General features: G+C 41.3%; 2 protein-coding genes across 2 annotated transcripts; one reads left to right on the forward strand and one right to left on the reverse strand.

Annotated features, from left to right (window-relative positions):
- The first annotated feature begins 21,448 nt into the window (after window positions 1-21,448).
- Window positions 21,449-84,789, forward strand: TYR (tyrosinase). Its single transcript, XM_063304487.1, has 6 exons — window positions 21,449-22,267; window positions 47,032-47,248; window positions 62,855-63,002; window positions 79,350-79,531; window positions 80,076-80,078; window positions 84,569-84,789. The coding sequence occupies exons 1-6, from the start codon at window positions 21,449-21,451 to the stop codon at window positions 84,787-84,789; spliced, it is 1,590 nt and encodes a 529-aa protein (XP_063160557.1).
- A 19,842-nt stretch (window positions 84,790-104,631) lies between these two features.
- Window positions 104,632-228,704, reverse strand: NOX4 (NADPH oxidase 4). The gene is made up of 18 exons (XM_063304741.1): window positions 228,648-228,704; window positions 218,299-218,394; window positions 212,175-212,285; window positions 211,760-211,844; window positions 207,351-207,448; window positions 205,128-205,155; window positions 201,456-201,528; window positions 198,597-198,677; window positions 187,998-188,220; window positions 183,249-183,416; window positions 182,097-182,159; window positions 156,252-156,312; window positions 146,206-146,287; window positions 119,168-119,287; window positions 116,483-116,591; window positions 114,818-114,886; window positions 113,746-113,846; window positions 104,632-104,786 (listed from the first exon to the last, which is right to left on the reverse strand). Exons 1-18 carry the CDS (start codon window positions 228,702-228,704, stop codon window positions 104,666-104,668), a joined length of 1,746 nt encoding a protein of 581 aa, XP_063160811.1. The 3' UTR covers window positions 104,632-104,665.
- Between the last annotated feature and the right edge of the window lie 52,612 nt (window positions 228,705-281,316).

Below are 281,316 nucleotides of genomic sequence, written 5' to 3' on the forward strand. Positions count from 1 at the left end.
TCAGTGAAAGGAGATCAAACAACAAGACTTGGAAGACAATTTTAAAGAAAGAAGATGTCATTGAATCAGAGAGTTGGAAGGGGATGTTGAGGTCATGGAGTGCCTCCCCCCCTCCCCCCCGGCACATTCCCCATTCAGTGCAGAAATCTGAATTAAAGCATCTTTAATTTAGTTTGGTCTAGTGGTTAAGGCAACGGGCTAGAAACCAGGAGTCGGTGAGTTCTAGTCCTGCCTTAGGCCTGAAAGCTGGCTGGGTGACCTTGGGCCAGTCCCTCTCTTTTAGCCCAACCCACCTCACAGGGTTGTTGTTGTGGGGAAAATAGGAGGAGGAAAGAGCATTAGGTATGTTTGCTGCCTTGAGTTATTTTTAAAAATAATAAAGGGATGGATGGATGGATGGATGGATAGATATAGATAGATAAAATCTTTGACAAATGGCTGTTCATCTTCTACTTGAACTCCTCCAGCAAATGTAGCCTCCCTCTCGGTAATTGGTTCCACTGTCAAACTGCTCTTCCCATTAGGAAGTTTTCCCTAACATTCAATTGGAAACTTGTTACTGTTTCCTCTACAGGCTGGAATGATAAAGATGAGAACGAATGTGTGCACATGGGTGTATTTGTGTGTGCGTGAGAGAAAAACAACTGGAGGAGAGAAAGAGTAAGTGTCTCTGTGTGTGTGTGTGTGTGTGTGAGAGAGAGAGAGAGAGAGAGAAAGGTGTTAACATTTTGTCTGCCAAAAATGTTAGGAATAATCATAGGAAGTGTGTTGGCAAAATCCAAAGGTTTATAAGCCTGATCCCATGAACAGGCAGGGTGCTTAATGCATTAATAAACAAAACCTGCATTCTTGCAACTTTCGTTCTTGGCTACTGTGGGCCAACTCTGTCTGGGAGCTAAACATGTGTATGTGTGTGTCTCTGTGCGTAGACAGATGATAGCTAGCTGGCTAGATAGCAGTAGATGGATGGATGGATGGATGGATGGATGGATGGATGGATGGATGGATGATAGATAGACAGACAGACAGACAGATAGATAGATAGATAGATAGATAGATAGATAGATAGATAGATGATAGGTAGATAGATGATAGATAGATAGATAGATAGATAGATATAGATGATAGATAGATAGATAGATAGATAGATAGATAGATAGATAGATGGATGGATGGATGGATGGATGGATGGATGATAGGTAGATATAGATGATAGATAGATAGATACTATAGATTCTCAAGTCCCACCCCAGGCCCCCACTTTAAACAAGTAGCCCATGGAAGTAATACCAGTGCAGAGATCACATAGTAGTTCTGGAGCCTGGCTCATCCTCTTTAGAGATTCTGCTGTGAGTGTCCTTGCCAGATGTTTGAAACAGCTGGACTAAAGATTAAAGCCTAGCAAAAATCAAACAAAGGAGGAAAGACCTCTCATTTGCCTACCTAATATGTATCATTCATTTGCATGCTGAGAGCCTTGCTCCCCCCACCAAAAAAAAAATGTTGTGGGGGGGTCTTGTGGAATAGAACAGTTGGATGCTGGTTAAAATTTCACTCTAATCAGCAACTGAGTGCCCTGGCTTTAGAACCTGCCCCTTTCTGTGCTTAGCCATTTCAAGAAGATGCTGCAGGGTGGAACACTTGGGCTGAGTCATGGCCTTTTCCCAAACAGCCCAAGAAATAGGTTAAATTCTCATTGCCCCTTCCCCATTCATTTTTTTTCTGTAATTCTGGAAAATTGTCTCAGCTCTGCTGATGCCTCCCCCATAAATATCCACCATCTGATAATAAGGTCACTGCTATTGGCTCTGTTTACCCAACATGCTTAACCAGGTCAGTTACTGCTCAGGCAGGTTCGGAAGCATTTAGCACACTTTGTTGTTATGCTGGATTTGTTCATGTGTGGCTTTGTATGTTCTGAGAACCTGGTGAGTGTTATGTAAGCACAGCCAAACAAACAAACCAGATTATAGCTTAACATGATGGGCAACATACCAACAGTTTCCATTACATGTAGAAACACAATCTTCTCAACTCCCTGTTAGTTTACCTAGCATGTTATGAAAACCCAGCCTTGTGATCTAAGTCATAGGTGTGCAACTTGATGAAACATGGGAGCTGGGAGGGGACACCTGGGTAAAATTAACATTTTTCTTAAAGCCCATCTAATTTTGAAAACAATTCAACCTGTTCCTTATTCCCTTTTCCCTTTTTCTCTATTCTTGAAATAGCCATGTTTCATTTTAACTTACTGGGAATTCAGAGTTGGCGGGAAGGGGAAAAGGCCTGAGGGAAAGCATTGCGCAATTGTACTGCAGTTCTATTCTTTCAGGTTTCCCCCAAATTCACTGACTATTTCTTTTAAAAAATAAGTGCAAAAGCAGCATCTTGTTTCATTTTTGTGGTTTATGGTGTAGTTCATTTCTCCCAGCTTAGATATGTTCTGCATTGGTGGCTGATGTTCCCACCAATCATGGAGGTATCTGAACCTCAGCTCCAGACTACCACCACCACCACCACCAGATCCTACTTAGTCATTTTATCTCTCCCATCATCTTGGGCTCATGAACAGATTACCTTCCAGTTACTCCATCTGGCTTAAAAGATCACAAAGGTTTGATAATGCTGGCAGATTTGACTTCCACCCTCCCCTTCCATCTCTTCCCCATGCTGCTCCATCTGCTATTTTATTGGATTGACTTCTTAACAATGAGATTGCAAGCATCTATGCATCTTCTGTGCATGGCTGGACTTCCAGTTTCTATCAGCATGTGAATGATGGAGAAAAGGACGGATGCTGCGGTGGGTATCTATATTTCATGATCTTTTGTTTTTACAAGGTGGAATTTTTAGACAGAACCAGCAAAGGGAAGTCCTTCTACATACCTTGGGCCCAAAAAGAGATGGGGGAGCAAGCTGTGAGTTAGAACTGAAGTGAAGGGATAATTGCTCACTTAAGGACCTTTGCATTCCATGGACCTTAGCTGACTCACCACAGGACACTAGCATGAGGCTAGTGACTTTGTGGTATAAGTCTTCTCAATCAGAAATAAGACTTAATGATGAGATATAATGGGGCATGCAGTAGTGTTACTTCCATTTCGTAAATCACTTTTCTGCATATTTTCCCTGTTGCATGCTGTAATGTGCTTATTTGGTGTTTTGGGCTTATAACATGCACTGCAACATTCTGAATGTATGCAGGTGTATTCTGATTTATGGATACAGTTAGGAGCTCTAAGTTGGGCAAGTTCATTGTATGTTTGGACCCACAAAGTTCTCTTCCATCCCTGCTATTAATTATTCTTCAAATCCCTTAATACCCCCTCCAATGATATTTCCCCCCTTTGATATTTCAAAGACACCAAGGAGCTTGGGGATGGGGTAAGGGGGGGAGATTAGCATTGTTGAGCACATACATTCTCCTTTATTTTTTTTCCCTTATTGGTTCTTACTCAACTTGAAGAGAAAGGTTGATGCTAGAAATTCTTTCAAAGGAGAAGAGAATTTGGGAGAAATTCGCATTGGTAGTATTGGGCCACAATTGTTTAACACTTATGCAATGATAAGGTGGCTGGTGTGTGTGTGTGTGTGTTTGTGTGTGTCACAGAGAAAGAATAAAAGTGTCCTGTCCTTTTTGGTACAATCATCTGTTCAGCAGTGAGTACCTTCCTGGTTTGGCATCCTTCCATCACTTCCCAAAGGAGTCCACCTGATGTTAATGTCAGCATTAAGAGGGAAGTTCTGCCTTTGAAAATAGTTGGAAAATTTCCCCTTCCCCTGAAGAAATGCTGAGGAACCATCCACCCAATTACATAGTGCCTGAATTGGGTCTAGAATTCAAAAGCTGGTTGTATTTAGCTCCATGTTTCAGCCAGAATGCGTAAGAGAGCCTGGCAACCAGAAGACTGGAGCAGAACTAAAGAACAAGGGTTGATGTAAACTAAGCTCTCCTCTTTAACTCCAGCCATTAAAATTCAGCCCAATTAAAACAACCTTCCATGCTTCTGAGAGTTGCTCTTTGAAGCATCAGCAATGAATGGATGCAAGACAGGTTTAGCCCTTGCTAGCTAAAAGCACTCAATAAGTGAGTGCCATATCTGGAAGGTTTTATAACACTGACATTAGACAAATATACCAAGGCTCCTTAAGAGATGTTACCAAGTATGAAGGCAGGCTGAATTCACAATGCACATGGCTGATCCTCTAGTCACCTAGGCAACATGTGATTATTTTTGATGAAAGCTTGTAGGTGTCAGGGAAGTTCTAAGGCATGTGCCCACACAAAGCAGGAACATTGCCATCAGTGTACCTAATTGGAGTAAATGTAAGGGCCTTTCTCTGGCCAGGGGAGAATGAAACAGCAGCTAGCTCCTGTATCCAGATCATTGAAACCAAAGCCTGATGTTGATCTGTGGATCCAAAGCAAATATCTTGATCAGAGGAAATTAAAAATATCACCAGGAGAATCAAGGCCATCATTTTCCAGTTGCTAAGCATTGAGGTAGAACATCATTGGAATTCTACTGGTGGGCAGTCAGGCTAGAGGTCCATTGAATGCAGATGTTCAGAGTTGCCAGCAGATACTTCTTGACAAACAAGAAGGTGATAGCTGTCTACTGTTGACCTTCTGTCTGGTTTTCTGAGGTAGATTGCCTCTAAACATAGAACCCCCCAAATGTATTGTCATGATCTGAAAGTAGGCAATGGCCAACCACCTTCCACATTCTAGGAAACTATCTGTAGATGTGCTTATCTAATCACCAGTACAGTCCATCTGTGTTTTTATCATGACTACTAGCTACTAAGAGGATCAGCTTATAACCTTGATAGGCTTATTCTCCATGAATTTGCCTTACTTCATTGAAAACTCAGATTAGCAGCTGACCATATCTTGTACCAGCGGATCCCATAAGTCTTTCTTCTGCACTTTGTGAAGACGTATTTCTGTGCATACTGAAATTACCTTCTCTTCTAATTCTTCATTCATAAACTTTAATTCTCAGTTTATGAATTTCAGCTCTGCATACTCCGTCCATTAGATATCTTTTTGTTTAAACCCTTTGGACATTGCTGTGCAGTATATATGACTGTGCTCTTAGACATGATTATAGGAAACAGTGCCTCCATACCAATTATTCTGCAGATTGGTCAAACAGGTTCTCAAAATCTGCCCACCAATCCAAATGTTTTTATATTCTGAATTACGTTTTGTTCTTTTCTGCATCTGTCAGTGAAAAACAAAGCCTGTAGTATATTAATTCACCCATTAAGGAAGGGCTGGTTGTGGATTATTCCAGGATGGAGATATTTGCTGTTTTTTTTTTTCCAGACAAGGCAGATCCTTTACCTTTTTTGTTACTAAAGCAGCATTTGATCTGCATAAAGTCATTCATCATGGAAGTACAATGTGGATAATTTGCTGAAGGCAATAGAAAAACAAGTCTCCTTTTTAAAAAAAAGATGCAACATTTTACATTCTCTATTTAAAAATATGTAACGGGTAGAGGCAAAACTGTAGACCACTTCCATTATTGCCAAAACAAAATATGATGTTCACTTTTATATAAGATCATTTCGGGAAACTGATAACCATAAGGCTAGCTCTATGCAGTAGCATCTCCCCAACTCAAATGCCTTTTCCTTGCAACCCCCAGCTCCCCAATCAAAACATCAGGAAAGAAAGTGCCAGATAGATACATACATTGCAAAAACATTTGCAAACCACTGTTTGAAAGGGGGAAAACTGAGTTTGTGTCCCACTGGATCTACATGAACAGAATTGAGAATCTGTATAAAGACCAAAATTAAAATGATGCAGGAGGCAGTCATCTCTTCCAAGGAATTCCTAGATTACCCACTCAATTAAAAAAAAAAAATCAGGCAGAGGGGAAACACAATTTGGCAGCTTCCTGTGCTTTTAACAGCACCTTGGCTTTGAAAAAAACAAAGACTTGAAGTTTTATCTCCTCCTACTGTCTGCACAGCAAGCAAGAACTGGATTTCCTGCACTGGGCAGATGCTTAGCTTAGAAAGCCTGCCCACCCCCTCTAATGCTAAGACAGACTGCAAGGGAAGTGAATAAGCTGGAAAAACTAAATCTCTCTATTTCCCTGATTCATCAGTAAGATGGGGAGCTTTTGATTTTAAAGAGACAGAATCAGATAGAATGTGGAATACATTAGCATTTTGATTCCATTTGGACACAACATACTTAATAGGTAAAACAGATGGATTATTTGCTGGTGAGGCAATGGGGGAGAGCACATGAAAAGGGCGGGGGGATTTGATTCCTTTTTACTTTTTTACCCCCACCCCTGGATACATTTCTGGTTGGCAACCATCTTCAGTTGCAGATTTGAAAGTATATGATTTTAGTCCAACAACCCTATCATTAATACCAGGGGATTATAGCTGACTCCTGAAAATTTGGTATCTTTCAAATGTGTGGACTTCAGTTCTCAGAATTCCCCAGCTGGCAGGGCCATCAGAAAGAATCCTGGGAGTTGAAGTCCATACAACTAGAGAATGCCCAAGCAAGGGAAAGACTAAGTTAGTGGGAATGGGTAGGTCCTGTGACAAATTGTTCTAGTGTTGGGTACCCCATTCCTACAGCCAGATAGGTAGCTCCATTCCTTAGCCTGCCCCTCCATTTTACTATATCTGCTTCCTCTAGTAGCTACTCAGTAGTCTTGCCATGCTCATTCTTCACTGATTAGTATTCCTTCTTTCTCCCAAGGTTTAACCAATTTTTAATACTCCCAAATAACAAGAGGGTTACTCCATTTCTGCCTTTTAGGATTGGCTATCAACAGTAAAAAACACCAGCAGTCAAGAAGTACAGTATGTCACAGATTAGCACCTGGTAGGGCAGCAATGAAGGCCTTGGAAAAGATATTCAGATGCCATGATGTGTCTATACCTACAAAGATCAGAATCATGCAGGCAATGGTTTTCCCTCTGATACTCAATGGAAGCGAAAGTTGGACTTTGAATAAAAAGAGTATTGATGCTTTGAACTGTTGTGTTGGAGAAGGTTCTTTAGAATACCATAGATAAATGAGAAAACTAACAAATGGATTGTAAAACAAATCAGAGTTCTCACTTGAAGCACAAATGACCAGGCTTAAAATTATCATATTTTGGACATATTATATGAAAACCTAGCTTTCTAGAGAAGACTATAATGCTGAGGAAAATGGAAGGTGACCCGCAGCAAGATGGATGGACTCAATTACAGTGGTGAAGATCTGAAGAATCAGGTAGGGACAGATCATGCAGGAGAAAATCTATGCTAAGAGTCAACACTATGCTAAGAGTCAACACAACATAATCATCATTGTATCAGTCTTACATTCCACCCTTGTTTAGTAGAAAGATATAATTTTTTTAAATAAGCATCTCTAATCTGCAATAACAAATTGAAATATCTCCCTTCACATAGGAAGAAAACTTTCATTGGCAACAGACCGGCAAAATCTTGTGATCTTCCTAGAACTTTTTAAAACTTATTTTAAAATAAAATGGGTTTTATAAAATGAAGTTTGATTTTGTTTCTCTTTTATGAGATTGGTTTACCTCCGAAAAGGGAGGAGGAAAAGCTGAATCTCCTAGTCACACACTTCCAAGCTAAATGGCCTAAGATGCAATATAGCAATTATTATTTCCCATCCACCACCACCCCCTTTCAACTACCATAAAAGCAGCACAGGGCTTCTGGGTGGGGAAGTTTGACATTTCCAACCATTCAACATACAGGTTCAGCCACTTTCTTTAAGTTGATACAAAACAGATATTTGAACATTAAATGTTAGTCAGCGGTAAATAAATCAAATTCACTATTTCGTCATTGTGAAGATAACTGCTATCATTTCCAGCTCTCCTTTCTATAGACCTTTATATTATCCCCTACTCTGCCTGATTTAAGGAGCTGGACATAACTAACAAAGGGCTGCAGCTACATTTATCACTAATAGACAATGTTGTTCCACGTGTGCCATTTTCAGGGCATTTTAAGCACAGTTCCACTACCTGTAAATCCAGTCCTATCATATTAAAGGATCCAGATGGGTATAGCCTCTACTCCAACACATTCAATAAAGGGAAGTGTTCCATTCTTCAGATTAATTGTGAAACGGAGAAATTGCTCAGAGTTAGGATGTTCATTCTAATATTCAACCTTAATCTGCCCTTCTATGGCTTAAACCAGTGATTTTGAGTCTTGCACTTTGGAAAAAAAGAGTGCAATGCAAAAAGCATCAGAACATAACCAGTGCTCAGCTGGATTGGTCCCCTGCCCTATCTAGTCCAGCAGTCTGTTCTCACAGTGGCCAACCAACTGCACAAGGAAGCCCACCAGTCTCCCAGCAGATGGCAACTGCAGATGCCACACTGCCATCAAGGCTAATAGCTATTGAACCCCATGACTTCCATTAATTAGTCCAACCCTTTTTTCAAACCAGCCAAGCTACAGTGTATGCCAACCAGCAACTATAATGGGCAGAGGGAAGAAATTTGAGGAACAGGAGGAAGAGCTACAACCAAGACAATGGTTAGAAAAAGAAATCTGAGTCCAGGCCAGAACTGTAACCTGAGAAAGTGTCTCAGGCAAGACTTTTCCTAGTTCTCACAAAGATAAAGGAAGGGAGGGGGAAACACATTCAGACTTGCAAGATTCTGTTATTGTAACCTTATAATAAAAGTAATATTAGCATGCATGACTTTGGTTTCCTAGCCTGGTCTACTTTGAAAGGCTGACAGCACCACATCTCACAGATGAGCATCCTTTTAGGTTGTTGAACAGTGCTATTATATTGTCTCCTCAGTTATCTTTTCTGAAGGTTAAATGCACCCAGCTCCTTCACTGTCTGTTGAGAGTCCTTGATCGTCTCCACTGCCCTACTCCGAACTTCTTCCAATTGTTATGGAATTGTGGTGTTCAAAGCTGGACACAGCACTCCACAAGTGGAGCTGGACCAAAGCAGAATAAAATGGATTGGTTGGTTCCTGGGACTTGTATACAGCATTTGCCTTTTTTTTTGGTAGTAACTTCACAATGCCACCTCATATTCAGTTTGCAAACAACTAATATTCCAACACCTTTACTCAGCACTTGTGCATTTTATTTTTTTTTCCCCCTAGGTGAAGAACCTTGCACTTGCCATTGGGGGAAAAAAAAATCCTGTTTTTTCTCCAGCCTATTTTCTGAAGCTATAAATATTGCTTTGAATTTTTTTTCTTTGAGGATGTTAGCTAGCTAACCCTCCCGATTTTGTGTCATCTGCATATTTGATAAACATTTCTTCCAGCACTTCATCCAAGTCATTATTAAAAATATTGAACAGTAGCAGACCCATAATCAATCCTGTGTTCAATACCTCTCTTCCAGCTACTGTGCTGAGCTGAGCCAGCAACAGACACTGTGGTCTCATCAGACTTTGGTCTAGACTAGGAGCCTCCTTCAACCAGTCCTTGAGAATGCTGTCATACTTTGGTAGAAAGTATGAAGACAGAGTGGTGTAAGAGTTGAACAAGCAAAACTACTAAGTAGTTACTTGCTGAAGGATAGCTGGCCTGCTGAAGTCCAGCAATGCTCAGGCGGGATCAGAAGGTTCTGATACTCAGGTGGCAACCTGAGGACAGCAATGCCACTGGATTGTTCCTTCCTGAAGGCCATCCTAAACACCCAGTTCAACAGTGTCCTTGTTACAGGAGAATTCCTGACCTTTCACTGGCACTCACATTGTGCCTTTTCAACTCATTTACTCTCCGGAAGTTTCTTTTGTGTTCCAAACTAGGACTGGATTTACAACTACAAGGTTAGTGTGATGGATTTATTGCAGTAATAAACCAGATAATGAGCTGTAGTTCCTGAGGCCAGAAGACTTTGGCTCAGAAACAAGAAATGGAAGTCCTTTGCCAAAACTTATGCAAAACCCACCATTTCAACTGAATTCACAAATTTGGCTGGAGAGTTGCTGGAAAATGTTGTCCCTTTTAAGCCCCGTCTGTTCTGCTGTGGGCCCCATCAGGAAATGCTAGAGCAGGGAAATTGATAAACTACCTGGAAGGAAGCAAAGATAAACCATTTCTGGAATGCTGCCAAGAAAGGTACATGGAGCAAGAGGTGAGCTCAGACTGAGGTTTTATGGAAGGTTTCTGCTGCCATTTGAAATAGCACAGAACTGCCCCTTTGAGTTTCAATAACTGCAATAAAAGAGTAATCTGGGGGCCATAAAAATGACTTGGGGTAATATAGGGCCTAGGGAGTACAAGATATTTTCAGCTCAATTTTTACAATAAATGGACTGGATATTTCTTCTCTTCTTGCAGTCCATCTAATTTGGCAGGTGGCTGGCCTCTTTAGGTAAATAGTCCAAGCTGATCTAGGCTGACCATACATACCATTTTGAACAGGACTCTCCCCTTTTTTAAACATTTCCCGACTGTCCTGTCATTTTAATATAAATGTCAATTTTGTCCCATTTTTTAAAAAAACGTTGGAGCCGTTATTGGGAAAAGCGGGAAAAAAATTGAAATTGAAATTGAAAAGGAGGCTTACTTACCCATCGGCAGTAGTTCTCAATCCGGCAGGAAACGGAGAACAGGAACTGCAGGAACAGCTGATTGGTGGCGAGCAAGAGGGAGAGTCGCCGCCGCCAATCAGTGCAGTGGAAGACGGTCGGAAAAGCATGCCCAGCAGAAAAGAAGCTGATTGGCTGTCAGGCCAAAACCGTGGGAAGAAAATTTATTTATTTGTTTGCTTGTTTATTTATTTATTTATCTATCAAATCTGTCACTGCCCATCTCCTCCGACCGGAAAATAAAATAAAAGGGTGTGCCAGAGAGGAACAGGTTGTCAGGGACAACTATTCACTAATGTCATGGTTCCTGTTCCAATGTTCCTGTGAACATCCTAACCAGTTCCCATGCCATGCTGGTGTTGACACGTGTTACTGTTCGGGAGGGCGCTGCTCTTGTTCTTTGTGCCAGGCACTGATGTAGAGGCTTTGGAATGTCTGTTTGGGTTATCTCGCCTGTTCAAGGACACTTGCCCGAAGACCGGCAGGAACCCTTAGGAACACCTGCAGGCTGCGGGGAGTGGACTCTTTCTGACTCTGGGGGGAGGGATTGGAACTGTCTAAGCTTTAATTGTTTGAAAGACCCACACTTTTGCCATTCTCAGCTTTGCTCTTGAACTTGCATACTATCCAGCGATAAATCAGATATCCGTAAGCTTCTTGTGTGAGTCTGGTTGGAAACTTGGGTAGGCGTTCATCACATAAAGCTGAGAATCTCTAATTTCGTTAACTCCTACCAAGAGAATATTCTTGTGAGGAATTTTAGTTGAGGATGGCTACAGCAACCTGAACCATGGAAGGGCCAGAGGAGCCCTCCAGCTCTGCCCCTGAAACGGGGGAGCGAGGCGAAGGGCAAGACGTCCCGGTCGAACCATCCCAGGCACCAGCTGTTCAGTGCACCTCCCCAGATGGAGGAACAGAATTGGACTCAGAGGAGGCAGAGACCAGTGGGGTGCTAGCGGAAGGACCAGGCCCGTTGGAGTCCCTCAGCGAGTTGATCATCCTAGATGACATCGACGAGGCACAGCCAGGAACATCTTGGAAATACCAGGTGCCGCTGACACCAGAGGGGGAATCCACCAAACTGGCCAGACCCCTGGGACGTCAGATGAGAGGGGACTTGCCAACTCCCCAGAGACTGCAGGTGTTAGAAGCAAAAATGGAATCTATAGAAAACTTGTTAAAAAACCTCTCCATGTCGATAGATAGCTCAGTGAAGAGGGGGGAGGACAGCTACCAACAACCGTCGCCTGTACCAGCTGGCAGACCAATAACAGGGCAGGGACAAGCCGCAATGGGGGGGGGATCCCCATCACGTAGAACGTGACCCTCTGTGACCTGGAGCGATGGGATGTCCACACCTGCAGCTCCAGCTCTTGCAGCCCCTGTTTCCATGGCACCTGGCCCCAGCAGGGGTTTTAGAGAGCTGTCAGTTAAATTCGATGGGGACCCAAAGAAACTGGCATTTTTCCTCACCAACAGAAAAAACTATATGAGGGATTTCGGGATGTATTTTCCACACAAAAGATCCAAGGTCGATGCAGTTGCAGCCCGGCTCAAGGGGAGGGTGGCAGATTGGTACATCCAGCTGTGTGATGCTGATGTGCCTGCTCTGAACACCATTGATGATTTCATGTGGGCATTAAAGATGCATTTTGAAGATCCCCGGCAAAAGAATGGGCCAAGAAAGCCTTGAAAGAGCGCTCCCAGGGCCAGATGTCAGTAGCTGACTATGCCTTAGAGTTTAAAGTTCTAGCCAATAAAATTACCGATTGGTCAGAGTCCACCTTAGTTGAGTATTTTAAAGAAGGTCTTTCCACACTAGACTCCTCCATTCCTGTTCTTCTGCCCCACCTCGCCGCTGCCTTCAGCCCTCCTGCGCTTCTCCAGCCTGCCGCCTCCTCCGTTCCTGTCCTCCCGTCCCAGCTCACCACCACTTTCAGCCCTTCTGCAACCTCTCTGCCCAACGCCACCCCTGCACCAGCCTCTCTGGACCCAACCACTGCTGCACCTCCCCCTCCTGCACCTTCCCAGCAAGGACCAGCAAATGGATCTTATAAACTCTTTAAAACTTTTATCGTCTTACTTTTTCATGAATATGGAATATTACATAATATTACATAAGTTTAACCCTGTCCCGTTTTGCCAGCCCAATGTCCCATTTTAGTCTCAAGGAAATAGGGTCAGCCTAAGCTGATCTTAACATTGTCAAAAGAGATTTCAAGGGTGTGTCACATAGGGACCACACCAGGTTGGTCATGGCATGTTCAGGGCCACTCTCCCAAAATAGACAGTGACTTGGGAGGAGGTTCCAGGAATTTTAAGAGGTGAGAATGGTGGTGGCTTCAGCATCTGCAAGTATTAAATCAATCATTTTGTCCCAAACTTCAGAAACAGAGCCCAGTGATTTTTGGCTTCGTCATTCTAAGCTATGGTCTCAGGCTGTACATTTTGCACCCCTGGAATCCTGCGATGAAAGCTCTCTCTTCTGGATATCAAGCACAAGTTGATTAGATCTTATGTAGCAGCAGTAGCTTCAACTTGGCCAAGAACACAAAACAAACCAGATGTGTGAACACTTAACCTAGGGGTAACAGTTCAGGACTATCCGCTCCAGTTTCAATATTTGTTTTTTATACGGTACCAGCTCTTCCCCTCCTTGCTAAACAGAAAAATACTCCCAGCTACATGAAGAGCTGAAATTCTACAGATCAATCTACTTCCACTCCTTGCATTTACACCCAGGGAAAAGATCATATGTGCAGAAAAAAAGACATCTTTGTCATCAGAAAAGATGACTTGACTTGTGCTTTTCTACTTTTTTTCCTTTTTTGTTAATCAGAAGGCAATTCAGCTTTTTTTCAATTAATTAATTAATTAATTAATTTTTCAATTAATTAATCAATTGATTAATTGATCACTTCAATCAGTTCCAACGACTTAGCTAATCAGGCAAAACACTGTTTACTTTGCTGGCATTTCCAATTACAATATTAGTGTGTTTTGCTAAAGCTTGGGTGCATAGCTCCTACTTCAAAAGGAAACTGAAGGTCAAGGGATCCCATCTCTAATCCTTGCCTTTTGGTTGCTGTTCTTGAGTGGAAGAATTTGCCATTTTGACTGGCTTATTTGAAGGCAGTCCTCAGATGACCTTCACCCACCTTCACAGCCAAAGGACAGATGGAAGGCTTTGTGGAATTTAGAAAGGGAAGCTTTTAATGGCCCTTGCTTGCTGGGTCAGAAAGGAGGTGAGCATCTGTCAGTATGTCCTAAATAATCAGAATTTCCCACAAGGCCAGCAGGGCTAAAGTTCTCCAAGACAGATCTGATGCATTGATGGATGTGACTGCAGATGTGTTTAATCAGGAGGGGCCTCAGAAGTCTTCACCCTCTGCCCCCATGTTCAAAGCAAAGAGGATTTGGCAGAAAACTGAAAGGGAAAGGATCATCCAGATAAATTAGAGGTGTGTTTTGGAGTTGTCTGAAGCCTGAATTCTGAGACAGGACTGATCAGAATAGATTTTCAAATTCCCCAAGGCAAAGGGGATAGATCTGAACTTGTTCCATTCCAAATGTAGACTCCTTGAAATTCTGATCCAGATTGCTTTCTCTGCAACTTGGCTTTGTTTTCTGAATGTTGCTTCTGATCTGGGGATCAAATTGAAACAGATTATCCTCAGAGTGGATTAGGTCATTTCTGGAATTTTGGAAATGATCCTTGAAGGAGATTGGCTGGTTTGCCTCTATACATCTTTAGGTAAGTCTCATACATCTATCCATCCAAAGAAGGTGTGATCTTTTATAACAGTTGACAGTTGACTTTCTACAGCTGCAGATTCCACATTCATCTAATATGAAAGTCCTATTTTTGTTATGGTGTGTAAACTCAACCCTTTGTGGATTGAGATTATGAACTGATGGGTGTGTGAACCTGGTTTTGAGTACAAAGTACTTCAGAATGTGTTATCTGCACGATAAGCTAACTATCATTATCATAATACTGCACATTTTGATTGGGTTCACACTGAGCTGGTTGAAACAGCATGGCTGAGCCTTCGAGTGAAAAGAGGAAGTCTCAAACTTCCCCTTCCAGAAGTCTCTGGGTCTTCACATCCCGCTTCCTGTCTTGCAGAAGAAGCTTGATATTTCCTACGGCCAACACTGGGGACACTTCACCTGGCATCTTCCACCTAACCCTTGCATGGGAAAGCGATAGTGCTCTCACAATCCATGCTGCCTTTCTGGCAAGTTAAAAGAAAAAGTGAAAAAAAAAATCCATAATACCACTTCTTGGCCTTGTAGCATTAAGGTGTATAGTTAGGGGAATCAGCCCTTGGTCTCCCCAACCCTTGAAAAAATAGGCCAATCACACAAGAGTTAAATGAAACTAAACTGTATTAAAAAAAAGAAAAAGGAAAGGAGAGAATGTAAAAATAAATCTTTTTTAGTTTAAGTAGTCACCTGCAAACAATTAAGTAGAGATAAAAACACAGCAGAGCTGGTTAAATCACTTATTTAAAAGCAACTCCCATAGGGATATATATATATATAATGAAAATATAAAGCTCTGAGCAGGCCACCAAATGATGCTGGTCTATCCCTCATTTAGAGGAAACTGCTGTAAAGAGATTCCAATCTGCATAAGTGACATAATTATTGAGTTTGCACAGAAAATCTAAATGCCATACTCAAAGAATTTAGACATAAGCATACATAGTCAAAATAAAAATGAATCTTAATGTCTTTTTACTGTAATCCAGATTACTGTTTTCTAAAACAAGTTCCCTTTTGGCTCAATTCTTGGGCTTCCTCTCCAGGTCCCTATTAATTCTGAGGCTATACTTGCTAGGAAGGGAAAATTAACCCTCTTTCTCTTCTCAGCCTTGGTTCCCAATGTTTGTCTTTATTTTTTTTTAAATCCCTTTTTCTATCCAGGGTTGCGGTAATCTCCTTGCCTAAGTGATCCCAAGCCATGCCTGAGCCACCATGAACATGGATGGAAACTGAGTTAAGGGGGGATGTCAGTGAAGGTGGGGCCTTGCCTGCCTAGTGGTTTTGGCTAATTGTGTGATATGGATCTGACTATGAGGGTCTATAAACTATAGTTTATACTTTAGCATGCTGTGTGAATCCAACCAACTATTTCTTCATAAACAATTCATGGCTAAATACAAAGAATGTGGGATAGCGAAGGGGAGAGTGGGAAGAAAAACCAATGTAGCCATTTAAAAAAAAATGTTCCTCAGTGTCCAATTATCTTTTTCCTGCTAGTGATTCCCCCAGTTCATGATTACAAAAATTATATCCTCTATGTCAGGGTTTCTCAACCATGGCACCCTAGGTTTCTGCGGGAGGTCACTAGGGGTTCCCTGGGAGATCACGATTTATTTAAAAAATTATTTCAAATTCAGGCAACTTCACATTAAAGAGGTCAGTTTCATTCTTTATTTTCAGTTTAAGAACATGGTTAATGCATATCGGCAGGCCTACCCATGAAACGAATATAATACTTTTGTAACGTCTGGCCTATATTTGAGCCTGAATGTGCAGGGGTTCCCTGCGGCCTGAAAACTATTTCAAGGGTTCCTCCAGGGTGGAAAAGTTGAGAAAGGCTGCTCTATGTGTTAGCAATCTATCCACCCTTAGTATTATGAAGTTGAATATTTAAGTGCCCCTTCTGCTTAAGGTGGCCACCATTTTCTTCTCATAGCGGTCATGTTGTTTTATGACGTGCAGGGTAAACAGAAACACAGCAGGTAACAGTCCATCAACATCCAGGGTTGAGGAAAAGCTATGCCTGTTGAATGTATATATGTTCAGTGAGCCTTTAAGGGCAGAGCATCCGTTTGTTCTTCTTCACTCCATAACTCCCCTCATTTTTCTCCTCCTATACCAGTACTGATGGGGTACATACATCTCCAAAGAAGAGTCCCCACAATACTCCTTACATTTCACATGAAGCAATTGCAAAAAATTGTGATGAAAACTGCTGAATTGTCACACTCAACATGCCACAGAATGGGGTAGGACGAGGATGCCTGTCAGAAGTTTAAAGTAACCTTTAAAATGGGGAAAAATCCATTCAAGCTGGGGCAGCAGAGGCCTTGTGATAATCTGTGTTTCCTGAAGCAAGGAGATTAAAGCTTCTCATGCGTCTTGGCAAGATCATATGATGGACTCCTGATTCCTGCCAAGAGGCATTTTCCCAGGAAAATGGGTGGTAATGGAAATTTGAATAGTAAATAAAACAAAATAAAACAAATAAGTAAATAAATGTGCTGGCTTTCTAAAGGATTCTCAAGGGCTTTCCTGTTACATTTGGGCTGTTTGGCATAGGATTTGCTTTTAATCGGTTGAGGATATGTAATGTGAGAAGGGGAGAGTTGGGGGGAGAGAGAGAACACAGACTTTGTGTGCTATTTGCATCTTCTGTTTTACACAGAGAGTTGCAAATTTAGAAACAGGCATACGTTCAATTAGCAATATGGTTTATCTGTTTCAATAGCAGAAGAGATTCTGACCAGACCAAGGAGTACACTGAAATCCGTTTTTTCAGAGCAGAACACCCAAATAATAATAGTTCTTCTATCTGCAGTTGCTACTCTGTTGGCATATGACAAACAAATGCAGCACCAAATTGCTGTGCTTATCACATCAGAAGATACCCTCTGCTGATGGACAATCAATCCCATTCTTCTCCCCTTCCTGAGAGCTCTCTATCTTTAGACTGGACCTGAATTGGATTAGCCCTTCAGTTGTAGCAGTGACCCAGGGCGGCATGTGACCTCAAAGTCTCTTTTGTGGCATGATTCAGTGGTGGGAAAAATACAAAAGCAAAGAACATCCCCTGGTCCCTCAATTGGAAAAGAAACAGACAATCACAGCTCTACCTATATATGTGGCATGACTGTGTCAAAGTTGCTTAATGAGCAGGTGGCAGTTAGGCAGCTAGGAGGGCCTTTGCACAACTTCGTATTGTGCAGGGAGACCTACTCACAGTCATTCATGCCCTGGTCACCTTCTGGTTGGACTACTACAATGCAGTCTACATGGGGCTGCCCTTGAAAAGTATTTGGACATTTCAGCTGGTGCAAAATGTGGTGGTGTGAGCAGTTATGTGTGTTTCTGGTAGAACACATGTTACACATCTGCTTTGTGAGCTGCACTGGTTACCAGTTTGTTTCCTGGTCCAATTCAAGCTGCTGGTGTTGACCTTTAAAGCCCTTTGTGGCATGGGACTGGGTTATTTGAGGGACCACCTCTCTTCAATTTATCTGCCCATCCCACAAGATCCAGCAGAGAGGGCATGTTATGGTTCCATTGTCTAGGAAGCTACATTTGATGGGCCATAGATGGTGGGCCTTTTCTGTGGTGGTGCCCACACTGGAATCTTTTTGCCCCTGAGGTGAGATTGGCCTCCTCACTTCTGAGCTTTCAGAGGTCCCTCAAGATCTAGTTACATCATCAGGCCTGGAGACCACAGGAGACAGGCAAACTAGTGAGGTGGCTCCATTATTTTTAACATCCCTTCGTTTATCTTAATCTTTTTAGTTTTTTTTTAAATAGCTTTTAATGTATTCATTGCCTGTTTTTAGCTTTGTTGTACACCACCCAGAGTTTCTTGTTTGCAAGATAAGCAGCTATAAATTGGACAAATAAAATTACCCCAACCAACACAGCCTTGACCTTGAAGCAGAATTGTGAAATGTGGCCATCCCTAAGTTCAAAGACTTCTTGAAGCTTCAGCATCCTGGTGTATGATTTTTGTTAAGAGAGGAATGTGCCAAGGAGCCTTGTTCAGATGTAATCCTGGGTACTTTCCCCCTCTGCTGAGCTGAACTGCTAATCACCCAATCTTGCATCAATAAAAATCTCTCTATATATATCACTATCAATAGAAATCTCTCTCTATATATATATTAATGGTATCTTCAAATAACAAAATAGTGGAGACCTTGGCATTCAGCTGAGAGACTCAAAAAGATCTCTAAAATACTTTTCCTTATTGTTAAAAATAACAATATATTTTGTTTTTATGGTTATTTTTTCATCAATAATATGATGAAAAAATAACCATACTAAGTTATTATACTAAGTTCTAACTCTACAACTTCTGTTACTTCTTTGTCCACTTATTGATATTATATCTTTGCATCAATTATTTTTCCTCCCTCCCTCCCTTCTCTTCTCCTTGTTCATTTTCTCTTTTTAAAAAATAATTAATAAAAAAAATAGAAATCAATAGCAACATAACATTTGCTATCACCCCTGCTGATCCCTATTCTGCTTCTATCTTGTCTCTGCTGGTCCCCTGATTTCCCTACAAGGAAAAAAAAATAAGGCAAAGCCTAACAGATTTTATATACTTGAAAGCAGCCAATGGACAGATGGATGGATGGATGGATGATATTTATTTTGGCCAGTGGCCAGATAAAACAGAGCATACTATATATAAACTAAATACAGGAAAACAAACAAACCATTTACATATCCATCAAAAGTTGAAAAGGTGAATGTATTAATTTACTACCCTTGGAATAAAGGTGAAAAGACTATTTTATACCAGTGAAGCTAAGGCTCAGGATGAGAGGAAAACAGTGTCATGGTGACATGGAAGAAAAATGAGTTGCCAAGGCATACTTTTGTTGTCATTGGTTTCAAGAGCACTCACACTAAAGCTTCCTGGTTTGTTTAGTCCAGCACTTTTGTCAAAACTATGACAGCAGTGCTGAGCCACCATAATCCCCTTCCTATTTTCATATATCAGTGTGGCATCCCAACACACATAAAAAAGGGTTGGAGCTGTCATTGTGTTGGTGTGATGCTGCCTCCCACCCCTGATGCTTCTGGTTTAGTCATTCCCTTTGGGAGGCGAAGCCAAGCTTGATCCATCATGCTCCAATGCCTGCACATTTCTGATAAGCCACAATTCTAAAAAAAAACCTGTTAGCTTATGTCCAAAACTGGATCAAATCATAAAGAATGAGGCAAGAATACAAATGTTTCTTCTCATGACAGGAAGACCTGAACTTTCCCAAACCAGAAGAGCACCAAACCACCTAATACAAGCCTTGAAACAGCCTCTGGAAGAACATCCCCAACTCTAATATACAGAGTTGGGATGAACAAGCTTTTTTTGGCCAAGGACAGTTCATTTTTCATTAAATCCAAATCTTTAAGGATTCAAATTACTCATGTTACTGCCAAATTCTGACAGCAAAACACACTGCTGAATGGTGCCTGCAACTGGGGTAGAGGCTGGGATGACAAAAGGAGAGAACTAAAACCTGGAAGTATATTTGTGGGCACCTTGAGAGCAAGATTTCCAACCGGGCAAAGTGAGATTTGTATTTATTTACGTATTGCATAGTGCATCGATTTCTGTACTGTCCAGCTGAGTGGGTCACCAACCTTGGGTGGATTACTACATGTAGAAATAATCCCAGGGAAAGCATGATAAGCAAGCATTCAATGCCATATAAAAGCATGATGCCTAGAAATGATAAAAAAAAGATAAATGTGAAATATAAACCCTCCCAAATGATTTCTCAAAAGGCTGCTCAAACAGAATGGTCTTGAGAGACTGCTAAAAAGCTAATAGGAGAGTTGCCATGCGGAGCAGTGTTTTTCAACCTTGGTAACTTTAAGGTGTGTGGACTTCTGGCTGGGGAATTCTGGGAGTTGAAGTCCACACATCTTAAAGTTGCCAAGGTTGAAAAACACTGTTCTGAAGGCCAGGTAATCTATAATGTGAGGGCCATCACAGAGGATAGACAGAATCACTTTGGAGCAGATGGACCCTAAGGTACTCTGGAGCTAAGTCATAAAGAGCTTTAAAAGTCAAAACCTGCACTTTGGATTGCCTTGGAAGTCAAATGGGAGCTAATATGGCAATCATAAAACCGATGTTAGGTTCCAGCAGCAGCTTCCACCACCAATAGCCTAACCACTGCATTTTGTACCACCAACTGGAGCTTTGGAGTCTTTTTCAAAGGCAGCCCCATGTAAAGTGCATTATAATAGTCTAGCCATGGCATAAGGAGGACATGAGTCTCAGTGCCCATCATTAGCTCTTTTCTGCACTGAAGTAATAAAATTTGCAATGACCATTTGTCTTGCAACATGTCTGCGTGTGCATGCATACTTGTGCTTTGTGATTTCCAAACAGCACCTTGGAGTTTACTATGTTGTAGCCCAATAAATGAAAGCTCTTGCCTGTCTTCCTCCCACCCTGCTTTTTTAAAAAAAAAATTAGGGTTAATAATTAGGCAACAAATCAACATGACTGCCTTTACTGCTCACCCAATTGATTGGCATGTGTGTGTGTCCAGAAAGGTTTTATACACATATCTTTCTGTCTAGAGACATACATAAGACCATCTCTTTCTTTGAATGGGAAGTCTGAAGGACTTTGGATCAACTTTCTTTCTGATTTCTGAGATTTGTTGAGCTCAACAGACTTGACTTGAAAAGTGGAGTTTTTCCCCCACTGTCACTCAATTGTTCATCCTCATTCATCTGCCCAGGAGCCCAGTGATCCCCTCTTCAAGTGGGTTGGTGTGGGCAGGCGCTATAATCCAGCACGTCAAAAGTCATGTGCTAGGCAGAAGATGAGGTTCAGAAAATAAGTCTCTGTGTAACTGAAGTGGAAAGTGGGCAAATGTTACTTGGATGTAGCCCAGAGCATGTGATAATCAGATTACTGAAGTGTGTGTGTATGTGTCAAGAGGGAGAAGCAAAGTTGAATGAGGTACCAGAGAGAAATATGCAGGGAGAACTTCTCAGGCTGCAAGACAGATAAAATCTTGCTTGTTGGGAGTTGACTGAACTACCGGGCAGGACAGCAGATTTTCTGTGTCTGAAAGGTAATGCCTCTTTTTTCTATAAGCATAATTTTGGGGATCCTGCCCCTTGGCTCTAGCCAGTTTCCTCGGGCATGTGCCAACTCAGACAACTTGCTGAGAAAGGAGTGTTGTCCACCTTGGCCTGGCGATGGTTCCTCTTGTGGGGAGCTTTCAGGCAGGGGTTCTTGCAGAGAGATCCTTCTTTCAGATGCCCCTCTTGGTCCTCAGTTCCCTTTTTCTGGAGTGGATGACAGAGAGGACTGGCCTGCTGTGTTTTACAATAAGACATGTGAGTGCTCAGGCAACTTCATGGGATACAACTGTGGAGATTGCAAGTTCAACTTTGGGGGGCCCAACTGCACTGAAAGAAAACTACGAGTAAGGAAAGACGTCTTCAAGCTCAACTCCAGAGAACACTACCAGTTCCTTGCCTATCTCAATTTGGCAAAACATACAACCAGCCGGGATTTTGTCATTGCCGCTGGAACATATGCCCAAATGAACAATGGCACCACTCCGATGTTCCAAGACACCAATGTCTATGACCTTTTTGTCTGGATGCATTATTATGTGTCTCGAGACACACTTCTTGGAGACACCAAGGTCTGGCGGGATATTGATTTTGCACATGAAGCTCCAGGTTTTCTTCCTTGGCATCGGCTTTTTTTGCTCCTATGGGAACATGAGATCCAGAAGCTTACTGGGAATGAAGATTTCACCATCCCCTACTGGGACTGGAGAGATGCTGAAGGCTGTGACATCTGTACAGATGAGTACATGGGGGGCAGACATCCCAGTAAGCCCAACCTATTGAGCCCAGCCTCCTTCTTCTCTTCATGGCAAGTATGTGCAGGCAGGTGGTGGGGAGGAGGGAGAGGAAGAATTTTGCATGAGATGTGCAGCAGTTGAAAATCTATGCAAAGTATCCCTGATATGAAGTTAGAAATGGGATTCAGGGATTCTGGGACTGTAAAGGATGCTGAGATGGTATCTAATAAGAACAACGCTTTGGTTAAATCCCATCTTGAGTATTGTTTACTTGAGTACTTGAGTACAATTCCATGCTTTAAGAAAGTTTCAGAGAATTTGGAACAGTTTCAAAGAAGGGCATAACAGTGATGATCAGGGGACTAGAAACTCATTTCTGTGAAGAGAAGTTGAAGGAGCTGCATAGGTTTAGCCTTGAGGAAAGATGACTGAGGGGGGAAATGAACACATCCTTCAAGTACCTGAAAGGATGTCACATGAAAGAGCTTCTCTCTCTTATTCCAAGTGCAAAACACAGGTTTAAATTACAGGAAGGCAGATTCTACCTGAATGTTAGAAAAGACATCCTAGAGGTAGGAATAGCCCAGCTGTGGAACCAACTAAACAGAGAGGTAGTAGATTGCCCTTGTCTTGATATGCTTAAGCAGAGACCCAACAGCCGTCTGCCTGGGCTGCTTTCATTTGAATCCTTGCATTGAGCAGGCCTTGGATTTGATGGTCTTTCAGCTGTATGATTCTATGTCTTTACAGCACTATACTAGCTGCTCAGGACTTAGTGCCACTTACAGTGTGGTAAGGTTCAGTACTACAAAATGTATTGGGATCTCTTGCACTCAAATGTAGCAGCCTACTTTTAGGTTAGAAAACTATGAATATCTAGGCTCGCCTTGCATATTGCTACAATCATATCATATAAAATGAAGATTATTTATGCTGGTCCTGTCATGTGTGTATTCTCACCGGCAATAGTTCCCTAAAGTCTCAGGCTCAGAAATATTGATGAGCCCTGCTGTTTGAAATGCTTTTAACTGGCATCTCAAGGGAGAGTCTGTCTTCCAGCCCTAGTGCTTACAATGACTTACAGCACGTTGGAAATGCAGTGCAATACTTTTTTTTTTTTTAAAGAGCAATCAGAATGCAAATACTGTACTGTATATCAACGGGCAAGCCACTGGAAGATTAAAACTGCAGCAAAATCCGTTTGACCATGCAGACAATTTTAAACCTCTAGGCAAACTGAAAACTAGGAAATAAGAAAAAGTTCTGTAGAGTTCTATATGTATCAAAATGTGCATATACTGTTTTTTTTGTTTTTTAAATGCTATGGAAAGAATTTGAGCTTTCAAAAAATTGTGTGAAGAAGACAGTAAAACTGAGAGGGGTCTTTGATCCCGTTTTTTTGCTAGCCAGCAGCTCTGCTCAGAAACTTGGGGATGCCCAAGGCTGGCTCTTCAACAGGAATAGGCAGTTGGGGAGGATAGGATGGAATTTGCAGAGACTGGTTTCATTTATTAGCATAGACATTCCAATGGAAATATAATAGAAAGCCATTATTCCAGTCTGTTCAAAATTACTTGGGAGGAACCTGGGATTTTCTAGCAGAAAACAGGATGCACAGTGAAGTCAATTGTATATTAGGATGCAGAGCACAATTTTGATTAGAAATAAATGCATATATCAGCGACTGCAGAACAGTGTCCGAATAATGCAGTGTGCCTTTCTTTCTTGTTTGAAGAAAGTTTACTTTTATGACCACATGCAAAGGATAAGGAGTTTGAGAAGATTAAGGGAAATAATAAGGGTGAGATGTCTTAACTGTAAAATAAGTTCAATCTAACAAATTATCCTCTGGGCAGGGCTATCCTATCAACAGGATTCATGCTGGCAAGGCAGAAGGAGAGGCAGGAGTGGGGCTTTTGCTAACCCCCATTGTTTTTCTGTTTGTTTGTAAACATGGATTCTCTCCTTACTTCGGTGGGAACAATTTCATCCACAAAAACTTTATGGATGGTGCAGGTTTAGTACTCTTGAAAGAGGAAGTTGGACGTCTGTAAGAGGCCAGTGAGGTGTAGTGGTTAAGGAGTTAGACTGGGAACAAGGAGACCCAGGTTTAAGTCCATCCTTCACCATGGAAGCTCATGGATGGCTTTGGATCAATGACAAACTCTCAGCCGAACCAACACCATAGAACTATGGTCGTGGGGAACATTGGAAGAGGGAATGCGTCAGAGTCACTTGCTGAGATGGGCAGCTATAGAAATCAAATAAATAAATAAATATGCATCCCTGAAATCCTAAAGGAAATTCATAATATACACCTGAAATAAACTGAAACAAAGGAATACAATGAAAAACTGCAACAGTTAAAGTCTGGAGAACTTCAGGAGGACACCAGACTGCAGAGGAATGCTGTAATTACACATGCCTGAAAGGCTTATTACTGTGCTCATAACAGATCTTATAGAACTACTTCTGCATAGGTTCTGCAGTGAAACATAAAGATTGGGAGTGGATTGGGGCATGAGTAGGAGAGAATTGGGAAATTGGAAATAATCCTATCCTAGCAATAGTGAGGATTTTGGAGGGGCAGGGGTTTCGATTAAACAGAGTAGTTCATATTTCCTAAACTCCTAAATAGATTAGGATGCAGCATTTCTTTGGAATGCATTGATTTTTGAATTTTGCAATGCAGTTCTCAGTTCAAAAAAATTGCTGACAAAAATACACGGATGAGGGAGTAAAATATAGTAACATGTGTTCATTAAGGAGGTTCTTATAATAGGTATAAATTATTATGTAAAATTACATAAAATTACACAATTTCATATAAAATTAAAATTATACATGAAAACAAATGTGAACTTGTTGCGAGTGGATTTAAAGTATTCACAGACTGAGGTGGAAATCAGTTGGAAGAGGGGAGAAAAATGGACAAAGAACATTGTGATTCATCCAGCCCAAGTTGTTATTTGCAAAGGTCAAAATCAGCATGGTCCATTGGAAGTAGATGGAAGAGACTTGACTACAATAGGATTTACACAATCTACATACTTAGCCAAGATAATAATGCAAAGAGGAAGGCTGGATTTACATGAGGCATTTAATCAAAGCCAGTTAAAAGCTTTGTGATGGCATTTGTACAACTGTCCTAACAGGCAGGAACCACGCTGAGACGAGGAATAAGTCTCTAGTGTTTTATTACTGCTACAGTAGACAGAAAATCCTAACAAACTGAAGATGCGTGGGAAAAACCCAGACAGATAAACCCCAAAAGTCAAGGTGGGTCTGATCTGTGTCTCTTTGAATGGCTGCTCAATTCCTCGCTACTATGCATGCGTTTTCCCCCCTGGATAGGGGCCCCCTCCTGCTCACCATCAGTGCTCATGACAACAACATGCTTGAACATGCTTATGTTCACGACTCCTGCTCAAAGAGCAGGTGGCAGTAGTGGCCAGGAGGGCCTTTGCTCAACTCCGTGTTGTGCGCCAATTACACCCCTTCCTAGACCGAGAGGCCCTTTGAACAGTCACTCATGCCCTGGTCATCCCCCAGATAGACTACTGTAATGCTCTCTACATGGGGCTACCCTTAAGAGTATCCGGAAGCTTCAGCTGATTCAGAATGCAGCTGCGCGGACAATTTTGGGTGTTCCAAGATTTGCACACATAACACCTTTGTTGTGTGAGCTGCACTGGGTCCCGGTTTGCTTCCGGGTCCAATTCAAGGTGTTGGTTATTACCTTTAAAGCCCTACATGGCATGGGGCCAGGCTACCTGAGGGACTGTCTCATCCCTATTACATTGGCCCGCCCCACACGGTCATGCAGGGAGGACATGTTACGGACCCCATCTATAAAAGAATTCCATCTAGCGGGTTCTCGGAAGCATGCCTTCTCTGCTGTAGCTCCCGCCCTTTGGAACATCCTTCCCCCAGAGGTCGGATAGGCCCCTTCGCTCCTGGACTTCCGAAAAAGATTAAAGACCTGGTTTTGTAGGCAGGCTTGGAATGGGAGGGGGAATAGTTATACCTGGGGATGGCTAGCGCCCTAAGTGATTTTGAGGGGCTTGCTACACTCACAGACTGATTAAAATCTCTTGCCACTTAGATTTTACTATATTCTTATTTTATTGCATTGTTGTACTGAAATGGTTTTAAGTTTTAAGTGCATTTTATTGTAAACCACCCAGAGTCCCCCATGAGGGGGAGATGGGCGGTGAATAAATTTATAAATAAATAAATAAATAAAAATGCTGATGATAACTTGATTTTTTTGGTAGTTGAGTAGACATTCAATTTTTGTGCAAACCCAGATCCTATTGTCGATTTACGCATCAGTGTATGTGCAAAGCCTGAAAATTGGTTAATTTCAGTAACCAGTATGTTGACAGAATGTACCCCAAAAGTCATTTGCATCGTTGTTACTGTTTTACTTTTTCTTGCATTATTATAAGTTGTCCCAGTTGAAATCCTACCTCAGCTAGAATCTCTTAAGTAAGGATTGATATGCCAAAGATATAAGCTCCATTTATTACCTACTTTTGGGGGGGAAATTCCAGTCTGGCTTTCATTTTCCAGTGGATCTTTTTCAAAATAGCAAAATTTACCACACCATTGTAAAGAATACTACTTCTGTTCTCCAACATACCATATAATATCTCTTTTTTAAATAAACTTGATTGAAATTTCAAACTAGAATTAAAATGCAAAGTACAGAAAAGCTTGAATAAAGAACTAAAAGAAAAAGAAAAACTAAAAAGTGCAGGAATAGCAATAAAAGGTAAACAGAAAGTGACTTTGGACCATCTCTAACTCAGATATAAATACTGTACGTCTATAATAACTTAATCTCTTACTCTTAATTAAACCTTATCTCTAACATTATTTCTATTAAAAAACTACTACTTTAATTGTCAAAACATAAAATCAAAACCTCATTTCTTCAGTTACAAGCAAATACAGGTAGTCCTTGCTTAATGACCACAATTGGGACTGGAATTTCGGTTCCTAAGCAAAGTGGTCATTAAGCAAATCCAACTCAATTTTATGACCTTTTTTGCAGTGGTCATTAAGCGAATCACTGCAGTTGTTAAATGAACCATGTGGTCGTTAAGTGAATCATATGGTTCCCCATTAATTTTGCTTGCCAGAAGCCAGCCAGGAAGGTTGAAAATGGCAATCAAATGACCACAGGATGCTGCGATGGTCATAAATGTGAACGGTTGCCAAGCAACCGTCCAAATCATGATCATGTGACTGCAGGGATGCTGCAACAGTCATAGGTGTGAGCATCAGTTGTAAGTCAGTTTTTTCAGCACTGTCATAAGTCTGAACCATCAGTAAATGAATGGTCATTAAATGAGGACCACCTGTAGTCCAAAAGTGGTTTCCAAGTAGAAACAAATCCAGTCACAGTATTTTCTCTTATCAATGCTGTCAGTTTTGCCATCTGTGCCAATTCCGTTAATTTCACCATCCATTTCTCCCATTGTGGAAATTTGTACGTCTTTCCATCTTTGCACATACAAAAGTCTTGCCGCTGTTATCATGTACAGAAACAATGCCCAAATTTTATTTCAAGTTGTTGGTCCATCAAGCCCAAAAGAAAAAGTTCTGGTTTCAGTTGTATATTAACTTTAAGGATCTTTTGAATTGTGATACATATTTGCTCCCAGAATTTCTTGGCCTTCCCACAAGTCCACCAAAGATGATAAAATGTTGCTGGGATCTAATGCTGGGAAGGGCCTTTTGCTTTGCAGACTGCCAGGTTCTTGTTTTGGAGCAGGGAGGATGGTTGTTCGGAAACGTAGCTTTCAAGGGCACACTGGTACACATCACATTAAGCCCTAAAACTAGGTGAACCAAGCACAGTTCTTATGTTCACATGAGCTGGGTTCCTACAACAAGATGAAGTATAATTTATCAAATATATTAAACCTGGTCAAGCGTGTTGTGTGACTCCAGTCACAGAACCGCTTCTTTTTTCTTCCAACAAGTTTTCATATTTAACAGACATTGGACATGTAGGTATAATATGGTTCTCTTCATTGCCAGGAATTGTTAAACCTATTGAATTTTGCCAAAACTGATAGATTAGAATCTCCTCCCTCCCTCCCTCCCTCCCTCCCTCCCTCCCTCCCTCCCTCCTTCCTTCCTTCCTTCCTTCCTTCCTTCCTTCCTTCCTTCCTTCCTTCCTTCCTTCCTTCCTTCCTTCCTTCCTTCCTTCTCCTTTAATTATATTCTTTCTCTCTTCCATTATTGTTCTTACTTCTCTCTCCCCTCCCTTCCCTTCCCTTCCCTTCCCTCTTTCTTTATCTCTATTTCTCCCTTCCCTTCCCTTCCCTTCCCTCTTTCATTATCTCTATTTCTCCCCTCCCCTCCCTTCCCTTCCCTTCCCTTCCCTTCCCTTCCCTCTTTCATTATCTCTATTTCTCCCCTCCCTTCCCTTCCCTTCCCTTCCCTCTTTTATTATCTCTATTTCTCCCTTCCCTTCCCTTCCCTCCTTCATTATCTCTATTTCTCCCTTCCCTTCCCTTCCCTTCCCTCCTTCATTATCTCTATTTCTCCCTCATCTCTCCTCCCCTCCCTCTCTTTCTCTCTCTCTCCCTCCAGACAAACTATAATAGTCCAAATCTCTTCATAGAGCATTTCATATGCAAAACCAACAATGCTGACCCTCTTTAGTTATATACAAAGCAGCTAGAATCAGATTAAAAGAGAAAAAAAAATCAATGATAGCAATCCCAGCCATTATGCCTGCATATACCCATACAAGATCCACACAAATGTAAGCAGCATTTAATCTCTGGCTTGAAACCAAAAGAGGTTTCAACATGTGCTTAACTCTTTCATGGACCTTGGTGGCTTGCAGAAGTAGTGAGTTTTTACTGGATTGTGCCTGCTTTCACCAAGATGCGTTTGAGTGCAGAGTGAAAGAGTCACCATCACCATATTATATCCCAATATTATAATTTCCTAAAATAAAGAAGAGAAGACATGGAGGGAAGCAAAAGGAGAAAAAAAGAGTGGCTGGAGAGATAAGATAGTTCTCTTAAGCAGCAAAGTGGAAAAACTCAGTTACGGTCGCAATGAGTGCCCCACTGGGAGACCTGAAAGAACAGGTTAGGGATAGATTGTCATGGAGAAAATCTATCTATATAGTTTCTAGGAGTCAAAAATGACTTGATGGCACATAATCAATCAATTTATTAATCAATCAATCAATCAATCAATCTTCAGGTACTTGAAGAAATGTCACACAGAAAAGCATCATGATCTGTTCTCCACCTTTCCAGCAGGAAGTAGAAGCACGGTCTTCCTCTGGTTGAATGTGTTGGAAGTCCTGGCAAATCCAGCATGCCTCATTAGCATGTGAATTAGCACATACATTGAGTTGTCCCACAATGCAACTCTGAGGAAGCTGTTTGTTGCCACTCTCACTTCCTCTCTCTCTTCTTCTCTCCTTCTTCCACCCAAGCAGAAGCAAGCATGCTGCTCTGCTTATGCAGGGCCATGTGCTTGGGCCTTGATGAAGGATTCTGTCCTTTTCTTCCATGCAGCCCTTGGCAGAAAAATAGGGCTGAGGGTTTAGGGCAAAACTAAGTATTTAGAAAGAAAAGAAGAACAAAGGAACTTCATCTTTTCACCAAGATGGATGTAATAGAAGCAACAATAAAGTCAGTAAGAAATTCTTTTACTTATCTTAACCTAATCTGTCTAAGTGTGTGATTCTTTATGCTTGGGAGGGCTGAGTGTGTAAGATCAATAACCTGTGTTTCTCTGGCATGCTCATTGAAGCTAATTTAAGATAATATTCTTTTTCTGTGCCAGCTTCTCAGCTGTGTTATAAGCTCTGCAACAATTCAGTTGGTCCTAGCAGGCCACTAAATTGGCTTCAGAACGTTAGGCAATTTACCTACTGTGCCATGTGGAGGACTATTTGTTGCTAAAGTTTTCAGGCAGAGGCTTGACAGAGATCAATTCCATCAAGCAGATATTAGACTCAGTGTCTCAATGGCCTCTTTCAACCCAGTGATTCTCTGCTTCTATCCCAGCATGTTGTCATAGGTAGAACGTGAACTCCAGCTGAAATCAGAGTGAGTCCCTGGGGTCTGACACTCCTTTTCCCAAGATGTTTTTATCCGTGGCTATGCAGATCTTCAGGGACGCGGTGGCGCTGCAGGTTAAACCGCTGAGCTGCCGATCGGAAGGTCGGCGATTTGAAACCGCGCGGCGGGGTGAGCTCCCGTTGCTAGTCCCAGCTCCTGCTCACCTAGCAGTTCGAAAACATGCAAATGTGAGTAGATCAATAGGTACCGCTTCGGCGGGCAGGTAACGGCGTTCCATGCAGTCATGCCAGCCACATGACCACGGAAGTGTCTACGGACAAATGCCGGCTCTTCGGCTTAGAAACGGAGATGAGCACCGCCCCCTAGAGTCGGACACGACTGGCCTTTACGTCAAGGGAAACCTTTACCTTTACCTATGCAGATCTTCAGAAAGAAGGGGGGAAAGGGAAAAAAATACAAACAGAAATAGAAGCAGGAGCAAAGAAAAAGTACATCATGAAATATGTATGTACATATGAATGTATGAAAGGAAAAGTTCAGTTTTTAAATAACAGAATTAAATCTTGAACACATAAGTAATAGCGATTGGACTTTCCACTAGGTTGATAGAAAGCCAGTTTTCTGGTAGAGAGTGAACACATATTGTATCTTCAATCCAGAGTTTTAAATCAGGTGTAACAGAGACTTTCCACTGGAGTAAAACAAAATTTTTAGCTGACGAGTCATACGCAATTAATCCAGAGCTTCTCATACTTTGAAAAATTCCAAGCTTTGGTTATGTAACACATGTGCATCTTTAAACTGTCTTCCTAACACCATATTAACATCATTGTACAGTTTATTGATTGATTGATTTAAATGTCAAGGCTGCCTGACTCCATAGCAACGCTGGGCATCTTACAGTTAAAACTTAAAAGAAAGGAAAATAGATCAAGAAATAAAAACAGGACAGCTAACTACAAACCAAAAGCCAAAAAGCCAAGCAGCCAATAAACAGGCAAGGGGAGTCAACCCCCATTCTAGCTCAGGGCCTGGGAGAACAACCAGGTCTTAAGCATCTTATGAAAGGTCAGAAGGGTGGGAGCAGTATGAATCTTCAGGGGGACATCATTCCATAGGGCAGGAGGCATCGCTGAGAAGAGACACTTCCTGTGTCCTGTAAGATGTCACTACTTACCAAATGGGACCTGGAGTGTGCCCACTCTAGCTGACCTGACTGGAGAGTTGGAAACTTATGGAGACTCATGGTCCCGCGAGTAACCAGGCCCTATGCCATGCAGGGCTTTAGAGGTGATAAGCATCGTCCTGAATTGCACCAAGAAGCCAACTGGCCATCAGTACAGCTTGTGAAGCAGTGAGGGCTATCTCTCTCAAGGTCATTTCCTCTGGAGAAAACTAAGCAGGAACTTCGGCAGGTATCATTAATGAGTTCTATCAGGGCACTGGTATCCCAGCAAACTGTCTGAGACTACCATGTGGTAGTGTTATCCTCCCTATATCTCAGATGGGATAAATTGTGCCTGGCCTGATACATTCCAGACAACAACAACAGGGTAAGCCAAACTGGGACATCAAAAAACATCCTGGAAGAAGGGGAAGGTAAACCATTTGTGTTCAATTTGCTAAGAACATTGCAAGGGTTTGTCCATGAAGTCACCAGAAATCAAGCTCTATCTGAAGGAGCCTTCACTCTTATTACCACATACAGTAGGTAAGGAGATACAATAGTGGTCTACAGGCATCTAAAAGACTGCCTTGTGCAAGAAAAGGTAGACCTGCTCTTGATTGAAGCTCAGGGTAGGACAAAGACCAACAAGCTGACATTAAAGGAATATAATTCAGGCTGAATATTAAGAGGAACTAACAACAAAGAGGTGTTGCAGAATGGAAGAGTCTGCCTAGAACAATGTTTCTCAGCCTTAGCAACTTTAGGGTGTCTGGACTTCAACTCCGAGAATTCTCCAGGCAGCATGTTGAGAAACATTGGGCTAGGACAGGATCCCAATGGCTGGAGGTTCTCAAATGGAGGCTAGATGATTGGAATGGTTTAGGGGAGTCCTGCCCTGAGCAGGGAATCAGACTAGATGACCAGAGATCCTTTTTAACTCTTACAGTCTATGATTCTATGACTCTCTCGTCTGTCTCTGCCTATCTGTCTGTCTGTCTGTCTGTCTGTCTGTCTGTCTAAGCTCCTGTCAAAGCTTTCATATTATGCACTAAAAACGTTTTTCCACCCTCTCACCCTGGAATAACTCAAAATTCAGTAGGACTTCTTGGAATTACACTAGTGCAGGCAAAGTGAAAACCACAGTCTTTATAGAACTTTAAAAAGAAATGCTGGAGGCTCATTGTGGTGTCAAAACAACCCCAGTTTTGCTATGCTGCATGCTGGAACTCTGTCAGGCATAGCACAAACCCAGAAAGGAAGAATAAGGGAGAATGAAGCTTTTTTCAGGGCACTAGAGTGACAAATGCATAAAAGTATTTATTTTTAAAGCTGGTCCTTCTGCAAGGGGGGAAGTGGGGGTCAGCACAGGGGTAACCCTAAGTCTCCAGCCATAATAAAATGATGACAGTTGCATGAAAGAAAGTCAGGGAACCCTCAAGAGTTGTGGATTGGAGCGGGGGAAGGAAGGGAAGGGAAATCTGTGAAGTTTCTATTTCTAACTCAGATATCCTTTCTTCTAAAGAAAGGAGGCCATACTTTATTCTCTGGAGGATGTTGCCATGGAAACTGCAATAACTGTGAATGCTTGATGAAATACTGACTTCTCTCCCCCACCCAGCCCAACCTTTTAGTCTTCCTCAGCCAACTGTTGTTAGTCCTTAGCTAAATGAATTTGCAAGCCATATTTTCCACATGTTTGCAGGCTTAAGAGGTACCTGCTCTTGACATCAAAGCTATAAAAAACCTATTTACTTCCCCCCACTTGCCCTAAAGGTAAATGTTGATTGTAATCCGCTCAAGTGACAGGTTAGTTTTCTAGTTAGAACTGAGGGCGAAGGCTCTGTTGGAGGGATTTCAGAGTCTGAAATGTATATATACAGTAAATACACAGAAATCTCCAAACTTTTTTTTTCCCAGACGGTGGAGTCCCCTAAATTTCAGCCTCTGAAATTTGCAGACAAAATGAGGAATTGAAGTGGCAAGATTTCCCACCAGTTTTTTTGGCACAAAATGAAAAGAAAGAGGGGGGTAAGATCTGGGCAAACAAAACACCTATTCACATTTTTTTAAAATAATAGTGAATTATAAAAGTAAAAACAAGTACCTAAAACATTCCAATCTGCCTCTCTCCTTTGTCTTGGCATCCCATCATTGCCATTTGACTTGAGATTTTTTGGTCAGTAAAAAAAAATCATTTAAAACAATATCTGGGACTAGTTCATGGGATACCATAACATTGTAAAGTTGGAAGAGATCACAAAGATCCAACCATCTGTAACGTGCAATGAGAAAAAAAACATCCTCAAAAGGTAGCTGTCCAGCCTTTTCTTAAACACTTCCAGAGATGAAGATAAAATCCCAAAATTTCCCTATACAGAGTGTTCCACTGCTGTACAAATCTTAAGAGTTGGGAAAATTTTCCTTACATTTAAACAAAACAACATAGCTGCAACCGATCCCCATTATTTCTGGTCCTAGTTTCTGGGATAATGGAAATAGTTCTTGGTTGTCTTCCTGTAGCTTCACTTTATCAATCTGAACATGTCTATCATGTCTCCCCACAGTCTTCTTTCTCCAAACTAGACATCCCTAGTTCCTTCAGCCTATCTTTATAGGTCATGTCCTCAAGTCTTGAATTATCTTGGTTGCCTTCCTCTGAGCCTTCTCTTACCTGATATTATCCTTCTAGAAATCTTGTATCCCAAAATGTACACTGGTATGGTATCACTCATGCTGTGCAGGGAGAAATATGACTTCACTTTTCTTTAATATGTGCAAAATTGCAAAGGTTGCTAAATATTAAAAGCAAGTGTATGTTCTGAGTAATATGTTCTTATATAGTTAAAACGGCACCATCTATGGAAAAGAGTGGGATATCAATAGGCTCAAGAGAATAGGGTTTCATTAATTTTGATTCATTAATTGATGTAAACTAATTGTGCCAGGATGTTTCATATACTCAAGTTGGTATACGGTACTAACCATATATGGTACTGATATGGTATATGGTACCAATATGGTACCGGTTGCCAAGTGCCCATATTATGATCATGTGACCGCAGGGACACTGCAACGGCCACAACTTTGAGGACTGGATGTAAGTCAAGTAATGTGTTGATTTGCAAGGTAATCTCTAAATTACAGATCCTGGCTTGCAAGAAATAGCATGAACATGTTTAATTTAAAACTGGACTTTGATCACACTTTTGGCATACTGGCTAAAATGTGTCCAAAATGACAGTACTGCCCTTACCATTAGCAGGGAATTCTGCAAGTGGCTCTGGTACAACTGAGGCTGGTGCCTTTTCCATATTGCTGAACAAACCAAACCAAAATAATAATTTTAAAAAATTATAAAAGCCTCAACTGATCAAAGCGATGTTGTCAGCAGAGGTCAATATCTATGGGTCCACCTAGTGGTGACCATGCCATATGAAAGTTTATGACTAGAATCTAAGACATGAGTGGTGAAGAGCATAAATGAAGTGAAGTGGGAGGGAGGGAGGGAGGGAAGTATAGAAGCTGTATATCTGTGATCCTAGGAGCAAGGGGAAGGACATAATAGATCTGAATAGGGGACTGATCTTCTAGTGTAGAGTTGATTAATATCTGTATTGTGAAGTGCAGGGGAAGTGAAGGTATAGGTTTGATTATGAATGAAAAGGTTCAAATGCTTAAGTGGATATATAGAACATATGGAAGCTGCTTGGAACAGAGAGAAAGTTATTATGTTGGAGACTGCCCCACAAGTGTGTGCTGTTACAATAGTGAGAAGTATGAAAAAGGAAGCTTGGTGGAATGATGAAGTAAAAGAGTATATAGTGTGCATAAAGAGAGTAAGTTGCCAAGAGTGTAATCAGAGAGAGCAAAGAATGATTAAGATTAAAGGAGTCAGAGAATATGTAGAGCAATGCAGATAGTCCTCACTTCCTGACCGCAATTGGGATCAGCAACTCCATCGCTAAGTGGTGTGGTCATTAAATGGAACATTCCATGACTGAACTGATTTACGACGTCAGTCCTGGCTGCCATCATTAGAGAATCACTGCTGGTCATTAAGTGCAACATCATGTGACCGTGACTTGCGACTTTCTGCCAGCTTCCCCATTGATTTTGCTTGTTGGAAGCTGGCTGTGGTTGCAAATGGCAATCATGTGACAGCAGGACCCTGCAATGGTCGTAAATGCACACCAGTTGCCAAGTGCCAGAATTACGATCATGTGACTGCAGGGACATTGCGATTGGCCACAACATTGTAAGTCTCCTTTTTCAGTACCATTGAAACTTCGAACGGTTGCTGAATGAGTGGTTGGTAAGTGAGGACTATCTATATTGATGGAAATAGCAATTTGTTTTGGAAGGGGGTAAAGAGGCCTAAAGAAAACCAATCTGGTGTAGTGGTTAAGGCACCAGGCTAGAAACCGGTAGACTGTGAGTTCTGGTCTGGCCTTGGGCACGAAGCCAGCTGGGTGACCTTGGGCCAGTCATTCTCTCTCAGCCCTAGGAAGCAGGCAATGGCAAACCACTTCCAAAATCTTGCCAAGAAAGCTTCAACTTCAAGAAAGCTGCCAGGAGTCAACAGTGACACAAAGGCACAACAACAACAAGAAAGGCCTGAACAAGGAGACTCCAGCAGAGTGAATGGATTTAAAGATAAAAGTAATGAAATGATTTGGGATGACACTGAATGGAATGAATGCTGGATTTGGAGGTGTGTATGGGAATTATAGTGATATGTCAAAGAGTGGATTTGAAATGAATGCCATAGAATCCAAAAAAAGTTAAAGAAGGGAAATCATTCCTATAAATAACATTTATTTATTTACTCAATGTGTATAGCCACCCATCTCACCTAAATGACTACTCACCTAAAGTGAGTAGGCAGGAATTATTGACTGTTTTGTGAATATGGAGTTGAAGGCTGGATGCTGAATGAGATAACAGCAGTATAATATGGGGGGTAAAGTATGCATGATGGTAAATAGCAGGCTTGGCAAACAGTCCAACACTGAGCAGAGAGTAAGACAAGGGTGTGTGATATCCTTGGATATCTTTATTGCCTTTATGGGTGAATGTAAAAAGAATGCTTGTGGTTACAGTAGTGTTGATTGTGGCCATGAATACAGATGTACATGTGAATGCAGATGTGGTCTGAGAACCTGAATGATTCACAAGGAATATGAGATCATATGATGCAATGAGGAGAATGTATCTGAAAACTAATGTATCACCCAAAGTAGTTATGATGGACAAGAAATATGTAGTGAGTGATTAGAAGTCAAACATAAGTGGCAAAAGTCTGGAGCAAGTAGATGAATTTGTGATGAGTGAATACAAAATGTGGTTTGGTCATATAGAGGGTGTGAAGGAGGATGGAGAAATCTGAGAAAGTTTTGGTTGGATGGAGTTGATGAGATCCTTAAAACAAAGTTCTTTTTAAAAGATCTTACAAGCGAAGTTTTAAGAACAAAAGGCATCTAGTGTATGGATATGGTGGAAGCAAGGCTGGAGAACATAGTGAACGGCCTTGATAGAAAGCAGATTTAGCTATGTTTTGTTTGGTTTTTTTTTAATCTCATGCCTATTTTATCGGGGCTTACTAATTCTTACTCTCTTTCTGCACATTGCTTTCCTGAAAGGGAACAATATGACTCCATTTGTAGGATTGCATGATTCATTGTGTGTTTAAAGTGTACATAAAAATTATATCTCTATAAAGCCCTCGGTTGAACTATCGACACCTTGTGCAAAATTCGGGGGGTGGGCAGGTGAAAACATTGCAGTTAGAATTGAGGATATTTGATGGCCACAGAACACTGCTTGACTTTCGAAAGGGCAAAATAGAAACACCAAGGTGGAGGGGAATGGAGTAACTTGACAAAAGGCATAACTTACTGGCTGGCTGGATCTATTCTGTGCTGAGATAGATAGATAGATAGATAGATAGATAGGGGGGGATAATAGAGATGGATGGATGGATGATAGGTAGAGATGATAGAGACAGACAGACAGATATATAGACAAGAGGGAGATGATAGATAGATATGATAGATATGATTGATAGATTGATAGATTGATAGATTGATAGATAGGGATGGGTGCATGGGCGGTGGGTGGATGATAGGTAGAGATGATAGAGATGGATGGATTGATGAATTGATGGATGGATGATAGGTAGAGATGATAGAGATGGATGGATTGATGAATTGATGGATGGATGATAGGTAGAGATGATAGAGATGGATGGATGGATGGATGATAGGTAGAGATGATAGATAGATAGATAGATAGATAGATAGATAGATAGATAGATAGATAGATAGAACGCAAGAAATAGGTTAAATTCTCATTGCCCCTTCCCCATTCATTTTTTTTCTGTAATTCTGGAAATAGAGATATTCTATCTGTAGGGCTGCCCATGCCATCTAAGTGATTCTGGGCAGTTCAGAACAGGTAAAAGTGATCCTATAAAAACACTATTTTGTAGACAGGACCTGTAACATGAGTCTCCTGCTAGTCCTGATGGGATGGATAGATGTAACCGGAGAGAGGCAATCCCTTAAAAATGTATATATGTATGTATGCATGCGTGCATGCATGCATGCATGCAGTAGAACCCACATAAACAGCTGACAATGCACTAGCATTGAGAAGGTGCTACCTGGGGCAGCTCTTATTGCACAGTTATTTATGCACACATCCACCCACCCACACACCTCTACAGTATGCCCCTGCAAAACAGCAATTCATCTTGACAAAGTGGACCTTTGTTAGTAAATAAAGAACCAAAGACATAAAAATGAGGTGAAAAAATACACAGACTTTGGGGAAGATGCCTTGCTTACCTTGATGAGATTATTTCATTTGAGATTATACCACTTTCGTGTCTAAATTCATTTATGACTTTCATTTTCACAAAGTGACTGTGCAGAATAAATCTATCCTGAAATGATTATTCAATGCAATCTCTTGAAATACACTATTCAAGAATAGCTGCTTTCTCTAATTAGGATGAATAAAAATTCTGAACATTAAGTTGATTTGATTGATTTTTAGAAGTATATCTCACTGTATAAACTTGTAGCATGACAATCAATGTTGTATGGTATATGTTTGGTATTCTGTACTTTTGAAATCTTTATTTATAAGTATGAAAACACGTTAATAGAAAGGTTAGAAATGAAGTAGAGATGGGTGTTCCTTTTGAATATCAAAATGTTCCAGGAAGAAATACTGTTGTCATACCAACATGAAGCAAAGGCCAGATTTTGACTTTCTTCTCTGCAATAATTCTGACAGTGATGGTGAAATTGTTCTTTATTGACATAATGCATAACGGACAGAAAAGAATTAGAAAGAAAACATTTGTTGTTTATTCGTTCAGTCGCTTCCGACTCTTTGTGACTTCATGGACCAGTCCACCCCAGAGCTTCCTGTCAGTCGTCAACACCCCCAGCTCCCCCAGGGACAAGTCCGTCACCTCTAGAATATCATCCATCCACCTTGCCCTTGGTTGGCCCCTCTTCCGTTTGCCCTCCACTCTCCCTAGCATCAGCATCTTCTCCAGGGTGTCCTGTCTTCTCATTATGTGGCCAAAGTATTTCACTTTTGCCTTTAATATCATTCCCTCAAGTGAGCAGTCTGGCTTGATTTCCTGGAGGATGGACTGGTTGGATCTTCTTGCAGTCCAAGGCACTCTCAGAATTTTCCTCCAACACCACAGTTCCAAAGCATCGATCTTCCTTCTCTCAGTCTTCCTTATGGTCCAGCTCTCACAGCCATATGTTACTACGGGGAACACCATTGCTTTAACTATGCAGACCTTTGTTGTCAGTGTGATGTCTCTGCTCTTAACTATTTTATTGAGATTTGTCATTGCTCTCCTCCCAAGGATTAAACGTCTTCTGATTTCCTGGCTGCAGTCAGCATCTGCAGTAATCTTTGCACCTAGAAATACAAAGTCTTTGACTCCTTCTACATTTTCTCCCTCTATTTGCCAGTTATCAATCAGGCTGGTTGCCATAAACTTGGTTTTTTTGAGGTTTAGCTGCAAGCCAGCTTTTGCACTTTCTTCTTTCACCTTCATCATAAGGCTCCTCAGTTCCTCTTCACTTTCAGCCATCAAAGTGGTATCATCTGCATATCTGAGATTGTTAATGTTTCTTCCAGCAATTTTAACTCCAGCCTTGGATTCCTCAAGCCCAGCATGTCGCATGATGTGTTCTGCGTACAAGTTGAATAGGTAGGGTGAGAGGATACAGCCCTGCCATACTCCTTTCCCAATCTTAAACCAGTCCGTTGTTCCGTGGTCTGTTCTTACTGTTGCTACTTGGTCATTATACAGATTCTTCAGGAGGCATACAAGATGACTTGGTATCCCCATACCGCTAAGAACTTGCCACAATTTGTTATGGTCCACACAGTCAAAGGCTTTAGAATAGTCAATAAAACAGAAATAGATGTTTTTCTGAAACTCCCTGGCTTTTTCCATTATCCAGCAGATATTGGCAATTTGGTCCCTAGTTCCTCTGCCTTTTCTAAACCCAGCTTGTACATCTGGCAATTCTATTGAAAGTCTCTGGTAATGAATAACACAGAGAATCCTCTGGATTTTTTTTCTAATGACACTTGGCTCATGGTGGGGGATTGGACCATTTAATAGGTACTTTAATAGTCTGACAAAATATTGACAAATGAGACTGCAGACCAAAGCATAGCAGCATGATTCAGAAAAAAGAACCTGGTTTTAGGCTGCATCAATAGAAGCATGGTCTCCCAACTTTGTATCTCAGTCTGTACTCTGTACTGAATTCTAAATATCCACTAGAGAAAGAAATGGCTACCCAACCCATTATTCTGCCTAGAAAACCAAATGGATATTTGCAGTAAATGCAAGACAAATATGAGAGTGGAAGATGACCACCACCATCACCCTGCCTTGGTTGTTATCCAACAAGCTATGTGGGAAGACGGCATATATGAGTAGCATTGCTGCTTATGATGGGGATGAATTAAAGCCAAAACGGTGTCCCACTGTCAATGTATCCAGGGCCGCAACTGTGGGGGGGGGGCAACCGGGCATGTGCCCCAGGCGCCGTGCTGGTGGGGCGCCAAAATGAGTGCTGGGGGGGCAAAGTGAGTGCTGGGGGCGCACCAAAATGGGCGAGGAATCCATGTTTGCCCCGGGTGACACAGACCCTTAGTTGCGGCCCTGAATGTATCCAGAGGAAAAAGGAACTTTTGAGATATTAGAACTATAAACTAGGGCAAACTTGATTTCTTTTTCCATATAATTTTTATTGAAGAAATTTTTAACAAGTTGAAAACAATACAAGTATTAGAAAAGAAACAAAGGAAATAAGGAAGAACTGTGAATAAGTAAGAAGGAAAACAGAAAACAGAAAAGAAAAAGAAAAAAGAGAAGAGATTATAAAGAAATGGCTTCCAATCTTTTTGACAGCAGTTATAAATGCATTTATATGTTATCCTCTCTCTCTAAGGTTACATCGTAATTTCCTTCTTTCCATAAGCTACCCTTTCTAATCTTCAAACCCATAAATCACAAGTTCATTTTTCTCTTTTTTCAGCAAAAAGTCCATAAGGGGTTTCCAGTCACTGATAGATGTAGTTGTTGATCTATCTCTAATCAAGCAAATTAATTTTGCCATCTCTGCTATTTCTGTCACCAACCATTCCTCCACTGTGGGTATTTCAGAGTCATTCCATTTTTGCACATATAATAGTCTCGCAGCAGTAATCATATGTAAAAACAACCTTCCATGGCTCTTTTCTAATTGACTGTCCATTGATCCCAGCAAGAAAAGTTCTGGTTTCAGCTGAAGTTTAAAATTCTTTGTATCATTATGTGCATTTCAACCCAGAAATTCCTGGCTTTATTACATGTCCACCAAGCATGATAAAATGACTCATCATGTTGTCCACATTTCCAACATAAATTTGAAGTACCTTTATACATTCTAGACCATTTTTCTAGAACCATATACCAACAGTACATCATTTTATAAAAAAATCAGTAGAAGTTTATACATTTTAGCAATTACATTTTCATCATTTGTACATAGTCCAACTTTAAATTGTGTCTTCTGCGGCACAATTCCGAATGTCCTGCTATCTACCTTAAAACTTCCTCTTAACTGTGCATACAGAAACCATTGATAGCTAAATCCCTCTATACTCAGTTGCTCTCTTGATGTTGCAACCTTGTTTTTGTGAGAGAAGAAATGTCAAAACAGAACATTAACATCTTTGGAATCAGCAAACTGGACTAAAATAGGTTACTTCTGATTCTACTACAGGCAAGAAAATCACAGAAGAATCAAAGTGGCCATCATTCTTAACAAAAGAATAGCCCTCCTCTCAATAAAAATAGAATGATCTCAGTATGAATTCCCAAGACAAGTCAATCAATACCACAGTGGTCCAAGTCCATATCCCAACTACAGATGCACTGGAAGCAAAAGCACAGCTGTTCTGTGACAACTTTCAGGACTTTTTCAGTACAACACCAAAACAGAAGTCATGTTGATTAAACAACTGGCATGCTGAAATTCAAAGTACAATAGCATCTGATATAACAGGAAAATCTGCCCTGTTTGAATCAGGAGACGGTTTAATGGAGCTTGGCCAAGTAAAATGGATGTTTATAGCAAATGCCTTCTTCCAATACCCTAAAACAGTGTTTCTCAACCTTTGCAACTTAAGGTGCAACAGTTGAGAAACCTTAAGATGTGTGGACTTCAACTTCCAGAATTCTCCAGCCAGTGTTAGCTGGGGAATTCTGGAAGTTGTAAAGGTTGAGAAATACTGCCCGAAAAGATTACTCTGCACACAGTATGTTTAGCAGTGGATGGGCAACACCAACATTATATTGATTGCAAAGAGGGAGAAGTTCTATTTAATTAGTGAAAGGAAGACCAGATGCTGACTGTGGCTTGGCTTACAAACTTCTTTTGCAAACTACAACCTAAACTGAATAACTCAAACCAAATCTGCAAGCCAACAAGATACAATCTCCACAATTTCCATCTGATTCTGTGGTGAAGGAAAAGGAATGAATGAATTACACTTGATAAATAGAGTGTCTGATGAACTTTGGAGGGAAACGTGTTACGCTGTGAGGAGGAAGCAAACAAAAATGTCCCCAGATGCACAAAGCAGAATATGCTGATACACTGAAAACAGGAGGAAAAAAAATTGGAAAGAAAAAGACAACAGAAATGGAAAGTAAAAAAAAAGAAAGGAAAAGAAAAAGAAAAAGCCCACAGAGCGCCAGGGAAGAGTAAGAAAAGAGAAAGCTTTATACTTACAACACAAGCAACACAAACAGGAAGGGCAGGTGATTTAAGAAAATTACAACTATCAAGGGAAGATTTTATGTAAAGAAGAGTACAGTGAAAGGCAAAGATCTGCTGGTGAAAGAAGTTATAAAGATGAGCTGGTGCAAATGTACAGAAGAACCGGGGGGGGGGGGCGGAATCTGAAATTGCAGATACGTGCACAGGTTTGATCACTCAACCAGGATATCCTGGAGTGGGAAATCGAAATTCAACCGGAGATGCTCAAGTAAGCAGCATGCAAATAATCGCAACAAACAGATCAATAAATAAATAATCATCTGCCCTGGAAAATATTGCTAACAACAACCTGCAGGAGTTGAGAAAATAGCAGCTAATTGGTTAAAATCATGTAAGATGATGCAGTTAAAGTGCCAGCTGTGGCTTTTAGTCTGGTATGGGAAACACAGCAATGGCCAAGGAATTACACCCATGCACACACACACACACACACACAGAGACACGTATACACACACATACATACATACAGTATATATGTTTGTGTGTGTGTGTGTGTGTATCGACTCAGGTCGACTCAGCCTTCCCTCCTTCCAGGTCAGCAAAATGAGCACCCAGCTGGCTGGGGAAGGTGACGACTGGGGAAGGCAATGGCAAAGCACCCCGCCATAGTCTGCCAAGAAAATGTCACGAAAGCGGCATCCCCCAAAAGGTCAGACATGACTCGATGCTTGCACAGGGGACCTTTCAACTTTCTCTCACTCACTCACACTCACACACACACACACACATATTCCATTGTCAAAAATGGGCAGTGCTTAGGAATGCTCAAACTCCTGAACAAGACTCTTTTGTTGAATGTTAATGAAAAGAATGCAAAAACCTATGTGCTGCTCAAGAAACCTGTGCTAACAGGCAACACAAACTCAATGCAAATATGAAGAGTAATAGCAGATGTTATCTTCCTAGACTCACAAATTCACAGGATTGTGACTGTAGCCATGAAACGGAGATGACAGCTACTTGGGAGAAAGACTATGAGAAATCTAGTCAAACTAACAAAGTGCAGAGAATCACACTGACAGCGAAGATATGGATGGCCAAGGCTATGATTTTCCCAGTTGTAATATAGGGCTGTAAAAACTGGATCACAAGAAAGGCTGAGTGAACTGGAACTGATGCCTTTGACTGTGATGCTGGACAAAAAATGGTTGAGAATATCTTGAGCTGCAAGAGGAGTCAGAAAGAGTCATAAATGAATGGCCAACTCAACAACTGAGCAACAGATGTCACATTCCAGCTGAATGTTAGGAAAAAACTTCCTAATGGTAAGAGCAGTTTTGATGGGACCAGTTATGAAGGGTTTTCATTTGCTGGAGGTGAACAGCCATTTGTCAAGGATGGACAATTTTGGATTCCTGCCCTGAGTAGGGGGTGGGCTCAAGGAATCTATGACAATATGTTCATTTTTTTCTTAAGTCTCTCCACCAATGGACTTGTTTTTGTGTGCAATTTTCTCTACTGCACCCATTTTTGTAATATTTTGTACCCTGGACAGCTATGTCACAAAATTTGGAAATGTATGAATTCAGCAAGACAAATGCACCTTGCTTCATAGAATAAGTTAGGACATGAGAGAAATTCACATTAAGGTGCAGAGTGAATCAATTTCTCCTCAATCCATAGCTGGGACAGGAAATTAATTGGAGAATTATAGGATTCCTATTGGAAAGAAAAGGTAATTGATTTTAGACCTCATCAAAGGAAATACTCTTTTAATTTGGGCAATGAAATAGCTGAATGTTTATCAGGGAAGCTAAAGTTAATCACTCAGTCAAATTCCAGCAGGATACAAATATAACATGTGGTAGACTAATCTATTCTTCCCGAACAAATCTTTATAACAATGCACTTTGAGAAGGAATTAAGAATTCCACAGCTTCTGAGTTAAAACTTCCCACTGGGTATGGATTATGGTGATACCTTAATGATAGTTAATTATCTCATATCTGCCTGTGATGTCCATAGCTATCCATGGGGAGAGGGGCTATCTATTCCTGGTAAAAAGGTGTAAAAGTCAGCCTGGAAATAGAATGGTTGGAACAGACTTGGAGATCATCCAATTCAAACTCCTGTTTAGGAATCCACGTTTGTTTGTTTGTTTGTTTGTCTTCTACTTCACCATTTTATTACTTTGATAATCGTGGTGGCTTATACCAGTGAAAAGCTGTGATTTTTTAAAGTATGATTTGTTGAATAAGAGAAAGTTGGCCGAGTTCATCCTTAATGCTAAGCCATAAACCATCATTCAAGGAAATAATGGGATATAGATTTTTTTTCTTTATGATTTTTTTTTTAAGGGGAGACTTTAACTCTCTAATTTGTACATCACAATTTCTGATAGTATATTATTTAACAAGTAGAGGCAAATGTGAATGCATCATTTATCAGGTGCAGTTGCATATGAAACAAAATACCAGGTATTATATTATCTTTTTGTGATAGAATTTGTAACCCTCGCCATGTCCTGCAAAGTTTCCTTGGAGCCTATATTGTGGTTTCCTCAGCATCAGATGAAGACCTTTTCATTTTTTAGACGTTGCCATCTGAACATCTTAGGGTAGACCAAAACTGTTGGCTTTTGCTCAGCTTCGTCTGGTTTAATTCCATATTGGCCTTTTTGATTTTAATTTATGATTGCTATATTTTTACTCTGAATTGCCCTGAGAATATTAAACAATAGGGAAGTTAATAAATCACAAATTTCTTCTGAAAACTGAAGAGAAGCTTACATTAAGTCTTCCCTTGTTTTATCATAGCAACTGTTCTGTGAGGTAGGCTAGGCTGAGGGAGAAGGGAATTCTGTGGATAAATGGCAGCTTGAACACAAATCTTCTCTAACAGAGTCTCAGTCCAAGTCTAATACCCTCATCATTGAACTATTATTTATGGACTGTCCTAAATTATCAAACTGGATTTCTTGTCCTTGGTTTTTGCATCATACACACTTTTTCTCCTATGTGTATCTTCCCAAACTGCAGTGAAACACATGTCTTCCTGAGAGCAAGTCTCATTAAACACAACGAGCAAATTTATTTAACAACCTTTGCCAATCTGGAGTATATCAGATTTATTACATTTCATATTAGACTTCTGGTTCCATAATGCTCACCTTTAAAATCAAGCTGGAATGCTAGGTAGGGGATAATGGGAACTGAAATCTAATGTATGTGGAGGGTGCATGTTCAAGGAGAATGATACACAGGATAGTGTTGTATAATGGGTAGGAGATTTCTACTGTTCATAGTATTATTGAACTAAGACATTTTTTAACCAGAATGATTATTTTTATTGGTATATTTATTTGCTGCTGCATACCATTTCAAATACTTTAACTGAGACACGTATAAATAGGCTGACCATATTTCCCTGAGACGAGAACAGGTCATTGGGATGGCACAACGGGGCAGGGCTGGGTGACGGGCTGGATCGGCAGGTAGGAACTTCTCCAGTTTTCTCGGGCTGGGAATCTTTGGATTCCTTCATTTGTGAGGGGCAAGGCTGGGCTGGAGAGTCTATGAACAGTTGTCCCCAACAAGCCATTCCTCCTCTGGCTGTGCTTTTACATTCTTTTCTTCCCACCCTTTCAAGGCAGGAGCCAATCGGCTCGCCCTTTGATCACCTCCTATCAGCTGATCCTATTTTTTTCTTTTTAGGTTTCCCGCCGGGTTGAGCTCTGCGGCTTTTTTCCCGCCGTTTCGGCTGAGCTCCCCCTCCTTCCACTCAAAGTCAGACTGCCTTCTGACAGGTTCAGATTTTTAAGTAAGGTTTTTAGGAAAATGGGACAAAATGGACATTTATATTAAAACAACGGTCTGGTCTGGAAATGTTAAAAAAACGGGACTGTCCCATTCAGAACAGGATGTATGGTCAGCCTACATATAAAATAAATGGAAAACAATGAGGCAGCATTCATTCATATCTAACTAGAATATTCCACTAGAATATAAACAAAGTTACACATTTAACTGAACTGACAGCAACGGCCTCTGTTTCATGGGAAGTTATATTTGATGGGAAGTTATTTCTTTGTTTTACATACAAATCAGTACATGTGTTTTGGGATACACATCTGTTATACTCACAGTTCCTGATCCTATAAAGGAAGTTTGCAGATGCTTCCTTATCAGCACAGATCTCCTTATCTGGGTGGGAACTTCAAGTTCTGGAAAACAGCCATACTGCTCAAGGTTCTGGTCTGAACACTGTGTAATTTTTTGTATAATCTTCTAGGTCATCTGCAGCCAATCAGAAGAGTACAATAGCCGCCAAGAACTTTGTAATGGAACGAGTGAAGGGCCTATCCTTCGAAATCCTGGGAATCATGATAAAGGAAGAACTCCTCATCTTCCGACATCAGCTGATGTTGAATTCTGCTTAAGTCTGACGCAATATGAAACTGGGACGATGGATAAAATGGCTAACTTCAGCTTCCGGAATACTTTGGAAGGTAAGATTTATCCCTCCCTTTTTTTTATTTCTAATGCAATTTTGTGTACCAGTGTAACTTCATTTCTCAGCCCTATTCCATTCAGAGGTGACCTTTGAATCACAGAAGGAAGTTTGCAGCAATTACCCCTCATGATGATGGAGAATGGAAATCTAGGGTGCATATCTATTAATGCAAGGTATTGTACAATCTCTTTGGGTTCCATAGCTGTTTTAGATGATCATAACTAAGTTTAATAAGCTGACATCTGAAAGGGTTTTCTTTGGCTTTGCTTTTGTCTGTAAACATATGCCTTTCATTTGTCCCTTTGCGGCAAGTCATAAAAAACAAAGAAATCTCCAATTCTCCATAGCTTCCCATTTGGTCTATGAACGGCAGCTTCAGAACAAAGCAGTAACATAAATTATAGTCTGAAATTGGCTAAAAATCCCAACTCATTTCAGAACTTGTCACCACAGTTTCAGACTTGAACCAAATGGAAAACTCTATTAGATTATAAACAAATTAGTTTAATCCTATCATCCTTACACATGGAAGAGTAAAGGTTATGGATTTGGGGGGGAAAGACTAATTTTGGTCTTGATTTAGTCAGCTAAGATATGATTCTCTGAACCAGGCTGGTATTTGAATATGTAGGCTTATCCTAAGACAGTCTTCCATTAGCTTTTGTGCAAAAGCTGGAAAATGGGGGCTATTGGCAGAATTTTTCTACTGATGGATCTCTGATTTAGTCCAAAATACTTGATAATTAATTGTACTAGGAAGCCTATAAATGAGAAAAAAAAAATATTGGTCTGATTTTTTATAATTGCTCAAATCAATGACGTCACTCTTTCTCCTATAGAAATAGAATTGTCATGCTATAGCTGAATAGCAGATAAGAGACTGTGATTATTAGTATATGTTTACGCGCTGTAATGAATATGAAGCATTTTAAGGCTGGGATTCCAGATTTAATTCAGGCATGGAGGAGGGCAGTCATTCCCAGTTTCATTTTCTATTTACAACTCCTCTCATAAACAGATATACATATCCTATGAAAGCTTCCTAAGTTTTGAAAGTGATTTCTATCTTGGTGGGATGAGAAGGCACTGTTTGAGAGACATAAAACAAAAAACACCATTCTAAACCTTGCTTTATAGCTATGGCAAAGGTGGTAAATCTGGAGCTCTCATTGTGCTGAGTAATTACAACGTCTAGCTTTTTTCACCACTGGTCATATTTTTTGGGACTACTGCAAGTTGTAGCTCAGCCCAGGTCCCTTTCCACTGAATTATGCCCTATGCAATGCAGAAGAAAAGGTGATGAGTATGATCATAGGAAAAAAGGTTGATGCTATAATTTCTGTTCCGATACTCCAATTGCCTTAAAGCCATATGCATGAAGATGAAGGACCTCCCATGCAATTATCTGTGGATCATAGTTTGTGCTGTGTGACCTCCAAATTTGTCACTTTCCTCCTTGGATGCATAGTTATTGAGAGATTCTGATGGATTATGAGGGTAAGGGCCCAAACAAGAGATCACACATTCCAGCTACTCCTGGGTGGAATATTTTTTTCAAACACTCATGACTTCAGAGAAAAGCATGTTCTGCATTTGGACTACATAATTAAGACAATGCACCTGCCAATAATTGGTATTATCTGAAACATGACTGCTGTGGGAGTTAGATCATAGAACAGGAGGCAAAATTGACCGAGAAGGTCAGAAGGAACATTTACACAAAAATTTCTGTCAATGTCCTAGAGCTTCCACTTTTAAATTAAATTGGTTGGCAAAGATCTTGAGTTTGTGGACGTTCAAGCTTATACAACATATGACTAATCAAACCAAATCTAGTGAATAATTCTGAATAGATGAATAACAATCCAGTTTTGGATGTCTGAATTTTCAAAATGTGAATGAGAGTTGAGCTGCATTATCTTCATGGACCCCAGCATATGCAGGTCTGAACTAGGGTATGTGGAGTTGAGTGCATGTGTACATGTGTACATATGTGCACATATGTGCAAAACCACACATTTATATACACTTAGAAACTTAGAGTTAGAAGAAATCATATACTGTATATCTCAATGCAAGATCTACTATAGCACCTCTGACAGATGACCATCCAAACTCTGAAGAACTCAATTCAACATGTGGCAACTTTTACACTGGCTGACAGCTCATCCAGTCAGGAAGTTTCTCCTGATGTCTATTCAGAACTCCTTTCCTTGAAGTTTTAAGGCTCTGGTTCTGGTGCTGCCTCTGGGGGAAGAGAGCAGAATTCTACTCCCTTCACATGACAACCCTTCAGATATCTGAAGCCCAATATCCTATTTTCCCTCAGTTGTCTTTTCTGTAGATTAAACATACCCAGATCCTTTAACTGTTTCTCATAGGACTTAGTTCCAACAGAAGAGAATAACTGTAGCTCAGGGTTGAACTGTGGAGTCCTTGGTGCTCTCTGAGCTTGGTTGCTTGCTTGCAGACATTTGCCTGCAGACGTAGAAATGTCTGCAAGCAAACAACCAAGCTCAGAGAGCACCAAGGACTCCACAGGACTTAATTTCCAAATCCTTCACCATCTTGGTACCCCTTCTCTGAATTTGCTCAATTTGTCACTGTCCTTTTTGAACTAATGTGCCCAGATTGGACAAAGTATTCCAAATGGAGTCTAATCCATTTATTATACTAGGTTATTTTATGAAGCTGTGTATTCACTGCACAACAGAAACATTTTAAATGTTTTGCTAATATGACATCTCTGCAGAATCAGCTTCCAGTGCAAATCCACGTGTTTAAACTTATTTGGAACAACGCTATGATCACTTCTTGATTTCTATTTATGTCCATGATGTTAACTTTTTTAAAACATATATATTGTCAGTAATAAATCTAATTTTCCTGGAAGTGCCAACAATGGTTATACAATTGCTGTCTATATATTTATCAACAATCTCCACAAGATTTTGCACAGTCTCCTTTAGGGAAAAAACAAAACAAAAACAAAAAAACAAAACTTGCTCCAACTTTCATAGATAATCAAATTAGCTGTTTGGGTAGCTCTGATCTACTTCAGTTTTCTCCAATCCGTGCTCTGAGGCCCCAGGCTTCCAATATTCTGAGCCAGTATGGATGGATGAAAATATCCATCCCAGTCTATTCTTTGTCTGATAATATATTTAAGTGAGGTTTATAAACAATTAAAGCTGACCGTAATTCAATGCTTATAGGTATATATATTTGCAAACTAGTTATTGAGGATTTAATTCTTACAAAAAGAAATATATGACAGTCAGCCTGATGTAGTAGTTCAAGGATTAAGAATGGGGAGACCTCGCTTCTAATCCATTCTTTGCCAAAGAATATCCTCCTTTGGCTTGCTCACCTTCTCTCAGGGTTGATGTCCTGGGGGGAAAAAATAGGAAGAACACTTCCTGAACACCTGAATGAAAGGCAGGATATAAATCAAATAAATAAATGAAATAAATAAACCTGCAACTCTGTTAACCGTGCATGGGCACAACCAAACTTTTGAAGAGATATAAAGTAATAGGATTGTGCACTGTAATGAAATGTTGTTTTGACTTACTCTTTATCCTATTTTATGAACTTTTGTGTAAATGGTTTCTTTTATAAACCAAAGGCAATATACACAAGGAAACGTCTCTGAAATATTTATTATATTTTTCAGACAAAAAAACAGATATAATCGGATGGAGAATTCTAACTAAAATCACAGAAAGAGAAACAAATATTTGAAAAAAATGATGTAGTGTCCTTGTGGGGGCTTCAAAACTACTTTAGGAAGAGAGAGAGTAACCAAGGCAGAGTAGAGAAATGTTCCTAATAATCCCATTATGTTCCTCTTGTTACAATCTTGAGCCTCTCTGGAATTACACAAAAACCGACTTTTCTCTTTTCAGCCTGATAAGTAGGAAGTTAAAGGGCAAGAGAAAAGATTGATATCGTTGTATAATAAAACTGTCCCATAGCTGTTGAAAGAAAAATATTAGAGAAAACAACGGACTTTTAATATAGTAAAAACTGGATGGCTTTTAAGACTCAGCTGTCTAACTGTGTCATGGTACATACATAACTAAGGCCAGGGAAAGAAATTCTTGTGAATTTCTTTCTACCAATTCTAATTCCATTAAAGAAAGAGAATTTGCTCTGGAAATTCTATTAAAGGACAGGATTTTGGAGAAATTAGCCTGGCTAGGATATAATGTCCTTGGATTTATTCAGTAGGGATGTGTGAGTTAGCTTCAACCAGATTCAAATTCTGTTTGATTCAGATAGTCAAATGAGTTAATTTGGATCAGTGATTTTGCATGTCTGAGTGAGTGTGCCTTCAAGTCAGGCTTGACTCCTGATGATTTCCTGGACAGGTCCCTGCTGCATTCTTGGCAAGATTTCAGAAGTGGTTTGCCATTGCCTCCTTCTTAGGGCTGAGAAGGAGTGATTGGCCCAAGGTCACCCAGCTAGTTTTGTGCCTAAGGCAGAGCTAGAATTCACAGTCTCCCAGTTTCTAACCTGGTACCTCCAACCACTATACAAAACTGTAACTGACTCTTGAATCAGTGATTAGATTAGGGAAACTGAGTCCATTTGATGTAATACTTTGAATCAGAGTATCTAACTGGGTTGATTCAATTCAGAAAGTCTATGTAACAATTGGATCTATATTACTGATTCATTTCAAAAGATCAATTCAGTGAAACAATAATTAATTGCAAGATGCGTGTGAATCAGTGATGTAATAATGCAAAAAAGAGAACTGCAGTTTTAAGTTGGATCAACAGAAGCATAATTCTAAATAATGGAAGGGGATTGTTCCACTTCTACTTTATTCTGCCTTGATGAGATTTCACATCAAATGCTGTGTTCAGTTCTGGATGCCACACTATTAGAAGGATTCAGAGAAATTGGAACCAGTACAGAAAAGGTAACAAAGATGAGCAAGGACTAGAAATTAAGCTCTGTGAAAAGGATTGAAAGATTTGATAGGTGATCACATGAAAGTTGACCTATGAAAGAAAACGAAGACTTGTTATCATTGCAGAGGGCAGGATAAAGGCTTGTGTGATCCAATAGAGGCTGGAGAACTATCTGTCAAAGATGCTTTAATCTGGCACGGACACATAGCTGCACTCAGTGATCTCCCCACTATATTCGAGTACCAAGGATCATACTTTAAGGAGGACTGAGACAAATTGGAAAGGGTTTGGGGAAAGGCAACGCTTCAATCTTAATTCCTGCGTGGAGCAGCAGGTTGGATTCTGTGACAGTGTCCCTATTTTTTCCCAGGTGCATTCTTTTCACCCACACATACATCTTTGTGTACCTTTTTTCCCCAGGTGACCTCTTCCAACTCTATTTTATGTTCTTGAAATCTATGATTAAATAACCTTCAATCTGAATCTCCAGACTGAAGCTTCACTCATCTGTATTAGTTAGTTACCAGGTAGCTAAGAAGCAGATATGAATGTTCTGCCTTTCACCAGCCCATCCTCACTGGGCAACCCAACCTTAACCCTAAACCCCTCTCCAGTGATGTAGACTCCCTGCCTTCCTGCACTTCCATTAAATCCCAAAGGAGGCATCAAGAGCACATTCACATTCTCAATTGCAATGCTACTTTCATCAATGATGGGGCATCCTGCCCTTGAGGAACTATTAGCGAATGTCTGGTTGCCCTGGAAAAAACTCAGAGGACTCCTCCACCTAATTTGGTGGAGAATTTCCAGAGGCTGTTTGTCCCCAGCTGGTATGTGGGACAGCCTTCCAAGCACTTCCCACACACAAATGTTAGGACCCTTTTTTCGGTTCCGTTTCTCACTTGTCAGTTTTCCTATCTGTGTTATTTATTTTTGACATACTCCATCATAACTTACCACTTTCACGAAATTCATCAAACCTAAAACTTCCCAGGTTATGAGGGCACCACAAGACATTCTTGCCATATACGTTCAATATGCCGGAATCGGCTGTCTGTGATGGAAAAAAGCTTCTACATTTGGCTATTTCTGCATTTAAATAATAAGGGTTATACCATCAATATGTGCAGGAGATAATGGAAAACAGATTTAACCCAGTGCCTCAGAGTCAGAGATTTAAACTGGGGCAAAGCAATAATTGTATTTAAAGCTCTGTTTCAGCAGAGAAGGAGGCACATTATTGTGCCAGTTTTCCATTACCTTTGAAGCTTATCTTTTTGAGACTGAAACCCAGCTTTAACCACAATTTAAACAGAAAGGTATGTCATGCCAAGGTAGTTTTTTTTTTTTTTTTTTGAAGAGTGAAGGATTCTTTTGCTATTGACTCTCAGAGGGTGAGATCACTACAGCTCTTGAAAATGCTGAGAAGAACCCTACCTGGTTTGTACTTGGATGCACAGGGTTGTAGGCTAGATGGAGAAGTTGATTTAAAGCAAAAAAAAAAAAAACTTTACCTGGGTTTACAGCTAGCAGTATCCTAGCTGCCATTCACTTCGTACAAACAATGGTCAAAAGCTTTTCTGCATGGTACAAACCCACTTGCCCTCTGGAGTTGGTTATAGCTTTATTGTTGTTGGGTTTTTTTGGTACACCTATAACTGAAGTCATTCACAGGTTGTAAAACATGATGCTCAGATATCAGGAATGCACAGAAACTTGAGCTACTGAGGTGCCAAATTATGCTTCTAATCACAATGGCGAATGGACTTAATGTTCTGCTTCCAGTAGTTAGTGGGAGCTCCAGTGGTACATTATTAAAGCATCTGGAGCTCTGAAGATTTGCATTCAACTAACTTTTCAAGCTGTGGTGGTACTCATATTTCACTGAAATAATAATAATAATAATAATCATAACAACAACAATAATAATAAAGGCTTTTACTGTGAGTCACAGCTGACTGAAGATGTCTCCACAAACAAGTGGAGTTGATGACCACTGTGTAGAATGAAAGACCAGCAAGTAGACCAGTCCTTCAAAGCTCTCTGGAGAAGGAGTGAACAGGAGATTGCCCACGAGTGCTCTGAAAGGCAGCTCCTCACAAAGAGACCATAAAACAGCAGTCTCCCATGGGTTTGAGCACCAGGAGCCAAGGGCGACAACATCTTTGCTCTCAGCAGTGGCAGCATCTTTAATAAGGTCACTAAGCAAGCAGAGCTCACTTTGTAATCACATTCAGAAATGTTTGGTTTAACCACTTTATGGATATTAGAGACCTTCAAAACAGCAAGCTTAATTTGACACCTGGTGAGTTTTACCTTCTTCTCTGGCTTTAAGAAATTTTAAACAGAGACTTAAGAATTTAAAATAATATGCAACTGGCAAAAAGCAAAAAAAAAAAAAGGATTTTGATTTAAGAAATTTTTAAACAAATTGGGAGACCAGAGGGATTTGGAATATTGGTTATTTTTGCTGTAAGATGTGAAAAATAAGTATATAATTAAATAATGTACTCATGGGAAATAACTGAAATGGAACTAAACCCATGTTAGGAATTAAGGCTTGATGAAGGTTGCAAATGGACACTAGAAGGAACTAATGGACCAGACAGAAAAGAGTTAAAATGGCTAAGCCAGTTATAACCTTTTCTTATCTTAAAGAATTTTTTGATAACTGGACTGAGATATTAATAACTAAAATCTCAGAAAGGATACAGATTTCAATGGATAAATTTTTAGAAGATGATGAGAAAAAAAATTAAAAAAATGTTTACCCTGACACTGACATTATAGAGTTTGAAGGCCTGGAAGGCAACAAAATCGAGATTACCAACATGGGAATACAAAAGACAAATCAATAAAAGGATCTGGACATGGAACAGCTGTGACAAGAAATCCTGGATGATGCCTCTTTATGGGATTTACAAAGTAAGCTGGTGAAAGTTTTGAAACCTCCTCTTGAAAGCCAAAGATTGATGAAAAATCAGATCCTGCAATACCATTGGAATGATTTAAAGGTTAAGATTGTGAAGAGCAAAAAGAAGGAATATAAAGTTGGACTATTTGATCAGGGATAAAATAGTCCTGTTTGATATTTCTGGTAACTCCTAATAAACTTTTTGCTGAACTAGGACTGAAAAGCTGACAATTTCTGGATTGTGTATAGATAAAAGTTAAGCTATGGGGAGAAGCGGTTTTTTTTTATTATTTGTAACTTTAAAAGAGGGTGAAAAGTTATTATATTAGCTGATACTCAGTGAGATGAAGATTGGAAGCCCCTTCTTTGTTACCATCTTTGTTGTCTTTTTCTTCTTCTTTTTTCTGCACCTTCTGAACTTTTTAATTCTTTTTCTTTTTTCTTCTACTTCAGTTTGTATTAGTTTTTACTATGTTTATTAAAAATCTCAGTAAAATTATTTTTTAAAATGAAGTAAAAAAAATGAATCAGTATTTGCCTCTTTTTTAGCTAGGATGTGCATTAATTGGAGAAGCTTTTAAAATAATAATAATAATAATAATAATAATAATAATAATAATAATGTTATTGTTTGTGTATTTTCATAGGGACATGTTTCTGATATGAGCTAGGATTTGGGGTATGTGATTCCGAAAACAAAATTCTCCTACTATTGCCATTGCACAAATCCAATATGACACCATATCAGGATACTAAAATCTCATTCAATTTGTCTGTTTGTTTGTGGCTGGCCAATTTCAGCTTATGCTGGGTGGCTTACATTTTAAAAGTAAAGAAAAGGCAAAGATCACATACATCCAGAAGAAACAGACATAACATCCCACCCCACCCCACCCCCCAAAGACTCAACAAGGGCTCAACAGCCACTCTACCACCAGGCCTGGAAGCAGAGCCAAGTTTTCAAAGGCTTATGGAACACCATCAAGGCAGGAGCCATACAGATCTTGGGGGAAAACAGTGATAAATTCCTGGACCCTTCTGCCTCTCAAATCCACACAAGTTGTCACAGAACCTATGGATTCTGCAGAACACAGTTTTGAAAAACCCCACTGAAAGAGCTTTTGCAGAGCAGATGTCAGCCATCCTAGGGTGACTGTTACTCAGCTGAACAAAAGCAAGTTGATAACCTTATTTGTACACTTATTTCCAGCATGAGCAGTGATGTGACATAGTTCAGAATTAAAAATCAAAAAGTCAGCACAGAGCAACTCTCTCTCCCCCCACCTAGCTTATATAGCCTATATATTCAATTGGCTCTCCTAAGGCCATCATAGGTAAAGGTAAAGGTTTCCCTTGGCATTTAGTCCAGTCGTGTCCGACTCTAGGGGGTGGTGCTCATCTCCTTTTCAAAGCCGAAGAGCTGGCATTTGTCCATAGACACTTCCTCTGTGGTCATGTGGCCAGCCTGACTAAACGGAATGCCGTTACCTGCCCACCAAAGTGGTACCTATTAATCTACTCACATTTGAATGTTTTTGAACTGCTAGGTTGGCAGGAGCTGGGACTAGCTACAGGAGCTCACCCCGTCACGTGGATTCAAACCGCCGACCTTCCGATCAGCAAAATAAAGTAGAATCACTTATAAAATAAAAATCAAGAGCAGCAGTAGTATGAGATAATATTTTATTTGACTTGTACAATGGTAAATACATCAGCCTCCACTTTTCTGTTTTCTTGTTTTTAATTCCATCAAACATGTTTTAACAAATATTACATTACCTCTTCAGCTGTTTCACCTCTTAAGTATTTTTTTTTTTTTGCACTTTGTTCCAGTGGTTTTGAAGACTGAGTTTTCAGCTCCTGCCAGGCCAGGTATTTTGAGGATTGCTGTTTTTGGTCTTTCTGAAGAGCAGTCAAAATCACATATTTTTCTCCAAAATTTTGCTGCCTATTGGTTATTGGTTGCAGTTTGGGCAGATGACTTTTATAGCAGGAAGTCAGTGTCTCAAAAGGGGCAGCCATAAAGTTTCTTACCTGTTGTTGTCTAGGGGCAGTTGCCTTAAAGATGTCCCAGCTTTGCAAAATCACATTATTTTTAGATCTTTTCATTCGTCAAGTTTTATGAACAAAATCTATGTGGTCACTGAGAGTAGACACTGACTTGATGACAAGTAACCAATCAGTCAGTCAGTCAATCAATTGATCAATCAATCAGTCAATCAAATTGATCAGGTTGCTCATCCCAGATGGGCCTACCTCTCAGTGTTGCCCATAGTGTACAGTATACAGCTGAGGAAAGAACACAGCATTATGCCCCAGTGCAGATAACAAAGCCCAGATGGCTGCTTTTTTGTTAGACAGAAAGGACAATTCAAGTGGGCATTAGGCAGAAAGAGAAGAAGTTCAGTGGATACCATAAGCAATGTTCAGTTGCATCAACTCTTTCTGGAGTGTACTTGCATGAACATCAGAAAAGCCCTGCACGTTAGTCCAAAATTCCCTTTAATTCAGAGAAGGGAAAACTGTGGTCAAGTGGCCCTGTGCAGCCTCCCCATTTTCTTTCTGTGGGCTCCAGATCCCCTCCCCACAAGTTGTACAAGGCCTCATTGCAGTGGGCCCTATTCATGCAGGGGTGAACCTGAATTACAATTCAGAATTTAAATAATTAGGTGAATCATTTCCTTCAAGGTGGCAAAACTAATCAGTTAAAATTGAATGCCAGGAGTTAGTTCAGTATGGCAGGTTTCCCAACAAACTCCCAGTGACTGTCTATGGACTTCAATGGAAAAAAAAAAAAGAACAGAACAGAACAGAAACACTGACGTGAGATGCTGTAAGAAGAAAGGGGACAGGACAATGCTTACATCAGTGTCTTTCAACCTTGGCTTTGGACTTCACCTCCCAGAATTCCCCAGCCAGAAGTGTTGGTAACACTGGCCCAGATGAACATTCTATCCTTTGGCATCTCTCAGTTATAAAAACCCCTTCCTGCTGTGGTTGAATGACAACATGGCCAGTTATAACCACATTATTTTGGCTGTGTTGGTTAGCTAATAGACAAAATCGTCCACTTACTTATTTATCATTCTTTGATTTACATTTTCCCTCCAGATTTATATCTTCCAGGGCAGGGCCGCAACTAGGGTCTGTGTCACCTGGGGCAAACATGGATTCCATGCCCATTTTGGTGCCCCCCCCACGTGGCGCCCGGGGCACATGCCCCTCTTGCCCTCTCCTAGTTGCAGCCCTGCTCCAGGGTTTCCAGGTGGCATACATAGCTCCTTCCTCAATTCTTCTCCACAACAACAATCCCAGCAAGCAGTTTCCTTTCACTTTGAGAGAGACTTGCCAAAGTCATCAGCTGTCTTCTTGGAGCTGTGGGAACACTTCGTCTGATTCTCATGAGTCTTATTTTAGCTTGATCTACCACACCACACTGGCTGAGATCTTTGACTGACCTGGAAAGAATTTGCCAATAAATCTGCTGGTTGGGTCAGTTTGTGAACCTAAATGGAAGAGAGCGTCTTGTCCTGATAGCAATTTCCACTCTCTCTTTAGTCATCATGGCCAGGGCCTTCAAACCTGAATCCAAGGGGCCCTGAAATGGCACTGTTTCTCAATGATTACTGAAATGAGACCTATTTTTAAGCATTTAAGGCTCCATCACTGTGCCTCCTCAAACTTCACCCAGCAGACATAGCTGTACAGCTTGCTGTCTTATTTTTTCTTGCCTGGATGCTATTAGAAACATCAACTGCTTGAGGCACTGATGTTCAAAAAAAGACATCACCTTCTGCCTGGTACTGCTGAGCACAGAGCTATCTCAAAAATTCTGTCAGATTTTCCCTACCAGAATAAAAGTTAAAAAAATATGTGCAGCTGTTAAATATTCAAACCATTTGTTACTTTCTTCTGATCTGTAGCTCCTCTGCTTTTTCAGCTTCGTTGGCTATGCAGATTTTCAGATAATGTATCTGAAAATGTACCGAGTATAATAACGACCATAGAATCAGTGTCCAATGCATTTCAGCTCTCATTGTTTTGTTAAACCATACTTCTAGCCACCTGGTTGATAACAGCACACCACAGGAATTATAACTGATAGAGTTATAACCCACAGGCATTGCCAACAAAGCCTAACCCTAGCTTTCATAGGTTAGAGCAGGGTTTTTCAACCAGGGTTCCATGGAATCCCAGGGTTCTGCGAGAGGGCACTAGGGGTTCCCTGGGAGATCACGATTTATTTAAAAAAATATTTCGAATTCGGGCAACTTGACATTAAAGAGGTAAGTTTCATTCTTTATTTTTAGTTTAAGAACACTGTTAATGCATATTGATAGGCCTACCCATGAAACGAATAGAATAATTTTGTAACTTCTGGCCTCTATTTGATCCTGAATGTGCAGGGGTTTTCTGAGGCCTGAAAAAAAAATTTAAAGGGTTCCTCCAGGGTCAAAAGGTTGAGAAAGGCTGTGTTAGAGAAATGAACTGAAAGTAACAGAATGAAAGTTAACGGAGATAAAGGGTTCCTTGCTTAGGAAACTGAATATGAGTTAGAAGCTTGATGTGGCTGCAAAAAAAGGCAAATACAATCTTAAGCTGCAAGAATAGAGATAATTTCAGTACTTCCACTTTATTCTGCTTTGGTTAGACCTCAAAATCTTCTCAGGCATCCTACCCAGCAGCCAGTGAGTTTTGGGTTTATCTGTGTGGGTTTCCCACGGTCTTTCAGTTTGGCAGGATTTTCTGTCTACTAGAGTAGGGCAACAAACACTAGAGACCTAGATACTGTCCCAGTGTGGTTCTTCGCTCTAAGATAGGACATCAATTAACTCAAGACGGGTCTGCTCTGAGTCTCTTTGAAGGAAGGTTCAAAGTCTCTAAACTACGCATGCATTTTTCCCCCTGGATAGGGGCCCCCTCCTGCTCACCATCCATACTCATGACAGCCAGCCTCTGAATCAGCCATCACTGTTGCTTGGGTTGAGCCTAAGCTTGTTTCTCCCCATCCAGACCCACATGCCCTCAGTCACTGGGCCAAGATTTCTGACCTCCTATACAGCCAGGGACAGAGAGGTACAACTGGTAGCATCAGCATATTGATGATGCCATCTCCTGGTGGAGACTGGTCTCCACCATTTGGCAGCTGGACTCAGTATGATAGTGACCAGAGATACAGCCCTCCCCCAGAGTCATCACTGTGGCAGCGAATGGCACAGCAGTTATTATTCCTGACTGGGCGGGATGTGGCACGATGTCTCAGACTTTGCACCTGACATGTCCAGGTTCCAGCCTGCTTCAGCACAACTGAGCTCCAGCTCCGTTCGTTCTTCCTTTTCCAGCCATACTGAGTCTATCTGTAGATAGTCAGGGAGATGACCTTGACAGAAATATGTTACCTAGGCAAAGAGGACTGAAATATTCTTCACGTTCTCAGAAGCAAGATAATATTCAGAAGCAGCTCAATTAAATGCCTCCCTAATACAGTTCTAGCCTTCCCAAGGAGTTGATTTTCTGGTCTGGTCTACTTAGCAGAGGTGACACTATTCTTCCTCTTTGCCTTCTTGTTCCGCACCTCTTTCCCCTCCAGATTTGCTTCTTCTACCAGCATCACTCTGCTAATAAATAACACCTTCCTAGTTGCCAGTAGCAATAAACCATAAATCTGTCCCACTCTTACATCCTGGATTAAAACATTTCCTCACTTATGGGCACCATCTTGCCTATTTGAGGAAGCAATTACTTTCAAAACTAAATCATGTCTAAACACTGGAAGTTTGTAAAGGCACTCTCCTTTAAACAAATATTAATAAGTCAGTTACAGCAGAGTTTAGAGTCATGCCAAGTTTTAGTTGACAGCTATAAGGCTATTCTCCAGCATTTCCCTAAAACCAAAATATGGTTGTATGACTATTGACTTGTGCAAATGACAGGGCTTGACTGAGGACCCATATCAAAATCTGGACTCCTCAGGCCCATGTCAAGATCCCTGTTCCAACTTCCTCACCTCTGTTATCTACCCATACCTCCTCTCCGAGACTTAATGAAATTGCCTAAAGCAGGAAAAAGATGAAAGAAAAAAGTTTCTTCATGCAGCCCGTCATTAATTTTACTGCCAGGAGAAAAGCTTCTGGCAGTTGACTAAGATGACATTTTTAAAAAGGTTATTAAAATAGACTATTCATCATGATAGTTTAATGGACATCTTGTCAGTTAACTTCAGATGTAGGACACAAACATGTGGACCACGCTCTTCAAGAACTGCTTATGAAAGCTCAGAACCATCCAGTTGGCACCCACACCTAGAAAATGGGGTGCATGAAATTAAAACACTTCCTAGTATAGCAAGCCTGGGAAGTCAATACATTATTATACAGCCAAATATCTGTAAATAATATGTTAGATAAAATCTTGGTTAGGACAGATCTATTAATCATGGCTAACTTATTCTATTGATCTCATAAAGCTACTCCCAGATTTTTTTTTTTTTCAGTTGAGTGCTTTCAGGTGTCTTGATCCCCATCTTCTGTAATCTCTCAGCCAGTTTGTTCTTAAAGCTTTAATGATTTTGCTATTATCATTTGTTAATTGACAGAAGGAGAATGTCTCTTGGGAACCTTCATTCCAGCATATTGGAGCTGTATTCCATTTGTTGGGGTTGCCTATTTGAAAGGGGAAGTGGTTCTGAAGAGGAATTGTTCCTTGAACTTAACATCTGATGCCCTGTTTTGAAATGCCTCCTAAAAAACCTTTGCCTGCCTTTAGTGAGTGCTAAGGGAAGCTCCATGTCTACCCACATGGATGGGAGTTTAGCAGTAGGGAGTAGGAATTTTAGAGGAATGGAAGATATGAGACATAATTAGTAGAAGAGGGTGGGGAAAAGAGCAAAGAAAATTGAATAGTCGGTTCAATTAGTTTGCAAATTAAGATAATGTGTTGATGAAGAAAAACATCCCAAATGTTCAGGGGTGGGGAAACCTACTCCTGCCTGATAATAAGCTTAAAACAAGCAACAACAGCTGCATTTAGAAACAACAGAAGATCTAATCCAGCAATCAAGTGGCATCATTCCCAAAGCTCTTGGAAAGAACTATGTTTTTACCATATGCTGGTCAATAACCATGGTGGAATGAAATAGACTATTTATGAGACTCACACTCCAGAAAGAAGTAGACAGACTGGAATGGGTTCAAAGGAGGTCAACAAAAGTGACCTATTCAATGGAAAATAAGCCTGACTTGCAAATATTGAAATCCTTCCTACAAAGGGGTGGATTCAATAGTATCCTTTAGATATCCAAGGGGACTGCTGGAAGAGGGAAGATATACGTTCTCTGTTGCCCCAGAAGGCTGAATTATTTCTAATGGAGTATATTAACAATAGAGTAAATTTCAGTTTTACATTAGGAGAAAAATCTTGCAATTTGGCAATAGAACCCATGGCATGTAGAGGTAGAGAATAGCCAGTGCTGGAGATGTTCCAACAGCTGAACAGCCATTTGCTTAAGATACTTTAACTCTGAATTTCCTTGAACTCTGATTTCACACAAGTTGGAGGAAACATTCAGCAACAAGCAGCCTGAGATCAAAAACTCCCTGGCTTTCACAGCCATCCAACCACTTTCAAGTGGGTGGCAGTGGGGTGTCACAAATGAAGCTTGGTGATGCTCACTTGACTGTTAAATAATCAGATGGAAGGAAAGGTAGTCCTGAAATAAGTTGTGCCATTGTAGCTTCTTACCACTCCATTTCTCCTTAATTTACAGGCTTTGCAAGCCCAAGTACTGCAATATCAAATTTGTCACAGAGTGGTCTACACAATGCACTGCACATTTACATGAATGGCTCCATGTCCCAGGTCCAGGGTTCAGCCAATGATCCTGTCTTCATCCTGCACCATGCCTTTGTTGACAGGTAAGTTGGACATTTCCTGGTAAAAATTATATCGTCCATGAATTGATAGAGATATCAAAATAATTGGGTATCTTGCATATGGACTAGAATAGAGTCTTTGCCGAGACTCTAGATGTCAGCTATTTTTATGTCTACACTGAGAATGTTGAGGGATTTATTACTGGCTGTCCCATAGGTAATATGCTAGAAAGAATGCCAGATGAAGACCATCCTATTTTCTATGGCTATGTGTCTTTATTAACAGGACAAAATTAACTTTGCCCCCATCCATAGTCTAGTATTGATTGATTATGTGCCATCAAGTCATTGCTGACCTTAATGACCACTCAGATAGATTTTTCTCCATGATGATCTGTCCCAACCTGGTCTTTCAGGTCTTCTAATGATGCACTGATCACCACTGTACCTGAGTCTATCCACCTTGCTGCTTATTTAGCCAATGATGGCCCAGTTCATGAGAAGTGGCTGTTATAGTTTTATCTACAGTTATGCTAAGCCAAAATCCGCAGGTTTTTTCTCTCTCCTTTGACAAGCAATCTTATCCAGGCAGAACTGGAAGCAAAGCTTAGAGCATACCTGATAGGGTTAGTGTTAATGTTGGCAGAAGCAAAGCTAGAACCTGGACAGGACTCCATTCCAGGCTATCTGGACAGACAGCGTGTCTGCCTTGTGAGGTAGTCCAGGGAAGAAGCACACCCAGGAATACTAGCTCTAACTTTATTGTAAGGTTACATTAACAGAATCTTGCCAAGTCTGAAAGGACATCTCTCCCCCACCACCTTTCCTGTCCAAGAAACTAGGGAGGGTCCCTTCTGAGACATTTGCCACGCCCCCTTTCCTTCTGCAGGCTCAGATGCCGCTTGTCTGACTGTTGTCTGTTCTGCGGCTCTTCCTCCGGTCTCCCAAGGTCATTCCCACACACCATTACACAGCATGCCCAGGCAAAGCAGAAAAGCAGAGGTTTTGGTTTAGCTCTCATTAAATTGAAAATTTTGAGACTTAAGCACCGAATGAGGGTTTTAATTTGAACTGATTCCTTTTTAACAGAACCTAATGTGCATAATTATAGTCTGTGGATGAAAATGGCTCCCCGATTTGTATGCATGCATATACCTATTGACTTCAATAGGACTCTGGGCATAAAATTGAATTACATCTATCTAGTTATAAGCAGAAATGTGGCCATTGCATTTACCTAATCATAAGCAGAAATGTGGCCAGTGAGTTCAGGGTTGCACCGATGCCTCTTAAACAGGAAAGCTTTCAAAATTGTTTTACTTATCTAAATATGTTCCATATTAACAATATTAAAGAAAAAGGAGGCATTTCAATGAACAGTTCCACCAATCACACTTCAAGATGGATATCAAGCTATTTTCCCTTCTGTCTTCAGTTCTCTGACTAAAATGAATTTTCTAACCTTTTACTATCAAGACATGCCATCCAGCTCAAAGGGAATTCTTCATACGGAACCTTTTTCTTTCTGTCAGCCCTGCATTCCAAAACAGTTGCATTTCTCAAGGGTCTCAGTTTAATGTTACTTAAATTGTATCACTCAGAGCAGATTCCTAAATTTGCGATAACAGAAAAAGGTCAATTCTATTTGAAATCTGAAGGGGTCACAGCCCTGCAAAGTTTGAAAATTCAGTTTTATTGGAATTGGTGTGACGCATGGTGTTTTTTCCCCTCCTTGTTAAAAGCATATAGTTTTTTAAAGATGTGTTGGGACCACCTAATTATTAACGACTTTGATATTTCCCATTTTGAAGGGCTAACATGATGAACTATTGTTAGAACCAGTTGTTCCTAATTAAAATAGTATATCTGAGCATAGAACTAGGCACAAATGGCCTCTCAAATTCTTTATCAGATTTGTGGTTAGAGAATATGGATAATCAATATGTCTGATTCCCCACCCTCCCAGGGGAAAGAGGTCATTTCTAACCAATTCTCATGGTCAGACCTCTCCCTCAACAATGATAGTAGTGCTGAAAAAGCCCAGGATAGCAGCTCCATTTGGCTATTTACCCTTGAGGCTGAATACAAGCATGACAAGTTAGGGAGAGTGGAAAGAGGATTATACAATGAAAGGCAGGACTTTCACACACATCCCTCAGCTACCTAATCACTCAGTAAGTGTGAGAAGGCTCTTTTTCATTCATGGAGTTGTCTTTAAAAGTATTTCTAAAGAAACTTTTCATTCATCAAACGGAATGAGAACTGGCCCTAAATTCCTCTGGTTGGCACTAGTCTATGGAGGCTTAGCTCACAGGTATGCTAACACTTAGTTTCTTTTTGTAAGCAGTAGACCGAACTGACAGTTCCCCCAACTTGCAGATGCCCAAACTCAGCAGTGCAATTACCCACTCCCGTGTTAAGGTCGTAAAGTGACAAAAAGGCTCTGTTATAGGCTGTAAAATTGGCTGGTTGTACAGATGTACCTGTACACTTTGTTTTCCACTCGCACAATTCTCTATGGGCCTATATTAGTGGTTCATCAACTGCCCAAGTACTTAGGAGCATCCCTCTGCATTTCCCACACACAAAGCATTCCATAGGCTTGTACTGTGGCTTTATCACCCAGACCAGTACCTAGGAACGCCTCCTTCCTCAGGGATTCCCACCTCCATCAGCCTGGCTCAATTCTCAAGGAGTCCTTTTCCAGGTGTCCTATATTTAGTTATTTCTCACCCCATTTTGTAAAGCATAGACATGCTACAAGATTCTCAGGTGTGTTCTCCCTCTTTCGAGGGAGATGGGCGGTGACAAAATTTGAAATATAAATAAATAAATAAATAAATAAATAAATAACTTGGAATCAAATTGGACTTTGCTCTTTTTTCTTTCTTTACTTAGCTGATTTTTTAAAAAAATCTGCTCAGTTGTGTCCAATCCTTGGAGACTGCCTGGACAAGTACATGCAGTTTTCTTGGCAAGATTTTTGGAAGTGGTTTGCCATTGTCTTCTTCCTAGGGCTGAGAGAGAGTGACTGGCCCAAGGTCATCCAGCTGGCATTGTGCCTAAGGTGGGACTAAAACTCACAGTCTCCTTGTTTGTAGCCTGGGACTTAACCACTACACCAAACTGGCTCTCACTTAGCTGATTAAAAGATTACTAAACTGAGCATCTAAAGTTTGGTAAGTGATTACAAAATTCAGCATCTTTGTCTAAAGGAAGAGAAAGAAAAAAGCAGATTCAGGAGAGAAAGTCTATCTCCATCTCCATCTCCATCTCCACCTCCATCTATCTATCTAAAGTATAAGCTGCCCAGAGCAAAATACAAAAGCAAACCAAAACAGATTGAACCAAACCAAACCAAACCAAAACAGAAGGGGAGCTTCTCAGTCACCCTCCACAGTCACCCTATTCCCAAGGCCTGGAAGCAACCAGATCTTCAATAATTTCTTGAACAACCTAAAGGTGGGCACAACACACAAATCCCTGGGGGGAGCTCATTCCAGAGAATAAGAATTGCAACAGAGTAGGCACATTTCCTGATTGCCACCAGATGAGATTCTTTAATTGACAGGACCTGGAGCGCATCCACCCTGCTGGACTGAACTTGATGGGTAGAGACAACTGGAGATAAATGCTCCCTCAGATAGACAAGTTCTATTCCATGGAGAGCTCTGAAGGCGATAACCTGCACCTTGAACTGCCCCTGGAAGCCAAATGGAAACCAGTACAGCTTGGGAAGCAGCAGGGTCATATGCACATAATAAGTTGCCCCCATCACCGCCACGTTCAGGACTAAGTGCTATAGCTGTGCTGTTCTGGACCATATGCTGAAGTTTCTGGATACTCTTCAAGGGCAGCCCCCATCTAGAGTGCATCACACTAATCCAATCATGAGGTGACCAGGGCATGAATGACTGTCTGAAGGGCTTCCGGTTTAAGGAAAGGGTGCAACTGACAAAGCAGATGTACCTGTGCAAAGGATCTTTCATCTGCTCTATGATCAGGAGCTGAGAGTCCCAGAGGACCGCCAGATTTTTCACAAGTCTCAAGTGGGGAAGTGCAACTGAGAGTCAATACCTTTGGATCTAGGGGGCCCAAACAGACATAGCCACTCAATTCTGTCAGGACTGAGTCTGAGTCTGTTCCTCCCCATCCAGACCTGCACAGCCTCTGGGCACTGGGTTACGACTTCAACCACATTGGTTGGCCAGCCAGGGATTGAGATGTCCATCTGGGTATCATCCAGATATTGATGATACTTGACCCCAAACTGGTGGATCACCTCACCTGGCAGTTTCATGTAGAGGTTCACAGAAAGAAAGAGACCACTGAACCAAGAGGCACCCCACAAGTGAGGAGCTGTGAGTGCGATGTTTGCCCACCTGTCAACCCTAGTTGAAACTGGCCACTGAGAAAGGAGGAGAACCACTGTAAAATGGGTCTCCCACCCGGAACCTCTGAAGCCAATCCAAGAGGATACTCTTAAAATCTTCCTGGTGCATTCAAACTGTATACAAGCTGGACATTAAGTTCTCACTATCTGTTGCAAAGTCCCTTAGTGCTTTCTCAGTCTTTCAGTTGCAGAGGAGGTGAAGGAGGGGTACAGGAGAAAGCAGAACCCATTGAAACTATCCACCCCCATGAGGCAAAGCCTAGAACCTTTTTCTTTCCTGTACTGTGGGCATCTCTCCTTCTAAAAAATGTCTTGGCTTATTCCTCTTATTAATTCTTCACCCCACTTCTTCATCGCTTGTCCCTTTCCCCAAGCACTCCACCTGCAAAAGTGTGTTGTTGAATGTTAGCTTGCATCAACCTGTTGTCTGTGATTAGCTGGCAAGCTAATTCTTGTATCAATTTAGCTGCAAAATCTAAATGGATATGAAGAAGTGATGGGAGGAAAGTAGGTTGAAAAGAGGGGTTCCTATACACTGTTTCAAGACTATGCTAAGCAAAACAAAGGGCCATGCTTAACATGGCTGCTTTGGCAAAGCAAAGCTTCTGGGTATATCAGGCCAGAATAGCAAAATGTTCTTCTCTGATGCTTACTTTGTGTCTCTGCTGCATCACTTGTCATTAAATGCTGAGATTGCTATACTTCCAAATAAGGTGCCCAATACCCGGTCTTGTCCAGTTTCATGAGATGAGATTTCCTTCTCGTGGCTAGAGCATATGGAGAAGGATTGCAGACTAAGAATGTTCACCCTACTGGTTCTTGACTTTTTCCATTAAGGTTAATTCAAGATACCCAAGAAGGATGGACTGTACTGTTTCAGGAAGGTATGATTTCATTATTGCATGCATGGTGATTCCAGCTGCTTTTTAGAAGGTGGTGGTGTGACTATTTCCGAGAAGAACATCTCTAGAACTAGAAGATTTTTATAACAGCAGAATACAGGTTAGGAGGAACATATGGCCCACAGATCATGGACTGTGATTCCCCGCCATAGGATATCGATGACTTGCAGTCTTCACAAGTCTTCTGTGAAAGCTGCTTCTCTGTCTCCCCTACCATCTAATTTCCCCTGCAGTCCTTCATGGGATGAAGATTCAAGGACCTTGATTGAAAGAAACTGCAAACAGTGTTCCAATTTTTCCTCCCTTTTATTAAGCTTCTGATATCAAATAGCACAAGCTGTTTTGTTTCCAGCTAAGCTTTGCAAGTACAATTTACAGCCAGTTAATTGCTTGACATTCCACTGTGGACAATGTCTTCCTCCTCTATTGATAAGGCAGCCTCCTGTTTTTAACCTTTGTCTTTAGAACTTCAACTTTCAACCACACAATATGTGAGTGTCTGCGTGTGTATCAGTTATGACATAAGCTGGGGTACACTATTCTATTTTTAACCCTAAGGTAAAGGTAAAGGTAAAGGTTTCCCTTGGCATTAAGTCCAGTTGTGTCCGACTCTAGGGGGCGGTGCTCATCCCCATTTCAAAGCCGAAGAGCCGGCGTTTGTCCGAAGACACTTCCTCTGTGGTCATGTGGCTGGCATGACTAAATGGAACGCCGTTACCTGCCTGCCAAAGTGGTACCTATTAATCTACTCACATTTGCATGTTTTCGAACTGCTAGGTTGGCAGGAGCTGGGACTAGCAACAGGAGCTCACACCGTCACACGGATTCGAACCGCCGACCTTCCGACTGGCAAGCTCAGCAGCTCAGCAGTTCAACCTGCAGTGCCACCGCGTCCCTTAAGTATTTTTAACCCTAGCTACATTCTAATTCTAGAGTTAAGAAAGGGCTTATAGAGATTAGTAGCAGTTTTCTCTCTTGTTTCTAGCTGGCAGTTTGTTGTTTTGGCACATAACCCTTTTCTTATCATCTTATCTTCTTATCATCTCTTATTTTCCATCCTCTTCTGGCACACCAACTATGCCATGATTATCACTCATTGATCTTCATCCTCTTCGGGTCTTCAACATGCTTTCTTCAGAAAGTGGCAAACACTTCTCTTCAGCAGTGCAAACACTGCCTGATCCAACTCAGGTTTGCCAACATATAGTTATTAAAACCAAGCATCCATCTTTAACAGACATTTGCTGGCTAAATCCATCTTTGTTGCCAACTATTATCTCCACTGTCAATTTGTCCTCTCCAGATTTCCCTTCAATAGTTCTTAAAATTGTACCTCTAATGCCACCATGGCATCTGGTACTCAGAGCAGCTTTTCTGCAGCCCCTCATTTCTTAGGAGAGCTATATCCTATGAGAATCCAAGCCAACAACTACTTTCTGCTCCCTATCAGCAAGGATGCAAGGATGTGTGAAAAGCAACAAGCAACAAGTCATGATTTACTGTATGTCAGGCTCATCACATTCCTCAGTATAACTATGGTCCCAGGAACACATAAACATTGGTCTGACAGACCAGCAGAAATATGCTTTAAATGGTCAAAGTGCCTTTTTTGAGAAGATGAGCAGAAGGTTTCTGGAGACCGCATGTTGCTTCCATTGGTCATATGGATATCTCAAGAAGTTTTCCCAAGATGTATGCACCTCAGTCCTTAGAATCCCCCAGTCTACAGGCCCCATGCTGAGAGTTCTGGGAATTGATGTCTGCAGATCTGGAGGGTGCCCAGGTTGGGAAAGGTTGATCTTGAGTGAGAATGACTTCAAGTAAGTTGAATGTCCCACCAACATAGATATATGTGGAGTGTTTATTGGAGGAACAGAGGACAATTCTGTTTCTACGGTATATCCATCAATACAAATGTCCATCACTCCCTCCCCTCCCCACTTCATACAGTCCTTGAGAGCAAAAAGCTAAGCTATTGCTAAATTTGGACTTATTTTTTTAATGTTTTACCTGCTAAAAGAGTAGATCCTTCCTTCGATGGAATGGAACTGAGTTCAATTCCTTTAAACTATCAACTGATGTTTAAGCAATACAAAGGTTTTCCAAAATAAATATGTGAATGAGAGAAAGAGAGGGGAGAGAGCCCTTGAGGCTTGTTACGCTGAAGAGCACAACTTAAATTATGAGAATATTTTTGGAGAATGAATAACAATATTTTAGAGGGAGGATGGAACTGTGGGCATTGCTGTGGTGCCATGACATGGTGGGGATAGGACTATGTCGCCATTCCTGGGCTTGATGCCTATGAGTTCTGTGGCTCCAGAGCCAATAAGTTTTCAGGGCCTGTGGTGTGGTCCTTCTTCCTTTCACCCCTGTGTGAGGTGAGCCACTTTTAGCCCAAAGATTGATAGCTTAATGTTCATGCACTGATTCAAGATTGTAAAAGCTTGGCATGCGTGCCAATTATTATGATGCTGGTTACCTTTATCACTTGGTATTCATACAAGTCTCAAGCTGCTTTCAGATCTTTCCTCCCCCTCCATTGAGGGAAGTTGCTCCAAATCATACAGAAGAAAACGGCATGAACTGCGGCTCAAATCCATGATAGATTTGTGAGACAAAGGCAGGTCAAGAGGCAGCCATTAGCAATAGCCCACCTCCCACACTTACAATAGAACCTTTAAAAATCTGTAGAGATTTTCTGTGTTGCTTAAAAGGTTCAACCACGCAGGGCCAAGATCAGCCTGTGTTTTGCTGACTGAGGCTTCAAGTTCTTTAAAAGGGAAGAATGAGACGGTTTTAAAATAGGTGAAAATATGACTTCTGCCAATGTTCTTTCAGGGTGCTGTGCAGAGCACAGGGAGGCCAATGGTTTTCAGGACAGAGGATGATCACTTACAAAAAGAAAGGATAATGCTGTGATCTCTATGATCTCCCTTTAGAGGAAGTTCTGGAGATCTCTTTGGTATATGCAAGGGTGTTTGCAGGGAGGTCCAAATGTCAAGATGGCTGTGGCTGCCTGATCAAATCCCCACCCTTTAAAAAAACCCAAATCCTCACTATTTATTTATTTATTTATTTATTTTTTAAAAGGGCAGGGCTTTGACAGCTCAGTTTAGAGTGTCAGCTTTCCTTTTTTGACTCCACCCTGTGGATGCCCCAAGGTAGAACAAGAAGTTACTAGAGCTGGGCAGGCTTCCAAAACAATGTATAAGAAATTCTTGGGGCCTTGTGTGAGCACAGCACCTCTCTGCTATTCATTAAAGCATTCTAACCTTCAAGGCTTTTGCAAAAGCCTGAACAAAAGATGCCACTGTTTTAAAGAATCCTTTTATTAATGATAATGCCCTTCTTAAAGCAGCCACCCCTTTTTGTCCAGGCTGAACAGTTTTAATGAGCAGTGCAAGGTCCATAGTGCTTCTTTTGAATTGTGTCCAAAGCATGCACAGATATATACATTGTTGGAAGTCTTGGCAAATCCAGCATGCGTCGTTTGCATGAGAATTAGCATGTAAATTAAGTTGTCCCACAATGCAACTCTGAAGGAGCTGTTTGTTGCCACTCCCACTTCCTCTTACTCTCTTTCCCCTTTCTTCCACCGATCAAGCAGGCAGCATGGATGCTGCTTTCTTCATCAGGGCCATGTGCTCAGGTCTTGATGAAGAATTCAGCCCCTTTCTTCCATGCAGCTCTTGGCAGCTGTAGGGCTGAGAGTTTAGGGCAAAACTAAGTATTTAAAAAGAAAAGAAGAACAAAGGAACTTCATCTTTTCCACCAAGATGGATGTAACAGAAGCAACAATAAAGTCAGTAAGGAATTATTTTACTTATCTTAACCTAATCTGTTAAGCGTGTGATTCTTTATGCTTGGGAGGGCTGAGTGTGTAAGATCAATAACCTGTGTCTCTCTGACATGCTCACTGAAGCTATCTAAGATAATTTTCTTTTTCTGTGCCAGCTTCTCAGCTGTATTATAAGCTCTGCTCCGTTTCAGTGGTTCTAGCAGGCCACTAAAATGGCTTCACACATTACTCCTTGAAAACCTGATAGCTCTTAGTTTTTTTCAGGAAGATCCCTTTAGATTAACCTCCTAGGTTACCAAAAGCTTCTCCCACTGCCCCCCTTCAATTCCATTTGCACTTCCATACCTTCCTCTTAGAAACTAAAATAACAAAGAATCCTAGAATGATAGTGTTGGATGGGACCACAAGGTCCACTAGTCCAACCCGCTGAAGCAAAGAATGAAACCATTCTCAAGACAGGACTGTCTAGACTCTTTTCAGAAACCCCCAGAGATAGAAAACCCACAGCATCCCTAGAGATTTCCACCATTGTACAGATCTTACTGTCAGGAAATGTTTCCTTGTATTTCATTGAAATCCAGGTAGCTACAACTCGTACCCATTATTTGGGGGTCCTAATTTTTATGGCCATGGAAAAAAAGTTCCTGACCATCTTCCCTGTACGGTAGCTTCCTTTTATGTACCTGAACATGTCTACCATATCTCCAGACCAAACATCCCATATTCCTTCCACCTGTCCTCAAAACACTGGATTGAAGGATTGAAGTTGGGACTGTCTGCACTATATTACTTCCCTAGTTATATAAGTCTCAGCTTCCAGTATTATTCTGGGGAACCCGGTAGTGAGGAATGAGAAATGTTCCAATCTTACTTTTTATATGAATTTTCTGAATCTCAGTTTCCCAAACTGAACTGCACATTTTGATCACCTTTTCTGAATTTTGAAATCTGGGTCGGCAGCTCAAACCTTTTGCAGAGATTTGTGAAGATTAGCAGAAGGATGCCGTAAAATAAATAATTATATGGCGATCACATAGCCACAGACTTTTAGAACCATACAGCTGGGCCATTTAGCCTATTAAGCCCAATTACCTCTTCTGTGCAAAACTCCACATTTAAGTATTAATAAATAATGGCTATCTAGCTATGTCACGCTGCGAGCACTACGCAGTTTATAATCAACTATTATTCCTATATCCTGTTTAAGAAATAGGCAGAGTGGATTATGGACCATAGTTTTCTTCCCCAAGGAGAAGATTCCTCCTTCACTATTCAGCACACTTTGTAACCCTAATCATATTCTATTCACAGAACAATTATTGGAGAAAGTAGCACTCTTCGGTCCCAACTTTTTCACTTTTGCACCCTTTATTGGTCTGTCCCATCCCAATTTAGACTTCTCTTTTTAAAAAAGAAAGAGAATCACATAACATTGTCCTATTCATTGTGCATTTTAATCCGGTTATTTCAGAAAACATATTTTCTGGTAGCTTTGGAGACCAAAAGTACGACAGAGGGTTTGGGAGGTACAATGGTTAGTGGCAGGCTAACTAAAATCCTATTAGCCTGAGAGCTACAGGTCAAGTCAGGGTTTATTGAAATGCACAAAAGATTGAATTCCCAAATGTAACAGACTAGCCTTCTCTGGGCCTCTGCCCAGTATTCCCAGCTAATGGCTGAAGTAAGTGATTAGCTACTTGAAAAAAAAACATGAAGCAGCATGTACCACATTGGGTTGATTATCTGCCATAATTTCCTGAGCACAGTTTAAAGGGCTGATTTTAATGGTTAAAGCCTAAAATGTTTTGGGATCTGATTACCTGAGGAATCTCTTACCTCAGGATAAAAGCACCTGGAGGTTAAGGCCAGTAGAGAGATCCACTTTCTGAGATCCGTTTGTTGGCAGAGAAGAGAGATTTTTTCCGGAACTTGTTGGTTGGTTTGATTTGTAACCCCATTTTCTCTAGGAACTCAAAATACTGATAAGATCTCCCTTTGTTTTATCTTCAGAATAACAACCCTGTGAGGTAGGTTGGGCTGTGTAATGAACTGGGGCTATGCAAGAACTGAACATATTGTAATGGTTGCCTATTCTAAAACACTATCAGACTCATAAGCAGGAATTCAAAGACATCTGATTTATTAAAGAATAGTGTACAGGATCACAAAGAAAGCTGAGAATGATAAAAGTGCGCCAAATGCAAACTAAAAACCCTCGGTGCAAACGAGATCCCTCCGCCCGTAGAATCCTCCCAGGCTCACAATCCCAGGTGCTCCTAACAGCTTCTGATGGTCTGCGGGAAAAGTCATTGAACAGAGCACATAACCCAAACACATTCCATTGAAATGAACACAGATACAGAGCTTGGCACAAGGTCTCACAGCAGCTCCCTCCCAAACAGAAACGCGCGCCAGCGCCATGGCATGTGAAACGTTACGATGTATACTGTACATGGAAACAGTGAACATGACACATATAGAGTATTAATATGTACATAGAACATATATTTATTATTATAATAGATAACAATTATATAATTAAATAATAACATATAAAAGATATGTGATTAAAAGATGTAGAGTTATAGATTATTAAACTGGCTTCTGGACATCCAGAAATGAAAGCACCATTAATGTTCAGTCAAAACAGGTATTAAAAATATTTGAGTCTAATTGCATACAGAGTAGTAAATAAACATTGCTACTATTCCATAGGTAAAAATAACAATTTGCAGACTAAACACAAATCTATTGGTCAATCTGTAGGAAAGTTAATGCAGTCAGTTAAATGAGAGAAGGACAACAGGGAAGTTCAGAGGAAGGTAGGGGAAAGAGGAGTTTTCAAATGTGATTCACTTGAATGGAGCCTGCACAGAACTCAGCCATAGACTGAGAAAACAGAAACATAGCAGTAGAAAGATGCAACATCAAGGCTTCTTGTCACAGCAAAGTGAAAAGATTTAAGGCTGTTTATTACAGTACAGTAAAGAAAGTAAAAGATTTATACATCTAGCTTCAAAGCTTCTTGCTACAGCAAAGAAAGAAGTCTAAAGATGTAAAATTTACAGAGAGAGAGAAACAGAGAGTTTTGCATAAGGACAATTTAATTTATGAAGAATACAGACAGAGAAGGTTGTGTTAAGGACAAATCTAGACAGAACAGATTTTCAGCCCCTTTGTTTCTAGCCTGGATCTCTCTGTTGAGACTATTTCACCTGGAGAGTGAATAAAGCAGACCAAAGTTCCTTCTCTGGCACAAAAGAAAATGGTATTCTTTTAAGCAGAAGACAAAGAACTTAGGAAAGTACACCGTATATACGAAGTACATTAAGCAGAAGTAACCAATCAAAGTTAATACATTATATATGCTTACTCCAGGCTCCTAGCAACCTTTTGACCACATACAACACACTGCTTAAACCCTTTTTTTAAAAAAAATCCCTTCCTTCTTAGCACAGCCTGCCAGGTTCATCTTTTCCCATCCCTGTCTACCACTCCTTCTCAATGTCCTTTGCTTGTAAATAAAGCCACATCTGCTATCTGCAAGGGCCACATGGCCCTTGTCTCCTTTATTTCTTTATTTCTTTATTTCTTGATATGCTGCCCAACAACTCTTTGCAGCTTACAGTTAAAAGTAAAAAATACGAAACCAAACCAAACCAAAGAATCACGAAGGGTCCCCCAAACAACAAACAGGTAGTCCTTGACTTACGACCACAATTGGGACCAGAACTTCAGTCACTAAGTGACATGGTTGTTAAGTGAGGCATCACATGACTGCACCTGATTTATGACCTTTTTTGCCATGGTCGTTAAGCAAATCACATGTTTGTTAATTGAATCCAGCTTCCCCCATTCATTTTGCTTGTCAGAAGCCTGCTGGGAAGTCACAAATGGCAATCATTTGACCCCAGGACGCTGCAACCATTGCAAATACATGCCAGTTGCCAAGCACCCAAATTTTGATTACATGACCACAGGGATGCTGTGATGGTCATAAGCGCAAGGACCAGACTTAAAGCACTGTTATAACTTTGAACAGTCACTAAACAGATGGTTATAAGTTGAGGACTACCTGTATAACAATAAATAAATAAATCTAGCAGGGGCTCAATCTTCATTCTGCCCCAGAGCCTGGGAGAATAGCCAGGCCTTTAACTGCTTCCTGATCATGTTGGAAGGCATCTGGATCTCTTCTTCCTTTTGTTCTACCTGTCCCTTACAGCTGTGTACTGGGACAAGGAGAAACCGGGAGCCTAATTTCTGAATCAAGGAGGGAGAGACAAGAGAAGGAAAATCACCTTACTTAGCAGCTCTGGCCTGCATTGATTCTCAGGAGGGAAGGAAGGAAGGAAGGAAGGAAGGAAGGAAGGAAGGAAGGAAGGAAGGAAGGAAGGAAGGAAGGAAGGAAGGCAGGCAGGCAGGCAGGCAGGCAGGCAGGCAGGCAGGCAGGCAGGCAGGCAGGCAGGACAAAATAATCATACAGGTGCCTAACCTACTCCATCTATAGGGGATTTCTGTCCTGCGACCTAAATATTGCTAGTTCAGGTGTGACCACCTGGGAAAAACAGTGGAGAAGGAAACAAGGCAAAGATAAACAAAATAAAACCAAACAAAATAGGGAAAGAATGCAGAAGGGAAACAGGGATTGCCAGTGACTGGATAGTTTTGGCATGGACCAGATTTCCTTTTCCTTTCCTTAACTAATCCCTAACTGCTTTGGGTTACTGTTTGTTGCTCCTATTCTCCAATGGGAATAGCATGATGGTAGGTAGATAGGTATGAAATTAGAAGTTCCACATTTCAGTAAGTGTGTCGACGCCTCAGAGTAATGATGCCAGGAGTAACAGATCTGCTACATTTTTAAAAACTGCAGTATCATTTTCAGTCATTGAATCCAATCTGTTTTTTTTAACGCAGCTTTTGTGAGGCTTTATGGAGTTAATAATTTATGGAATTTAAATTGTATTTTATTTTGTTTTCTGGACACATTAATTTCATTCCTGCAAAGAAACATCCTTAACCCATATTGGCTAATGGGATTACTTTACCCAAAATGAAAAGCATCACTGACTCCATTGTCACCGTGAGGAATTCGGTTCCTTCTCCAGCAGCCTGGAACCTGAGCAGGGGAAGTAGAAATGAAAGGTAGAGAGGAACTCTGTCTGGCAAAATGAGCTAAGCTGGAAATCACAAGACAGTCATGCAATTGTTTCAGTAATTAATATTCTCTTTGATGTACAAATTACTCATTAAAATGTGATACAGTAATTTCCGGAGTGTGCACCCTAGGTACCAGTTTGCTATAAAACAACTAGGGATACAGTATAGGGATTAGATAGTAACAAAGTGTCTGCCTTGCCAGGCAGACCAGACAAGAAACATGACCAGATGAGCTAATTCTACTTTATTGTAAAGCTACTGTACATTAGCAGAGTCTTGCAAGTCTGAAAGTACAAATCTCCCACTATCTCCTTTAAAGCCCAAAAAACTAGGAAGGGTCCCTTCTGAGCCTCTTGACCTGCCCACTATCCAGCTGCGGGCTATGCTGACTCTTATCTGACTGTTCCCTAGGCAGCATCTCTTTGTCCTGTCTCCCAAGGTCTTTCCGACATACCATTACACAAAGACTGAAGTGCCCACTTCCCTTTCATTTTGAGGCAAGCAATTCATCAGTGCTCTAGAGCAGTACTTCTCAACCTCAACAACTTTAAGATGTGTGGACTTCAACTCCCAGGTTTCCCCAGCCAGCAATTCAAAGCGTTGAAGTCCACACATCTTAAAGTTGCTGTGGTGGAGAAACACCACTCTAGAGTTAAGTCTAAAATCAGTTTATAACTATAATTTTCAAAGCATCCTAGATAACCCTTGGGGAATCCTATCCTGGTCCTTTCCATGTTTGTGATCCAACCCTCCCCATTTTGCATCCTTCCTCGTGGCTTTATTCCTTTAGGAAAGGTGATGACCCTCAGCCACTAAAAGACAGCTATCCCCTGACTTTGGGTCAATCTCCTTCTCTTTCAGCTTGCATCAGGTTGTTGTGAGAATAAATGAGAAAGAAGCAGAAATATTCTGGCTGCCTTGAGCAATTTTGCATTTAAATAAGTAAAAGTGAAGTAATGTTTAAAGTTTTCTATGAGCCCGGAATAGCCACTCACATTCTTCATGATGCTCTGATTATGCATCAGTTCATGAAGCTGCCCTTAAACTCAGTGAGATCAGAATGCATCCGGTATGGTTAGATCCCTCTAATACTATCAGTGTACAGATGCAGATGTGGTCCTTCACCTGCTCACTGGCTCTATGAAGGGGACAAATGGAGCTGCTCCCATTGCTACCACCCACTCCTGATTTCCCTTTAGGGCAAGTCAGCACCTTCAGCTGTGTGCGTAAGCTGCTCTGTACAATCAGGAACCTACTGATCACACTGATGTGCAAAACTCATGGGAAGTTAGAGCAAGAGCACAAACGGCACACATTTTTCCATGCATGTGTTGAACATGTGGATGGACCCATCTGAACCACACTGAAACAGGTCAGAAAACATGAATGTCTGTGCAACATGTTGCAGTTGTATCATTTCGTTTTCAGAAGTGTTATCTGTGTGCATAACTCCAGAAGCAACCAAGCACTTCACAAAGTCAAGAATCACTGAAATTCAGGGTATTACGTTCCTTCTAAATTTGAACAATGTGTCTTACAGTTTTATACCTTCTCTTGCATGATCTGATCCTCCTATTTAGGCTTTCTGCAGAGAGATACTTTCCACATCTCCACTTCACAAGTCAGGATCTTTTCAATGGTAGCCCCAAGGCTCAGTCGCTAAGGATCATCATATTGCTGTTTCTTTTTTAGCTTTCAGTTGCAGAGTGAAAGCAATTCTTGGGGCTTCTGTTGGAGTGTTCAGTTTGCTTTGGTTTCATTATTATTAATGGTGACCTGTCAGGTTCCTTGGCACTGCCCAAAACAAAATGATTCTTTCCAGGCACAAATCTCACAGAGTCTCTTTAGCAAGATTTATTGAGACAAAAAGAAGGCAGTTACAAGAATCTCAGCAACTTCCCATTTAGGGCATTATATCACTGTGCTCAAGCCTTTCTGAATTTCTAACAGCCTTCTAGTGACCCAGCGGACAGGCCAGGTGGGTCTTTTCACTGTTCATGTTGATCTCCTGCATCTGGATCAGTCGAGGAACCAACTACCACATGAACTTTTATTTCTTCCTGCTTTGGATTTTGAAAGCATTGTTGTTTCCACTGTTGAAATATTAATATCAAACTTCCTTCCCACAGCATTTATGAACAGTGGCTCCGAAGACATAAGCCCCTGCGTGATGTCTACCCTGAGGCCAATGCTCCTATTGGACACAACCGGGAATATTACATGGTCCCATTCATTCCACTCTATAGGAATGGGGAATTCTTCATTTCATCCAAAGAACTGGGTTATGACTACGAATACCTCTTGGAACCAGGTAATCTGATCCATCACTTTAGGTAGGAGCAGTGGAAGCAATACAGTATGTATTTCTGTGCCGGTCCTTATTTTGATTCATCAAACAGTTATGTTCTTGCTCAGAAATAAGAGTCCATTGAGAAACATAATACATCTAAAGCAGATGTTTGTGTATGCATTTCTCCATTTATGCCCATCATGTAAACACAAAGCCTTTATCAGAATGTGTGGATCAATCAAGTGATCCAACTTTAGAAATCAAATAATTGGGGTTATACATTTCACCCTTTTTACTGGGGGCTTAAGGACCATCAAATGGTAGGCCCTTATCACACATGTAAGAAGGGTCGGATTTTGAGGGGCTTTTGGGGGGTTCTTTGGTTTTTCACTATGATTTGTCTTTTGGAGTTTACATGACTGTATTAATTTTGCTTCCTACCTGAACATTGCAATCAACGATGCTGTCAGTTTTCAGCAATCATAGACAATCAGGGTTTCAGGGCCACAAAAAGTGGATGCAACCTCAGAAACATCCCTGGGGGAGGGGGCTCCAAGAAATCAAGATGGTGGCTCCAACTGTATGATTGAAGCCCCTTGACATTTTTGAATGCCACCACATGTGTCAAAGAGTAGTTCCCAGTTATTCTGACATGCTGAGAGGGAATGAGGTAACACCATCTCTGGCCAAACACCAGTTTCTTGGGGGTGAGAAAACAATTTTAATAGGATTTTTAATAGAATAGCACTCAGGCCCAGTCTCTAATCATCTTACAAAGCCAATGTCCCTGACAGTGCCTCTATGAAATCCTGAGGCAATCTGTTCCACAGTTGAACAGCTTTACTGTTAGGAATTTCCTCCAAATGTTTAACCAAAATCAGCTTCCTTGGCACTTCTACCCATTGGTTATCATTTTGCCCTTTTGTGCAGCAGAGAACAGAACTCCATCTGTCTGTGACAGCCTTTCAGGTGTCTGAAAAAGGGTCTTGGGTCTCTGTTTATCTTTTCCCACTTAATCCTTACCATCTCTATCAGCTGCTCTCCACAGAACTCAGTTTTCAGACTCTTCGTAATAACATATCAGTATTGGAGCCTCAAACCAGGGACACGAGTGCAGGATGGGTAGGGGTGAGCTTTTTGCCTGGATAATGGGCTCAAGAAAACATCTGGTTGAGTCTGAGGGTGTTTATCTTCAGCCATGCCAAGCAAAGCAATTCTCCTCATTCAACTTGATGATGGAAAATTTGCTTCCAAGATTACTTTTAAAGGGAAGGGAATTTCAGAAAAAAATCCTCACGGTGGAAAGGGGATATTCTTACACTTATGAAGTGAGAAGGCCACCAAGGAATGTAAGTCATCCTGGCCAAACTCTGACTTACATTTTCTGTTCCTCTACTTTCTTCTTGGAGGGCTTGAGAATTTCTTTCCTGTTTCCCTTTGTAGATTGGAGCACACCGTATTCTTGAAAGTGAAGGAGAGGGCAACTGTTGGTGTTGCTTTCTATTACTCATCTTTCCATTACTTCTTTGACTACTCTAATGTCTCAACCTGGGAAGGCCCAGTTGGAGGCAACTACTCCTGCTACCTTCTCTTGGATTTAATGCAAGCTAAGGAGGCAGCACACTGTTGGAGAGAAGATTCTGCATCAAAAGGCACTGGAATGCTTCAGCCACAGTGATGTTTAAATCACTTTTCCCCCCTCCTCTCCCACTACCCCATCAAACATTGGGTAGGCATTCTGCCAGGCTGATCCTCTGTGCAATGCTCTTTCAGGAATCCATTTTATCTCTGTCTTGGGAGAATAGAGTTGCATTATTCTTAGCAAACAGACTCAGTGCTAATCCATCCCACATAGGCCCTGTGCTGCCCTCAAACTAATCCATCTCATTCTTCAGCTAAATGCAGTTTGTTTTTTTTAAGTAGAGTTTCCTTCAAGTAAAGTTCATATTCTGGTTTGCCAACAACACATCGTTTCTCTTCATGCCCTTGGTGTCATTTATGCCAATTTTATGTGTCCATACAGGAGAAATTAGTTCAGGAACAAGCTGTAAACACATTGCTGTCTTGTTCCAGCCTCCAAACCATGGTTTCTGTAGGCTCCAGTTTGTTTGGTTCAAATGACCTAACATACTGTTGTTTGCCCCAACCTGGAAGTTTGAGAGGATCAGAACCTGGGAAGAGAGAAGAGAGGAAGATGCTCAAACTTTATTTCAGTAACACCAAACCAGGTGGACATTTCAGTTAAATCTGTGAACTTCTGTGTAGAATTGTGTATTCTCTTCAAGAACGGTCAGCTGGAAATTTGAAAATGCAGTTTAATCAGCAACCGCATGGAATACTGCAAATGAGCTTCTTCTAAAAAGCTGTTTTGGGGACCTGGCTCAGGTGTCTCTGAAAGAGCTCTAGGTAGTTCCAGTAGAACAGTGAGGATGGTTGACCAATTGGCATCAATTAGAGTTGACAGCACACAGGAACTGTCCTCTTGAGATATATGTGTTTAAATACCAATAATGTGTGACTGGAAACAAAATTAAAATGTCAGATTAACAGGAGTGATTAGAAAAAGAATTCTAGCCCTAGGCAATTCCTGAGGGTCACAAGGAAAGGAAAATAAAAGTAATTGAAAAGAGAAATGTAGGCAAGAGGAAAGAAAAGCTTTCCCATTCACTGTCCTCCTCCCCTCTCCTTGCAGATAATATGCTCTAGCTTATTACAACTGTTATCTGCATTGACTTAATTATTAGCAGAAAGCCAATCTTTTAAAAAGTAATTATGATTTCCTTTCAAGCCTATTGGAACAGGTAACTAGCAGCAGGGGAGCTCAGAGAAGAGGTGCATACTGGGAATGTGGTGGAGGTGACTGTAGATAGAGAGATTTAGTGGGAATTGGAAATAAGGGGTGGGGGGAAGTCTTTGATTGATAAATAACCACTAGCACCCTTCCTTTTTGTGGTAGGAATGGCAATTTTCAGATTCATGCAGTTTCCTAGACCCATTTTTTGAAATTCCTGAACAAATTTACAATTTCTGGCAGGTTTGGGGTTATTTATTTATTTATATTTCAAATTTCTATCACCGCCCATCTCTCCTGAGAAGGGGACTCTTTTTAAAATACATTATACATTATATTATATGTTTATAATAACATTATAACAACATTATGAGTTTTTAAAATACATTATACTCAAAAATAGTAAGTCAAAACTGTGACAGTTTGAATACACTTACTTTAAGTAAGAACCTCCTAATTCTGCTCCAGCCAAAGGAAAATGTAAGTCTTATTTTTTTCTTTCTTGTAAATCTATGAAGTTTGACTTAAGTTTTTTTTAAATACATCGCATCTTAATTTGTCTATTTTGCTGCACATTTTTCCAGATACGTTGTATTTTAATTTTGTCTGACATGTAGGGTTTTGGAATCAATTTTCCCTGATATAATTCCTTTTTTCATTATTCCATGAATATACACACATATTGTATAGGCTTTTCTCTCTGTGTGTCTTACACACACACACACACACACAGACACATTTTAGCTGGTGAATTGCATTAGACAATTTCAAGAGGAGCAAAAGCTATTTAGTTTGCCTTTTCATTACAGAGTGTTGATTCAAAAATGCAATATTGAAAAGGAAGTGAAATGAAAAATTTCCCTAATCCTAGATCATATGGTTTTGCATGTAGAAGATCCTGTGCAATCCTTGAGAGCTGCCTTAAAAAAAAAAACAACTTACAAGTAGAAATAAATATATTTGGAAATCAGCTGCTACTAAGAGAAAGCAGTCACATCAGACTAAATGGGCCAATGATCTAATTCAGCATAAAGCCACTTCATTTGTTCATCACTGGAAATTAGAACCTCCTTCCCAACCATTCCTTCACCCACTTCCTCTACACAGAGTATGAATGCGAAGATGAGATTCTATTTGGGTGGTGAATTATGGATAGGCAAAACATTCAAAAGCCTCAGCTGCTGCTTACAGTTCTGTGCTGCTGAAATATACCATGTTAAGCATCCAAACAGGGATGCACAAGGGCTACACTTGGTCTCTGAGTAGTGTTAGCTGTTGTGGTCCAAAAAAAGGATTAATGCAGAGGAGTGGGTGGGGGCAGGGCAAAATGTCTTCCCCTGAAGGGGAAATGTTGGATGTGTGAAATGGGGAGGAGTAGCAATGCTACTACTAGACAATAGCATTGCTTCTAGTAGCAGTTTCCTCAATTTCACCTTATTATTCCCTCAGAAATTGTTTGTCAGCCTTCCAAGGCAGTCCAGACAGGAAACATGACCATATGAACTAATACTACTTTATTGTAAGGCTACATTAACAGAACCTTGAAAGTCTGAATGTACAAATCTCCCACTGTCTCTTTGACAGACTGAGAAGTTAGGGAGGGTCCCTTCTGAGCCTCTTTCTCTTCCCATTATGCAGCTGCAGGCTATGCCCTCTCTTCTCTGATCATTTCCTAGGCAGCATCTCCCAAGGTTTTTCCCACATACCATTACATTATTGATAGTTTGCTTTCTGAAAGTGATGACTTTAGCTCATGCATTGGTCAAGATGGATTGACATTGGTTCAAATCCTCCCCCAACTCTCTTCCCCACTATCTTTTTATTACACTTGATTGGCCATGTGGCTAGCTTGAATTACTTACATTAATACCAGAGGAATATTCATTCATTTTATAGTCAGCGTTTTGGCATATGCTCAGTTAAGTGGCAGCATCTAACCAACAACATTGGCTGATCTCAAAGAACAGAGAAGGTTCAGACCTGGCTCGTACTTGAATAGAAGTTGACTACAGAGAGCATCTGGGAGACAGAGACAGAATACTAGTTTCTAATGTCCCATAGATAGAGAAAATGATGCTCCCTTTTAGAGCTACATTCTTGGTGACTTCATGGACACATCCATCCATGTAGTTTTCTTGGCAACAGTAAGAAAGTGTTTGGTCACTGCTTTCTTCTGGGGTCTTTTTTGACTTTCCAGTCTAGCTTACAGTCCTGGGATACTTAATGTGAAATAGAAAACAAATTCTTCTTTTTCTTTTTTTTTACAGCCTCCCCTTTTCAGACTTTCTTCATCCCTTACTTGGAACAAGCTCGTCAAATCTGGCCATGGTTAGTTGGAGCTGGTGTGATTGGTGCCCTAATATCAATGACAATCAGTGGACTCATCACACTAGGAACTCGAAAGAAGAAAAGAATCTTGGAAGAGGCCCAACCTTTACTCATGGAGGGTGAAAATTATCAGCATGTTACATATCAGTCACACTTATAAAACCATCCATGTGCTGACACCTAGAGCTAAATTTGCTATGATGCAGAAAATCTGTGAACACATCTTCTGAGGATTTCTAAACCTGGTGGGAAGTGTTCCTGTTTGCACAATATTTTCCTAATCAAAATTCCTCCTCCTCTACCAAAGTAGTTGTTGTTGTGTGTGATTCCTGCATCAAACCTCTCCAGTGGATTTTGAAAGAGGTTGAGAAATATGTGAAACCCTTATAATCCCCAAGGCACTGGTTCTGATCCCCTTCCTGATGTCACTCCATTTTAAACTTTGAGAGAAGACCAGGAGATGATACATTTGTTGGATTACATTGACCTTGACCTGTAATCAATCACTGATTCTAAGGTGCTAACTAAAATTAAAGCCACTGAAAACTGTCTAATAGTCATTCCTAAGTTGACTTTAAAACCTCCTTTATATCTGCAGCAAAGTTGGTTGAGTGATGGTGAAAGGATAAAGGCTTTCTCTTTTAATGTATGCTTGCATTGTCAGAATGCATCTCAATAGTGCATACCATGGCTTCAAAACTACACAGGAGAGATATGAGCTACACATTCTTCTTCCTGTGCCTTCCTTCTACTTCTTGTCAGGCAGCATAATAGCTGGGGAAATGAACCATAGAATGATAAAGGGGAGATTTTCACATGTATTATGGCATTTTGAAGCTATAACAAATTTCTGATTTATCAATTGGCAATTAGTGTTTATATTACCCAGGGATGGAACAGAGAGGTTCTGGTTTACTCACCTTTCTTTTAACCCACTCAATTTTTTTTTCAGACGGGGATGATTGGGTAAAATTATGAGGAGTTCAGATGGGAGTCTGGATCCATTAGATATGAAGAACCAGATAGTCCCATCAAACAAATGCCTTATCTTTCTCACAGACACCTCACTTTGCCATATCACACAGCAATCATCCCTTATTTCAATATTACCCAAGGGCATTTCCAAATTCTTTGCCCCAGAATCAGCCTCTCATCTCTTTGTTCTGCACACCATAATCTGTAGGTGTCACGCTCCCAGATCAAATGTTCCCAGAACATCTGATCCAACTCGCATGCATGAATGGAATCAACACAGGTTGAGACTTGCGAGTCAGTAGAAGTGGGAGGGAGGACAAGCCAGGAGTGTGAAAGCATCTTGTTTGGGCTATCTCTAGCATCCAAGGTCAACCAGCAGAGCCGTTGCAGACATCTGCACAGAACTGAATGACCCAGCATGAAGAGGGAGGCTGCATACCAAAGAAGGGGGAGAGGGTTGAGTTCATTGGGATGTTTAATTTGGGGAAAGCATGGGAACTTCTATTTGCAACTTTTTCTCTGTACTGCACACTGCACTCCATTAAAGAGATTTCTACTCTATCACGTATGAATCGAATGTAATGGTAAACTGAGTAGGCAGTCCTCACAGTAGGCAAATACTGAGCTGATTTATTTCTGACTAGGCTGCAGTGTATCTGAAATCACCAAAGAAACATTCCAATTGCCATGATAAAGCTCTGCAGAGCTTGTGGGTGATCCATTTTCCATTGGAAGAAACTCTTGCCTCACTCCATTTCCTAGTTCCTAAGCTTCACTGGTCCTTAAAGCAGAAAGGTATTTATTTATTTATTATCCCACCTTTATTATTTTTATAAATAACTCAAGGCAGGGAACATAACCTAATACTCCTTCCTCCTCCTATTTTCCCCACAGCAACAACCCCGTGAGGTGAGTTGGTCTGAGAGAGAGCGACTGGCCCAAAGTCACCCAGCCTCCTTTCATGCCTGAGGCGGGACTAGAACTCTCATACCACGCCTGATTGGCTCTTGGGCTGAGAGAGAGGGACTGGCTCAAGGTCACCCAGCTTCCTTTCATGCCTGAGGCGGGACTAGAACTCTCATACCACGCCTGATTGGCTCTTGGGCTGAGAGGGACTGGCCCAAAGTCACCCAGCCGGCTTTTAGGCCTGAGGCAGTATGCCAGTTTCACACATTTACCTTCATAGCAAGAATTCATTTGTGTGTTTGTCTGCATGTGATAAATGCACACCACTCTGGTGAGTTCACTTTAAATTCAGGGGGGATTGATCAAGGCTGTTTTGACTGTCTACATATCTTTGTGACTCCTCAAGAGAAGAATGCTGGGGTGTAATTGAGAACAGTGCAAATGTCCCCTTTTTTCAGTAGGAGACTTGTCAGCTGTGAAGCACCAAATTGTTGGTTGAGTTCTTTTCCAGAGAACGTGGAACCTCTCCACTCATATGTATATGCACACGTAGTCACAATCTCTCCCGTCCTGTTTCTAGTGTCTCTGTGTAGGGATTTTTTAGAATTTATCTTCCCCTTTAGCTGCAATTGGAGCCATGATTAGGGACATTGGGGGAAGTATACAAAACTGATTGTGTAAGATCCTCCTTTCATAGTTTTCAATTGGATTCTTAATAAAGGAGGAACAGTGTCTTTGGTAGCCATGCCATCTCGCCCTATTGCAAACACTCGTTTTTTTCATTTGTTTTGCAAGACCAGACAATGCACAAAACATGTACGGAAATGATGAAGTGGATAGGGTGCTGGCAATTTATTTCATTGTTGAGAATAGAAGGAAGGAGATGTTTGAATTGCTCTGGGATTTGCCATAACTTTGGACTGGGCTCTTAAGATTTTTTGCAATCTGCTATTGGCCAGTGGAAAGAAGAGCACTGATTGCCTCATAGTAGTCCCTAACTATGCTCTTTGTTCCAGGGTGAATGAAGCTTGGCTGGCCTTAAAGCACTTTGGTGTGATTGTAGAGTAGAAATGATGCTGTGTGGAACAGCCCTAAGATACTGAGCTGGTTTCTAAAGTATTGCCCCAGCAACGAAAGAAAATGCGTCCCTCAATGGGTGCTATCAGTACAAATATGCCCCAGCTCCTTTTATGGCCATAAGATGGGAGGCTCCAGATCTCATCTTTTCAAGAGGCCCCTAAACTTCTTTCTCATGATTCAATAAATCAATTTCCAATTTTTCTTTCATAATCCAAGCACTGCTGAGAAGCTTAGTTACAATGACTCATAAATTTCATGGTGTTTCTAACTTCCATCAAGGGTTCCAAGTGTAGAAACCAGATTAATAGAACTGGCAGAGATGTGGCTGATCTCATGGCTGTCATGAGCACTGATGGTGAGCAGGAGGGGCCCCTATCCAGGGGGGAAAACGCATGCGTAGTAGTGAGGAGTTGAGCAGTCATTCAAAGAGACACAGAACAGACTGGCCTTGACTTTTGGGGTTTATCTGAACAAATGCTTCTTCAGTTTCTGTCTAACGTAGCAGTAATAAAACACTAGAGACTTATTCCTCGTCTCAGCGTGGTTCCTGACTGTTAGGACAATGGCTGGTTCCATCACCAACATCCTAATGTCTAAATAACATAGCTTTTTGCTTCCATTGAAGGAATATGAGAAGTCCAGCCTGGCATCAGCTGGGATCTACAGTGAAGCACATTGGGAAGTAAATTCTATTCCCAAACCATGTTGGGGTCGAAAGTTCTCCCTGAGAACTCTGGGAGTTGGGATCCCAACATGTCTGGAGGGGCCCATCATGCTGAAGAGTAAAGGAAGGCTGCTGCATGCTCTTGGAATGGTATTATATATGCTCAAAATGGCCTTTACATTCCTAAGTACAGATTAATTTGTACTGTACTATTAAGGGGAAGTTGGTGATGATCATGTTGATGATACCAATTGTTATTGGGGAAGTGCAGTATCAGGAGAACTTAGAAAATATTTGGATTGCCTAAATTTCGAACAAGTTACAGCAGTCCAACTACAAGCGACAGCACTCACAGACAAATCTAAGGAAGGATTCAACAAAGTTTTTTAACCTCCTAATGCCAAGATGTGACTTCCTCAAGGGGAAACCATGTATTCATTGTTTTGGATAATACCTCAAGAAGGCAGCATGATAGCAAATACAGTTGCTAAGAGGGGAAAACTGGTGCTCATGAACAGAAATCATTCAGATCTTGAGTTGTCTGTAGCCTGTGATTTTAATGGAAAAAATGATAGGCAATTAAAGGAAGGATTTGTAAAGTTGGGGACTGATAAGCAAACTTGGAATTTTGCGACAAGCCAATATATTCCTAAAATGTAGGTTATCTTCTTTATTCTTTCATGGAACTAAAGTTGCACAAATGGGTCCATTAACATTCCAGGTTTTCTTTTTTTTAAAAAAGCCTATAGCTGTTTCCTACTCAATATTCCAGCAGTGTTGCAAGAATGTGGTTTACTGCAAAGCCACAAATGCTTTCCTAATCATAACAACTTGGAAAAAGTATTCATTGCTTTATTGAAAGTTTCTCTTCATGACAATACATTTCCATAACAGTTCTCTGCCAAACGCACCCCTGGCAACTGCAGCAATTAATATGAATAAAAGCAGGCTTTGAGGAATCTTTTATCTGGAAGGACTGAATGGCAGACAATCAAACTTTCTATGACTTTCTAGACTTTTCAGAGACACCAGAAGATCTTTAGCAGAAACAGTTGTGTCTGCCACTTCAATAATTCAGTGGAAAATGGCAGCAGGGAGGAGAAAGAATTGGCAACACACAACTGTGTTGGGCATCTCCTACTGCATGACTCAATTATAGAAGGTAAGGAATTAATATGGAACATAGATTGAAGTTGGGGAAAAACAGACTTCAGAAATATTAAAGTTGGTAACCGGTTCTACTAGAAGAGAATGAAAGTCTTCAACTTAGGGACTACACAAATGTTCTACAAAGTCTACTTTGCAAAATGTTCATCTTCTTTTCCAAATAAAGAGGAAATAATTTCTACCCTTAAACAACTTCCAGCCTCTTCCAATCTCCACCCCAACAAACAGACCAAGTGTTTTGGCCCTACACTCCTGTCAACATTACTGCATCACAAGATGAGCCCTAGGATTTCCCAAGGCTGAAGAAAAATCACAAGGAAAGTATAGTAGTTAAAAGATTGGCTACATCCCATACTAGACCTGAAGTGGAAGACTTTCTCAAGAATAATCTTCATGCCAATCTGGAGATGGATGGATAATCCCCACCCTACTTCTGTTATCTCTTCTTCAAGTTTGTTAAAACTCCCTTCCAATCCTCCTATTCATTCAACAGGCTGCTGGGATTTGTGAAGCGATGCCTAGAGCTAAAAGTGACATTACAGCCACAGGTTGTCCATCTTTGAGGCAGGGCAAGAAATGGACTTTGATGACCAATATTCAAAAATTCTCAAATTTAATCTGGGAATGTTCTGTTTTCAAACCATTTGGGGCTGGCCAAAGAGTCCCCTTGTCGGGAGAGATGGGAGGTGATAGAAATTTGAAAAATAAATAAATAAACAAATAAGATCTGCACTGTACTGAAACCCTACCATGATTTAATGTGTGCTTTTGAGAAAATCTACAGTTGCGAAAATAAAGCCCAACTGTTATAGTACTTTTAATGTACTAAGTAGCTACTCAACAATATTGTATCTGAGTGTTGTTCCCATTTTACACAAGACAATTAGTGCCTGCAATGGAGGAGGGAGATTGCATGCTAAGACAGAGGATGCCAAAGTAGCCATTAGTGGTCAACCCCATTATTCAGATGAAAAAGAAAAAGAAAAAAATGAAAATTTTAACAACTGAAATTGATTTTCAAAACCTTTTCCGATTGTATAAAAAGGGCAGCCTTCCTTTTAGCTAAGTTAAGGCAGCTCACAGAACATTTCACAGTCAAGGTAATTAAACCCAATTCCATAAAAACGCCCAACACATCACAGCAGGTGAAAATCGGGGGAGATGGGCAGTGACGAAATTTGATTAAATAAATAAAAATGCATAAAAATGGGGGGGGGAGGAGAATTAAATGCCATTAAAGTGCAAATCAAGTACTTTCACTTGGCATTTGATGAGAAGTGGGGACTTTCCAAGTGAGACACTCCGATGCTTTGCATGCTCCACTGGACCAATGCAGGCAGGATGGATATGAGGGGAAACAGAAGTTAGGACCTCTCTGGCCCTGGGTCATGGGAATAGTTTTTTCTATCAGTTTTCTCAATGGAAGACTAATTACCAAGACCAGCTAAATGTCTAACTTCTCTGAATCGGGAACATAGTAGAAGGTGGAGTTTGTTCCACAGCTGAACCTCTGCCAAATAACTGCTTCCTGATAACTAAAAAATTGGCCATGGAAGTAATCAGAAAGAATTCCCAAGTTTTCTCAACAAGATCTTGCTCCAGACTTGGAAGGGAAATAAATCCAATCTACTGTATGATCCAAGGACATTGTTTAAATTATCCAGTTGGCAGACAAGTTCTGGGTTGGGGCATCATTAGCAAACCCTTCCACTTAGACCTGAACTATAAAAAACATAAAGTCTAATTTCAGTCCAATCAGCTCAACTCTTGGCAACTACAAGTGAAAGTCCATGTTATTTTCTGGATAACAACCCAGAGGCACCAACTGAAGATAATATTTGTAGCTCAGGGTTGAGCTGTGGAGTCCTTGGTGCTCTCTGAGCCTTGTTGTTTTCTTGCAGACATTTCATTGCCAGACTAGGCAACATCTTCAGTGTGAACAGGGAGTGGGGTTTGCCAATCTAGCCTACAGCCCTGTGGTTTTTGGGTACTCTCCCAAGCATTTATTATGGAAATTTGACCGTGTTTAGTTTCTGAATTCAGATAGCATCTGCTGGGTGCTGCTGTATTGGGACTTCATTTAAATAGTCCCTCTCTCCAGCACTCTAATCTGCTCTGAGTCAATAATTCCAAAGCCACTGTGTCAATTTCTCAGCCAGGGCCTTGAGACATTGAAAATGATAGCTTCCAGTTCAGTCTTCCCATCATTAAAAGTACTGCCGCTAAAGTTGAAGTCCCTAAGCAACCCTGTGGAGATAATACAAGAGAAATGGTTAGTAGAAGGGACTTGGTTGAAGATGTTCCTAAACTTGAGCCCAATCACCCAAGACAGGAAGTAGAGGGCCATCTACAAGAACATGATCTTCAGAATCTTAAAGAATGCTTGTGCTAACTCATGGTCCATTCACAGAATTGCAGTGCAAAACAAGTGAATGTTAACAGAATGCTGGAGCTGACAAAGACTGAAATGCTATCAATGCATTGGTTTCATTTCTTGGACAATGTAAATTAAGCTTGTACTGACTGTACAGAGTAAACTCTGGAGTAAATATGTATGTATCCATGTGCATAAAGAATTGAAGCACATTATGTCAGAGTTCTTGGAATCTTACGTGCCAGTGCCAGTACATTTTCTCTGATTCAGGAATTGCTTTCAAGTCCTCAAGTCTTTTGGACCAACCTTCCCTAAGCAGTTGCTCTCCTGTTAGATTGGATCAGAAAATCCAGGCTGACAGAGTATGAGAGTTGTACTCTTGGCCAATGGAAATCCACCACCTGCTGTCTAATGACAATGCAGTAGTTACTGGCAAGCAATGGGCAATTTGGTGAATGATTGCAAGTGATGGCAAGATGATTTTTGTGAGGGCATTATGATTTATGTTGATGGTAGCTATCCCTTGATAATTATGCTAGTTTGAAAATTATTGTGACATTGTTGCTGTGAGCTGCCAACTGAAGCAGCATAAAAGCATCTGCAATCATCATCACCACCACCTTCTATCTGATCCTCCAGGATGGAGAATCCCTTAAGGTAGAAATGTTTTCTCTCTTATTACTACAAAATCTTTAAAGAACCATGAGTAAACACAACACCAGGGACATCTAAGGTCAGGTTAGATGAATCCGTCAGTATTCTTTTTCCCCAGATGCACCTACTTCTCATTATACTTGTGAAGGAATTTTTAAATTTTGTTCATATCATACCCTCAATTTCTTCATAACAAGCATGGAAGGAACAAACTAGTATCTGCTTGATAATATATTTTTACACCTTGGCTGGCTTCAGGCAACTTGAACCAATCAGTTAACAATTTACTGATTGCATAAGCACAACATGCTAACCATGGTTATATTTGACTTTGATTGTTTATGTGTGGGACATAAGAGGTTTTTAAACTCAGTTCTTTTGCTCAGTTTATGGCTTATATATTGGGTGAATTAAGATGGATTCATTCAGTCACCAAGTTAAGTAGATGACCTAAGAGAGTGATCAGATTCTGCTTTGGGTCCATCCTGATTTTTTCTTCCATCTTTAGGAGACAAAGAAAAGCTTCTGAAATAAATGTAGGAAATGCTCCTTGAGTGAGGCTCTCTGCCCTGTGGAAAATAGCTAGAGAAAGAACTACCCTATACCACTGACAATGCATATAATAGTTATCTGATGTCCAAAAGAGATATTATGTGAGATGGAACAATGGAAGGAGATGAAGAAGAGGGCTCTCTAGTGATCTTTCATGCCATTAAATGCCCACAGCTGGAATGCAGCAAAGGTAGAAGGCCACTGCCTACATGCCCTGGATGTGAGCATAAACTAAATTCTGATCCTCATGAATTATTGGCCTGATCCGCAAGGTTTTGCTTGCACTGTTACGCACAGGCTATTACTTACATGGCCATTTTTAAATGGGGAAAGCCAGAGACATCTGCAGAATCTGACACTTTCAACAGAATCACAAAAGCAGCATTGCACTGGCATGCTGCAAACGCCACCGTGATATGCTGCAAGATTTCCCTCTTTTGTATGTGTGTGGGAGACATGAACACACATGTAACAAAAGGGGTAGAGTTTGCAGTATGATGGTATGATGCAGGATTTTTCATTTCCCCCCTTGCTCCCCATGCAGACACCTCTGGTTCCAAACCAATTCCAAATATATCATGGGATATGAAGAGATGGCTGGGAGCAGATGGCCTTGGACTTGAACTGCTCACCTTTCCTTGCCTTCAAATTCTTTCTAATGAGAACTCTTCATCCCAAGAAGTTCCTCATAGGGGTCAAGCAGGCTTCTCTAGCTGTTCTTCTAATCCTGGTTATCATCCCAGGACTACTGTAACTAATGTGTATTGTTCTGGCCCCATAGCATCACAGAAATATTACAGAACTAGAAAAGGATGCTAAAGAGACACATGGCAGAGATATATAAAATCATGCACTACATAGATAACCTGGAAGAAAATTAGTTTTCTTCCTCTTTCACAATGTTAGAATACAAGGTAATCCCTTGAAAGCAATGTAGGAAAATTCAAATCTGACAAAAGTACATTTCTCACACAGCATAGGGTGAATCTGCCAAATATGCTGCCAATGGTTCTCATAATGGCAATTTGGATGTTTTCAAAGGAGACTAGACAGGATGATGGAGGAGGATGCTATCAATGGTCATTTGATAGTCATTTATTACCTGATGAATCATGAGCAGGACACTTCTCACCTTGCTGAACAGGGAGAGAGAAAGGGTCTCTCCAATCCAATTGGTGAGATCCCCAATTTATTCATACCAGATCAGGTGGACCAAGGGCTTGATCTTCCAGGGCTCTTTTTGAAAGTAATCATCTGAGAAATAGGTGCCCATTTACTATAGCTCAGCATCTTCACTGCCAGAAAGGATAGCCTCTACTGTCCTACAGATATTCCCAGAGATGCAATATTTCAGTCCGAAGCAAGCATGTGAACAGGCTCCTGCTGCTGCAGAAAGAGATGGGATGAAGAGATATAAGCCACTCACTTCTCCTGACAGAACTGAAATCCCCCCTAGCTGGTTTGTATGCAGCAGTTGCATTGCAAATTGATGAAGAAAAGAACTTCAAGCCAAATGCTTGGAAGTGACAAATCAATAGTCCCACCAGATCTTTACAGCACAGCTGCGCCTTCAACATGCAGACCAACTGCTGGGACTTATGGGGAAGAAATGGTGAACTGAAGATGGCTCCACTAAAAGCACAGTCAACAATTGCAGTGAAATGAAGAGCGGGAGCGGGCTCTTTGTAATTCCTCTCCGGACAAGGAGAGGACTTGAGATTGCCCACAAATGCTCCAGACAGCTGCTCCTCATGAGGAGACTGCAAGATAGTGGTCTCTGGTGGGTTTAGAGCTCTGGGAGATGAGAGAATAGCCATCTTGCTCAAACTGCAGTTGGCACCTTTGAAAGAATGTGAAGTTTGCATACCTCCTTTTCTATCACATGGGAAATTGCTTCTGAACTGCTTTTCAGCTATTAGGAGCCTTTGGCTCAACAGATTTTATAGCACCAGGTGAGCTTCCTTCAATCCTTAATGAAAGAAGTTTTAAATACAAGTTTAAGGACTTGAAAAACTTTTTTTTAATAAACCACAAAAGGGTGATTACAATGTTGATTTTGGAAAGTTACAAATGGACTAAGGATGGATTTGAAATAAAGAGTTTAGAATTAAGTATAAGAATCCTTCCTGTGGGAAAATGCTTCTGTTTTGAATTGTCTTTTAAAAAAACATGATAGGATGAGGCTTTGAAGGTTGGACACAACAGAGAACCAGAGGCAAGTAAAGATTACAATTAAAGGAGAAGAACATTTAAATTTGACTTACTATTACAGAATAGAGCAAAATACTTCAACACTGAATGTATTGAAGGAGATTTGTGAACAATGGATCTGGAAGTTTATTTTACAAGTGTCTGCCATTATAGATAGACCGTGCATATGGAAGAGGAACACGTTTTTACCAGACAAAATTTAGACTGCTCTTAAAAGTGGATTTTAAAATGACAGACTACAAGAATGATATGGAAAAGGATGCTACACTGGATATACAAACGAAACTGGCTGATGTCTTAATAATTAAGAGAGATATACAAATAACAAAGCCAAAGAATGACCTGGATAACTTTCCTATATTGGTTTTACAAAAGAGGCTTGTTAAAGCTTTGAAGAATTTTGTGAGAAGAGGCAAAGAAAAAATGAAAAGAAATTGAGTTCTAGGGGATTATTTGAAGGGATTAAAGGTCAAGGTTGTTAAAAGTAAAAGGAAGGACTATAAAGTTGGTTTGTTTTATCAAGGTTAAAACAGACATGTTGTTATCTCTGGTAACCCTTAATGGACTTTTGCTGACATCAGGACTGAAATGATGAGGCTTTAAGGATTTGTTTATAGATAAAAGATGGAGTATGGGAAGAAGAGATAATTTGTTGTATTTTAAGAGAAGGTGATAATTTACTAAAATAGTTTCTACTTGTGATAAACAGGGAAGTCCCTTCTTTATACATTTCTTTTCTTTTTCTTTACTATATTCTTTTCTTTTTTTCTTTTTTCTATCTTTCTATTTTTTCTTTTTCTTTTCTGCACTTTCTTTTTCTCTTTTTCTTTTATTTTTTTATTAGTGCTTATCTTTTTAATTGTAATGTTTAATACAATTACTGTTTCAAAACACATGCAGACCAACTGCTCACAATCAGCCGGCCAGTTTCCACAAGCTGATCAGGGACTGCTGTTGTGCTTCTCTCCCTGGGGTTTTATTTGCTTTCGTCTCTGGAGATTTCTCCCCAGGAGTTTCCAGAGAGTGTGGCACCGCATGCTTAATCAAGGCACACTGCATTGTGAATACACACCAGGACACTCTCTGCCAGAGCGGCGCCAGGTGACATACCTTTGGGATTATTAATGGCATGTCTGCCAGCTTTTACCTTGTTTGGATAGAAGCAGAGTATCGCTGTATCATCTGGCCGGCAAATGTCACTTGATCAGAACCATAAATCGGTCAAACCAAGGAAGGTACTGTCTTTTGCCCAAGGAGGATAAGATCAGCAGCAAGAAATGCCCTGCAACAGATTGAAGACGCATCTCTCGGGCGGGAAGGGGGAGGCACAAGGTTTACATTGCCATTTTCCTATCCAAATTCTGTGCACAGAGGGAGAAGGGACAGGAGGGATCAGAAGACAAGCACAATGACCTTGCAAGGACAGAATTTTAATGGGTGGCTGGCACTCTAAAGCAATGCTGTGGCTTGCCAGTGTGTGTGCTCTCTCGCTCTCTCTTCCGGGTGTTCCTGTATACACCAGACATTTATGTAAGTCTGTTTCCCAGCCTTCCTGCTTGTCCTTACCTGAGGTCAACAAGCAGTTTAACCAAGATTTATTTATCAACCTGTCACATTTGCTTACATCCAGGACATTCTGTCCCTACTTTTCACAGCACCAGGAGCTGAAGGAGTTAAAAAATATTTAATGATATTCAGACCAAGCACAGATCAAAGAATGGCTGAGGGTGACCCAGAGGCTCTTTCCTGAAGACACACTTGCTGTCACTCCCCTCCAGTAAGGCATGCAATGTAGGGGTGCAGAGAATGACATCTTAAAAGGCTCCTTTGGGCCCTTGAGAAGAGGAGAGATGCTCTTCATGGGGACTTTTTTCTTCCACCAACACACAACCTGTGGAGTACGACCCAAAGTGGGCTAGTGAGAAATCTGTTTCTGAAAAGGCTGGGGTGGGGATGGGCAGGGAGGACAATGTCCGGCAGGCTTCACCCAGATGGCTACTGCAACTTGGAATCTTAGAGGCAGAGATTCAAGGACACAGCTCTCGATTAAGTTCATTTTACAGCAGATACTAGAAAAGTTGTAACTAGAGCAGGAAACCAGCAGTTGGCAACTATTAGTCTTAAACCATAAATAGGTTAGTCCCCAGGTTCAGATCTGACTTTGGTTATTCCCACCAGTGCACTGTAATTGATTGAAAGCTGGTCTTTTCTTAGTGGGAAAGGCAGTTGACTTCTGGGCATTGTTATTGTAAAGGATCCACCTGTTTGCATCTGATCTGACCTTGGTTCACCGCAAGTGGCTTCCAGGATCTTCCTTCATACCTCATTCCTGGATCCCCATATGACAATTATTGTTGAAAATTGAGGATATAATTTTTCACCATTTTAGGCAAGAAATACATGAAAGGTCTTCTTTAAGTCATATAGAAGGCTTACCAAAGTTTAAATTATATAGAAGACGCTGGGACCTCTTCAAATTATCAAAAGGGTGGGAAAAAAGGCTTGTCCATTTTTCATCGACTCACCCACTGAAGCTATCAAGTTCCTGACCCCCAACCCCCAAAATGTTAAATGGAATCCTATGGAGGCGGGCAGCTTTACAAATTTAATACCTAAATGAATAGCTGCTAAGTGTGTGCATAGAATGTAAATTCTTTGACTGCATCCAGATTACTGAATTAATTCAGATAACTGGATTAACCTATTTTCTTGGATTACTGAATACGTGGAATCATAGACAAACCAAATCGAACTTGGTTGTTTGCTTGCAGATGTTTCATCACCCGACTAGGTAACATCATCAGTGCAAGTGAGTGTGGGGTTTGCTCCCTGTCTATATACAGTGGCTTGCCCTGCCAGTGTTGGTGGGGGTGTGGTTTTCTCCTTGGTAGTTCCTTGATTAGGCCGTTGTTTTCTGCTTGATTGTTTGTCTGATGTGATCCCTGTTTATCTGGGTGTTGACTTCTGGAGAGGATATGTTCTGGTCTTTTTGTTTCCTTCTTAGCTTTTTAATTTTCTCTTTTGAATGGTGCGTAATTATGGTTTGCCTCTATGTGTTTATTCTAAGAAGGATAAACCAACAGATAAACAGGGATCAATACAGACAATCCGGAAGAAAAAAAATACTCCAATCAAGGAACCCCCAAGGAGGAAACCACACCCCAACCAACACTGGCAGGGCAAGCTACTGTAGATAAACAGGGAGCAAACCTCACACTCAGTAGCACTGATGATGTTACCGAGTCAGGCAATGAAATGTCTGCAAGCAAACAACCAAGCTCAGAGAGCACTAAAGACTCCACAGTTCAACCCTGAGCTACATACGTTCTCTTCTACTGAAACCAAATAGACTGGGTTTGTACAAAGCACTAAGTCACAAAATAATTAATCAGGGTTAATATTAACTAAGAGCCTTGTGTGGCGCAGAGTGGTAGGTGGCAGTATTGCAACCGAAAACTCTCCCCTGAGTTCGATCCCAGCAGAAGCCAGATTCTCTCTTGGGTAGCTGGCTCAGGTCGACTCAGCCTTCCCTCCTTCTGAGGTCGGCGAAATGAGCACCCAGCTTGCTGGGGAAGATGAAGACTGGGGAAGGCAATGGCAAACCACCCTGCTATAGTCTGCCAAGAAAATGTCACGAAAGTCAGACATGACTCGGTGCTTGCACAGGGGACCTTTCACCTTTCACCAGTATTGACTACCTATAGCATGTTGTGAGAACACAGTCACTATGCCTCTGCTTGATCCTGTCAAGCACATGGTGCAAACACCACCTTCATGTGACTATGTTGGCTATACAGAGGTTATGAGGGGAGTACTCTTGGTTACCACTCCAAATTTATATTTTAAGCTGAACTCCCTTTTGTTTTAATCTGTTTACTTTTGTAAAAGACATTTTTACAAAATTAATCTATTTTCTTTGGTAATCATCTTTTTTTGTAAAAAAAAACAAAACCTTGCTATCTTACATGTTTAATCATCTAGAGCAAGCTGTGTGTATAGATATTTTATAAATAAATCTATGAATAAAACATTCATTAATTAACACAGGATTGCCCTTCTGTAAGGACTGCAGCATTCTCTGAAAAAGAAAAGGCAAAGAGCAGAGAACAACACACATTTATGTGATATTAAAATTAAAGTGAAGTTAAACCAAACATTCAATTTGCATAGGTTGTTCTTGGTATGTCATTTGAGACTGGCATGTGTATAGCCCAGGGATATCTGCATTCTTTCAACTGGATTTATTCCCATTAGTAGCCAATTCTTTTCCAAATAAAAAAGCAGAATTTTCTGGAATGAGTCTATGATTTTACTAATTCTCTAGGTTATCATATGTATAGGTCCTGGGAATTTTCTAAAGGATATGGGGGCCCAGATCTACTCAGGCCATGATGCCACACTGGACCTGCATAATATGTGCCAGAAGATGGATACAGTCCACCAACTGTACTTGCTGGGCATTCCAAATTCACCAGAACAGTGTCCTCTACAATTTCAGTATGTTGTTGTTTATTTGTTCAGTCGCTTCCGACTCTTCGTGACTTCATGGACCAGCCCACGCCAGAGCTTCCTGTCGGTCGTCAACACCCCCAGCTCCCCCAGGGATGAGCCCGTCACCTCTAGAATATCATCCATCCACCTTGCCCTTGGTCAGCCCCTCTTCCTTTTGCCTTCCACTCTCCCTAGCATCAGCATCTTCTCCAGGGTGTTCTGTCTTCTCATTATGTGGCCAAAGTATTTCAGTTTTGCCTTTCATATCATTCCCTCAAGTGAGCAGTCTGGCTTTATTTCCTGGAGGATGGACTGCTTTGATCTTCTGGCAGTCCAAGGCACTCTCAGAATTTTCCTCCAACACCACAGTTCAAAAGCATCGATCTTCCTTCTCTCAGCCTTCCTTATGGTCCAGCTTGACAGCCATATGTTACTACAGGGAACACCGTTGCTTTAACTATGCGGACCTTTGTTGTCAGTGTGATGTCTCTGCTCTTAACTATTTTATCGAGATTGGTCATTGCTCTTCTCCCAAGGATTAAGCGTCTTCTGATTTCCTGACTGCAGTCAGCATCTGCACTAATCTTCGCACCTAGAAATACAAAGTCTTTCACTACTTCTACATTTTCTCCCTCTATTTGCCAGTTATCAATCAAGCTGGTTGCCATAATCTTGGTTTTTTTAGGTTTAGCTGCAAGCCAGCTTTTGCACTTTCTTCTTTCACCTTCATAAGGCTCCTCAGTTCCTCTTCACTTTCAGCCATCAAAGTGGTATCATCTGCTATCTGAGATTGTTAGTTTCTTCCAGCGATTTTAACTCCAGCCTTGGATTCCTCTAGCCCAGCACATCGCATGATGTGTTCTGCGTACAAGTTGAATAGGTAGGGTGAGAGTATACAGCCCTGCCATACTCCTTTCCCAATCTTAAACCAATCTGTTGTTCCGTGGTCTGTTCTTACTGTTGCTACTTGGTCGTTATACCGATTCTTCAGGAGGCATACAAGATGACTTGGTATCCCCATACCGCTAAGAACTTGCCACAATTTGTTATGGTCCACACAGTCAAAGGCTTTAGAATAGTCAATAAAACAGAAATAGATGTTTTTCTGAAACTCCCTGGCTGTTTCCATTATCCAGTGGATATTGGCAATTTGGTCCCTAGTTCCTCTGCCTTTTCTAAATCCAGCTTGTACATCTGGCAATTCTCGCTCCATGAATTGCTGAAGTCTACCTTGCAGGATGTTGAGCATTACCTTACTGGCATGTGAAATGAGTGCCACTGTTCGATAGTTTGAACATTCTTTAGTGTTTCCCTTTTTTGGTATGGGGATATAAGTTGATTTTTTCCAATCTGTTGGCCATTCTTGTGTTTTCCAAATTTGCTGGCATATAGCATGCATTACCTTGACAGCATCATCTTGCAAGATTTTGAACAGTTCAGCTGGGATGCCGTCGTCTCCTGCTGCCTTGTTATTAGCAATGCTTCTTAAGGCCCATTCAACCTCACTCTTCAGGATGTCTGGCTCTAGCTCACTGACCACACCGTCAAAGCTATCCCCGATATTGTTATCCTTCCTATACAGGTCTTCTGTATATTCTTGCCACCTTTTCTTGATCTCTTCTTCTTCTGTTAACAATTTCAATATATGTGCCCACATATCCCAACCTTTCTTAGTTCCCATTTAATTCAATGGCAGAGAATTTACTTCTAAAAGCCTTCAAAGGAGAAGAGAATATGGGAGACATTTATTTGGGCAGAGAGTAATGTTTTTGTAGATACTTCATAGTGAAGTGGCCAAGAAGTGTGAATGACCTATTTTTGATTGTACAATCCTCATTCCGGCATTCTTTCCAGGTTCCAATTCATTCAGTAGAGGACTCTTCTCACAGAGATTTTACAGTAGTGCTGCCCGTGAAATATTATTATGAGATTTCTCCTGTATCCTACTTGGAAAAATTGGGCACCCAGTTTTTCTGCTGACAGATTTGGTGGGGAGCTTGTATAGGCCATTATGCTCCCATTTCAGAGGGGTAATGGAAAAAGATGCCAATTCTCTGATCAATCATTCCAAACAACTAACCTTAGCACCAAGAACTCCACAGTTCAACCCTGAACTACAGATATTCTCTTGTATTGGAACATCAGAATGTCACAAGCCATGCTCCCTGCCTGTCGAAGACCAAATAAATGAAAAATGGGGTTCCCACTTTATTTGATGGCAGAGAGCATGGAGGACACAGCCCCCCGCTGGTCCCTTTGTCAGCCAGATTTGAGCTGGGTAGAAATGCTTAGTTCCTAAAATCCTGAAGTTAGAAAGGTCCACCCAAGGAGAAGAGAGATGGAACCCTGATTTTGCCAAGCCTCCTGGCTTTCAGCTTCAGTGCATCTGTAAATATTTAACAGTTGTCCTCTACTAATCTGACTCCTGAATCGCTCTGCCATTTGATGAATGTGCGATGACACTACTTAGCTGCAACTCCATGACCTCTCAACCCCTTCTCTACTGTACTGACATCATACAAGTTACCAAGCAAAAGGTGTAGATTTGAGGCTAGAGGTGAGAGATTATTCTTTTGACAGCAAGAATGTAGGAGTATAATTACTTCTTTCTTCCTCCCTTCTCAATGGTGAACCCTATCAGGTTTTCACTGTTACTAAGCACAGACCCCATCCCTTGGCTAATGCCTGACATTTCCTTAGCTAATGCTTCTATTTTTTCTGGTTGTGTTCTCTATACACTGCCCTGGTCCTGAGCAACATCAACGTATAACTCTTCTAGCAAGCTACAGTACACCACAAGGGAGTCGCTGGTCTTTCTCCCATGGGATGCCAAACTTTCAGCTTATAAAAGCAAGTGAAAAAATAGGGGCTGACTTCTTAAATGGCTTGTGGAAGTTTTTATTTTAAAATTGGAATAGGGCACCAATCCAACCCGGGTTCTTTTCTGAACAAGTTGGAAGTTGTTATGCATCCTTTTCTCATCCCTGTTAATTCTGCCTTAAAGGAGGTGCAAAGGGGATATTCGAAAATATCTATTTTGATAAATCCCTTGAAGATACTTAGCTGAAACTTAAAAGACTCTACTAGCTCTGCTATTTTCAGCTCATTTTGCTCTCCCCCCCACCCCCAAATGATAGAATTGCCAGAGTTTTGAGGCTTCCTGATGATGCCTTATGGGTGGATCCCGTTTTAAAACCCTCTCTCAAAGCTGCTCAAAGTGAATCAGATTATCCTCGAATCTCCACTTGGAACTGAAGTAGGGCTGATTCACACAGTGCCAGGATGCTTCCTGAGAAGCCAGGATGATGGAAGGGGATTTTAGGCATTAGATTAAGGGGATGGAGAATGGATTATTTTGGAGGGTTGTGAGACTGGATATAGAGACTGAGCTTGATAGAGTGAAGTTAGGATCAACTCAAAGAAGGGGCCCCACACAGTCTTGTAATATTCTTGCAAACTGCTTGCCTTGAACTGTACTTAAATAAAGAGATGCCTAGCTAATGCCAATGTCTTCTGTCTTTATTCTAAATATGGGCACATTCCATTGCCTCATTTATTCATTCGTTATATTTGCATCTCACTTTTCATTCAGGAGCTCAAGGCATTCCCTCCTCCTCCTAGTGTTCCCCACCACAGCCCTGAGAAGGAGGTAGGGCTGAGAGAGAGTGTGACTGGGCCCAAAGTCACCCAGGGAACTTCCATGGCTGAGAGGGGACTTGAACCTGGGTCTTCCACTCCAAGTCCTACAATATAACCATTACATCACATCAGTTCTCTTTGCTTGTGTGGACAGAGGAAACCCTGTTGAACAGGGGAACAAAACCTGCAATCCAAGGTGTACATGTGGCTCCCAAGCTTGTCCTCCCAGCCCTTTCTACCATGATTGATGAAAACTGGAAATACATTCCTCTACCATGCTGATCCAGGTAGTCCTCACTTAACAACAAATCATTTAGTGATGGTTTGGACTTACAACAGTGCTGGAAAATCCGACTTACAACCAGTCCTCACACTTACAACCATCTCAGTGTCCCTGCAATCAAGTAATCACAATTTGGGTGCTTGGCAACAAGTTCGCATTTATGACTGTCGCAGTGTCCCATGGTCATGTGATCACCATTTTCTACCTTCCTAGCCAGCTTCTGGCAAGCAAAATCAATGGGGAACCATGCGATTCACTTAACAAGCACATGGTTTGCTTAATGCCCATGGTGATTCGCTTAACAACTGCCGCAAAAAAGTCATAAAATCAGGTCAGATTCGCTTAATGACTGCTTCACTTAGCAACCAAAATTCTGGTCCCAATTGTGGTCATTGAGCGAGAACTACCTGTAGTCACAACAGGTTTAAAAAGTAAAGGCAATGGCTCCCCAAAACCTTTGCCTTGCCCATGTATGTTAAGTTGGCACTGCCATTTTGGCAGCCTCCAGTATGCTTTTGCCCCCTTCCAAATTAAGTGTAATTGTCCCAGAAAATTGGAGGCTCTTTCCCTTCTAGTATTGAATCTGTCGCAGTTTTGCCTTCATTCTCAAGTTGCTTTATTCAGCACAGGGCAGAATTTTCCTTCCATTATATACTCCCATCTCCTCCCAATTTAATCAACCTAGTGCCCCATCAAGCCATGTTGTTTCCTGGGATTTGAGGAGAGAAAGTTCAAAAGTCCCAGCGATTGTTCTGAAAAACCAGCCAGTAAAGCAAGTCTCCATCTCTAATTGCCTCTGGGTAATTTGGGCAGACTGCCAACTTCTATATTTTTTTTCTTTTTTCTTTTGCATATCCAGAGGGAGTGTACTTCATTTCTATGCTTTCTGGATTTAAATAGTTATAAATTATCAAGCAAAAGAGAAATCAAGGAAGAAAAAGGGAGAGACTTTGGTACGAGTAGTCGAAGTAATGCTGCTGAAATTTTTTTAAAAATTGCACTCAGGTCTTCAAGCAGTCCTTGGAAAGCCCCAGATGCTCTCAGCTAAACGATTCGTTGTTGTATTCAAACTTTGTCCCATAAGGATTGTTGCTGTTGCTCTGTTTGTGAATAGCTTTGGAGATCCCAGGGGGGCCACAGCAAAAAACACCAACAGTTTTTCTGTGGAGACAAGAGGAGCATCACTAAACTCATCAATGCAAAGGTTACACTAAGCCCACCCTTCTCTTTCTCCTTCCCTTCACTAGTTTGTAAGGGCCAACACTTTAGAGTAGTTTGCTCTACCATTCAGATGCAACAATCGTTCTCCTCATGATGTTGTCTGAATCTCATGGTCACGTGTGACCAGGGCCATGGACGACTGACCAAAAGGCATTTTCTTATAGGCCCTGCACATTTTGGATTATCTTGGTTGACTTTCATTCTTTTTCTCCAGTACCAACTTTCTTGGCTCATCTGGACTTCATCAACCATACCTCCCACCTATTCTAACCATTAGCTTGAGCCGATGTAGAAGACAGAATGGGAAGAATACTACCACAGAAAGTTTCCTGACTCAGTATCCTGTGGTGAATTTAGGTAATTTTAGGTCAGCCCTCTCTGACCTAGATCCTCTGAATATGTTGGATTACAACTCCCATCAGGTCATCCTACCCGAGCAGCCTGCAGATGGGAGCTGTAGTTCTACATATCTGGAAAAGATCAGGATGGGGAAGGATGTTTTCAGTGTTGGACCTAACAACCTTATGGCCCTAGTGGGCTACTTTTTAACTTAATATGCTTACTTCCATTAGAGACTGACATACTAGTTCCCTTATTTTGGAATCAAACTCTGGGCATCTGCTTACTTGTCCTGAGTCATTGCTTCCTACAGCGATACACTTGTTCTTATCACCAACTGAACCTCAGCTGTTTGAAGGATTCAGAGCATAGTTCCATCAGACGTTAGAATCATAGATTCTGTGATGCTAAGGTCATCGAGTTCAACCCCTGCTTAATGCAGGAACCCAAATCAAAGCTTTCCAGACTGGCTGTCTACTCGAACACATGCTGTGAGAGAAAGCTGACCATCTCTCTGGGACATTGGTTCTACTGTTGAGGTTCTCTTACCATTAGAAAAATCTTTCTAACATTCAACCCCAATCTGCCTTGTAAATAAAGCCCATTATTCTGTATCCTGCATTCTTGAATAAGAACGCATTCTTGAATAAGAACAGGTCTTGACTTTATATGTGAGATGATTTCAGATATTTAAAGAGTGCAACCTTCCCCCCCCCCCCCAAGTCATTTCTCAAGGCTAAAAATATCCAGCTCCTTCAATCTCTCGTTCTAAGTCTTAATTTCTAGTTCCTTGATCACATTAGTTTACCTTCTCTCAACGTGGGGCCAGACCAGTACGGAATACCATGAAATGATTACTTCCAAGTTTCGGAAATTATTCTTCATTGATGAAGTCTAACACTCTATTTGCCTTTGTGTGGCTCCTCCATATACAATTCATTACTGTTCCAAGATCTTTTCCCCAAGTCCCCCAGTTTCCCCAGGTATCTCCCATTCTATGCAAGTGCATTTTATTATTTTATATTTATTTATTAAACACATTTAGAGGAATGCCACAAGGATCAGTCCTAGATCCTCTGCTCTTCACTATTTTCCTATCTACCAAAAGGAACTCTTAGGAAATGCTTTTGTCTTTGCATTTCTCTGTATTAATTTTCATTGTTACTTTCAGATCATTCCTCCAAGCTTTCAAGATTATTTTGAATTTTCTGTCTCTCCTCTAGGATATTAGCTATTTTGCCCAATCTTGGATCACTTGCACATTTAATAAGCATTCCTTTTGCCTCTACACTGAAATTTAAAGGAAAACATTGAAGAGCAGAGGATCTAGGACTGATCCTTGTGGCATTCCTCTCAAAATGTGTCTTAAGGAAGTTATCCAGTCAATACATGAAATAAGATTAGTCTGGCAAGTTTTGTTTTAGACAAAACCACACTGAGTTCTGCTAATTGCCACGTTTTTTTCAATGTACTTAGAGTTTCTCTTTCTGTTCAAAGAACTGTAAGTAGTGGAGATCTTATGGGAGAACAATGGGAATAGAATCTTGGCTCAGTACAAATTTTATTAATATGCCATTAATAAGATATGCCAATTCATCGATGACTTGGAATAAAACCTGCTTTTCTCAGGATTCACTGGATTTTTATTCCTGCACTGGGGAGGATGGGAGAACTGGCCCAACTCCTCAAAGTTGTGAAGTCTTGAATTTGTGTGATCAGCACAACTATCAGAGAGGCGTTATATGTTTGAAGCAAGTTGAAGAATGGCTAATGAATCCTCATATTGGTTCAGGGAATAATCTGTGTATTTTCTGAGTCCATCTGAGCCTAGAGATATGAAATAATTCTGCCACGAATCCTGCTGGTTGTGTATTTAAATGTTTTGCTTTCACTGGACACTATGACACTTCAAATGATAGTCATGACCAGAGTGTGGCCAGCGTTCCATTTCTCTGTTAAAAATTCATTGGGCTGAATGGGATTGGGCTAACTTTGAGCAGTGTGGCTGATGGGTCTTTTAAAAATATTCTTCATTAATATAGTATATTTACATGGCTCTGGGATTCTTCCCAAGGGGTCTTCTTCTCCAGTGCTTCCTAGAATGCCCGGGTGACCTCATTCATTAGAAAACAACTGCCCTCCCAAAGCAGGCAGTAAAACAAAACAAACATGAAATATTTTAAGTATTTTTATAGTTTAAATTCATTTAAATCATCTATAGGAATCAAATGGAGTAAAATAAACACCATTCGCTTTGGAAAAGGACCACATAGGTCTAAATAATGTGTGAATGAATGAATGAATGAATGAATGAATGAATGAATGAATGAATGAGTTTGTGTGTGATATATATATATATATATATATATTATTTATTACATCCTCCCCAGCTCTACCACATTTTCTTTGGTTGCCCCCAAAACACATCATTTCAGGTTCAGTTGCATAATATATTTGAAAGCAGTTCCATATTTGATCTGATATCTTCTTAATGACCTCAAGACAGCATTTGCCTTTTTCACAGCATGCTGTTTGGAGCAACCATATCATGCAACTATTGCTTATAACACCAAGTTCTCATGCCTGATCCATCTCCATGGCTTAGAAGCCTTGTTCTTTATGGGACAGAGTTTCAAACATTAAAAAAATGGTCCAGAGAGATCTTTTTTGGGTTGATGCATTAATTGTTGGCATCTGTCCATTTTTAGATGGTCTAGGCTTCCAGCATTCCTCTGGGTGACTAATTAATTTAATTGGTCTGGTGCTTGACGAGGCTGATCTTGGATTGACAGGACCGACCACAAGTCTTATGCCCATCATCTCCCATGGGAAAGTCACAATTAATAATCCTTTTAATGTTGCCAGGAACATTTCATGGTGACGGCATAGATGTCTATGATGCCAGATGTTCTTATCACTTCCTAATCATCACTGTCATTTTGAAATAAGATGATTCTAAAAAGACTGCACCAGTTACCCATTTTGTGGATCAGTTCTGCCCAGTGATTAATGAGCTGCTAAGAATCAGAATTTGAATCTCCTGTTGCACCACTTCTTTGGGTTGCTAAACTTCACCTGAAAACATCCTCCTCCTCCTCCTCCTCCTCCTCCTCGGTTTTGCCATGGTGTCCAACAGTTTGACACCAATGATGCATGTGTAATTATGCATCACTCTACCACCCTTTTTTGTAGTATATTGCCACTAGCTTTACCCAAATCCTCCTTGGCTTCAGCTCCTCCCAAACTGCCATTTATACGTATAAAAAAAGAGTGGAACACTTCTGGAGGCTAGCTTTATCAAGAAAATCCACTACAGGTTTTTAAAAGAAGTATGATCCAGCAGAATGAACATCTGTAATTTATGAAGCCAGTGACTTCAGACACCAGGCAGATGAACACAATTGCCTCTTATCAAGACAGACTATTATCCTATCAAGTTCCTTCCTTCCTTCCTTTTTCTTTTTGCCTATTCCAACTAGCAACAGCTCTTTGGGAATTCTGAACAAAGTCCTTCCTAGCCTGAAAAACTGAATTTGTTTTCACTTGAACAGAGGGAAGACAGGACTGTGATAATTTCTGCAGACATTTCCAAATGCTATCTCAAGTTAAAAAAAGATGCTATTTAGAGGAATGGGGAACCTCATGGTTTGAAGAAATATTAATATATCTTTAGGAAGAAAATCTTAAATGGATAAATATAGAACAAAAAAAAATCCCACAAACTGCCATAAACAGTGGCTAGAGAGTGCTGAAGGACTGTTGGGAGAAGACAAATCAATTAGGGGGAAGGAATGAAATGGAATTCTTTGAAGCAGGCACAGCTAGCTGGCTGGCATTTTGAGGAGATGCGCTTCGTACTTCAGCATTTAGTTGTAGATCTCACTTGGTTGCCATTGTTGATGATTGAGTAGGATCTGAAAATCTCTGGATGGATTGCAAAACTACTTAAAACACTGAAAGCATTTTAGAAAAAAGTAGGAAGGATGTAATAAAAATATAAAAGCCACTATCCCTGTATAGTATGGATATTGTTCCACTATTGAGGAGAGAATTATAGAACTGGAAGGGGTCACTGAGGTCATCAAGTTCAAGCCACTGCTCAGCACATTTCAAAACACTTTTCAGGGAGATAGTTGCCCAGCCTCCACCTGAGTGCCTCCAATGAAGCTCACCTCCTCTGACCCACTGGTTCCACCAAAGAACTGTTCTTAATGTTAGGAAGTTATGGAATCTGGCCTTGTGCAGCTTAAATCCATTCCTCTGGATGCCTGGGAACAGTCTAAGTTTCATGGTGTGGCAGGCAACTTCTCTTACCTGAATCTTGGAAGAGTCTGCTATATCTTTCCAACTGCATTCATCAACCTACTCTAAAATCATGCAGACCCTAGGAATGCTGCAAAACCAGCAAGAAATGAAGATGGCTGAATGCGTGGGATGAGAAAATAGCAGGGTGGGGGCAGCTATTGCTTGCATTCTTGCAGCATCAAGAGATTTAAGAGATACACAAATGTTCTCTGGCACTGAATGCACCAAGACCAGCTGCTGAACTATGGCATCGCCACAAATCCTCCTTGTAGTTCTTCTCCAAATTAGAACTTCAAGCAATGGAACAAAAGCTCTCATTCGACCTCATGGTGTTCAACGTTCTAACAGAGCAAATAAAAGCCTTGATGATGGGATATGGAGCTGCAAAAAAGATGGTGGGAGGAAGCCAGAAGGACCCTGGAATGATAGGTGCGAGGTTTCCAGCATTAAACTGAAAGATTGAGGATGGAAGCAAGGTGAAAAAACAAATCCAACGTAACAGTCCTGCCTAAAAACATTTGTACCATGCTAAAAAATGTGCTCATCTTGAAAAGACCAGGTGTTTAATTCTACAGCAAGCTAATTTAGCTACCTCTGTTAGCATCTGTATTCAAGGTGCTAAAAGCCCTTGACTCATTGGGTAGCGATCAAATTCCTGATTCTCTAGAAGAGTTAAGGCACAATATTTGGACCTAAGAACACTGATTTGCATTGATTTGAATATGACACTGCTTTACAATGAGTCAGAACACTGGTTCCTCTAAACCAGGTTTCGGGATTCCAATCTGGATAGGGCAGTTCTCCAAGGTTTTAAAAACCTTCTAGCCGAGCTTCTTTAAGCTTATGAGCAAGTGTGGCTGCATTCTTCTTCTTACTGTTCTTCTGGCCTTCTCTGTTTGATGGCACTCAAGTTTAGAAGTGGACTTGCATTTTTGCTTCTGTTACTCCAAAGGCGGACTTATTGTTGCTGGATTTGGAATCTGTAAGTCTGTTTTGGTTGGGCTCTCAAATGGCTCACAAACAGTGGGCAAAACATGTCTCAAAATTCCCATTTAATAGAAGACTGATGAATATGTTTGTCCTATTGTGCTATTGTGTCCTATTATGCCAGCTCCTCCTCTTCTTTTTCTGTAAGATGGGAGCCTTTTCAAACAAAGTTCTGGCCTGCAGTCCCCCCACTATTTTGTATTTTTAAATAATACCTACAAGGGCCTTTCTGAGTCTAGAAACACTCCTTATAAATACAGATGATGGTGCTAGAGGCTACCTCTTTGATTTGTAGTCTACCAGCTTCCCATTCATTATTATTTTTTAATTAAAAGAATATACAGTATCTAAGCAAGGTAGGATAGGAATGCTGGTCTGCAGGTGTATTGCCTCCCCTTATGTTTCTCTGTAAAAAAAACAACCTATCAGTTATATTATATAAATTACTCCTTCTACTGCAACAACAGATGTTACATTTGGAATTAGGACCCAACATGCTTGAACAGCTATCAGAGTGCTAGGGGATGTCTTGCTGATAAGTGCCCCACTGAGAAAACATCTCTACTGCAGCGCATGTATGTGCGCACTCACAGACACACAAACACACATACCACATTCTGAGATTAGGTGCAGGGGAAACTCAAGATGCATTTAATTACAGATTTGCTACTGGAACGTTGGAGTGGATAATGGTTCTAAATGATTGGATTTCTATAAAATAGATTTGCAGACATTTGTACTTGGCTTGTGTGTTTTCAGCAGGGAAGACAAGAGGCAGGGGGAAAAAAAACAACTCATTTCCTGAGGCTCGTAGGAACCCTATAGATCTGAAGGCAGTCTTCTCTCATTTGAAAAGATCCTGTAAGCACAAAACATGTTTGGTGTTGGATCCCACGGCCTGACTGGCCAACGCAGAGAGAAGCTATCTAGTCAGAGAAATTGCAAATATCTAAATTGGCCACTTGGGAAAGTGAGGTGTGCTTAATCTTCTAACCAGTTCCTCCTCTGACAGCTCCTTCAGCAATCTACCTGTAGGTTCAGCATTACTGTGCCAAACAGCCTTCCAGACCTGGCACCCTCCAGATGTTCTGGGCTTCACCTTCCCAGCTAGCAACCTGGAAATGCTGGAAGTGATAGTCTCACGCATCTAGAGCCAAACATACTCACTGGAATTCTTGTGCTATCACCTTGACCATTTTCTCAATAAATCTTCCTAATCAGAACTCAGACTTGTTCCTTGAAAGTCCATTTCCAGTCCTGATTATTGTTAGAGAGTTCTTATTCTAATGATTTGAGGGGACAGTCATTTAGATCTAACATACCTGGACAAGGCCCATGTAGAGAAATGGAGGATCACTGGGATGAGAGGACTGTATTCTTAAGGAGTCAGCACATGAGGATGGCCTAATAGCAGTGCCCTTTGCTCTCTTCAGAGAACTAGCAGCCCCACTTTTAAGAAGCCCAATAGTTCAGGGAACAAGATGGTCTGTACACTGAATCTGAAAGATTCATGTTCAGGGAGTGCTTCAACCAATTTCCAGGTAGTTACAGCAAGTCTGGCCTGGATGCAGTACTCGAAAGAGGAAATCCAGACATTCTGGGTGCCATGGGTGTTCCTCTTTCCACTAGAATCACTCATGCCTTGTGTGACACCCCAGCATTAAAACTGTCTGTTCACAAAGCTTTCCTTGCAGCCAGGGTGCCAGAGAAGACTTTTTTTGTCTGTCATTCACTGTCATGAGTAGATCAAAACAGGAGCATTCTCATCTCATGAAAAATTCCAGATAGAGGACCCATTCACCCTGGCACAGATGCTTGAGCAGTATGTGGTCAACAACTGAATATGCCTTTGATATGGACATGAGGGGTTTATCTACCCACATCCTGAAATGTCTGGACTTTCTCTGAAGGCCCTTTGATCTGGATCTACCCTAATGATTTAAATGCTCTTTGGTTATAATGTTGTGTGCTGGTACCAGTTGGTGGTAGCCCAAATGGGCTCTTCCCCTTGATGGTTCTTTCTTGATCTCCTAGCCATTCTCCTGCACAGCCAGGTGGTTCAAATTTCTGCTGGCATGTTGCTCCAGGAGGTCCTATTGTTTTCAAGTGGTGGAAGGATCACTGGTCTCTCCCTTTCATTCTTGTCTCCCGAGATGGATCCAAGAGGAAAGCCACCGACAGAGAAAAAGATTGAAGGGGAAGGGTGCCCATGGGACAGGAAGAAGCCTGAAGCCCTGCCTTCTACTGAAATGATTTGGAGTTAACATTTTCCTGTTGGCTTCTTCTACCATTTTATGGAACGCCATGCCAATAGATGTGATGATGGCTTTAAATGAAATGAGATAAATTCATGTTGGAGAGGGGGGGGGCGGGGAAATCATCACATCTACTGCTGGCTATTAAATTAAACTTCCAGGTCCAAGGGGAATATATCTTGGAATATTAGTTGCTGGGTGGGAACACTAAGGGAAGACCTGCTTGGAAGCTTCCCAGAGAAGCTTGATCTTAGCCAAAAGGCCAAGAAGAGACATATTCTTGGCTGCTGTTGGAAAGTGAGTGCTGGATTGAATGGACTTTTGACCTAATCCAGCAAGACAATTTTTATGTTCTCATATGCATTTCTGGAACTGTTCTTTAAAAACTAGAGGATGCCAGTATTTATTTATCAATGCCACCCAACTCCACAATGATTCTATTTTCCAAAGATAATATGTCCACCTTGGAGAGTTTCTCCCCAGCTCTCCAACACAAGATCCACCTAACTGGGGATGTGAGTGGGGAGGGCGATCAGCAATCAGCTCCCATCCAGTTCAACAGATAGGCGCAGGAAAATTTCCCCAAAGGATTGCAGGTGCTCTCCTAAGCCTAACAAAATCAAGAAATGGTAACAAAAGGTGAGGCAGGTGCCAGGATCAAAGCAGCAGAGATTGCAAACAAGACCAAGGTATGGATTATGGCAGAAAATACAACACCCTTGGACTGATGATGAAACTGCTGAAGAGTTTCCTTTTCTTCTTTACCAGCTGCCTTGTTACTGGGAAGATGAACTACTTTGATTGTGGAAGCTGACAGTTCTTTGTTAAAACTCCATTTCTCAGATGCAACATATTAGATAACAGCAAGCATCAGGTGCTTTGGCATTAAATGAATGTGTTAAACCCAAACTCATTTCCATACAAATGCAGTTTATTAACCCCCACTCCCCGCCACCACCCCGCTTTCCCATTCCTCAAGCTGCTGCATAAACTGGGTTGGGAATCTTACTTACTGTCTGTTATACTTGGCTATTTCATTAAACAGAAGTTTCCATCGTGGTCGCCCAAGGAAAAGTCGGTGGTTCAGCACTTGGTATTTCTCGCCAATTATTTTCTGCAAGAAACAAGACATTCCCTTTGGTGCACTTTGCAGATTGCTGTCGATCAAACACCCACCACTTTGCATGTCAGTCTAAGAACATGTCCTGAACATCATCTGGACAACTCAAAATATTGATAGCTCTGGCCCAGTTAAATTCCCTTGTGAATGTGTTTGTGTGTGTGCATCCAAGTGCATCTGGTATATAAAAATCCTCCTGCATCAATGCACAGCTTCCTTAGGTATCTGTGGAGACCTTGGTACCCTGGCAGGATCCAATATAGACATCTGCTCTCCCCATTCCTTCTTGAGGGAAAAATAGGTTGAGCTCACATGACATGCTTAGCCCTAAACACAGGTAAAGAGACCTGTGTTTGCATAACATGTAATTTTCCAACAAATAAATGATATTATGCCTTAATGCTATCACCTGGTTCACACAACTTGCTAGAATTGCATAACATGTTAGACTCAGTTAAAATGGGGTTGGGGTCCCCTGTTACACTGAACTACAAACTGCCTGGACCCACCTAGGCCTAATCTAGCATCTTGCAGAAACCCAGCCTTATTCCAAGAAGCTTAGAGTGTCCAAACAACTGGGCATTGTGAGCAGTCTAAATCAGTGTTTTTCAAACTTGGCAGCATTAAGATGTGTGGACTTCAACTTCCAGAATTCTCCAGCCATATTGCTGCTGAAGTGGGTAGGGGTACACATGTAGCCACAGGTTACCATCCCTGGACTAAGGCATCATGTCACCTACATATTTTCTATCACTCCATTAGGTCACCAAGAAGTCTAAGCAATAGTGACTTCCAGTTCAACCCATTTAAGTTGGGCGACAGTAGTAGTTCCATTTCCCAGGCTCTCCAACATCAGTGGACCATCGATGGTACTTAAAGGCAACCTTCTGACCTTTATTAGACATGAGTTTTCAAGTATTCTCTGAAGGTACCTCTGCAGCTGCCAAGTGTATTTTACTACATACCCATATCCCATCTGTTTGACTGAGGTACAGCTGAATATTGATAAAATCTGGTCGGTTTTCTTGCCAGAGCTTGCACATTGTAGAAGAAGAAGAAAAAATTGTAAGTGAATGAACATATTTTCTTATTTGTGAAAACAAATCTATTTCTATCACCAACCCACTCCCTAGAAAGAATTAGATGGCCAATATAACATGTTTCAGTGGCATACCTTGACAGCAAATGTGTTCATTTAAAATTTTGGCTCTGTTTTTTCTAAGCCAAGGAACTTGGCTCTCCATTGGGAAGAGACTGTGGGAAGAAGGAGATATTGATCTTCTCCACCCACTCCATTCCCTCTCCCACACTGCCAAAGTTGAGCCATCGGCAGCTATCCGAAAGGGGCCAAGTCAAGAACCAAGATCTGAGCCAGGAATCATACCCAGAGAGAACATCACAACACAGCAGACCCAGGAAAACATTGCTCAAATAAAATCTGTTTCTAGCAGGTCTGTCTTCAACAGGTCAGAAGCTAGTTTGGAAAGACCAAAGGCCAACCAGAAAAAACAGCAAGCAAAGTTCATGGACCTAGAAGACATTCTAATTTCAGGTAACTTTTTGCCATCAGGCATCACATTTTTCAATTAAGTCTTTTGGTAGCCAACGGCCGCAAAAAGCATGCAAGCCTTGCTATGTTGATATAACACCTCTGCTCCATGAGCTGCACTGGTTGCCAGTCGGCTTCCAAGTGCAATTCGAGTTGCTGGTTATCACCTATAAAGTCCTACATGACACAAGAGCTAGTCCTTTGAGGGACTGTTCGTCTCTGTACTCTGACAAAGCTGGCTTGCCTCAGATCCTGTTGCTTAAGCAACGTCATCTAACAGGACCCAGGAGGCTGGCCTTCTCTGTTGCTACACCTGCCCTCTGGAACAGCATCCCCATGGAGATTCGTACAGCCCCCACCTTGCCCACCTTCAGGCAATCTTTAAAAACTTGGTTTTTCTCCCAGGCTTTGGGTTAAGATGGTTGGGTGGGCCTGTTTAAGTAGGCGGGGGTGTGTGGAAGGATGCTTTGTTACCTCCTCAGACTGTTGAATACATGGATACAAACACACACATATGTTAATAGGACATTATTAGATGGTAAAAATCAGTGTGGCGTAGTGTTTAAGGTTCAAGGACCTTAAACTAGGACTCTGGTTCAAGTCTGTCAGCCACAGAAGCTCCCTGGGTGACTGTGATCCAGCTACTTTCTCTCAGTCCCATGCCAACATCACAGGGTTGATGGTAGGGGGAAAAATGCATGTGGGAATGCCACGTGTGCCACTTTGAGCTCCTGGAGTTGCAAGATACGGCATCGGTTTGTCCATGTAGTCCAAAATGTCAGCTGGGATCCCACGGCCTTTTTAACCAGCTAGTTAAAGTCCTAATGACTGCATCACACAAAATGCTAAGTGTAGTTAGGGCTCAACTTGGGTTAGAATTGGTTGGGGTGGGGGCTTAGTATGCTATAGGGACACAGAACACTTGATTAGTTGAGGGTATTGTACAAAGTATGGAAATGTGCCAATTCAAAAAGATGGTTAACTGAGCATAGTCTACCCCTAATATCTGACCACCAGTCCTAAGACAACAGTCAATTATTTTTCATGGAGCTCTTGGGGTTAGGAGTTACTTACTCCTTACCTTGTTATGCAATTTGCAGAGCAGATCAGCAAACCAGTGGAAGGACAAGATGTCTCTGCACACCCAAATGAAGTAAAGCCTTCTGAGTTTGTAGTGCTTCCAGTCATCCCTTCAGACATACACCGTGTTTGGGGAGAGGCAATAAGAAATCACCAGTTAAAAACCAAGGAGCCATTTAAAATGCCTCTGGGGACATTGCACCGAGAAGGTGTGGCTGGCACACAGTGCAGCGATGAGCCAGATAGTGGGGCAACACCACCAGTCTAGAACAACGCCTATGTTAAATTTGCTGTGTTGACTGCCACTACGGTTTGGGGGCCAACTCAAAGTGCTGGTTGTTGCCTTTAAAGCTCTACACAGTGCAGCACCAGGGGATGCTTGCCAGAACTGAATCTGCTGCACAGTTCAGGCATTTATGAAGCCCCTGCTGAGAGTCCATCTTCCTTGTGAGATACACTCAAGGCAGCAGACCTTCAACGTAGTAGTCCCTACTTTGTGGAACTCCCTCCCCTGGAGGTGCATGTGGCTCCTACCTTGCTCAGATTTCTGAAGGTATATTTCATGGTGCCTTCAGCCTGAGCTGTTTGGGATGCTACAATAGTTTTTATGTTTTCTTTGATTTATTGCACTAACTTTCATTTTTGTTGTTCCCTGCCCAGACTCTTTTTGGATTGAGGCTGGCCAGAAGTGCTGTTAATAAATAAAAACGAATACTTCAAGTTTATTACAACTAACTGCTCTTGGAGATTGTGGCAAGCCAACCAGGTAAAGCTTCAATGAAAACACTTTGCTGCCATCTAGACATTTCCATTCATATATTTGCAACCCCAGTTGCAAGGGAGAGTGAATTGGATACTAATATTGTGTTGGTGTGCCTTTGAGTCAGTTTTTAACTCCTGGAAACTGCCAGGACAAGTCCCTGCAGTTTTTTTGGCAAGGCTTTTCAGAAGTGGTTTGCCATTGCCTCCTTCCTAGGGCGCAGAGAGAGTGACTGGCCCAAGGTCACCCAGCTGGCTTTGTGCCTAAGGTGGGACCAGAACTCACAGTCTCCCGGTTTCTAGCCTGGTGCTTTACCCATTATACCAAACTGGCTCTCTCCTGATACTGACATGCATAAAGAAAGATTCACTGGAATCAACAAGATTAAAGTGACCTATGGACAGATTCCAAAGCCTAGATCAAACTCTATCACTAGGTTCCCTCAACATACCCTACCTTGAACTTGCATTAACAAAATACAATTGTCGTGTTCACAAAACACGTACCGTCGGACAAACTGAGTCCCTCCCTGTGGGGGAGATGGGCAGTGATAATAAATAAAATAATAAAATAAAATAAAATAAAATAAAATAAAATAAAATAAAATAAAATAAAATAAAATAAAATAAAATAAAATAAAATAAAATAAAATAAAATAAAATAAAATAAATAATCGGTTGGAAAAAAAGCCATGGAACTTTGTTTTTGTACATGATAACTGCAGCAAGATTATCGTATGCCCAGAGATGGAAAGATTCAGCACTACCCACAATGGAGGACTGGATGGTGAAGATGATGGAACCTGCTGAGATGGCCAGATTGACAGCTTTGATCAGGGAAAAGATAATATCTACATTTATTGCTGACTGGAAACCCCTAATGGGCTTTTTGCATAAAACAGGAAAAAAAATGATTTATGGTTTTAATTATTAGACAGGATAGATTATAGAAAGAAGAGACTTATGTTGTAACCATAGAGAAGAGGTACATTTATAATTGTACTTATAACTGCTACGAAGATTTGAAGCTACATATTTGTATCTTTTTTTTTCCTTTTCTATTCTTCTTTTACTTTTCCCCCCTTTCTTGCACTTTTGGCTTTCTCTTTGATTTCTTTCTCTTTTCTTTGTCTTACTTTATATTAGTTTTTTACTTTTTAAAAATCTTTAATGAGATTATATAAAAACAAAACAAATCAAAAGTATTGTCCAAACATGTATCTGTATCTGTAATACAATCTGTGCACAATTCTCCTATATTCCGTTCATTCCTTTTCTTCCCTTCCTTCTACTCTCCCAGTCCACACCGTGGAAACTCAGTTTTTAAGCCATTCAGGAGAAGCAGCTGGAGTACCTTGCAGATGCTCATGCTTGATGAGGTCCTGCCAACTGGAGCTTAGTAAAGGTAAAGGTTTCCCTTGACGTAAAGTCCAGTCGTGTCCGACTCTAGGGGGCGGTGCTCATCTCCGTTTCAAAGCCGAAGAGCTGGCGTTTGTCCAAAGACACTTCCTCCGTGGTCATGTGGCCAGCATGATGACACGGAATGCCGTTACCTTCCCGCCGAAGCGGTACCTATTGATCTACTCACATTTGCATGTTTTCGAACTGCTAGGTGTGCAGGAGCTGGGACGAGTAACGGGAGCTCACCCCGCCGCGCGGTTTCGAACCGCCGACCTTCCGATCGGCAGCTCAGCGGTTTAACCCGCAGCGCCACCGCGTCCCCCCAACTGGAGCTTACAGGCATTAAAACTCCAACCTTCTGCACTGATTTAAGATCTCCTTTCTGTAAATTTTGCTTAATAAAAATCGTGGTTTTGATATTCCAGTGACAATCCCATTGCTGCAAAATGTATTTGGTAGAAGACTCTGGGTAAATATTGGCATGGGGTGGGGTGGGGACAACTTTAATGCAATGAAGCTTACATACAGCAGGGTATTGAAGATGGCTGCAAATGGAGTCACTCCAATGCCTCCAGCTATGCAGAGGCTGACTTCATAATTGAAAGATTCTTCAAAGGGGCTTCCGAAGGGACCATCTACATACAGCCTATAGGAGAAATGAGAAGCATCAAAAAAAAAAAAATCAACGACGTTCTTTCTCATATCAAAAGGCCAAGAGATGAGCAACATTCATAAAATCACAGAGTCTTATATTTGGGAGAATCCATTCACTCTCAGGGGTGTTCATGGGGTATGGTATGGGAAAAAAAAAAGGTTAATGTGATCAAGCAGAATTGGGCAGCCACCTGTCGGAGATGTTTTCATTATTGCACTGAGCAAGGGTTGGGACAGGCAGGTGGTCCACAGGGTATGGTCAAAAAGTCAAGAGGGCAGCCATGATGCACAACTAAAATACAGGGAGCTTCAATCACACCTTGACATTTTTGACCATCCTCTGCAGACTGTTGGCAGAATGCTAGAAAGCCTTTGGCCCAGGAGAGATCAGAAAAGTCACACACCATGGCATTTCTATAAAAATAATTTTATTTACAGAAAGTAAACATATTTAAAGGTTGTTTGCTGAGAGGAGAGATTTTTCTCAGCTGCATATTCTCTGCAAGCCTACACAGAAGGGAAACTGAAACTAAAACAAGTTCCTCCCTTAGGCAATGCAACCAATAACACATGAAAAGGGGACAATTAAATTCAACCTCTTCACCCAGCCAAAATGATTAGTTACCATAGTAACCTTAATCTGTAGTAGAAAACATATTAACACAGACAACCTGCAGATACCTCTGCTCTGTCAATGCAAGAATCCAAATTTCAACAGATAACTGCCCCAATTCTGCTTGACCACATTCACTGAAGGGTAGTTTGTGTATCTCACTCATATCTGCTTCACAGAGAGTGAGGATCAGTGGAAGTGATTTACTGATGGCAGAGGATAGCTTTGCCAGCAGGAAAACATCTTCCCCAACGTCCTAGATATTCCCGAGACTAGCCATGTTAAAAATAATGCTAGTCCCTGAAATGTATTGATCGGATTCACATGTTCTGCTAAGCTATGGTGTATTTTAATCATGGTTTGTTGGACAAGGTATGCTTCCCTAATAATACTAGGCCATAATCCATACTTTACAAGTCGCAATAGTTGGATTCAAATCTCAAGCCAAAATCAAACGACTAACATTATGCCTCAATATGGTGAATTCAGATATACATGTAATAAACTTACTTTTTTTAAATCCATTCAATTTTGTCTGATTCTTTGAGACTGCCTGGACAAGTCCCTGCAGTTTTCTTGGCAAGGTTTTTTCAGAAGTGCTTTGTCATTGCCTCCTTCCTAGGGCTGAGAGAGAGTGACTGGCCCAAGGCCACCCAGCTGGCTTTGTGCCTAAGGCAGGACTAAAATTCACAGTCTCCTGGTTTCTAGCCTGATGCCTTAACCACTGCACCAAGCTGGCTCTAAACTGACATTTAATTTCACACAAAATACTTACCTGGGTCAGTTAAAGTCCTACTGGCTGCATTTACACAACATTCTAAGCTAATTAACTTAATTTTTATGTATGTATTTTTTTTGCTTTGTGTTTTATTTGAACCTAGCCTGTTTAATTAAAGATTCAATGTGTTTTGCAAACCCAAAAAATCAATTAATGCATTAAGCATGTGCATGTGATCACAATGAGCTATTAGCGTCATCTGGGCAAAATCAACTTCGTTGCACTGAAGGTCATACTTCCATTCTGGGCCATCCCACTTATTTCTGAGCCAATTATATAGTCAAACAGTGAAGAAAACAGTGGTCCAAAGTCATCCTGTGAGCTTGATGGCTACATGGGGATTTGAACTTTCCAATTTAAATCCAATGCTCTAGACCAGCATTCTCAACCTCAGCAACTTTAGGATGGGTGGACTTCAACTCCCAGAATCGCCCTTTGAGCTGGAAGTTGAAATCCACCCTCCTTAAAGTTGCTGAGGTTGAGAAACACTGCTGTAGACCAACCAACACCCTCCAAATAGGCTGGTGGCACAGTCTCTAATTCAAGGTCACTGAACTTTGGAATCCAATGGTTTGGCACATAAGAATGAAGAAAATCCCTGTTGAATCCAGCCAAGACCCATCTTAGAGCAGCCTTTTGTTTCTCACAGTGGCTAACCAGACATCTCTCACTGCTCACAGGCAGGAGATGTGCCCTTTCCCCACTACTTTCACCTGCAATGGTATTTGGAGGTGTGCTGCCTCTGACCTAGAAGTAATATGGCATTTCAAGGCACATAACCCTTGATGCTGCTGCCCTCTGAGAATTTATCCAATCCAATTTTTAGAAATGTTTCCTTGATAGGGATGAAAACCTTTCACCAAATGAAATTTTTTGAGAATCCTGCCTTTAAACCAGATTGTGAAAAGAGCCCAAGCACGGATCCCAACATCTTCCAATTGTTTTGCGTTAACAATGCTTAGGTATCCATAGAATTCCAAAAGTGTGTTATTGTAAGAGGTTGTCATGGCTGAGAAAACCAAGGCCAGAGCTTCCTTTGTTTCAGAATACAGATATTTAAAAAAAAAAAAAAACCTACAAAGGGATTAGAACTGTAATTATTTTAGCAAGGTAGTTCAAATAAGAGGCTTTTTAAAAACACCTTAAAAGAGCCTTGAGAGCTGTTAATGATACAAGCATTAAAAACTCCAGACAAATAGCAGTCTCTACTAATTGTGGAATGAAAGGAAGGAAAAAGGGACAGCGTTGTGAAACAAAACAAAACAAAACAAAACAAAACAAAACAAAACAAAACAAAACAAAACAAAACAAAACAAAACACGACTAACTTCTCTCAATGAAGTTAGTTAGATGGCTAAAAGGAAGAGAATCTTCTCAATGGTGGGCCCCATTTATGGGATGCCCTCCCTAAAGAAGTCTAACTGGAGTCTTCCTGTTTTCCCAGGCATGTTTGAAATGTTAATTTTAAGTGCTTGCTTAAAACTTTTCACATATTTTGTTTTTCACATATTTTGTATTATCATATTCTTTCCTATAATACTGTACTTTATTGTTGAGAATCCATTTTATTGTTGAGAATCCATTTTATTGTTATTAATTCAGAAGTTATTAGAGGGATCACAAATAAAGTAAACAAATAATGAAAGATTATAAAATCTCTGACCTGTTGCACATAGACATAAAAACATCCATTTGGACATTCTCACGGAGCCAGCAAACCTCCCATTAATCAAGTCCTTAAACAGATGTGTGCGTGAAACGTTCTGGGAATAGAACCTGGGTAACTCAAGACATTCCAGAAATGGGCCACATTTTTCCAAAAATTAATTGCCAAGAAGAGGAAGTGTTCTGTGGTTTTCTAGATATGTCTGGCCCCAAATGGCCCAGAATGGAAAGTTCTGTACAACCCTATTTTGAAGGGTGACCCATAGATGACTAATGGACTAAATTCCACTTGACAGGTCCTACGTTCAGCAGGCCTGTTGAGATACTCCTTCCGTACCTTTCATCTTTACATTACGGGATGACAGCAATTTACTTGCATTTACTTCCTTTCACACAAAGATGAATGGGCCATCTGTAGAAATTATGTACCTAAGGTTCATAACTCAAAGCCTCTCAAGATCCCCTGATCACGATCTTCACTTTACGTGCAGAGAACAGAGTACGGGAAATATGGCCAAGTCCAAAGACTACCCCAATCTCACTACAAACAGAGTGCAATTTCAAAGCATGGTGTAACAGAAAAAGTATACAATAGAAACAGAATTCCCACCAATAATAATACAACCCCATGTTAATCTCTCTTACTTCTCCACACTGTGCAGCACTGAGAATATATATAAACTGGCTCACAAATAAACCTGATTATAAGCTTGATGAGTTCAGGTGTAGAACTCACCTTTACACTCAAAGGTTTTGTGATCAAACTCAAATTGAAAAAAAAAAAAAACATGTAGCAGGACATCAAAGAACTCTCTAGAATCATGGACAGCGGCTGCCAGTTAGAGAAGACCAGGGATTTCCAACCTTTCTGGACACATCTGGAATGTTGAGAACATACTGTGGGAACTCTTACCAACTGGATGTTTAGTGGTTAAGCATTCAAATGAAGCTGCCATGGAATGTAATCAATTACAAAGCATCAACATGCCAGAATACAATTTGCCATCATGTTCAGATTGTCCTCCAGCAGGATGCTTCTTCTACCTTGCCCACCTTTGTCAGTTTTGCAGGAAAGTGGACACACTTTCAAACAAAGCACTGGCTGGTACACAACCATCATTTTTATTTGCTAAGAAAGCTGAGGGGAATCAAAGTGGGAGCCAGAGCATTCTTATAAATTAGAAAGATGCCTATGCTGGCCTTTCTTTCAAAAATATAAAGTCTAGGGTGGGAAGCCTAAGGGACATCTAGCAAGTACTTTGCAAGAAGACTGGTGTCCTGGGCCACCCTGCAGTGGATTCCAGAAGTAGGCAATGCTTGTTCTGGATGGATAAAGTTTCTGAACCAGCAAAAGTCAGGTTCTTGAATTTGTAACTAGAATTTTCCTACAAAGATAAGTTGTCAATGGAGCACAGGTTTTCATGCAGGAAATCTGAGATCTAGTCCCAAGTAGATGCAAATGAGAATGAGTATGGTTGCTGGATTGTGTCCCTTAGATAGTTTTGAAAGCTCCTCAAAATCATGGAGGAGAAGGCTATGAATGGCTGACGGAAGAGAAATGCATGTAGTCCACACATTCAAGTGGAGACCAGTTAGCACTCTTCCGAAAGATGATGGGCTTTCATATATTGAAGAAGAGGGTTCCTGAGGGTAGGACAGAATGAATGAGTGGAAGCTTTACAGAAGGAGATCCAAACTCAGAATAAGGAGGAATTTCCTGACTATACGAGCTATTAAGTAATGGAACAGCCTGCCTTCTGGAATTGTGGGTGCTCCATCGCTGGAGGTTTTCAAGCACAGGTTGGACAGTCATTTGTGAACTTCACTAGAATTGAGGAGATCCAGGTTCTAGTGGGTTCTGTTCTCAGGGATGGAAGCACTTTGGATAAAATAAAAGGAGAGGGAGTGATGTACATTAGGTATTCCTGGAGGGAAGATGGGATATAAAGAAGAAAATAAATAAATGCTCCAACTGAAACTTAGGTCTCCTTTCATTTGTACTTTTCTGAATTTGACAACAAAGGTAAAGTCTTCAAGTTAAGCCTGACTCCCGGTGAATTCATAGACACATTCATATAGGGTTTTTTTTTTTGGCAACAAATGGAAGTAGAAGCATTTTGTCACTGCCTTCTTCTAGGATTTTTTTTTTTACTTCCCAGTCTAACCTACTGCTTTTGAACTGTGGTGTTGGAGGAAAATCCTGAGAGTGCCTTGGACTGCAAGAAGATCCAACCAGTCCATCCTCCAGGAAATCAAGCCAGACTGCTCACTTGAGGGAATGATATTAAGGGCAAAACTGAAATACTTTGGCCACACAATGAGAAGACAGGACACCCTGGAGAAGATGCTGATGCCAGGGAGAGTGGAAGGCAAAAGGAAGAGGGGCCGACCAAGGGCAAGGTGGATGGATGATATTCTAGAGGTGACGGACTCGTCCCTGGGGGAGCTGGGGGTGTTGATGACCGACAGGAAGCTCTGGCGTGGGCTGGTCCATGAAGTCACGAAGAGTCGGAAGCGACTAAACGAATAAACAACAACAAAGTCTAACCTACAACCAGGTATTCTCCAGTGCAAATTGAAGCACCATCTTGACTTTGACACCCCCCAAGCTAGTTTTATAATGCAATTTCACACACACACAAACACACACGTATGCACACTCTTTATATACACATTAAGCCACACACACAAACACACAGACACACTAAGCAAAGCAAGAGTACGAAAATGCATATATGTATGAGAATAATGTACAAAGATCTACTATATTAGGGACAATTATTTATATATATATATATATATATATATATATATATATATACACACACACACACACACACACACACACACACACATATACTTTTTACACTGGGTAATGTTTAGAGACATGTGGTCTAAAGTATATATTAGTGTCCATTTTTAAAAAAAAATCTGAAGTTTGATGAGTCAAACATGGCATATTTACCAAATGAGAAGCTGAGAGAAACCAAAACTGACATATTCACCTACCCCATTATTATAATCCAAAACTGACATATTCACTTATCCTCATCAAAGGTTACTATAATCTTCCCAATCAACCCCTATACTCCCTTTCCTATCAATAGTTACCAGTCTACTCTATCAGTCATGTTTTCCCTAAAGGCTCCTTGCTATGGAAGGCATGCAGCCTACCTATATACTACTAAAAGTCTTGTATCTGTTGTCTGTTTGTAACCTTCATCTGGGTGAAAGGGTGCGTCATACGGCAACAATTTTTGAAGCAAGTTACCTGAAATGGGCTGATTTACAGAAAGTGTCCAAAATCTGGAACCCATTACTCCTGTGGGATTGAAATTTGGCACAGTTGTGGTCACTTCAGCATCACCGCTTCAGCACTGCCAGACTGCCGTGGTCCGCTGCAGTCACGTGATTGTCATTTCCAATGCTCCCTGACAGCTTCCCACAAGTCAACAGGGAAGCCAGAAGGAAGTCTAAATTCAGTCATGATTGCCAACACTCCCTGCCAGCTTCTCACAAGCAAAGTCAGGGAGGAAGCCGGCAGGAAGCTCCAAGTCTAAGGCCAGCAGGCAGGTAAGTGGCTGCTGGGGGTGGGGGAGGGAGTGAGGGGTGTGTGAGATGTGGGCGGGTCAGGAAGGGGGTGCAAGGGTGTGAGAGGGTGCCTGAGAGGTTTGGCGAGGGTCAGGGAGGGAGGTACCCAAGGGTGCAGTGCAGGTCAGGGAGGGGGCGTGAGGGTGCTGGTTGGAAAGGGGGCACAGGGGTGCAGAAAGGAAGAGGGAGGGAGGGAAGAAAGGAAAGGAGGAAGGATTTCCGATGCTCCCTGCCAGCTTCTCACAAGCAAAATCAATGGGGAAGCCAGCAGGAAGTCAGAAGTCACTCCTGCTCCCACTGCTTTTTTGCCCGCCTGTGGTCATTCTGTTTCTCTATTTTTAGGTAAGGAAATCTCTCTGAAATGATGACCCGACAGGTCACAGATTGTCTAGTAATCTACTATGAGCATCCTGGAGATACATTGGCCACTACAGAAAACAAGAAGCTGGATAGGTAGGCTTTAATCTCATTCATCAGGGCTATCTCACATTCTTCAGAAATCCAATTAGCTTCCTGTGTCTCCCCTTATCACTGAGCATCCACAAAACCCTTGGCTTGGGTTGGCTTGGCTCTGGTTACACCACAGTATCACTGACTGTGGAAATCTTTTCCTTGGAACACCTTTTTCAAGGAAAAAGATTAGCCTGAAGGATTTTCCACTCTTCGATTACCTTCATTTCCCCTCCTTTTTATGTTATAAACCTTACTTCCGATGGGATATTTATTAGCATGGCATCACTGTTTTAACGAAGAGATCAGCATAAAAGCCACTGGAATTAAATCGCTTGATTTCAAAAGTGAAAGCAGAAGAAGTGTTTTTGAGAATGTGATTTCATTGCATTTTGTTTAATCAACATACTTGAGGACAAAGCTTCTCTGCAGACAAATTACTCTGGCAAGCAGAACAAATTTTCCTGTTTCAGAAAATGGAAGATTTCATAATCTCTTTTATTTTTTCTAGACACAATCTGGCTTTTTTGTAACACATTTTGCTTATTTTAATTTTGGGAAAGATGAGCATAGCTGTGTTGTGTTTTTAAGCCTCACCTTTCCAAATCTCCCCAACACTAATATCACTTTTGAATGGCTTTCTCTTACTCCATAATACTGGAGTTTTTAAAATATCACAGCTAAAAACTGCTTTTGGATTTGATTCTCACTGCTCTATGTCAATTAGGTGTGCAACAGTGAAGGGTAAACAGTTCAATGAATAAATTAATCAATTAATAATTTAAGTTGCATCCAGCCTCCTCTCTTGAAACAAACTGATGAACTCAAATCTGGAATTTACCCAGTTTTCTTGCATTTCTGTAGCACTGAAATTTCCATCATGAGTTCAAAGCCCCACTAGATGTAGTAAGCATTGTCCAGCACATTTTATCATGTTCTAACAAAGTGAGGTCAATTCACAGGGCAGCTCATAATGCTCACTGCCAGTGAAAAAAGGTTCCCAACATCTCTACCAAAGTTTTCTTCCTCCTCTTTTTCTTGATGAAACTGAAACCAGAGGTCAGCTATTATCTCCTAACCCCTTATGACTTGTTCTTTGTTTGGATACAAAAGACTAATGCAGCGCATGCCATTTAGTTTTTGCTTTTAATCTCCTTAGAGAGCAAAGCCTACTATTAAAGTACAGTTCAAGCTACCCTACTATATCTCCTGAAAAGTGTTGGGGAAAAGCTCTGATAGAAGAAATAGTAAACGGACAGGTTTATAGGACACCTATCACCTAAAGAAGATAGTATGTTTAATGTACAGTATAACACCCAGCTAGCATTTTCTCCATTAAAGAAGAAATGCCCAGAGTTGATGCAATACGAGATGGGTGATAAAGAAATATGATTGATAAATAAATAAATAGACAACACAAACAAACAAATAAATAAATAAAGGACATTAACTGCAATGGGGAGATTACCTTTCCCCACCAAAGTTGGAATGTTGTCCTCACAGCTGTTATCTGAAAGGTTTAGTTCAATGAATACAGGAAGATCCTTGATGGCTCAAGCCAAAGACCCATCTTAGCTTACTGTGCTCAACTGCAAATTCTCAGAAAACTCACTAACGTGGATGGGGACGCAACAGCATTTTCCACTGATGTTGCCCAGCAGTTGGTATTTAAGATGTGCTGTCTATGATCCAGGAAGTAGCAAACAGTCAGGCCTGCAACTAGGGTATCACCCGGGGCAAACATGAATTCTGCGCCCATTTTGGTGCCCCCCAGCACTCATTTTGGTGCCCCCCCCATGTGGCGCCCAGGGCACATGGCCCCCTTGCCCCATCCCAGTTGCAGCCCTGCAAACAGTCATCAAGTCTATAGCTACTGACAGTCTGTTTCTCCATGAATCTGTCTAGTTCCGTCACCTAGTCCCATTGGAGTCCCTCATCATACCTGAGGACAGTGAATGCCTCAGTTTAACTATGCCTTATATAGAAAATCATTTCCTTTTATCAGTCTTCCATCTCCTTCCATCTAGTTTCAGTGAATGACCCTGAGTTCTAACACTGTGTGAGAGGGAAAAAAAAAACTTTTCAACACATTTGTCATGTCATGCTTTTTATCTCTCCGATGTCTCCTCTTATTCACCTTCATTCTAAGCTAGAAAGCATCAGCTGTTGTGTTTTGTCCTTGCAGAGAAACTGTTTCTACCTCCCTTAATAGTCTTGCTTGCTTTTTCTACACCTTTTCTAGCTTTACCATCTCCTTTTTGAGACCTGGGATCAGAACAATACCCGATATTCCAAGGGCAACTCTAACAGACGCAAGGGCAATGATGCCAAGTTGTGAAAATGAGCTTTTGGAGATCATACAAAAATTCAGAGACTTTTGCCATGATCCCCCATAACATTAGGAAAGCAAGGGGGACTCCTCTGGGGCTGTGGGGAGGGGCAGGCTCTATATTTCTGCATATGCTAGTCTGTGGGAACCATGTCATTTGATGCCACAATATAAGAAAGAGAAAGTTTGCAACCTGTGCAGTCCTATTTATTTTTTAAAAAATAATATTACTTATTTTTATTTCTTTTTTCTATGTAGCAGTCAATAATAATGATAGTAAGGTCAATAATACATCACCTTGAACTGGGATATTATCATCACCATCACCATCATCACCATCACCATCACCATCCTCTACTTTGAGCCTCAGAGGATTATGATTATGATTATTGGTAATCTATAATTAAATTCACAGTCTAAGACTGGTGGGAGCCTAATAATTCAAGTCCTAACCAAGGACCTAAGAATTATTAAGGTAACGTCTGAGAATATAGGCAGTTCCTAGCAGGGCATTTTTTTATAAAATTAGGGTGTTCAGGTCTGATAAATTCAAGATTTACAAACATCAAAGGAGTCCTTTAGGTATTGCTCCAAGGGCTCCAGTCACGATTGGTATAACAGCGGATTTCTTTTTCATAAGCGTTCAACTTCGATCTGCAAGTCCCAGTATTTTGTAATATTTTTCCAATTCCTTTTCCTCAATCCTAGCATCACCCAGTATAGCAACATCAATGAACCAGACTTTCTTCTTTTCAGTGACTGTTATATCAGGCATGTGAGGAACAAGATGCCTGTCTGTCTGGACCTTAAAGTCCCATAAGATCTTAGCCCGCTCATCATCATCCACCCACTACTTTGAGCCTCAGAGGAAAAGGGGGATATTATTGTTACTATTACTATTACTGCCACCACTTGGCAGGTATCCCAATCAATTGTGCATTGTTACCAGCCAGGTTGCCTATAGTCTGGCGCCCATCCTACTCACACCTGCTCTTCTAAAGGTAAGAAAACTTCCAATCTGGGAGCATATACATTTCCACTCTAATCACATTGATCTCGACATTTCCAGCAAGCTGGTCTGATGCCCTGGAACAGCTCTGGGATCTGATCTCACTGGCTGCCCCATCTCTTTGGCATCTGTCAAGGACGTTTGCCAGCTGTCCTGTTAGCATGTTCAAGGACGAGAAGCACCTTTTGCTAAGGGACAGATCACAAGACTGCTGGGCAGAGGTGATCAATGCATGGAGGGGAAACTGGGAGGGGGCACAACAAGAATTAGTTCGCTGACGGACCATCTCTTTGCTTTACTTAATGAAAACAGTTTTTCTTTTACCTCTTGTTTCTTTCCTCCTTAAACAGTAGCTTGCTTTCCCTTTTTTCCCTTTCTTTTCTCCACTTATTCAACAAAACTGAACAGAGGAAAATTTAAAATGCAATTGCAATTGTACATATAAGGTCTTCTCATGTATATACAGATGTATACAGGTAGCTCGCTTACTGACCACCTTGTTTAGCAACCGTTTGAAGTTACAATGGTGCAAAAAAAAAAAAGCTTTGCAACCAGTCCTCGTATTTATGACTGTTGCAGTGTCCTGCAGTCACACGATCGCCATTTGTGTGCTTTGCAACTGGCTTGCAACAAGCAGAGTTACTGTAATAGAGAAGGCAGAAGTAAAATGGTAAGCCATGGTCATGTGATGTTTCGCTTAATGACTGAAGCGGAAATGATGTCGTAAGTCCATCGCAGTCATGTTATTTTCTGCTTAGTGACCGTGGCTCTTAGTGACAGAGTTGCCAGTCCCAACTGTGGTCACTAAGCGAGGACTACCTATATACAATATTTATTTATTTATTTATTTATTATTCAAATTTAATTACAATATATGATTTTTTAACCATTTCAATAAAAGTTAACCGTATTTTACTCTAATTGTCCGTGCATATTCTACAGGCAACCAATTTGTAGGACACAAGTCAGGTCTTCAATCCACAAGATAACTGGAGCCATGAATTTGTCTTTCCAATGTTGAAGAACTATTCTCTGGGTAACAATAAGGGCATGGGGAATTCATTTTCATTGCCAGTGGGTGCCAACTGATAAATGGTATTTTTTAATACAGAAAATGATAAAAACTCATTGTTCTCATCCAGTAGTTGATCTAATGTAAAGATCCCAGCATCCCTCCAAATCTTCCATAATCATTTATTTGTTTTAAATCAATTTTGAGATCTGGCTTACCCCTCAGAGTCAATTTAGCATGAGAAAAAAGATCAAAATATATTTTTTCCCGGAAACTTGTAGAAATGTACAAAACGGTGTACTGAGTTTTGGGGGAAAAAAATCAGATACATATATATCGCTTCCCTTGGTTTCTACTCCTTAGCTTGCAGTTGCCCTCCGTTTCCTTATCTGCAGTATTTAATTCAGAGACTGTGAATTAACCTGCAGGATTAACTTGAATTAACTTATCCTGTTATACAGCAAATAAATGTAGGTCTTCATCCATTTCAAAGGTAAAATCTCCTTCCAATCTCACTTGACTCCTGGTGATTTATGGACAAATCCATGCAATTCCGTGGGCCCGAATACAATAGAAGTGGTTTACTTTTGCCATCTTCTAAAATATTTTTCTCAATTTCCCAGTCTAGCCTACAGACCTGGTATCCCCTGGTGGTTTCCTATCCAAATCCTACCTATTTTCTGTATTAATCCTACCTAGTTAGTTTTGGGCCCAGAACAAGCTGCCACCTGCTGAGATTTAGCATTTTTACAGGCTTGCTAAACATTTGTCAATGTTGACTGGCAGATGTTAAGAGAGATGTCAGTTTCCCAACTGTGCCCCCCCAATAGTGTAATTACTGTGTTCGTGGGTGGAATAAATTGCTGAACCTGTATTTCTACACGTGGCAATGGACTTTGTTATTCCTGCATCACAGTCAAGGCTAGAGAATTATTGCCACATTGCCTGCTTGAGAAACCCTAAGACCTCCACCGTTACCAACCTGGTATGGCTTTAATCAAATGACTTATTTAACCTGTCAGAACTTTATTAGAAGGCACAAGTGTATGTTAATTTTTAAGTATCTTTATATCCTACTTTTCTCAGGAAGTTGCTTCTAGAATTCATAGGTAGGATTCAGACTAAGTCCCATTCAAATTCATGTGGCTTAAATTGGTTTTTGTTATTAATTGTCCCATTCTTTGCAATGATACCTTCATGCACAACTTTGTCTAAATGGTATTCCACAAGAAATAACAGTAAGAATCTCAAAACCCAGGTAGTAGTCCTCGCTTAACAACAGTAATTGGGACCGGCAACTCTATTGCCAAGCAACACATTCGTAAAGCGCAACATCATGTAACGTTGCGCTTTATGAATGCATTCATAAAATGAATTCATGAATTTGTTATGAATTCTTTATGAATTCATAATTTTCATAATTTAAGAATTATTTATGAACGCATTCATGCAACATAGCTCAATCAGAATGATTAAAAAGGTGGAAATCTCAAGTAAAACATCTTCATAGTTGGATGAAACCACCTGAGGAGCTGCCTGGAGGTCCGGAGGAAGAGTGGATGCTTTGGAGATGTTTAAACAGATTGCGTACTGGTTTGGCCAGAACTAAATACTATATGGAAAAATGGGGGTTTCTCCTTGAGGGCAAGGATATTTGCTGTGAATGCACAATATTCAAACAACTACTCATCTTTTACAGTGCCCTTTGGGACCAACATGCATCCATAGTGACTTATTGGCCGGAAACACCTCTGCCATCAATGTGGCCCGGCACTGGGCTAGAGTGATATAAATTTTATATTTTTATTAAATGTTTTAACTTTTTAAGTTTTAATTAATACTTTTCCCCTTTCTATTTCCTGCATTTCTGACACAAAACGAGAAATGTCATGTGATGGCACCAACTAACAACGGCAGTTGCTGCAGTCCCAGTTGCCATTGTTAGGCAAATCCTGCATAGTCGTTAAGCACAATGTCATGTGATTGCCATTTGCAACCTTCTGTCAGCTTCCCCATTGACTTTGCTTGTTGGAAGCTGGCAGCGAAGGTCGCCAATGGCGATCACATGACTGTGGGATGCTGTGACTGTCATAATTGCGAGGCAGTTGCTGAGCACCTGAATTGCAATCACATGACCACAGGGACTCTGTAACAGATGCAGCTACAAGGACTGGTCATAAGTCTCCTCGTTCAGCACGATTGTAACTTTGAACGAACAAGTGATAGTTAAACGAAGACTACCTGTATTGCAAACGAAAGCAGAGCCGCTAACAATAAAATCTCAGACTCTTTCAACAGAAGACAGGCTATAAGTATAAAGTTACTTTTTGTGTGTATGAAGCATCCCCATGCCAGCCAAAATAAGGGGAGGGGATGGAGTAACATATCTTGGTCCTTATCGCTGGAAAGTTACAGCGGCTAATTTCCAATTTAGTTTGCACCCAGCACATTCCCAGTCAATCCCTCCATCCAGATCAGAGCAAATACACCTGTCCAGCTACCAAAAATCGAGCTTCATGCTTATCCGTTAAACGCCAACATGGTTAATTGGCAAAATGGGAAAAGTAGGTGAGAGACATGAACAGGCAAGAAGTAAAAGGAAAGTGGATTTAATAACGATCTGTATTGTTTATATCTATACCTATACCTATATCTATATTTATCTAAAGAACATAGCTTTCCAGACCCACTGGAAACAATATGGTGAAGAATTAGCAGCACAGGAGATCCGCCGGACCCCAATGGGCCAATTTTCCACTAGCCATGCACATTTTATGCAAATATAATTCATTTAAATTTTAGATATTATCGCTTGTCATTTTAGATGCTATATGTCATTTTAGTGTCTATTTTATAATTTAAATATAGACCCCACCCTGGACCTCACTCAGAGATGTTAGTTAGGTTGTTTTATAAATGTATTTCAACTTTGTCTTAAATATTACTTCGTTTCTTATCTATTAAGAGAGATTTATATATATTCACTAAGCACTCTGCTTGTACTGGTCTCTGACTGTAATAAATAAATTGACTGATTGACATTCTAGACCTTGTCCCTTTCTCTGTGGAGTTTCCAGAACCAGATTCACACTTCTCTTCAATGTACTGATCCATGAATGAATCTTCTTTTTTCTGTCCTTGAGCGGGAAACTGGAGAATTTAGGGAAGGTTATCATTTAGTGGTGAAGATAATGTTCTGCCTGCAGATGGATTTTATTCAATTCTCCAAAATCTCTAGGCAGGTCTGGGAAAACTTTCAATCTGAAAGTTTGGAAAATAGTTGCTGGTCAAATCTGAGCTGAATGGACTGAAAGAGGCATGGATTAAATTGTGGGATTTTTTTTTCAACCAGAAAGATATACTTTTAATGATATTTTCTTTACTTTTAGTTGTGGAAGACTTCAAGGGGTATAACAGTTACATGTGATGATGTTACTGAAGGAATGGAATCAAAATTTTCAGGTTTTTTTTTTCTTCTTAAAAAACAAAGCAAAACAGAAAAACAAAAACAGAAAATTCATCCCTCCCCCTGCAAGTTAGTTGGGGATACCGTTTCTGGTGCAAGTATACAATGGAGTAAGAATACTGCACTGTATTTCTAAGCAGGAAACTGATGGCTAAAGAAAAGAATCTGTTGGCAGGTCAAAACAAGGGTTTACTCATTGCGTGGCATGTTGATAAAATAAGATGTATATGGGCAGAGGAATTCCTGGTACTAACAGATCTCTAAGCCCTCACGTGACTTCAAACAATGTGTAATCATAGCCCAAATGACACAGAGGAGACTGAAATTTGCAAGAGCCTAACCTTAAGCGTGTGCTGGGGAGACGTGAACTGTTTTATTGCATGAACGTGCACAGGAGCCCACAGTCTTAAATTCAGGAAAAACACATTCCAAAAATTGTTCTGCAAAAAATCAGTGTCTTGCTGCCAAATGCTGGAGATACTAATTTGGGGGGTGGGGGTGGGGGTGGATGGGAACAGAGCAAGGCTTAAATCTGGGTAAGGCTACCAGATTTAAGCTACATAAAAGTCCACAATGGTTAGTCCTTGACTTACAACCACAGTCGGGACCAGAATTTCTATTGTAAGTCATTGCGGTTGTAAGTCAAGTCACCACATGACCAGACCTGGGTTTTTATGGCAGTTGTTAAGTGAATCATGGGCCATTAAGCAAATTGCTGCAGCCATTAAGCAAATCCAACTTCCCCGACGGCCGCTTTTTTGCTGAAAAACGGCAAAAAACTTCACAAAACATAATCACGTGATCACCGGACACTGCAAGCAGTCATAAATGCAAGCCGCTTGCCAAGTGCCCAAAATGCAATCATGTGGGGAGTGGTGCAATGTTTTGCGACGCTTGGAAGTGCTTTACAGAATGGTCATATGTTGAGGACTACCTGTAGATGGAAGCAGAGTTAAAGTCTTCTGCTTCCCTTTGCTGCCATCTAGGGCTAGAGATTTTTAAGCTAAGAGATGATGGCTTATGGAATCATCTATCAGATTGCCTTGTTATAGGGCAGCTTTTAGTATTTTATGTTAACTTCATACCTCCACTTCATCCCATTTGAAAGAAGTAGGCCTATTTCAGGGCTCAGGGTCTAACTGCCACCACATGTAGGGCTGACTTTCAAAATAATCTGCAGCACAATTCCTCCTTCAATCGATCCAATTGAACCAAAGCTCAGAGGATGTCAATATGCCTCTGGCTCTGGGCAGAAATAAAATGGTAGAAAAGCAAAGGATTGAAATGTCAAAATATTGGAAAATGCAAAAAGAGCCCAGAGAGGCCACGAAGCCCTGAGAGAACCCTAATAGGAATTCATTCAAATGTTCCTTAGAGAAGCAAAAACAGCTTTCCAGCTGTTACCAGCTCCGTAGTAATGCTCCAATAATGGTAAAATAAATCATGAAAAACATGCCTGAGGCAATGTATTTCACTGAGAAAAGAAGCTAAATGGATGCCTGTTTATCCTTTCCTTTCCTTTCCTTTCCTTTCCTTTCCTTTCCTTTCCTTTCCTTTCCTTTCCTTTCCTTTCCCACCCAACCAACCACATCCCACTTGGCCCCATCCCTTGACTTAGGAAAAGCTAAACTCACTGCAGGTTATACAAAACTCCAAGTTTGCATACTAGTAGAAATCAGTGTACAGAATCCTCTGTACAAGAAAGGACCTTATAGGTCACCGAGTACAAACTCAGAATCCTAAACCAACCTTGATAGATGGCCATCCAACACCCGTTTAAAAATATCCAGTGAGAGGGAGCCCATCATTCTTCTAGGCAGCCTGTTCCACACCATGACAGCTCTTTGTTGTTAAGAAAGTCCTTCTAATAATTTCCCTGAGTCTCCTTTCTATTAATTTCAATTTGTTGGTCCTTGACCTATTCCCATGCTCAACAGGCAGCAGCTCCTACCTTGCCCAAGGCATCCTTTTAGAAATTTATAGACAGCTCTTTCTTCTGAAATCTAAACTTGTCCTTTCCTAATACCTTTGATTTCCAGACCCCTTATCATTATGGTAGCTCTCCTATGAACCAGTTCCAAATTCTCCATGTCTCTTTTGAAGTCTGCTGCCCAAACTCTTAAAGTTCATTTCTTGTGAGCCAGTTGCATCCATACTTAGAACAGGTCGCTCATGACCTTGTCACCTGGACTGTTGAAACTTGTTCTACCCGGGGCTGTCCTTGAAGACCACTTGGAAACTTCAGCTGGTTCCAGCATGCAGTGCCCTAGGTTCAGCCATGTAACGCCACTACTGCAGGAGCTGCAAGTCGTTGCCAGGTACTTCCTGGCACAATCCAGGAAACTAAAAGGTGGACTAAATCTTGGCTATCAAATTCAAATCCACCCCATCTTGCTACAGTTCAGAAATATGTTGTTGTTTATTTGTTCAGTCGCTTCTGACTCTTCGTGACTTCATGGACCAGCCCTCGCCACAGCTTCCTGTCCGTCATCAACACCCCCAGCACCCCCAGGGACGAATCCGTCACCTCTAGAATATCATCCATCCACCTTGCCCTTGGTCGGCTCCTCTTCCTTTTGCCTTCCACTCTCCCTAGCATCAGCATCTTCTCCAGGGTGTCCTGTATTCCCATTATGTGGCCAAAGTATTTCAGTTTTGCCTTTCATATCATTCTCCCAAGTGAGCAGTCTGGCTTTAGTTTCTGGAGGATGGACTGGTTTGATCTTCTTGCAGTCCAAGGCACTCTCAGAATTTTCCTCCAACACCACAGTTCAAAAGCATCGATCTTCCTTCTCTCAGCCTTCCTTATGGTCCAGCTCTCGCAGCCATATGCTACTATGGGGAACACCAGTGCTTTAACTATGTGGACCTTTGTTGTCAGTGTGATGTCTCTGCTCTTAACTATTTTATCGAGATTGGTCATTGCTCTTCTCCCAAGGATTAAGCGTCTTCTGATTTCCTGACTGCAGTCAGCATCTGCAGTAATCTTCGCACATAGAAATACAAATTTTCTCACTGCTTCTACATTTTCTCCCTCTATCTGCCAGTTATCAATCAGGCTGGTTGCCATAATCTTGGTTTTTTTGAGGTTTAGCTGCAAGCCAGCTTTTGCACTTTCTTCTCTCACCTTCATCATAAGGCTCCTCAGTTCCTCTTTGCTTTCAGCCATCAAAGTGGTAACATCTGCATATCTGAGATTGTTAATGTTTCTTCCAGTGATTTTAACTCCAGCCTTGGATTCCTCAAGCCCAGCACGTCGCATGATGTGTTCTGTGTACAGCATCATCTTGCAAGATTTTGAAAAGTTTAGCTGGGATGCCGTCATCTCCTGTTGCCTTGTTATTAGCAATGCTTCTTAAGGCCCATTCAACCTCACTCTTCAGGATGTCTGGCTCTAGCTCACTGACCACACCATCAAAGCTATCTCCGATATTGTTATCCTTCCTATACAGGTCTTCCGTATATTCTTGCCACCTTTTCTTGATCTCTTCTTCTGTTAGGTCCTTGCCATCTTTGTTTTTGACCATACCCATTTTTGCCTGGAATTTACCTCCGATGTTTCTAATTTTCTGGAAGAGGTCTCTTGTCCTTTCTATTCTATTGTCTTCTTCCACTTCCATGCATTGCTTGTTTAAAAATAATTCCTTATCTCTTCTGGCTAACCTCTGGAATTTTGCATTTAATTGGGCATATCTCCCCCTATCACTGTTGCCTTTTGCTTTCCTTCTTTCTTGGGCTACTTCTAGTGTCTCAGCAGACAGCCATTTGGCCTTCTTGGTTTTCTCTTTCTTTGGGATGTATTTTGTTGCCGCCTCCTGAACAAAGTTGCAAACTTCTGTCCAGAGTTCTTCCGGGACCCTATCTACTAAGTCCAGTCCCTTAAATCTATTCTTCACCTCCACTGCATATTCCTTAGGAATAATAGTGAGCTCATATCTAGCTGATCTGTGGGTCTTCCCTAATCTCTTTATTCTGATCCTAAATTGTGCAAGAAGAAGTTCGTGATCTGAACTACAGTCAGCTCCAGGTCTTGTTTTTACCGACTGTATAGATGTCCGCCACCTTTGGCTGCAAAGGATGTAGTCAATCTGATTTCGGTGTTGTCCATCTGGTGAAGTCCAGGTATAAAGCTGTCTCTTAGGTTGTTGGAAGAGAGTGTTTGTTATGCAGAGTGAGTTGTCTTGGCAAAATTCTATCAGCCTATGTCCTGCTTCGTTTTGTTCTCCCAGGCCATGCTTACCTATAATTCCAGGTGTCATTTGACTGCCCACCTTAGCATTCCAGTCTCCTGTGATGAAAATAACATCTCTTTTAGGCGTGCCGTCCAGTAGGTGCTGCAAATCCTCATAGAACTGCTCTGCTTCAGCTTCTTCAGCATCTGTGGTTGGGGCGTATTCAGAAATATAGGTTCACCTATTTCTTACCTATTTCATAGGTATGTTACAAAAAGAGAGTTGCAATTCATATTACCAGGAAATCCTGGGGAAAAGTCAGGGTATACAACAAATGAAGAAATAAATAAGTATAGTAGAGCTGCTCAAACAGACAGGAATTTCAGTTGACTACAGACAGGATGCCCAGTTAATCTAAAACAAGTCTCTTGCTCTAGTTTCCATCAAGGGAACTATTTGCCAGGCCAGGATGCAAAAATGGTGTGCACCCTCCTGGAAATGGACAGCCACAGTTCTTGCACACACAAAAACGCTGTGGAGCTGGTGTCATCTGCCTGTATAAATCAATGGCGCTGTGCAAAGCTTTAGGACAGGTGATTCAGCTCAAAGGGGATTCAGCCACATCATTCCTTCAAATTCAGTCTTTAATTCAGGTGCACTGAATTAATTCAAAGGGCTTAGAAGGCAATTCAGAATTTTGATGGGCTTTCTGGCTTTCAGACTTTTTTCAGACTTTCAGACTGCAGCTGCCTTTCATATATGAAGAAAGCCGTTTGGGGGGTGGGGAGGGTGTAGATGGGTTCTCTAATATTCACAATGAGTGAGTGTTATTAACTCCTCAAACTCAGTGTATGAAAATACTTGGAGAAGTGCTACTCTGCTGTTTGTGTCTCACTCTTCTTATAGAATATATTTAGGCAGGGTTGCTTGGAGGGATGGGGAAAGAAAATGCAAGAGAGAGAGAAAAAAAACCCTCAGATTTATTCTGCTGATCTTTAGTATCTAGCATACAGAACATATACACACAGACACATGCTTGAGTCTAGCTGGTGTGTCAAACTGGGATACCACTAACAAAAGAGCAGCATAAGGCAGCCTCTGATTCAAACCACATTGGCTCCTCCCTCCCTAACTGCTGAATGTCAGCATTTGACAACTTGATAAATGAACATCTCCATCCTTTTTTCAGGACACAACTCTTGCGGTTGACATCAACACTTTCAGATCAGTGGCAGGACATTTAAAGCACTCCGTTGTTGGGTTTTCGTTTAGAACACTGCTATTTCCCAAATGAGAATGGATAGGGAGCCATGTCAGATCTCATCCTCAATCCGTGTTCTTTGTGCATTGTGAAAATACGAAAAGAAAGGCGGGAGAAAAAGGGTTTAGGTCTTAAAGATCAATGGAACATCTTAAGTGTGGTGGCAATGATTTGAAACAGCTAGACACAAACAGACTTTGGAATTTCCCCATCAGATTTGTGGTTAGCAAAATTGGGTGGGTGCTTCTCTGAAATTCTTCAAAAAATTACCAAGGCAGAACTCCCATTTAGCAGGGGTTAAAGAATAAGAGACTAGACATTCACAGAACCTCTTAACCACCTCATCCCTAGATAGGTGCAAGAACACTGTGCCCCACCCTCAAAAAATGCAATGAAAGTCTCTTCTCCTTTGAAATAATGTCTAATGCAAATTCTCTTGTATCAAACCAAATGGGAACTGGTACGGAAAAAAAGTAGAATTTCTCTGTCCAGCATTACCTTAAGTGATACCCTGATTGTCCTAGATGTTTCCAGGACAGCAAATGTTGGTTAATAGAAGGAGTGCATCTAAATTAGGCAATAACCAGTTCCACCGGTAATTCGCAACTCTTGGGGAGGGAGGCAGGGCAGAGTTGGCCCAACAGGTCATCTTTGCCTGTTGGACATCTAGCAGAAGTAGCAGAGCCAGGCTGGCTATTTATACCCCTACCAGCTACGCAGGACCGCTCCAAGCACTACTGCTGCTGCTTCTGGCTGCTACTGCTTTTGACTGCAGCTGGTGCAAGCGTATCTCCAGCTGAGCATCAGCCCAAGTTGTTCTTCCTGTTGGCCCTGGAGCCAGGCAGCTATATATTGGCCAGCATTAGCAGCAAGCATAGCAGGGGTAACAGCACTAGCGTTCAGCCTGTCCTGTGCACCTCCCTGGGGAAGCCAGACAGGGGCACCATTCTCTGGGGGGCAGGGGGGTATCTGCCTATGCTTTAGGTCGCCAACCGGCTCCTACAAACCAGCTCCTGCTTGATACATTTTCACTGCAGCTTAAACAAGGCTGTATCCAAGGTCATTCACAGGGGGCATCACAAAAATCAAGACGGTGGATACACAGGAGAAGAATGGATGGTTAAATTAATGGAATTGGGGCACATGGAAGAAAAATGACAGCATTGATAAGAGAAAATGCAGTGACTGGATTTGTTTCTACTTGGAAACTGCTTTTGGATTATTTGCTGGCAATGGAAAAAAAAATGAAGTTTTGATTTTGGGCTTTGATGATTAAACTGTTTGCTTTTATGGAAAGAATGTTAGCAAACGTTTAACTAACGGTAAGAGACTAAATGTGTATAATAAGCATTTATATCTGTGTTGGAGAATGTCGGAAGTCACCTTCTTATATTTTCTCTCTATTTCTGCACTTTCTTAGTTTTTTTCTTTTTTTCTTTAGCTCTGTCCTCCAGCTTTTCTGTAGTCTGTATTTTGTATTTTAACTTTACTCTGAATTCCATCTAGCAGGTCTCGGAAGCGGGCCTTCTCTGCTGTAGCTCCCGCCCTTTGGAACATCCTTCCCCCAGAGGTGAGACAAGCCCCCTCGCTCCTGGACTTCCGCGAAAGATTAAAGACCTGGTTTTGTAGGCAGGCTTGGAACGGGAGGGCGAATAATTACACCTGGGGATGGCTAGTGAGGTGATCTGTAGGGACCTACCACACTGAAGGTCTGATTAAGATCTCTTCACCATGTAGATTTTATTATATTTATATTTTTATTGTATTTTAATTGTAATGGTTTTATATTTTAATCTTGTTTTATTGTAAGCCGCCCAGAGTCCCCCTGTTGGGGAGAGATGGGTGGTGAATAAATCTATAAATAAATAAATAAAATTTTAATAAAGTTCTTATGAAAAAAGTCAAGATGGTAGCTGCACTGGGGTGATCAAAGCTCTGCCCCCCTTTTTGTGAGTGTTATGCATGTGGCACATGTTAAAAAGGAGTAGGGGTTTTACCCTGCAGCTATCATCTTGACTTTTTCACACCTCCTGCAGACACCTCCTGACTGAATCACTCTACATTTTGGGCCGAGTTGACACACCCAATTCTGCCAAGTGATGCCCAAAGAATACTGGGGAAAGGCGGAGAAGAAACGTTCAGGTTTTTATCTTAAATAGTGGGGGTTGAAATATTTAGTCCGACTGAGTCTTAGAGAATTGGGCAAATGGAGTGGTCTGAAAAAGCTAGACAAAGCCACAGACGTTAGCTGCAGCTGAACAGGAGACCCATGCTAGGGAGTAAACACTTAGTTGACTAGTCTGGATCCTAAATAGATCCTAAATACTCTGATCAGTTCTCATTTTTCATCCACAGTTCCTGTTTTATAAGAGTCTGAATATGTGCACTGTATGTTCTCCTGAATTTCTTAAGAAGAATCCATATATATTCTATCAATAGTCTTCAGCTTATTTGTTAATGAGCTGGGATGTCAATGACTCATTTCCTGTAATGAACAAATTTCTTTCTTTCTTTCTCTCTCTCTCTCTCTCTCTCAAATTAATGGCATAAATTAAACAGCAGTCAATGGCTCAGAACAATATAGGGAAGGTTTTCTCTTAATTAGCTAGAAGTGGGGCTAGAAACATGTACGAACATGGAAACTCACCCACATACTCCAGCCATCAGCCTTATTACAGAAAAGGAGATTTCAGACAATTCTGTTCCTGTGCTGTAATGAGAGACTGTTCACCTTTCAAAAAGTGTTCATCTTGGTAATCTAAAGCAGTGTGAGATTACAATTCAAAGAATATGGGGTTTTCAGAGAAGACCCACTGCCCACTGATTTGATGGAACTGAACAAGGAGCGAAAACGTTCAGCCAATTTGGCTATTACTTCCAGGAAACATCAAGAGCAGCAACAGTGGGAAGCTGTTCTTTGCATATAAATTACACAGTCAAAAACCCTGGTTGTTTTTTTGTAGCTATCCTACACCCACACCTACACCCCCACACAAACACAGCTATTACAATATCTGGAGCCTGCCAATCATTTAAATGCACCAGGAAAGGAAGGGAGGGAGGGATGGAGGGAGGAAGGAAGGAGAGTATATGTTGCTTTTCATCACAGCAAGCATTTTACCAAAGAGGCAAAGGAATAGCTATGCATGTGGAAGAGAAAGGGCTATTTTTTTTATCCCATCTTTATTATTTTTATAAATAACTCAAGGCGGTGAACATAATTAATGCTTCCTCTTCCTCCTATTTTCCTCACAGCAACAACCCTGTGAGGTGAGTTGGGCTGAGAGGGAATGACTGGCCCAAAGTCACCCAGCTGGCTTTCATGCCTGAGGCGGGACTAGAACTCACGGTCTCCTAGTTTCTAGCCTAGCGCCTTAACCACCAGACCAAACTGGCTCTTTGTTTTGATTTTTGTTCAAGAGAGCATAACATTTTTGGTATATATCTCACAGATAGGATATCACAACCTCCCTAACGTTCTTCTAGTTCCCTTAGTTACAAGGTGGTCAAGGGTTGCGTGTGAATACCCTGTCTAGTCCTTCAAGGTAGACCTGATCAGGAAAGTGACTTCGCAGGAACACCAGAACTCTACTTTATCGTGAAAGGCTATAATAACAGAATCTTGCAAGTCTGTCTGTGCTTCTCCACCCCATCCTCTTATACTCTAGGAAAAGTCATCCCAAATCTCTTCTTAATACTATCTCCCTTCCTAGGACTTAAGGAGTACTTCTGTCCTCTTGGTTTACATACAATCAGTTTCTGATTACAGGTAGTCCTCGACTTACAACCATTCATTTAGCTATAGCTCCAAGTTATGATGGCACTGGAAAAGTGATTTATGACCAGTCCTTGCAGTTATGACCGTTGCAGCATCCCTGCAGTTACATGATCAAAATTCGGACGGTTGGCAACCAGCATGTATTACAAGAGTTGCAATGCCCCTGGGTCACGTGATTTGTAACCTTCCCAACCAGCTTCCAACAAGCAAAAACAATGAGGAACCATGTGATTCACTTAACAACCATGTGATTTGCTTAATGACCACAGCAAAAATGTCATAAAATCAGGTGCAGTCATATGATGCCTCACTTAATGAATGCACTGCTTAATGACAATTTTTCTGGTCTCTATTGTGGTTGTAAGTCAAGGACTACTTGTATTGGCTTCAAGCCATCTCCCTGGCTCTCTATGCCATGATGCTTTGTTCAGCAGTCTGCAACCTCCTTGGCTTCCATTTAATCCCAAGGAAAGATCTCAGAATGGCATCATGGTTGTTTTAATTGTTTTTGGTTGGGTTTTTTTTTTTCAATCTTGGCTGCCATAAATGTTATTTATTACTTTGTTATAATTGCTTTTATCTTGTTTTTAATCATTTTAAGCCATCCAGAGTCCTGTTTTTGAGATGGTGGCTGTATAAATGGAGTGAATGAATGAACTGCTTCCTTTGGGATTGTTTATTTGGAAAGAATGAGCAGGCAGGGAGGAATCAGAGGTGAGCAAAAGAGTTTTAAAAGAAAGCAGCAATTGTATCTTTCACTCTCTTGCAACATCCAAGTTATGTTATGCATATATTTAAATCATTTATAAGGCCAACCAACTGCAACTCCAGGCAGTGTACAACAGATCCAAAAAGTCAAAACAAGATAAATGATTTCAGTTAAAATCCAAAATGTAAATAGGCAACCAGGAACTCACATTCATGCTGCTCTCAGATGGGGGCTCCAATCATCCTGGCCTCAAAGCCCAAGCAATTTTAGCTCAAAACTACACCAAATGGTATTTTAAAGGGCTTCTAAAGCATGATAAGCTGGAGGTCAAAAAGCCAAAATACAATTTACAGGGGAAGAAAAACTTCCGAAGATTAGGAGACAGATTTCAGCACAGTATTAATTAGGCTCCTAGGCTCATACAGTATTTATTCAATAATAGCTTACACACCAAGGAAAAGTATTTAGTTTCAATTTATATCTTTCAACCATTTTATAATAAAAGCTATGTTGTAATTTAGATTGCAATCCTACACTCCGCTGGAAGTAAATTCCATTGAATGCAATAGGATTTATTTTCAAGCAGACAGATACTGCGTTGAGCTATTAATGTTGGGTCCTGGTTTCTATGCCCCTATTTAATTTTTTTAAGGTTATTTCCTGTTGAATCTTGTTGAAACTAGAAGCTGATTGCATCACCTTGACAATAAAAACAGCAATCGTAGTAGTTCTCCATTTTCATCTTTGTTGCTCCATTCCAATTGTAAAGACTTTTTCCAGTTCTCAAAACATTCATAATGAGGATTCAGGATGTTTTAACAGAATTCAAGATGCTAGCATCAGGAGCTTTAATGTTATCTTCTGGTTAGTGTTATTGCAGCTGGCTAGCGTTACAGATCAAGATCCTCACTCATATTTTCATTTGTTGCAACTAACTGTAGGGCATGTGGTTTTGTTTATTTAAAAACGAACTCAACTTGAGTACTTTTCCATGGTCTGTAAGCTACCAAGTAACAGTGTGAGCCTAGGAGCCTAATTAATATTGTGCTGAAATCTGTCTTCTGATTTTCTGAAAATGTTCTTCTCCTGTAAAAGAGGCCTTTGTTTCAAACAAATTCAGTTTCTTTTTCAGAGCCAAGAGCCCTATTTTTATTTCTAATTCTAGACCTGATCTCTATTGATTTTTCAAACTTCAGTCGGCAGACAGGCAGTTTTTAAATCAAGTAATCATCACACTCCACCTCGCCCCAGCATTTCCACTCGACATCTATTCACCTCCAATGTTGATCCCCTCCAAAGCTGATCCAGTTCATTATCACAGAAGCCCTTCCCCATTTAGCTGCTGAGATCTGAAACAACCTTCTTGCATCTTTCCACTTCAGTGAAAATGCTGTGCTATTTTCCCATGCAACTATACTTGTTTTACAAAATCACTATTTCAGCTTCAAATTAAGTAGTATATCTATAGCCATATCCTTGGGAAGGAGCATTCCTGAATCCAATGAATCTTTCTTTGGAAAAGACATGTCTGGACTGCTAATGAAGTCTGAGTTGTGTTTGTTTGTTTGTTTTAAAAAGGGGGGAACAGTAAAAAGGAATTTAAAAGGCCAACTGCTCCCAACCCAGTGCGATGGATGGATGGATAACAACAGCAATAACAACAATAATAACATCAGAAGCAGAAACATTGTGTGTATTGTGTGTATAAATCAGGTCAAAACTAATTTATAGCATATATTTGAAGACATCATGATTCTAGCAAACCCTACTTCATATATATGTTGGCATATGTTCCTTCAAAATGTATGAACTTGTTCACCAAAGTTATCCAAAATCTGTATCAGGAAAAGCTGAACTTTCTCATATGTATAAATTATACAAAGAAGCATATGTTTGTTATTTAAACAGGGTCAAGCAAAATAAGGTGCATCTCACCAACGTAGGTGCTCACAAGATGCTTATCCATCAGTTGATTATCTTCCAGCAGATATCCCCACTTCACTTTGTACCATGGATCATAACAAAAGCTTTCTATTTTAAATGTGAATTCTTCCTGGGGCAAACAGTGTTTACTTACTTAGGATAACATCTTTGCTGGAAAACTGGCAGAATCTCAGCGTCCCAGCTTGAATGTAGGAGCAGCTGATCTTGAAACCTCTCTGTCAAATGATGATGATAATCATAAACAAACAAATGCATAAATATTTTGATGAAGAAGAATGGGCCGTATCAACACAAATAGTCACTGAATTTAGATCATGGCTGCACTAATAGCACGTAAGGCCATAATGGCTGTCATGGTTACACCAGGGGATGAGAAATCTGTAACTCTCCTGGTGTTGATGAACTACATTTCCCAACGTCCCTCACTGTTACCAAAGCTGGTTGGTTTTGCTGGAAGATGCAATTCAAGATCCCCTGGATGGTAAGTTCCACTCCCTTTATATATAGGGACTAGGATTTGAGAGAACTGAATTCAAATTTCTACTCTGATATGTGTCTCCTTGGGCTAATGATTGTCAGTGTGCAGACATCAAGCTAAATCAGAAGGCAGATTCAGTACAATTGAGCAGTGTGCTAAGGCACTATGACTTAAGTGCTTCTGTTTGGTTCCTCTTCCCAGGGAACTGATCAAGCAAACAAAAGGAGTTTCTTCATGGTTTGATAGGCATAGAATCTCAACTGGATTTCCAGCTTGTTCCTGTTCTATAAAACCAAATTTTGAGGGCAGAGCAGCTATACATTTAGGGTTCTCATGCAGAGATACCTGGAAACAGTGTTTCTCAACCTCAACAACTTTAAGATATATGGACTTCAACTCCCAGAATTCCCCAGCCAGCATAGCTAGAGTTCTAGCTTCTGGCAGTTGAAGTCCACACATCTTAAAGTTGCTGAGATTGAGAAACACTGCCTGGAAAGCATTACATCTGGTAAATACCTTTGAACAGTGTTTCTCAATCTTGGCAACTTTGAGATGTGTGAACTTCAACTCCCAGAATTCCCTAGCCTGGGGGATTCTGGGAGTTGAAGGCCACACATCTTAAAGTTGCTAAGGTTGAGAAACACTGTCTTAGAACATCTTGGGAACACTTCAGAAAAAAATAGTTAGTTTCTATCTGCAGCTGCATTTGCGATACACTGATGCTGTATAACTAAACTGAACTGTTTTCTCTGGGAGAGTTACAGAGAGTTACGGAGTTATGTTTACGAAATAATCAAAGATCATTTTATAAAAATAAAACTAGACTGGTAGAAGCAGCAGCATTATTTTCAGTCAGCAGAATACATCAACTGTAAGAACTTCAGTAAATAAATAAAAGATTTTCCATCACTAGTTTGTCAAAAGAAAATACCTTGGTCTAAAACCTATTGAAGGGAAAAAAGGAAGGAAGGAAGGAAGGAAGGAAGGAAGGAAGGAAGGAAGGAAGGAAGGAAGGAAGGAAGGAAGGAAGCAGCTCTTCTAAAAATATAAACAAGAAGGATAGACTTAACAGGCTCTGAAGAAAAAGGTATTATTTTAAAACATGTTTTCAAAGGGAAAAATATCTTGAAGAATCAGATGGAAATCTGTTAAATAAATCAGTATTTTTCTATTTTACTGTAAACTGCTTTTAAATGAAAACATAATAAAAACCATACAATACGATAAATAAATAATAAAAACATAATAAATAAATATTTCTAGCCTCCAGGATGGAACTGATGCTCTTTTGTAGCCATTCTTCCCCTCTGTAGTGATCCTTCCACTGTTCCTAGCTTCTTCCAGACTGACTGCTAAGAACACAAACTCCATTGTGTCCCCATAAGTGTTTCAGTTACGGGGACAATAAAGTTACCAATAGAAGAGAATCTCTGTAGCTCAGGGTTGAACTGTGGAGTCCTTGGTGCTCTCTGAGCTTGCAGATGTTTCATTAACATGCTTGCAGATGTTTCATTACCCAGCTAAGTAACACCATCAGTGCAACTGATGATACCTAGTCAGGTACAAAATGTCTGCAAGCAAATAACCAAACTCTAAGAACATTAAGGACTCCACAATAAGGTTAATAATCTTTTCCATAGACATGACATTTGTATTTTATTTCATTTAGAGCCCATCCTTCCTCCAGCATCTCAAGGCAGTGTATAGAGTGGTCCTTTCTTCAATTTTCTACCCAGAACAAGAACTCTGGGCAGGGTTGAAAGAAAATGACTGGTCCTCAGACACACAGTGAGTTTCCGAGGCTGAGGATAGACCAGAACCTTGTTCTCCCTGTTCCTAATTCAACCCCTTAATCACTTTACCACACTGGCTCTTAATACAAGCAGGCAGAGTATCCTAGTATCAAATAAAAATCTCCTTTCACTTGTATGGCAGAACGAGGCCTTTCAATGGCGCCTCCTCAGCAAACATTTCATGGAAGTGGTTTTCAAATTGGAAGGACTATGAAATAATATTTGACTCCTTCCAGACTCTCCTTTCTGCCTTGAAGTGTAGTCAACTCCCATTTCTGCACAGGCTTAAAACCAAACAGCAGATAGAGTAAAAGCTCCATTGAAAAGTTGGTTAAATGCTAGAGAGTGACGAAGTTCTTTTTCACATTTGCTCCACTCTCAAAGAAAAGTTACCACTCACCAATGTTCCTTTTTAATGCCTGTGTGCAAGGGCAAAAATATGTTTGTGAGATAGACACAGAGACAGAGAGAGAGAGAGAGGGAGAAAGCATTCCTAGAAAGTTAGAACATAAACCACAAATCCTCTGGGAAAAACAGATGTTTTTTGTTGTTCCCAACTAATGGGAGGCTGTACCAACATGCCCTAAATTGCTATACTACATACACAATTAATTCCCTGCTTTTCATTACCAGGGAAGAGATGCCCCAAAGGGTTCCAAACAGTGTGCTGCCATGGAAAGCTAGAGGAGACAAAGTGATTAAAAAAATGTGAGGGATGGGAATATTATTTACATCACCCAGAAGAGGCTTGTGTCCTTGCAAACATTCAGAACTGTATACGCTGTTGTGAAATTTCTGGTAAAAGTGGATCAAATTCATAACTGTGGCCTTGTAACAGTTTAGACCAGTGTTTTTCAAACTTGGCAATTTTAAGATGTGTGGACTTCAACTCCCAGAATTCCTTCTAACTGTGTTTAACCAAGGCATCATGAGTTTATATTGTTATGATGGTTTCAATCTTTGTATACTGGCCAGAGTCATTGCTATGAGATGGGTGGCTCTATAAACTGTGAATGGAATGGGATAGAATAATTACTTTGAAGGGTAATAGAATCAAAACTGGGGAAGGAGAAATCTGTTTGGCATACCTTCTTTACAGTCTCCTGTTTTGTTTTGGAATTTTTGAATGAGAGAATGATGGGAACAATGCAATGCATAAGAGCTGGGTAACTCAGACAGAAAAAGCATCCTGAAACAAGGGAAGCAGGAAATATATTCTTTCACTAGCTGTTCTGAAATGAACAGCCGTAGTGAGTCAGTTATTCTGAAGCTGGATTCCCAGTAAACTTCCTGTTAACTTAAACTCATGAGAGTTTGCCAGAGAAGGCCATGGAGAAAGTCCATGCATTGTGCAGGATCTAGTCTCTTTGAAGCTTACATTTCTTACTACCATGCAGTTCTGATTGAAAGATATAATTGGGGAAAGGCAGAAGGAATATTTGCCCTGGGAGTTAAGCTTAAAGGGGTCCTCAAACCGAGAACCTTGATATATATTTTTTAATTTAAAGATATTCAAATGAGGTCTCTTAGATTGTGTGCATGTTTTCATTGGCTTTTATATGCATGTTTAATTACTTATTATAACTCAAGGTTTTCATCCAAGGAAATACAGAGGAAAAAGAAAGTAGAAGCTTACAAGCTGATGGAGCAAAGAACAGGAAAATGAAATATTTATAGCACATCGAGCTTATAAATTCCCAGTTCTGTAGGGTATCCTAGACAGAACTATCACTAATTCAGGGGAAACATGAATGAATGAATGAATGAATGGGTCTTTTTATCGCTTTCCTAAAAGCTGGCAGAGATGGTGCCTGGAAATCCCAAATAGCAAGACATTCTTTTAACTCCGGAGCCACTGCAGAAAAGGCTCTGTCCTTGATCTAACTGTATGGGATAAAGAAGATCCTTTAAGTTAACTTGGTTCGAAGCCATTTAATGATTGAAAGATAAGAATTAGCATCTTGAATTTGGGCTTCAAAATCAATTGATACCTGAAAGGAAGCCACAAAAGAAGGCCACAATCTGTTCTCCATCATTCCGCTGTGCAAGATGTGAAAGAATGGAGTCAAGTTACAGGGAGGCAGGTTCCGATTAAATAATTGGAAAAAGTATCTGAGAAGCAAGAACAGTTCAGTCAACAGGAGGCATAATTACTAAGTGGGTGGTGGGTTCTCATTCCTTGGTTATGCTCAAGCAGAGATGAGACAGCCATCTGTCAGGGCTGCTTTAATCTGTATTATATATATATATATATATCTTTATCTTTATCTTTATCTTTTATTTGTTTTCAGAGTATAATTAAGATACAAAAAAGAAAGTATAGAATAGATAGGAAGCAGAACTAAAGAAAAAAGGAAAAAAAACTATAAAAGTGTCAATAGCAAGAAAACAGAAATGGAAAGTGACTTCCGACTTGCTCCGATACTGATATAGATACATTTACAAATCTAATCTCTTACCATTAGTTAACCTATCATAACATTATTTCTATTACAATTTTAATCTGTATTCTTGCGCTAAATGGGGATTGGGATAAGATGGCCCCTTCCAGCTCTGAGAGGCTAGACTACCACCTGTCAGGGATGTGCTAATTTTTATTCCAGCACTGAACAGGAAGTTGAACTCTATGCCCTGACTGTAATTCCCCTTTTTAATTGTCAGCCAATGATGGCAATTTTGCTTAAGCTATTCCCACTTCACCTCCCTCTAAACAGCTATTTTATTTCCCTCCCTACAACTACGCAAACTAAGAATTGTGGGAGGCTTTCCTGGTCATTCTTAAGGTATTTTCATACTAAATTAGCTCCACTGTCCAGCTAATAATTTGGCTGCTGAATTCTGATTTAGCTATAATTACCAAACAGTCTTCAAAGGCAGCCCCACAAATGATATCTTGCAGTAATCTACCCTGAATCTTACCAGGACATGGATAAAGGTGCTAAGATCAGTGTTTTCCAGGATGGTTTGCAACTGGGGTACCAACTGCTTGAGTTGTACAAAATAAAGGTAGGGTATACAGCGGTGCTTAAAAGTTTGTGAACCCTTGTGAACTCAATATTTCTGCATAAATATGAGCTAAAATGTGATCTGTCCTTCTCACAAGTCTTAAAACTAGATAAAATAACCCAATTAAACAAATGAATCAACAACATTATACATGTTCATTGATTTATTAAGGAAAATGATCCAAAGCTACATATTTGTGAGTGGCAAAAGTATGTGAACCTTTGCTTTCAATTACTGGTGTGCCCCCCACCCCCCAGGCAGCAATGACTGCAACTAAACATTTCCGATAACTGTTGATCAGTCCTGTACATTAGCTTGGAGGAATTTTAGCCCATTCCTCCTCCCAGAACAGCTTCAACTCAGGGATGTTAATAGGCTTCTCCAAATCAACTGCCCAGTGCAGGTCCTTCCACAACATTTCTATGAGATTAACGTCAGGACTTTGACGTGGCCATTCCAAAACATTAACTTTCTTCTGCTCTAACCATTCTTTGGTCATACAACTTGTGTGTTATGGGTCATTGTCAAATAAAGAATCAAACAAATCAGTGTTCGGGAACAAGAACATGATATTATATCACGTTGTTGGATACTTCTGATTGTCTGGGACTAACTCCACCCAGGTTTTATATGAAAAAAACATGAAATTCTAATAGACTGAAATAGGAAAAAGTTGGGAGGGAGAAAATGGCTTGTTCTCGGTTTACCAACACTCATTAGATTAATCTAACAACTAATTTAAGTTAGCTAATGAGCAAGCATTGTCACTGTGTCTGCTCAGAATTCACAAGTGTATTCTCTCCCTCCATCTGCTTCCCCAGAAATCTGAACCAAAAGCTGTCAAACGGTGGTCACTATTGATTATAAGCTCCAGCGCTTCAGCTACTTTAATCACATCCCGTGGGGTATTCAGGATGATATATTGCTCAACACAGAGCTCCTTCTTCTTATTGCTAAAGTACTGCAGGCCACAAAGGACCACACAGCTTTTGTGTGCTTTCGGGTGACCTTCACAAATCTAACACAAAGTAAAAAAATAAATATTTTTACCCAGTGGGGCCGATAAGTCCCTTGACAGTCATGGTGGCCATCATAATTTTAGCTAGTAGTGGATGCCTACCATAGTGTTTTCATTTTTTTAGCCCACAAGGCACCTATTACCTATTTTAACCTCAGCTGTGAATGCTGGTGTGTTCTGCACATGAACAAAACATCCATGGAAAGATTCTTGACATCCAGTACATTACACATCTGACTGTGTAAGTCTTGCCTTGCTTTTCTTTTTTTGGCAATACTTTTCAAACAAGGACAGGGCATGCACTGGTCAGGAAGACGTTCCCTATACAGGTAGTCCTCGATTTTTTGAACAGTCACTAAATGAAGTGTTGTTACGAAGATGCTGTTATGAAGATGCTGAAAAGACTGATCTACAACTGGTCCTCACACTTATGACCATCACAGCATCCCCATGGTCACATGATCAAAATTTGGGCACTTGGCAGCCAGCATGTATTTACGATGGTTGCAGCATCCTGGGGTCATGTGCTCACCATTTGCAACTTTCCCAGCTGGCTTCCAACAAGCAAAATCAATGGGGAAGCTAGAGTTGTTTAACGGCCACATGATATGCTTAACAACTGTGGTGATTTGTTTAATGGCCACAGAAAAAAATAGTCATAAAATTGGCTGCAGTCATGTGATGCCTCACTTAATGACCGTATCAGTGACCGAAGTTCTGATTCCAATTGTGGTCATAAATCGAGGACTACCTGTATATTCTTAAAGCTCCCCAAGTACTTTATCAGATATTCTATCTTTCCACCTAATTATTTGGTACAGTTTTAGGAACGGAAAACTCTATTCCTGCAAACAATGTCTTCCGCAAAGAAAAACATTCTCACCAACACCTAGAATATATTTAGAAAGGAAAAGAATTTAAGGAGAGTGGAATGATGCTCTGATTTACCAGGATAATATTGATGATGTGGGTCTCTTTTCCTTATTCCTGCATCAGAGAAAGTATCAACGTGTTTTAGGGTCACAGATCTCTTCAAAAGAATTCAGGTTGGACAGCCAATGTGGTGTGATGTTTAAGTGTTGGACCAAGACTCAGGAAAAGCAGGTTCAAGTCCACCCTCAGCCATGGAAAATCATGGGGTCACTCTGAACTGGCCATATTCTTGCAACCCAACCAACCTCACAGAGATGTTGTTCTGGAGAAAAATGGGAGAAGGGAGTGATACGTATGCCACTCTGAACTTCTAGAGGAAAGGCAGGGCACAAACCTAACCAACAAATGAGCTAATTAAAGCAAAATACAACAAAGTAGAATCAAGGAAGAAGCAGAAGCAGAATTCAAGGAGGTAACCATTCAAGCTTTTTAGGTTTGAAAAAAATTGCATGACCCATTAGAAGAATGTAAAAGAAAAGAAAAAAGCCTGCTGGATCAGCCACATTAGAATCTGGCTCTGTGTTCGTGTGGCCAACCAGGTGCATTCAGGAAATTCAAAAGGGTGGATGTGATTAGGGGCGTCATCCAGTTTGATCGGGTGGTTGAAGCCCCACGTCTTTTTAACATGTGTCACACACATGTAAAAAGCATGGGGCTTTTATCATCTGGTCATGCCTGCTATTTTGATGAAGCTGACCCCTGTCATGTGAAGGCCCCTAATGGAATTTCTTTAATCTTTAAAAAATGTGATGCATTTATAGCAGAAAGGGCTCCTTCCTTTTCAGATGCTATTTGAAATCACTATGTAAGCTTGGCTTCTTGTGATTCCCAAGTTCCTATATTGCCACTGTGACCAAGAGAGCAACTAATGGCAGAAGTATCCTTCTTGTCAATGGTTTTTCCATTTGGTTTCCAATAGTTATCAATGGTTTTTCCATTTTTGTTTTAGTTTTTTTTATCCCACCTTTATTATTTTTATAAATAACTCAAGGCGGGGAACATACCTAATGCTCCTTCCTCATCCTATTTTCCCCCCAACAACAATCCTGTGAGGTGGGTTGGGCTGACAGACAGTGACTGGCCCAAAGATACCCAGCCAGCTACAGTTATCAAAAAGATTTAAAATGGATAAAAACACTTATGGTATGGAGCGAAGTAAGACAGAATTTGAAGTGCAGTTGTGTGCTGATTATGAACATGTAATTGCTAAAATGAATAAACTTTTGTTGAAATTTGAAATTGAAGTTTAAAGAATGTAGGATAAAGTGGGCTAAGAATTTTGGTTATAATATACAGATGAATCAGCTGGAAAATATGTGGTCAAAAGGGTTGAAATTTACATTATGTTATGATCTTAAAGATAATTTTTATAAAATGATGTATTGTTAGTACATGATGCCAGAGAAATCATCTAGAATGTATAAAGACATTCCAAATGTATATTGGAAATGTGAGTAACATGAAGGGACATTTTATCATGCTTGGTGGACATGTAAAAAAGCAAAAAAAAAAATGATTCAAATATACACATTGATACAGAGGATTTTAAAGATTAATATTCAATTGAAGCCAAAACTTTTCCTTTTAGGACTGATGGATAAGCAGTTAGAAAAGAGTCATGGAAGATTATTTCAATATATGATTATTGTGGCAAGATTACTATATGCACAAATATGAAAAGATTCTGCATTACCCACCATGGAGGTTGGTGAAATTGACAGAACTTGCTGAGATGGTCAAACTGACTTCTTTGATTAGAGAAAGGTCATTATTGACATTCATCAATGACTGGAAACCCCTTATGGTTTTTTGCGTAACAAAAGAAAATGATTTTGTGACTTATGGTTTTGATGATTAGAAAGAGTAGGTTATAGAAAGAAGGGAATTTTGATGAAATCTTGGAGAGAAAGGTTTGATTAGAATTGTATGTATAACTGCCAAGAGGAAGATTTTTTTTTATATATATATATATATGTTTTCTGTTCCTTTCTTTTTCCTAGCTCCCTTTTTTCTTCATCTCTTCTTTTCCTTTCCTTTCTTTTTTTCTTTTTCTTTTTCACATTTACTTTGCGACATTTTTTTCTTTGAATGTATTTCCTATTATATCTATAAAATCTTTTAATAAAAACTATTTAAATTTTTTGTTATATTTGTATACACAAATCACGTAAATGTATGCAAATGGAATATTTTTCATGATTTGCATAACGATGTCATTGTCCAAATGACACATAGTGGTGAGTAAGATGTAAACATTAAGCACAGTAAACAATTATAGCACTAAAAGGGGGTGAAAACACCCTCCATTAACTGAACTCCCTCCTCCACAAATAAATTAGCTCTATCTGCTCTACATTTTTATAACTTCTTTCCCAGCATTGCTTCACCTGAATGTTGAGTCATTTTCATTCATTCCATTGCCTTTCTATCCAGCCTACTTGATGCCAAAAATTAAAATAGAGCCATGGAATTCCAGAGGACTATGCAAACTGAAAGGATGTTCCCACCACCCAGGAGGAGAAGCATATGGTGAAATGAAAGGTAACTTGGTAATCACAATGTGATCTAAGTGTTAAATAACTGGGAAGGCAATCAAACAGCTGGTATTAAAATCTCCTTATCTAGCAAGGGCACATTTTATGCAACAACTCCTAGATATGAGCCAAAGGAAAAAAAGGCATTGCACAGAATCTCTCTCTCGCTCTCTCTCTTACACACACCCACACACAAATCAAGCCATATTACTTCTGATTAACAAGACAATTTATCCAGTTTTAGAAAAGTAGGGTATCTATGAGCATACTCCAATCAATTAATCCATACCGCAATAAAATTGCTGGGAGGCCAGGTGGGAAACTGGGGTTACGCTATGCAGTTGCACACAGATGGTTGGGAGTTTGCTTCAAGGTATTCATTACAAGTGGAAGTGCACAGTTGGGCTATTCACATACCTGTCCAGTCTCCCACGACTTTAATGTGCACTCCAAATGTTGCCTTGGTAGCTGTCGGGCACTGGAAAACAAAGCAAGTTAAAATAGTTAATAACAGAACGATGCCACGGTAACTCAGAAACATGGAAGGAGAGATCCACACTGGGCTGGTTACTAATAATTACTAGTCTTCATCTAAGTTAGTAATTCACTGTAATACAATTATGAGGCATGGGGCACTTCCATGTGGCACTGTTTTCACTGTGTTTCTTCTCTCCACTATGGCTCACAAGCCAAAATGAACCCAACTTTTTATTTGCCTTCCTTCTGCCAGTTAAGAACAAGCAGGGGTCATCATGGAAAATATCATGAAATTTTTGAGGAGCCAAAATTTTCTTAGTTAACCACCATGAGGCTCAACAAATAAGATACTATCATGTGTTGCCACCCGAACTGCCACAGGTTCTGATGTAATAAAAATCCCTTCACCACCTCTCTCCAGAAAATAAATTGCTAGCATTCCCCCATCTGCACACATGTACATTTGGGTGCATTTGTATGGCTGTTTCCAATTAAAAACAGAGTGGCTTTTGGGATGGATCATCCTGCTGGGAAGATGCCACTCTTTCTATTTCTATTTAAAAAAATCCTTTCCTTGACAAAGAGTTTGCTAAAGAACCACTGTATTTTGGCCAACTTGATCTAAGAAAGGATCAATCTCTTTGCGTGAGATGGGCGGTGATGAAATTCGAAATATAAATAAATATAAATGATATTAACAAGCTGATTTGTTTAGATGTATTGATTTAAACCAATTGGATCAATTAAAATGAGGTTCCTAATCAGTATCTTGGAGTAGACAGTCATCTGGATACAGGAAATCTGCTGTTACAGAACTCTCTGCTAATCAGCAGAGCTTCTGTTAAAGATGTTTAGTTAACGAAGAGGAACTGATGCAAAGTACAGTTTTATAAATCCATCTTTGAAAAGGCATTCCTGTAATGATTGCCTACTCTAATAGACTAAGACTCACAAGCAGGAACTTAATGATATCTGATTTATTAAAGAATAGTATGCAAATACAGAGAAAGCTGAGAATGAGCAAAAGTGCACCAAATACAAACTAAAAACCTTCGGCTCAAACGTAATCCCTCCCCTCGCCCGGCCGTTTCAAACTCCCCCCCCCCCCCAGGTGCTGGTAACCGTTTCTGCTGATGTCCTGGGAAAGGAACCTTGAACACTCGAGATAACCCAAACACATTCCAATCCAGCTGCCAACATATAACAATCCCACGAGATGGAATCCTCCTCCCCTCCCAGATGAAACACGCATCAGCCAAATAACATGCGAAACATTACGATGTACCGGCAACATTGGAACGGTGAACACGACATACCGCGCCCCAAAAAACATTAAGGAGCAGGTTTGAGAGGATAAGCTAGATGAAAGTGGCGAACCAAAAGAGGAGATTGGACATCACGGGCAAACACCCATTCAGGGTGGGGAAAGTGCTTCCAGCGAATAAGGTACTGTAGAGTGCCATGTAGTCAGCGAGAATCAAGGACCTCCTTCACCTCAAAATGTTGTTGCCCATCAATCATGATCGGAGCAGGAGGTGGGGGTTGTGGATGCCAGTGATCTGAGTGGTTGACGGGCTTGAGTAAGCTGCAATGAAAAACAGGATGTAAACGTTTCAGATTGTGTGGCAAATCCAGTCTAAACGTGACAGGGTTAACAACTCCCACAATGGGAAAAGGTCCAACAAACTTAGGAGCCAACTTCTTCGAGGGCTGAGGGGACTTAATGAACTTAGTGGAAAGGTAGACCTTATCACCAACTTTAAAAGCAGGTTGAAGGGCTCGTCGCTTATCGGCGTGCAGTTTATAGGCAGATTGGGCATCAGCCAACGCCTGTTGAATCACTGGCCACGAATCAGCCAGCTGAGCAGCCCAATCAGAAGCGGAGCAGGGCTGTGTGGAGGGCTGAGGCAACTCAGGAATGGGAACAAAGTCCCGGCCAAACACAGTATGGAAAGGGGTGTGCCCCGTGCTCTGATGGACGGCGTTGTTATAAGCCACCTCAGCAAAAGGTAGCAGATCAACCCAATTGTCCTGCTGATAGTTGACAAATGCCTGCAAAAATTGCTCCAGGGTCAAATTAAGAGCCTCTGTAGATCCGTCAGTCTCCGGATGCGACTCAGTGGACAACGCCTGCTTGGTACCCACCAGCTTTAAAAATGCCCTCCAAAATTGGGAAGTGAACTGTGTTCCGCAGTCCGTGACCAAGCGGGAGGGGCTCCCGTGAATCCGGTAGATGTGGATTAGAAAAAGGCGGGCCAATTGCTGCGCAGACGGAATGGAAGCACATGGAATGAAATGGGCTTGCTTAGAAAAGTAGTCCTTTACCGCCCAAATCACAGTCTTTCTCTGACTAGGAGGTAAATCCACAATGAAATCCATGGAAACCTCCTCCCAAGGACGGGAGGGGCTGGCCACCGGCTGCAGCAGCCCTTGCGGTTTGCCCCCCTTCCGTTTTGACATAGCACAGACAGGACAAGAAGCAACATAACTCTTTACATCACGTCTCAATGTGGGCCACCAGAATTGGCGGCACACCAGATGCAAGGTTTTGACAAACCCAAAATGACCAGCCACTTTATCATCATGAGACCTAATCAAAATTTCCCTTTGCAAACTGTCAGGGACATAGAGGCGGTTTTGCTTCCAAGTGAAGCCTCTGTCAAATGTAACATTGTCTCTATTCGCTTGCAACCAAGTGTCAGATTTCAGTTCTAGGAGGAACTGTTGTTGCAATTGCGAGGGAATTGGCGTCCTTCCCCCAGCCAGTGAAACCGAAGCTGGGGGCAGCTGTGCACGAGTCTGACTGCGTGTGACAGCTTGCAACCCCAATTGGGGTGCTGTCCACACTGTATCCACAATGTCAGGTGCCTGGACCAAATCCTGGGGCAGGCGGGAAAGCGCATCAGCCAGGAAGTTTTTCTTGCCCGGAATGAACTTCAACTTAAAGTCAAAGCGACTGAAAAATTGAGCCCAGCGGATCTGCTTAGGACTGAGCTTACGGGGCATGCTGAGCGCTTCCAAATTTTTATGGTCAGTCCAAACTTCAAAAGGACATTTACCCCCCTCTAAGAGGTGGCGCCATGCCTCCAAAGCAGCCTTGACTGCAAAAGCTTCTTTTTCCCAAACATGCCATCGCCTTTCCGTCTCGGAAAATTTCCGGGACAGATACGCACAGGGCTTCAGGTGGTCATCAGCATCCGCTTGCAGCAAGAGCGCTCCAATTGAGAAATCGGAAGCATCCACTTGAACCACAAAGGGTTTAGTGGGATCAGGGTGTTGAAGAATGGGTTCAGCAGTGAACAGGCTTTTGAGTTTGTCGAAAGCCAACTGGCATTCAGGTGTCCAATTGAGCAATGCCCCCAGGTTCTTCACCTTGCGTGTGTCCCCCAACCCCTTCGTACGTAACAAATCAGTGAGAGGCAATGCAATTTCTGCGAACCCCTGGATGAATTGGCGGTAATAGTTGGAAAATCCAAGAAAACTTTGGAGCTGCCTGTGGGTACACGGGCGCTCCCACCCCAAAATAGCTTGAATCTTCGCAGGATCCATTTCAATGCCCTTGTCAGAGATCCTGTACCCCAGGTAGTCAAACTGAGTCTGATGAAATTCACACTTAGAAAGTTTAGCATAAAGCTCAACCTTTCTCAGTTTGCTAAGCACCTGTTTCACCAAGCGTTCATGTTCCTCTTCCGTTTCAGTATAAATCAAAACATCATCCAAATAGACCAGTACACCCTTGAACAAATGTTCATGTAACACTTCATTGATCAATTGCATGAACACCCCTGGTGCCCCCGCCAACCCAAAAGGCAAAACTTTGTACTGAAAAGAACCCAGTGGACAATTGAAAGCAGTCTTCCATTCATCCCCCTCCCGTATGCGGATACGGAAATAGGCTTCCCGCAAATCCAGCTTAGAGAAGATTTTCCCCTTAGCCAGATGTGCTAACATGTCTTTTATGAATGGCAGAGGATATTTGTTTAATATCGAGACTGCATTTAATCCGTGGTAATCTGTACAAAGTCTCAATGTCCCATCCTTCTTCGCTCGAAACAAGACGGGGGCGCCCACTCGCGAATTTGCTGGTTCAATAAAACCCCTGGCCATGTTTTTGTCCACAAACTCCCTCAACGCCGCCAGTTCCTTTTGTGTCATGGCATAGATTTTTGGTTTGGGCAGTTGCGCGTCAGGGACAAACTCTATTGCACAGTCAGTTTTTCGATGAGGTGGAAGTTGGTCCGCTTCCTTCTCACCAAACACATCTGCAAAGCTTTGGTATTGCTCCGGTAAGCCCTCCAGTGGGGTGACAGCAAAATGCAGGGTTGCTGCCACTGCCCTCCCCACTGCAGCCTCCAGAGCGTCATCCTCACCAGGGGCTTGATAGAACCCATCCCCAAAAGTCAAAGTCCTGTGCACCCAATTTATATAGGGGTTTTGTTGGACCAACCAAGGAATCCCCAGAATGACTAAGGGACCCCCCACAGGCGCCACCACAAACAGCAGCCCCTCACGGTGGCTGCCCATTTGCAACGCCACCATGCCCGTGAAATGGGTGACTCGTTTCCCCCCCGCCGTAGAACCATCCAGCTGGGTGAAAATCATGGGACGTTGCAGTGGAAAGCTGGGTAACTCCAAAGCAGCCATCACATCAGGGTGCATCAAGCAACGCGAACACCCTGAATCGATCAATGCCCAAACTTCAACGGTTCTTGTGCGGGAGCCTAACTTCACTTTAACGGTCAGTGTGGGATAGTTGGCACTCACCGAGATATGTTCGCGCCCATCCTCCACTACCTGCCCACAGGCACTCTTTAAAGCAGGTGGCTGGTGTTTCCTGCCGGCTGGAGTAGATCGGGCTCCCCCTCGCCCCCGAAGTAAGGAATCTCCTCCACTTCAGTTTCAGCCATGGCTGCCTTCATTTTCCTGGGTAGAGAAGGAGATTTCCCTGATGGCTTCCCCGAACGATCATCGGTCTTTCCCTTCGGGCACGCCGCCGCTCGGTGACCTTCCTTCCCACATCGGAGGCATTGCCCTTTCACATAGCGGCGCTCCCTCTCCTCTTCCCAGGCACGTTGACCGGACTTTCCAGTGGGCGCAGCAGTGCGGGAACCCTTGCTGAGCCCAGCATATCTCATCACCTTCCTGTGAGCGTAGGTCTCATGGGCATGCTCAGCCTTCCCTGCCAGCTGTATCCATTCATACAGGGTATCTGGGTCATCCCTGCCCAGCGACCACCTCAGGACCTCCATATTCAGACCGTCCTTAAAAAGTTCTATTAATGTGGATTGGGACCAATCCCCAACCTTCCCAGGCAGAGCCTTAAATTCCAGAGTGTAGTCTGCCACCGATCGTGGCCCCTGGCACAGCTCCCTCTCAGCGCCCGTTTTGCTCTTTCTTTAGCTAACGGGTCTTCAAAGTGTAGTTTCAATGCCCACAGGAATTCTTCGAACTCCTCCAGCTCAGGGGCATCCGATTGACATAACTGCACATACCAATCGGCAGCCCGCCCCTTGAGCTTAGTGGCAATGGCATTAATCTTGGCTCTTTCTGAACGAAAATACTGCTCCCATTCATCCATATAACTCCTTGCATTGGTAAGGAAGAACGATAGCTTAGTTGGATCTCCATCAAATTTAACGGTAAAGTCCTTAACCCCCACTCCAGGCGGTCCCTTCGCCACAGCTGGGCGGTCGGGCTTCCTTTTAGCTCCCAGGGATCTCCGGTCTCGAGGAGGGGACCTTGAAATTCTCACCCTCGGTGCTCTTGCTTCCTCTCTGTGACGGGTCCTACTCCTTTCCTCCGGGGAAGTTGGGGGCAAAGAAAGAGTCGAATGCCTATTACTAGACTCCTCTCTCCTCCTCTCCCGGGGACCCCAGTCCATGGACATTTTCCGAAACATAAATTCTAGTGACTCCAATTTGGCCTCCACCAGTCTTATACGGTCAGGGGTTTGGGAATCCTCCTTTCCCTCCTGCCTCACCACAGTTGGGGAACTCGGGTATTGCTGCTTCCAAGACATTTTGGACGTCCCTGGTAGGGATCCCTGTGTTTCATCCCAGGTGATCAGCTCACCTGGCGACTCACTGGTTGGTTCAGGGGCTCTTTTACCTCCAACCTCCTCTTCTCCTAGGCTGGAGCTCGACCCCTCTCGAACTTCTGAAAGCTCTCGAGGAGGGACTCCCTCCATTCTTATCACTGTGGAGTCGGGTTCCCCCTCGCTTGATTCCTCGCTTTCCGTGGTTTGGGGATTTGGTTTGCTCATCGCTAGCACTTCTCCCTCACAAAATAAATCTGGAAAGGGGCTAACAGAAATTTTTTTGGATTGTCAGCTTTATGTAATGATTGCCTACTCTAATAGACTCAGACTCACAAGCAGGAACTTAATGATATCTGATTTATTAAAGAATAGTATGCAAATACAGAGAAAGCTGAGAATGAGCAAAAGCGCGCCAAATACAAACTAAAAACCCTCGGCTCAAACGTAATCCCTCCCCTCGCCCTGCCGTTGCAAACTCCCCCCCCCCCCCCAGGTGCTGGTAACCATTCCTGCTGATGTCCTGGGAAAGGAACCTTGAACACACGAGATAACCCAAACACATTCCAATCCAGCTACCAACATATAACAATCCCACAAGACGGAATCCTCCTCCCCTCCCAGACGAAACACGCATCAGCCAAATGACATGCGAAACATTACGATGTACCGGCAACATTGGAACGGTGAACATGACAATTCCCTCCAGCAAGAAAGGAAGAAATGCAGAAAGCCACTTCTAAAACACCTCCAAGTGTTTCCTTGTCATTTGTGATTCCTAGGAAACCAGATATGTATGAGAACAACACTAAAAGGCAATAGGATTGTGTTTTCAGAAGATCATGGATCAATAAACCTTTCCCACACAGCACTTGGCCAGTCTTCAATGCTTTGTTCTGAATAGTGTTGACACCCTACATTTGTCTGAAGTCAGAGGAAAATGTACAACCTTGTAAAACCTCACAGACATTCCAATGGTTTTTGGTTCATATTACCCACAAAAATAACATCCCTCCCCCCTGTAAGCTTTGAATTTTAGGAATCACTTTTCAATACCTCCTACAGTAGCCAAGTGTTCCTTTGAAGGCTCTTGAAAGCCTCAATCTATGAGGCTCCTTCTGTCCAGGCAAGTAAAGTGTTGGGAGATGGGCAATAAACTGAAGTCTGTCAAGATGAAGACATTGGCCAACTGACTAGATGAGTGTTGTTGTTTGCATGAGTGACTGTTTAAGGGGATGTTGTTTAATGGGTCAAGTTAATGGGTGATTGTTTGCATGGGTTTTGTTTAAGGGGATTGAATGAATGCCTTGAGGCTTAAGGTACCTATATCAACCTCAAAAACCCACCTTACAAACTCAGTCCAATCTGGAGAAGGGAATTCAGAATGTTTAAGAAGTGCAAGGTAGAAAGTTAAGGAACCTACTTTGCCCTGTAATCCTTCCAGATTAAAAATAGATACACATTTCTGCCCCATATTACTTTCAGGAGCTCTGTGGGCTGCAAATGAGATGCTGGTAGGCTTCATTAAGCTTATGGGTCCATCTCTTACCTGACATTAGTTAAACATGCTGTAATAGCTTCTTAATTGAATTACTGCTATACATTGTATGTGGAGCTGCTGTTGAAGACAGTTCAGAATGCTCAGTTACTATACTACTAATAGTAGGACTATTGAGTAAGATTGTATGACACCAATGCCTTGACAGATGCACCTACCTTCCAGACTCTTTTTTGAGGCCTAATTTTAAGTTGATGTTGACCAGCCTTGAGCATCTTAAAGTCACAGTATTCAAAGAAATGCCTCCTAAGATGAATATAACTTCATTGCATCTCTTTGGAATTAGAGTAAGGCATTACTTTTCTCCTGGTCATTACCAGAAGTGGACAGATTAAGTGTTCACTTTATGCTGGAATGGTGGATTAATTTGTTCACTTTATTCTTGTGCTTTGGGAGATTTGTTTAACTACCATATGCTTTATTTTCAGACACCAACCATTTGTGATATACAGTCAAAAGCCAATGAAAGGCTAGAATTCAGTCTTACACAATATGATCTGCATGCAGATAGGATACTCTTTAAATGAGCCCAGTTCCTGGTGATTATATGGACACATCCGTGCATCGCAGAAGGGGTTTGCCATTGCTATCTTCTGGAATGTTCCTCTGAATACACTACAACCCTGGTGGTCTTCTATACGAGTTGCTAACCAGGCCTGACTCTGCTTAGGTTTTGAGTCCAGGGGCCACTAACTGCTGCAGAAGATCTTAATCCAATCATTGGAAACAGCCAAAGGATCAGCTGACAGATTACGTGAAAGCCAATTTATGTGTAAAGTGGTTAAGCTATTAGAGTAGCATGGAGAAAAACTCATTTAAAGTAATACCAACAACTGGAGAGAATCCAATGCTTGAAGAGCAGGTGGCAGCTGTGTCCAAGAGGGTATTTGTGCAGCTCCACCTGGTGAACCACTCGTACCCTTTCTTGGATCAGTCGGCCCTCCAGATAGTCACTCGTGCCCTTATCATCTCACAGCTCAACTACTGCAACATGCTTTATATGGGGCTGCCCTTGAAGACCACTTGGAAACTTCAACTGGTCCAGAATGCAGCGGCGGAAGCAGTGATGGGCTTGCCTGGCATGCCCATGTGACACCTCTGCTTTGTGAGCTGCACCGGTTGCCGTGCATTTCCAAATACTATTCAAGGTGCTGGTTATTACCTGTTACCTAGCATAGGGCCTGGTTATGTGAGAGACCACTTGTATCTCCATTTCTGCCCATCCAGTATAATTTGGCAGAATGGGTGCATCCAGGTCCCTTCAATGAAATAGTATAATCTTTCAGGATCTAGGAACTACACCTTCTCCATAGCGGTGCCTGCTTTTTGGAATGGGGTACTCCAAGATCAGTACCGTTCCCACCCCGATGGTGTTCTTGAACAGCTTGAAAACCTGGTTACTGTATTCTCCCAGACTTTAAGGTAGGATAGATGGGACCACCTTGTTTATAATGTTCTGTGTTTTGATATGTTGTCTGGATTGCCATCTTGCAATGACTTTGTAGATATTTTTGAAAATTGTTTTCGTCTAATTTATTGTATTTTGTTTTTTGTTTTTTTAATGTTGTTCTTTATTTTTGTGAGCCACCCAGAGTCGGCTGGAGTTGGGTGGCACCAAAATCGAATGAATGACTAAATAGATAAATATACTTTATTAATTTTAAAGGAAGCGGTTTTTAAAGGAAACAGACAATAGTCTGGTTTCTTGTACCCAAATGAGCCTAGAGTAAAGGCCCCAAGATTACATGGGTCTCATACAGAATGTTGATCAAAAACAGTGTGAGGAAGTACATATACTAGGAGAGGCCCCAAAATTGAGAGCCAGTTTGGTCTAGTGGTTAAGGCAACAGGCTAGAAACCAGGAGACTGAGAGTTCTAGTCCTGCCTCAGGCATGAAGACCAGCTGGGTGACCTTGGGCCAGTTCCTCTCTCTCAGCCCAAGAGCCAATCAGGTATGGTAGGAGAGTTCTAGTCCCACTTTAGGCATGAAAGCCGGCTGGGTGACCATGGGCCAGTCCCTCTCTCTCAGCCCAAGAGCCAATCAGGTGTGGTAGGAGAGTTCTAGTCCCATCTCAGGCATGAAAGCCAGCTGGGTGACCTTGGGCCAGTCCCTCTCTCTCAGCCCAACTCACCTCACAGGGTTGTTGTTGTGGGGAAAATAGGAGGAGGAAGGAGTATTAGGTATGTTCGCCGCCTTGAGTTATTTATAAAAATAATAAAGGAGGAATAGAAAATAAAATAAAATAAATAAAAATACTGAAATACTTTACAACCTATAAGGATGTACAGTAAGAAAAGGGGAGACACAGGTATTATTCAAAGTGGGAAGAGACTAGGTACATTCTTTGAAATGTGGCATAGCAACTTTGATATATGAGAAGTGCCAAGTCTCTCATTATTATTCTAACACAATGTTTCTCAACCTTGGCAAGGTTAAGATGTGTGGACTTCAACTCCCAGAATTGCTGGCTGGGGGAATTCTGGGAGTTGAAGTCCACTCATCTTAACCTTGCCAAGGTTGAGAAACACTGTTCTAATGAGTTGACTCTGTACTATAATGTGGAAAGAGATAAGAGAGCAACACGACTTATCCTTGAATCTGCCGCTCTGCTAAAGGCACACATTCTATAAACATTTTAATCATGGACAGCATGATTAAACTAGTAGAATTCCACACTTAAAATGAGCATCTACCCACCCACCCCAAAATTACATGATTACGCAGATATAGAGAGGCATAAGCAAATCTTGCTAAACTCTTATTTCAGTCTTCTACAACTGAGATGGAGGAGACCCAGATTCAAGCCCACCCTAACCATGGAAGTTCCCTTGGTGACTTTGGGTCAGTTGCCCACTCTAAGAGCAACCAACTTCACAGGGTTACTGCTGTAGGGGAAAACGAGAGGAGGGAATATTATGTAGAGCAATGTCAGACAGAAATCAATCAATCAATCAATCTCATTAATAAATCCCTCTGCCCAAGATCCTAGGAAGCTGCTCTCACTGGCAGGATTGGAAAATATTGGATTAAATGGGCAATTACATTGATCTGGGTAGGGCAGTTTCTAGGACCTTGGAAAAAAGTACTTCCTCTTGAGTTACTGTATGTTAGCAAGTGCTTTTAATCCCTGGAAACAAAATGACAGCAGAGCAGCTTATTTTGTCTCATTGCCTTCTGCCTCTAGGGACATGTCTTATTTGCAAATATACCCTCTGCTGGCTGGTTTTTTTCAAGCCTCAGATCTGTTCTATACAAATATAGACAAAGGTACCAACAAATCAGAAGCAATTGCATTTGAGCAATCAGCTGGAGTGAAGGTAGCACTCTCTGTGTGTTTTCCCGCTCCCCTTCTCAGGAAGCACAAAATCTGACAGGAGCCTGGGCTGATGTCTTCAGCTTCTAAAGAATTCTGTGGTTTTCACTCTCAGAAAATTGATTCATGTGTATGGTTACTTTTCCCTGGAATTGGGAACAAAGGCATATCTAGCCATGCTACATCATAGCTAAACCAAAGTATTAAAAACAACACTCAAAAGATCAGACAGTTTTAAGTCTGACTCATGGAAAGTGGATTGTGTTGACCTGAGCATACCCTTCCTAGTTAATGAATGAGACAAATCTAGCAGATGGTGGACAAGATATCCCTGTGTCCTCTTCTCTTCTCTTCCTGTGTACTTGTGTTTTTGTGCATGTTCGGTCTTGACTTCAGAAGAGATGGGAATCACAAGAGTATCCAGCTGTTCAAGGTTTTGCCGATGTATGAATGGGAATACCATGTTTTGTCTAACTGGAATGAGAATTGAGCCAGTCTCCCCTCACTAAATGATGGACCTGTTAAAAGGCCTGTAAATTGTTTCACCCACATAGTCAGAAGCCTTAGAGGGGCCTATCATAGCTATACATCCTGACAGCTTCTCCCACATTCCTAGGGGAAACTCCAGTTCTCTGCAGAAGATTCACCCCCATTTTAACACACCTTCCCTCCAAGTTGATTCCCCCCCTGTGCCTTTTGACTCATTTTCCCCTTTGAAATCAGCTAAGTCCCTTAAACGTGTGCCTATAATTTTGGCCCTGTCCATTTTGGTAAGATTATGACATTATATATTGCTTATATTTTATATTTTATATTTAAGAGGTACTGTTTTTATTGTATTTTAATCTGTATTTGTTTTAGTTTTATTGTAAACTGCCCAGAGTCCCTCTTCTGAGAAGATAGGCAGTGACAAAATTTGAAATATAAATAAATAAATTATCAGCCACACCTAACAGTCTTCAGAGCCATACTATTATTATTAGTTTGGTCTAATGGTTAAAGCAACAGGCTAGAAACCAGGAGACAGTGAGTTCTAGTCCTGCCTGAGGCATGAAAGCCGGCTGGGTGACCTTGGGCCAGTCACTCTCTCTCAGCCCAACCCACCTCACAGGGTTGCTGTTGTGGGGAAAATAGGAGGAGGAAGGAGTATTAGGTATGTTTACCACCTTGAGTTATTTATACAAATAATAAAGGAGGGATAAAAATAAATAAATAAAATAAAAAATAAATTATTATTAATAATGTGAAATCACAGCTGCCAGTTCTTTAGCTGGTGTTGGCTTTCATTCGCACTGAGTTCTTTCCAAGAACCTAGGCTGACATAATGTATCGGCATAGTATATGTGCGGATCCAAGCAGTGTGGCCTTTTGTGATTGACAGATGGAGATTTTGTCAGTGCACAGATTTGTCAGTGTGCAGATTTTCTAAGTGCCATCCAAGGCTTTTTGGTATGGCAGCCAGTGTGTTGATAACCACTGGGACTACCACGGCTGGTTTATGCCATAATCTTTCAACTTTGATTCTCAGATTCTGATACTTTGTGATCTTCTTCAATTCTATTATTATTATTCTACTGGCAAAAATGTTTGCCCATTTAAGGTCCATTTTCTCTCTAGCCTTGAGGGGTAGTGTAGTCCAGACAAGAAGCACACCCAGATGAACTAATTCTACTTTATTGTAAGGTTACATTAACAAAACCTTGAAAGTCTGAAAGTACATTTCTCCCCCTTCACCTTTCCTGTCCAAGAAACTAGGGAGGGTCCCTTCTGAGACATTTGCCATGCTCCCTTTCCTTCTGCAGGCTCAGATGCTGCTTGTCTGACTGTTGTCTATTCTGCGGCTCTTCCTCCGGTCTCCCAAGGTCATTCCCACACACCATTATACTCTCTCATGATCTGTAATTTTATTTTGTATTATTTGTTTTATATGTATTATCTATTAGATTTTTAGAACACTGAAATCGTACAAAAAGAAAATATCTATGATGCCATATAAACCATGAAAATCATTACTATTAACTTAAAGCGGCATCTCAATAACAATCAACATCGCAATGGTATTGTGTTAATTAACTAATTTAAAAAGTCCACTGAAAGGGCTTCATTTTGACAGACTTCAGGAAAACTGGCAGAGCTGGACCAAGTTGGACCTCCTGTAAAAATCTATTCCTTAAAATAGGGACTAGGGTGGCCAGGCGTCTCTCCCTCCCCTTAGCCCTCCTAACTTTATGGTTAGGGAGGAGCTTTCAACAATTTTCCCCACACAGTTTGTATCAGATGAGGCAGTTCTAGTTGAAGGAGGCAATGCTAAAGGTCCTTTGGCACCAAGCCCTATAGGACTTTATAGGTTAAAACCAGCACTTTAAATTGCCCCTGGAAAGCTCTCTGAAGAGCTTATTTTAAAAGCGCCTCCTGCAGGTCACCTCCTTTAGAGGTGGGGCAAACTATAAAGTGATTGTCATGCCCCTCACAGCAATTCTCAGCCATGAAAAACAGATGCTCAGAGTATCTCATTAATCAGGTTTTGTTAAAGAATGTAGACCTAACCTTGAGAATATGAAAGGAGTGGGCGGGCTGCCGTTAAGGAGGGTTTTTGTGAAAAGATTACTCAATCCTGAAAAAGAGGAGAGGGTGACAAACTCAAAACAAGCCTGCTCTGATTTTGTTTAGGGACAGCAAGGAACCTGGACAGGCTTTCAAGATTTGGTTAATAGATTCTAGAACACTTTTTCTCAACCTCAGCAACTTTGAGATGCGTGGACTCCAACTCCCAGAATTCCCCAGCCAGCATGGCTGGCTGGGGAATTCTGGGAGTTGAAGTCCACACAATTTAAAGCTGCCAAGGTTGAGAAATCCTGCCCTAGAACAATAAAGTTGCCTTCTTGGAATTCCTGCTATGCCTGTTATGTGACCTGACCTACCTCGAAAGGCTGAAAGGTTTATTGCAAGGACAAAGCAGATCAGTTACCGAATCTTAGAAAGCAGTTATATTCACTTCAGCTCTCATTTAACACTATATTAAAGTGGTCCTTCCCTGATGCCTTCTAATTGCCTCTCAACTCAGGGGGGAAGATGCTATCCATTTATTTACAGGACTGCCTATCTTGTATTGTTTCTGCCCATGCTGTAAGATCAGGGAGGTTGGCATGGCCCAGATCAGATAAACAAAACTGTGCCATCTTATGAGACCCCAGAAGCACACTCTCCCTATTACTGCTCCACCATCTGGAACCACATTTCCCCCAAGATCTGTACACCCCTGACCCTGCTGGCTTTTAGGCAAGCTTTCAAAATGCAGCTCTTCCAAAAGGCCCTGGGGCTCCCATGAATGTGTCATATTTTGATTTTCCTGTTATTCACCAATGTAGTGTTATTGTTTAATAGCTGAAGATAGCTTCTGCCTTTTAGGATCAACCATCAAAAGTAAAGGAACAAGCAAAGTGATTCTGAGGGGCCTATTACACTCAAGGACTGATTAAGATCTTTTTGCCATGTAGATTTTATTGTTATTTATTCGCTCAGTCGCTTCTGACTCTTCGTGACTTCATGGACCAGCCCACGCCAGAGCTTCCTGTCGGTCGTCAACACCCCCAGCTCCCCCAGGGACGAGTCCGTCACCTCTAGAATATCATCCATCCATCTTGCCCTTGGTCGGCCCCTCTTCCTTTTGCCCTCCACTCTCCCTAGCATCAGCATCTTCTCCAGGGTGTCCTGTCTTCTCATTATGTGGCCAAAGTATTTCAGTTTTGCCTTTAATATCATTCCCTCAAGTGAGCAGTCTGGCTTTATTTCCTGGAGGATGGACTGGTTTGATCTTCTTGCAGTCCAAGGCACTCTCAGAATTTTCCTCCAACACCACAGTTCAAAAGCATCGATCTTGCTTCTCTCAGCCTTCCTTATGGTCCAGCTCTCGCAGCCATATGTTACTCCAGGGAACACCATTGCTTTAACTATGCGGGCCTTTGTTGTCAGTGTGATGTCTCTGCTCTTAACTATTTTATCGAGATTTGTCATTGCTCTTCTTCCAAGGATTAAGCGTCTTCTGATTTCCTGACTGCAGTCAGCATCTGCAGTAATCTTTGCACCTAGGAATACAAAGTCTTTCACTGCTTCTACATTTTCTCCCTCTATTTGCCAGTTATCAATCAAGCTGGTTGCCATAATCTTGGTTTTTTTGAGTTTAGCTGCAAGCCAGCTTTTGCACTTTCTTCTTTCACCTTCATCATAAGGCTCCTCAGTTCCTCTTCGCTTTCAGCCATCAAAGTGGTATCATCTGCATATCTGAGATTGTTAATGTTTCTTCCAGAGATTTTAACTCCAGCCTTGGATTCCTCAAGCCCAGCATGTCGCATGATGTGTTCTGCATACAAGTTGAATAGGTAGGGTGAGAGTATACAGCCCTGCCGTACTCCTTTCCCAATCTTAAACCAGTCCATTGTTCCATGGTCTGTTCTTACCATTGCTACTTGGTCGTTATACAGATTCCTCAGGAGTAGATTTTATTATATTTGTACTTTTACTGTATTTTGTATTATAAGGGTTTTGAATTTTAATCTTGTTTTATTGTAAGCCACCCAGAATCCCCCCATAGGGGAGAGATGGGCAGTGAATAAATTTATAAATAAAAAATAAATAAAATTCAAGAAATACACTGCAGACTAGCACTTGGTAGAGCAGCCATGAAAGGCCTTAGAAAAGATATTCAAATGCCATGATGTCTCTATACCCATAAAGGTCAGAACTGTACAAGCCATGGTATTCCCTGTGATACTCTATGGAAGTGGAAGTTGGACTTTAAAGAACCAAGATAGGAAAAGTATTGACACCTTTGAACTTTGGTGTTGGACAAGACTCCTGAAAATACTGTGGACAGCCAAGAAAACAAACTGATGGATCATTGAGCAAATGAACCCTAAGTTTTCACTCAAGGCACAAATGACCAGGCTCAAATTATCCTACTTTGGACACATTATGCAAAGACCCAGCTCTCTGGCAAAGGCTCTAATGCTGGGAAAGGTGGAAAGAAAGAGAAGAAGAGGACAGCCAGCAGCAAGGTGGATGGACTCCGTTACAGTGGCGAAGAGCGCACTGTTGGGAGACTTGAAAAAACAGGTTAGGGACAGATTGTCATGGAGAAAATCTATCTACGTGGTCGCTAGGAGTCAAAAACGACTCAACCAATCAAAAAGTGTTACTGTTAATATTAGTTCTAGTTCTGTATTTACAACGTGTGGATGATGAGTTTTTAAACCTGTTGTGTTGCTTGCAATTAGGTGGCTTTATCAATTGAATAAAAAATAAATAGAATTTTAAAAAAATACAAGATGCAAAAGGAATGTTCATCCCTTCTTGTTCCACAAGATTTTGGAAACATTCATTCCCATTCTTAGGCTCAGAGAAGTCCATTACAGGGTGGTGACAATGCTACTACAGCTTAACTTGCAGGCTTAACTTGCACTCAGCTTGCAAACCTTTCCGTGCCTGAAGAAAACTTCTCTTTTTTTTTTAACTTGCCCAGGCATCTTAAGTGTTTTCAAGCATTTTACAGCTTTCAAGCCCCTTAGCATTGATTTGTTTTTACGCTTGCATTTTGTTTGCTGCAATTTGCTGGGATGCTTTAGATGGTTTTACTACCTTTTGTGTTTTTTAAAATAAAACTCTTATTTTCTCTCAGCCGCTGTGGGAGCCTTGTCTGTTGAAAAGTGGGGAAATTATTTATATTTTCTAAATGATAATAGTAAAAAGAATATTCCGAGCATCTGAAGCAGCAGGTATCGCTGTGGCTGAACTCCACAAGCTGCTGGATCATGTGTTAACATGACTCCCTCAAGCAAATGTGCCCCAGGATATCAGATTAGATAGAACCAATTTGTAAAGTGGCCTGAAATTCACAATACATTCCCCAAACTCTTCACTGGGATTGCTTAGATTGATAGATTGATTGATTGATTTCTATAGCCGCCCATCTCAGCAAGTGACTCTGGGCGGCTTACAACAATTAAAACAATTATAATTAAAACAGTTAAAATATAAAATAAATACAAAATAAATATACATGGCTGCCAAGTGAGCAACGCATGGATGTTAATATAGCCAGGAGATGGGACAATCCACACACTCGAGGCCCCAGGCCTGGGCACAAAGCCAGGTCTTTACGGCCTTACGAAAGGCCAACAGGGTCAGGGACATCCTAATTTCTGGAGGGAGGATGTTCCAGAGGGCAGGCGCTACGGAGGAGAAGGCCCGCCTTCTAGTTCCCGCCAGCCGACACTCCCTGGCTGATGGGACCAGCAGCATACCCAACCTACTAGATCGAATTGGACAGGCAGAAACAACTGGGAGAAGGTGGTCCCTTAGGTAACCCGGCCCCAAGCCATGAAGGGCTTTAAAGGTGCCAACCAGCACCTTGAATTGCAACCGGAAGCAAATTGGCAACCAATGCAGCTCACGTAGCAGTGGTGTTACATGTGCCAAGGAGCCAACACTATTTACTATCCATGCAGCTGCGTTCTGCACCAGCTGAAGCTTCCGAATGCTCTTCAAGGGCAGCCCCATGTAGAGCGCATTACAGTAGTCCAGATGGGAGGTCACAAGGGCATGAGTGACTGTGAGCAAAGCCTCTCGGTCTAGGAATGGGCGCAGCTGGCGCACAACCCAAAGATGTGCAAAGGCCCTCCTAGCCACGGCTGCCACCTGCTCTTCGAGCAGGAGCCGTGAGTCTATGAGGACCCCCAGATTGCGCACTGGGTCCGTCTGGGGCAGTGCAACCCCATCCAAGACCAGAGGTGGAAAAACCTTAGCATCGGGAGGCCCACAAACCCAAAGCCACTCAGTCTTGCTTGGGTTGAGTCGAAGCCCATTGCACCCCATCCAGGCCCTCAGATTTTCTGAGCCTTCTTTCCATTCCCTACTATGTCCTCCCCAATTCCTGGGTGACTTGATTTAGCATGTAAGATAGCTACAGAGGACAGTACACGACCCTCAACCACATGCTTGACAAGTCAGGGAAAACAGGCAGCAGAAAGAGACAGACTCTGTATGAAAGCCTGTTCCAAAACAGGACACCAGTTGAACAAGGTGACCTTTGCAGCTACTGCTTTGTGCACATGAAGAGACAGGGATGCTTTTTATCTGCAGGTCAGAGTTCTGCTGAAATTAACAAAAGGTAGGATGGGATCAGGGAAACAGGCAAGACTGTAGCTACTTGGGATCCTGTCCACATCTGGAGCTATGGACATCAAAACAAAAAGAAGATGAGTAACCAAACCAAGAAGTGATGAAAACACCACCTGATGAGTCTTGAGAATGGAAGACTAATGGAAACTTCACTGTGGGATCTGTGGGTGGATTTCTGGAAACCCAATGATCAAAACTCGTGCACTTTGTTGTCTTGGACTCACTGTGATTTCCCAAACCCATCTTGCTCTCCAATTATTACTGAACGGTTTTGTTCAATTTTACAGGCAAGCTTGCAAGATGCCTTACAGATACGTGAACTTCCCAGCATTCCCCACCAAACATAGTCATGCCATGACCAAGAATTCTGGGAGATGAAGCCTATTCATCCAGAGTAACCTGGTTGGTTGGGAAGGCTGAAACAAGCCTTCATTCCCTAAGCTCATGTGGAGGCTGAAACCCCCAGAATTCCACATCAGTTGAAAGGAATGCTGGCTAGGAATTCTGGGAGCTTCGGTTTCAACACATCTGGAAATTGCTAAACCGGGATCAAGAGTGGAATGCAAGTAGTATTTTTGAGCAGCCAGGGGAGGGGAAAAGAGGGAAAAATATGGCTGAAGATTGATGCAGCATCACGCAATTTGAAAACATGAAGGCATGAAGCTCTAACAATACCAAAGAAAGCAGGTTAAACATGAGATGTTATGATATTGTCCAACTCTCAAATCAGAATCTCAAGCCTCATATTGCAGTGGAAATGGCAGGGGATAAATTCCAGTCTGAGACAAAGAGTGACTAGGGGGGAAAAAAAGAGGTTAGACCGAGAAAATTAGGAATTTCTTCCGTTTCAAGTATGATCTTTATGTCATAAAAAAGTAAAAATACACCTAATTCCGCCATCAAGCAGCAGGCATCGTTGTTAATTTAAGATGTTGGGAGAAACTAGAAATAGAAAAGAACACAGTGGAGTCATAATGACCAATTGGGGGTGGGGTTCAAACTTCCTGCAATTTGGAATTCCAATTATAGCAAAGAGATGTAGAAAGGCTGAGCCATTATAAATGGAAATGGCCATCAATTCAATCCTTTTCTTTACTTTTCTTTCAATATTTATTGCATATTTATATCCCAAGGATCTCAGAGGACAAAATAAAACAATAACATGAGATTAAAAATAAAGAGTCCTTTTAAAACAGCAGTGATCAAAAAGCAACAGCTGAGAAGCAGGTTATCAGTAGAGAGAATAAGTAAGGGCTAAATTGTGGTTTTTAATTCTGGAATAGACAGGGTAAAAAGCCAGATCTTCCCCAGGCCTTTCTCAGTAGACAGAAGAGACCCCCATACAGACAGATATACATTTTCAGGCCGGTAGATACTGAGAAGAACCACATATGCTGCTTAAGGTAGCAGCTTCATCTTATAACAAATCAGAAGTCACAGCTCCTAGAAAGGTAGCTGATACCTAATACTGATCAGCTAATTCCAGCATTAGGCAACTGTCTTCTGTGCATTATGTTTGCTTTTAGGTACTTGACAACTTGGGCTCATCTTAAAAAAAAAATCTTAGCAGGGTTGGTCCTAGTTAGTGCTTGGATGGGAGATCACCAGGAAATGCCAGAATGGTAGGCTAGACTGGGAAGTCAGAAGCCTCCAAGAAGAAGGAAACAGCAAATCACGTCTGTGTTGCTGCCAAGAAAACCACTTGGATGCATCTCTTTAAGGCAGTCCTCATTTAGGGACCACAGTTGGGACTGGCAACTTGGTCGCTAAGTGAAACAGTTGCTAAGTGGGAGATCACGTGACTGTGGCTATCTTCTCCTTTTTCCCCACTCCCCCACACTTTGGAATGCTCACCCCGGTGCTGGGATAATTAGCAAGAAGGGAATTAATGTTCACTGGAGAGGAGGGGATTACAAGAGAGTAAACAGGCACAGAATGGGGAATACACATCAAAAGGAATGTGCTAGCGCTGGCTGTTTGCCTAGTGTGCTTAAGGCTCCCACCCCTGAGGGGACTAGGCAAACAGCTGCTAAGATTTTACTCTCTTATAATCCATCCCTCTCCAATCTCTCCACTCTCCAAAGAGGGGAAAAAAGCGTCAGGCACAGGACAACGCATACTGACTGACGGACACGTGACTGACAGAGACAGAGAGAGAGAGAGGTGCTGTGAAGGTTGTAAATGTGCATCATGGTAGCAAAGTTATTTTTTCAGCACCATCATAACTTCCAACAATTGCTGCATGAGGCAGCTGGTAAGCACTAAGACTCAGGTGTGATTCAAAGAAGATCTATCTTACTTTCTGTTCATTATGACCCTTGAAGTTCTACATGTCCTGAGACCAAAGTACTGTATTTAAAATACTTCCTGTTCCCCCATGCAGTTACTACAGTTGTTTCCTTCAAGCCTTCCCCCAACCCAAATGAGGCTGCACTTTTTTAGAGTTTTTATCTCTTTCCATCTCTTTCTCTTTAAGAAGGAAATCTACTTTTTTTATCTCCTGTCTTTGTATGGATTCTTATCCTTCTTATCAAGTTATGTTTTTAATGTATGCATCCCATTTTAAAAGACTGCAAATGGAAATAATACTGTTTTTATCCTATATGTTGCTGTTTATTCATTCAGTCGCTTCCGACTCTTCGTGACTTCCTGGACCAGCCCATGCCAGAGCTTCCTGTCGGTCATCAAAACCCCCAGCTCCCCCAGGGACGAGTCTAGAATGTCATCCATCCATCTTGCCCTTGGTCGGCCCCTCTTCCTTTTGCCCTCCACTCTCCCTAGCATCAGCATCTTCTCCAGGGTGTCCTGTCTTCTCATTATGTGGCCAAAGTATTTCAGTTTTGCCTTTAATATCATTCCCTCAAGTGAGCAGTCTGGCTTTATTTCCTGGAGGATGGACCGGTTTGATCTTCTTGCAGTCCATGGCACTCTCAGAATTTTCCTCCAACACCACAGTTCAAAAGCATCAATCTTCCTTCTCTCAGCCTTCCTTATGGTCCAGCTCTCGCAGCCATACGTTACTGTGGGGAACACCATTGCTTTAACTATGCGGACCTTTGTTGTCAGTGTGATGTCTCTGCTCTTAACTGTTTTATCAAGATTGGTCATTGCTCTTCTCCCAAGGATTAAGTGTCTTCTGATTTCCTGACTGCAGTCAGCATCTGCAGTAATCTTCGCACCTAGAAATACAAAGTCTTTGACTCCTTCTACATTTTCTCCCTCTATTTGCCAGTTATCAATCAGGCTGGTTGCCATAATCTTGGTTTTTTTGAGGTTTAGCTGCAAGCCAGCTTTTGCACTTTCTTCTTTCACCTTCATCATAAGGCTCCTCAGTTCCTCTTCGCTTTCAGCCATCAAAGTGGTATCATCTGCATATCTGAGATTGTTAATGTTTCTTCCAGAGATTTTAACTCCAGCCTTGGATTCCTCAAGCCCAGCATGTCGCATGATGTGTTCTGCGTACAAGTTGAATAGGTAGGGTGAGAGGATACAGCCCTGCCATACTCCTTTCCCAATCTTAAACCAGTCCGTTGTTCCGTGGTCTGTTCTTACTGTTGCTACTTGGTCATTATACAGATTCTTCAGGAGGCAGACAAGATGACTTGGTATCCCCATACCACTAAGAACTTGCCACAATTTGTTCTGGTCCACACAGTCAAAGGCTTTAGAATAGTCAATAAAACAGAAATAGATGTTTTTCTGAAACTCCCTGGCTTTTTCCATTATCCAGCGGATATTGGCAATTTGGTCCCTAGTTCCATTGCCTTTTCTAAGCCCAGCTTGTACATCTGGTAATTCTCGCTCCATGAATTGCTGAAGTCTACCTTGCAGGATCTTGAGCATTACCTTACTGGCATGTGAAATGAGTGCCACTGTTCAATAGTTTGAACATTCTTTAGTGTTTCCCTTTTTTGGTATGGGGATATAAGTTGATTTTTTCCAGTCTGATGGCCATTCTTGTCTTTTCCAAATTTGCTGGCATATAGCATGCATTACCTTGACAGCATCATCTTGCAAGATTTTGAAAAGTTCAGCTGGGATGCCGTCATCTCCTGTTGCCTTGTTATTAGCAATGCTTCTTAAGGCCCACTCAACCTCACTCTTCAGGATGTCTGGCTCTAGCTCACTGACCACACCGTCAAAGCTATCCCCGATATTGTTATCCTTCCTATACAGGCCTTCCGTATATTCTTGCCACCTTTTCTTGATCTCTTCTTCTTCCGTTAGGTCCTTGCCATCTTTGTTTTTGACCATACCCATTTTTGCCTGGAATTTACCTCCGATGTTTCTAATTTTCTGGAAGAGGTCTCTTGTCCTTCCTATTCTATTGTCTTCTTCCACTTCCGTGCATTGCTTGTTTAAAAATAATTCCTTATCCCTTCTGGCTAACCTCTGGAATTTTGCATTTAATTGGGCATATCTCCCCCTATCACTGTTGCCTTTTGCTTTCCTTCTTTCTTGGGCTACTTCTAGTGTCTCAGCAGACAGCCATTTTGCCTTCTTGGTTTTCTCTTTCTTTGGGATGTATTTTGTTGCCGCCTCCTGAACAATGTTGCGAACTTCTGCCCATAGTTCTTCCGGGACCTTATCTACTAAGTCCAGTCCCTTAAATCGATTCTTCACCTCCACTGCATATTCCTTAGGAATAATAGTGAGCTCATATCTAGCTGATCTGTGGGTCTTCCCTAATCTCTTTAGTCTGATCCTAAATTGTGCAAGAAGAAGTTCGTGATCGGAACTACCGTCAGTTCCAGGTCTTGTTTTTACCGACTGTATAGATGTCCGCCACCTTTGGCTGCAAAGGATGTAGTCAATCTGATTTCGGTGTTGTCCATCTGGTGAAGTCCATGTATAAAGCCGTCTCTTAGGTTGTTGGAAGAGAGTGTTTGTTATGCAGAGTGAGTTGTCTTGGCAAAATTCTATCAGCCTATGTCCTGCTTCGTTTTGTTCTCCCAGGCCATGCTTACCTGTAATTCCAGGTGTCATTTGACTGCCCGCCTTAGCATTCCAGTCTCCTGTGATGAAAATAATGTTTCTTTTAGGTGTGTTGTCCAGTAGGCGCTGCAGATCCTCACAGAACTGCTCTACTGCAGCTTCTTCAGCATCTGTGGTTGGGGCGTATATTTGGATCACTGTGATGTTAGATGGCTTGCCCTGAATTCAAATTGAGAACATTCTATCGTTTTTTGGATTGTATCCAAGCACAGCTTTAGCCACTTTACTATTAATTATGAAGGCTACTCCATTTCTTCTGTGGTCCTCTTGTCCACAGTAGTAGATTTGGTGGTCATTTGATGTGAAGTGGCCCATTCCAGTCCATTTCAGTTCACTGACGCCCAGAATGTCTATCTTTAATCTTGACATCTCACCAATAACCACATCCAATTTGCCCTGGCTCATAGATCTTACATTCCAGGTTCCAATGGTGTGTTGATCCTTAGAACATCGGATTCGCCGTTCACCACCAGCACCGTCGGCCGCTAGCCGTCCTTTCGGCTTTGAGCTAGCTGCGTCATCACGTCTGGGGCTAGTTGAACTCATCCTCTGTTCTTCCCCAGTAGCATTTTGACCATCTTCCGACCTGGGAGTCTCATCTTCCGATGGTATACTGACATATCTCTGCTTGTACTGATCCATTTAGTTTTCAGGGCAAGAATACTGGGGTGGGTTGCCATTACCTTCCCCAGGGATCACATTTAGTCTGACCTCTCTGTCATGACCTTCCCGTCTTGGGTGGCCCTTCATGGTTTAGCTCATGGCATCATTGAGGTGCTCAAGCTCCAGCACCATGACAAGGTAACGATCCTTTGCTGAAATAATCCTATATACTATTACTTTTTTTACTCTTATTTTTATATTTATTTATTAAGAGTAATTCTATATTTATATATCGTATTTATATTGTATGTTTGTTGTTTTAATCAATTATTTCATTGTAAACCACCCAGAGTCCCCTGATGGGAGGAGATGGGCGGGGACAAATAAAATAAATAAATAAATAAAATATAGATATAGATATAGATATACTGATATAACTATCATTCTGTTCCCTTTGCAGATAAAAAAAATGTTGTGCAGAAGTCAGAAAAGAAGTAGGAAATAGTGAACCAAAGGCATAAGAGGCCCTCCAGTCCAAGCCCAAACTTAGTGCAGGTTCTGATCAAGCATTTCAGGCAGATGACTCTCCAGCCCAATGTTTCTCAAACTGGGCAACTTTAAGACATGTGGACTTCAACTCCAAGAATTGCCTACCCAGGCTGGGGAATTCTTGGAGTTGAAGTCCACATGTCTTAAAGTTGCCCAGTTTGAGAAACACTGTTCTAGCCTTTATTAGAAGACCTTCAATGAACAAGAACATGTACTTTATGAAGCTACCTATTCCACAGGTGGCCAGCTTTTTACCATCCAGAAAATACTCGTAAAATCTAGCCTGAAACTACTTCCCTGAACTTTCAATCTCTTCTCATCCCGCTCTTTTCAGGATCTTGTCACTTCTATCCCGGCACAACTTTTTCAGCCTTCCTCTTCCCTCAACCCATTCATTCTTCCTATACTTCTGTTTTATGATTCTGTCTTCATTCATTCTCTTTATATGACTAAACCATTTCTTTCTCTCTATATGACTTCTTCCTTTTTGGTCAGAGGCATCTACCAGGGGGTCAAACAGGGGACAAACAAGCATCATTGCACTGTTATGACATGAGTTCCATCCCATTTGTATATGAATTGTGATGTCACACGGATGTACTATACAAAAGGCACAGAGCTTTCAGCATGACAGTACAACACTGTTTGTGTCATTTTGTTGAAAGGGTTGGATCCTGTAAAATCAGTCAGCATTTTTGCATTCACCACACATTTAATCCACATTCATTCAGCAGACATTTTCTTGTTTTACCAGTCACATTTAAGTACTCCATTCCCCATTCAATTTACTTTTGTATTTCTCCTGACATACTCAACTATTTATTTATTTATTTATTAACTTTGCCATTTCTATTTTACAAAGTAGGCAGTAGTTTGTTCTTACTGATAGAGATGTTGGCTTCTTTCAACAAACAACTGTTCCTTGCAACAGACCATATAGTTCCCACTATCTACCAGCATTTGAGTGTATCAGATTTCTCCATCCATTTTCCCATCCTTAATAAACATTCTACCAAGGTACACACATTTATCAACTTGCTGTAGATTTTACTATTTATGTAGTATTTAATGTTCCAAATGTTCACTTCATGTCAAAGCAGCTACATAATGCTTTATAATAAGATACAGAAGACGTACACTAGGTTGTCAGTCTTAGTTGTAACTGTGAAATATGCAGCACAAGAACATAAACAGTGCCCTGCTGGATCAGACCCCTGGACCATTTAGTCCAGCAGTCTGTTCTCACAGCGGCCAAGCAACTGCACAAGGAAGCCCAAAAGTCTTCAGAGACAGTCACGCTGATGTCCAGGTGAACAGCCATTGATCCTGATGACTTCCATGAATTGGTCCATTCCCTTTCTGAAGCCAGCCAAGCTGCTGGCCAGGATCACATTTCATAGTAACACCTCATCTTGCAGAGATTTCATGAAACCCTTTGAACATAGATTCTCCATCCCATCCATCCATCTGAAGTAAAGACTGTTCATTTACATCTCTAGAGCAAGCAAGCAAACCAAACACCAGCTGATAATACAAAAGAAAAATAAAATCCTTACCATTGTTAGAGTGAAGGGATGGCTTTCCACAGATGACACACTTGGACAGTGCAGAATGACATACTGAGGTTTATCAGCCGAAGAAAATGAAAAAGAAAGAAAAGGATAGCAAATGTCATTTGGGGATGCTACTCCTAATGTTGGGCTGTTCATGCCACTGGAAAGTTAATGCATATGATATTACTATCCTATGATCTATGTGGAGTTATATTTGTGCAAGGACTGGAAACTCCAGCTGGTTCAGAACACGGGCAGCCAGGTTGCTGAGTGGAGCAGCCAGCTGGCTGCACATTACACCTTTGTTGCAAGAACTGCAGTGACTTCCAGCAACTCAGCCAAGTTCAAGTTTTTGCTTATAATATACAAAGCTCTAAACAACTTGCAGCCACCATATCTGGCAGACGGACTATTCCTGCCATTACAGATCTGGTCAATTCCTAAGGGCAACTTGGAAACCCTGTTGCATGTTCTACAACTCTAGAAGACTCCCTCCTAAGATTCATGAGGCACTTAGGAACTTAGTGTATTTCCTGAAATGACAACCCTTAACTCAGTTCCCTACAATAGTAAGGAGCTTTGACTGGATTGGTAGCTGACTGGTTTAAATATATTGTGCTAGTTCTATTCTCAGCCCTGACATAAGAATTCCACTATGGGGCTGATGGGCATAGACTTGGTTCTCTCACTGTTAGCAGAACCCAAATAAGATGAATGCATGCAGGAACAAAGTCCAACTAGCATTTGTCTTTCTCTCCAAAAATCCAACTCACTTTTAAAAACGATGAAGTCAACAGGACTGTCTCTTTTCACAGAAAAAGCATCTTACACATTCACCATAGCATGGAGCTGACTTGTACCACTTCTTGAACTGACCATGTGTCTACACAATACTACTGGGGCCCCTGGTCCATCCAAGAAGTGCTGCAAAGCACAAAACATCCTGACTTATTTTCTGCAAGCAAGTGGGACCAGAACCTGGCTACCTCATCCTTTTCCAAAAAGATGTACAACATCCAACTCTTCCTAATTTTGTCCCAAAATGCTTTATTATGGATGCAGACCTAAAGCTGTCTCTGTGAAGAGAGCAGATGAACATAAGCTGCAAGTCCTGAAAGGAGGAAGATTTGGAATAGCAACTGATTATTAGCTCACCTGTCCAGGTCTTGCTTTAAAGCCTTCCTTCATCATCTGTATTTCAAGGACATCACATGGATGGTTGATCGCTGCAGTAATTGTGACAGCTTTATAGCTGCTATAGATATAGCGGTACAGCCTTTCCACACAATATAAGCATAATGGTCCAGAGATCCAAAGCCAAGTCTGAAGATGGGAATAAAAACAATCTCTTTTTCTGGGAAAAGTCTGCCAGCAAGAATTTGTTGGCAAGTTCAACTCAGTATGTGCAACCCGAACAGTATCCAGAACATCCTCATACTAGGACAAGGGGGGCATGGATTGGGCTAAATCTACTCATTTCATTGTCTAATTTGGGGAATAGACTTCAAAGCCAGAAAATTGTCCTACTGACTTTTCATTCAAAGTACCATAGAAAAACTCAGCAAACTGAACCCAGGAACAGATGAGGAATGGAGCACAGATTATTTCCTAAAACGCACTAAGCAACTGAGTTTCTCTACCTTTTTAACTTAAGAAAAACTTGCATTTATACCAGCACCAAACTCTTTGAAGAGAGAAGTTTATTTCCCAAGCACTTTCTGGAATGCCCAGCTGTCTATGCAATTCCCATCATTCCAAGAAGCATCAGGGAAGAAACCCTATTTTTCAAGAGCCTTGTGCGAATATAAGTTTAGTAAATTTTTAAAAAGTTAAAGTTTTTGGCTGGCTGGGGAGCTCTGGGAGTTGATGCCCAGACATGTTAAAGTTGCTAAGGTTGAGAAACACTGCCTTAGGGAATAACAGATGCTCATCAGACTTGGCTCAGTTTGGTGAGCCAAGCACCCATTTGGTGCTGATATCCTCTTAAGGTTACTGCTAGATTCAAAACAGAAGCCAGCCAAGTTTTTTTTTTAAGTGCACACCTAAAGAATACAATTAATTTATGTGACAAATTTGAGACAGGTGTATTTGGTAACACTCAACATTTAGCAGAGAGCAGCTCCTTGTCAAATGTATACTTAGTTGCAAACCTGGGTTTGCAGTTTTGAATTCATTATACATGAGCAGCTCATGCCCTCCACTGGCTACTCCATGCTAAGACTGTCAGATAAGTGCAGCAATCTTTGTTTATTAATGGTTTATTTCTTTTACTTTGTTTATACATCCTGAGTGAGTACAGTTGACACATATACTATATATATACTGCATGTCAATCCTAGTTGGTGGGATTTGGTGGTAGCCTTGTAAATGATATACAGGTGTTGCGATGCATCTATATATCACAACTGTGTAGGCAATGGCTTTCCCTGTGACACTCAAAAGTTGGACTTTGAAGAAGCAGGATAGAAAGAATATTGACCCTTTTGAACTTTGGTGTTGTTGAAGACTCCTGAGAATACAGTGAACAGCCAAGAAAACCAACAAATGGATCATCAAACAAATCAAGCCAGAGTTCTTACTCAAGACCCAAATGACCTGGTTCAAATTTTCCTACTTGGACACATTATGCAAAGACCTAGCTCTCTGGGGAAGGTTCTAATGCTGGGAAAGGTGGAGGGAAAGAGAAGAATGGACAACCACAAGAAGATGGATGCACTCAGTTACAGTGGCAATGAGTATATCATTGGAAGAACTGAGGACAGATCATCTGAAAAGATCTATCTGTGTGGTCACTAAGAGACAAGTCTGACTTGATGCCAGATAATAATAATAATAATAATAATAATAATAGTAATAATAATATGTTGGCTTTCAATGTAATCTCTAGATTATAGATTTTAGCTTGCACAGAATAGCATAAATATGCTTGGGTAAAATTAGACTTTGATTGCGCTTGTGGCAGAGTAGACAAAATGTACCCAAACTGACCAGTGTAGTCCTTACATCAGCAGGGAATGCTGATATGGCAATGGCATGAATAAGACTGGTAATCTTGTCTACACCTTCTGAATGCAAAAGTTTTTATTGACCACAACCATAGTGAGTAGTGCAGCTCAATATCTTTGGGCTCATCTGGTGATGATCAAAGTAAAGGATGTAATAGATCTGAATGATGGTGGTCTGATCTGGATGAACTCAAGGTGTAGGTTTCCTTATGTGTTAAAGGCTAAAATGATGGCAGAAAATACGAATTGCAGTCGACTAGATTGTTATCTGTGCATATGAAAAGAGGAATGCATGGGTTGGTGATACTTTGTCAGCCCTTTGTGATAGACCAGACTAGGAAGCCAAGGTTACAAATGCTAATACTACTTTTATTGTAAGGTTACAGTAACAGAACCTTGCAAGTCTGAATACACACTTCCCCCTCTCTCCCTTTATCTTAGCGATAGCTAGAGAGGGTCAAGTCTGAGATGCTTTCCCAAATTACATTTCTGCCTTGGACTCAAATCTCTTTTATGTGGCCTAGCCTTGGTTGAGGCTCTTCCTCCTGTTCCAAGGTTATTCCTACTGCCCACTACATACTTGCATATTATGCTCTGGTGGATTATGATAATGAAATATCTGGAGATGAGCTTGGGGGAAGTTCTGAATTTCTGCAACATTCTGAATGAACGTGCTCCGAGGGGAAATATAAATATTCTGCTAGGTGTCATGAATGGATGGATGAAAACAAGATGCGAGAATGCATAAAAAGTGATTGGCCATTTGGGGACCAAAGAACAAATGAAAATTATTAGAAAAATAATAATTTTCTAACAAAAAAGTTACAAAGTAACTTTTTCTAAAAAAAAAAGTCCTGTCCCTTTCAAATGTGTGGTTTAAGGATAAATCTATTCATATGTACATATAGCAAAAAATGAACATAAATTTAAAAGCATGCTTGCTTTGATTGCTTATGATGATAGACTGAAAGAATATCGAAGGGTGATGAGAGCTTCTGAATGGAAGGCGAACTGTTTTGTTTCAGAAGTCATTGAAGAAGACTAAACAAGAAACTTCAGCAGAATGACTAAAATTAACAATAGAAAAGGTAACATGATTTTGGATGAAACTGAAATAAGGAAATTCTGAATAGAGTGTTTTTTTGAGGTTTGTATGGGAATCACAGTGATGTGCTAGAGAAAAAAGTGATTTTCATGTTCATGTCCAAGAAAAAAGAAGTCATAAATGCTATGAGAATTTAGAAAAAAAAATGGGAACACTGCAGGTGTGGAAATGTAACTGGAGATATGTTAAATATGTATGTGGTTTGTTTGGAGAAAAGTTAAAATATGGATGTGGTTTCTTTACACAGAAGCTGTGCAACGTATTTAATATGTGTGTGAAGACGGCATCTGTGCCTGACCATTGGAAGAATTCCATTATTGTTCCCTTCTATAAAAGGAAAGGAAGGAAAAGTAAACGCAACAACTCAGAGATTAATTTGTTGTGTGTCTGGGGAGGCGTTTAGTAGAATTCTGGTTGAAAGGGTAAAGACCTCATTATCAGCCCATGTTTGTATGTTTGTTTATTTATATCACTGTTTCTAAAACTTGGCAACTTTAAGATGTGTGGACTTCAACTCCCAGAATTCCAGCATATAATGGTAATAATGCATATGTGAGAATCAATGAATTGCTTAGCAACTGGTTCAAAACTGAGGAGCAGTAACATAGGATGAGTGATTCCCCTTGGTTATTTAACGTACTTATGGATAAATATATAAGGAATCCTTGTGGAAACATTAGAAGTCTGTTGATTGGGGACATAAGGATTTTACCTACAGGTAGTCCTCACTACCTCCGTTCATGTAGTGGCTGTTCGAAGTTATCACAGTGCTGGAAAAGTGACTTACGACCGGTCCTTGCACTTACAACCATTGCAGCATCCCCGCGGTCACATGATCGTGATCCAGGCGCTTGGAAACCAGCTCGCACTTAGGACATTTCCAGCGTCCTGCACGTGATCGCCATTTGCAACCTTCCCAGCTGGCTTCCCACAAGCAAAGTCAATGGGAAAGCCGGCAGGAGGTCACAAGTCATGGTCACGTGATGTCTCGCTTAATGACCATGGCAAAAAAGGTTGTAAAATCAGGTGTGGTCACTTAATGATTGCACCACTTAACAACACATTTTCCAGTTATATTCCTGCCATACTGTACCTGGGAACTAGATTGGATTCTCATGTCCTAAAAACACAATTTTTATATAAACTAAACTGGCTGCTAACTTGTTTCTAGGTATAATTCCAAACGTTTGGCCTTGTGAATGATGTTGTGCCCAAATATATGCAAGAATGGCTCCTTCTATATGGGCCTGCCTTTAGTTTAAGATGTTCTCAGAGGCTTTGCCGACTGAAGGAAATGCAAGACAGGCTTTTCTCTGAGGCAGCACCCTGACTAAAATTTCAAAAAGCAAAATGTCCTCTTCATGTTTAATGCTACCTGGGCAATAGATGTGTTCATTCTGCTTAGCCTTTGAATGATTTTAAATGTACTAACGCCAATCCTAGTTTTAAGATTGTTTTCTTCTGCTTCTAATTCGATTGTTTAGCTTTTTAAAGTTTGTAGATTATGCTGACGTTTTAGATTTGTGCCTGGACTGCCTTCTCCTCTACCTTCTCAGCTTCGTATCTCTTACCAGATCTCTTCGACACCACAGATACACCTGTCTAAATTTGGAATTCAGCCTACATGACAACTCTCTCTTCCCTCCCAGAAGCTTAGCTACAAACATTTTAACAGCTTGTTCCCTGTCAAGTTGGAATATTTATGAACATTCGATGCTTTCATACCGCAAGGGCCAACTGGTAGCAGAAGCATCATTGCCAAGAGCACAATATAACACAGATGTTCATACAAACCTCAGGGAAACAGGCTTGGAATTTTGGCTCCTCTGCACAGACAAAGTTGCTTTTGAGTTGTGGTTTGAGCTCCATCAACGGTCCCGGGAAATGCTCTATGGCACTTTCTGTGAGCGACTGTGTGAAACCATCTGCAAACGGGCTGTCCTCTTCAATGGTCGCGTTGGGATTAAAACACCCAGGGGGATGCTCCTTCAGGTTGGTTTGGTATTTCAGAACTCCCCTGCAGAAGTAAAAACAGAAAAGGAAGGCAATCATAAAACATTAGATTGGGCCTCTGCTAGAAAAACTCCAGCTGGACCAGATCAAAGGGCCGTTTTACTCAGCCCAGCAGTTGACTGTAGAAATGTTAGAAGCCTTTTGGCACTGAATTCAAAGCACAAACGTATCTCTGATTCATTCTCACCATTGGGATGTCCTTCCAGGGATGGGGACACGCTCTTGGTGACAACCTGCAGCGTTGCCAACTAACAGAGTATTCCTTTTCTATGGATTTATTGACAAACAGCTACTTAAAACCTTCCAATAGAAGAGAATGTCTGTAGCTCCAGTTTGAACTGTGGGGTCCTTGGTGCTCTCTAAACCTGGTGGTTTGCTTGCAGACATTTCATTACCCAACTAGGTAACATCACCAGTGTTAGTCAAAACACGCGTTAGGCAGCGTACCCTTTTCTCACTGCCATCAAATTCTATACATTCATGGAGCACGGAAAAGGCACACTTAGCCTTAAAGGAAAAGAGTGACTGACAATTATATAGCAATGCCATGTTATTATAAGATGAGGACAATTTTCTTCCAGGCAGAAGGACACATAGAGCCAATGAGGGTGGGCTGAGACCTCTGCTCCCAACATGGATGGTGTCAGGAAAAAGAGAGCGGAGCCAGGACCAAACTTCATTGAATTGGAAGATAATCCAAGTTAAATCAATAAAATACTGTTCACATCACTTTTCTTCACAGGTCCTCTTTTCTCCACCAAGGGTTACAATTCCAGAAGCTACATCCAAAATATCTGGAGGCCATGTATGGATGTTGTACATATTATAATTTTATTTATTGTTTTGACCACCAGTCATAATTGTACATATTATAAGACACAGAGACTGGGTTCACACAACATGCTAAACCAAGTCAGTTAAAAACCAAGCATATGCATTTATACCTGCTCAGCTTGGTTAGTGTTTTTTATTTATTTATTTGTGTGTGTGTGTCTGTCTGTCTGTCTTAGCATATGGTCTGAACCATGAGCTCTGGAACAGTTCACTGTTCAATGTATTAGGTGAATCCAGAAAATGGGTCAAGTAATCAGGTTAAATGTGTTGTGGGAATGCAGCCAGAAACCAGCTGCAACCGAATGTTCTTAAACTGTAACGATTTTGCTCCCTCCCTCCCACACACCCATATGCCCAATTTAAATCTAATTATATTCAGGAGTCAAGTTATGAAATATGCTGAGCCGTCTCCCCACAAATACAGATGCAAAGAACGCTGTTTCTTTATGAGTTCCCCTCTGCAAAATCCAAACAACGCAACCCCACACATTTTCGCTTCCATAATGATTTCCGTGGGACTCCATTTTGAAAAATTGTTCTTGCTCACTGAGAAAAAAAAAAACAGGACGAGGGAAATAAATTCATTTTCTCATCCTGTTGCTTGGATTCTAGAGTTCAGTTGAAAGCCCCTGACTGGGCAACTTGCAGACTGTTACAGAAGATAAAACCAGAAGGAAACGAACAGAGGAGAAATTAATGGCCTTGTGTCTCTTCCTTGTAATTGGGTAGAGTGCTGCACTTGTTTTTAATTACCTTTATTTACAACTGTCCCCTCCTGCACAACCGAAGCCCTTGCTTTAATGATTCAGAACCTCCCCCTCTTAAAAAAACAAACGGTAGATAAGATAGGCGGCAAACACAAACCATTCTACTCATTTTTATGGCAACGCAGGAGCCATGGTAAGATCCACATGGAATACTGGGCTTCAAAAAAACCAGAAAGGAGGCAAAATGCTGTACTTCACTGAAACAAAAGGGGCCAATTCCGGCCTTTGCAGCAATAATAATTCTAGGAACCATGCTGCTCTGCTGGCTTTGGGCATGCCTTTTTATTAAAAGAAAGGAACCCACGCTTCAAAACCGCAGTCGGAAATCAAAGAGGGAAGGGAAGTGCAAGGGAAAAAGCTGGTTCTGTCCCAAAATATGTATGAATCGTTTAAAATGGGGGAGAGGCGGAGCGAGGGATAAAACTCCCCCTTTCTTTCGGCTTTTCTCCCCCCTCCGAAAGTCTTCCAGCCAATCACCTATGCTGCAGAGACCACGAAGCACTGCTGCAGGAACGCTGCTCTACCCATTCAATCTTGTTCTCCTTCAAAGGCGGTGGAATTCTATGCCGCAGTGAATATCACTAATGTTAGTTTGCCTGCCTCTGCATTAACTCATTGCAGGCAGCAATATCAGCCCCTTCCCCTTTCCAAAAACAGAAAACCCACTCCCTTCAGCAAACACTGACCCAATGTTTGGCTTTGTTTTTACGGGGGGTAGGTGTGTGTGTGTGTCTCAGACATTGTTTGTTCTCACCTCCTTGTTTCCATACTTTTCGCCCTGGGGTTCATTTAACACACCTACTTGGAAAAACTCCCTATAGGATTCCATTCAGGGGGCATCTAGGATGCCGTTGCGGTCGGAGCATCCCAGCAAACCAGCTGAGTTGGCAGAACGATCCAAATTAAGAATGAGCAGTGAAGGCAAAGGGCAGGGCCAGTGGGGGCAAAGACAGTGGAACGAAAGCAATTCTACCAAAGCAGTCACGGATGTTGGTAAGGATCAAGAGCAAACTCAGCAAACTGTTTAGGTTCCGTCGTCATAAAATTCAGACTGCCACATCCCAGGCTTCTAGGTTCAAGCTGTTTTGAAACAATAAGCACCAAAGAAGACTTGACTGTAATAAACAGAATGCAATGAAGCTGAAGATCTTTATGGGTAGTCCTTGCTTAACAACCAAAATTCACTTGCGATTGCTAACTGAAGAGGTCATTAAGTGAATCCAACCCAATTTTACGACCTTTTTTTGTGGCAGCATTAAGCAAATCATGGTGGTTGTTAAGCAAATCACACAGTTCCCCATTGATTTTGCTTTCCAGAAGCCAGCCGGAAAGGTCAAAAATGGCAATCACGTAACCCTGGGACGCTGCAACGGTCATAAATGCGAACAGGTTGCCAAGTGCCCAAATCGTGATCACATGATCACAAGGGGACTCTGCGACAGTTATAAGTGTGAGAACCAGTTGTAAGTCGCTTTTTCCATCACTGTTGTAAGTCCAAACTGTCACTAAATGAATGGCTGTTAAGTGAGGACTACCTGTACTTCTATAAATAGGGGTGCGGGGATATCTCAGCTACCTAAGGTTTGGAGAAACAATCAGATGCACCCCTCTTTCTCTTCCACAGTCTTGACAGACACTGCCTCTCCACAAAGTATCAAATAGAAATTTTCCTCCTGAAATCCAAATAGAAAGCCTCCTTTTCTGTCTCTGCCTGAGTCACTGATCTGTGTTGCCTTCAATTTCAGATTTCAATTTCACTGTCTGGTCAGGAGGCCCACTCCATTAACTGGTTCATGCAGAAATTTTTACCCCAAAGAAGATTTGGGGGAGATACTTTTAAAAAAAGCTGAAGGGTACCTGGAGACTAGTAGATGGCAATAACGGACTTTCAGATTTGGGTTAAAGATCAGGAGAGGCTTGGTAGCATAAGCTACTTTCTAGGGGAAATGGCATGTACTGTAAGTTAAGATAGATGTTTTCACGTTGGAATTATTTAAGGAGAGGCTTGAGAATCCCCAGACACTGATGTGGTAATTATATTCCACTTCAGTGCCTTTGTGAGAGAGGAGTTGGGATTAAATAATTTTCAGTTCTGCAATGCTTTATCTTCTTTTTGAATGGCTGGTCCTTATATCTATACAAGCCCTCTTTACATATAAAAAATGATGACTTGTAAATGGGGGCTGGTGTTTCCCTCCTAACTACTCCATCCCCAATCTCTCTTTCTACAGAAGAAAGGTATGAAGGCCAACTGTTTCCCTTTAGGAAGCCAACTTTCATAAGGTTCTAGATTAGGGCTAGAAAGAGACATTTCCTTGCATTTCTTCTTTCTGCCACTTCTCATACAATTTGATGACAAATAATTTGTTTCAGAAACTTCTTACAAAGGAGAGAATTTTGGGGAAAGGGTTGTGGATGGAGTGGGATGTTCTTGCACTTACTCAGTTACAAGATGGCTAAAGGGGGTGAGAGATACCTTACAAGCACACTTATCTCTCCAATTCTCTACAGTGTCTTGATGTCCCCCAACATCAAGATGGAATTCCTCCCATGTTATGTTTTCAGGAGGCATGTTCCTGTCACTAAAAAGGAGGAGTCCCGGCCTTGAGACATGGTTGTAGAATTTCTAGTTTCCAGATAAATTATTTAGCTAGTTTCTCTAGCAAGAAAAAATTAGGAGAGAATTCAGAAAAAAACATTAATATGTAGCTCTGTTCTTCAGTGTGAAGGTACTTTGATGGAGTTCAGTTGAACTAGTTGGCTAAGGCTGTGAACACTTCAAAAAGTGCCTTGGCTCTTGAACAAGTGTGAGCAGACCACTTCTCGGCTATTAATGAAAGAGGCCATGTCATTTTTCAGGCTGCCACTTAGGCCTGAAAAGATATTGCTGCTTTAAGAATCACTTTAATGTGTTAACTCGTTTAAAGCCACTGCATCATCTTCAGGCTCAGGCAGAAGCCTAAAAACATGGGTGATTAATTATCATCAGAGAGGTTCTATGCTTGGATAAAGGTTGAACGAATGAAAACATTTTGAAGCATACGGAGCCTTAATGATTACAGTTTCTTTAACTCCTCCCCCATCAATACAAGAAAGCTAAAGATGAAAGCTAAAGCAGAGAGCCAGTTTGGTGCAGTGGTTAAGACACCAGGTTAGAAACTGGGAAACCGTGAGTTCTAGTCCTGCCTTAGGTATGAAAGCCAGCTGGGTGACCTTGGGCCAGTCACTCCCTCTCGGCAAGCCACTTCTGAAAATGTTGCCAAGAAAACTGTAGGGACTTTTTCCTTCAGTCACCAGGAATCAACACTGACTCAAAGACACCACACATGCACACACACTCACACACACACACACGAGATGGAGCAGGGGACCCAATCCCTTCTGTGCAGACTTGACCGTTTTAGGACCTGAAGAGGACTACATTTGGAAAAGAGAGGGTGTTCGTTTAAGGCACATTCTCCTGAGAGAGAGGCATTACAGCAGATCTTTTTATCACTGTCCAGAATCTTTGCCAATGCACACAATCCATTATTGCAAAGTTAGAAATTCTCAAAGTGCTTAATAGCAATGGTGCTCCATCATTCACTTCCATCACTTGACCTGTCTCAAGAGATGGTACTTAAAAAAGAATGGGTAGCTATGTTTCATACAGAGTTGAAATATCTTCCCCAATGTCATGGGCCCATTTAGAAACCCCAAAGTGGAATGGGGATATCAGTGTTTTGGGTTAGTGAAGGGAGGATTCTGAGGAGTGGATAATAAACTTTCCATTTTGTTTTCTCCAGAATGCCCATTGGAGCAATGTATGAAGGAAGGTAGACTTGGCCTTGGGAACGAAGGAATGAGCAAAACATTAAGTTGTGGGGGGGAGGAGGAGTTTCAAAAAAGATTACTTAGTCCTAGGACTAAGGACACGTCAAAAAAGGAACATGTCAGAAAGAACTCACGAGCTTGTGTTTTAGTTCCAACAATTCTAGACTAGATTAAAACCAACCAAAGTATAAGTACAGTGATGGCAGAGGTAGCAGTCATCTTCGGGCATCCAGGGACAAGGGTCCCACTAGCCACCCCCAATTGTGTGAGATAAACTACCTAATCTTGACTGCAGAACTTTGAATGATTTTCAGAGGGCAGCAAAACAATTTTTCCATATCTCTTTTCTCCCATGTATATGGTCAGACAGCCCAGCCATGGCAAGGCCCCATTATGAGCCTGTGCAGAAGGAATGATAGAGTCAGAATGGGCCATGACTCCACTGCTGCTGTGACTTCTTCCTCTGCTACCTCTTGCTCCACAGTCACCACTAACCAGATAGGAGAAGTTTAGTGGTTGAGGAAGAGAGGGAAGAGATCAACTGGACAATTGAGGAGATGAGGGGACACCTTTATGGGTGTAATCATGTGATCCTTCTCACTTTCTCCCTCCTGCCATCAACTGCTACACCCTGGTAAGGCTCAGCACATCTTAGAGGAAACATCTGAGACCTCTACTTTCACCAATGAAGCCAACGTAGATGAAGTCTTAGGAATGGCCTTGCTCATCTGCTCATGGAAACCAGTCCTGTGGTGCCTTGCTGGTGGTCAGTGTAAGTGAAAATGCCATACAGGATATACACTGTATAAAAAAATAGAGGAATTTCTAGCCCCTCCAAGAGGGGGTGGTGGTGGAAATGACACAGTGAAATATCTGTATCTCTCTGCTCTCAGAGCTTAAGGTAAGGTGGACTGTATGTACCATTCTGATAGAGCTTCTGGATATTCTTTCCTGCAGCCACTGAGTACCAGGACCTGAATAGCTCCTAAAGCTAATGCATTGAATACAGTCATCTAAAGTGAGAAGGTCCTGGTAGAGGGTTTGAACCCCATGGAATAACATCTGGCTACCTACATCTAAGGAGTCCCAATAAGGATGAAACTGTCTATATGGTGCCTCCCTGGTACTCAATGTAACTGAAAACACTACCACCGTCTATGCTTTTTTTCTAGGCAGAACCAAGTGGCAAACTAGGCAGAACAAACAAAATCCTGGCAAGGCAAAGAGGACAAGGGAATTAAGACCAGCTAAGACATCTACCCATCCACCCCAATTCCTCTCTCCCTGATTGAAAGTGTGAATTTTGAGCTTGGCCACCTTAGCTATAATTGGCTGAATTGGGGAAAGGAACCAGTGCAGAGTTATTCATTAGTCGCTCATTGCTTTCTTTCATTTTTAAAACTTGAAACCATCAAGGGCAAGAGGTAAGACCATTACAGATTACATTCTAGCTTTGGAAAATCAGAGGATGATGCTTGTTGAAATGTTGAAAGAGGCTGGAACATATAAGCTAGATAAAGAGGCCAAAGGGTATGTCCAGAGGCAGAATACGAAGTGCAAATCAAGTCAGTGAAAAGCCAGTTTTAGATCAGGTGTCTGTAGCAAAGCTCTATATATTGGGTGTAAAAGGAAAGAAAAATAAGCAACATTGTGCATGCAGCATAAATGATGCAATTTTCCATATGCTTGTTGGTTAAGTGGGAGCAAAGAGATTGAGAGATAAGATGAGTACTAATGCCCCATCCTCTGGCAATCTGGCTCTTTGTTTTGGAAATGTCAAAAAAGGCTACTCAAACATTTTGTCTTTACAATGATTTTCTAGCCCTCATAGCAACTAGAGAAATTTGAGAAAAAATATGTCCCTTCCCTACCTGGGTATCAAGCCACTAATTTTTGAAAAGCACCCATCAGCCTTTGAACAAAAAGAGATAGGAGGCACTTATGAAAAGGGTGATGGGTACACCTGATTGTCCTTGTGTGGGCTAGTCGCCAAATGGAGTCAGTTCTAGTTAGTACTTGGAAGAGGGACCGCTAACAAATCCTAGGTTGTAGGTTTGACTGGGAAGTCAAAAACCACCAAAGAAGAAAGCAATGACAAGCCAAGAACTGCATGGACCATTAAGTTACCAGGAGTTGGGCTCAAATTGTGGAAACTCATGTTCCAATGGAAACAAGTCCAATGCTTAAAAGCCACTCCATTGTGCACTGAAGTGGCTTCTTTTCCTTGCTCAGCTGACCTCCTCTTGAACCTTCTCCAGGTAACTGGTCATCTACAGCTTTTAGATGGCCTTACCCCCATCTTTATAGGAAAGATGACACCCTGGTCAGAAAGGAAGAATAGGCAGGAAAAAAATTATACACAGAGAGAAAACTTCATGTGCAATGCCTCTCTTTCCAGTTTTGTCAACCTAGGGTTGCCAACTTCATCTGAAATTAATCCTGGAGATTTCCCCATCTCCCACCATAAATGTGCGCATGTGAGATAAATGCATGTGTATACACATGTACATATACTGTATGTAGACGGGGCCCTTGATATTCACAGGAATTCCCTTTCAGACAACACTGGAGCATTAGGAGTCCACAAATAATCGGGGCATGAAAAAACATATTTTACACATGTGCAAAAAACTCTCCAGAATTTTCAGCATGTTCAACATATACCAAAATGGACTCAAACCTGTAGATGTGTGAGGTCACATATGTATTTCCAAATTGTGGATAGGTGCAACTGCAGATAATGAGACTGCAAATAATAAGGGCTGCCAGGCTGTGTGTACGTACGTGTGCTTGCCTGAAATTGTACTACAAAGAAAGAGCAGGGCTAGAAAAAAAATTGAATTAATAACTGGCAATTAAAATTAATTGCCTGTAAAAGAAGGTGCCCCATTTTGAAAATTAATTGATTCCCCATCTGCATTTACTAACCACTCTCCCTCCCTTATACACACACAAACTCTCTTCTCCCACACAAGAAACACCCAAGTATTCCACCTTTCGGCAGAAAATGCAAAAATAGTGAGAGAGAAAAAGGGTGGAGGTTGGAAGAGACTGGAAAGAGGAAGAGAAGGGAGGAACAAAACTTCATGGAAATAAAGCAAGGGTAAGAGGCAATTGGGCAGAAAAGAGAATGGAAGGGAGAGAATCTGTATTTAGAGGTTACAAAGGTTACAAATCTCCAGGCAAACAGCCCCTTCCCAAGCAAGAGCTGGTCTTCAAAGGTGCCCACTCTTTGCAGCAAGATATCTACAACCACTTCCCCTCCTGTTCTTTCCTTTGTATCCAATAATTTCTTCTCTTCTTATCAGACAACCCTTTCCCAATTCACTGATCATTATTTGGATGGAAAACTTTGCTTTCCTATCAGATGAATAAGTAGGCTTCCATGTCCTGACTGCCCCCTTATACCATAAAACGAGGTAGCAAGAAATCTTATGTGACTTTCAGGCATGTATAAAATCCTGCCATTTAGAGATGGAGAAGGCACAGAAACGATAGTATGAGACTTACAATATAGTTAACACAGTTAAAAAAGAAAACAACTCTTTCCCCCTACTCCTAAAAAAAAAAAACAAGTCCAGAAAAGAACAAAATATTGTTCTTGCCCACGTGCATATCATGGCCTAGCCCATTTTGGGCTATAACCAACCATATCAACATCTTGTTCCTTACAAGGCAGCAATAAATTATGTGGGTAGCTGCAAAGGCACATTTTAATTCAGGATTAGTTGTGTCCTTTACATTTAAACACATCCACGCTGTTCAGGATAAGGTATGCAGACATGTGCTAGAAGGATCAAATACTTCATTCACCAATGAATAGCCATAATGTTCAGACTGAGACTAATTACATTTAATCAGTTGTAATAAGAGAGATTCTAAATGCCAAGATGCTCTATCCTTATCCTTCAAATCCTGCCCCCGCCCCGCCAAAATGTGTCTGAAGCTGGCTTTCAACTCAGGTTTAATAAACCAACCATTTTTAACCAAAACTTTTTTTATAGGCAGCTAGTTCAGAATCTCACACTCTCAACTCTGTTGTGAGAGTTGGACCATAAGGAAGGCTGAGCGCCGGAGAATTGATGCTTTCAAACTCTGGTGCTGGAGAAGACTCTTGAGAGTCCCTTGGACTGCAAGGAGGTCAAATCAGTCAATCCTACAGGAAATCAACCCTGACTGTTCACTGCAAGGACAGATACTGAAGCAAAGGCAGAGGATAAGATGGTTAGAGAGCATCACCGATGCAATGAACATGAATTTGAGTAAACTCCCGGGAGACAGTGGAGGACAGGAAGGCCTGGCGTGCTATGGTCCCTGGGGTCACGAAGGGTCAGACACGGCTTAACGACTGAAAAACAACAAAAACTGGGTCCACAAAAACTAAGCTGTATTTGCAGAGACAGATGCATGGGCCAGCTTCATACAACATGCCTAAGAGTTAACAAAACTTGGTGACTGGGTTCACATAATAAGCTTTCCCCCCTAAAATGAACTCTATAATAGCTTTAAAGCTGATAGACTGGTTCACACAAAATGTCAAGACAATGGCTATGCTCTGATATCACGTTGGATCCCTAACTACCCAATGTCACCATAGCTTAATATATTGTACAAACCTGGCTGTGATCTTGCTCCAAATCCTAGCACAGATAGCTCTTGGAATCCAAGAAACTGACTTCCTAATTTTAAATTATGATCCTCACTCTGATCCCAGATCGTAACAACTTGCACATTTTTGAAACCTCCAGAATCAGCATTTCCCAAGCTGGCATGACATAAGTCTTTCCCGGCCAGCAAGCTGTATAGGAATTCTGGAAGTTGTCACCCTCTGGAAGCATGCTAGATGATTGTTCTAGAATGGCATTCTTCTTGAACTGTAGTTTTGCCAAACCTGCATTGACATCACAAGATCTTCATATGACACAGTTGTTATGACTGTGTTCCATCAACTGAGGTAAACACTTACCTAGAAACATGCAGTATCAGCAGCAAGTAGAAGACAAAAAAGAGATTGTGGGTATACCAAAATATGTCATAATCTGAAACCCTGCAAAGAACGAAGTACAGATAAATACAGGGCAACCAAAGAGTTTTGCATTGTTCTGTGGTCAGTGCTGAGTAGGCCAACATTTGATTATTCAAATCTGGGCTTATTTCAGAGTTTCTTTTCTTTTTCTTTTTAAAAGAAAGGCTTTTTAAAGAAAATACACATTTGTTTACTCCCAGAGTATTTGTGCAAAAGAGCTTTTCAAAAAGATGGAGGGCAGGGAAAAGAGAAAGAAAAGGAAGATACAGTATGACAGTACTTTTCAAATACTTAATTGGATGTTAACACAGAAACATGTCAAGGCCTGTCCTCTATCATTCAAGAGTGCAGGACAGAGAATAATGGATTTAAGTTACAGGAAGGCAGATACCAATTGAATGTTAGAAAACATTCCTTAGCAGTAAGAGCAGTTTGACAAGGCAATCAATTACCCCTTCACTGAATGTGTTCAAGTAGAGTTTGGAAAGCTATATTTTGGGAATAGTTTAACTTTGGATTCCTGCACTGAGCAAGTGATTGGACTTGATAGCTTCAATGACCCCTTCCAACTGTATGATTTGGTGATCAACATTTGCACCCATGCTTCTTACACACTACTCTTGCAAGTTCCTCACACAGGCCTGGGTATATGCAAGCTTCATTCACCCAACTTTTCCCTGTCTTAATCATGGAGGAGGATAATGAAGCTCAGTTCGTTACAGAATTGAGTCCCTATGCATGCAGACCATATCTGGGTCATTCATCTCAAACACAGAGAGCAAGTTTGGTCTAGTGGTTAATGTGCTGGGCTAGAAACCAGGAGTCTGTGAGTTCTAGTCCCACCTTAGGCATGAAAGCCAGCTGGGTGACCTTGGGCCAGTCACTTTCTCTCAGCCCAACTTGGTGCAATGCAGACTAGACTCCTCGTGGTGCACCCTGGGCAACGTGACTTGTCACGGCTAAATAGTCTACACATCTGGCTGCTGGACCTCACAAGGATTTCCCGGCAAGAAAAAAGAAGCAGCATGAACACCGAACTGCTATGCCATACAATTAAAAAAATATCTCAGGTACAATGGGGAGGAGCATACATTCCCTCTCTTAATCCAGGAAGAGGAAATCTCTGGCCCACAGGCCTAATCTGGCCCATCAAGCTTCCCCATCTGGCCCTGTCTCTTCAGTGAGATCCTCTTAGGTAAGTGGCAACCATACTTGGAGGCACTCAATCTACAAAACTCTCAAATGTGACTTCCTTGGCCAAATCCTGTCTCCTTCCTTATCCCAGCACTGACAGCTTTGGACTATTAAAGAAGTGATAGGGAGACATAGCTCCTTGTTTCCTCTTGCACATACAAACCAATCATGTCAAGGGCTAAACTTTTTGAGATGTCTTCTCCTCCTCCAAATCCCATTCCCTGAGTGCAACAGATGGATATTCCATCTGGCTCCTAGACAAGTTCCAATGCCCTGTCCCTGCCCTATATCATGACCATTGAATAGGGGAGGACTATCCTTGGAAGCTTCTGATAGTTTTCCAAAATTATTTCAAACAGGGGTTAGTGAATTAGCTGTGACATGACTCGAAGGTTTACTGTATGTTGCTTTTGGTCATTAAGGGGATCCAGTTCAAAATTGTTTCTATTGAAGAGCACGAGAATCACGATCTGACACACTTAAGCAACAAAGTAGTTGCTTCACTTTCATCAGCAATTTCAATCCAGAGAAAGGGGAACTTTGCATAGGCACATGCATGCAGAAAAGCCCCTTTACATTGTAGTTTGAAGCAGCATTTCATTCCAAAGGGCATTTTTACCAGCTTTTCACAAAGCACCCTTATACAGCATATATGAACCCTCTGGAGCATTACATAGGCTGAAAAGGAATCTGAGGAATCCAGGCCAAAAGAACTGTATGTCATTTGCACCTGAATATTGTGTTTCAGTTCCTTTCCTACAGTTATGCACTGCATGATGGAAACAAAAATAGCCAGAGTAATTATTGTAATCCTTGCATTCAGTTCCAATTCTGTTCCTTAATATCTTCTCTTGCTTTGATTATACCCCAAAAGCTCTTTTCAGCAGCTGTCAGCATTCCTTAACAGTTCTAGCCCATCCAGTTTTACTTTCCTGACACTGGAAGGTCTGAGCTCCCTGTTGAAATTCATTGTGGTGACATGTTCTTCCATCTATTTCTTATATGCATTCTCTCCCCTTGTCTTATGTGCACCTATAGCGGCCTTTATTGATCTCTCTTTCTCTCTGAGAGCATCTAGATTTCTCCATTGGGTATCTGCAAGCTATCCTGCCATCATGAGTGTCTGCAGGGCAGAGGAAGGGAGGAGGGGCAAATGACATCATGGGCATTGTGATGTCATCACACAAAGGATGTGAAGGATGTAATCGTTTGTGTGATGACACCAGAAATATCATTTTGAGGTCATCGCAGCTTCTAGCAGTGCCATCAGGAGAGGACACTATAGGTTAGAAGACATGTCACGATGTCACCCAGGCCTACTTCACCCATTTTGAACTCAATGATTACATATTGCTACCCAAGGGTTGTAGTTTTTTTAAATGAAAAAGTATTTATTTTTACCACTGCACACTAGTATGATACTATTTCTGGGGTTTTTGTTTCATTTCTCTCTTTCTCTCTCTCTCTCTTTTTTTTTTGCATCTCGTTCACACCATTTTTCCCTTCCTCGTCAGGCAACACTGCATAGGCAGTATTTTACATGTTTGAATCAGAACCATGAATACTTAAGACAATGCTTGATATAGTGGTCAGATTAAATCTTACCTAATGGCATAAGTAGAAGCAGTAGACATCAGGAACAAGACTAGGACCATAAGGACACCAGTTAATCCAGGAACTGAAACAAGAGCAGACAGAATAGCTGTAAATCGTATTTCAAAAATATATATTTCTCTTGGCATTACAAAAAAAAATTATAGTGGTTAAATCCAGATGTTTTAGACTAGAGCACTCTAAGTGGGACTCAAGTTATTCCTCTTTGATTTTAATGGGCTTATTTGAAATATGACTACTTCTGTATCCAATAGGTACAGTTTTAAAAATTCCATTCATCTCAATAGGAGAGGAAACAGGAAAAAAAGGATGGATCTGTGAAAGAAAATTTAGCTAGGTCCCACTAAAATTAATAGGACTTGGAGGTTTCTTGCAGTTAATTTGTTCCATTGATTTCAGTGAGATTTCAGCTATTTTGTGGATCAAGGTCATTGAAACCAATGGGAAATAACCACACTCGTTTAACCATGTCCATCCCAAGTTCTTCTGAATCCCAGATCCTTTTGGAATACAGGTAGTCCTCACTTAGTGATCACAATTGAGACCGGCAACAACATCACTAAGCGCTGCAGTCACTAAACAGAAAATCATGTGACTGCCACAGGCTTATGATGTCACTTCCCTTTCAGTCATTAAGCGAGACATCACATGACCACATCTTGCCATTTTAATTCTGCTTTCTCCATTAACTCTGCTTAGAAGCCTATTGTGAAGCACGCAAATAGCAATCATGTGACCGCGGGACACTGTGACAGGTGTAAATGTGAGGATCGGCTGCAAAACTGTTTTTTTTTAACCGTTGTAACTTCAAATGATCATTAAACAAGTTAGTTAGTAAGCGAGGACTAGCTGTAAGTAATTTAGCAAGTCATTATATCTTCTACAGATATACCCATAGGTCTAAACTGAACACTATGTATCTATTTTCCACCCTTGAGTGTGCTAATAATTAAACAGCAGGGATGGGTAACCCTTTAGGACAGTGTTTCTCAACCTTAGCAACTTGAAGATGTGTGGACTTCAACTCCCAGAATTCCCCAGCCAGCTTACCTCTGGGGAATTCTGGGAGTTGAAGTCCCTGAAGTTGCCCAAATTTGAAATATTTTTTAAATAAATCGTGATCTCCCAGGGAACCCAAGGAATAGATACTTAGTGTTCAGTTTAGATGTATTTTTTGTTTAAGAACACTGTTAATGCAGATATACAGGCCTGCACATGAAACAAATAGAATAATTTTGTAACTTCTGACCTATATTTGAGCCTGAATGTGCAGGGGTTCCCCGAGGCCTGGAAAATATTTCAAGGGTCCTCCAGGGTCAAAAGGTTGAGAAAGGCTGTGTTAAGATGTTATACTAGGAGGGGGGAAATCCAGAGGTTCAAGTCTACTGTCAGCCATGAATATTCACTGGATGACTTTGGGCCAGTCACCTTCTCTCGGCCCAAGCTATCTTACAGCATCTGTGTACGTGTGTGTGGGAGTGCCCATGTGTGCATTTATGGATTTATAAACTGTTTCAGTCCAGGCAACTCTAAGTGGTACACAAAAGCAACAGCCACAGCCTATGCAATAATAATTATTTCATTAAAGTGCAATAATATACAAGAAAAGAGGTACTATGACTGATATTTACATGCAATCGTGCAGTCTGATCCTGCAATGCTCAGGTTGCAGATGGGAGCCTGAGGCTGATAAATCTCTGCTTGAGCAAGTTTATTTAGTGGGCTTGGAGCCAAGGCAAGATTTGAATCAGGGATCTGACAGTTCATTACACGGTCTCATTCTTAACCACCATGTTACAGAAGCGTTTAATGAGTTGAATCATCAAAACATCTTGCTTAAAATTACTGCCTTGGACATATTCCAAAGAGTGTGTGTGTGAAAGGGATGGATAATAACATTTTCCAGAAAAACAGAACTAAAACTCAAATCAGAAATTCAAGTACATCCAATGCATCTTCCCTTATGAAACGTAACAGTAACACGGTTCTCCTGATTTACTGTGTGGCTACTGGAATCCAGATTTACAGTAGGTTTGGCAGGAGGGAGCTTTGAAAATGATCCCATTTTGATATCAAAACTGGTATTCCATGAATTTAGAAACATCACAGAGCAAGTAAAGCAAAATAATAGGGTGTACATTGTGAATTCTTTACTTTTGAACAGAATTAAATTAATTTCTACTCTAAGAAAGCTTGGACAAGCAATCTGACTGACTTCCTTGCATGCAACTGACACTATATCTTGCCAATTCTATAAGGTTGCACGCAATACCCTTTTAGAGAGGTTGGCAACGTGTTATCGGTAACCATGGGAAAGCATTGCAAATCCACAAATGATTTGATTACAGATTGGTGAATTATAATTCTCATTGGTTGATGCAATACTTCAGATTTAACCAATCTGAAGTATTGCACAAATACTGTTTTCAGAGTTTTATCATTTCTGTTCCCTTCATCAATCAACTAGCACAATTATATCTACACAGGCATTTGTGTGTATATGTATGAACGTGTATGTATGCACATGTATATATACATGTGTCTGCATGTATGTGTGTGTGTAGGTATGTCTAGAACAATTGAGACAAAAAAAAAATGGGAAACATGAAATCATTTTTCCCAGATTCTAGAGCTGGTGGCACAATCTGGCTGGGATTCTAAAATGTCTTGGACAACCAAATAAGCTGAAAAGACTGAGATCTCTTTATAGGCCTTTAAACACGGGAGAATATCTAACAGACATAAGGACTGTCCACAGGTCATCTTACATAAGAAGCTGGTGGGCTTAATTAAGGTCCATAGCATGGCAACCTGAGTCTCTTCCCTGCTTAGTGAGAAATAGAGCATTTTTTCTGAAAATACCCAAGCACTATCAAGGCATCGTAGGCGTTGGGGTTAGAGTTCAGGGAATTGAGTGTCCCTACCCATTTCCTTTCAACTCTCTCCTGTGTTATTTCTAAATAACTATGTTACGGGGAAGGAGCGCATAGCATATCCATCCTGCCACAATGAATGTCATGGTGGACATGGTCCATGCCAAAATACCCATTTATTAGAAGGCAAACTAGCTACCCAGAATGTGGTGCCATCCAAGATGGCAGAGGCAATGCTTTGCTTTGTAGCATCCTAGTTCCCCCTTTATTTATTTCTGTATTAAAAGAATCTTAAAAAGCGAGGGGGGAGTGTTAGCCACTGGGTACATTGGTACACGTGGGCAACATAATAACCAACCAATTTTTCTTTCAATATGCTCCCTGGTTATGATTTTTAGTTTAATTCTATTAATCTATGATTGTAGCTCTGGGCATATTTATCTAGCGCCAAAGCAGTGAAACTAATTCCAAATATATTACTTATGGAATCAGGCAGCCCAAGAGGGAGACAATACATTGACTAGGTTTTAGAAAAGCTGGAAATTTCTTATTTCCTTTTCATTTAAAAAAAATCTGCATCTCTTGTCTCAGAACACTTTTAAATGGGCAAAATATTACATGTATTACACGCGCGCGCACACACACACGCACACACACAGCCCTGGGGAAGAATGACAGCGCTACTGCGAGAATAGCACAGGTAAGAGCCAAATGTCGTTTTTGTTTTTCAAAGCACAATCCATAAATTTTATTGCTTCAGCATAATTCAACAAAGCTTCCTCTGAGTTACCTGTTGCAAAAAGGAGTTTCCTGGGATCCTAGAAAGCAAAGACAGACACAAACAGTATGAATGATTTAGCAAATAAGCAAGGCAGGAATAACTCCATCAATAGTCTTCGCCAGAGGCGAGTTTCTGGAGACGAAATGCTGAGCTTGGCTATAAACAAGCTGTCTAAATCGTATCTCATATCTGAACCTTTTTTAAAATGCTGGTCAGAAACTGTGTGGAATGGAAGACAGCACTTCCTAAGCAATTAGGAGTGAAAATGGAAGAGACACTCTGAAAAAAAAAATAATTTAACAGATTTGGAACCCCAAAATATGTATCCGAACTGGAATGCTTTGGAGCACCAAACCTCACATTTTCGGGAATGACAATGCGGTTCTCAACATAAACAAAAATGTAAAGATTGCAACTTAAAATGCACCCATGATATGTGCATTTGGGGAATGTGCATAAAGAAACGCAGTGCATCAGGAAAAGTACTTGGAAAAAACAGTGTGCTGAATTTCGAGTCTTGCATCCCTTGGTCTTATTAATTCAATGTGAAAGAAAAATGGGACATGGAATTGACCATCATGTTATTAAATTACAGGGATAACTGCTGCATTGGAAGGCTTATACTTACCGTTTTGCAATTATTACTTCAAAAGCAGATTAAGGCAAACCCTCCTGTTTCCAGTTCACAGCTCTTCCACCCATAAGCATTCTCCTTCAAAGTTATTTATGATTTCTTTAATCCTTTCCAAAACATATTTTCAAACGAGTTGCCTTTTAAAAAATATAATCATCAGCCATTCCTACGCTGGTTACGCCAATGAGAGCTGTAATAGAAGAAAGCTGGAAGAAGCTGGGTTATGGAAGAATGGTGATGAGCATTGGAACCCAGCTTGTGGAAGGTTGGTTGACGGTAAGTGTGTCACTCTGCAGAGAATTTTGCAGAGAGCTACAAAACGTGGCAACTAGGTAAGTTTCAGTCTACCTGTTGGCCTGAGAAATTTGAAACAGATCTTGTTTATACTCCATATATTATGGAAAGAAGGAAATTATGATGTAGCCTTAGAGAGAGAGAGGATAAAATATAAATGTACTTATAACTGCTATTAAGATCAGAAGCCACTTCTTTATTACCTTTTTCTTTCTTTTCTATTTCTTTTGCTTTATGTCCTTTTCACTTTCTCATTACTTTCCCCTGTTCTTTTTCTCTTCGAAATCTGTATTGTTTTTATTCTGTTGAAAACTTCTTTAATAAAAATTATTAAAAAAGAGAGATAATAGACATGCCCAAGTCCCAATATATTGTTTTTTCCTTCTTGGTGGTCTGGTATTAAAAATCCTAGGGTCACCTCTATGGAACCAAAAGCACTATGAAACTGGATTTCCTATCTGACTATGGATCACAATGAGTCCACAGCCAGCCAGATGATGCTTGCAAATGTCCTCTGCTCCCTTAATTAAAAAAAAAATCTTTCAGAGAACAGCAGCAACAGTGAGAAAAGCCATTTCCCTAATGGTTTTGTTATACATACTACACTAGTATAGAATCCGCTTTCCTTGGTGAAGAGTCTCATTCTCCTGCCTCCAAGGTTCCTGCAAGAGTGGGGTGCATTGGCATGCTAGCATCAGAAAGCAACCATGGTTCATGAAGAAAACATCACATGATTATGTTGTTGTTGGGTTTTTTCCCCTTTCCAAAACAGGAAAGAATGATATGTTTAGGTGTGAACCAGGGATGGGAGCAAAGCGTTAGCTGGCTGAGCCTGCATGTAAGCATAGTGCCTTGGTTCCTGCAATGACTGGAACAGCCCAGAGCAACATTGCCAGGGCTTTAAACCAGAATTGGAAGGGTTTGCAGATGGAAAGCCTTGTTGTCTGAAGGTGAACTGGCCCTCTAGGAAGCCAACACTGAGATATCAACAATGCTCTAACCGGAGAATAAAACTCACAGTTGGGCATCCAGCTATCAGAAGAGAACACTTGATCCTTCTCCATGACCTTCCTGGAAGACTTCTCCAAGTCAGTGCCCTCCAGAAGAATGGACACTAGAGCTCCCAAATGTCCAGTAAGCATGGCCTTTGTTGGGAATCTTGACAGTTTTAGCTCCAGGACGTCTGGAGGGTAGAAGCTTATTTCGCTGCACCACTTTACTACAGAATGCCTCACTGCCTGGCTGCCAAAGTTCACCCAAGAAAGAGCAATTTTAAGGAAGAAAACAAAGATCAGCCTTCTCACTTCGCCACGGTAGCTGGCTGCATTGAGTGCGAGGAACTCTTCGCTGTAATTCACAGAGAAGTTCAAGGCGTTCACCAGGTGAGCAGCAACATGAATCACTAAAACAGAACAAAGAGCTCATTTCACCAGAATGAAAAGTGAAGATGTTTTCCACAAACCCTCATTCCATGCTTGTTGAATGCAAGTGCAACCTGCAAACAAGTTCAAGATTCCTTTAATTCTATCTATTCCATTCCCCACATTATGTTTCCCCCAACAACCTCTTAGTATCCTGTAATAAATAATAAAGAATTATTCTTGATTCTTACTTCCCCCATCCTTTCAGATTTTCTCCTCTACAGACTATTCCAATTTCAGGAAAATATTAGGATAATCCCAAGCACAGGTAGTTCTCAACTGACGACCACAATTGGGACCAGAATTTTCATTGCTAAGTAAGGCAGTTGTTAAGCAAATCACTGTGGTTGTTACGTGAATCACATGGCTGTTAAGCAAATCCAGCTTCCCCCATTGACTTCGCTTGTCAGAAGCTGGCTGGAAAGGTCACAAATGGTGATCACGTGACCCTGGGACCCTGCAACCATTTTAAATACATGCCAGTTGCCAAGTGCCTGAATTTTGATCACTTGACCGCATGGTTGCTGCAATGGCCGTAATGCAAGGACTGGTCATAAGTCACTTTTTTCAGCAGAGTCATAACTTTAAACAGACGCTAAATGGATGGCCGTAAGTTGAGGACTACCTGTAAATGATACTTCCTTTATATACATGAGTAGCACCATTCTGACTATATGGACAACTTTATGCTTGTTCTTCCTTGTTCATGTTTCAGTGAGGGCAGATTGGCTGTCATGTGGTTCTAAGAATAGCCTGGGGTTAGCTTGGCTCCAAACCTATTATATTTTGTATATTGTTATTATACCCATTTAAGAAGTATGCATTCAAAACTGGGGGCTTTAGCTATTCTTCATTATTCTTTCTCGTCACTCCCTTTGTTTTACTTAAGTGTGTGTGATACAAAGACAAATGAATACCAAAGCAAACAAAAATAAAATAGACAAACAAACCCTAAAAATTTTACATACTAAGTTGATGTAATTCATCTAAATATGTCATATATTTATATCATCAGTTAATGACAATATATAAAATTACACATACAAACTTCTATTCTTATAAAGTATTATGAAATCTGTGCCAAAGGAAAATGCATTGTGTCATTTTTTTGACCAGTAGAAAAACAGCCTTTTTCAGAAAAGGTGCTGATCTGGGGAAGCATAGATTCCCAGATGAAGGCCATCTTTCCCTTTCTTCAGCTGGAGCCTCTTTATGACCTCGCTTTTCCAAAAACCACCACTATCGCTTCACCCTGTGGTGGAAGCACCTACTGAATTCCAGAGCCTGATTCCACGTCATATGCATTGTGGGAAAAAAAGATGCTGAGGGCCTAGAAAGTGTGTAGAGTAGAGCAGCAAAGATGATAAGGGGTCTGGAGGCTAAATCCTTTGAAGAACTATTAAAGGAACTAGGTATGTTTAACTTAACAAAGAGAAGACAGAGGGGAGATATGATAGCCGTCTTCCCATACTTGTTGCCTTAGGGAAGAGGGCATTGATTTATTCTCCAGAACACCCAAGAAGCAATGGGTGGAAGCTCATCAGAGGAAGATCCAATCTGGAAACAAGGAGGAATTTCCTGACAGTGAGAACTATTAAGCAGTGGAACAGCTTGCCTCCCGGAGTTGTGGGTGCTCCATCGCTGGAGGTTTTCAAGAAAAGCTTGGACAACCATTTGTCCGAGATGGTGCGAGGATTCCTGTCTTGGGCAGGGGGTTGGACTTGAAGACCTCCAAGGTCCCTTCTAACTCTATGATTCTATGACTCTATGCATTCCCCATCCCTTCTTCATTGCATTGTAAAATTGCACTTTCTATGTGAGTTCTTGACTCTTGAGTCCAATGGTGGGACAAAAACAGGAAATATAGGGGTGTTTTGTGAAAGTTGCTATCAATGTTTCCAGCCTAGCTGGAATACTTAGTCATGTGGTTTTATTTTTATTTATTTTCTCTTTCTTCTCTCCCTTTTCCAGTTCCTCTGCCTCACTCTTCTGTCTCTTTTTTTTTCCCCCCTCTTGGAGTAATCTAGTTCATTTTTAGGTCTCAGTTTGAAATCCTATTTTTGCAAGCATTTGCTTTGGCCTCTCATTCAGTCTTCCCGTGGTTTTGTGTGTACCAAGAGTCCAATTAACTCTGGATATCTCTTCTGTTTGTCTGTTTCTGGGTGGCCTGGATCTCAAGGGTATTTTAACTGACTGTCCCTTTTCAATTCCAAATGGAAAGCCAGAGAACAGAGGATAACCTGTGTGTATTGAGAGATCTTTGGGGTCATTAGTCAGAAACTATATAAAGGTTTTTGCTGTTTCTTTTTAGTCATCTGAATTCATCTCTTCTTATCTAAAAGGGCTCACTATATTTCTGCACACCTGAAACTCTCCAAATAGGAAGTTACCAACATCTGCTGGCTATTTCTATAGTCTATACCCTTTAAAGTAACTATTAATTCCTCCATCTTCATCTCTCTTTTAACTTCAATCTTACCAATATTTGGGTAAAATACAGTTTGTAATATTCTGAACAGCTGTTGTCCAGATAAGTTCTCCCTTTTTCACAGCACAGTGAATAGCCTAGAAAAGTCCCTGCTGCATTTCAAGAAAACATTCCTTCCTTGATGTGCTCCCTCCAATAGATGGGAGTTTCAATTTCCATGTGAATGATGTTTGATAGCAAAAAGCAGACTTCATGAATAATTACTTAATCTCTGTTTGGATGGATGGATGGATGATGTGCCATGAAGTCGGGGTCTACTCATAGCGACCACATAAATAGACCTACACATAGATAGACCCCTCCCTCCCGCCCGCCCTCCCTTCCTTCCTTCCTTCCTTCCTTCCTTCCTTCCTTCCTTCTATCCCACCTTTATTACTTTTATAAATAACTCAAGGCAGTGAACATACCAAATACAGTACTCCTTCTTCCTTCTATTTTCCCCACAACAACCCTGTGAGGTAAGTTGGGCTGAGACAGAGTGACTCTGTCCCCAACCTGGTCCTTCAAATCTTCCAATGCTGCACCCATTGCCATTGTAATTGAGTCCATCCACGATGCTGATCATCCTCTTTTTCTCTTTATTTCCCTTGTTCCCACGATGCATTATAGACTTCCTAAAGAACCAGGACTGATAATTTGAGCCTGAGAGTTCAGTGAATACCACGAGATAGTCTCATGCATTTTGAGAGTAAAAAAAGGCAAGATGTGTTTTTGCAAATATCGCCTTCCAAATGTTTTTGGCTACTTCTCTTAGAATCCCTGAAGAATGGCTGTGATGGGTTGTAGCAAAAAAGTGGAAGAGGCACACTTTGTTGCACATCTCTAAAAGTATTATTTGCACAAAATGTGAATATATGGAACAAACATACCCAAATTGGAGCCTATAGCCATGCTGGCTGTGATTTCTGCAGTTCCAACACATTTGGAAAGTATCAAGTTGAAATTTTGTGCCTTCAAGCCTTCTTGACTCCTGGTGATTGCCTGGACAAGTCCCTGCAGTTTTCTTTGCAAGGGTTTTTCAGATGTGGCTTGCCATTGCCTCCTTCCTAGGGCTGAGAGAAAGTAACTGGCCCAAGATCACCAAGCTGGCTTCATGCCTAAAGCAGGACTAGAACCTGGTTTCTACTCTGATGCCTTAACCTCTACACTGGGGGCATCAAGGAGATAGGAGTCAGAGGGGAGAGGAAAAGAGGTTATCACTTGCCTGCCACCCACCTTTCTAGGAACCATCAAGGGATTCCATGAAATATGGAGATGACGATTTGGTAGAGCATAATCTCCAGGCAGGCAGGCATGAGAATTGTATGCACATTATTGACTTGTACAATTCTTCCTTTATAAGCTTTTTTGTAGACTAATCCAAACCTTTTAAATAAAGGCCTAGCAGTAAAACTGAGAAGAGAATATTTGGCCATACAGATATGCACAAATAAATAAATAAATGCAATGAAAGCAGACTAAGATATGCCCTCGGTATTTGTACGCAGATCAGAATCTGTGTGATGCACCACCCTTGCTGAACCAGCATCCATGATGCTGCGTTGAATCTGGATCAAATTAGTGCCAGCAAACTTTCTGCAAGATTTTCACTGCTGTTTTCTGATTACATCCCAAATGTTCTTCTCATGCACTCAAAGGATCTTTTCCACCCAGCTGCTGTTACAACAATATGAACATGCAGATTTAAAAGAATTATAGAAGGCCACCCTCCCGTGCACTGTTTTTAAAAAAGGGACAGAATATTTGTTCCATTTAGTACCCTTCACATCAAGAGCCAGTGTTCTCTGGTCCTGGAGGAACGTACCTGAAAAGATGCATATGGTCAGTCCACAGGTCACATGAAAAGTCTTGCTCTTATCTAGTAGCCTCCTGGCTTTTCGGCTGGGCAACTAGAAAAAGAAGAATGCAAAGCCATCTCTCAACTCAATCCTTTCCCAAAAGACTTTATCTGGGGTAACAACTTGACATACTGTATGTAAATAAAATGCAGCACAAAGTTCTAGGGACTGCACCATTTCAAGCTACAGATGGATCACATCAGTTAAGAGCAAGGAAAGTCCAAATGCAATAAAATCTACTAACTTATTATATTCATATATCACCATAATCATAAAACAGGGGGGGCACTGCCCGTTCAAATGTATTGCAAGATGTCATTCACAGCCACTCTCCCCCATTGTACACTGATATGCCTAGACTCTTGTCTAACCTTCTTTTACCTTCTGAGATCCGCGAAGTAGAGCCAGGAGAACCCGACAGACGGGCAGCAGGACGAGGCTGCAGTTGAGGTTGAGGACAGACGCAGAGGCTCTGCTGAGGCACAACCCTAGCTGAACAGAAATGAGAAGGATTAGAACCCCAACCTGCAAAACCTTCCAATCTGAGAGAAATACGCAAGCCATGCCTTACGATGCCATCTGTTGTTAATGGGTTGGTTTTACTTAATCGTAATTCATATTTTATGACTTTTCTACCATGGATGTTTTCACATGTGGGTTATATATTGTAATTTCTGGTGGGGATGTAAATCACCAGGGGTTCCTCAAGAAGGAAGGGTTATAGACATCAGATAGTTAGACAGATAGACAGAATTATGGGGTGGAGGCAAAACCACTATCGAATACCAAAACCCCACGATCTTGGTTTATCTCAGGCTTGGGATTACACACACACACACAGAGCTACCTAGGAATGCACAACTTTTTTTCAGAGCAAGGGCCGTGCTTGGTCATTTAATAGGCGCGTTGGAGGCTGTTTTCCCCCAAATAAGCAGGACTGGGGTGGGGGTGGGGGTGGTAAATTAGCTTAAATTTAAATTAATTAAAATTAAATGCACTTAATGAAATGCACTTCATTAAATGCAATGAATATTAAACAAAGGGAGCTCATTAAAAAGGGCAATTCCCCTCGTGCTTTTCCTCATATTCCCTGTTCATCCCAATGAAAACTGCAATGTGGTAGCAAATTTTGGAAGGACTCCGGACAGCAGACACAGAAAGTATCCTGACAGTTCAAGAACAGGTAAGTTTAATCCCATCTAGTTTAGCATATTGTGCATATACAACCCATTGCAGCTTACTCCATAGAGTAACCATAGATAAACAAGCTACGGCATAGTGTGATGTGTGAATCCCACAACTGTAAAGACATTTATCCCCACCCACCCTGCTTGTACCATGTGATCACTTTCCCAACCAAACTGAGAGGTCCGTCAGTCCAAGGGAGCACCTTCTCTGGAGTGGCACCACCTCAATGCTCCTGGAACCCACCCTGTTAATCTTTCAGGGGCAGGAAACTATTTTAGTTGTTTTGATCATTTTCCCAAGCCTTTTAAAAGAGATCAAGTTTAAACAACTTTCAAATGGCTTTGAAATAACTTTCTTTTAAAACACGTCTGTTATTTTATATTGTCAGGCAGATTTTCACTGGTTAGCCGGGTTCCCACAACACACTTGGCTGAATAAATGGGAAGGGATGAATGTGTTGTGGAAACACACAGAAGAGTCAATTGACCTACATAACTAACTCCCCAAAGGGTTAAGTTTAGCCCTAAACAGGTTAAGTGCAGGATTGAATTAACTCATCTAGGCAGCTTTGTCAAGGGAACACTTATTCCAGTTAATCTATTTAGCCTACTTAGTCCTCCAAGGAAAGAAGTTGGGAAGAAAGGGTGGATAAAAGAGCAAGTTGGGAAGAAAGGGTGGATAAAAGAGCAGGACTGACTACCAAGGCTTGGCAGCACAGAACACAGTGAAGTGCTGCAATGGCTGAGCGGTTCCTATTGCTGTCTGCCTGACCAGTGGAAAACAAGCTACAGGTAGTCCTCACTTAGCCATCACAATTGGGACCAGAATTTTGGTTGCTAAGTGAAATGGTCATTAAGCGAATCCAACCCAATTTTATGACCTTTCTTGCAGTGGTTGCTAAGCAAATTGCCATGGGCATTAAGCGAGCCACATGGTCATTAAGCGAATCACACAGTTCCCCATTGATTTTGCTTGCCAGAAGCCAGCCAGGAAGGTTGAAAATAGTGATCATGTGACCACAGGATGCTGCGATGGTCATAAATGTGAACCGGTTGCCAAGTGCCCAAATTGTGATCATGTGACTGGAGGGGGGGAAACGTTGCAATGGTCGTAAGTGTGAGGACCGGTCATAAGTTGTTTTTTTCAGCACTATCATAAGTCCGAACCGTCACTAAATTATTGGTTGTTCAGTGAGGACTACTTGTAATTCCATGAGACTTGAAGCAAAGTCTCATGGAATACTAAGCATTTCTAGAATAAAGTATATTCCCTAAAGGATAGGGGTGGAGGTGGGAAGTTGACTCTGTTATTGTAATTGTATGCTACCAGAAGCACTAGTGAAAAGGGTTGACAGTCTTAGTGGCTGAATTAAGCATACTGTGTGGGGAAAGGGGTCTTGGTAGAAGCATCCAGGAAACCTTTTCAATACATTATGTATTTAATTTGAGAGGCAGTTTACAGATAAAAACAATGTACATAGATGTTTAGTTTAAAAATAAAAATGCAAATGGAGATGCCAAGAATGCAAGATTTTTACCCAGGATCAAATTCTGTTCTTGTTTAAAATCACCAAACACAGGTGAGTATATTAAAGATTTGACCCAGCACTGCCCATTTGCAAATAATGAGCTCTACACATACGTGCAGAATATGGCCTGCATGTTTCTCCTTAGCTTCCACAGAAGAGTGAAGGTGATATGAGCTTATATCTTCTGTTTTGTTGTTGTTTATTTGTTTAGTCGCTTCCGACTCTTCGTGACTTCATGGACCAGCCCACGCCAGAGCTTCCTGTCGGTCGTCAACACCCCCGGCTCCCCCAGGGATGAGTCCGTCACCTCTAGAATATCATCCATCCACCTTGCCCTTGGTCGGCCCCTCTTCCTTTTGCCTTCCACTCTCCCTAGCATCAGCATCTTCTCCAGGGTATCTTCTGTTTTAGTGAAAGCCAAAAACTAAAGGATTTATTGTACAGCGAGAGACTATAACACATATAAGCACCGGTGGCCCAGCTTCCTGTTCTTTCCATAATGTTTATTAGAGCAAAGGATTTGCAGGGATTCAGATGTGAAATGGAAAAGGTACTTCAGATTGGGTGTTGAGAGCACACATCAGCTGCACCTACATTGGATCCCAAACACCTTTCTTGCTTTGGATCTGAATACTGCACATCACTGATTGGGGCTAAGATCCCAAAGCATCAAGTGGAGCAGTTGTTGCCTGGACAATCGTTAAAAGCCCATTAGCAGTTTTCACTCTACCTCTTTTTCTTGGAGGATTAGGTAGGAAAACATGTTAATTGACAAGATTGAGGGTACCCATGACATGGCTGACTGGGTTAAATTAGCTTCACCCTATGAATGACTGCAAATCTTGGGGGGTAAATTTAATCTCCTGGTGTTAGTCCTTCAAGACAGACCAGGTCAAGGAACAGGCACTACAAGCATTCCAGGAATGCTACTTTATTTTTGTAGGGCATATTAACAGAATTGTGAAAGCTTGTCCAAGCTTCTCTCTGTCGCATTGTATACAAAAGAGAATAAAGATGGGGTTATCTTGAGGGGTTTTTTTTCACACTTCCTCCTATCTCTGAACTGTATAATTTCTTCTCCAAATCCCTCATTAATTGTTCACTCCTTCTTCCCCCTCCCCAAACAGCTGTCTCATACCTTATTCTAAGTCAGCTCCAAATTTCTTTACACCTAAGTCAACTGACTCTATTTGGGTGTTCATACAATGCACTAACTGTTGCCATCTACTGATCCTGTTAAGCCTGTTGTGGAAACAAACCATAATATAGTTTGGCTTTGCATTTGGCTGATCAAAATTATATTTTCAACAGAATTTGGCTAAGCAAACCATGGCATAGTGGAATGTGTGAATCAGGTCAGAGTAAGGCATTTCCCCCCTATATTCCTACAATAAAGGGTCAAACTACATGTTACACTTGCTGATGTCTCATGCTCTGATCTTCTTTAACTTCTAGAGATGTAGCAGTGGAAGTGATTTGGGGGAAGCATCTAATATCCATCCGTGGGAAATTTCTCCCTTCCCAAGCTTCTCTAAAAAAGCACATTCCTACACCTTGTGTAACTACAATCTCATAGTTTCATGGGGAGTGGGAGGGATTTTTTGTGGTATTTATGACTGAAGAAGAAAGGGAAAAAACACTGTTGACTGGCATGTTGCCATCTCTTCCCCCTAAAAGGGCACTGCACTTGTTGAATTCAAATATCTGAAGGCAAAGTATTATTACTACACCCTAATAATATGGAGTTTGCCCCTCCTTTCCCAGCATTTACAACTAAGCTTTTGAAGATCTATATCAATGTAACTTATAAATAACTCCATAGGAGTTTCTCTTCAGTAGTCTTATATAGATTATAGTCAGATAAAAGGACTAGGAAATACTGAAAACTTGGAGGGCAGACAACACAACGCTAGATGAAACAGTGGGATGAGCAGTCAACACAATTCCCCTCTTTTTATGAACATGAACATTTCAAAATATTTTAGTTTAGGTTACACTTATTAATCCTAGCATGTATTTTTTTTAAAAAAAGATTTTTCATCTCACCACTGCTGTAAAATACAGGTAGTCCTTGCTTAATGACCACAATTGGGACTAGAATTTCAGTTGCTAAGCAAAGCACTCATTAAGCAAATCCAACCCGACTTTATGACTTTTTTTGCAGCTGTCATTAAGCAAATCACCACAGGCATTAAGTGAACCACATGACTGTTAAGCGAATCATGTTGCTCTCCATTGATTTTGCTTGGCAGAAGCCTGCCGGGAAGGTCAGAAATGGCAATCACATGACCACAGGACATTGTGACAGTCATATATGCGAACAAGTTGCCAAGTGTCCAAATCATGATCATGTGACCGGGGGGAACGCTGCAACAGTCGTAAGTGTGAGGACAGGTTGCAAATTGGTCTTTCCAGCACCGTTGTAAGTCTGAACCATCGCTAAACGAATGGCAAGGACTACCTGTATGGGGGTTTTTTTGAACAACACAAATCTCTGAAATATATGAAATCAAAATGTTGGGAGGAAACTCACTTGTACATATATACCTCACACTGAAGGGGATTTTTGTAACCTGATCCCACCAGCATTTGTTCAGACATACTGGCTGAATTTACACACTACCCCAAGGCATAATGCAATTTGTTTGGCTTCAGTTTCAGATGTCATATCAACTTAACCTTTTGTGCTTTATAATCCAGGGGTTCTTGTTTGGCTCCCTGTGTGATTCCGGCCAATTGTTTCCAATTCAACCAACCATATTTAAGAGAACCTGTAGCTTAGCACAATGTGTGAACCCAGCCACTGAGCTCAGCAGGGCTTACTGCAAAGTTTATCCAGACAGAAAGACACCCTTCGAAATACAAAACTTCAAAGGAGGCTGGTAGCACCGTTTCAAGCTAAGGAATTTTATGAAAAGGCATGAACTTGCATGAGTCACAGTTCATTCTTCAAACGCAGCCAAAATCTGTTAGTCCGAAAAGGTGCTACCAGAGTCCTTCTGATCACACTGTAGGTTGTCCTCCAGCATCATCTACATTTTGAAATAGCAACTAAATTTGGAATAAGCCCCACTGATCTCAGACAATGCAACCAGAGTTCCTTGATTATGAAGGCAGACATGAAAAGCCACAACCATGGCTGGAAACTAGTTTGAAAGAGCTTCATTTGTTTAACTGCAGAATAATGCTGCAGCAGCCTGATCTATGACACTGCTTGAAAATCTGTACTTCCTTCCCACTGAGAGAAAAAGAAAGCCACGGTCAGCCTTCCAAAGGATTTTTTTCCCCCAATTCTGTTTTTCCCCCACCCGCATCTTCTTTTTTTAATTTCGGGATGAGTTGCGCAAGGGGCTCGGGAGAACAAAATCGAAGAGATGCAAACATGCGTTAAAAAAAAATAACAAAAACAATCTTGTCCCTTGAGACATCCACATTAGGAAGAGCTGGCGTGGAAGTGCTCGCCGGAACAAGCCCACGAGGTTGGTTAACGTAACCATGGCTAACAGAACAAGTCCAGACTATCTTCTGAGCTGACTTCATATGGCAGATACCAAAAAGTCAGTCTGCAGCTGGGAGCAGAGGGTGGGAGCTTTGCGTTCCCAGGCCCTTACAAAGTCTTTTTCCCAACTCAGAGACAGACCCTTTGTCTTCCCCTACCTAACCCAAATGTCCATCCCCACCCCTTTCCTTGAACTCCCCCAGAAATCTCACATCTCCCTTATTAGCCCAGCTCACCCACTGAACTTTCCCGTAGTCCCAAGAAGGAAGTTTCGCTTCTCCGCCACTTACCCCCAGCATCTGATGTAAATAGTAATACTGCGGTTCACGATAATACAGCCGGAAAGTTTTCCAAAACAGCCCCCCGTTGAGACATAGCCAGAGCAGCTGAAGGGGGTAAAGGGGAGGAGGAAAAAATCCACAGTAATTAGAAACCACATGTTCAAAAGCAGACACTTTCCCCATCAGGGACAATACCCACAATACACAGGGAACAAATGATCAGAGGCTTGGGAGCCGGGCACAAAGGAAAATGAATCATATAAAACTAAAAAAAAAAAAAGTGGGGGGGAATGTGCACAGCCTTAACCAGTTGCTTTTGGTATATTTCTGATGTTGCCCTAAATATACAAATGATTAATAATATTAAATATGATAAATAGGCAGAAAAAGAGGTGGGGAGCACACAGAGTTTTAAAATATAAAGCTGGTGGCTAATTAAGAACAAAAGAGGAGAGCCGGAAAGTTTTCCCAAATGAGCCTCCATTTCCCTGAATTTGGAATTTTCTCTGCTACGAATTTTATTTCCTTCAAAGCCCTCCTACCAGGGCTGCAATTCAAAGACATTTCACATCAGTTACTTCTGTATTAATTGCACCGGTATCACTTATTTCTTCTAGGCAGCTTAGATGGGGGTCTCCCTCACTTTATCCTCACAACAGCCCTGTGAGGTAGGTTAAGCTAAGAGAGAGGGACTGGTTGAGTACAGTCTTGATATGAGTGCAAGTCCAATAACTAGTATTGGAACTGTGGCGTACTGGTATCAGAACAAATAAATAATCCCAGTCTACTGGAGTCTGTGGTGAGGCACCCTTGGACATCAGTTCACCACCCCCTTTGGGACCAAAGACATGACTAAACCTCCCAGGAAGTGAGTTACGGTAGTCAGCATTCCATCCCATGTGCATCCATGGCCAACTGAGGACTTGAACTCAGCCTCCCTGTCCCAATCTAATATCACAGCCAATATAATGCATTGGCTTTTGCCTTATAGTTAATCCTTTCCTTCCTCTGTTGTATTAAACAAGAAAATTTGGTGGCAAATTCTGGAGATATTCCAAGAATGAGCCTTCAGGGAATGAGTCACAAAGCTCACACGAAGCATTTAGTTGAGTCACTCTCAGCTTGGTCTACCTCAGTCAGTTGTTGTGAGGTTAAAAAGAGACTAGACCAGCCTGAACCCTTGGAAGAAATGCTGGTGAAAATACTGTTCATGACAACTGTAATGTGTGAGCATTCCAGGTAATAAAACTAAATTCTCATAACATGTTGTATGGGGCTAAAATATGGTTGGGTGGTTTGTAAGCCATTATCTTAGTGCACTATGCCACAGTATGGTTTATAATATGGGCAAGGCACATTATGTGAACCCAAAAAATGAGTTTGGTTATCCCAGGTTTCGAATTTAGAATTTAATGTATTGATTGCCTTACCAGATGGGTTCAAGAGAAATTGTGAGCATGTAGCCTCAGATGGGTCTTCAGTTTAGCTAAAACAGTCATGTTAGAAGTTGAGAAAAGGGTGCTCAGCCTGAAGAAATGGGGATCAGAGAGAAAAGGGGGTGTATTGCTTCCCATCCCTTGGGAAAAAATCCATGACTAACTTGGAGTTCTCAAAGGAAATGATTAAATGGTCAGTTCAGGATGGAAAAAAAAAACAATTACTTCTTCACACAACACAATTCATTCCTGCCATTGTTCCTAGATCTGGCACCTCCAAGCGTGCTGAAGTTAGAACTTCCGAAGTTGCCATCTGTACAAAAGTCCCAACATATCTGCAAGGGACCAATTGGGAAGATGTATTTACAGAATTTGCTGCCACAGAACATGGGAATGATCAACCCTTGGAATCATGGCACTGGAAGGGGTCACTGAAGCCATCAGGTCCATCCCCCTGCCATGCTCAGGAATCCACATTTAAACATCTGTGAGAATCAGCCCGATAATTTCCACCCAATCACATGGAACAGGTCAAAAATCACCATTTCAGGTATACAGAGTTTCCAGGAAATGCCTGATATCCCATGTCTTGTTGCTGCAGAAGGGTAGTGAAGCCCCTTCTCCACTGGCCAGGCTAACTGACTGAATTAAATGTCTCCACAACACAGGTGGCTGGGTGGACTTAATTTAACCCTTCGCATAAGGGATCTGTTAAGAATCCTAACCACTATGGTTACATGAGTAGATCAACCGACGCTTTTGAACGTTCGCACAATAAACCCGCCTTGACCAAGTTTATTTATTTATTTGTTAAATTCATATCTTGCCTTTTTATTCAGGAACTCTATGCAGTGTATGTAACATCTCCTGCTTCTATTTTTCCCCATAACAAAACTCAGTGAGGTGGGTTGGGCTGAGAGAAATCACTGGCTCTGAGGGGGTTATAATGGTTAAGCATACAGCAGAAACAGGACCAGCAAGGGAGCATTACGTCCCTTGACAATATAGATAAAAAAGCAACATTTCATTTTAGAATTGCTGTTCAAAGCCAATTTGTTTAAAGCTGATGCTTCTTTAAGGCCTGGGAAAACAGGCAGAGTCCAAGAATATTTGCCTGCTTTTGAAAAGTCAGCAAGGTTGCATTGTCAGCCACAGCTCAGTTGCAGGAGTGAGTGAGCAAAGATCCTCTGGTGATAAGCACATACCATGAGCAAGCTGATGTGGGGAACAGATGTCTTTTACAATGGCAGGTTTCATACATCACCCAACCTATGCTTTGTTTATTCATGGTCTATCAGATGAACCACCGATGGCTGTGCATGGCTGGGTCTGCTCTGCATTAAATGTAATTCCCTTGGATTGACTGCGACAAATGGCACTCTGGGCATTCGCACAACTCACTAATTCCACCACTGATCTAATTAAATTTGTTGTGGGAACAGGGCCATTTCTTTATGTTCCCAGACCCTGGCTTGAGTGGGTTAAAGAGGGGTGCTTCTCCTTCCTATCATAGATAGATAGATAGATAGATAGATAGATAGATAGATAGATAGATAGATAGATAGATAAATAACTTTATTGCGGTCATTAACCAGCACAAGGAAATTGGTATTCAATTATCCAAAATATCCAAAACTAAATTGACAATATCAGGATAATTAGGAAAAGCACATAATTTTGGCTAAAAGAGAATATTAAATCAAAATACGCTAAGGGGCTCGCTCAGGCTACACATATACAACAATGAAAAAAGAGATTAAAATTAGCAGTCTGGGTATTATAATCTTTAAAATAGCAATATAAAATGCAAATACAATACATATCCATATATACGCACATACACATCTATCTATCTATCTATCTATCTATCTATCTATCTATCTATCTATCTATCTATCTATCTATCTATGCATCTACTATATCTATGCATATTTGTAAATAAAACAATAACATTAACCAAAAGGGATTTAAAAATTATAAACTTCTCTTACAGACCCCTGTCAGACCTGGGAAGGATATAGTATAATACCTGGCATGGCATGTACACAGATATCATAGATAGTTCTTGCCTACCACCATGACTAACCTCAATTTTTGAACCTGAGTAGTGTGCTTTGAGGTAAGAGTTCAGATATTTTCTTCTCCCATTTCTAATTCTCATGTTCAGTCCTGTAACCCACAAGTCACTGACACATAAAGAATCTGCAAGTTTATCAAGAATCTAGGTATGTCAGTTCTTCCTTCATGGCGGATTAGTAGGGGAGCCCATCCTGGAATGGTGTTAGAGAAGAAGAAGAGCTAAGATCTTTGAAGAAGGTTCCCTTCCCCCATAAAAAGTCTCTTTCATGTAGTGGCTCCATAGGCATCCACTAGAAGCCACAAAGACATCACGTCCACCATGACATCCCAGAATTGATACAAATGATGTCACTGCATCACACAATTCATACTATTTGCATGATGATGTCATACTGCAGATGACCTCCCTCCCTCTCTCTTGCAGATCACCATCCTGCCAAATCATTGCATGAAGCAATCCCCTTCCTATTTGTAACACTGGAGCTTCCTGGAACTGCCCAACCATTTAGGTAATTGACAGTTTAAAACCTTTTGTACAAAAATCTGTTGTACTGGAAATACAGTTTAAAAGGCCCCTAAGCACACAAGCCATTGGTGTACAGATGAGGCTTCTAATGTCCCTTAAATACATTGCAATATGAAGAATTTTATTGGATGATTAAATGATTTTTACAGCATTCCTATTTTAATTTAATGGCCTCTATATTACACATCCTGTTATTAATCCAGAGTAGCCCTTGCTGATGACTCAGTCAGCAACTCTGTACAAACTTACTTGGGAAGAAGTTCTGTTGAAGCCACTGCCAGCCTTAGAAGGTAGACCAGACAGGAAACATGACCAGATGAGCTAATTCTACTTCATTGTAAGGTCACATTAACAGAATCTCACAAGTCTGAAAGTATTTCTCTCCCCTCCCCCATCCCTTTACAACCCAAAAAACTAGGGAGGGTCTCTTCTGAGCCTCTTGCCCAGCCCACATTCCTGCAGCGGGCTAAGTCGCCTTTTATCTGATTCTTCCCTTGGCTGCGTCACTTCGCCCTGTCTCCCAAGGTCATCCCCACATACCATTAAAGCCACTGAGTTTTATTTCTGAGCTGAGCTGCATAGAATTGCACTGTGAAGGTGGGTCGACTTGTCACTCTTTTGTACAAATGGAAAGGTGCAGTGAAGCAAACTTGTTTTTAGTGTTTTATTAAAACAATGTCTGGAGACATGTCTTGTGATGAAAAAAGTAGCCCCCATCTCACTGCCATCACATGGAGAGCTGGAACTCCCTGGGATGGAGAAGAACATTGAATGTCTTACATCAGGCAGAAATGGGGATATGTTCTCTTTCTGATAAGGGTTCCACAAAACAGAAAGAGAACATATGGGGAGGTTTCTGCATCGGCCTCGCATGTACAAAGCCATGACACTGATGTGCACATAATTCCTTCCCTGGCTAGCTGATTTGAAGGGGAAACTGAATACCAAGTGATGTATTTTCTTCTTTATCTAATTACAGGAGGAAGGAATTATTTCCAACAGAATGGGCTGTGAGCAAAAATAAGAGGAAAAGCTTCTAGTCAGGGGTGTTACAGCAAGCTGAGATTCTATCCAAACAGCCAAAATTGCATTGCAATGTGAGGATGCTCCACTGCTTACCTATTTGTGTGTGATGTTGCAATGCCAGGACAAAAGGAGCAGAATTTGCCTCATGATGTCTTGATGAACATTTAATCATTTGAAACCTGTCCCCCTCAGATGTACATGCTTCCGTTGGTATCATATAATGGTCATTAATGAACATACATATTGATTATGTGCGCTCCAATTGGTGTCATACACAAATACACACCCCTGTGGCTTTCTAAACCTTCCGCTAGGCCTCCCAGTTTGCACCAGCATCAGAACGGGAGGAAGAAAATTAAACATTCCTATCCCATATTGTGAAATCCTGATAGAGACTGTTTGCCACCACCACCACCCCCTTCTGACCTGTAATGGTTGGCATGTGGCTGTATGAAGTTCCAGCGTTACCTGATGACTTATCTGCTCATCCACATGCATGCTATTTAAGAGTGTTTTCAGAAGTTTTGTTTGGTTTGTCATCGTTGGTAACCATGTCTATACTAAATGTTTTTAATTTAAAACACTGTAACTCAAGCATTTTGTAATCTCAACTGAACTGTATCCGTGCTCTGGAATTGTTAAAATAAAACAATGGAAATCTGGGATATACATTTTGTAAATAAACTGCCCTGTTTTGTAGAACAAACCGTAACGCCTCAGCTCTTTATAGTACATCACAATAGGCTGGATTCTCAACATGCTAGATCATAAATCACCGTCTGCAAATCAATGCTTGGGTCGGGGTGCTAACCCAAAACACATTAAACCACCAGATGACTTTAGGATGAGGTATGCACCTGGATTCTATCTACCCCAACTTTCCAAAAAGCCCACATCATACATCCAATACATCTGGGGGCATCCCAGGTTAGTCATGTCTGATCTACAGCCTATTGTCTGAGTTGATGACCACCACTTTCCAAGATTTTAGGGAGAGGATTTTTCCGGAGTTGCTAAAGCCATACAAAGAAGGTGCTTTGCCACTGAATTATGCTCTTCCCCTCCCTAAAGCCCATAAATCCTTCTAAAAAGAAAAGAGCTCCTATTTAAAAGGTATTCTCCCCTCTCTTGACCTGTCACCACTTCTCGGAGATTGCATCATCTATTGGCATCTCTCCTTGACCAGAAGAGCAAATGAAAAGAGAGGTGAGGGGAAGATTCTTCACATCTTGCCCTTGTATCTAATTCTCACCAGCCTATTGTTAATTAAATGACTCTCTGGGTTTAAAAGACAAAAGGGGATTTCCCCTCTCTTTCCCTCTCTTCAAGATGTAGCTTAGGTAGAACTGAAGCTTCCCTTTCCTCTGTATTTCCTAATAAATCTACCATTTCATGTCAAATACAAAGAATGCCTGTTAGTATTGATGGGGAGTGGGCTGGGTCCATACTCTGCATCTTCTGAGAATTTTTCTTTTTGGATAGGTCTTGCTGCTACTTAAGTACTTGGCACTTTTTAGCAATCTGCATACACTTAACCGGAATGCTGCAGCTGAATTCAGATCTCTCACATCCTTCCACAGTAGCCTTTGGATGAATTCTTACACCTTGCTAAACTAAGCTAGAGTGTAGTTTGTAGCCTGTGGCTTGGAGCATTGGGAAGACCAGCCATTAGCTTAACACATCCCGTAAATCGGGTCATCTGATTAAGCTATAATAGTTTCCTTTGGCTAAGCGCAGCATATTACGGCCACACACCCACCGGGTTTGATTAACCTGGATTTAGGGCTTAGCATCTTGAGTGAAGACAGCTGTTGCCAGTGTCTCCTAAATGAGAACCAAATCACTTCAAAACTCTGTGTATCATTCAAGAACAAGCGGGGCGTGGGGTGGTCAGAAAAGTCAAGAAGGTGGCCACAACTGTAAGATCAAAGCCTGTCCCTTTTTACATGGGCTGTGATGCACCATAAAAGGGTGGGGCTTCAATCACACACTCATGGCTGCTATCTTGACGTTTTTTACCCCCCTGCGGACATCTTGGAGCACAAGGAGATACAGGTAGTTCTCGTTTAACAACCACAATTGGAACCAGAATTTCAGTTGCTAAGCAAAGTGGTCATTAAGTGAATCCAACCCGATTTTATGACCTTTTTTGTGGTATTAAGCAAATCACCACAGGCATTAAGTGAATCACATGGTTGTTAAGCAAAGTTCTCCTATTGATTTTGCTTGCTAGAGCCAGCTGAGAAGGTCAAAAATGGTGATCATGTGACCATGGGACACTGCGATGGTCATAAATGTGAACCGGTTGCCAAGGGCCCAAATTGTGATCACATGACCAGGGGGATGCTGCGACAGTTGTGTGAGGACTGATTGTAAGTCAGTTTTTTCAGCACCGTTGTAAGCCAAAGCCATCACTAAATGAATGGTTGTTAAGCGAGGACTACCTGTATTCCAAAAATCATGATTGACATTCAATGGATATGATTGCATGGCAGGCTTATTGACGACACAGCGATTGTGCTGGACTTTAGTTTTAATGTGGGCTAATTTTTTGTAGTACAGTGTCTTGGGCAAACACAGTCCCTCCATATAAAGTGTGAACTCAGAAAAAGATTTAATTCAGTAACCAAGTTAAGTGTTTGTCCAAACTGGCCAGCTAGGAGAAGACATCTGGGGGAAAGGCGTATTTATGCAGCAGAATGAGGTGATAAAATGAAAGATACTATTACGTTAACAATTTTCTGATTACCTGAAATGAAAATACTCTGCAAATGGAAAAGCGGTACCTCACTTTGGAAGATGTTTAACTGATCCTTTCCCTGCTTGCTAACTTTCGATCGGCAAGGAGCTCTTACAGCAAGCCAGGGTCCTGGAACTCTGGACTTTCTTTCTTTCTTTCTTTGCTAGATTTATATTCTGCTTTTTCTCCAAGAGCTCAGGGCAACTTACAAGGGGTATATCCCTTCATGATATACCCACAACATCCTGTGTAGTAAGCCAGTCTGAAGGAGGCTGACTGACCCACAGATCCCCCATGGACGCTAGTAGCGAGGTGGATTTGAACTCGGGTCTCCGCTGTCTAGCTCAGCACCTTAACTCCCACACACCCTGGTTCTCAGGCTTTACAGTACTTACACTTCGAAGTCTACAAGGCACTCCGCCATCCTTGACTCCTATAGAAAGCTAGAGAAATCAGCTGCAAACAAGGAATATTTTACGCGATCAAAATCTAAAACGGTTAGAAAGAAAGGACCATTTTAGATTTTGATCACATAAAATTGTACATGGCTGCATCTTTGTTTCTTTCTTTGTCTTCTTCTTTCTGCACTCACTAGGCATCTTTAAAGGAATATAAAGTATATTCATCTTATCCCCAGCCCACCACAGGGCAGCTTCATTTTGTCTTTAACTTAAGGTGGCTTTCCCGTCTTCCAACAGAAATCGTGCCATATGAACGATCTGCAGTGCCATGTTGACATTGTTGGGGGTGGCACTGCCAGAGACTGGAATCTGCCCAGCAACTATTGGCTGATTTTGGCTGCTGCATATCCCCCTCTCCATCAGTCACATGGATTGCTCTCACTCTGTTGCCCATGTGGCTTGAGCTGCTGGAGAGACCAGCCAGCTGGTTCCCATAGATGCATCTGCCCACCTCATGCCTAACTAACAGGCTCCTGAAAGAGTTCTAGACCAGCTTTTAATCACATGCTCAGTGATCTTTTGAAAGAGCGCTATACAGGTAGTCCTCGCTTAACAACCATTTGCTTAGTGATGGTTCAGACTTACAACGGTGCTGGAAAAACCCACTTGTGACCCGTCCTCACACTTACGACCATCACAGCGTCACATGATCACTATTTTTGACCTTCCTGGCCGGCTTCTGGCAGACAAAATAAATGTGGAACTGCGTGATTCACTTAATGGCCACATGGTTTGCTTAATGCCCATGGTGACTTGCTTACTGACCACCACAAAAAAGGTAATAAAATCAGGTCAGATTTGCTTAATGACCACTTCACTTAGCAACCAAAATTCCAGTCCCAATTGTGGTCATTAAGCGTGGACTACCTGTACCTCCTCCTCCTCCTCCTTTAAAGGACTGGGTTTGAGGTCAATTTAAACCAGCAAAGAAAGCCTAGATCTCCCACCTGTTTGTTGTTGTTTCTGTCCCAAATTAATGCATTGCAGATTTTATGTTGCTTCTGACAACAAAAGATTTTGCATGGCTATGTCCCTGGTTGCCTTCACTTATCCCATTTTGCACAAGATGTCTCTGGGTGTCACCTGCCATGGCTGCTGGCTGCAAGCACTGCCATTCTCTTGCAGCACTTACTGATTGGGGATATGAAGGAGCTGGAGTGAAGCTGCTACTCTGGAGGAGCGGCAGACCCACCTTCAGAAAAAGCTTGACTTAAGTCTGACCTAGGACAGCATGAAGGTTGCCAACACTCTGACACTCAGGAAACTTATAAAGGCTGCTAAAGCCCCTGGATCCAAGGCACACCTCTACGGTCATCCAAGCCCACCCAATCCTTACCTTTTTTTACCTGCTGGAAGGTGATACTGGGTGGGAAGAGGAATGCAGCCAGGAGAATCCACCAACCATCGAACTGTTGCAGTGTAAAGATAGCTCCAATCCCCAGCCTTATTACTGAAGAAGAGCAGGGCTGTTTTCAGGGGAGCATAACTGATGTCCCCCTACTTTTCTGCCAGTTCATGGATAGGAGGACCGCACTGTGCTGTTCAGCAGGCCACTCTGTAGCTGCATTCACACAACACACTGAATCCATTTTCTGAGTTTGCACAAAACCCTGAGCCATGATTTAACGAAGCCAGCTGGGCATGCCCAACACTCTAAGTCAGGGTTCCTCAATCTTGGCAACTCTAAGCTGTGCGGACTTCAACTCCCAGAATTCCCCAGCCAGCAAAGTCCGCACAGCTTAGAGTTGCCAAGGTTGAGGAACCCTGCTCTAAGTCACAAAACCCCTAACCCAAATTCACCTTAACCACAATTCTCATTGGCAGATGTATCTTTATCTGACATGATTGGGTCGTGCCTGACTATACACGAGTTGTTGTTGTTGTGCAGTATGGTAATTCCTGGGAAGTCAACTGCCGCGCCCGCGGTTGTCAGGACCCCTTGGAAATCAGATCCAACGCCCTTGCGCGTCCGTTGCCAAGCGAGCGCCTGCACAAGCTCAGGAACCCTCTTTTCCCAGCGCGCGCGCACACACACTCACAAACACACACACACACCCCAGTTTAGCCACGCGGGAGACGCTGGCTCTTACCACGAGGAGATGCTTGCTTCCCTCATTGGCGAGCCAGTTCTTGCAGGACAGAGCCATGGTGCCCGCACCGGCTCCGCTTCGCGATCGGGGGGCAGCCCGAGATCCGCTCTTCCTTTTCAGCCCCGGGCGGCCAAGCCTCCCCCTCCCTCGCCTCCTTCCGGCCTCCCCCCCCCCCACGTCTCTCCTCTTTCCTCACTCCCTTCCTTCCCTGCCCCACCCGGGCGGGGGGTCTGGCCGCCGTTCGCCACCCCGCACCCTCCCTGCGCCTTCAGACAACTTGCAGGGTGGCGCCGACGGGCTCCTTTGTCTGGGACCGGGCGGGGAGCGGCGGCTGGGCTCGGGCCACGCACATCCCTCGCGCGCCGGCCGCCTCCTCGCTCTTCCCCCCACCCGCTTCGTTCTCCCCGCGGGTTGGTGACGGGGGTGGGAGTGGGGACCCCTGGGAGCTTCGGAGGGGTGTCCGGCCTGGACGCGGAGCGCTGGGTCTTTGTTTCTCGCTCACCCGCCTGTCCCTGGCGAATCCGAGCCAGGGGTCAGTCCGGAACCTCTTTGTTTGCCCGAGCTGAGGAATGCGAGTGAAGTCCGTGTTGGATGAGCGGGCGTTGGATGTGAATGTACATCACGCGAATAAACACGAATGTTTATGCGCGTGATGTACAAGTACGTTGGGATGGGGGTATGCGTGTGTAACAATGAACTTACCTCATCCACAGAGACATTACCTTAGGCTGTATTACCTTGTATTACATCACCACCAGAATATTTTTTTTAGAGTGGTTTCCGAGAATCAAAGTTCAGATCAGGCAACCACATCTCAATGCCAAGGTTCTGTCTCGCAGAAGACTTCACCAGTTGGGTGGCTGTCTGCCACTGTTAAACGTTTAGCCAACTCAAGGGAGCAGTTTGGAGATTTTAGGCTGACCCTGGGAGATCCTCCAAGATGCTTTGAAGAAAGGACAAGAAAGCAGGGCTATTTCACATGCACAAGACAAATTAACCAGCCATCTTACTTCATCTACAACAGCAGTCTCTGAGTTTGGAAACTAGACATGCAACAGACACGATCTGCAGGGTCATGCCAGTGTCTCTTACACACCCAGTTATCCCTGCCAAATCTGAAATCTGTTCTCCAAGAGAGAGGAAAGATTGGCAAAGGGGCTCAGGGGCTCATGGGGAGCCCCTTGATGCTCAGTTCTTCAGGATCTGCCATTTCAGGCAATTCCTCCCCTCTGCCCTCAATTAGGGCTGACCCCTGTACCTGAATTTGAAGGTTGCATATGGAAAGGCTTTTTTGAAGAGGATGGATATCTTCCAAACTTCTGGAAGTGCCAAGAAGCCTCCTAGAAGATAGAAAAAAATCAGACGGAGCAAGGAGATGGAGGCCCATGACACAACAGCTCAAGCTTGTCCAGAAAAGCTCTTTTGTTTGTCTTTGGAGCTTCAGAGACTCTCCAAAGATGATGCTTCTGGACCTCGGGGTGAAAAGCAAATACCGCAAGCCTCAAGGGCTGAGGAAGAGGACTACACAGGCTATGCAACAGGAAGGATTCCTTCCTCTGCCCTGAAGAGGAAGAACTGATTGGGGTGGTAATCAGAGATTCCTTCCCAAGAGGGACCAAACCAAGATTCTGATGGGCTGTCAAGAGAAGTCCTTCTTTCTAGAGACTCACATTCTGGGACAGAAGGGCTTCCAAGACTCCTTAAGCCCACTGACAATTTGCCCATTGCAGAACAAATGAGAACACATGACACAGGCAGATGCTGTCCTGAAGATATTCCAAGGGACTCTGATATTGCAAGAGTAGCAGAGTGGTAGAGCTGGGGGCACCAGCAATGTTGTCTTCACTCCATCTGGTTGAAGGATGTGGCCCAGAAAGGGCAAAAAGAATACAGGAAGAGAACAAATGGCTACAGAGATGGTGCTAACAGGAGCCTTTTGGACACTTCAATCATAGGATGTGCTTTCATGAAGAGTGACAACTGACAAGAATGTATTGGGAAGCCACCTTGCAAATCTGATCCAACAGGCTCTAAACTGAACCTTGTAGGACAAGGAAAATGGTCTCATGGCAAAGACTGGAAATGAGACCGGAACAGTATGCAGAATGTGGAGGTATACGAAAATGAATGTGTAAATACGGAAAGGAAAGGTTTCAGTATACAAACGCATGAGGACCAAACTCCCTAAATCAGGAGGATTAGAGGAGAGCTGGGAATTGAAGAAAGGTTAGAAGTACCTATAGGAAAGAAAGATAAAGATTTTGGACTGGCCTTCACATCCCCTTTGTTGTTTATTAAAATTTGGGGTTAGATCTCAAATATGCTGTGCATTCTAGGAGACCAAAGAATATTTTGGAGCTAGAAGACTTCTGCAAGAAAGAAGGGGGCGGGGGGAATCCATAAGCAAGGAAAGAAACATTCCTAATTGATTACAGGAACCGTCGGTGCTGTTGCTACTGCCAAAGGAGGTGTTATAAAGTACTCCCTGAAAAAGGTATTCAGATTTCTGCACTGCTTGCCATAGACACTTGTCTTATTTTGAATCAGTAAACAACTGCACATAAATAGTATGTGTTCAGATTTCCAGAAAAATGCTTAAGTTTGTACCATGTGGAGGTTATGTTAGCTTCAGCTCTCTGAAAGATTCATTGAAACGGAAAGTTTGACTAAAACTTTTGCATAGAAGTATAATAATACAATATAACTGTATTATATTACTACTCCAAGGGTCAAAGGAATTTGAGAGTATAGACCAGAGGACTGGGGGGAGAGGATGCTAGAAACCTCCAACTTTTCACTCTGTGGCAGGGTTTCTCAACCAGGGTTCTGTGGCACCCTAGGGTTCCATGAGAGGTCACTAGGGGTTCCCTGGGAGATCACAAATTATTTAAAAAATTATTTCAAATCTGGGCAACTTCACATTAAAGAGGTAAGTTTCCTTCTTTATTTTTAGTTTAAGAACACTGTCAATGCATATCGACAGGCCTACCCATGTAACAAATGTAATAATTTTGTTACTCCTGGCCTATATTTGAGCCTGAATGGGCAGGGGTTCCCCGAGGCCTGAAAAAATATTTCAAGGGTTCCTCCAGGGTCAAAAGGTTGAGAAAAGCTGCCCTATGGGCTCAGGCCTGCTGCTGCAGTGTATAGATTATTTCACTTAATTCAAGAAATATAGTCCTGGCACATTTAAGGATGCTTCTATACATTCTGCTGAATGGGTCCTGGATTTCAGCTTCAGTATCTTTTGGTTGGTGAGGAGCCATCTAACACAAGGCAATGTAACTAAGAGAAAGGTTTCTCTGAGCATGCTAAGAGTCAATTGAAGATCAGAGAATGAAGTTTTCAAGTTTCTTCTTTATTTTAGTTATTGGTAATTAGGGTGCAATCCTACCCCTCTTTAATTCCATGCGGGTTGTCTTCTGAATGTAGCTGTATGATACTATTCTTTTAATATTTGATGGCATGTAAGTATGTATATTAGGGTGTGGATATGTTGATGTAAAAATGAACTTAAATCATCAACATAGTACATTATCTTATATTTTCTTATGTTACTGTATATTGCATCAGCACCAAATTATTTTAAGGGTTGCTCCCCAGAGAATCAAAGATCATGCAATGCACATCAGAACATGCAATGCACATAAGAAACAGAAAGAGGTTTCATCACACCTTTGTGGCCACCAACTTGACTTCATGACCATACCCTGCAGACGCCAGGGAAAAGAGTTTGTCCTTCCCACTATCCCATAAAGATACTGTAGTACTCCAAAAGAAAGATTAGAAATTTTCTTTTTCAAAGAATTGGTTGATAAAATGGGAGTGTAGATGGGAATATGATAATGAAGGCAGCTGAATTTGTCCTGCCTACTTTTCATTGGAGGTAGAGCTTAGAAAACCTCTGAAATTTATTTTCTTTCAGGAAAAAAATGGCTGCTTCCAGCTGCTTTTCATTTTGGGCACCATACAGATATTTCCTTTTCCACCATCAGTTGTAATCAATTTGATGAACAAATTTATTTTAAATTTCCCCTCCCAAACATTAAGGAGAATTTTGTGGGTAGAGTGTAGTATTCTTGCACATATTTACTTTCTAGGTGTGCAACTCCCCTATCTTCTAATATAATCACCTGTCTAGTGCAGTGTTTCTCAACCTCGGCAACTTTAAGTTGTGTGAACTTCAACTCCCAGAATTCCCCAGCCAGCCATGCTGGCTGGGGAATTTTGTGAGTTGAAGTCCGCACATCTTAAAATTGCTGAGGTTGAGAAACACTGCTCTAGTGGGCTGCCACCTGATTGGCTTTCCACCCTTCCACTGAATCACAAGGAATGACTTCATGAGAGCTTCAGCGTGCCAGAAGGCATGAGGTGTCATTGCAATTAACCCCAACAATACATTGCCACTTTCAACAATAGCCTCATCTCAGAATACACCACCTAGATAAAATTGAAAGAAAACCTCAAGCACCCTGAGAATAAGGTTGAAAAAAACCAGATTGGTTTTGCAGGGCAATGAGATTTTGGAGAAATCGCAAGGCGGGCTTCTGCTCTGCGTTCTTTCTGAGTTGAACTAACCACCCAGTTCTTGGGCATCTTGCAAAGCATCTCATGTCAATTTTCTAGGCTCTGAATTCAGCAGTAGGAACACATTCAAATGCAGCGCCCAGAATCTGTATCTTGGGAGGTCATCCTGTTAATCCCCCTTCATCTCTGAAGCATGCAACCCCATTTCCCATCCTAACTCCATTCAGAATATAAGTTCCCCTGAGAATCACGTCCCCAGAAACCTCTCCCACACATTCCTCCTTTAAGTAGGAGTCAGATGAGCCAGGAACTATCAGGCACAACAACAGAGATGGCACTGCAGACACAACCATGTGGAATATTTGTGTGGGGAGAGGGGGGCGATCAGCACTCCACTATAAAAACAGACACGCAAGCCAAGCTGTGAGGAACAACTCAAGAAGAACTTCTGTCTTGGTCAGCAGATCGCAGGACAACCAGTTCCAATGTATTCCTTTAATACATTGGAACTGGTTGTCCTGCGATCTGCTGACCAAGACAGAAGTTCTTCTTGACTACCTGCATGTAGTGAGGTCACTGTATACAGTGAGAGTAATGGAAAGAGCAGGAGCTTGCAAACTCTTATTTGCAGGTGTTGGGTCTTTTGGCTGCCATTGAAAGCTTCTGGAGATAATGCAGAAGATGGTCCAACACAGCTTTGTAAATAATGTTACTGGGCTGCAAAATGTTTGATTAGCCTGCAGGAAAGGGTAGGAGAGGCAGCTGGGGGGCAGAGAGGACAGATGAAAATGTGGTGGGTTGTGAAGATCTTTGAAAGGGCACTTGGATTGGATGGCGGTTTGATTGAAAGTCAACACCCAGATCGAAGCCATGCTTTTATTTGAAGTGCTGGATGGGAGTGGCCCTGTTTCTGAAATCTGGATGCTAAAAGAGCCTTCTTTGCATGTACAGAGGTCCCTTTCTGCTGGAATGAAGCAGCCAGACAAACTGAGTCACCTGCTTTGACCTGGAGGCTTGAATCATCTTGATTTTCTGAGTCAAGGTGGCTCCTCCAACTGGATAAGGCCCATGGTCTAGACCTGCATTTCTCAACCTTGACAATTTGGAGAGCTGTGGACTTCAACGCCCAGAATTCCCCAGCCAGCATGGGGAATCCACCTCTTAAAATTGCCAAGATTGAGAAACACTGGTCTAGATTGAGCGAGATCCTCACTGCCTTGCACACCTCTATAAGCTTCATTAAAGGGGGCAATGCTATAATGGCCTCAACGAAAGGTAGGGCTGAAAGATGCAGGCCATTTTTGGAGCTGCTAGGTTGTCCTAATTTAAAACAGGGGTGTTTTAATTTAATACATCTAAAACAGCATGTTTCATTGTTGGGGAAAAAAATAGCAATTTATCATAGCATTTCAAGGATACAACTTTAGAGGATTCTGTGGATTGCAAAAATGAAGCTGGCCACTGCCGCCCTAAAGCAAGTTTGGAGCACTGGATCCATTCGCCAGAACTGCTAACAATTCTATCACTTGCAACAAAATCACCCTTTAGGATGGAGCTAGACAACCTGGTTCCCCCCAGATGCTTTTCGACTACAAGCTCTTACCATTGGCCACACCAGCAGAGTCTGATAAGTGTTGGTCCAAAATACCTGAAGGAAACCAGGTTGCCTCCTTGAATTTTTCATGCCAAGGACTTAACACGGGGCATTCCTGCACGCAAAACTTGCTTGAGCTTAAACCGAAAAGGGAATAGTTCTACAGGCTGTGAATTGGTGATGCCGTTGCACAAGTCATGCCAGGTGCAGTCAGTATTTTATGGCTGAGCTGATTCCCACGGGGAAATTACAATGCTTGGTTAACCTTTTAATCTGACATGTTCTTTTCCACGTCACATAAAATATTTTTCCCCCAAGAGCAGAACAAATAGAAGAGCCCTCTGCTGTGTCTCTCTCTCTTTGTGTATATGCATGTTTACAGACACAGAGAAACATATTAATTTGGGATAGCCAGAAGTGGATTTGTACCGAATTTTGATTGACGCATATTCAAATATCCTTTGCACCAAGCTTTGGTAGATTTCTGAAGTCTAGGGGGCAAAAAAGGCTTGACCCCATGACACTTGCATATACTAACTTGTCTTTCTCTGACTTTAGTTCGCTCCAATCTCTTTAAAATGTCTAAGGAGAACTGCACTTATATTTGAATCTGAAATCTAGGACTACAGGTAGTCCTCACTTAACAACTATTTGTTTAGTAATGGTTCAGACTTAGAACGGTACTGAAAAAGCCACCTTACAACCTGTTCTCACACAGCATCCCCGTGGTCACGTGATCATGATTTGGGCGCTGGGCAACCAGTTTGCATTTATAACCATTGCAGCATCCCATGGTCACATGATCACCATTTTTGACCTTCCTGGCTGGCTTCTGGCAAGCAAAACCAATGGGGAACTGTGTGATTTGCTTAACAACCACCCCAGAAAAGGTAGTAAAATCAGGTCAGATTTGCTTATTGACTGCTTGCTTAGCAACCAAAATTCCAGTCTCAGTTGCGATCATTAAGCGAGGACTACCTGCATAATGAAGCAAATCCTGTTCAAGCAAAAGGAGCTTCCATTCTCCTTGGAGCCTGTGTGGAGCCCAAGGAAATAAAGGGTGGGCAGAATGGGAGATCCAGATATCCTCCATCACAACTTTATTTTCTGAATGGCTTCAATTCAGGATGCACTCAGACAAATAGAGCAAATCCTAGATCTGCAAGCCTGAAATCTGGGCATGCTTCAATATTTGCAGAGACAATTTACTATATAGCAGTGTTTTTCAACCTTGGCAACTTTAAGACGGGTGGACTTCAACTCCCAGAATTCCCCAGCCAGCATTCTGGCTAGGGAATTCTGGGAGTTGAAGTCTACCCATCCTGAAGTTGCGAAGTTTGAACAACACTGGTTTATGGCATCTAGCAAAAGAAAAAAATGGACCATTACTAGCAATGTAAAATCAGGTGAGGTGATAGAGGGATAGAGTTAGTTCCTTGGATGCGGCCCAGAGAGGACCTTCTCAAGGGCAGGCTTGCAATGGGCAATCCAACATATACTGGAGCCTAACAGTCTTGGCAATTTGGAATGTACTCATTTAAAAGCTCCTTACATTTGATGTACAGCAGAAGTTATCTTGAGCCAATAATGGGACTCAGGGACCACAGGTGGTCTCCCACCCAAACCTTTACATTTGTCAGAACCTGCAAAATCATGCCACTGACATTTGGTAGCAAATCATATATTTCCAATGGCATGCAGTTGTTCAAAACCACTAAAATAAGGTCTAAAACCACTCTGTTCCAACTTCATTGAGTTTAACACATTCGATTGGCCTTTAAAACAAAAAACAACAAAAACCAGAACTCGCCACCCCCCAAAACCCCTGCAATATAGGGCCAAACATTTCAGCTTCTGCCCCATCACGCTGCCTCCATGGGATTATTGCATCACACCCTCCCTGCATACCTCGCAGCCCTCAGAGGATGATTAAAAAGGGGGAAAAAATCCAGCTTCTGGCTGCAAAGAGATTGCTCACCCCTTATTGTTAACGGACCAGTTACAAATTGGCCTGTCAGGAGCAGAAAAGCAAGACAATTCTAAGAGGCAATGTAACAGTTATTAAAAGAGTATTCAACGATGGCATGTTTCCTTTCCAGTTTGGACCAATTAGACAAGTTTTCTAAGGAGATTTTTTTTTTTTAAGTAGATATCAGCTTCTAAGAGACTTAGGAAGATGCTGATGTTTTGTTAAAATACATGATTATTGCACTTCTCTTTTGGGACTGGTGAGCAATCTGGATGTCTTCCTGGATTCTCAGCTCCTGCTTGAGGAATAGATGACAGTTGTGGCCAAGAATCCCTTGTGTGAGTCCAACTAGTGCCACCAGTTGTGCCAATCCCTGGATTGAGAGGCCCTCCTTACCGTCAGTCACTCATGCTTTGGTCACCTCACAGGTAGATGATTGCAATGCGCTCCTCGTGGAGCTGACATTAGGACCACTCAGAAGCTACAGCTGGTGCAGAATATAGTGGCATGAGCAGTGATGAAGAGGGCTTGCTAGGCTCATATATCACCCCTACTTTGTGAGAAGCACTGGTTGCAAGTTGGCTTCCAGAACCAATTCAAGGTGTTGGTTATTACCTCTAAAATGCTACATGGTACAGGGTATAGCTATATGAGGGACCAAATGTCATCCGTTGTGTTTACCCATCCTGTGCAATCAACTTGCCTCAAGCCCACTGATCAAGCAATGCTATCTTATAGAACCTAGGAAGCAGACTTTCTCTGTCCCAGCATCCAGAGATCTGCATAGTCCCCACTCTAACTACCTTCAAGCAAGCCCTAAAAACTTCATTTTTCCCCCAGACCTTGGGCTAGGGTGTTTGGTGGGCCTCTTTAGGTTGGGGGGGTGGGTGACATGGAAGAGTTATTTTAGCCTGCTCCCTCAGGACAACTGTGTTCTTTTCTTCTGTATTTTTCAGGATTTTTTCCCCTCACTTTTTCATCTGGTGAAGCTGTCCAGAATCATTTTGGAGTTGGCTAGAAGTCTGATAAACAAACAAAAGACGAATTGTGGATTTCAATTCAGTTCATTCAATTTTGATGCCACCTGACTCCAATCAACTCTGGGGAGCTCACAAAACTAAAAAGCAACATGAAAACAACAAACTACAATAACATAGACTGAAACAACTTACAGAAAGTAACAATTACAAGAAGGAAAATCTAGGCATCAAATCAAAACATAAAACGAACAGGGGAGTCCCATTCAGGTTTTCAAGGCCATCTGGAACACCATCAAGGCGGGAGCTGTATGGATCTGGGGGCACCTCATTCCAGAGGGCAGGTTATGAAGAAGATGGGCTCCCTGGTTGTTAGCCCTTCAAGGCTGTCCAAACAAGAAGCACAACCATGAGTACTAACTTCATCTTTATTGTAAGGTTAACAGAATCTTGCAAGACTGAAAGTATTTCTCCCCTCCTTCCTTTTACTCTCCAAAAAACTAGGCAGGGTCCCTTCTGAAATGCTTCCCATGCCCCCCACCCCCTTCTGTGGACTGAGTTTTACATGCTGGTTGTCCAGTCTGTGGCTCTTCTTCCTGTCTTCCAAGGTCATTCTCACATACAATGACATTGGTTCCCAAAAGATTACACTGTTTAATTGAAGGAACCTGGAGCATCCTCACTACCAGATAGTACCAGATGGGCAGAAATGGCAAGAGAAAAGTGGTCCCTTAAATAGCTGGGCCTTTTGCCACGTAAAGCTTCATAGATAGTAACCAGCATCTTAAATCCCACCCAGAAGCTCACTGGCAACCAGGGAAGATTGTGAAGCAGATTTGATTTTCTTGCCTTTTCTCCAGCCAGATCCAATTTCATGTCTAATCTAATCTAATCTAATCTAATCTAATCTAATCTAATCTAATCTACCTAAAGGACTCTCTGTGGCAGTGGGGCGAAGATTACAAGTATAGCCTGAGATGGTTAAGTGTCCTAACAGCCAGGAACCACGCTGAGACAAGGAATAGGTCTCTAGTGTTTTATTACTGCTACATAACAGAGAATCCTAACAAACTGAAGAAGTGTGGGAAAACCCAGACATATAAACCCCAAAGACTAAGACGGGCCCGATCTGTGTCTCTTTGAATGGCCACCTAATTCCTCAGTACTACGCATGCGCTTTACAGCCTGGATGGGAGCCCCCTGCTCGCCATCCTCACTCATGACATTAAGCATGGACAAAACAGTCTCGTACTTCTTCCTTATAGTGATTGAGTATCACCCTCCATGTTTCTCCAGAACCCAGTGTGAATGCCTTGTGTTCTATTTGTGTGTTGAACCTTCTTGCAAATACACAAGTAACATAACAGGGACTAAACTGAGCTCTAGTTTCCTCATTCTCCTTTTTTTTAAAAAAAAAAGTTGAAAAAAAGCAAAGCTGTCAGAACAGAATTGCCTATCTCCCACCTCCCATCTCATGGGACAGATTCAGGGCCGCAACTACAGTAGGGTCTGTGTCACCCGGGGCAAACATGGATTCCACGCCTATTTTGGTGCCCCTCGCACTCATTTTGGCACCCCCCCCCCCACCATGGTGCCCGGGGCATGTGCCCTGGTTGCCCCCCACTAGTTGCGGCCCTGGACAGATTCCATTCCTAGAGTTACCCAAAGTTGTTAATTAGAGGTGGATAATACAAGGATAGGGTGGGATGGCATGTCCATAGGCACTCAAAACTGCCTCTGAAAATAAAACTATTGCCATTAAAAATGTTTAAAAGCACTGAGATCTTGGAAGGGATCAACTTTCAAGTCTCTTGAAATTTGATGGTTCTGTGACATTTCAGGTGATACTTTGGGGAAACAGAGGGAACAGGTATCCATGAACTGAAATGCAATGTATTTGGGTCAGGGTTTCTCAACCAGGGTTCTGTGGCACCCTAGGGTTCTGCGAGAGGTCACTGGGGGTTCCCTGGGAGATCACAATTTATTTAAAAACTTATTTCAAATCCAGGCAACTTCCCATTAAAGAGGTAAGTTTCATTCTTTATTTTTAGTTTTAAAACACTGTTAATGCATATATACAGGCCTACCCGTGTAACAAACAGAATAATTTTGTAATTTCTAGCCTATATTTGAGCCTGCATGTGCAGGGGTTCCCTGAGACCTGAGAAATATTTCTAAGGTTCCTCCAGGGACAAAAGGTTGAGAAAGGCTGAGAAAGGGTGGGGTTTCTATTGCACTGCACTACAGACTTGTCATATAGTATTATTCAGAACCCCAACTTCTTCCTGGACTCCCCCAAAACTGAGAGCACCATTTTTCCCCCAAGTATGTAAAGCCTAAACTGGATTGCAGTCTTCATTTCACTGGAGGTGGAGGGAATAATCATAATATGTGATGGAAGAGATCATCTTGTTTCCAAAATCTAATTCCTCTTCTGTTGTTCATACTTCTCTGACAAAGATGTTGTGATGCCCCGTAACCTAGAACGGACAAAAATGGCATTCATTTCTCCATTACCTTGGCCTCTTGGTATGATTATTTTTCCCTACATAATCTGTTGTTGATTAAGATTATTTCATCATCCAGAAATCCCAAACTTGACTTTTACCCAGAGCTCAGTCCTGGAAGAGTGATTTCTGCTGCCAACATATGATTCTGGAATAAATTGAAGCAGCACTGAGAAAGGGAATGTCCTTGAGCGTGTCCTAAAACAGAAGCAGCAATTTTTTGTGTGTGTGTACAGAGGGTGCAACAGTGATTTTATCAGAGAGGGCTGAAATACCTAGTCCATTTTGGTGGGTGGGGTGGGTGGGGTAGAAATGCAGAGTGTAAAGACTTGGCTCTGTGCCTGGCCCTCGGCCCTTGAGTGTGTGCAGGGACCCGTTTCTTGGTTGTGTTAGTGATTATGGGGGATAATATTTTCTCAGCTGCTATACACATTTTAATTTTTGTATTGTTGCCATTGTTTCCTTCCTTCCTTCCTTCCTTCCTTCCTTCCTTCCTTCCTTCCTTCCTTCCTTCCTTCCTTCCTTCCTTTCTTTCAATTTTGTTAGCTGCCCATAGTCACTTGTTGAGATGGGCAGCTGTACAGATTGAATGAATGAATGAATGCATTTCGCCTAGCAGAGACTTAAGCACACCTCTATTCATTTGCATTCCTCTTCCATACCAAACCATAATGCCACTGAAAATCAACCATTTGCTGCCAACTTTCAGCTGCAAAATACTACCAAGTAGGTGAGAATAGAAAAATGGGTTTGGGTCTCCCTACCTCATGGATATTGTTTGGCTGCGAAAGGTGAAAGGTCCCCTGTGCAAGCACCGAGTCATGTCTGGCTTTCACGACGTTTTCTTGACAGACTATAGCAGGGTGGTTTGCCATTGCCTTCCCCAGTCATCACCTTCCCCAGCAAGCTGGGTGCTCATTTTACCGACCTCAGAAGGAGGGAAGGCTGAGTCGACCTGAGCTGGCTACCCGAGAGAGAATCTGGCTTCCGCTGGGATTGAACTCGGGTCGTGGGGAGAGTTTCAGTTGCAGTATTGCCACCTACCGATCTGCGGCACACAAGGTTCTTATTTAGCTGTTCCATCCTAAAAGGATCAGGGGAAAGGGGAGAAATTGGGCTGGTAGAGTTGTTGGGGGTGGTGCTGTTTTGTATTTTGTTCTGTGCTCTAAAAACACTGGGTCATTATTTATATTTGTAAAAAAAGAGTAACAAATCATTCCAAAGGTAGCATTATCTGTAAACCTCTGTCCTTTCTATGAGCCAGCAACGTAGTGAGCAGCTGAAATGTCTAATACAGCTCTACAAAATTTATAGAGACCACTAGAAGTATTTTCATGGAGTTTCCTTTGAAACATCAAGCACCAGTAAAGTGTTATAATGTATTTATATGATTATTCTCAGCATCTAAACTAAAATGCACTCAGAATATAAAGTTATAAAGCTTGCTGTGCGGAGGTGGGGAGGGAGTGATGAAGATTCTTTTCAGGCCAAAGTGTCTAGAATCACAAATCTATCTTTTGAATTTGGGGATGCTAATTTTTCAAGGATGCTAATCATCAAAGGCAGTTGCAAAAACAATCATTTAGGAACGGCTTTAGATAATGCTAGAAAAATGGTCCATCACATTCCTCGTAAGTACATTCCATTCCTCCAAATCCTCCTTATTCAAACAAGCTTACATTCTTGGGCTGCTTGAAGATGAGAACAAAATTAGGTTGTATCTGCATGATTTGTTTCCTAAGGTTATTTTCATAGCTCATTATAGTGTCTTCCCAATGTCTTCCCTTGGGTTTTGATGGCCGAGTATGGCAGAGAAGATAGTGGTCATCCTGGAACTATATAGTTACAGGAACATCACATTTGACCCCTAGGAATGTCACTGAAATGCTCCTCCCCTTTGAAAGAAGTTTGAAAGCAAATGCTCCTTCATCAGGTTGAATGAGAACTGGGACAAAAATGCAGGTGAATATCTCTCACCACCAGTACTTTTCTTAAAATAACAAAAGAAAATATGGTGTCCTTCCTTTTTATATTAATTTTTAAGTGTTATCGTTATTGACTTACTTTTTGTCCTTGTGGAAGACTTCAATACTATCTGCTTAATGATTTCCCAGGAGTCTGGGATCATTCAGGTTTTACTCTCAAGGTTCCCCCCGCCCCCACTTCTGGGAACAGCCCACCGAGCTTTGCTAATTTCATCAGAGCTTTACAGTTAAGCACCGCCATGTTACCAGATTAAATAGAGCTATCCTTTGCCAAACAAGACAGCCATGCGTGTAAAAGATCAGAAGAACTGATACCTAGGGGTATTCTTAGATAATACTATCAAGTATTTCATTCAAAGGCTTTTAGCTCTACAAACAGGAAGTTAGACAAGTTCCTCAAATTGTATCATTTTGAAGGAAGAGAGTTTGGAGTGAACTTTTCTTGAGCCATCAGCTTTGAAAAATGCTTATGCTGGTCTACAACCGTAATAAAGATTTGATTTGATTTGAACTATTTGAAATTACTTAAATTAAATATTCTACTAAATTTGTAAACGCTGGGATTTTCCTCACTGAATGTTGCAGCATCTGAAGTTGGATAAAAATGACAACAAAATGGGCATGAATTTTGAAAAAGCCAAGCTTCAACTGTTTCAGCTAACGATGCATCTCAAACGTTCTTCGATGAACCCATTTTCACTGCACACTGGACTCCCCAGAATATAAGAAAGGAAGTCTCTAGTCTGAATATCTGGAGAGATGCTGTAGCCAGGGTTGGTCATGGATGGGCAAACTGAACACCCAATAGCATAGTTAGGGGAGATGGGACAACAATATCTGAAAGACCACATTCTGCCCATCTCTGATACAGTTAACCTTCAGCTCAGTAGACCAAGGGTTTGATAAGCTATGACACAATGTTCTGTGACTCCAATCCAATCCAATCCAAAAAGCAAAGGTTATCTAAAATATAGTCACTGCTCTGTTAATAATAGTGAGTCATTTCATCTCTTTATTGCATGTGGCCTATAATTTGTTTGTAGTGTGGACAGGGCCTTTATTAAAGTAAGTGACTTTTATTATATAGTGTTTTTTTTACTAGCTGTTCTGCAACTCCCAGCTTTAGAAAGTATCACTGTATGTATAGAAAGAAAGATCAGGACCTCTGCTCCTCCAGATAAGGTTGGATTACAGTGCTCATCAGCCCCAGCAAACATAGACCAGGGTTGGGGACAATGAGAGGTAGAGTCCAGTAACATGGGTTCTCTATCCCTGTCCTCTGGCATGGATAATTGCTGGTTTTATTTCTCTCTCAGTAGAGTCCTTGGCTGTTCTTCAAGCTTTTACTTGGCATCTCAAGGATTTTCCAGAAGAACTGCAGATCAGATGTGCCAGTGATATGGCAGTTGACCCAGTGTTGAAAGTTAAATGCTCTGTGAACCAGCATAGCAGCTTCTATGAGGATCAATTGCCATTAAGCATGAGAAAATGTGAGAAAGAAGTTATAAATGCTACTGCAGTTGCTAATAAACTGGTGTTTTTGACTTCTTGTGAAGATGGGACAGCCAGAATTCTTAGTATTTAGTACTACCAAATCATAGCAGCATTTTCCTGACATTTTTTAAAAAAAGGATGCATATGTTATGGCCAGCTCTCTCCATATTTTTATTTAAAGAAAGCATTTTACTTAATAATATTTTATTAAATATTCCATTTATTGATGTTAATTATTTGTCTTGTTTGTTTTATTAGCAATGAATAATTTATAAATACATAATTATCCTGTCTACAAATTAAGAGAGCCTACGTGACGCCACAAAACGAAGTGGTCCATTATGAATTGTATTTGCAATAAAAGGTAGCTATAAGCAATCAAATATGAAGGAAACTATAAAAAAGCAGAACAAAAGTTCTAGCAGCTCTAAGGAATTAGCCAGCATTTAAGAACTGTAAGAGGTAAAAAAAAAAAAGGGGGGGGAGACATTCTAAAGATTACAGAGAAAGTGCTAGGCAAGCTTTCTTGGAAAGAGTTGTTTATGGTTAAGGTGTTAATCACAAAATGACCTGTTTCATAAATGCCTCCAGTCATATATCCATGGATGGAAGAACCTGGAGAAGGGCCTCAGAGAATGACCTAGGACCTGGGAATCCAGGAAGATAAGCACTGCTGAAATTAGTGGGCATCCCCAGAATATTCTTGGAATTCCAAATATGCCCATATGTTTGACTTAATAAGATAAGGAGAAAATAAAACACAGGGTGCAGTTAATAAGCTTTGCTTCCAAGGACTGAAGTATCTTTAGGGCATATTTACACTCTTACTTAAAAACAAAGTGAGGAATTGTCATTTGAGGATCAGAAGGAAGGTCATATTGAATTAAAGGGGTCTCCATAAAGTAGAAATATATACAACTGGCTGGGGGTTTCTTTGGAAGAAGTCTGCTGAAAAGAATCTATCTGATCTGAGCTTTCAATAATTTACCAGGCTCTGGTGGTTTGAGAAGGCTTTGGAAATGTCTGGGGAAAAACTCATTTATCTTAGACTTCTGCCTAAGATAGAATGATTATAGAGTTGGACCCACATTTTGTTGATAAATTATATGAACAAATGTTGATTCTTTATTGCTTTGAGTCTTTTAGCAAAAGACTCGATCAATTATGATAAACTACTTTCTATAATCATTTATATAAATAAATACTTGTTACATGAGTGAAATTTAGAACCACTACCTTAGAGATGTAAAATAAGATGTCAGGCTGAGTCTGACCATATTCTTACCCTAAATATTTCCTTTTGTGAGGTGAGTGTTGGAACTAACTTTGATTTTCCAGCTACAGTGTGTGTTCTGCCTCCCATTCTACCAGACTGCTATGCGAGTTAAAACTCCCAATAACCTGGAAATCTAGTATGTATTGTACAAGTTCAGAATATGATATCTAAGCTTGATGTTTTAATTACCACAACGGATTCTATGTGGAGCTGTCTCTATAGATTATTTGTTGGTTCAGAATTCAGAAGCCATAATATGAAGAGACTTAGCCAAGGGAATGGTCCAAGAAAAGGAATGTGGGTGGGGAAAGTTGCTTTTATCTGACCGTTCCCTTGGCTGCATCTCTTCACCCCATCTCCCAAAGTCATTCCCACGTACCATTACAATTACTGAGTGGATGTCCCTCACAAAAAGTAAAAGGTATTAAACTTTTCTTCAGCAAAGGATCATTACCTTGTCGTGGTGCTGGAGCTTGAGCACCTCAATGATGCCATGAGCTAAACCGTGAAGGGCCACCCAAGACGGGAAGGTCATGACAGAGAGGTCAGACTAAATGCGATCCCTGGGGAAGGTAATGGCAACCCACCCCAGTATTCTTGCCGTGAAAACTAAATGGATCAGTACAACCAGAGATATGTCGCTATACCATCGGAAGATGAGACCCCCAGGTCGGAAGATGGTCAAAATGCTACTGGGGAGGAACAGAGGATGAGCTCAACTAGCCCCAGACGTGATGACGCAGCTAGCTCCAAGCCGAAAGGACGGCTAGCGGCTGACGGTGCTGGTGGTGAACGGCGAATCCGATGTTCTAAGGATCAACACACCATTGGAACCTGGAATGTAAGATCTATGAGCCAGGGCAAATTGGATGTGGTTATTGGTGAGATGTCAAGTTTAAAGATAGACTTTTGGGCGTCAGTGAACTGAAATGGACTGGAATGGGCCACTTCACATCAAATGACCACCAGATCTACTACTGTGGACAAGAGGACCACAGAAGAAATGGAGTAGCCTTCATAATTAATAGTAAAGTGGCTAAAGCAGTGCTTGGATACAACCCAAAAAACGACAGAATGATCTCAATTCGAATTCAGGGCAAGCCATCTAACATCACAGTGATCCAAATATACGCCCCAACCACAAATGCTGAAGAAGCTGAAGTAGAGCAGTTCTATGAGGATCTGCAGCACCTACTGGACAACACGCCTAAAAGAGATGTTATTTTCATCACAGGAGACTGGAATGCTAAGGTGGGCAGTCAAATGACACCTGGAATTACAGGTAAGTATGGCCTGGGAGAACAAAATGAAGCAGGACATAGGCTGATAGAATTTTGCCAAGACAACTCACTCTGCATAACAAACACTCTCTTCCAACAACCTAAGAGACGGCTTTATACATGGACTTCACCAGATGGACAACACCAAAATCAGATTGATTACATCCTTTGCAGCCAAAGGTGGCGGACATCTGTACAGTCAGTAAAAACAAGGCCTGGAGCTGACTGTAGTTCAGATCACGAACTTCTTCTTGCACAATTTAGGATCAGACTAAAGAGATTAGGGAAGACCCACAGATCAGCTAGATATGAGCTCACTAATATTCCTAAGGAATATGCAGTGGAGGTGAAGAATAGATTTAAGGGACTGGACTTAGTAGATAGGGTCCCGGAAGAACTCTGGACAGAAGTTTGCAGCATTGTTCAGGAGGCGGCAACAAAATACATCCCAAAGAAAGAGAAAACCAAGAAGGCAAAATGGCTGTCTGCTGAGACACTAGAAGTAGCCCAAGAAAGAAGGAAAGCAAGAGGCAACAGTGATAGGGGGAGATATGCCCAATTAAATGCAAAATTCCAGAGGTTAGCCAGAAGAGAGAAGGAATTATTTTTAAACAAGCAATGCGCGATGGAAGAAGACAATAGAATAGAAAGGACAAGAGACCTCTTCCAGAAAATTAGAAACATCGGAGGTAAATTCCAGGCAAAAATGGGTATGATCAAAAACAAAGATGGCAAGGACCTAACAGAAGAAGAAGAGATCAAGAAAAGGTGGCAAGAATATACAGAAGACCTGTATAGGAAGGATAACAATATCGGGGATAGCTTTGATGGTGTGGTCAGTGAGCTAGAGCCAGACATCCTGAAGAATGACGTTGAGTGGGCCTTAAGAAGCATTGCTAATAACAAGGCAGCAGGAGACGACGGCATCCCAGCTGAACTGTTCAAAATCTTGCAAGATGATGCTGTCAAGGTAATGCATGCTATATGCCAGCAAATTTGGAAAACACAAGAATGGCCATCAGATTGGAAAAAATCAACTTATATCCCCATACCAAAAAAGGGGAACACTAAAGAATGTTCAAACTATTGAACAGTGGCACTCATTTCACATGCCAGTAAGGTAATGCTCAAGATCCTGCAAGGTAGACTTCAGCAGTTCATGGAGCGAGAATTGCCAGATGTACAAGCTGGCTTTAGAAAAGGCAGAGGAACTAGAGACCAAATTGCCAATATCCGCTGGATAATGGAAAAAGCCAGGGAGTTTCAGAAAAACATCTATTTCTGTTTTATTGACTATTCTAAAGCCTTTGACTGTGTGGACCAGAACAAATTGTGGCAAGTTCTTAGTGGTATGGGGATACCAAGTCATCTTGTATGCCTCCTGAAGAATCTGTATAACGACCAAGTAGCAACAGTAAGAACAGACCACGGAACAACGGACTGGTTTAAGATTGGGAAAGGAGTACGGCAGGGCTGTATCCTCTCACCCTACCTATTCAACTTGTATGCAGAACACATCATGCGACAAGCTGGGCTTGAGGAATCCAAGGCTGGAGTTAAAATCTCTGGAAGAAACATTAACAATGTCAGATATGCAGATGATACCACTTTGATGGCTGAAAGTGAAGAGGAACTGAGGAGCCTTATGATGAAGGTGAAAGAAGAAAGTGCAAAAGCTGGTTTGCAGCTAAACCTCAAAAAAACCAAGATTATGGCAACCAGCTTGATTGATCACTGGCAAATAGAGGGAGAAAATGTAGAAGCAGTGAAAGACTTTGTATTCCTAGGTGCAAAGATTACTGCAGATGCTGACTGCAGTCAGGAAATCAGAAGACGCTTAATCCTTGGGAGAAGAGCAATGACAAATCTCGATAAAATAGTTAAGAGCAGAGACATCACACTGACAACAAAGGCCTGCATAGTTAAAGCAATGGTGTTCCCTGTAGTAACATATGGCTGCGAGAGCTGGACCATAAGGAAGGCTGAGCGAAGGAAGATCGATGCTTTTGAACTGTGGTGTTGGAGGAAAATTCTGAGAGTGCCTTGGACTGCAAGAAGATCAAACCAGTCCATCCTCCAGGAAATAAAGCCAGACTGCTCACTTGAGGGAATGATATTAAAGGCAAAACTGAAATACTTTGGCCACATAATGAGAAGTCAGGACACCCTGGAGAAGATGCTGATGCTAGGGAGAGTGGAAGGCAAAAGGAAGAGGGGCCGACCAAGGGCAAGGTGGATGGATGATATTCTAGAGGTGACGGACTCGTCCCTGGGGGAGCTGGGGGTTGACGACCGACAGGAAGCTCTGGCGTGCGCTGGTCCATGAAGTCATGAAGAGTCGGAAGCGACTAAATGAATAAACAACAACAACAATTAAACTTTCAATCATATTAAGATAGTTCTATTGGAAGATGTAAAGTCATTAACTAACAAAAACCCTATGTCAGCTTTCTCCAGCTGTGCCATCTTAAATCTCTCATCTATCACAACTAGCATGGCCAGGCTGATGAGTGATGGGAGATGTAGACCAAGATAGGCCTCCAAATCTGAAGAAATTATCTAATATGGTGTATAGGGGCCATCTGATTCCACATGGACTTACCTGGTCTTGCATGGATGACCGTGTGGCCCCTATGCTATTTCTCTGGTGGCTTTCTTTAAGATGTGGCAAGGGAGTTGGTTGGCAGTATAAAGAGGATTATTTTTATCCTAGGGAAGAAAGTGTGTCTTAGTAAAGGGAAGGGGGTGAGTTTCCTGGTGACCTTGTGGTGAGATAGAAAGAAAGAAAGAAAGAAAGAAAGAAAGAAAGAAAGAAAGAAAGAAAGAAAGAAAGATCTACCGTAGCAGCTGAAAACATGAGCCAGCCATCCCTTTTTAAATATCTGAGAATCTGACCTACTCCCCATCCATTGTCTTCAAAGGTGAGTTGGATAAGTGGAGAAAAATACACTTTAATTGGCTCTAAGGTTGTTGAATATTTTCCTCGGATACACTCTTTTCTTCCCTGTTTTTAATCAGTGCTTTGTCCATGTTTTATAGTTTTTCTCCTAATATTTCCTGATTAGTTTACATACTACTGATTTCAGTGGATCTGTTCTAATTGTGTTTAATTATGAGCATGGGTGCAAACCCTTGTTCTTTTGTATGTAATGGGTTATGCTTCGAACAATCCTTTTTGGAGGGTGGGGAGAAGGAAGGCTGATCTAGACACTTTGTGGAAGAGGCTCACACAAGTTTAGACAAAAGTAAATCCTACTGTATTTGATGAGGTTTCTTATTGAGGTTAGGATGGCATCTTAAATGGGTCTTCTAAATCTGTATGATTTTATGGCACTCAATAGCACATATTTGCTGAATTTGTCCTCCATCCTTCCCCATAGCGCACATTCTATTTTTTTTTAACTTGAGAAAGCAAATGTTAGCACCTGCCAGCTTTGCCTGAGCTTGGAAGCTAAGCATGAACAAGCCTGTATGATGAAAGACTATCAGGAAATTCCAGTATTAGAAGCTAGATTGGGAAGAAGGCAACAGTAAACCAGTTCCATACTGTTTCCAAGAAAATTGTATCCATTCCATGCAGTCTCCAGGAGTCAAGCTCAACTTGAAGAGCATTGAATTTACTAAAATAAAAGAGAGTATATTCAAATTTTAATTAGTCAACCTCGGTACACTCCCCACAGACTGGAAGTAGGGAGATTTCACTAGTGGACGCTTTGTTGATCTTATTGTCTCATCCTGATTTCTCAGTCTCATTGTTTGGCAAATACTTCAAAGTGACCAGAATAATCATTGGAGGGTCCCCATTTTCATCTGCTTTTGTATCTTAACCATGTGTTGCATGCTTTTAATTATTTTTAACATTTTTATTGTTTGTATGGTTGCTTTATTGTTTGTATGGTTGCTAATGTTTTATTGTTTGTATGGTTGCTTTATTGTTTGTATGGTTGCTAATTGTGGCAAGTTCTTAGCGGTATGGGGATACCAAGTCATCTTGTAGGCCTCCTGAAGAATCTGTATAATGACCAAGTAGCAACAGTAAGAACAGACCACGGAACAACGGACTGGTTTAAGATTGGGAAAGGAGTACGGCAGGGCTGTATCCTCTCACCCTACCTATTCAACTTGCATGCAGAACACATCATGCAACATGCTGAGCTTGAGGAATCCAAGACTGGAGTTAAAATCGCTGGAAGAAACATTAACAATCTCAGATATGCAGATGATACCACTTTGATGGCTGAAAGCGAAGAGGAACTGAGGAGCTGTAAGGATTGCCTACCCTAATAGACTCAGACTCACAAGCAGGAACTTAATGATATCTGATTTATTAAAGAATAGTATGCAAATACAGAGAAAGCTGAGAATGAGCAAAAGCGCACCAAATACAAACTAAAAATCCTTGGCTCAAACGTAATCCCTCCCCTCGCCCTGCCATTGCAAACTCCCCACCCACCCCCCCAGGTGCTGGTAACCATTTCTGCTGATGTCCTGGGAAAGGAACCTTGAACACATGAGATAACCCAAACACATTCCAATCCAGTTGCTAACATATAACAATCCCACAAGATGGAATCCTCCTCCCCTCCCAGACGAAAACGCATCAGCCAAATGACATGCGAAATGTTACGATGCAACGGTAACATTGGAATGGTGAACATGACAGGAGCCTTATGATGAAGGTGAAAGAAGGAAGTGCAAAAGCTGGCTTGCAGCTAAACCTCAAAAAAAACCAAGATTATGGCAACCAGCTTGATTGATAACTGGCAGATAGAGGGAGAAAATGTAGAAGCAGTGAAAGACTTTGTATTTCTAGGTGTGAAGATTACTGCAGATGCTGACTGCAGTCAGGAAATCAGAAGATGTTGAATCCTTTGGAAGAAGAGCAATGACAAATCTCGATAAAATAGTCAAGAAGGTAAGGTCAGGAAGCTGAGATATGGCCCTTGACATAGAGGATGCCCATCTAGTTTAGGGCTAAGTATCTTATGTGAAGAGTTATCAGAAGACGTTTAATCCTTGGGAGAAGAGCAGTGACAAATCTCAATAAAATAGTTAAGAGCAGAGACATCACACTGACAACAAAGGTCCGCATAGTTAAAGCAATGGTGTTCCCCGTAGTAACATATGGCTGTGAGAGCTGGACCATAAGGAAGGCTGAGAGAAGGAAGATCGATGCTTTTGAACTGTGGTGTTGGAGGAAAACTCTGAGAGTGCCTTGGACTGCAAGAAGATCAAACCAGTCCATCCTCCAGGAAATCAAGCCAGATTGCTCACTTGAGGGAATGATATTAAAGGCAAAACTGAAATACTTTGGCCACATAATGAGAAGACAGGACACCCTGGAGAAGATGCTGATGCTAGGGAGAGTGGAAGGCAAAAGGAAGAGGGGCCGACCAAGGGCAAGATGGATGGATGATATTCTAGAGGTGATGGGTGTTAATATGTTTTCTACTACAGATTAAGGTTACTATGGTAACTAATCATTTTGGCCGGTTGAAGCGGTTGAATTTAATTGTCCTCTTTTCGGATGTTATTTTTTGCACCTGGGGAGAAGAACTTGCCTGGACTTGTTTTAGTTTCAGTTTCCCTTCTGTGTAGGCATGTAGAGAGTTAAGCAGCTCTCACTGAGAGCCTGTAAATATGTTTGCTTTCTGTAAATAAAATTATTTTTATAGAAATGCCTGGTGTGTGACTTTTCTGATCTCTCCTGGGCTAAATGCTTTCTAGCACTCTGCCAACAATGGACTCATCCCTGGGGGAGCTGGGGGTGTTGACGACTGACAGGAAGCTCTGGTGTGGGCTGGTCCATGAAGTCATGAAGAGTCGGAAGCGACTGAACGAATAAACAACATGGTTGCTTTGTTTTTCTGTTTTTTGTACTGTTTATGTTTTAATTGTTAGCCACCCAGAGTCACAAATGTGGGATGGGCAGCTACAGTATATAAACTGAATGAACGAACGAATGAATGAACGAATGAATGTTTCTCCCTGCAAGGTATATGTTCAGAACCAGTTGCTTGGGAATAATAATAATACAGCAAAAGTCAGGGAGATTCGCTCCTTCTTCCCCATATTGAGGGGTGCCCCCTCTATGCTTCCCTCTTACAGTGGGGCTGGTGCAATGGATAGCTCAGCACCTGCAACTTAACATTTCTTGAAATGGCCCAGAATTAGTACTACTGTAGTTTATTATACTGCCACCACACTGCACCCTCAAAAGATATAATGGAAAACGGCATTTGATTTTCTTTCCCCCCCACACTTCATGTGTTAATCAGCTCACTCATGCAAAGATGTCTGTGCCCTCAGCCAACAATTTTAATGGTTTCCATTAATAAGATAATTATCACTGTCTGCATCTCTCAAATTTTGTTCAGTTTTTCTCCCATTGCACTGCTAGCAATTCCTGCCTTCCCATTCTTAAACATCTGTGACTGGACTGGAGCATCATGCAAAAGAAATTCAAACCAATAAAATGTGATCTGAAGTACAGGAACACTTCGTCAGGACAGTAAGTTTGGTTTGGTTCTTTCAATCTAGACCAGTGTTTCTCAATCTCATGAACTTTAAGGTGTGTTTATTTATTCTATTTATTATTCAGAATTCTATCACTGCCCATCTCCCCCCAAAAAGGGGGACTCTGGGTGGTTTACAATAGAATTATCCTTTTAAAAGCATCAACATATAAAATTACAAAGTAAACAACCAAGATATTAAAATAATAAATATAAATATAGAATCCAAGTGGGGGAGATTATGTTCAGTGGGGAGGACTGTACGCCACCAGCCACCCCCAGGAACAGCTGTTTCCCTTCCCACACCAGGCGAGGCAGCAGAACCAGGTCTTCAAACCCTTCCAGAAGGTTGGGAGCGAAAGGGCCTGCCTCACCTCCGGGGGCAGAATGTCCCAAAAAATGTTCTATTAGGTAAGATGAGAAAAAAAAAAAGATGAATGGACTTCAACTCCCAGAATTCCTGGCTGGGAAAATTCTGGCTGGCTAGGGAATTCTGGGAGTTAAAGTGCACACATCTTAAACTTAACATGTTTGAAAAACACTGGTCTAGATCTCTGTATGACTCTAGTGTATACATAAGTAGGCTGATATAGATATAATCTTAGAGGAAGCCAAAGGAAAATTTGGACTTTGGGTGGCAAGATTTACAAATAATTCATAACCGCCACCACCGCCACCACCACCACAAACCACACCCCTACCAACACTGGCAGGGCAAGCTATTGAATATAATCAGGGAGCAAGCCCCACACCCACACTGATGATGTTACCTAGTCGGGTAATGAAACGTCTGCAAGCCAACAGCCAAGCTCAGAGAGCACCAAGGACTCCACAGTTATACTGACTACCAGGAGGCAGGCATTACATGACTGGCTTCATCCTATTTAGGATTCATCTGATATAGGTAGCCACATGTTATTCTATGGGATTCAAACCCTCTACTGGGAGTTGAACTTCTCGATCTTTATAGTGCAGGTGACTATATATGTGCATTACCTTTGGGAGCTGTTCAGGTCCTGATGCTCAGCAGTATCAGGAAGGGATATATAGAGGCTATCGGAATGGTACCCACAGCCTACCTTCCCTTGAGCAATCAGAGATACTAAAAAAGATGCTGACAGAAGAGAAGGTGGCTAGATACTATCACTGATAACACAGTCAGGAGCTTATGTGAGAGCTGGTTTTCATATTAATAAGATATCTAGTACCTGTTTCTAAACAATCAGATGCCTACAGCCTTGCTTCATAAAAGAGACAAGCTTTCATTCCCTTTGAACTGAAAACATGTGCTAAAACAAACCAGAATCTTGAATCTTAAGAAACGTGTTCTTTGGATTAACTTCTTCTAGTCAAGACTACGGACAGACAATACAGGCAAAATGTTGTCTATCAGGTCACAAAGAGTCAGAAATGACTGAAAAACACAGCAGTGACTCTAAACTTCTAAACTTTGATACAAAGAAAACTGCCTGGATATGTCCATGAAGTCATCCAGGGTCCATCATGACTCAGCTGAGGTTTACTATAGATACATTTGCAGCTGAGGAAATACAATGCTTTTTGTATCTAAAAAAGTATATAAAATATTTTGCAAATGCAACCATTTATTCATTTATTTATTAGAAACCTTCATATCTTGCTTAACTTCCACTGAGCTTGGTAGGCTTCTGTCATGTTCACTGCTTCAATGTGCATTGTACATTGTAACGTTTCACATGCCATGGTGCTGATGCACGTTTCTGTTTGGGAGGGAACTGCTGTGAGACCTTGTGCCAAGCTCTGTATCTGTGTTCATTTCAATGGAATGTGTTTGGGTTATGTGCTCTGCTCAAGGACTTTTCCCGCAGACCATCAGAAGCCGTTAGGAGCACCTGGGATTGTGAACTTGGGAAGATTCTATGGGGGGAGGGATCTCATTTGCACTGAGGGTTTTTAGTTTGCATTTGGCGCGCTTTCATCATTCTCAGCTTTCTCTGTGATCCTGCATACTATTCTTTAATAAATCAGATATCTTTGCATTCCTGCTCATGAGTCTGAGAGTGTTTTAGAATAGGCATTCATTACAGCTTCAGAGATTCACAAGACCTTCTGTTACAGGACCTTTTCCCCTTTACACCTAACCATGGCACAAAGTTGCCTGGGCAACCTTGATTGTCTGTGATGTCTCCTTATCTGTACCAGTGTTCAAGTAGTGTTTCTCCCCCTTCCAAGGTGTATAAATCTGTTAGGCTTTGTTACCCATTATCTTGGTGGGAAATCAAATGGGTGGCTATGAAGCAATAGAGGCAGGATAAGGATTGTTTTAATCCCTGGTTTTATTGTACACCACCCAGAGTCACTTTGCATGAGATGGGCAGCCCTATAAATTCAAAAAATTAAATAAACAAACAAATACAATTGGCAAAGGGAAGAGCAATGATGCTATCCTGCAAAGAGGTACAGCTATGAGACCCTACATTCATCCACATCTTCCTGTTGGCTATTCCCATATCCACATAAAAACAAATGCCTTGTGCTAGTTTACTTGATAAGGAGAAGCTGGGAGTAAAGCCTAGTTTAATTTCTCATTGCAAGTCTTCCCATAGGAGAGGCAGGGCTGTTGTGCTGGCCTTAAAAGGTGGATTTTTACATGATTAAAGGGACTCTGGAAAGGAGATGCAATGGTTTGTTAGAGTCTGCTGGAAAGCATTTGGCCCGAGAGATCAGAAAAAGAACACACACCAGGCATTTCTATAAAATGCAAAATGTATTTACAGAAAGCATAAAAACATAAACAGTTTCATATCCAGATATCCTGGATAGGCACAAAAGCTTTATAAGCTCATACACGCACATGCACTCTGAGTAGGACTGGAAGGAGAGGCAACAAAAAGGAAACGAAACAAGTCCTTGCAAAACAAGCAAATACCAACATAGTTGACATCTAAGATTGATCCAGACAGCTCTGTACGTTGAACATTTATGGTTTGAATAATCAACATGTGGGGTGGTAAATCTGAGTTGGATTTGGCCATATTTACACTACTGAAACTTTGCTAATGTGTAGGCAAGTCCAGAGAAGTTTGTTGAAGAACGTTGTTGGACACAACCCATAGAAGAGCACTGAAGACCTGAAAATGAGGATGTGTCTTGTGGTGTGGTCTATTCTTATCTCCAGTGGAGGTCAGAGATGACAGAAATCATTGGTTCAATCCACCTAGAGATAAGCCAGATGCCAGCTTGTCTCACAGAGTATCTGTAAGCCTTTCATTAACTCTAAGGTAGGAGTAGGTAAGGTGACACGGTGGTGCTGCGGGTTAAACAGCTGAGCTGCTGAGCTTGCCAATCGGAAGGTTGGTGGTTCGAATCCACGTGACGGGGTGAGCTCCCGTTGCCAGTCCCAGCTCCTGCCAACCTAGCAGTTCGAAAACATGCCAATGTGAGTAGATTAATAGGTACCGCTTTGGCAGGCAGGTAATGGCGTTCCGTTTAGTCATGCCAGCCACATGACCATGGAAGTGTCTACGGACAAACGCCGGCTCTTCAGCTTTGAAATGGAGATGAGCACCGCCCCCTAGAGTCAGACACGACTGGACTTAATGTCAAGGGAAACCTTTACCTTTACCCTTTTAGGAGTAGGTAGGGTGTAGGACCTGTAAATAGACTAGTTTATGTAAATAAGCATTTTGTCCTTTCTAAACATTCTTACCAAAAGCCACAGTGTTGTCACTGGGCAATAAGTTAACATAGTTGGCCACCTGACTAGTTGGCAAGCATCCTTCTTGCTTTGGGAAATTACTGATTTATCTGCAATGTCCGTGTCTAAAATAACCCCTAGAACTGCCTTGTTCAGTTGTATTGGTTTGTCTGCTCTTTGCTAAATAAATAGGATTGGGCAAGGCACGTGATTGGCTGGATGTTTGCAACAATGACAAAACAGAAATCAATAAAATAAAACACATCTGGTGGGTTCATAACAACAATTCTGTTTCTAGAAAGCGATGCTGGGACTTGTTTAGAACAGAAGTGGGCAGATGCCAGAGTTACCTGGTCTTCTTTGTTCTCAGCTTGAATTTTGATTTCAACTTGTGCAAAAGGGTCACTGGTGGGGGATCAAATTACCTTTTCAACACTGGAATGACCCTGATAAGAAAAGCATCAGGAAACTGCATAATTACACCACTGGGATTTTTAAAACAGCCACTTGGCACACTTACAAAGAAACACAGTGGCTGATTTTCTGTTCAAAGGCAATTTTTGTTGTTAGCATGGAGGAGCATTCCACAAACTGGAAGGGTATTGTCCATTCCACTATCTTATATAGTCCACCACATATTAATAGCCAGGGCCACTTTTTACTCCTACTTAACTTCCCTGGCACTTTTGCACCATCTAAATCCTGCGTGGAACTTTTCAAGTCTATTACCAGCAGTTCCTTGATGTATCTGATGTGATTCTGAAAAGCTGTTCAGTGAGAAGTGTTCTTTCTTGGAAGAACACAGAAGGTATTCTTGATGCAAGTTTCCAAGGAGACCTTCCTCATGATTAAGGTCTATGGCTAATAGTGATGCTGATATCACCACCATATCAGAGAGGGATGACCATAAAGAATTCTGCATGGGTTCCTCTCCTGAATCAAACTGGAAATGATTCAATAACTTACCAAATCTGTTGATGTCCTGGTGATGGTGGCTGCTTTCGATCAAGCATCTTGTCCCTAAGCATACAGGTAGTCCTCGCTTAACAAAATCACTATTGAGAATGGAATTTTGGTTGCTAAGTGAAGTGATCATGAAGCTAATCCAACCTGATTTTAGGACCTTTTTTGAGGAAGTCATTAAGTGAATCACTGTGGTCGTTAAGCAAGCCACATGGTTGTTAAGTGAATCGCATGGCTCCCCATTGATCTGGCCAGCCAGGAAGGTAGAAAATGGCAATCATGTGACCACAGGAAGCTGCGACGGTCATAAATGTGAACCGGTTGCCAAGAGCCCAAATTGTGATCATGTGACTGCAGGGACGCTGTGATGGTTGTAAGTGAGAGCACCGGTTGTAAGGCAGTTTTTTCAGCACCATCATAAGTCTGAACCATCACTAACTGAATGGTCATTAAGTGAGGACTACCGGTATAGAGATTAGTGACAATTAAGAAATCTCAGGCTGAATTTGAGTTCAGTATGTTCTAAAGTTTTGGTATGTAGTTCCCTATTTTTCATACACCTAATAGAAATAGATTACAAAAGGATGTTTACACAGTAATGAAGTTTATTTATTTATTTTATTTTATTTATTCATCAACTTTGTCACTGCCCATCTCCTCCCACCAGAGGGATTCTGGGCAGTAAAGTTTGCCTTTACCACTGTCGTTAGTTGGTATTGACAATCATGACTAATATTAAAGTTATTATTCTTTTGTTTCTGCAGCAGATGCTTCCAGATTCAGCTCTGTTATCTCAAAATAAAGCTGTGAAAGCTATTATAAAGCCCTGCAAAACCTTAGACATGTTTCCTAAACCTTTCTTTACAGGCAGTTATCTTTATATCCAGTGGCAATCAATTCCACAGGTTTCATATTTAGAAGTATCTCTGTTTATAAAATTCAACCCAAACCTTCCAGGAGCTGCAGTGACATGTATTAATTGCCCTTATTTCTTCTTTTCAACCTGGAGAAATTTCATGCAAGGTGACAAGAAATACATAGTTGTGTAATGAAAACTGACAGGGCTAGAGCAGAACGAGATATTGTTAGCTGCAAAAATGCCACTCAAATCTCCTCTGAAAAAGAAGGATTTCTCCCCCACATTTTGAACAGTACAAATCGTTAGGGAGATAAATTGTACAGGATGGGAGACCTTTTTCAGACCTACATCACAGCTCAGATTGGCTTTTCCTTTCCATTTGATCTACTACCTTGGATATTGGGGGTCCCTATTCTAGGAAAAGAGTTTATTCACAGCCATTTAGGTACTTCATACATTTGCCAAGCTAAACAAACCACGTTACAGCTTAGAATGGGATATGAACCCAAGCATTATGGCCTATAAATCGTAACTGCTATCCATGTTTCTGCAAGCTTTCTGTCAATCCTGCTGGGCCAACCAGACCAAGAAGCAACTCCACAGGAAGGCTAAGCCTACTTTTATTGAGGGTGGGTAGAATAACAGATCTTGCAAGTCTGGTCATGCTGTGCCTCTTCCCCTTCTTATACTCATGTGAAATAGGGAGGTGACTGAGCTACTTATGCATACTTTCTGCTTGTTTTGGACCTAGGCTGTGTTTTCCCCTCATCACTTCGATCTCTGTCAAGGTCATCTCCCTTAGTCTCTACACTTTCCCATGAGATGAGCCAACTTCCCATTATTTTGAGGCAGGAAGTACATCAAAATGGTTGTGTTAGGTGTAGCAGTTTGTTTGTGTCCATAAGGTGGGAAACTGGAGGTATCAGCTCTTCTTTCCCCTTGAAAGAGAATTGAATTTCATAAGAAATAAAGAAAATTGAACTTTAAGATAACATTATTTTTAAAACATTTAGATTGGAATATTAAAAGGCAAGCAATCAGTTTGGCAATGACAAAGCTATTCTAGCAAATGATTGGAACAAGAAATGGATCCAACAAAACGTAAAAGTAAATAAAAGAATGATGAGAGACCTCGAGATGGTTTTAATGTGCTGCCAATAAGAAAATTTGCCTTAAAGAGATAAATAGCACAGAATCTCTGTAGGTTTGGTTCAAATCAATAGCAGAAACAAGTCCTTAAATTGTGTAGAGCAATTCTAAAGATACCAACAGAGAAAACAAGGATTAAAGTTAGCAGTTTCTAGCTTGACATTTTATCTATTTCTACTCCAAGTAATAGACATTTGAATCAGATTTTCCTTCTTATCCAATTTACTTAAACAGTTTTTCTGTAAGTTCCCAACCTAAAACTGGGGCTTGGGCAGAATGGTGTCAATTTTCTTCTTCTTTCTATCCTGACAGTTAATTCTCTTCTCCCAGATCTCTCCTTTCACCTTCTAAAAGAAGAAACCCTTCTTTCTCTTTCCTTCCTTCCTTCCTTCCTTCCTTCCTTCCTTCCTTCCTTCCTTCCTTCCTTCCTTCCTTCCTTTCTTCCTTTCTTCCTTTCTTCCTTTCTTCCTTTCTTCCTTTCTTGGAGGGGAGGAATTGAGGGGACTTCCTAAACGTACACACTAATCCTAAGAGAATGTGTGTATTCAAACTCAGATGTTGTCTGGCATTTACTGTAGAACGCGAATGTTGCCTGACGTTTAGAGCATAAGCCTGATACATTGCCTTAATACCATTTTCTTTTAAACATTACAGTGGAAAAAATATTTATTTTTATTTATTAATCAGATGTATATATAGTATTTGTTAATATATTAAAATATGAATGTATTGGATATCTTAAATATTAATATGCTAAAATATTAAAATTTATTTATTTATCAGATTTATTTATATATATATATTTATATATTAACTCCTCCACAAAGTGTATGGGGCTCCCCTCACCCATTTTGCATCACTGTCCATTCAATGGCTGTCCTTAACAAAAAAAGATAATAATAATGGGTGCACTCACAACATATGGCTAGCAGATGGCATCTTGGAGATGACTTTATCTAGTCTTGGAAGCTAGGCAAAACCAGATGGCAAACTACTAGGGGATTCCAGAAGAATGCAGTAACAAAACACTTCCCTATTATTTATTTGTTTGTCTGATTCATAGCCTGCCTTTCATACCGGATCTCAAGGCAGTACATACAGTGCTTCCTCCTTTTGTTTTTCCCCACAACAACAACCCTATGAGTTAGGTTGGTCTAAGAGAGTGACTGGCCCAAAGTCACCAAGTCAGCTTCTCTGACTGATGGTGGACTAGAACCTGGGTCTCCCTAATGTCAACTCAACACCTTAATGCAGTGGTGTGCTGATAGTTGTAGAACAACTGGGTCTGCCAGCAACATTGCTACTATCACATTGGGCCACTAGCTGCCAAGCAGTTGATTGGCACACTAGACAACACAGCTCAGCTCTGGTGTCAACCAACTCTCTCTCAACCACTGCCTTAATCACATCGCCACATTGGATAGATAAGTCTGTAAAATCGCCAGGAGTTGAAGAATACTTCATTTTATTTTGTTCGGTTTCAACATGTTACATAAACCTAGCCATTCTGGTTTACAAACCATGAATTGTGGCCTACCTTGGAGTAAATGAACTTCCAACCCCTGGCCTTACCTCCAAACAAGAGAATGGTCTACTTTTTATAACACGTACTGCACTTTTCTCAAAACTGCTATCCAGTTGTGTTCTATCAATACCAATCTCACTTTCCCCAGCTGGAGTGGCTGTGTTAACTGTGGGTGTGGCTGTGGCTGTGGCTGTGGGATTATGGAGGTTGCAATCCAACATATCTGGAGGTTTCCTGGTTGCAGCTGGAAAGCCAAAAGCATCCAGATGGCAATACATTGGGGAAGCTTGTCTCTGGTGCTTATCTCAGACTAGTTAGAATCTAGCCAAGTTGGCAATATTCTTGCTTTTCAAAGCGTGGATATTTTTACACATCTCTGCTTTCCAATGAGTTGAACCTTCCCTCTCCAGAACATTTATGGATTGTGCCCACAAGCAAATAGGATAACATGCAACTCTTTGTGTTAGAAAAAAAAATCATTTACTTTGGCCATTTCTTCTGTCCATCTGTCTGTCTGTCTCTTTCCATCCATCCATCCATCCATCCATCCATCCATCATACACCTTTAGTCCCTATTTACTGCAGCCTACAACTCTTCAACAAGATTTGGTTCCCCAAAGGGTCTATTACACATTCATTCATTCATTCATTCATTCATTCATTATATGGCTGCCCATCTCACACAAAGTGACTCTGGGTGGCATACAATAAAAGCAACTGTTACAACTGAAGATAAAAACAAGTTAAAACAATTAAATAATTAACAAAGTAAAAAACAAGATTGGGGGAGAGATATACACTCAAACTTGCAAGATTGATGTCAGCCTTGCAAGGTAGTCCAGACAAGAAGCACTCCCAGAAGTACTTGCTCTAACTTTATTGTAAGGTTTCATTGACAGAATCTTGCAGTATTAGCATGCATGAGTTTGGTCACCTCGTCTACCTCAAAGGGCTGACACTTGTTCCTTAAACTAGTTCAACAATCATAACTTAGCACAACATGAAAAACCAAAATATGCCTTGTGTGAATTCCATTTGGATTGACTGAATGTACCCTTCATAGATGTTCCAAAAGGCCTTCTCTTTATGTTCTGTTCTGCCTAGTGTATTCCTCTCTACCCCCAAAGTTAACCTCAGTAGCTTTCTTACATTCTTTTGAATGAATGTTCTCCTCTTTCTCTCTCTAGCTATAGTCATCAGCTTGTTTATTTTAAAAGTAATGGAAATGCCATCTTTATCCAGTATTATTTCTTGTCCTTGATGATCCTGCAGAGATGAAAACTGTAGCATTTAATATAGGATGCCTTGGTCCTCCTCATGGACATCCCAGGAGGTGAAAAAGGGGGAGTGATATTACGCACGGCATGATGTCACCGTACAAATGACATTGAGATCATAATTGAAATGGATGCAAATTTATGTGGTCATAATGGGTCCCTTTGAAGGGTTTTCTCCCCCCCCCCCCAGCTGTACTACATTAGCTGAATTTAATGCATGAGCTGAAATCTTAAGGCAGGGTTAAAATTGGATTAATAATTTGGGCAGAAAAAAAAAGCTTAACTCCATCTTCAGTGAACTGTTTTATTTGATTATTTAACTATACCATTTCCTGCCAATGCTTTTAAAATAATGAATTGCATTCTGGTAGACACACTATCAAAAAGAAAGAGGGGCTAGGAGAAAAGGGAACATTTTACCCAATTAAATATGAATACCCTTGCAGGATAAAGTCAATTCGCTCAGCTATCTCATTCTACCAAGGGTTGTTTAATCATAATTTATAGACTAAACTGCATTTGGTTGCTTTCACATAAAATCGTTGTTATTGTTTATTTGTTCAGTCACTTCTGACTCTTCATGACTTCATGGACCAGCCCACGCCAGAGCTTCCTGTCCGTCGTCAACACCCCCAGCTCCCCCAGGGACGAGTCCGTCACCTCTAGAATATCATCCATCCACCTTGCCCTTGGTCAGCCCCTCTTCCTTTTGCCTTCCACTCTCCCTAGCATCAGCATCTTCTCCAGGGTGTCCTGTCTTCTCATTATGTGGCCAAAGTATTTCAGTTTTGCCTTTAATATCATTCCCTCAAGTGAGCAGTCTGGCTTGATTTCCTGGAGGATGGACTGGTTTGATTTTCTTGCAGTCCAAGGCACTCTCAGAATTTTCCTCCAACACCACAGTTCAAAAGCATCGATCTTCCTTCTCTCAGCCTTCCTTATGGTCCAGCTCTCGCAGCCATATGTTACTACGGGGAACACCATTGCTTTAACTATGCGGACCTTTGTTGTCAGTGTGATGTCTCTGCTCTTAACTATTTTATCGAGATTTGTCACTGCTCTTCTCCCAAGGATTAAACGTCTTCTGATAACTCTTCACATAAGATACTTAGCCCTAAACTAGATGGGCATCCTCTATGTCAAGGGCCATATCTCAGCTTCCTGACCTTACCTAGGCTAATAAATACTTCCAATGATTTTCTGATAACATTTGAAAAGGCAGGTCTGAAAATGTTCCCAATTTTCACTTGATTTTGTGGTTTTGAAGGGGCATTAAGAGTGGGAATGGATGCTAGGGCCTTGTAACCCCATTTTAACCCACAAAACAGCCCTCTAACTGCCCAAATGAGCCATTTTGCCACCAAACTTAGCAGGACAATCTCAAGGTGCTTCATCAGGGGTTGCGAAGGAGGTGCCTAGTTTGCAAATCACTCTTCCTCAGATGAATGTACTCCAGGAATCCAGAGAGTTTGAGGAGGGAAGGAATGATGTGTTTTTCTTTTTTTAAGGACACAAAAAATATGAGATCAAAGTACTTTGAACTTGGAATGTCAGAACAGCCCATTCTGTCCATCAGTGGTGCACTTAGAACAATCCATTCCAAGAGCAGAACGTTTTGACCTTAAAAAAAATAGTTTCTAGCTCTTGGCTGAGCTGCTGAAAATGGGCTTGCTGCCACATCTCTTGCCCTTGGACCTTGATGGGGAGAGGAGGAGCCAAACGGATCCCAGTCGAGCCAATGGAAGTGGCCTTGCTCTGTCATCACACCATGAGGTACCACCCAATAGAATGGCCACATTGAGTGAAGTCGTTTAGGGAGAAAGGAGCCAAACAACCATTTGTCCCCTCTAAATTGAGGAAAGGAACTGTTTTAACCTGGTAATAATGGCTGGAAGAACTAATTTCACCCTATGGATGGAAAGATGCCAACTAATGAAGAAGAAATGCAGGACTCTGTTTGCTCTGCTGGTATTAAGAGCAGTTGCCTTCTGATCCTGCTAAGAGATGCTTAATTCTTAAAAGATATAGTGGATCTTATTACAGAAGTATCTAATAATCATTAATATAGCACACAGCAGAGGAGTTCAACTTGCACATCTACAAGTGTGTTTGCCCCACTTGGATCGCCTGCGTTGCAAGGCATATGTGCATCACAACGGGGAACATGCACATTAGGTAAGAGGAAAGGATAAGCATAATCCCTAAATCACTCAAGCACCCATAATCCAGAAGGGAACCCCCAACACAATAGATAAGCCCTTCAGACCAAGCTTAGCACCCATCAAAAGGCAAGGGGAACGCCTTCCCATGTCCCCCGGGGATGCGTTCACACCTCCCTCAGGCACGCATATCCATAGAGTAATGCCCAGCATAATGGGAGCACCCATCAGGCAGTAATTAACGCATATCAGAAGATCGGGGAAACACCTTCAGAGGACACACCCGGTCCGGACGAAGACAGGGAGACAAAGGGGATTGCCGGGATCGCCCATCAGCTGACGCATCGAGGTCTCAAGCACCCATCCAGTCCTGGCCTGAGGGTGGAGAAGCACGACGTCCACCAGCAAAGTATAAACAGGGCACCCTGTCACCACATAAGGATTCCTGTCTTTCTCTTTGCACGCACACCATTCAAATAAAACCAGAAATCCTTAGATCTTCTAAGTGAGTCTGAGTCTTATTCTGAGTGTGGCTGCCCTGACATAAAGACGGGAATCCCCCCCAATTTTTTTTCGCTAGCACCTTTCCAGACTTGTCTGTGAGGGATCAACGCAGCGATGAAGCAGCACCCAGGAACCGGCGACAGCACCTGCAACCTCGCGGTAAGGACCAGCGGATGCCCAGCGGGGGAGGAACCCAGCCGCAACGTGACCGGGGTGACCACCGGTGAGTCGCAGGCGGAATGGGTCACCCTCGACACAATGGGGGAATTCCTACCTGTGATGGTCGAAGTGGCGTGGGAACAATGGAACACACCCACAGCGAGCGGCGGAATTTGGAAAACACAAGAATGGCCATCAGACTGGAAAAAATCAACTTATATCCCCATACCAAAAAAGGGGAACACTAAAGAATGTTCAAACTATCGAACAGTGGCACTCATTTCACATGCCAGTAAGGTAATGCTCAAGATCCTGCAAGGTAGACTTCAGCAATTCATGCAGCAAGAATTGCCAGATGTACAAGCTGGGTTTAGAAAAGACAGAGGAACTAGGGACCAAATTGCCAATATCCTCTGGATAATGGAAAAAGCCATGGAGTTTCAGAGAAACATCTATTTCTGTTTTATTGACTATTCTAAAGCCTTTGACTGTGTGGACCATAACAAATTGTGGCAAGTTCTTAGCGGTATGAGGATACCAAGTCATCTTGTCTGCCTCCTGAAGAATCTGTATAACAGCCAGGTAGCAACAGTAAGAACAGACCACGGAACAACGGACTGGTTTAAGATTGGGAAAGGAGTACGGCAGGGCTGTATCCTCTCACCCTACCTATTCAACTTGTATGCAGAACACATCATGCAACATGCTGAGCTTGAGGAATCCAAGGCTGGAGTTAAAATCTCTGGAAGAAACGTTAACAATCTCAGATATGCAGATGATACCACTTTGATGGCTGAAAGCGAAGAGGAACTGAGGAGCCTTATGATGATGAAGGTGAAAGAAGAAAGTGCAAAAGCTGGCTTGCAGCTAAACCTAAAAAATACCAAGATTATGGCAACCAGCTTGATTGATCACTGGCAAATAGAGGGAGAAAATGTAGAAGCAGTGAAAGACTTTGTATTTCTAAGTGTGAAGATTACTGCAGATGCTAACTGCAGTCAGGAAATCAGAAGACGCTTAATCCTTGGGAGAAGAGCAATGACCAATCTCGATAAAATAGTTAAGAGCAGAGACATCACACTGACAACAAAGGCCCGCATAGTTAAAGCAATGGTGTTCCCCGTACTAACATATGGGTGCGAGAGCTGGACCATAAGGAAAGCCGAGAGAAGGAAGATCGATGCTTTTGAACTGTGGTGTTGGAGAAAAATTCTGAGAGTGCCTTGGATTGCAAGAAGATCAAACCAGTCCATCCTCCAGGAAATAAAGCCAGACTGCTCACTTGAGGGAATGATTTGAAAGGCAAAACTGAAATACTTTGGCCACATAATGAGAAGACAGGACACCCTGGAGAAGATGCTGATGGTAGGGAGAGTGGAGGGCAAAAGGAAGAGGGGCCGACCAAGGGCAAGGTGGATGGATGATATTCTAGAGGTGACGGACTCGTCCCTGGGGGAGCTGGGGGTGTTGACGACCGACAGAAAGCTCTGGCATGGGCTAGTCCATGAAGTCACAAAGAGTCGGAAGCGACTGAATGAATAAACAACAAACAAACCTCAGTTTGTCATAGAGCAGTGGAAATAGAAGAACATTGCTAAAAGAAGGTAAAATGCAGTGTCCCAAATTCACAGTGGCCAGTGAATTATGGAAAACTCCCTCATTTTTATAGCTGTTCTTTGCTTTTATGTCCAAATCTATAGAGAAAAAGAACACTGTTCATAGCACATGAAACATCCCAGTAGCCCATGTAGCTGGAGAGATTAAACTACCTTCAGGAAAGAGACATAAAGCAGCTACTGAATGAATGAATGAAATGAAATGAAGTTAATGAAATTAATGAAAGTAACTCCTAAAGAAGGGGTGCGGTGGCGCTGCGGGTTAAACTGCTGAGCTGCTGACTTGCCGATTGGAAAGTCGGCGGTTCAAATCCACGTGACGGGGTGAGCTCCCATTGCTAGTCCCAGCTCTGCCAACCTAGCAGCTCGAAAACATGCAAATGTGAGTAGATTAACAGGTACCGCTTTGGCGGGCAGGTAACAGCGTTCTGTGTCGTCATGCTGGCCACATGACCACGGAAGTGTCTATGGACAAATGCCGGCTCTTTGGCTTTGAAACAGAGATGAGCACCGCCCCCTAGAGTCGGACGCGACTGGACTTAATGTCAAGGGAAACCTTTACCTTTACTACTAAAGTACGTTTCCCAACAAGGCAATAAAGCAACACAGGAAATCAAATGTGGGACAGAGGAAAAGGGTGTGCAATAAAGTCAATCAAGTATCCATTGGACTTATGCAGTTGCTTTGGAATGGCTGGAGACCTCCCTGTTGGGTGAAGATGCGGATAATGATGACGATGAGGATGAAGAAGAATCTATTTATTATGAATGTTTTCATGCCATTTCAATCATTTGGACTCTAGCTGGCTCACAAACATCAACATAAAAACAGAATAATTCAATAATCATCAAAACAATCAAATATTTCAAACAGTAAAAAAAATACCATCATCAGCTCCTAATACTATGTAATCGTATGTGGAAAAGACCTTGGGAGATGGGATGAAGAAATGCTGCTTCAGGAATGGTCAGATAAGAGACAGCATACCCTGCAGCTGCATAGTGGGTGGAGCAAGAGGCTCAGGAGGGACACACACACACACACACACACACACGCACCCCAGTTTCTCGGGCTGTAAAGGAGAATTGTACTTTCAGACTTGCAAGATTCTGTTAGATTCCCCATGCTGGCTGAGGAATTCTGGGAGTTGAAGTCCACACGTCTTAAAGTTGCCAAGGTTGAGAAACCCTGGTTTAGATGGTGCTGCTGCTGCAGCACAGCTGGGCTGAAATGGAAGAAGGATGAAGGTCTCAAAGTTCTCTCCACAGAATCCCTCTAGGTCCTCACACCTTTGGGGGAGTATCTTAGTAGCTGCTACCTCTCTTCCAGAAGCAGCCCAACCTGTTGTTCTCCTCTTTGTGTGATAGGGATTAATAACAGAAAAAAGGAGGAAAAAAAGAAATAATTTCAACAATGTCATCTTCTAGTAACACAGTGTTTAGGCATATGACAATAACATTAAGCCCTTTCTTGGAGATAGACTAATCTCACAAGAGAGAAACAAATCAAACTTCATTAAAGGCACAACAGTAAAAGCATTTCAGCTTTGTGAGAAATAAAATTAGATGTAATGTCCCAGGAGGACCACAGGATGGTGCTAGTCTGCTACAAATAATATAATCTCTTTTTCTGAAATGGCAGATGCTTTAATTTCATAATATAGATGTAATAAAATTAATGCCATAATGCCCAGTATGAAGTATGGATGAACAAAAGCTGACATAAGCATCCAGCTATAGTTGTCTGGGAAAACAGTGATATTTAGCAACACACAGAGAGAAAAAAATAAAAATAAAAAAGTACAGTTTTTAGCTAGACATTCACCTAGTTGTAAACACTAAAACAACTGTTTCTTGTTCTTTATTTTACCTGGAAATTCCTCTTGGTTTGAAAGTCTAGTCTAATCAGAGGCTGGAGAAGGTCACTCCTAGCTGATCCCTCTTCCTTGTGTCAATGCACTTTCTTCCCCTGTCCCTTCTTCTTTTGTGTTAAAGAGCCCAAAATTTCTATCACTAGCTGAGAGCGGGGTTGTGGGTATCCCTCCATATCTATTTGACAAAGAGGACACCTCTCCCTTGTGAAGATGTTCATTCCAATTCAGAGGCTGGCTGGCTGTGTTGTGGGAGGGTTGCAACCTACGTATTCACTAGACTGAAGGTTTCAACCATTTTGGCTGAAAATCTTATTTACGTTTTCCTGAAAATCACTCACTGTTAAAATATTTCCTCTGTCTGGAAAGGCTTCTCTTCTCATATGAGATATGATTTAGAAATGAGCTACGGTTGATTGGTGAACTTAAGACAAAGATAAGGATGTCCTTGTCTCTTTAAGGCAGGGTTATTTCATGCATATGCATGCAGGTTAAAAAAAGAGCAGGGCTTAATTATGTAGCCATACCTGCCATCTTGATTTTTGGGGTTCCCCCTGCAACACCCCTACTTTGGGAATAATATTTCCTCCATCAGTCATAATACACATGCCAGAGGTGGGTGGAGTCAGGACCAACAATGGGCGGATTGAAGCCAAAAGAGGGTGGAATTAAAATGGATTTCAGAGAATCTTGAAATGCTGACAGATGGAATTTCTTCTGCATTCAATAAAGAACACAATACTCTCACTAGGAAGGCAATAACTCAACCAAACTTTAGGACAGTGAAAGACAGGGAAAATTTTCCAGTACATGGTAATTGTCTGCCTGTCTAGAACTGTCTAAATATATATGCACAAGAAAATAAGAAATTAGTATTCAAAAGCAACCCATTCCATACAGATCTTTAAAGTCCTTTTAAAGTACAGATGTTTGAGTAAAAATGCAAAGACTCATTATGATACAGAGGCTATGAATTGAAACCATTGATTTTGTGGTGTAATGAACAGGAAAGGTAAAATACCCAGCACAGAAAAATATTTTTTAAAAAAGTGATGTGAAATAAATATTAAATCAAACAAGAAAAGACTCAGACTTGCGTAAACGAAGCATGATTCAGGCAATATGTTATTCAAGATTATTTGTATCACTGACAGCCCAACAATATGTCACACATTTCCTGCTCAATCCATCTCTTTCTCGGTTTTCTATTTAAAAGGCAGTTGGTGGAGGGATTATATTGCAGCTCTGGAAAGAAAGAATCTTCAGAAAATACCCAGTCTGATACTTATTGGATGAACAGGTAATGATGAAGATGATGATCAAGTCTTTATAGACTGCCCTTTTTAATTAATTAAATATATATTGCTGCCCAACTTGACTGACCCTGGATATATAACAATACAAACAATCCATAAAAAAAATTAAAAACCCAATAAATAGCTAAACTAGAATAAAAATATTGGACACCAGGAAAAACAAGATTTAACCGTGCAAAACATCCAACAAAAACAGCACCTTGTTCCAAGGCCTGGGGAAGAACCAGGTCTCCAAGGATTGCTTAAAAGAATCCTTCCACAAGGACTCCAGGTGTTTCACAGCCTTAATCTTATTAGTGTGCTCTATAGCCAGAAAAAGTTCCACATCCCTACCATAAACCACAATGACTGGATTCCCTTGATATGCAACAAAAGCCTAAATAAGCAACATCACAGTAACATATAGAGAAACAGGAAGCTGTCTGCCCAATCATTCCAGCCCACGAGGCAGAAAATCTCACAAACATGAAACACAATAAGAAAATAACCAGCAGTGAAATAACCAGCAATTTGTTTCTCTTTCCAGAAGTCCACTGCCTAAGACGGATGCTTCCCACAGCTTTATGACAGGGTGGGCCCTGGTTCCCATTCATGCACTTGACTGCTTCCTGAAAACATGAAATGGGTTGTGTCCCTCATGCACAATATCCACTTGTTGTGAAGTGTGAAGTAAGCTAAAACAAACACTTAGGCCATAATAAAACGGGGTGCTCTTGAAAGTGCCACCAGACTCGGTGTCTGTTTTGTTGCTAGAGTCTAAAAAGGCACTGCCCCAGGACAGACATGCTTAGGGAGGGTGGGAAGTTGAAAAAACTTAAGTTGCTGGCTGCACAGTCATGACACCATCATTTATTTATTTATTTTTTACATTCCCAGAGGACACCCCCACCCCTCCATCTCCATTTCTTGGTTGGTTGGTTGGTTGGTTGGTTGTTTTGGGAGAAAGGGAGAGCCACAGGATGGTATGGAAAGGTTTATTCTAAGACATTTCATCCTGAGTGGGCAAAATTGTATATGCTAAGTTATAAGAAGATTGGTTTATATATACAGATAGGAGCAATTAGAGAAAGGTTCTCAGAAAAGGTGAGTTTTCCGAGGATTCTCAAGGAACAGTTATACATGTGAAGCTGATTCAAGTCACAGTGGGGTGTGGGTGCATCACTCTTTAATGTGTGCTGCTCAGGAGTTATGTAACTTAATAGCCTAAACAGCACCTCATTCATCTTATAGGAACTTACTTTCCAATAAAAAGTGGGTTAAATTTTAACAATGTCCTTCATCTCAGAGGAAGAATAGCATTGTTTGTTTGTTCATTCATTCAAAACTGACATAGCACACCCCAACCAATCCCAGAGCTTGGAGATAGAGAGAGAGGGGGGAAAAAACAGGTTTCCAGAGGTTTTTTTAAAGGCTTGCAAGATCAGAGCACTTTGGACCTCCAAGGGAATGTTATTCTAAAGGGCAGGCACCATGGCAGAGAAGATGCACTTCCTAGATTCCATCAGATGACATTGCTTGATGGATGGGTCATGAAGCACCCCTACTTCATTGGCTGCCATGGGGTGAGCAGAAATAATGATGAGCAGTCCCTCAGATAGCTGGACCCTATGCCATGAAGGGTTAATTTCTGATAACCAGCTTCTATCCAGAAGCTCACTGGTAACTGGTACAACCCACCTAGCAGAGGTGTTAGATGGGCGTACCAAGGTGTACCCATAACTACTTAAGTTGCTGCATTCTGGACCAGTGTGTTTCTTCACAATGGTCTTCAAGGGCAGCGCATTGAAGAGCACACACAAAGGGACCAAGGCACAAGTGACCCTGAGAAGACACTGTTGGTCTAGGGCTCACCTGATGCACTGGCTTCCTGGGCACAGCTGCCACCTGCTTTCTGATCAGGAAATTGGAGTCCAGGGGGACCTCCAAGTTGCACGTGAATCCTGTTTGGGGGAAGGGAGGGGAGGGGAGGGAGGAAGATACGAAAAGGGTGTGCAGGAGCTAAATTGTAAGAGAGAACACACAGTGACTGCTTATGTGTAAACATTATTTCAGTAGGTGCTTTCATGGAATATTTTCTTGCTTATCTGGGAAATATCGGAGGATATGAAAGAAAGCAGAATACGGTATTTGTGTATTTTGGGATTATTTTTTTTTAAAGAGAGATTTTAATTATGATTTCAAGGTGGTTTTAGTAAACTTGTAATATTTTTAATATTATATTATAACCATTCTTTGGAGTTCTCCTCATTCTTCTGATTTCCCTTTGATATTTTAGATTTCCTTCTTCTGTCTGCAGAATTATAAAAAAGAAGAAAGCATTTTGTGTTCATGCTTAATTGGGCAAATAATTGGGCTTGGTGCAAACATCTGGCAATCAGGTATTTAGAAGGTGTTCTGTCAAGTTAGCTAACCTGTCAGAAAGCAATGAGGGAGCAAGGAGGAATGGTTTCCCCATCCACTAGAAAAAAAATACTGTTTCATAGACCTTGCAAATGTCATTTTGAAACTTTGCACATTGATAGACACCAAGGTTTCTGAGCTTTTATTACCAGCCTGGCAGATGTGTCTCCGTTTGTGTAAAATGCACTGAGCTTCTCTGTGGATGGTTGGAAACATCTTGGAAGTCAGAGAGATCAGCCAATGTTAAATTAGTTCCTGCCAGGAATATCCTGATGGAGGCTGTCTTTAAGCATCCCTGGGCATATCAAAGAAACTGGCTGTCTGCAGACAGGTCTGAGCTGAATTCACCTCTGTGTTAAAATAATGTTGCCCAAGTTGGGCCTGCAGCAAAACGTGCTCTTTCAAGATTTCAGCCAGGAATTCAGGCCTTTCAGTTTATCTCACTCCAGCTCTCCCCAAATCATCCTCCCTTTAATGCATGGTGGCAGGAGTCATAAGTGTAAATGAACATATTTTTGTCTTTCATGTTTGGTTTGTCTAAAATAGCCAAAAGAAATCTATTGTGATTTCTTCCCTTTTGCTGAACATTTAAATGCCACTGACAGTTGTTTCCTTTTGAAGATGACTTCCTGCTCAGCTACTTGATTCATTGCCCAGTCAACCAAAAAGAAAACCACAGGAGCTGGCAGCTTTTATTCATATGTTGAGTGCAAAAGAGCCTCTTAAAGAATTCTTGAGAATTTCTAAGAAATCTTGGAAATTTGATAGAATGTGCACCACAGAACATTCCCATCAAACAAGCCAAGAGCATGATGAATCGTTTTTTGATTACCTTGTTAGAACATGTCCTACACATCATTTCACATGCACACAATATACGTATCAAAAAAGGAAGGAAAAGTGAGATCACCTTTCTCCTTTACTTGACAAGTGCATGAAAGGTTGTTGTGAGATTCCAAAGATTTCTGTGTAGGAGAACCTCAACCCTTCACCAACATGTTCTATATTTTTTACTATACACAATTCATGGTATCTGTGCTGGTTCTCACAAGGGTCATTTTTCATACTTTGTTCTGACCTTATACATTCAGGGGTTTCTATGTGTGTGTGTGTGTGTGTGTGTGTGAAATATATCAAGAAGGCAGCTGCAACCACACAACTGAAGACCCACATCTTTCTTACATGCCTCACATACTCAGCATATGTAAAAAAAGGAGTGAGCTTTGATCACAGTCACAGACACCATCTTGACTTTTTTCACACATCCCCACAGACACTTCTGTGTCCCTTTCCTTCTTGTTCTGATGTGTCAATTTCTTTCTCAGGAACCAGCTGGTTTTTCTGGAACCAGCAACACAATCATGATGGAAGTTACCTTGAGCTTGTTTCTGTTTAGCTGTGCTAAGAGGCATCCACTATTGTACCCTGCATTCTTCAGCTCTTTCATCATTTTCCCCTTTTATGCCACTTCCTCTGGTCATTCTGCTTTTCTTTTCTCCTATTTTCCCACCATGTGTGCTTAAACTAGTACAAGCCATGATGTAATGATGGTGCACTTGCTCTGTAGCTTTCAAGTCTAAAGGGTACCATGACATGACCGAGTTTTGTGCAGACTGCACAAACGGTTCTGTTTCCCAGAGGCAAACAGAGCTAATACTGTACTGTGAAATCTATTGCTCTTTTAGCAAATAATTACCTCTTGAAAATATGACAACATTTTTTTTTTCTTTTTAATATCAGAATGTGCCGGAAACACCTGAGGCCTGTTTTAAATGTAGATCTTTCTCTTTGGGTGTTTGTTTAGCAGTGAGGGCCGGCCAATGACTTGATTTCTTAACATACAGCATTACTGCTTCTGTCTTCAGCTCCAGGCCTCACTTGCATTTGAAATATGACCTACTAATGCTTCTTGCCTTCTAGCTTTCCTGATACTTCCCCATAATTTAAGGGATATTCTTGCCAAATGTTGTGTAACCTCTGGATTTAATAATCATCGCTTCTAAGAAGGTAGTGTCCTGATTACCAGGAAACACACTGAGACAATGACTTGGTCTCTAATATTTATTAGTAGTACTTAACAAGAATCCTAACAAACTGAGGAAGCGTGGGAAAACCCAGCCATATAAACCCCAAAGGTTAAGGCGGTCCCGATCTGTGTCTCTTTGAATGGCTGAACAGTTCCTCAGTGCTACGCATGCGCTTGACAGTCTGGGTGGGAGCCCCCTGCTCGCCATCCTTACTCATGACAGGTAGAGAGAGAAGTTAAGCACAGCCTTCTCTGGCCTGAAGAAGTCTTGGACCATGACTGTTGCTGGGTCCTAGGACGATGGGAGGTATAGTCCCATCATCCTAGTTGTTTCTGCCCGTCCAATTCCATCTAGTAGGTTGGGTATGCTGCGGGTCCCATCAGCCAAGGAATGTCGGTTGGTGAGGACTAGAAGGCGTGCCTTCTCAGCCGTAGCACCTGCCCTCTGGAATATTCTCCCTACAGAGATTAGGCTGTCCCTGACCCTGTTGGCCTTTTGTAAGGTCGTGAAGACAGCTTTGTGCCCGGGTCTGTGGCCCCAAACGTGTGAATGGTCCCATTTCTTGGTTATATTAACATCTATGCACTGCTTACTTGGTGGCCATGTATATTTATTCTGTAATTTAATTGCTTTAATTGAAGTTATTTTAATTGTTTTATTGTTTTTAAGCTGTAAGCTTAAAGCTGCTCTGAGTCACTTGCTGAGAAGGGTGGCTATAGAAATTGAATAAGTAAATAATAAATAAAATAATCCAGTCAGCAGAGACTGCAGAAGTTGGTATCCTAATCTGACTACTTCTTGCATATCACCTCACACAAATTTGTTCGGAAAGGTCTGAAGGACTCTCTGAAACAATGGCAAGATCAGAGCTAGGTCAAACCTAATCTCACAGGATCCAAGCTTCTAAGGTTATTGAGTAACTCAGTAACTAAGGTTACTGAGCAAGACCAGTAAGAAAACTGATCATCAACAGCTACCACATCACCATGGTATTGTATAGTAGGGCTAGAAAGCCATTTTCAGTGCAAAGTGGGCTCAATAAAGCCCACTGAGGACCATTGGGAATAAATAATGCTAACTCTGAAAAGTTTGAATCTCTGTTTTTTGAAGATTTCCTTCTCTCTGATCTGGTTTTGTCCTTTCTCCATAGCTGTACCATCTGTGTGAAGCTTCTCTCTAATCTCTGCTGGGATCCAACTCAAGGCTTAATAATCAGGTATGGCTGAGAAGACCACAAGGAGGACTTTCCACTATTCTTCCTCAATTCCCTTCCTTTTTCAGGGAAGTCTTTGGCACAATACCAGGAGTTATTTGCCCAAAGACACATGGGAACAGCTTCATGGCAAGGTAAAACCTGGATTTCTCTCCAGTCATAATCCAGGAAGCTAAGGATTATATTAGTGTTTCTCAACCTCGGCAGCTTGAAGGTGCATGGACTTCATCGCCCAGAATTCCCCAGCACCGTGTACCACAGTATTGATGTGATTCAGGAAGAAAAGGCTGCAAAGTCCTGAGATAGCCCCCAGTGAAGGATCTCCCACCTTTCCACCCCAAGAAGCTTGCTAGTCCAGCTTTATTTTTATCTGGAAAACATCAGCAAAGGGAATCTTTTAAAACTGCTGCTCTTGCCAATTCCTGGAGCCTACAGCAGGAAGAGAGGAATGTCTTTATAATTTGCCTGTGAGCTTCCTGGAACTCATAATGCAAATATATGCTGGACTGAGTCCAAGCAGTGGAGATAAAAACCAATAATGATTTAATGGATTAAAAAAATAAGATTTTAAATCTTTTCTTAAAACGGTAAGGAAGTACTATTTTGTTTTCTTAACGATGAACATTATTAAACTTATGAGCATAACTTCTAACTGTATTCTATTCTACTAACATGTAGAAGAGAAATAAGAAGATAGATCTGAACTCTAAAAGTGCTGAGAAAAAGGTTCAGTAAGAAGATACTTTGAGGTGAGGGAAAAGATCTGAGTAATGTGGAGGAAAGCAAGGGGAAGGAACTTCTGTAGGTGGGGTCCAAAAATCAAGAATGGTGCCTGCAACTGTGCAGTCAAAGCTCTGAACATTTTTATGTGAGTCGCTGAGATGGGGTTTCAATCATATAGTTGCAGCAACCATCTTGACTTTTTTGACCCTCCCCTGCAGACACGCATGGCAAGGGGACAAGGGAAGGAATAGAAAAACCAAAAAAAAAAAAAGTGAGCTAGACCCACTTCTGAAGACCTGAGGATCTGAGGAAAAGTTTTGGTATCTTCTATTGAATAAAACTTAATGATGGCAGGAGGCTGGGAAGGTAGTAAAATGGTCAAGGGCATAAAAGGCAAATGATGCATTAAACAAAAGATGAGGTTACCAAATGAAGATACCACAGGAACAGACCTGAATGTGCCAGATCTTCAGGTGAATAAGCATTCTTACAATATATTAAAGAACATCTTCTCACATGCTAGCTGTTGAATGGCCTTCTCAGGTTGCCACTGGAATTCTCATGTTCGAGCAAAAAAAAAAAAGACTTGCTCTTCTGTTAAGGCAGCTCAATGCAGTTAAACACAACAGACAGACATTTCTTTTACCATTTGACTTTTATTTGGGCATCCAGGAGTATTATCTAAATTAGACAATAAGAGACTCGCTCTTCTGTTAAAGTAGTTTAATGCTGTTAAACAACACAGGCAGAGATGCCTTTCACTATTCCAGTGTTTTCAGTGTATCCAGGAGTCTTATCTAAATCAGACAATACCTAGTTCCTGAGCAAGTCAGGAGTTGGACAAACTAAGCAATGGGAGGCAGGGATGGTAGACCCACATACTTGGAGTTGGCTTCCCACAGGGGAGGAGGGAATCATCCCTCTTTCTTTTGAGGGTTCCAGGTGATAGAGGGAAGTGCCCTGCCTCATTCTTAGTCCCCAATACTTCTAGGTTGGCATCACCAGGTACTTTTGAGGGAGCTGTCCCACTCTCCTTTCATCCTTTTAAATGCGCTCTTCTCTACATTTCTCCAAAGGTCAAGCAGAAAGGTGTTCTTCCTGTACAGGAAACATGAGTGGACACAGCTGGTTTCCATTCATGAACTATGAAAGATGCCAGATTTCTGCCCTCAACTTAGAAAACAAATGCAACAACTTTTCTGGACCAAACCACTAGATGAATACCTCCATTCAGGATTATTAACAAGCACCAGATATTGACTGCATTGATTTCTTTTGTTTAGATGTATCTCCCTCAAAATTCTGATGGTTGTCCAGCTGTCTGCCACCCTTAATTTCACCATCAATATCTACTATTTCATACTTAGCAATGGTCCAGCTACATCATATTAGAAAGACCCAATCTATCACCCATAGCTAATGCACAAATAGGCCTAGATAGCTTTGTACATCAATTCAACAATCAATTAAAAGCTTACTTGTTCTTTGGGCAACCAACTCTCCTTTCTGAGTAGATGAGAGAAGCACATTACAAGAATGTGGTTCAATCACTTTGACCAAGAGAGAAGTAGATATAGCAAGGAAAATGTTGAATATAGCATATAAAGGGCAAAACTGAAAATGTACAAATAATCTTTAAAAATACAGAGAAGTATGCACGTAAGCTAGAAAGTTGTTACCCTGGTTCTTCATGCATGTTCACAAGGTTTCCATAATATGTTCTTCTGTATCAACAGAAGGAGTTCCTTCCTTACTGGAACAATTGATACATCAGGAAATGCACACTTTACTGCTATTTTCCAAGAATCAGCAATAGAAAAATTGCCCAAAGAATTTCAAATGCCCACTGCACAATTTTGTCATAGATAATGCTGAAACTGTATCCAAGACTAGAAGAAAGTGAAGATGCTTTCAACCTGGCAGGATAGGGTTTGAAGGAGTTTTTAAAGGTTAATAAAAGAACTCCAAGCAGCTAACAGCAATCTTGCAAAGTAGAAGCATGAACCAAAAAGAAACTTGCACATTAAGCTTAATTACATTCAGAAAAGAATTCAGTCTTCACACAGTAGTTAGATGAAGAGAAAAAAAAAGGTAGCTTACATTTATTCAGTAGATCTGAATACAAGTAGATTCACAGTAGAAAGGACTTATTCATCACTGGTTCTTTGTAGACGCATTTCTATGTGGAATAGAAATCTCTGCGTGCAAGCGAAATGAAGGGATGAGAGCTGCATTCTGCAGCACCTCCTGCTTGCAGGTGTGCCCAAGAGGTAAAATGGAGATTGTTAATTTCCAAACCGGAGGAGGAGGAGGAAGGGGAAATCAGATGACCCAAGTGACATCCCACAAGCACAATAGAGATGCATTTACTAGAAAGACCCCCTTATGCTTATGAGACAATGCTGAGTTGACCCCTGATAATTCCAACAGGGTTAAGGTGTTCATGTAATATATCTCCATTGCTATGTAAATAAAGATTAATGTAATGGACAGGACATTACAAAGTTCTTTTGTAATAACCAGGTTGCAGCTGTTGCTCTGAAATAAGCAGAGAGAATGAAATTAAATTTCCCTCGGGATGACCAGTAGAATATATGAGTGGACTATCTAGAACCCTATCTCAAGAACTGGCCTATTCTGCTGGCAACTTATAAAGGAGTAGAATTGTGAAGGCCAAAGTTCTCAGTATGGGGTTAAAGAGAAATATTAAACATTTGGTAAGTATCCTGAAGTCTATTTCTGTGCTCTTAAATGAAATACAGAAAAATAATTGTTTTCTTTTTGATGCTGTGGAAGTTTATCTACTTATTTATATCAAGGAATATAGCCACCCATCTCACAAATTTGAGTCTGGGCAGTTGACAAGGATTTTAAAAAATACAATATAAATACAATATATATAAAAATATAGTTCCCAACCAACTGAGCCATAAATTGGCTCCTGAGAACATTATATACCAACAGCTTGGGCTCAATTATTCTCATGGCCCCCATGCCTGGGAAAAGAGCCAGGTTTTCAAGGATTTGAAGTTTGGAAGGAATTGAGTATAACCTTGAAAAGAGAAGTAGGCATTGTCAGAGTTAAATTACAGTCATGAAACATCAATTGGAACAAGCCCTTTCTTTAATTCATTTTCTTGTGGTTAATACTAAGTAGCAGACTCAATCTTGAATTGCTAAAGAAGAGTATTTGTCTATAACAAGAGTATTCAGCCATCCCCTTTGAGGCTTTCCAGGCAAAGGATGACCCATTCAAGAAATATTTGTTTGCTGATGATCTTTTCAAGGGAGACACAACAGTGAACTGATTAAAGTCATTTACATGTTTAGATTTAGAAGTCACTGAAAGAGTCATCATATTTCTAAAAGGAGTAACTTCTTGTGTTGATATAGAAAGAACATTCTGTTTGTTTGAGATGATTTGTGCACAACTGAGAAGCAATCGGAGACCTGAGCATGGTTTATCCACAGGGGCTATGTCCATGTGTCAAAATCTGCAGATGGCAGGTCCAGCATCATAACCGAAGCTCAGCCCCTTTTGTACATGCACGCAACACTGACACGCATACAAAAGGGCTGATGATGTCACATCCGTCATCTTGCAGACTGATTTTTCAAGTATTTATTTTGAAAAATATTTATTTTGAAAAACAAAGCCACCCCAACTCAAAGGGAACTCTGAATAGGGTTTAAACTAGTAGAATACTTAACAACAACAATAACAACAACAACAGAAGGAACGTGTTATAGGAGGAAGCACACATAACGACCAAAATTAACAAAATATATCATACCTATAACTGAGCTTGAGACAAAATTTTGAAAACCCTCCACCCATGGATGCCACTCGATCAGAGAAAGCAGGAAACACAGCCTTTCTTTCTCAGACTAACAAAAGATTGATTTCCTCAGCCTGCAGTATTTTATTTTATTTTTCTGGAGACCTGTCATCCTGGAGAAGGTCTGTATGGTTGCTAAGAGTTGACACCAACTTGATGAGACATAATTAGTCAATCACTCTGAAGACTTGGCTAAAATTGTCTGTTTTTTTGATTTATTGAAATTGTTTATAAATAAAAAATAATTAAAATATATGAGCTTGTTTTATATTAGAATAATAACTGGCTATTTTTATTGCTTATTAAAAAAAGCTGGCTAGAACATACACGATAATTGGTCCAGTTTAAAAGCAGGTAATAGATGTTCTCCTGGTACTTCATGGCAAAAAAATATTCCCAGCAATTAATTGAATTGGAGCTGTTTCAGCTCTTAATAACTTGACAAGTATATGATCTGCTTTCTTGGTACTAAGATCTCTCTCTCTCTCTCTCTCTTCTCTCTCTTTTTGGATGATTAATTAATCTGCCAAAATTCTGACTAAATAATTGCTTCATATGGCATGCAGTTTCTAAAAATAAAATTGGTATCTCCAAGTACTGCAGAATATGCATTTGGATTATACCAAACAATATGCAAGTACTGTACTTCTTCTGGTAATGATTCAGATTCATACATTTTATTTGCGACCCTTGGTTTTAGCAAAAAATTCTGCTAATGATATTTATAGAATCTTCCTGACTAGTCAATCAATTGTGATTCCAATCATTTCACCAAGTCTTCCTGACTAGTGATTTAAATTATGACCTACCCTGCTGGAAAGTCATCATACTAAGACTATTTTGGGTCTTTATATTACAATACAATACAATATTAGTATTAGTATTTATAATTTAATTCAGTTCAAATGAACATGAAAAACAGTGGCCCACACAACTGCTTAAGGAAGTGTGGCTGCCAACCTCAAAGGACCAGTGCAATATAAATTCATTTTTATTGGAAGTTACAGGGTTTTCCCTTTCTTCCCTAAAAGGAGTAAACAAGGATGGTGAGGGGCTTAGAGGCTAAATCTCATAAAGAATGTTTAAAATAACTGGGTATGTTTAGTCTGAAGAAGAGAAGGCTAGGGGGAGACATGATAGCAGCCTCCCAATGTTTGGAGGACTGTCATAGGGGAGAGGGTGTGAACTTATTCCTCCTAGTGTCCAAGGTTAGGACAAGAATCACTAGGAGGAACCTTTCCAGATAGAGAAACAAACTCAAAATAAGGAA

Source organism: Candoia aspera, chromosome 5 (assembly GCF_035149785.1).
Source record: "Candoia aspera isolate rCanAsp1 chromosome 5, rCanAsp1.hap2, whole genome shotgun sequence".
Lineage (NCBI taxonomy): Eukaryota > Metazoa > Chordata > Lepidosauria > Squamata > Boidae > Candoia > Candoia aspera.

Coding starts and splice junctions, on each gene's coding strand:
- TYR (XM_063304487.1), top strand. CDS start 21,449: ATGCCTCTTTTTTCTATAAGCATAATTTTGGGGATCCTGCCCCTTGGC. Junction 47,249..62,854: donor CTTCCGGAATACTTTGGAAG/GTAAGATTTATC, acceptor CTTAATTTACAG/GCTTTGCAAGCCCAAGTACT. Junction 63,003..79,349: donor CACCATGCCTTTGTTGACAG/GTAAGTTGGACA, acceptor TCCTTCCCACAG/CATTTATGAACAGTGGCTCC.
- NOX4 (XM_063304741.1), bottom strand. CDS start 228,704: ATGGCTCTGTCCTGCAAGAACTGGCTCGCCAATGAGGGAAGCAAGCAT. Junction 218,395..228,647: donor GAAGCAAGCATCTCCTCGTG/GTAAGAGCCAGC, acceptor TACCCCCTTCAG/CTGCTCTGGCTATGTCTCAA. Junction 119,288..146,205: donor CAGCAAAGATGTTATCCTAA/GTAAGTAAACAC, acceptor TTTCTCCTATAG/GCTGTATGTAGATGGTCCCT.